Raw genomic sequence first — 270,982 nt, forward strand, 5'->3', positions numbered from 1 at the left:
CCCACTTGTCAGAACTTATTGCCAGTCTGCCAAGAACCCAGGGGGGAGAGGGGGGGCTGGAAGGGAGGGAGAAGGCCTGGGGGAAACTGACACTGAACTGTGAGAACCGACACGTCTGCAAGGAGAAGAATGCTACCACGTAGAGTGACTGTTTCCAAAACATCTCTTTTATACTTGATTGGACAAGGAGAGACAAACAATGGGAAGAGACCAAGGGAGGAAAGTTTAACTGGCAAAAATCTGGCGTGAACTCTTCAGTTCTGGCTTTGCGCTACTGTAATCCACTTCTTGCAAACTATCCCTTTCTCAACAAATGGACTTAAGGATCGTTTTTGCTTAGAAGTCCAAGCTGAGGCAGGTCTGACACCACCTCTCAATAGCAGCAATAACCAAACAACAGCCCAGTGATTTCTTATAAATTTATTACATAATAATAATAATAATAGTAATAATAATAATAATAATATAAGAAACATAGATCTCTCTGTGTGTGTGGGGGGGGGCGTTATCACAACATCGGGTCAGGAGGTGAGTGAGTCAAGCCTCCCTTACTCTGCAGAAGACGGACTTCCTCAGGAAATCGGTATAAAATAAGGGGTGACGTCAAACTGACCCTGTCAATTAATAAACCTTCAGCCAAACCAAGGGGGGCAGCAGCAGGGGGGCCATGGGGAGGGGACAGGCGGGGGGTGGGGTGAGGCCGTGGGCATTTTGTCCTGGGACGCAGAGCTGGGAGCTCTGCTTGTTTCTGGCCCCACCAGGCAGCAGCTGCAGGAGCTCCTGGCCCTTCAGAGGCGGCTGCGGGGGAGGGGCGCAGGGGTCCCTGCTTGTTTCCAAAGCCCAGAGAGGTGAATGGGCATCTCGGGGGGGGGGGAATTAAAGGACCACATCAAGACCCCAACGGAAAGCCAGCAACCTTAAGAAAATCTCAAAGCAAAACCTCCTGACCCAACTGTATCCAGAGGTAACAAAAGTCACTGAGAAGTCATGAGAAAAATCACAGTCTCTCCGGGGCAGCTGAGGCTCACACCTGGTGGAGGGGGAGGACTCAGGAGGACTCCCCCCCCCAGGAGCCCCGCCAGCCTTCTCTGGGATGGCTTTGGGAATGGAGGAAGAGGTTTGCTGCGAGGTCCTTGAGGATGGGTGGAGGGTGCAATCCGAACCAGGGACGGGCAAGCTGGGGCATGCAAGCAACATGCTTCGCTCCAGCTGAGGAGGTGCCAAGGCCAGGGACGCTGACGGGGCACAAGCGGGTCCTCCTTGCCAAGCAGCCAGTTTAAGCGCGGCAGGAGAGGAGGGCAGCCACGGCCAAGCCTCTTGTGGCAGCTGGGGAAGCGAAGGCAGAAGCAGATGAGGGAGCTTGCTAAGCAGGACGTGACTCGCACTGGGGTCCGGGGTGCTGCAGGGGAGGAGTTGAGCGTTTTCTCAAAGGGTGAGCCTGCAGCCGGCTGGACAGGCAGCCAAGGCCGTCTTCCCTGCTGTCTCCCCTTCCAGGTGAACCTTGTGGTGGTGCCCCCCCCCCACGTCCCCTTGCAAAGCTGAAAGCCGAACCATGACGAAGAGGTTGCGGTGGCTTTTCCGTGGACAGCTGCGGCTGCCTTTGGCGACCGGAAAGTGCCCTCAAGAGTGGCTGTTTCTCCTCTGGAGAGGGGCAGCGGGGCCCTTTCCCTGCTCTGCCCAGCTCGTTCTTTGAGTGGGTATTTAGGGGTCAGGGTACCGGATCAAAGGAGTGACCTTTCCTGCCTCTTGCTGGGGAGTGTGTGTGTGTGTGTGGGGGCTTTGGGCAGCTTCCCCTACAAGGCAGTGACTGGGAAGGTCCCTGGCTGATGCAGACCCCCACCCAGCAGTGAGACCTCCACTGGGGCTATTTTTGTTGTTTTGGAAAAGGTGGGAGGGGCTGTGTGTGTGGAAGGCATTCTGGCACAAGAGTCCATCAGCCGTTTCGCTGCAGGCCTCTCTTCCCCAACCTGGCGCCCTCTGAGCATGTCGGGATTCCCACCCGCTCTCTGCAATGCCAGCTGGGAGCCCTTGGGGTCTGGCCCCCCCAGGCCACGGTGGCCACTGGGAAGGCGCAACCCACGCTCAGCCACATTGTGCCTCGATCTCCCTGGCGTGGCCCTCCTGGCTGTGTGGATCCTGCTTTGCGGAGGCTTCCCCGCACGGCTGGGCTGTGGGCTCTGCTGCCTTTGCAGGGGAAACGGATCCCCCCCCATCCTCTTGGTTTGGGAACAGATCCATCCAGGGCTTCCCCAACGGGGGGCTGAATTTGCTCCATGGGCCAAAGGGGGAACCAACCCCAGTCAGCAGAGCCTGTTCTAAGGCAAGCACGGAAGAGCCTCTGTCTAAAAGAAGGGAGGCTTGTGAAGAGGGGAGGGGCGCGGGCTGCGGTTCCCTCTGCACACAACCCTCCAACACCCTGGGGTCCCTTGAGGTTACTGCACCGTCCACGGCCTCCCAGCCGTTACGGGGAGGGGCTTTGAGAACAGCAGGGCTTGAGCTTTATTTGGGGGGGGGGTTGGGGCTCAGAAGGAAGGGGGCTGCTTGGGCGGTTCCTTGCCAAAACTGCCGCTTGAGATCTCCTCCCGCTCCAGCCCAGACAAGGGGGCCGAGGGGCCGCTTGAGCATCAGGGCTGGGCCGAGCTTCGCGTGCCCTCGCGCGATGCCTGCCGTCGGGACTTAGCCGTGGTGGCCCCGCTCCGGTCAGCCGAGGCTCCGGGGGGCGTCACGCAGTGTTTGCCAACACAGGTACGGCTGCAGCTGCTTAGCGGGATGCGCTGCCCTCCTTGATTGGCAGGAGAGAGAGCAAAAGCCTCTCCTGCGTCCCTCGAGGGGAGGGGGGCGTCCAGCTTTCCCGGTCCCGAAGGGAACTTCCTGCAGACGAGGGGAGGGAAGTCTGGGGAGGGGTCTGCAGTCTTCGGGCCTCCAAGGGGAGGAGGCCGGGCAGGCGGCCGGGCAGACGCGTCTCCTCTGGTCCCAGAAACAGCTGCGAAAGGGACGGAGACACCGGCTCCACGACACGTGGAGCGGAGAAAGTGCCTGCCGCGCGTGGGTGCGTACCTTAGCCAGTCTGATGAAGTTCCCTGGCCGTGGGAGGGAGGGGCGGGGAGGGGGGCGGCGGCGCCCTCGCTCGCAACTCAAACTTGTGCCAACACAAAAGAAGGATTGTGGGCAGCTCCAGAAAAATTGGGGCGGGGGGAAGGCTCTATGTTTACTTGGGCCTCTGAGACCCCGAAAGATGAAGGCTGGAGCCCCCCCTCTGGAGACAGGCGGAGTCTCCTTCTGAACACTTCAGAAGCCTTTGGAAATCCAGGTGGGGTCCGGTGGACGCCTTGGATCTTGCCTGTCTGTGGCAGCGAAATGGAAGCAGCCTCTGACCCCTTCTTTGGCGTCTGCTTTGCAGGGACTATACCCCCAGCACAGGAGGGAGGAGAAGCCGTTTGCTGGGCTGGGCCCACGGAGTTTCCAGGCGCCCTAAGAGAGTCTTGGGGGTCAATCACAAACCTTTGGGGGCTCATGAAGTCTGGAGACACCCCAGAACGAAGGCCCCAGGGGGCCCCTTTCCAAGGCTGGGGGTTTTCCTGGCCCAATTTGTAAAAATGGGATAAAAGGATTAGGGGTGACATGATGATAGCAGCCTTCCGGTATTTGAGGGGCTGCCCCAGAGAAGAGGGGCTCCGCCTATTCTCCAAAGCACCAGAAGGCGGGACAAGAAGCAACGGGTGGAAGATCATTCAGGAGAGAGACAGCCCAGAAGGGAGAATTTCCAGACAGGGAGGACAATTAACCTGTGAAGGACTTTCCCTTCAGAAGTTGTGGGGGCTCCACCACGGAAGAAGAGTTAAGACAACCATTTGTCTGAAATGATACCGGGGGGGGGGGGGGGGCTCCTGCTTGAACAAGGGGTTGGACTAGAAGACTTCAGAGGAAGCTGAAGATGGGAACTGCAGCCCGACGCGGTTGGAGAGCACCAGATGTGGGAGGGGCCCAGCGTTTGCTGACATTTAGAACTCTTATCACACAATTTGTGCGTGTCTGGCCTTTCCGATTGTAACCCCAAACAAGGTTTTCATGTGGATGGGGAAAATGTCCAGGCTTTGCTAGGTGTCCCTGGGATGATGGGGCTTCTTAAAAGTTTGGAATTGGAACACAGCTGCTTTCCTTCCTCCTCCTGTGACTGGGAGATTTAAAATCTGGTAGTGCCACCATGGTGGGTGTCTGTTCAGGGAGGGGGAGGGATAGACCTGGCCCCCCTCCTCTCACTTTTCCCTAAGGGGAATCAATTCGGGGGTGGGGGAGAATTGCAGAAAGGCCTGGTAGGTTCTGGGCGTTGTAGGTCAATGGATTGGGGGGGGGGCTGTCGTGGCAAGCATTCCTGGCAGATGCCAAGGCCCACTGAGCTCCTTCCAGGAAGAAGAGAGCAGCCCACCCCCAGCTAAGCTGGCTCCCTGCCTGGCTTTCCTGGGGCCTTCAAGACCATGCGCTCGCCAGCCCTTCTACAGAGCAGACGCTTGAGAGCCTTTAGCAGAAAGCAGGATTCTGTTGGCGATTGGTAAAAATGGGAGGGGGAATCTGGGGATCTATGAGGGTCAGTGAGGGCCCTTCCCTCTAGCACCAGAAGATCTAACGACCCTGCAAAGGAACTGGCTGGGCTGCCCTAGACGGAGGCTCCTGGTCTGGCCCATCTCTTTCCCTCAACCTGCTCCAGGGTCCCAGGTGTGAGACTCCTCTGGGTCTGGGGAGGAAAAAGAGGGAGGTGGGCTCCTTCCAAGCACAGCCACTCAGCTGGTTCAGCCTCCCTCCCCCAAGTCGCACCGCACCAAGGTGGAAGCTCCCTGCTGGGGTGTGGCTGGCCAGTCCCTTCTAGGCCGGGCACTGTGGTAGGAAAACAGCCACTCTGTTCTGGGGTAGCCAAAGAGATCAGGAAGGCTCCGGTAGCACCTTTGGACTCATTCTTATTTTTAAGATTACACCTTGAAAATAAAAATGGGCTCATCTTAAAAGGTGCCGCTGGGTCTCCTCCGATTTTAGGCCAGGCCTGTAGGGAGGGAACATTCCCCCCAGAGGAGCCCCAGGTGCGGAAGGGTAGGGGTGCAGGGAGGTCACTTGTGACCGGGGTAGGGGTGGGGGGGCATTTCTTTGGCCTCTTAAAGAAAAGGGGATGGACCAACCACAGGGGGGATCCGAGACCAGCCCCAGCTGGGAGCCCCTCAGGACTGCCCTTCCTTTCACAGGGCCTGGGCTCTGCAAAGTGTTGGGGACCCCCGCCCTCTGTGGGTATTTTGGTGCAGCCGCTCTGCGGTTCAGGCTCCCTGGCTTCAAGAGGGGAGAGGGAAGGCGAAAGACTTGGGTTCTTCCCCACTTGCTCCTCTCTGTTCTTCCCCAGGAAAGCAGGGGAAGGGGCTTGCGCAAGGGAAAGACAGGTGTGTGTGTGTGTGTGGAAGGGGGGGGGGGAAGTAGCTACTCCAGTCAGGGCCTGTCCAGCAAGAATGGAAGACTTCACACGGGTCCCCAGAAGCCAGTGCAATGTTGCCTTTTTTTTTTTTTGTTCCTACCCCCAATCTTTAAAATTCAGAACATCTAAAAGGAACCTTAAAAAGATTCTCTTCCCCCCCTCACATTCATTCAGTCACTAAAAACTCCCACAAGCATTGCAGGAAGGAGCCCCCAGGCCCCCCCTCTCCCCCCCAGCAAAGATAGAGCTTCAGTCAACCGTTAACTAAACAAGGTGGCTATAGATATAGATATATAGATATTTGTTCTTTTTTTTTCCTTTTCAAATATATAGCTGATTAAAAAGATGCAAAAATGAGTGACTAGGACAGAGAGGGGGGTGGGTTCCTGCTGTTGGGCATCCTCTCCTTGGGATCACCAAACCTACAGAAATGCAGAGAGATTAAGAGACCCCCTTCAATGTGTCCCGCACCCCCAAAGCCAAACGAGGCCTCCCCCCTCCCCACCAGGGCTGGCCAAGCAGCAGCTGCCGGATCCGCCCTTCGCCTCTCTTTGCGCCCCAAGCATGCTTCGATCCATGCGACATCAGCCCTGCTTGCGTGCCAGGGCATGGCAACAGTCCTCCAGGCGGCAGTGCCCGCTCTCCATGGGGGTGCCTCTCCTGGTCTTCTCCTCTTCCTGGCCCCGCTGGGTCCTTGCGGGGCAGGGCCAGGGCCAGGGCCCGGGGCTGCGGGTGGGGTAGGAACTGGGGTGGATGGGGCCCCTCCTGAGCGGTGTTCCCACTTCTGCCCCTTGACCTCTCTTAGGAGCTCCTGCTGACCTTCACAGGGAGAATTCCTCCAGCAGCAGTCGCTTGGGTGCCAGCCAGCCTCCCTGCGGCCAATGCACTGAGCCTCTTCCCCAAAAACCCTCACTGACCAGTTAGCATCTGGTCTTCCGAAGGCCGAATGCAACGCAAGCAGCCACAGCACCACAACGTACGAATACCGTTAAGGCCTGGCTGGAGCCTTGCAACCCCAGCGCAAGGACCCCCTTCCCCTCTTAACACCTTGTCCCTCTGGCCTCCCCTTGGGGCCCATGCCACGTGGGCAGGACACGCTGCCAAGGTGTTCTCCAAGAGGGGAGCGCCTCTCCTTCCCCAGAACCGCCTGTCCAGCAGTGACTCTCTTGGGGAGGGGGTGAGCTTCCGTGGCCCATGTCTGTACCCGAGGAAGGGAGTCTGCACCAGGGTGCCCGAAGAGCTGTGGGGTGGGAGGGAGAGGAGGTGCCTGCCCACCCCCCGTCTTTCAGTGCAGCAGTCCGAGCAGGACAGGAAGAGCATCCGGTGGGCTCCTGTCTACTGGCCTAGCAGGAACGGCCCCGCCTGCCCCTGAGTGACACGGCCCCGGGAGAGGAGCCCGGGCTGCCGGGATGGTCAGCTGTCTGCCAGCTGCTTCAGTGCCCGTTCAATGTTCATGCGGTGCCCCACCCGCGTCACCCCCAGCTCCACAAAGTCCTCCTTGGTCAGGGCGGGCAGGTGGGTGCCCTCAATTTCATTGTCCTCAAATTTGTCTCGATGCTCCACCAGGTTAATGCTCTCCAGCCAGTCCCCCACGTCATATTTGTTCCAGAGCTGGAGGGGTTTCTGCATGAAGGGCCGTGGGGGGTGGAGGGAATGCAGGGGGGGCCCAGGGGAAGGGGAGGGGGAAGGGGAGCGGCTCCGGGCACTGACGCTGCGCACCACGAAGCGTACCTCCTTGGGTTCGTGTGGGATGGAGAGGCTGGAAGATTTGAGGATGGTGGGCGGGGTGAGCCCGTAGGGCCGGACGGTGCTCAGGGGGTCTGTCCTATCCAGGGCAGGCTTTACCGGACTGGGAGTGCGGCGGGTCACAGGGTAGCGGCTGCCAGGACGCACGGTGTAGGTGGTGCCAGAGCTGCGCTGGGAAATGGTGCTTAGTTCTCCTAAACTACTGAAAAGTCTGTGAAGACAGAGACACAGAAAGAGAGAGAGAGAGAGAGAGGGAGAAGCAGTGGTGAGAGAGGTGCCCAGACACAAAACAGGTGCACACACACACACATTCCCCACAAAACCAGCAAGGCCAGATTTTGCAGAACCCTCAGGGAAGATACCCCTGCCACCCCCGTGAGCAATTCTGCAGGAGTCCTTCTGTGTAGGCTTTCTCTCCCAGACACACTGAGGTTGATTGGGTGGCTGACCCTACCCAGGAATCGACCCCCGCTCCAGCTTTCCAAAGCTAACATTAGTCTCCTAAGCCCCCCAAAGTCCTTAATTCCTGTGGTCCACCACCTGTCCCTGCAGCAGAAGTGGGGATCTGGGGGGAGCAGGATCTCTGGGCAGGGAGAAATCCACCCTGGGGAGTGCCAGGAGTATTTGTCTGAAATGGGAGAGGGTTTCCTGCTTGAGCTAGAAGACCTCCGAGATCCCTTTCAACTCTTTGATCCTGTGAAGACTCCCTGGTTCAGCTTCAGGGGCCACGTCCCCCATGTGCCAGAATTTGCTTGCCTGGGAGGGAGGAAGGGAGGAGTGGCTAGCTTCCTGCTGGTGTTTGTCATCAGCCCTGAAAGCCCCCCCAGGACTCTGGGATACCAACTGAAGTTTTGCTCCGAATAGACCAAGGGGAAGCTCTCTGAGCCATGGGGATAGCCAGCCTTTCTGAGAGAAGGAATTGTGTTACTCAGTGTCTGGGCCAGGCTCTCCAAACTTGGCAACTTTAAGACTTGTGGACTTCAAGTCCCAAAATTCCCCAGCCAACCGTGCTGGTGTAGATTATTTCCCGGGACAAAACAAAAAGGGACTGAAAGCTTGTTTGTTCTTTTTTGCTAACATGTGGTGGAACCTGTAGCTGAAAAGCTGGGGAGGGTGGAATTAAGAGAGTCTCTAGCTTGGAATCCCTGCAGAGGCAAACGAGATCTGACCCCTCCCCCCAATCCCTGGAGGGTTTATTTGGTGGTTCTCAAGAGAGCGTAAGTAAATAAGTCTGGCGAGAGTGCAAGAATAGGTGAGAAGCAGTAGAGACCCTACTCGGATCAGTTCAGGTGCCGTTCTGGTTCCTTCCGCCTGAAAAGTGTGGCACTCGGAGTGGAACGGTTCAGCCCAAAAGTGAATGCCTCTTTTCTTAGCCTCCCCTTTTCCAATGTTGTGAGCACACAGGATGAGCAAGGGATCGAGTTGTGTTTGGCCTGCTGCTTTTGCTGACCAGGGAGATGACCTTTGAGATGCCATCCTTCTGCACCTCCCTCTCAACCAGGAAGCCTCTGCTCATTGCCTGCACTGGAAGATCCCTTTTCTTCCTGGCCACCAGGATTCCGTTAAGAACCAACGTCTCCAGCGCATAAGGGGGAAAGATTAGGGACCTGTCCCATTTATGGGGACGGAGGGCTGAAAGGCAGAGGGGCAGGCAGGACTTGGTCAGCTGGGACTGCTTCGAGGCAGGGGGAGAACAATTAACCAGTGGAATGGCCTTGCCTCCAGAAGTTGTGGGCGCTCCATCACTGGAGGTTTTTAAGAAGAGTCTGGACAGTCACTTGTCTGAAAGGGTATAGGGTCAGGGGGTTGGACTAGAAGACCTCCAAGGTCCCATTCTGAATTGAATTGAATGTTTGAATTCTGTGAGTTGACGTAGAAAAGGCCTAGTGGTTGGGAACTCCTCTGGTAATGTCCTGTCCCTGGTCAGAAGGCGGCACTAAGGGTGGGTGCAGTACAAAAGGGTTGAGCCAGTGGGAGGACGTCCACCTGGCTCTGGAATCCTCTCTTACACATGAGCAGCAACAGAAGAAGAAATGGGAGCCAAGGAGGCCCTTGAACCTTAGGATCCTTGAGTGTGGATGAACGATCTGGGCTGGAGCCTTAGGAAAACAGCAGAATTGGGTCCCTGCTGTCTGGCAAGATGTTTACAAAAATGGCCTGAACTTGTTCCTTTGCTCGGTTCGCCTGCCTTGGACACTGGCGTCTGTTCCTGTGCAGGAAGGATGCAAGATGGAGAGACCAGCAGCAGCTTCTAAGAAACTGGGCGTCTTGTCCTTGCAATGAAACCAAGCTCTTCACAAGACCAGCTCGCCTCTCGATCAACAAGTGACCTTCAGATATGATGACGGCCTCCAGTTTGCCAAATTTATAAACGGCGACAGTCATAGAGGAGAGGTGTCATGGCCACTGGTCTTTAAATGCTTGATGCGTGGACTTGGGAGACATGAGGATGAGTTGCTACCAAGACAACAGTCAGATAAAAGAAACCCGAGTCTGGGGCTGACCTGTAACCAGAAAAAGCATCTCAGACAAGACTCTCCTTAATTCTCAGGAAGAAAGCAGGGATGCGTGTTCATAATTGAAAGGTTCTGTCACTATAACCTTAGAATAAAGGTAATATTAACTTTCAGGATTTGGTTTCTTACTTTCGTCTGCCTTGAACTCCCTAACAGCTGCTGGAAGAGGACAATGTGGCCTTCCAGGATGGGAGCCCCTGAGATGCCCCTGGTTTGACATGGCATGACACTGTCTAATGGCCAGGGATTTTCTGTCTGCCACCTGGCTGGCTGCATCTTATCTGGCTCTCCAGGTTCCACAAGACAGAAGACCGGGCTGGGATGAGGCCCCAAGGACCAGGCCTTCTGCCCCATCCCTTTCCTGCTGCAAGCAGACGCTGGAGGTGGCGCAGCCGTGTCCACCAGCCAAAAAACAAGAGTGTGTTACATAGGGAAATCTTCAGCACCAACGGCCTTTCATGATCTTCAAATGAATTAGTTCACTGTCATCAATAACGGAGAGACAACTGTGCCCTCTTGTAATAGATTACGTGGGACCCATCTCTGCTTCACAGACCTTGCATTAAAATATTCGTGCATTTGCCTGGGAAGCCTTCGGACTTGGCTTGGCTTGCGATGGACTGCAGTGTGGGGCTTGGAGCCGAGTGTGTCCCTTTCTTGCAAAAGCTTTCTTCAGTCCGTGCTTGGGCCTTTTGTTCCTAAGGGCTGGGAGCCGCAGCATAAGACTGACCACCTTTTGAAGGCTGCTGTGCAGAATTACCCACTCTTGGTTGGCCAGGCAGAGAGGTTTCTGGCCCACTTGGTGGCAAAGGCCATTCCCAAGAGCCACAGAAAACCCGTTAATCGTGGCAAAGTCTGAGCTTTGGCTAATCAACCTAAAGCAACAGCAGTCAAGTAGAATGAAGAGAAGCCCAAATTTATAACCCTCTGCATGCCGGTACTATTGGGGAACTAACGTCCTACAAGGGCTCCTTCCAACCTGCTCACTCCCAAATAATCCTTGGGTTGGCCTTAGCAGTGACGGTGGGGGCTTGGCAGAATTCTTCCCCAGGATCACAAACTTCCCGACAGCTTTACAATGTGGGAAAATCACAGCGATCTGGAAGGAAGGAGCCAAATGAAAGGCGGATCTTTCCCATAAGTCAAACAGCTGTCTGTGACCTCACCACCAGCTGTCCCTCACGGCGGGACCAGTCGGTCACGTGACCAACAGACCACCTAAGACCTATAAAAGCAGAAGAGAATTGAAATAAGACACTTCAACCGCTGACGAACGTTACCTAGCCTGGTGAGGAAACCTTCGGAAATGAAACAAGCTCGGAGAACAAACCACCCCCAATAATAGTTGTCTGTTTTGAAGGCTTCTCTCTCCATTGGTGAGACGATGAGAAAGAAGGCTCCGTCGCAAGACAGCTTTTTAATACAGGGCAGATGGAGAATTTAGGAACATCTCCTTGAGCTGAATGTAGAACCCTCAAAGGACTTTTCAGTTGAGAAAGGATCTTCTCCCTGTGTCCAAAACTGATAAACATGGAACGGAAAGTGTAATCCTCAATTCGCCATTCTTTTACCAAAGTCTTTTCAGCTGGCTTTTTCTAGAGAAAATGAGCACACTCTAGCAAAAATAGGCAATTTTAAATTCAATTTAAAATACTAAAGAGTAATTTGCTTCACATTCCCACACAGACAAAAAAACTTGAGAATCCAAAATGTGATGTTGCTTTAAACATTTTCCACACGTCCTTGGAACAAAAATGGATATTCTGTTGTAGGAGCAAGAAGGGACTCAGCAGTTTTTTTAAAAAAGGGATTCTGCTGAATCCCGAACTGCATTTCTTCTCAGAGACTAAGGACATCAACAACAAGGAGGCAAAGTGGAGGCTGTTTCGGTGGCTGAAGATTCCATGTGGGTAACGGAGTCTTTTAGAAGATGCTGAGCTCTCAAGAGATTCAGAACATAATGAGGGTAGGAAAAATACCTTCAGTCACAATGTGGGCCGTGTTTTACAAAGACGCCAGGTATTATGGCTGCCAGGAACTCCAATGCCTGCTCTAAATTGTTCGAGAAAAATGTAGGTTTTTTCCCTCAAGGTTTTCAAGAAAAGATTTGACAACCATTTGTCCAAGATGATACAAGCGGTCCTGCCATGAGCAAGGGGCTGGATTGGAAGACTCCCCCTCAAGGTCCCTTCCAGGCTTAGGATTCTACATGAAAATGTCCAGACCTGTCCGATTGTGGCCATCCTACCTCATCTTCACACTCAATGGCCTCCAGCTAAGCCATTATGTGAGTGTGGTGGTACTTTGAGCATCTCCCTTGACTCTTTTTCTCAAGACCAAAACTTTTTCTCATCACGCAAGAAGATGAAAGCAGCAGCACATGAGAAGGTACGGCCAAAGCTGAGGCCAAGCCCAGGTCCACTCCAAGGTGGAGACAAAACATTCTTCCAGGATCACAGGAGTAGATGGAGCCGATACAGGACAAAGCTCATGTTCATCTTGGGTGGGGTTCCATCTAGGAGGGCTCAGCCAGCCGTGTGGTGGTGGCTCATAGGCTGAGTGAGGATCTTTGATGAACGGGCCCACCTGAGGACCTGGATGGAAAAGTGTCATGAACATCTGGGCATGAAGGTTGGGTCCACCCTGCTGATAACATGCAGCAAGACCCACCATCAGCCCGACCTGTCAAGGAAGCAGAAGCTCACGGGCTGCCTAGATTGTGGATGATGATGAAGAGTCTCTCAGATGAGGACATCAGGGAGAGCATCACAGTCACCCCAAGGCAGTGGGATTACCCTGACGGGGAAGAGGCCTCCTGGGATCAGGGGTCTTGGGGTTCTTCCTTGGTGAGAGAACAGTGATGGGTCTTGCATGGGGCTGCAGAATCCTCAGTGGCCCAACCCCACCCCCTTGTGGGGACTTGCCACCCCTCCCCAAAAATGCTTTGGACCTCAGCTTCTGAAGGAAAAGCAGTGCCCCCTTTCCTGTCGTCCTAGCTGGGCCCATCTTTACGCTGGAGGACAGGCCTGTTCCTACCAGTGGGGCCTGCAGGCAGGGTGACCCCCTGTTGCTTCTGGAAGCCAGTCATGCCAACCGAGTAGCCCTGGCTTCACCTGACCCCACTTGGCATCCGGTTGCAGACGGGCACTTCCTCCTGGGATTCCGGGGCACAGAACATCACCAGACAGATATCGACATGCTGGGGAGGGATGCAGCCACACAGCCTTGCAGGCCCTGCCCTCCCCCTCCCGGCAGCCCCCAGCCAACCAGCCAGCCCACGGTACACACAGCAAGCAGCAGCAGGAGCAGGAACTGAGGAACGGACAGAAGACTGACATGGGGTTGCTATGAGATGAGAACATGCTCACTTACACAGCTCGCCCACCCTCCTGAGGCCTGAGGCGGTGCTAGACAGAGCAGCCGAGACATGCAGATGGGAGAGCAGGAAGAGAGGCAATGAGAAAGATGTTAGCATCCGTCCAAGGCACCGGGAACCACACTGAGAAGAAGGAACAGACTTGGTCACAAACTCCTCGGGGTCCCTGCCACTCCCAGAAGCCCCTCCTGCTGGCTGGGGACGGGCGAAGGAGAAGGGTGGAGGTGCTGGGCTGACCTCAGGCTCAACAGGGCCGGAGGAACACCCTCCCTTCCCGAGAGGGCTCCTGACCTCCTGCCACCACTGTCCACCTGGCCAGGGAGACAGGCAGTGGCCCCTTTTGCCTCCTCAGGCCACGGAGGGTCAAGGGCTCCAGGCCAGGGGCCTCAAGGAGTTCTGGGAGGCAGCTCAGTCATGGTCAGTTCAATACCCCACGGCCCATCCCATGAAGTCCATGTTCACAATCACAGATGTTCAACAGCCAAAGCCTGACATGAAGCAATTCTGAAGCTCCAGGAGGAGGGGAGGGGCTGGGGATGAGGGGCTGGGCCAGGGAGCAGAGAGAGAGAGAGAGAAGGAAGGAAGGAGAATGGGCTTTCTGGGGAGTAGGTCCAAAGGAGAGCAGTGCGCCCTACTTCTCTGGTTCCTGCTGAGCTCCCCAAGAATGTGCAAATTAGGCAAGATGGCTGAGCCAGCCTTGCCACGTTGGTGGTTGGAGCCTGTGTGCCCATGAGAGGCAGCCTCTTTGAGGAAAACCGGGATGCCTCTGAAAGGACCCCCTTGGATCCATTCGGAGCTCTCCACTGCTGACCGGGAATTCCAGCCCAAAGAGCTTTTGTATAATTTTGGGCTCTACAGAATGCAGTGAGAAATCTCCGAGTGATTTGCTACAATCATCTGGGTGATATAGAAATGCTGTAAATAATAAATAAATATGCAAGCGTTTCTGAGGGCAGCCAGTGATGAGAAATGCAAACAGGAAAAAAATCACAGAGCGGGGGGGGGGGGAGATGCTCAGGGGGTCTACCCCGCAGGGTTTTCTTCTTCCCAATCCTTCTGGGGGTCCTCTTCTAAGCCTCCTCTCCTCCCCAAGCCCTCTGGGCCAACTGCCCCAAAGGTCCTTGATCTCCTGCCAACTGCTTGCACACCTGGCAATCCTCCTGAGCAGATTAGCTCCAGAAAGTCATTTGCCTCCCAAACTAATCCAGGTGGAAGTCCACAAGAAAACCTTCCACGTGCTCTTCATGAAATCCCTGTGAGCCCAGCCTGGGCACTGGCCTCCCTCGGTCACGGCCAGCTGTGAAGACAAGAGGACCAGGCAGGCGAATGAAGGTAAATATATGGGTCCCAGGATAACGTTGCACGATCCAATCTGAGTCAGTCACCGGGACCAGAGGTTTATTCCTTCAAGCTTTTGAGCTTGTGCTGGAGCCTCTCTACATGAGAGAGAGCACATGCGGATATGTGCTTCGGGCTATTCCATGAGTCGTATTTATGCGGTGCCTTCCTATTGGTTGATTGGTGTGATGGCAGGCGATTGGCTATTGTTTCCTTGTGCCCACCCTCCATGCCCTCAGTTCCCAAGTACCTGATAAACTGATGGCAAATCAGCATTCCTGTTGACTGCCAAGGGGCCCAGTTCCCAGGCTTCAATGTTTTCTCTGGCTATTTTTGTCCCTGATCAGCCAACAATCTTAGTAGCTGCAAAATTGAATACACATCCTTGTTCGTTGCAATGTGAGGTTACCAATGAGCTTGGATTTCCTCATCTAACTGCTCGCTCCTTACCTGAGAGTAGGCTCCAGCACGAGCCCAAAAGCTTGGAAGCGTAAATCTTTGGTGCCAGTGACCGGCTCAGATCGGCTTCATGTATACTTTAGGTCTGAGTCTGCCATAACTGCACAGCTCCACCTTGTCCGAGAGGAAGGAAGAACAGCCAGCTGCCAGGGCCACCTACTCTCTCTCTTCGTAACAAGGACGGTTTCCAACCCCTTGGCACCACCAAAACAATCACTGCCTACCGTGGCGTTTTGTCTCTGGATTCAGAGGGAACTTGTCTCTTGTTGGCTGCTCTTGGCTTCTTTCTTCCTGACCCAGCACACAGGGAGAATGAAGGCATTTCTGCTCAGTTGCTGGGGAGGAGGAAAAATCCATGTGATGATTTTTCTCTCGGGTGCCACCTTAGAGCAAGGGCAGATTCCTAGCCACAACCCTGTCCAAGTCTTATTCCCTAGCATGGCAGCCGTTTCCCCTAAGCCTCTACAATCTACAAATAGCAATAGCCCTTAGACTTATATACCACTTCACAGTGCTTTCCAGCCCTCTAAGCGGTTTAGAGTCAGCCTCTTGCCCCCATCTGGCTCCTCATTTTACCCACCTCAGCAGGATGGAAGGCCGAGTCAACCTTGAGCCAGTGAGAATTGAACTGCTGAAAGTCAGCAGAAGTAGCCTGCAGTACTGCATTCTAAACACTGCGCCACCACAGCTCTTACAATAAGGTGCTTTCATGAGGACTACTGAGCTGAGGAGAGCGGCACCAGAAATCAAGCAAATGCCATGCTGTCAGTCCCGTTGGGTAGAGGAGAAAACTTTATAAGGAAGCGAGGATTCTGATCAGAGTTGGGCCTTGGAAGTTATTTCAGGAGTATCTTGACCACATGTTACACAGATAGTCCTTCGTTAACAATGGCAACCAGGACTGGAATTGCCGTCATTAAGCAATGGGATCCTAAAGCATGACGTCACGTGGCCATGCTGCTTAACGATGGTAATTCTGCCAGTTCTGGTTGCTGTTGTTAAGCCGATCACCACGGGTTGTTAAGCGAGGGCATTATGTCAGATCTCTGGATTTGGGGCTGGATTTATTCCAAAGAGATCTGAGGCCAAGCCATGTATAAATGAATTGCTTTACATCATTGGAAACGCAAGTGGCATTTCTCTCAAATGCCCCCTCCTCTAATTATTTTTCTTTGCTTGTTGCTTCCAGTGCTGGACTGCCGCAGAAGGAAAAATGTTTGACTTCTCCTTCCATATCTGAAACCATCTCTCGGGGCCACAGAAGATATGACAGCCATCTCTCTTTGCCTGCTCCCCTGCCCTCTGTGAACATGCAGGAGCCACGGTGAATGTCCCCCGTGCGGTGAGCAAGCCAGGATTAGTAAGGGGTTAGCAAATGGATGGAGCGAGTCTGCCAGCGATCGATCGGTCCGTCATAAACGCATGCCATGACTTGTGACCAACAATGGCCCTCTTACCCCTGTATCCTTGTAGGCAGTGCACTCTTTCTGTAAAAACCAGTTTTCCTGGAGAATATGAATTACTCCATGTGGGGGCGGGGGCGAGACACAGATAGCAATAGCACTTAAGACTTATACACCGCTTCTCAGCCCTCTCTAAGCGGTTTATACAATATCAGCCTATTGCCCTTAATAACCTGGGTCCTCATTTTACCGACCTCGGAAGGATGGAAGGCTGAGTCAACCGTGAGCCGGTCAGGATCGAACAGCTGGCAGTGGGCAGAATTAGCCTGCAACGCTGCACTCTAACCAATGCATCACCAGGGCTCCTTGTTTGGGGATCGGTTCTGTACAGAATGAGGTATGTTCCTTGGCTCTGCCAGAGGCATGAAGGTCATGGAGAGAGAAACTCCATGTCAAGGATGAAGAGGGCAGCCCTAGCAGAGCTGGCTTTGATGAAAGGGCACCATCCAGGGAGGGTCCCTGCCTCACCTGTCAACCAGCTCTGGAGTCCAATCTTCTTTCGCCCTGCCTGCCAGGAACCAGGGGGGAACCTTAGGGGATTCAGCGAGTCCCAACCCACAGGCTGGAGAAGAGCCCCAGATGGATTCCTGCCTTGGGGAAGACTCCCATTTAAGCCCACAGATGGGCTACGTGTCAGGCCTGGGAGCCGTCTTTTGCATCGGCCCTTCAGACCTGCCACATTTACTGCTGTGAGAAATTGGGGAGGGGGGATTACCCAGTACAAAAGGTGGCTTCCAGGCCCAACACAATGCATTTTTAAAATGGGTCTTATCAAAGTCACAAGCGGGTCAAAGCCAAAGCCCAACTGCAGTGGGCATCAATGAGATTGCCTCATCCCAAGGAAGACCACCAGGTCTCCACTGGAGCCCACCTAGCCGTGTAGTTTATGCCAGGCAGAGAGTTGGGCAAGATGATCTCCAAGTCCCCTTCTCACTCTCTGAACGTGGGCCCGGAGGCATGTGAGAGAAGCGCTTCTCCCCTCCGCTCAGCTCCGCTCTTTAATTCTTAAGAGAGGCTTCGTGGGTGTGTGTGTGATGGTTAATGGTTGTGCAGTGACCTTGCAGAAGAATTATTGGTCTGGCACGGAAATCAAGTCTATGGATAATTTAATGCCTCTCTTGCAGGGATGAAGAACGAGGCTCTCTACCAAAGGGCCCAACACGCAGGGCGAACGTGCTCTCAGCACACCAGGCCAGGGTTCTCCACACGTGGCCCCTTTAAGACTTGTGGACTTCAACTCCCAGAACTCTCTTCTGCCTGGGGAATTCCAGGAGTTGACCAAGTTAGGAGATTGCTGCGCTTGACCAACCAATGTCTAATGCAGCCAAATAGAGGGAAGAGCCGAGTGCTGCTATGTCTCCTTCGGACCTCTGGGGCCAAAACACATTTCTTGATCCCGGAAGACCCTCCTGCAGACCGGCTTCCAACAGGTAGAGAAGAAGCTGCCTTAAGAGACGCCTTTGCCCTCAATTTGCCCACCTTTGGGATCATCAGACCTCGGGGCGTGTGAGGCCATGGCAACAAAGCCTACAAGGAAATTGGTAAGGTGTTAATTGCCTTAGTTGGAAGCTCAGACCAGGACACCAGCGGTTTCAGCTGAGAATTAGGTAGCCAGGACACAGAGGAAGAGGAAGGTTTACCCTAGAGGCTAAAAGGCTTAAATGGCTTAATTCTCTTCAGGGTCTTGGTCAGATCTGTAAGAATACAAAGCAATGGTGGGTTTTGGAAACACAAACTAATCATATCCTTTCTCTCCTCCTTCCTCCTCTTCTTCCTTCTGTTCCCCCCCTCCCGCCCCGCCCCCCGGAACCCCTCCCACTAGAGCAGGTTACGCTTCTAGATAAACTGGGGGGAAAAAACCAACCTGAGCTCAGATGACACTCTGGGATGTCCAACCTTGGCAGCTTTTAAGACTTGTGGACTTCAACTCCCAGCATTGCTCAGTCAACCGTGCTGGCTCAGGAATTCTGGGAGTTGAAGTCCAAGGGTCGTAAAGGGGCCGTAGTTGCCCACCCGTTCTATGCAGTGCAGCAGGGGTCTCAAATGGAAGAGGGTCTGCTCAAACACGCCTTTTCAGTTCTAGGAGAAACGGGAAGGGTCCCCTGAGAGGCCACCAGCCTCTTTCTAGGACTTTCCAAGGTTGAGTTCAGGTGGCCAAAGCTTCCCATGCAGGAGACCAAGCCGCCACGGTTTTCTCTGCCATGTCAGGGACCTGTCCTGCCCCCTAGGAGTGGGCTCCAACAGCCCATCTTCTCCCTGGCTCTTATCTCCACTGGATTCTCACTCCGGCTGCACCTGAGGCTGGGAGGCCCCCCAGAGGGATTGCTGCGGCTGGGGGGTAGGGGTTTGGGGTCCTAAACCCCCCAAAGGGGCCGGAGGGGGCTTAAGCTGTAAATGGCTTCTTAGAAGGAAATTTTGGCATGTTATTTGCATTGCCTGAAGCGTTCAAATTTGTTGATCACTAAAAGAATCTACTGTGGGATCTACTGTTGGCTGATCTTCTTGTGGGCGTCTTTGGCCAAAGGAGGGGAGGGGAAGAGGGATCTGTTTGTGGTGGTGTGTCTGATCTCAGTTATTCAGGATAGGAAAAATTCCGTGAGATTTTATACGAGGCACCGGGGGGGCTGGGCAAATCGAATGCAACATCCGTCCAAAATGATAGAGACTGAGGGAGGGACATAAAATAGCCTCCTATTTGAGCATGCCACCCACTGGATTCTATGGTTACTCAGAGAAGAGATCTGGGGTAACTGTTATAATGGCCGAATATGTGTGTGTGTGTGTGTGTATTTGACCAGACGTTGTGGATGCTCCATCACTGGAGGATTTTAAAAGGAGGCTGGACAGGAGATTTCTCCAGAAGGATCTATATAGGGCAAGGGTGTCCAACCTTGGCAATTTTAAGACGTGTGGACTGTAACTCCCAGAATTCCCCAGCCAGCGAGATCAAGGGATTGGACTAGAAGACCTCTTGAGGTCCCTTCCAACTTTGTTATACTGCTATTCCACATCTCTGAATAAGGCAGGGCCCCGGGGACCCCAGCCCTCGTTTCTGCTGCTTCCTTGCCTTTTCCTCTTCAAGGGTTTATGAATTGAGGGTCCTTCCTTTCACTGGGGGAGGTGCGTCTGCGCAGGTCCCTCCCTCCTCATTGAGAGAATCCTCCCCCTCCCCTTTGACCCACAAGGCCCCTCCATGATGGGTGCAGTCAAGGCCTTCGGAGGCCCTGAACCCGAGAAGGAAGGCCTCCCCAAGAGCTTCCCCAGGGGTCTTCCTTAGCACCCACTTGCACCCATCTCCACTTGGCTAAATGTGGGTAGTCCTCGATTTACGACCACAAAGGAGCCCAGAATTTCTGGTAAGTGAGTTTTGCCCCGTTTTATGACCTTTCTTGCCACAGTTGTTAATCACTGCAGTCGGTAAGATAGTAAGCCAGTTGTTAAATGAATCTGCAGAAGGTCACAAAAGAGGATCACGTGACCCCGGGGAGGCTGGGGCCCTGCAGCCGTCAAAAATAAGAGTCTGAATTTTGATCACGTGACCCTGGGGAGGCTGCAAAACTCGTCTCTGAGAAAAACGGTCACCAGTCACTTTTTTCAGCATCATCGTAATCTTGAATGGTCACAAAACTGTTGTAAATTGAGGACTGCCTGTATCCCTTTTCACACCTGCAGGTAAAACAGGATGGGATGGCAGCAGCTCCGAGCTCGGGGCTTTCTCCACCAGCAGGAGGAGGAAAGGCTGGTTTCACTCTCCTGCCAGGGACCAAGCCTCCAAGTGGCTTGACTTCAATGGGACATTATGGGAAGGGGAGGCACGCGTGCAGGGTTTTACACGGGGGGTGTGCGTGTGTGTGAGAAAGGATGGAGCCTCTGCCTGTTGTCTGCCTGAGGTCTCTGGAACCGCCAAGCTGGGGGGGGAGGGGTGAGGAGGAGAAAGAGGAAATGGACAAGTGGGAGGGGGCATAGCATTCTTCCCAAATCCCCCTTCCCGAATCTAGATGGGGACAAATCCTAAAACATCATTCTGGCATTCTGGAACCAGGGCCTGCCTGGCTAAGGTAGACGGACTCTGGGGAAGGGCAGGAGGCCACCTGCAACCCCCTCCTGTCCGGCTGGGCACGGGGAGAGGGTCTTACCGTGCTGCCACCACGGGAGTCTTCTTTCCAGGGTCTAACACGCCACCGGCAGGTTCCTCCCCCAGGGAGCGCGTGTCCTTGTTCAGCTGCTGCAGCCGGGAACTGAGCTCGCTGATCACAGTTGGTTTGTCATCTTCCGGCCCGTGGATGGGCCTGCTGTCCAGGGGGTCCCCCCACAGCTTGGACCTTCGCTGAAAGAGGTAGCGTGGCCGGCCGACGCCGGCGGAAGCCAGGATGGCCGCGTGTTGCTGGGAGATGAGCTCGCTGTCCGAGGACTGCTTCAAAAGTGGGTCCCTGAAGGTTACCGGCCCCTTGCTGGTCTGGGACTTGAGTTTCGGCTTTGGAGGCACTGGCGGCTTCTCGAGTACAAAAGTGTGCCCATCTGCAAAGGAGGTGTAGGTGTCGGTGGGCTCCCCGCTCTCGGAGGACAGTGTGGACATGCTGGAGACGGTGGAGATGGTGCTTGTGGTCTCCAGGTGATGGTCACTTGAACTTCTGGTGTCCACCTCTTCCACTCCCGAGTCTGCGGCAGACTCTGGGGCGGTGGGGGCATCAGAGGGTTTCCCTGAGGGTGTTCCACCAGTGGTAGAAGGTAGGGCCACTGCCGCTGGCACGGATGGCGGGGCGATGGCTGGAGCAGCCAGTTGGCTGATAGGTGTGCCAGCGGTGGTGACCAATACCCCGTTTGCAAACTCATCGGGTGGCGGCACCAGGCCAATCTTCGCCAGCTCCTCCCTGGTTTCCTCATCGCTCGAGGACAGCTGTGCGGGCGGCAGAGTGACCGTGTAGGTCTCTACTTCCTCCTCCGAACTCCCTTGTCCAAGAGTCTTGTCCAAGGCTGGGCTGACAGGTGCCTTCCCCACGGGACTGGGCTGAGCCTCCATCATGGACACTTCCACTGGCTCTGGGCCCCCCTCTGGGACAGGGGTCTTCTCCTCCGTCACATCAAAGCCGAGGTCTTGGCCGTTGCTTGTCGCGTGCACCATGATGAGGCCGGCCGTCTTCTGCTGCGAGGTGTCCAGGATGCTGAGGATCATGGCCTTCTTCTCCTCCACCTTCTTCTCCTCCATCTCCTTCACCGGGGTCTCGGTTCGTGCCTCGCCCTCTTTCCTTGCACTTCCGGGCATCCCCCAGGGGCTCTGGGTAGGTGTCAAGGAACTGGGTGTCGCCACCTTGGCTCCTGGAGAATAGGCGGGAGATCCCCGGCCTTCCAGCTCACCCCTCTCTTGCTCTTTGGTTTGGATGTCCACAAACAAGGGCGCCGCCCGATCGGAGTCAGGGCTGTGGATGGGGGTTGCCACTCTGGAGGAGACCTGGGTGGAGAGGGCTCGCTCTCTCGCGGCCAGCGCCAGCGCCAGGGGGGAGTTGGGGTCGAGGGGCTTCCCCGTTAGGGGGTGTATGAACGTTGAGGAGGAACTGCTGAGGAATGGCTTTAAAGCAGAGACGGGGGAAGGCAGGAGAACATCCCGGCTCCCCAGCAGACGCTCATCGATGGACCGGGATTGCTGCAGCGATGGCATGTCTATGGTGGGGGGGCTCCCCTCTATGGCACCCACGGAAAGGAAGACAGTGGATTTCCGCTTCTCGTCAAGACGCCGGTCTCGCTCCTTCATGGCCCCCGTGACCGCTGTGGCAAAGGGCAGGCTGGCGGTGTCCACTTGCTGGGAGGTGAATTCCATCCCGCTCAGGCGGTGGCCCCTCCGGGTGGGGGAGGGCTCCCGGGGGAAGCCCCCAGCCACAGAGAGTGCCGCTCGCTCCTGCGCGTCCTCCACCTGCAGCTGCTTGACCAGGGGGCTCTTCTTGCGCTGGGGCTTGGTGGGGGCAAAGAGGCTGACATTGAACTGGCCCATGTTGGCGTATGGGTTGTCCGCCCCGCGCCCCTTCCGCTTCAGCTTCTCTGGCGGGGTGGCCGAGGGGCCTGGCCGGGGGATGTCGGTGGGCTCCACGGGGATGTGGGAGGAGTCTTGCAGGATGATCATGGAGCGGGCCCGCTTCTGCCGTTCGGGGTAAGGGATCCCAGCCCTGGCCTGGTCATACATCTCGGCTGCGCTGATCACCGGTGGCAGCCCGTGCAGCTTGGCCTCCAAGCCCGGCTTGAAGCTGGACCGGACGGTGTCGTACACCCTCCCTGGGGGTGGGGGCGGGGAGAAGGTGGGGGGCGGGCCCGTGTCAAAGTAGTAGGGGGAGGGGGGTGGGGGTGGAGCGGTTTGTGGTGGGGGCGGGATGCCATGGCCCTCTCGGACAGTGTCTTGCATCGACGTACTCCGGGGAAATTTTCCATCCATTAGGGAAGCCGCAAATTTTTCATCTTCGCCTAAAAAACAGCAAAAGAGGAAAAGTTGCAGCTCTTTGGGGAGGTAAAACGCTGCTTCTCTCCTTTTGACTGGCCAGTAAGATGGACTACAAAGCCTGCAAATGAGGTTTGGGGCTTGGGGTACCCATTGGCAGCTTCACTGTAGACGGTTGGAATTGAGGGGTCCTGGGTGCTCTCTGGCTTGGTTGTTTCTTTGCAGACGTTTCATGACCAAACTAGGTAACTTCATCAGTGCCAGAGGGGAGTAAACAGCCTAACCAAGGAACCATCAAGAACACCCCCACCAAAAGCGACAGGGTAAGCGAGGTGTCACAATGGTTAGGGTGCAATACTACAGGCTTCTGCTGACTGCTGGCTACCTTTAATTTGGCAGTTCAAATCTTACCAGACTCAAGGTGGACTCAGCCTTCCATCCTTCCAAGGTTGGTAAAATGAGGAGCCAGATGGTTGGGGGCGAATAGGCTGACTCTGTAAACCGCTTGGAGAGGGCTGTGAAGCACCGCAAAGCGGTATATAACGCTAAGTGCTATTGCTATTAGTATACAAACAGAGCAAACCCTGCTCCCTTCTAGCACTGACAACATTACCTAGTTTGGGTAATGAAACTGCAAGAAAACAACCAAGCTCCGAGAGCGCCAAGGACCCTACTACGGTCCTCCTCCTCCCACCTCCTTCTAGCACTGATGACATTACCTAGTTGGGTCATAAAACGTCTGCAAGAAAACAACCAAACTCCGAGAGCGCCAAGGACCCTACTACGGTCCTCCTCCTCCCACCTCCTTCTAGCACTGATGACATTACCTAGTTGGGTCATAAAACGTCTGCAAGAAAACAACCAAGCTCGGAGACACACTAAGGACCCCTCATTTCAACCCAGAGCCACAAATATTCTCCTTTGGTGGTTGGAATTCTTCAGTCAGGAACCGGCATGGGAGGGAGGCCCACAGCTGCAGACCGATGCCCAGGACTGCTAACCGGGACGGTGCAGTGCAGGCCGGCTGACGTGCCTTGGAAGTTGGGGAAGGCCAATTAAGGGGGAATAATTTTCACCGAATCTCTTGCAAGGAGCCCTTTGCACCGTGGGCAGGGATCCGTATTCCTCTGGAGTCAGGCACCTGAAGAACGATGTTGCCGAGCAGAACCACGCCAGCAGTGTCCTCTTGCCCAGGGCAGCATAATGCGCAAAGGCCCCGGGGAACAGACACTGTGTACAGTTGCCCTGCGTCTTCCAGGCTGTGGTGGGCCGGGCATCTCCATGGCGCGGAGTGAAGCCGCAGCCTCTGCAAGTCATGCTAGGATCAGCCCCCTCGAGGGCGATTCGAATTGGCCAGCACAAGCAGCCTTGTGTGCCCAGGACCCCCTCCCACTGCCCTTCCTGCCATTTGCGCCGAGGCCATCACGCAAATGATGCCACGTATGCCACGTGCACAGTAACACTGCTGCGATGACACACTCCTTCATGGAGCAGACTGGGGAATGCAGGTAGCCCTCGAATTATGACTGTCATGGAGGCCAAAATTTCTGTGGCCGAGTGAGACGGTCGTTAAGTGAGTTTTGCCCCTTTTTATAACCTTTCTTTGCCACCGTTGTTAAGTGAATCACTGCAGTTCAGTTACTAACATGGTCGTTCAGCGAATCGAGCTTCCCCATTGACTTGGCTTGTCAGAAGGTAGCAAACGGGGATCATGTGACCCCGGGACACTGCGACCGTCATAAATAGGAGTCAGTTGCAAGCGTCCAACTTTTGATCATGTGATCATGGGGATGCTGTGAAAAATGGCCATCAGCCCCTTTTTTCAATGCCGTTGTAGCTTTGACCAGTCACTAAACGAGTGGTTGTAGGTCGAAGCCCCCGCTTTGTCCATCGGAAGGAGGCCTCTCTCTGCAGGCAGCCAACAGCCAGGAAATGGGGGTTATGGGGAGGGGCTGCAGGAAAGTGTTAGGCCCCACCCACTTAAGGATTTGGGGACTGGAGTTGCATGCTGCCTTTCAACTCTGGCACCCAACCGAGCTACCAGAACATCAGAACAAAAGCAGAGCGTAAGAAAAAACAGACAATTATAGATCTCTATGAAGGCCCTGCTAGAATTGGGAGGGTTCTGGGGGAGGATCGTGGGGAGGCCAGGGGAAGGGGGCTTCAGAGGGAGGAAGCAGAGCAATGGCAGCCTGTCTCCCCCGCCAGGCAGGGGACTCTATAGGGCCGCCTGTCCTGCCGATGCCCACCGCCAGACAGGGCCCTATGGTCAGAGGAGATGCTCGGTTCACGAGGGCTCTAAAGCCAGTGCCCACGTGCCGCTGGCCACAGGCAATGCCGTCCTTTTATACCAGGGCTCTCCAAACTTGGCAAATTTAAGACTTCCGGACTTCAACTCCCAGAATTCGCCAGCCATGCCGGCTGAGGAATTCTGGGAGTTGAAGGTCACACACCTCAAAAGTTGCAAAGGTTGTAGACTCCTGCATCACGGCAAGCACAATCCTTGGGCCCAAGATTCCAGCTGCAACACAGCCAGTTCTGCATTCCCCCCTTCCTTCTCCTCCCGCTCTCTTCCCTTGGCATCCCTTGGAGGGTCGGATCCTGGCCTCAATCCCATCAGAGATGCATTCCTGCATTGCTGCTTGGCTCTGACGAATTTCCGGATCACGCAGAGGAAAAAACCTGCTCGGAAGCTTCTGGGCTGTGAATCACTGCTGTTTGTCAGCTCTTGCTGTGCCCAGAATATTTTCCCACAAGCGGGGAGACTGGCATCTCTCCTGGCAGGGAGACGCCCTACAACATCGCTCTGAGTGCTGGCAGATGGTGGAGCAGCAGCAACCCCTTGAGGTGTCATCGGAAGCCCCATGGGCTCCCCACGGCTCTGCCTGCCCCCCCAGCTTCCTCTTCTGCTCTGTGTCCATCTGGAATTCTCCCACTGCTACTTCCCCTTCTCCCCCCCTCTTTTTTAAATAAAACCTGACAAGGTGAACTCTTCATTCCAGAGCCCTGAATTATTTTCAGCTCCAGCAGGATTTTTTTCCTTGCGTTGCTTGAAATACTGGTATTTCTCTCCCCCCCCCCCCCCATTCGTTCTGCTGATGCCCTGCTAGGCAAAGTAAGAACGGGCAGGTACATCCATTTCCTTCCGTAAAGTTTGTGTTTTGCGTTGCTGGAGCCCTGCTCTCAAATCAGCTGAGTGAAGAGCAGCCGCACCAGCCGGGTGGGTCCCTGCGATCATCTGCACGGTTGGAAGAAATCCTTGGGATCTGGCTCAGAGTCACAGGGTCCTTTTAATGTCTTCTCAGACATGGCGCTGTGTTAAGAAGAGCCAAGGTAGACGGGACGTGATCAGGCAGCAACAGCCTCGACTGTCAATCAGAGCTCTCTCACCAGGAAACTCTTGTCCGAGTTCCCACGGAAGACGGCTTAGTCAGGGAAAGTGCCTGGTTCACACCAGTGTCTGCAACTCGTGCAGGTCTCCTGGGAACAAGCATCTCACTCATGTGCCACCACCAGGCAATGCTTACCCAAGAGCCAGCCCAAGGGGCAACCTGCCAGTCAGCCAAGCCAACAGCTGCATGAGGGGAACTCAGCTGTTTGACTTCCCTGCTGCTTCGGAAGCAGCCAAACCAAGAAGGGCCTCGTTCTTCTAGGGGTGATCGAGTCAGGGACCCCTCCAGGCAACCAAAGGCAGCCTCTCGGATGCCCCTCGTTGCTTCCTCTAAAGCGGGGGTCTCCAAACTGGGCCACTGGAAGACTTGTGGGCTTCAACTCCCAGGATTCCTTGCCCAGGCATTCTGGGAGCTGAGGTCTGCAAGTCTTCCAGTGGCCCAGTTCGGAGACCCCTGCACTAGAGATAGGGGCAGGGGCATTTAGAGGAACCCTAACCCCCTCCCTGTGAAAGGCTGTGAATCCTTATTAGGGTGGGGCATCCATTGCAGCCGTCTTCTTGGCTTTCTGGATGGCTGAACTGGGGCTTTGCTGCTGGAGGACCAGAGGAGGCCGGCTGCTTCCTGTCCACGGGGCCTCATGGGAAGCCAGAGAAGATCCCACTTACCTACAGACTTGGTTCGCGGGAGGCCTTTGCGGAGGGAGATGTGGGGCTTCTCCGGCCCTGCATGGGTGGCCATGCCCTGGCGCTCGAAGAGGGACTGGAAAAGAAAGGAGACATGGCAAGTCCCACCTGCTCGGGCCGGAGGTCACACCCCTCCTCCCTCCCCTCCTTCAAACACTGGCCTGGGGGCAGGGAAGGGCCGCAAGGGAGCCCCCAGGCCCATCCACAGGCAGTCCTCAACTTACACCTCTTCATTTAGTGACCGTTCGAAGTTACAATGGCACTGAAGAGTGACATATGACCGTTTTTCACCTATATGACTGTTGCAGCATCCCTGGGGTCACGTGGTCAAAATTCAGAGGCTTGGCAACTGGCACCTATTTATGACGGTCGTGTGTCCCCCTTTTGCAATCTTTGGACAAGCCAAGTCAATGGGAAGCCAATTTCACTTAACAACCGTGTGACTAGTTTAAAAACGGCAGGGGTTCACTTAACAACAGGGGTAGGGAAGGTCCGAAAAAGGTTGCAGAACTCCCTTGACTGTCTCACTTAGCGACAGATATTTTGGGCTCAATTGTGGTCGTAAGTCGAGGACTGCCCGTGTTCCAGCCTGACCGGGCCTTGCTGGCATCAGCTGGAGATCAACCCTGGGGCCTTGGTGAGGGTGGACCTCCTTGTCCTGGTAGCCAGGAGGCAGTCATGGCAAGGGGGCAGCCTCTGTCTGCCAAGGCAGCGCACAAGGGGCTCAGGGCAGCCAGCCTCAGTCCTTCCCCCCCCGGAAACGTTAACGTTGCCTTCTGATCAGGACAAATGTTTCGGTCTGCAAAAGGCCGGTTCAATCGTGCTGCTGCCATGCGGTCATTTGGCTGGCATCAACACGGCTGCAGTAGAAACCCGTCCGGGCAAAGCTCGCCTCAGCAGACCTTCCTCCGTTTGGCCCCGGGGTGCAGCCCCCAGCCCAGCCCTCTCACACTGATCTCTGCAGGGGTGATGCGCCGGCTGGTCGGTCTCTGCTTCACGGTGGCTGCTCGGGAATCCGCTTCCACCAGGTCTGGTCTCAGCGAAGGCTCAGCCGCTGCCAAGATCTCGTCCAGCTTCTCTGCAAAGTCAGACACACCGGACCGAGTTAGCTGGGCTGGCCCTCGCCAACCGTGCCCTGCTGTGGGCATTAGGCTGCCCTGCAGAGTGGGGAGCGCTCGGAAGGCGGGACCTGGAACCTGGTGCCCCTGCCCCCCTGTGGAGGAGGTCTCCTCTAAGCTCCTCAGAGATGGACGGGGCACCAACTTCCTCCTCTAAAGGCACCCAAGCCTTCCCAACTGCTGAGGGACCTTCCCAGGTCAGAGCTGAGCAACTTACAAGCTTCTCCTTCTTAAGCTGCTCCCAAAATCTGAAGGAGCCCTGAGCATCCTTGAGCCGAAGGAAGCCAAGTCTGCTCAGAAAGGAGAACTTCTCCGCCTTCCCGGAGTCAATTGCTCAGAAGATGAACTTCGCCCCCTTTGGGTTTCTGGGATTTTGTTTGAAGACAGGGGTGGGGAACGATGGACTTGTGGACCAACTCCCAGAATTCCTCGACCGGCATGGGAGTGGAAGTCCACAAGTCACAAAGGGGCCATCATTCCGCACCCCCATTTTAACAGAACAAACAGAAGAGAAGGGAATCCTGACTTCCTGTTCCTGAAATGCTTTGGTTTCTGTCTTCTTAAAGGGTTTCTGTGCCCCTCCAAGTCTTTGAACTTTGAACTTCAAAAGTCTTTGAACTTTGAACTTCAAGGAGAGGAGTCCTTACTTGTCCTTGCCTTCTGTTGGGCAAGATCCATCCCTCCCCACCATCAAAGAGGCTTCCTCACTGCCACGTGCTACTTCCTCACTGCCTTTCCATGCTACTTCGGCCCACAAGCAAGAGGGCAAGAGTCATATTTGGGTGTGATTACAAAGCAACTTGGGTCTGGAGGGCTTCCAACATGAGCCCTCAACCCCTTGGGCAGCCACCCTGCCCTCGCTTCCATCCCCAGGGCTGCCCCACCCCCACCCCCCGGCTGGTTCTCTTCACAGAACAGAACTTAACCGAGAGAGTTGAGGTCCAGTAGCTGAAAAATCACAGCTTAGGGGTTTAGTGTGTTGGGGGGTTCATGATTCACTGCCTTGGGTGTACACAGGAAATGGGCTTAATTCACTAACGAGGTTAAGTGTAGGTTGTACAAACTCAATCCACGCCATGATGGCCTAGGCGACCACAGCCTCTTGGGTTCCTGACAAAGTCCAGCCAAAGAGCCTCCCAACTCAGCTGCCTCCTTAAAACCAGAACTGGGGCCACGTGTCCCTGGCCAACGACCACATGAGCTGGGATGCTGGAAGTTCCACCAGCAGCGTTTGCAGGATCCTGACTAGTCCCCATCTGGGGGCAGAGGATGGGGCCACCATCTCCCACCTTTCCATCTTCTCAAAATATGAAGTTCAGCCAGAATACCAGAATCTTCACACTTGGCTCATGAAGACAGAGAAGGGCTTCGGAAGAGACCAGATTTCAGGCCTTCAGAGAGTTAACAGAATAACAGAGTCGGAAGGGACCTTGGAGGTCTTCTAGTCCAGTCCTCTGCTCAAGGAGGAGACCCGACATCATTTCAGAGAAATAGCTGTCCAGTCTCTTCTTAAAAACTTCCAGTGTTGGAGAACCCACAATTTCTAGTGGCAAGCGGTTCCAGCAGTTATTTGTTCTAACTGTCAGGAAATTTCTCCTTAGTTCTAGGTTGCTCCTCTCCTTGATTGGTTTCCATTGGTTGCTTCTTGTCCTGCCCTCAGGGGCTTTGGAGAATAGCTTCTCCCTCTTCTTTGTGGCAGCCCCTCAAATATTGGAACACTGCTATCATGTCACCCAGTGGTTCCGTGGGCGTGGCTTGGTGGTGGTGGGGTCATGTGACTGGGTGGGCGTGGCCAACTTTAAAAAAAAACTTTTTAAAGCATTTTTTACTACCTATTCCCCTGAACTGGTAGTAAAAAAATGCTTTAAAAAAGTAAAAAAAAAAGTTCTGACGATCACAGCTGTGCCGTTCGATCGTCAGAACCTTTTTTAAAAAACTTTTTTAAAGCATTTATTAAATACTAGTTTGCCTGAACCGGTAGTTTTTATCACTACCGATTCGCCCGAACCGGAGCGAACTGGTAGCATTTCACCCGATGTCACCCCTAGTCCTTCTTTTCATTGAACTAAACATACCCAATTCCAGCATTCATTCTTTGTTTTAGCCTCCAGTCCCCTAATCACCTTTGTTGCTCTTCTCTGCACTCTAGTTTCTAGAGTCTCCAACAACATTGGAGATCAACATTGGAGACCTTAGCTCGTTCCAGAGGATAGGTGCCCCCAAAGAGAAGGCTCTCCTCCTGGGGGTCGCCAGTCGACACTGTCTAACCGACGGCACCCTGAGAAGACCCTCTCTGTGGGAGGACACTGGTTGGTGGGAGGCTATCGGAGGCAGAAGGCGGTCTCGGCAGAAGGTCTTATGCCATGGAGCGCTTTAAAGGTGGCAACCAACACCTTGAATCGCACTCGGAAGACCACCGGGAGCCAGTGCAGCTCGCGCAGGAACGGTGTTACATGGGAGCATCGAGTCGCCCCCATAATCACCCACGCGGCCGCATTCTGGACCAGCTGGAGCCCCATGTAGAGAGTTTTACAGTAGTCCAGACGGGAAGTGATGAGGGCATGAATGACCATGTGTAAGGCGTCCCGGTCTAGAAAGGGACGCAACTGGTGGATCAGGCGAACCTGATAAAAAGCCCCCGTGGCCACAGCCGTCAGATGGTCCTCTAAAGACAGCTGTGAGTCCAGGAGGACACCCAAGTTGCAGGGTGAGGGGGCCAAGATCTCACCTCCTATAGTCAGTGATGGAACCAACTGACTATGGCGGGACGCCGGAAACCACAGCCACTCGGTCTTGGAAGGGTTGAGTCTGAGCTTGTTTCTCCCCATCCACTACATTTCCTGGATCCAACGGTCTTGGCCAGCGCCTGATTTCCAGCCCACATGAAGCGTCAACTCAGCCACCATCTTTGAACCAGGCACTCACGAGTTTAAAATAAGCCACGGTGAAAAGCCTCCTAGCTGCAAGCTGTGACGAAACCAGGTCCAAGAAGCTTTGGCACTTGCGAGTTGGGCAGAATCTGTTTGTGAGAGTCACAGAGGCCGATTCCTCCTGGCGAGTTGAACTGCTGCTGAGACCTTCTTCCCTCGGGCTCTTCCAGGGAAAAGTGCAACGATGCTTTTAGCAGGAATCATCACCGATTTCACCTTCCGTTCCAGACGGGATGTTGGGCGTTTGGCGCAAGCTCCCGTCTGTGATTTTAAGACACAGCCCGAAATCTGACCGGGGCTTCTCAGGCCAGACAGTCACCAAAGCCAAGCGGTCATCACCTCCTTCCTGCCCAATGGCTTCAGCTGAACAGACACCTCACTCAGCAAGCTGACCCCTACCCAGAAGTTGGCCTGTCCAAATTGGGGTCGAACTTGTCCGATGCTGGTACAATTAGGAGCTGCTGCCCAGCCTAAATCCTTGCAGAAGGCAGCCTGGAGAACGGGCAACCCTTGGAATGGGCGGGCCCCAGGGGTGGGTTCTAAAATTTTTTTACCAAGGGTTTGGTGGGCATGGCTTATTTTGTGGGCGTGGCTTGGTGGGGGGGTTGTGAGTGGGTGGGCATGGCCAACTTTTTATTTTTATTTTTAAAAGCATTTTTTCTACAACCTTAAGAGGTTGCAGAAAAAAAATGCTTTTAAAAGCCTCTGATGATCCCAGCTGAGCCCCGTGATCATGAGGCTTTTTTTTATTTTTAAAAGCATTTTTTTTATAGAAAAAATGCTTTTAAAAGTAAAAAAAAAGCCTCTGATGAGGTGGGCGGGGTAAGTGAGCGGCAACCGGGCCGGGGACTGGTTCCGGGGTGTGGCCAGCCAATGTCATTACCGGTTCTCCGAACTACTACAAATTTTTAGTACCGGTTCTTGCGAACCGGTGTGAACCAGGAGCAACCCACCACTGGTGGGCTCAAACATTTGCCCTCTTTCGGTGGGGCAGGTGGGAGCAGGATTCCTCTATTGCCAGAACCGAGTCTCCCACCCTTAAACCTCCCTAGCAGGCCCCAAACCAGGGATGATCCTGACCTCTTTGGACTCTGCCCGCCTTTCTCTTCTCCTCTGCCTGCTCTGGGCATTGGCTGGCTTCCTGTGGGGGGAGGGGAGGGTTGTTTATCAGATTGCCACCCCCTCTTGCAAACATATTTCTGAGGTCGGTTTTCACTACAAGGGCAAGTCAGTCCTGCGTTGCGGGGGGGGGGGGATTTTTTCCGGGATGTGAGTAGAATGGCATTTCACCCTTGCCCTACCCAGCAGCCCCTTTGCAGTTATTCACAATACCCCTCCTCCCCAGAGAAATGCTATTGGGGCAGCGGTCTGGAGTGGCACTATTTGGGTGAACGAGGGGCGCATTTTACAGAATATCAGAGTTGGAAGGGACCTCGGTGGTCTTCTAGTCCAACCCCCTGCTCAGGCAAGGAACCCTATACGATTTCAGACAAATGGGTGTCCCATCTCTTCTTAAAACCTTCCAGTGTTGGAGCAACCACAACTTCTGCAGGCAGGTCGTTCCACTGATGAATTGTTCTCACTGTCAGGGAACTTCCTTCTGGCCCTTGCAGCCTCCAAGGTTTCTTCTCCTTCCAGGAGGGCTGTTGCATGAGGGAGCTCTGGTAGACCCGTCTGCCCTGCGGGATCCATCCGCCTCTCCTGGCTGCTAGATCCTTTCCCAACTCTCCAGGTAGGGGGCTGGGCCAGGACAGCTTCTTGGCAAGACTCTGCAGGACGAGGACTTTCTGTGGCTTTGATGCTCCAGCTTCTCCCCCTCGCCCATCCCGCCACCTCCTGCTGGAGAACGCCTGGACAGATGTCCCTGCGGAATTGTCCATGTCCATCTCCGTTCTGGCATCCCCTCCCTTTCTCCAGGTCCTTCTCCAGCTCAGGAAGGGCCTCCAAGGCCTCTGGCACTTGGTGCTCTTCAACAGCTCTTCCAGGCCATGGATTGTCCTCTCTTTGCAAGCATCCTTTGGCACCCCAAACCCTGAATCTCCTGGCCTGCAGCCGAGATGCATCATGTTGAAAGAGATCAAGCAGACTTAGTATAATGTGGGGACACGGCTGGAAGATCTCTCTCAGGTCTGAGGAAGCCTGCTGAACTCACTGGCTGGGCTCACATAACTCGGTTCTCAACCTGGGCTTACAAAATACAATTGCTGTCTTCCTGTGACATGCCATGTCCTGACATATAAGATGTGACATGGCTTAGTTTGGTGATCCAAGTCACAATCCACCATGTTAAGGCTCCTGGAGGCTGAACTGCAACTACCTAAACCCATTTCAACCTTGGCTGCCTCAGGCAGAACCAGATCATGGCTCTGGTGTCCCTGATTGGGAAGTAGTCAGAGGGCTGATCCTCAGTTCAGGTCAGCAGAGCAAGAAGCAGCAAAGGTCGCCTTGGCCTCAAATGCCGGCACACTTCAGAAGTGGCAATGACCAATGGCAGAGAGGCTTCCTAGGAGGAACCTGTTGGGCATCCATCAAGAACCATTTCCCCATCACCTGCCCAATCTATGCCAACTTGAACCTGACATCCCCCAGCTGCCATATTGAACCAACAAGGTCTTGGCACCCCATTCGCCACCCAACCTCATCCCACGCAAGAGAAAGAATTACTACAGCCCAAAATCTGGTCTGGCCCCTCCTTGGGCCATAACAGGAGCTGCCTTGTGACCTCTGCTCCATCACTGTGACGGGGGCAGAACTGAGAGCTGGGAGGGTAATTCAATGAATCCTTAGATAGGCCCAAGTGGGCATTATTTATCAGCAAGTATCGCATCGTGGGAAGCTGCTTTTAGGGAATAGAGGGGAACCGTAGAATCCAACAGCTGGAAAGACCCTGGAGGCCTTCTAGTCCAACCCCCTACCCAAGGTAAGAGTCCTTACTCAGGGTCCCTCCCACGGGTCGTTCTGGCCAGGGCCTGCTGAGCAACAGCACCAGAGAGCTGGGAGGGACCTTGGAGGCCTTCTTGTCCAAGCCCTGGCTCCACCCTTTCAGGAAAATGGTTTTCCAATCTTTTCTTGAAAACCTCCAGTGATGGAGCCCCACAACTTCTGCAGATAAGCCGTTCCAGTGGTTGTTCTCACCGGTAGGAATAACAGGATAACAGAGTCGGAAGGGGTCTTGGAGGCCTTCTAGTCCAACCCCCTACTTAACCAGGAGACCCTCTACCGTTTCAGACCAAAGGTTGTCCAATCTCTTCTTAAACACTTCCAGTGTTGGCTCCCTCCAGCATGGCTGGCACCCCAGGGCTGGGAACATCTGGGGAACATCTCGAAGCGGTGCCAAAGTTATGGCTCCAGCAGGGCCTTTGGGGACGGAGCCGCCGAGGGCCCCTTCCTTGCACAGGTTGTGGAAGCAACCTTCTTCCCCACTGGAGAGGGAGGGAGGGAGGGAGGGAAGAGGGTGGGTGGGAGGGGCCGCCTGAACCCAGAGGACCCCCAGTATGGGGAGTTGCACTCACCCCCTTTCCTCCTCCGCATCGAGGCTTGGAATCAAGAAACAAAGTACAAGACGTCAGTGGCAGGATGGCAGGTTTTCCTCCCCTGAGCTGCACCCCCTGCCTCTGCCAAGAGGAGACAGGGCCTGGGGTGAGGGTCTCCTCACAGGCAGGGTGGGGGAGCAGCATTCTGGGATGCAGCCCTGGACATGTCCCCCACAAGGCAGCTGTCGTGCCCCTCCCAGCCCCTTGCCCAGCATGCGTGCTCCCCCACAGCAGCGAGGCTTGGCACCAGGGCATCCGAGTTTTCCTTGGCCCTTCCCTGCCCGTTTTCCTCCTTCTCCCCCCTCTGTGGCCCCCAAAGAAACTGGGGTTCATCTCCGCTTCCTCCACTGCATCACAACTCTGGGGAGGGGCCAGTCAAGCCAATGGGGCACTGAGGACCACCTAAGAACCTCAGGTAAATACACTGGGAGGGTCTCAAAGGATGCGCTAGAGAATGGCGCACCAGGATGCCTCCCTGGGGACTGGTTAGGGGTGCTCCTCTTTCCAGACCCTCTTCTCTCCCCCATTGCCTCTCAGGGGTCCAGCCCCCAACTCTCTTCACTTGCATAAGGCACTTCGCTGTCAGTGGAAATGGCAGAAACTGAAGAAGATGCCAGCTGCCCAAGAAGGATGCCAGCTACCACCAGACGCATCCTGGCCCAAGAGGGGGGCTGCGGAGGTGCTGGGGTCAATCCAGGGGTCTTAGTGACCAGTGATCCTCACACCTGTTGGAGAAACCACCTGCTTTCCAGAGGACAGCCTGTCCCCGGCTGGGCTAAACTTCTGGGAGGGAAGGAGGCAAGTGGCCCTCATCCCTCAGCCTGGTCTGGATGGTTTTTAGGGAGAAAAGGACTTTCAAGACCCAAGTGGCCATTCCAGCAGCTGGGCTGGTCAACGAAAGGTGTGTGGCTGAAAAGGACCATGGGGGATGGAGCAATCTGAGGTTCTCCCAAATAGGGATGGTGGTGATGACCACAAGGGGGTGGCCCAACTGGGTGGCTGCGCAGAGCTGAGGGAGAGCTAGGATTACCCAACCTGGCTCTTCAGGAGAAGACCTCTGTGGGGGCAGGAGCAGTCGGGGGTTGCTACCGGTTCGGGTGAGCTCGTAGCAGTGGCGGTGGGAGGCTCCGCCCACCCACCCGGAGGTCATCAAATGCGATCTGTGCAAACAAAGAGGCTTCTGCCCATGCACAGAAGTGGCGTGTGCGTGAACAAAGCAAGAGCACGCATGAGAGTGAACGGGTGGCAAAGGTCAGTGAAACCCACCCCTGGGCAGGAGGTCAAGGCAACCAGTCGTTGCTCTGCAAAGCCTCCTTTGCTGCCCAACCAACACGGAGGAGAACCTCCCAAGAGCCTTTTGGGAAGGCTTCCTTCCCTCGCCTGATGCCCATCTGAGAATGCAAGACTTTGGGAGGCTGAGATCAGAGTCCCCCCCGGGGAAAGTCTGGGTTGGACGAGTGTTTCCCTCAAGCGTGCTAGGATGACTCCGGCAGGAGCTGCAGGATCCAATCCGAGTCAGTCACCTGGATCAGAGATTTCATCTTCCAGGCTTTGGGACTCGTGCTGGAGTCCGAAAGTTTGGAAGGGCAAATCTCTGGTCCCGGTGACCGACTCAGATTGGATCCTGCAACGTTATCCTGGGAGACGTAGATTCCATTCAGGAAGGGGTGTTCTTTGGGGCGCCCTTTCCACCAGCAGTCTTGCTCCTCTCTGTGGGAACATCCCTCAGGAATGGGGGGGGGGAGGTGCATGGGGACTTTGGGCAGACCAAGAAAGACCCCTGATCCTGCTGGGAAACCTGGGCAGGGTCTGGAAAGGAGACCCTCTAGGCCAGTGTTACCCAACTCGAAGATGCGTGGACTTCAACTCCCAGAATTCCCCAGCCAGGAACACCTGACCGAGGGCTCCTGGGAGTCGAAGTCCAAGGCGGAGGACTTGTCGGGGACGTCTTGCCTCGAGGTGAAAGGAAGGCAGAGGCTGCATGCAAGCACGGCGGGTGGGCGGATGGCGGCTCGGCAAAGGCTTTGCCAGGCGGGAGCGGCAGCTGAGCAGGGAGAGAAGCCTCCGGGGTGGAGAGACGCTCGGTGAGGGGCCGGGCCCGGCACAGGCAGGCAGGCAGGGAGGGAGGGAGGGAAGGTGGGGGGTGGGGATGGGGGCTCCTTGCAAAAGCAGGAAAGGGCGGGGGGGGGCGCTGGGAGCCCCCCGGGGCCAGTCGGGCGGGGCCACTTACCCAGCTCTTCCAGCTCGGCGGTCATGGACTTGGAGCGCAGGGTGAGGGTGGTGCTGGGCGCCCGCTTGGGCGGCGGCGGGGCTGCAAGGAAGAGAGAGGCCGTCTTGCAGCGCCTGTCCAGCGGCAGCAGCAGCTTGCGCGGCGCGGCCAGGTGCAGGTGCCACTTCTTCTCCACCGCCTGGATCTCCTCGTACTCGCGGGACGAGGAGGAGTCGCACTGCTGCAGGATCTTGTTCAGGCTGCGCGTGGAGGCGAACTTCTTCATCGTCCCGCGGCCGGCGGGCGGCGGGCCCTGGCTCAGCGGGCGGGGGGTCCCGCCGGCCGGCCCTCTTGCCCAGGCCGGGCCGCGCGGTTCTCCGCCGGGCGCGCCTCCCCCTCCTCCCCGCCCTCCATCTGCCGGGCGGCGGCTCGTCACTTCGCCCGCGGGCGCCCGAGCGATGCAGGCTCCGCCACGCTCCCCGTCGCCATGGCAACCAGCCCGGCCGCTTCTCCGGCGCCGCCTGCAGCAGAGACCCCGCGCGGGCAGCCGGGCCCCTGGCGGAGAAGGGCGCTGCGGACCCCCGGGCTGGGCGGGGACCTCTGCCCTTCGGGGGGCTCAGCCGCCGCCGTCCGCGATCCCGGGGGGCTCTCCAGGCGCCGCGCCCAGGAGGCTACGGGACCCCCCCACCCCACCTTCAGCCGCCCTCCAACTGCGGCCATCGGGCTGCGGCTGCTGCTTCCCTCCCCTCCGGGGGGGGGTCTATGGCTCCCGCCCCCGACCGACCGATAGAAAGAGGCATGAGACCTTCCTCCCCCTCCCCCCTCCGTTGCAAAGGCGGGAGCCCCTTTCTGCCAGCTTGTTGGGAGTGGGGCTGAAGAAAGAGCCCAGGATGCCTTCGCAGCTTCCTGGCACCTGTGGTGCCCCTCCTTCTGCGCCCCCTCCCCCAATAATTCCTTCCGGTGGAAGAGACACTGACTGGTCCATCGGGATGGTGCAGAGCCAAACTCCTGGTGTGGGAGGCATCCTGGCCCTCCAAGTGCCTGCTTGGCACGGAGACTTCATGGCCAACGCCTGCCATCAGGTACCCCACTCTGGTCTCCTGGTACACCCCCCTTCTCGGCCTCAAGCCCACCTTACAGGGTTGCACGGAGGCTACCGACCAAATATGCCTGCCTGCCCGCCTGGCATCAGCACGGAAATAGACCATAGTAGGCGTCCTTTGCTGGGCTTTTAAAGCCCATGTCGGCATTGGGTAAGAACAACTATCCACTTCGCTCTTGTATGTAATGCAAGCCCCAAAGTTGTTCGTGACTTCCTCCTTTTGTTTAACGTTGAATAAGGGCTATTTTTGAGCTCTTCTCGACTCTCTATTTCGCAGCTTCTGTTTTGCCTTCTGAAGAGACCAAGGAAGGGGATTCTGCCTGCGCCTTTCTCTGCTTCGATTCTGCCTCTTTGACTTTCCGGCAATTGGGGAGGGGGGAGCTGAGTTAAAATGCTACCCCTCCCTTGGAGTTCGTCACTTTCCTTCCCTTTCAGCCATTTACAGCAATCCAGCAATTTCAGTCCCCCCCCGCACCCAGTGAAGAGCAGAAATGTGGACTGAGCTGAGTTTAGGGTCCCTCTGCCTGCCTGGGTGTGGGGCAGAGACCCCTTGGGCCCCCCAGCCCACTTTCCCTTCTCCCAGCCCAAGCCTGGGGGAGAAGGGGCTTCCTTGCAGCCACCCATTGCTGACGCTAATTGGGACCAAGGCACGAGTCACCTCCCCAGCATTTGGGCCTCGGGCCAGCCCTGCAAGAGAGCAGGGTGCTTTCCTCCCTGCTCAGGGGAGGCCCTTGAGGGGCTGGGCCAGGGGTGGCCAGGAGAACATACCCCGCAAGAAAGAGTCCAGACTTGCAGCAGGAATGATGTGTGTGGGGAAGGGTTTGCAGAATTGACAAGGGGGCATTTCCAGAAGAGAAGAAAGAAAGAAGCCAGGAAGCCTCGCTTGGCCTTCCCATCTGGCCAACCAGACAACCTCCTGACCTCTGCATTTCTCAACGGGCAATTCAGTTGAGGAAGGAGGGGTTAAGCCAGCCGGGGAGAGATGGGGAGCAGAGCCTATCCTGCGTGGCTGCTGGCCCTCCTGGTACCCACTGCTCCAGGCAGGGTCCCCTGAAGCCTTCCTCTCCATCACCTTTCGGGATGGACAGAAGGAGCCTTCCTGATGAGGCTCAGCCCGAGTGGCCTCATCCTGCACGCTGCAATGTTCCTTAGGACGACAACAAGGGACGGCAGAGAAGGTGGAGGAAGCCCCAGAATGACAACACCAAGAAGGTGGCATCTGATAAGTGGAAGGAGAGGACTTCTACTCTTCATCAGGGGGCAAAGGAACAACTGGGGGTACCCTTCCTTCTCTTTTGGGGTCCTTCACTTCCCACTCGGCAAAGAGTGACTTCCCCGCTCCCTTTGTGCCACAGAGGCTCCGGTCTCTCCCATGCAGCGAATTTTCCTCTTCAGATGTTGCCCTCTCATGGACCCATGGTCTCTCGGGCTGCCAATCGGAGAGGTATGAGGGGCACCGTTTAGTTCCTGGGCTCCAGAAAGCATCTTCTCCATAAGGAAAAAGGCCAAAGGACACAAGTTGCTCACTTAGATGCCTCTGAAGAAACATCTGAGGGCTCCTTGGTGCTCTCTGAGCTTGGTAGTTTCCTTGCAGACGTTTCGTGACCCAACTAGGGAACAGCATCAGGGCCAGAAGAGCTTTGCTGTTGCTCTTCTGCCTGAGATAACATGGGCCAAGGGAGCACTTGTCAGCTCTCAGCCAGAGTGGCAAGTTCCCGCTCTCTTGACCAGGTGGCGCAGTGGTTGAAATGCAGAATTGCAGGGAAACTCTGCCCACAGCCTGGACTTCGATCCTGACGGGCTTGAGGTTGACTCAGCCGTCCATCCTTCCAAGGAGGACCCAGATTGTGGGGGGCAATATGCAAATAATGCAGACACTGCAAACTGCCCAGAGTCAGCTATGAAGCACTGTGGGGCAGTATACACGTCTTAGGTCCTGCTGCTATTGCCACAGCTCCTCCCTCCCCCACGGGTGTCTCCCACCCCCGAACCAACGTGCCCTCCGAGTCTACCTTGGCCTAGGCCATGGGGCTCGGGGCCAGCTCTTGCTGGGCAATATTTCACCAGGCTTCTGCTTCCTGCATGGAGGCCTGGACAACTGACCACCAGGCTGCAGAAGACAAGAGAACGGATGCTTGGGGACGGGGAGGGCAAACCGCAGGCAGGGGCAACGGTGCCTGGCCCAGAGAGGCAGCTGCAGCCGTGGAGAATGGAGCCCCCAAGGGCAGCCGAGAGCCTTGAGGGAGACTCAAACCAAAGAGGGAGGGCGGGGGCTGCTCTGCACTCACCTTTCTTCCGAATGATGTCTTCTGACTCTGGCTTGCGACTGACCGAGACCACTTTCATCACCAGGTGGTTTCCCCCCTGGCGGATGAGCGAGACCACCTGCTTGTGCCCGACCTTCACCACGTTCACACCGTTCACCTGTGTGGCAAGGAGAGAAGGGATAAGAGGAGGAGGAGGAGGAGCTGGCCCCACCTCCTGGGACTCCCCCCAACTTTGCAGGCACCATCTGGCCACAGGTGTCCCTCAACATCGGCAGAAGAACTGCAAGGCCTCTGGTCCCCACGGCTGCACCCGGGAGGGGCTGCTGAGGGTGCCCAGCCCCAGAGCACCCCAGGACCTGCCCCCTCCTTGGCTCTGCCAACCCAATGCGGCTGGGCTTACAGCTAGGAACCGGCTCAGACTGTTCTGGTTTTGTCTCCAGCCGCTGAAACCATCAAGATCCACTTCAGCAAAGAATATTTAATACCAAAATGGCCCAAATAACCTTCAAACAAGCATTCCAAGAAATCGCAGGAAGCGATTCAATATTGCACTGTAATAAAGAATTCTATTTATCCATTCAAGCAACGGATAACAATGGATGTTTTCTCTGAGCTGAAATAATGACATATTTTATATTCAGTTCGTTAAGTTTTTCTGGTGGGCAAAAAAGAGGAAAAAAAAGACAAAAGGGAAAGAAAAAGAAGAAAGAGACGACATCAATTCATTCTCACGGTTTCCTTTTAGTGACACGGTGGACGGATTTCTTCGTTGGGACGGGAAGCGTTTCCAGCTTTTTGGGATGGCCCCACATGCCCCCGGTACCCCAGGGGGCAAGACGTCCCCACCGGCCCTCCTGGCTGCTGCCAGTACCTTTTTCCACTCCCGAGAGGACCAAAACCCACAGAAACAATAGGGCAGGCTCCAAGACCAGACTATACAGTTATAAAACCAAACTCTTGGTTATAATTGGGTATTTCCTGGAGAAAACCTGAGACGTTCCACGACCCAACTAGGTAACATCATCAGTGCTAGAAGGGAGAGGTTTTATTCTCCGTTTATATATGAGTGTTTTGCCCTGTCAGTGTTGGTGGGAGGGTTCTTGGTGGTTCCCTGATTACGCTGTTGTTTACTGTTGTGGCAGTTCCTTGACTGGGGTATAAACAGAGAGCAAAACTCGCTCCATTCTGGCACTGATGATGTTACATACTTGGGTCATAAAATGTCTGCAAGAAAACCACCAAGATCAGAGACTACCAAGAACCCCACAGTTCTCCCCCCCCCGCCAGCACTGATGATGTTACCTAGTTGGGTCACGAAAGGTCTACCAGAAAACAACCAAGCTCAGAGAGTACCAAGACCTCACAGTCCTCCCCCCTCTTCTAGCATTGATGAAGTTGCCTAGTTGGGTTATGAAACGCCTGCAAGAAAACTACCAAGCTCAGAGCACACCAAGGACCCCACGGTTGAACCCTGAGCTGCAAACATTCTCCTTTATCGGTCCTCAGATTCTTCCTACCAGCTTCTAGTCCCGTGCACAGCCCTATGTTCTCTCGGCTCTCCTCCGTGGGCCTCAGGAGGCCTCAAGCCAGAGCAAACGTGATGCTTCCCGGTGGAAAGGGGGCCTTCCAGGCAGCGTGTCCTTCGTGGGGCTCCTTTTGAAAGCCGCCTCTGCATTTGTCACTCTCGTGGGAGAAAGGGCTTCGGAGCAGGGACTTCAGTGCCAGGTGGGCAAAGGGGTGGCTGATCAGGCTCTGACTCACAGGCTCCTCCTTCACAAAGGACACGGTGTTTGCAAAGAATATTAGTCAATCACTTGATGCAGAGGGGAAATGAGGGGGAGGAGGAGGAGGAGGAGGAAGTTATCCATGATTTATTGAACAAACAACATGCATGCAAAGGAGGACTAGGATCAGCCTGGCAACCTGACCCAAGATGCCATTTCGGAACCGGATCCAGTCCTAGAATCAAGGTTTGTCTCAGGTGGAGGAGGAAAGCCCACCTCTGCTCATCCAAAGTCGGCTGGTGGCCACAAACAAAAGCTAAAGCCAATTAGTGGCTCCTGAAGGGTGATGCCTCAAGGAAGTGAGCCAAGGCGCCTGAGGACCAAGTCTCCTTCCCTTTCTGGCCAGTCCCTGGGAAAGTGGGGAGAGAGAGCCCGGGCAACCGCTCAGAAGCGACTGGAACAGAAGAGAACAGAAGTTGGAAGGGACCTCGGAGGTCTTCTATTCCAGCCCCCGGCTTAGGCAGGAAGCCCGATGCCATTTCAGACAAGTGACTGTCCAGTCTCCTCTTGAAAGCTTCCACTGACGGAGCCCCCACAACTTCTGGTGGCAGGCCCTTCCACTGGTCAATTGTCCTCACCGTTAGGAGGTTTCTCCTTAAGTCCAGGTTGTTTTTGCCAGGCGAATCTCCTCTGGCCCTTCTACAGTCCTCCTCCCCTCCTCCTTAGCCTGGACCTGTGGGCTGTTGGGCTCTTTCGAAGGGGCAAGAAGGGGTGAGTGGAAGCCCCCTGCGGGAGGTGGGAGGGCAGGCAGCGGGCAAAGGAGAGTCCTGGTTCCATCTCGGCCAAGAGACAATGCCAGGCATTTTTGCCCTTCAGTTGAACCAGGGAATGCCAAAGGAAAGGGACGCCGGACTCCAGTTTGAGATACGCTAGGAAGAGGCTAAGCTGAAGAAGGCTGGCATCCCTTCAACTGAAGATGAGGAGGAGAATTTATGAAATGTATTTGCTGCACTTTGGCATCTGACCAAGGAGAATATTTGTAGCTCAGGGTTCACATGGGGATCCCTGGTGCTCTGTGAGCTTGGCGGTTTTCCTGCAGATGTTTCATGAACCAACTTGGAAACATCATCAGTGCTGAGCAAGAAACATCTGCAAGAAAACCGCCAAGCTGAGAGGGCACCAAAGACCCTTTTTTTCTTCCTTCTCCTTTCTAGCACTGATGATATTCCCAAGGGGGGTCATGAAACGTCTGCGAGAAAACCACCCAGCTCAGAGAGCGCTAAGGACCCCTCCCTAGAGCATCTTGGTGCTTATCTCCACGCCATGAGACTTCTGGGCACCATTTGGCACGTAAAACTCAGCTCTGGGTGCCACTTTTCTAGAAGCCCTTGGCAGCCTTTCCAATGGGGGCAGGTTGACCCCTTCCCCCTGGGGTCCCCAATCCCAATCCAGCTGGTGGGGCGGGGGGCCTTCTCCAAACCCCGGGCCTGGCAACGGCTGCCTCCCTCGGCAGCAGCTTCTCCTAATGACACGCCTCGCTTTAATTTTTCTGAAGGAAATGAAGCATTGGTTCAAAATAGAAATGGTTAGTTCAATGCGTTGAATGTCATTTCTCCTCGGCACTGTGGCAAAAATAACTGGTTTTGCGCATTGGAAAGAAAAAAAAATATTTCCAGCAACAGCTTCCAAAAAAAAAAAAAAAAAAAACCACCACATTTTTTTATCCAAAGGTCTGATCTGAAAGAGGTTTAATCCAGCTAACCTAGGACAATCCAACATCTGCTGGGGATGATGGGAACTGGACTCTCCTCACTGGCTCTCCACCCTTCAAGCACTAGGGGGCTGCCTTGCAAAAGGCTGTCGGTGGGAGGCATCCCTCTAGGACGGGGTCTCCAACCTTTCGGACCTCAGGGACCACTAAATTCATAATTTTAAATCCCGTGGGCCACTAATAGGATTGGCCTAATGACCGGCTGGGTGGGTGTGGCACGGTGGACATGGGACTGGGTGGGCGTGGTTAAACTCAATGTCACTCACATCAAGGGCCACCTTGCCAGCCCAGGCTCCTTAGGGCCCCAACAGGAAGCAGTTGTTGGAGCTAAGCAGCCACCAGCTAAGCAGAGTTGGGAAAACAGCTGGCTCAGTTCAAATTGGATCTGACCAAGAAGGAGGCTCAGCAGAAGCACCTCACTGAGGACTACCAGCATAGGCTTTCCAAGCAGAGGGAAGACCTGCGGGAGTGCAAGGCCCGGTACCAGCGCCTGGAGGCTCAGCAGGCTGAGATGGTCAGCCGGTTCCAGGCCATGATGCAGTCCCACTGGAACAAGGCCCTCTGGCTCTTCCCTCCAGCCTTCGCCCAAAGCCCCGCAACCGGGAGGCCAAAGCAGACCCCAAGTCAGAATTTCTCCCTCCCTCTGACCCCCACAAAAAGACCCCAAATGGGGAGACTCTCTGCAGCAACACAAACCTTCATTGCATGTATCCAGCCCAGGGGCCGTAGGTTGAGGAGCCCTGATTTTGTGCAATATAAAAAATGCAAATAATGTTTCTATGGACCACCAAAATTTTCTTGTGGACCACCAGTGATCCATGGACCACCAGTTGGTGACCGCTGCTCTAGGAGGAGCAGGGGCTGTATAGCCTCCCCCACCCAGAATAATAACTTGCCATGTCCGAATGCCAACCTTCTCCAGCCTCTGACCCCGGCCGAGGATTAACACATCTGGGAAAAGCAGGTTCAGTTCCGTCTTGGCTGTCCCAGCCTTCCACACTTCTTTGATCAGTAAAATGAGGGCCCAGATTGTTGGGGGGGCAGAGGCTGACTCTGTAAACCGCTTAGAGAGGGCTGTGAAGCACTGTGAAGCGGCATATAAGCCGAAGGGCTATTGCTATTGCTATTGCCCTGTGTCCAGATCTCACTCTGACCAGGCAGTGAATATACAGCTTAACAGAGTTGGAAGGGACCTTGGAGGTCTTCTAGTCCAGCCCCCTACTCAAGCAGGAGTCCCTCATTATCCAGGCAATATCCAAGCAAGTTTGTCCTCCGGCTGTCTGGGATTACCATCAACATGCTTCCAAGCCATCACGTCCTCTCCTGCCGAGAGCTTTGTAGGGCAATAGGTTTATACTGGGGGAGCCCAATCTTGGCAACTTGAATACTTGAGGACTTCAACTCCCAGAATTCCCCAGCCAGTCATGGCTGACCAGGCAGTGACAACAGATACATCTTAACAGAGTTGGAAGGGACCTTGGAGGTCTTCTAGTCCAGCCCCCTACTCAAGCAGGAGTCCCTACACTATTCTGGACAAGTGGCTGTCCAGTCCAGTCTCTTAACAAACCTCCAGGGTTGGAGCCCCCACAACTTCTGGAGGGGAGCCATTCCACTGGTTGATTGTTCTCACTGCCAGGAAATTTCTGCTTAGTTCCAGGTTGCTTCTCTCCTTGGTTAGTTTCCACCCGTTGCTTCTTCTCCTGCCCTCGGGTGCTTTGGAGAATAGGTTGAGCCCCTCTTCCTTGTGGCAGCCCTTCAAGTACTGGAAGACTGCTATCATGTCACCCCTAATCCTTCTCTTCATTAAACTAGACTCACCCAATCCCTGCAACTGTTCTTCGTTTGTTTTATCCTCCAGTCCCCTAATCACCTTTGTTGCTCTTCTCTGCACTCTTCTCCCCACCTTTTCTAATAGTGCGGTGACCAAAACTGGATGCAGGATGCAGTACTCTAGGTGTGGTCTTACTAGGGCTTTAGAGAGGGGTATTAGTACCTCCCTTGATGTTGACTGTATCCCTCTGTTAATGCAGTTTAGGATTGCATTGGCTTTTTTGGCTGCCACCGCACACGGCTGGCTCCTGTTTAGCTGGTTGTCCAGCCAGCTCTGGATAGGAAGTGGAATCCCTCAGATGGGTCCAGTCTAAAAAGCTTTTGATTAATTGATGACGTGCCATTAATTCTCGACTCTTAGTCACAAGACAGGTTTTCTCTATGATGTTCTGGCCCTAACTTGGTCCTTTGCCTCTTCCAAGGGTGCCCTGATTGCCACCGTCCATCCACCTGTCTTCCGGCCACCCTTTTGCCTTCCAACTTTCCTAGCATAACATCCCAATGTCCTCATGGGAAACGTCTTTGCAGGCCAGGAGCCGCCAGCCTGGTTAGGACACGGGGAAGGAGACGGGCTCCTTTTTCACACCAATTCTAGATGGAATCCCTTCTAAGAAATTCCAGGGATTTTCTGAAAGACTCCTTGTTTTCCCATGTCGGTTTTTATCCTCCGTGCCTTTACAGACGTCGTCGTAATGCTGCTTCTTGTTTCTTTTAAAAGAGAAACTCTTTCTTCAATTCCCTTCTGAGAATTTTTCTTTCTTGGCTTTGGCTTCTCTTCTCCTCTTCACGATTTCCAGAGTTTGTTCCGATATCCGGTTTGCATTCTCCCTGTTTTCCTTTCTCTCGGTGGTACCTTTTCACATTCATCCTTAGTGACTCCTTAAGGCCATTCCATGAGTTTCAGGGCTTCAAAGCGATTCCTGACGTCCTCCATGAAAGTGGTGGGTATATGTTCAAGGTCATGTTGTAGAACCCTTCGGCCATTGGAAAGCCCAGAAGGTTCCGATGTACAGTTCTTGTACTCTGACACTGCACAGAATCTCTCTTCATTTTGATTGGCTAGTTCTTCTCTCAATTTCCACCAGTAATCTGCATCCTTTTGCCCAAGACAGTCCTTAGATGTTTGCAGGCCCCTCCCCTCCCCTCCCCCTTCTCTTGGGCAGGTTTCGCCTCCAGCTGCTTTAAGGCTTCCTCGCAGGGTTGGTATTCAAGCTCTTGATCCCAGAAGCTCTTGCTACGTCTCCCTTTAAGTCCGGTGCCCAGAAGTGATGAAGAGTGACTGGGCCATCTCAAAATGCCATGGAACTATTGGCCTCCCCTGGTCTGACTGTGATGCTTCTGCTAATTGCGTTGGGTTTCTTAGCTGCCGCATCACCCTGCCTGCTCACATTCAGCCGGGCTTCCTTCTCACATGCACTACTGCCAAGGCAGGTCTTCCCAATCCTAGCTTGAGAGAGATGCCCTCCTCACAGAGCACAGATCAATGCTGTGATGCCCTCCAGCCCGAAGAAACGGTAGCCAGTTTCACTGCCTCGCCTCCTTAAACGCCAACCGTCTCATCCTGCTTTTGGCAGAAGCAGCGTGTGGGATGAATCACAGCCTGCTTTATGGAGAAGGCAACAGCCAGAGGTCCAAGAATTGGTTTGGGACTGTTCCATACTTGGCGTGACTTCCAGCAAAGACACTTCTTTCAAAACATGTTGGGAAACTTCGCCAGGCAGGGAGGAGGTCTCAAGCAGGGAATTAGCCTGGGATCCTTGCAGAGCTGCAAGTGATCCAGAACACACCCTCTGACACAGACAGAAGCTCCATGGAGCCTTCTCTCTCTGTTCCCAGGGGAAGGCAAGCGGTCTGGGCAGATTCCTTTACAGTAGGCAGAATATAATAAAATAGTTCGTCTGAGCTTTGAACATGTGGATCTGGCTGCTTGTGCCTGACAACACACCAGCACGACAAAATGCAGCCGTTCCAGTGACACACACAGCTCAGTCTCCCCAGATGTCCAGTTGGCCTTAAGAAGCAGAGGTCGTGGGAAGGGCACACATATCAGTATAGATGGCTCCAGGTGGCCCCTGGGAATGATCCCAGCTGACTGACGTAGGCCCAGAGAGCTCCAAATATTTGCCATCGGCCTGGATAATCTGCGCAGGTCTGAACCAAACTATCCACCAGGGCCGCCACCCTTTTCTCCTCTTTCCATCCAGGTAAAAGGAAAGGAAACCCTGTGGATTTTACTCCGCTAGTCATTGCCGCCTCTAGGGGGCGCTGCTCAGCTCCGTTTCAAGGCCACTGAGCCAGTGCTGTGCGAAGAAGCTTCCTTGGTCATGTGGCCAGCGTCATACCATGGAGCGCTGTTGCCTCTCCGTTGACACCCAGCAGGACTTCATATATGGGTATAAAGCTCATTATATACTGACCTCCAGGGCAGAGGAGACCAGACCCTCTCAAGGCCACCCTTTCCTCCTCCTCCTCCTCCCATTGAGCCCAAATCTGCTTTCCTGCTCATCCTGCTGGTTAGTTTGACTCCCCCGTAGAGAAATAGGGAGACGGCTCTGAAGGAAATGCGTGGCGGCCGTTGGGGACACACAAACTTCGCCCAAGAAAGCAGGAAAGAGTGAGGAAGAAACTCAAGATTGATTTCCTTTGGTGTAAGGAGGATGGAAGGGAAACAAATGGGTTTCAAGATTTTGTTACAGGTAGCCCTCGACTTACGACCACAACTTTTGAGCCCAAAATTTCTGTTCCTAAGAAGTGAGAAATTTGTTAAGTGGGTTTTGCCCATTTTATGACCTTCCTTGCCCCGATTCTTAAGTGAATCTCTACAACTGTTAAGTTAGTGACATGGTTGTTAAGTGAACCTGGCTTCCCTGTTGCCTTTGCTGGTCAGAAGGTCACAAAAGGGGATCACTGGACACTGTAGCCGTCATAAATACGAGCCAGCTGCCATGGAGATGCTGCAACGGTTGTAAGTGTGAAAAACGGTCCCAAGTCCCCTTTTAAAGTGCGGTTGTAACTCTGAATGGTCACTAAATGAACTGTTGTAAGTGGAGGACTGCCTGTATTATATCCTGCATCCACAGCATTCCGTATGGTGTCTCCTGGAAAGAGGCGGGGTGCCCTGGCCCTTCACCTGTGGCACTGCTGGGCACATGGAGAGGCGGGTCAAGGGAAGGGGGCTGAGCCTGGCAGAAACAAAGGGCGCGTTCTTTCGGCACAAGGCCACCCCAACAATCCCAGGGGAAGCCAAAGGCTTGGATGCCACCAGTGGCAACCGCAGGGGAAGGACGGAGGAGGACCGGTGGAGAACTTGCCTGCCCCAATGGGAGCCCCTGCCCTACCTGTACGAACGGTCAGGTGTGCTGAGAGGCAGGTGAGAAGGTATCAAAGGCTGCATTTTAAAAGATGCCATAACCCACCATCACAGAAGGAGCCAACCGAGAGCTTGGGGCCCTGAAGAGAGGAGATTCTATTTCCCCCGTTAGACGTTTCCCTCTCTGTCCTCTTTTTCTCCTTCACCTGAGACCCCGAATGCCCCCTGCCCAGCTGCAGGGAGACCGTCTCGGGAGGGTTTCTGCTCCTTGCAAACGGTGACCCTCAACCGCCCCCCCTTCCCAATGCTGCTCAGCCTCCCCCGCCCCTGCCCCTGCCCCCGCCATGGCCTCACCTCGATCAGGAAGTCTCCTGTGCGCAGTCCTGCTCGCCACGCCACACCCTCCACGTCCACCGATTCCAGGTACTGCAGCGCCGGGAAAGCTGGTGTTGGGGTGAACTCCTCAATGGGCGTTTCCGCTGAAAGGAGGAGAAGGAAGGAAGGAAGGAAGGAAGGAAGGAAGGAAAGTCCAGATCAGAAGGAGGGAGAGGCTCTTTGCGTGGCTGATGGGGAGCAGAAGGCTTCTGGCTGGCTGTTCCAGCCCATCGGCAGCACTGCTGGGCCCCCACAGCCTTTGGCCTGCCACACCCGAGCTGTGGCGGAAGCTAGTGCAGAGTCCTAGGATGGAGGGGCTCTTTCCCAGGGCTCAGGGAGAAAGTGGAGCTTGGGATGCCTGGTAGGCAGGAAGGGAGCAAGTCGGACCCTCCCTAGCAGTTCACAGAGTAAGTCTATGGTCATTGGAGATACTCGCTTTGCTTCGGCAAGATTCTGTCTTAGAGGTGAACAACAGTAAAGGGGCTGCTCAGAGGTCACTCCTTGTGTCGTTCTTGGTTCTATCAGCCGGATAGGAAGGCTTTGCTATATACCAAGTCCTTGACTTACAACTGCAACGGAGCCCAACGTTGCTGAGCAAGAGTTATTAAGCGAGTTTTGTCCCATTTTACAACCTTTCTAGCCACAGTTGTAAAGTGAATCACTGCAGTTTCTATCACTCAATCAGAATAGAGTTGGAAGGGACCTTGGAGGTCCTCTAGCCCAACCCCACTAAGTTACTAACTCGGTTGTTAAATGAATCCAGCTTCACTTGCAAGAAGGTCGCAAAAAGGGATCATATGACCCTGGGACACTGCGACCGTCATAAATATGAACCAGTTCTCAAGCATCCAAATTTTGATCAGGTGACTGTGAAGATGCTGCAACGGTCGTAAGGGTGAAAAATGTCAGTTTTTCCAGCGTGTTGTAACTTTGAATGGTCACTAAACAAATGGTTTGAAGTTGAGGGCTACCGTAGTTTGATTCCCTAGTAGGCAACACCCCTCCCCCTTATTTCTGAGATGGTGAACAACCTCCGCTGGTGTCACAATGGCCACCCCACGCGCCCAGCCGCCCTTTGTCTCTGCCTGGGACACACGGAGGCTTAGCCAGAGAACAGAAACTGCAGGTTAAGGAGAGGACTGTGGGGGGACGCAGCTCCCTTCATGGCTTCCATCTTTTTTAAAGGCTTACGGCAGGCAGGGACTTGGAGGCAGGGAGCAGCACGGAGCCCAGGGGCCCATGGTCGAGTCTGCCCATTTCTGCTCCTGCCAACGGGGGAGGGCAGCCAAGCAGGAGGCCCCAATCCGTGACCTGCCAATGGGATTAGGCACTGCCTGTCCTTCGAGGCAAGGAGACACCTTTGGACAGGGAAGAAGTGGCGGGAAATCTACTCCGGACTGCCTGGCTGTCCTCTGAAGGCAGCCGCCTCGCCCTGAAGCAGCCTCCATCCATCCAAGGCCTCTTGCACAGGGGCCCTCACGCATCTCTCAGAGCTTCCCATACCACAAATGAAGGAACGTCTATGGAGGGTCTCAATCATCCAGGTCATCTTGTCCCCAAGGTGCTTTTGGTGCTTTTGGAGTAAGAAGGTATCTTGGAGGCCATTTAGTCCAACCCCCTGCCCTTGCAGGAGAACGTCCTGTACTATTTCTGATAAATGGCTGTCCAGTCTTGTAAACCTCCAGTGTTTTGGGGCACCGAAGGCAATTTGTCCCAGCGATTACGGTAATTGTTCTGTTAGGAAGTTTCTCCTTAGTTCCAGGTTGTTTTTCTCCTTTGTTAGTTTCTATCCATTCTTTCTTGTCTTGCCTTCGGGTGCTGTGGTGAATAAGTTGGCCCCCTCTTCTTTGGGGCAGCCCCCTCAAATATTGCAAGGCTGCTCTCTTGTCACCCCAGGTTCTTCTTTTCACTAGACTAGGTTTAAACAACATTTTTTTTTCTTTTCCAAAAGGCAACTGGACTCTCTTGGGGGTTTTTCCTTGAAAATGTTTCACTTCTCATCCAAGAAGCTTCTTCGGTTCTTCAGTCTTCTTCAGAACAGAAGAAGCTTCTTGGATGGGAAGCGAAACATTTTCAAAGAAAAAACCCAAGAGAGTCCGGTTGCCTTTTGAAAAAGCCCCTTTGGGGCATATCACAAATTGTTTGCCTGTTAACCGGAGGGGGGGGGGACTTAGAACAGCTCTCTCCCCCCCCCCAAAAGTTATGCTTTTCCATAGTAAAATTCAGAATAATTTATTTAACCTCCTTGAGGCAACAAATACTAGAACCTGCCACATCAGGGAAGAACTGAGTCAAAATGTCAATTAAAGACGCTCTTGTCAAGTCCCTGTCCGACGAAAAATCTTGACTCCCACGGAGCCTTAGGAGATTTATTGCAAGAAAAAGCAGAATTTTGGCAATTTGGAAGCTCATATGTGCATCCATTCATCAGTAAGTACATGAAGTTGGGGTCTCTAACCCTTCCGATCGATCGCCAGGGGAAAGGATTCCATGGATGGAAACCAGTTCAGGAGAATTACTGGGAAATTTTGGATAATGAAAGGCCTAAACATAAACAAACCAAAAAGGAAGACAAATAGCTTATGAAACTGGTGGAGCTGCACCAAGAATTCTCCAATAAACTGAGAGAGCAAAAGGACAAGTTTAAAAAAAAAAGAGGAAAGAGGAACACATAATAATAATAATGATGATGATGATGATGATGATGATGATGATGATGATGATGAAAGGAGAACATCGAGGAACGTGCCAAGGCTGTAAGGATGGGGTTAGGAAGACCAAGGCTGGGAAGGAGTGAAGCCTTCCACAAATGCCCAGAAGAGTTTGTTGGGGAAGAAGCAGCCAAGAAAACAGCCAAATCACCTGGCTGGAGAAGATGGCAAGATGTTGATGGGCAACAGGAGGAGACCGACGGCTTAATTCCTATTCTGCACCTGCCGTTTTGCAAAAAACGGTCCAACCTGTCAGAAGGTGCTCTCTATGGGGCAGGCAGGAGAGTCAGGAGAGGCAAGGAGATGGTCAGGAAATGCCTAGCAGCTTGGAATGGGTTCAACCTACCAGGGCCAGATGGATCACATCCCAGGATGCTAAAGGAACTGGCAGATACAATCCTCACCACCACCAACGGGAATTTTGGGGAGTACGAGGCGACCGGAGAAGAATTCAGATGGACCCAATCTTTAAAAGGGGGGGAAAAGTGAACTCTGGGAAGCTGCAGCTTGATGCGAACACTTGAAAGAGCTTTAAAATGATACTCAAGTGAGCGTGGAGGTCCTTAGAAAGATCCCAGGCCGTTAAGTCAACCTGGGTTTGTTTAGAAACAGGTCATGCGAGAGAAATCTAGCTTCATTCTTGATAAGCTGGAAGGTGGATGGGGTGGATGGTCCTGCTACAAGGTGGCTGGGCAGGTGATTGGACAATGGTGCTCAACGCGAGGTCCTTCATGGATCTACATGGAGAGAGAGGCTCCCTCAGAGCTCTGCGCTGGTCCTGGAGCTCTTCAACATAGTAGAGCACAGCAGGAGTATCCAACCTTGGCAACTTTAAGACTTGTGGACTTCAACTCAACCCAGCATGCTGCCTGGGGAATTCTGGGAGTTGAAGTCCACAAGTCTTTAAATTGCCAAGGTTGGATACTCCTGGTTTAGAGTATTCAGTCCTTTGCAGTGGTGGGTTTCAACATTTTTTACTACCGGTTCTGTGGGTGTGGCTTTGTGGGCATGGCAGGGAAAGGTTACTGCAAAATCCCCATTTCCTCCCGATCAGCTGGGACTCAGGAGGCAGAGAATAGATGCGGGCGGGGCCAGACAGAGGTGGTATTTACCGGTTCTCTGAACTACTCAAAATTTCCGCTACCGGTTCTCCAGAACTGGTCAGAACCTGCTGAAGCCCACCTCTGGTCCTTTGCCAACCTGGAGCCCATCTGTTTCGCCTGTTCTAACCAGATTGTGTTTTCCTGACTTGGATAGAAGTTTTTCATGAGGACATTGAGATGTTCTGGGATTCCCGTTTTCTAAGCACTTTCCACAGCTTGACATAATTGACACAATCAAAGGCTTTTCTGTCATCGTTGAAGCACATCCTGATTTCTTTTTAAATATTCTTTGGCTTTCTCAATTATCCAGCGTGCCTCAGCAATAAAGTCTCCGGTTCTTTGGTCTTTTCTAAAGCCAGCCTGAACATCTGGTTATGTCCCTTTTCACGGAGGGCTCTAATCTCTTTGGTTGAGCCTGCACATTATTTTGCAAGCATTTGAAATTAAGGATGGTGTACAAGAGTTTGAAGGGTCTGTAAAGTCTCCTTTTTCTTGGTGCTCAAACGTAGGCTGGCCTCTTCCAATGGGCCAATGAACTCCTGGGCTGTTCTCCAGATTTCCTGGCATAGTTTGGCTAGAACCGTGACTGATTTTTATTTCTATCGCTTGCCATATTTCATCATCAGTCCCTCTGGATTTCTGACTTGGACTGTGGGTTCCTTGAGGCTCTCTTGGTTGTTTCCTTGCAGACAGTTCATGGGCCAAGCTAGCACTGATGACGTTTCTTAGTAGGGTAACGGGTTGATCTAATTTAATTCCCTATTTTTTGGGTGTGATTTAATGTCACCTTCTAGAACTAGAGGTTCTTACAAAGAAGGAATGTCTTTTAAGATAGCTTGGATGTTGACATCTCTAGAGTGTTTCAGTATACTCCCATCTTCCTTTGAACTTGATTAATTTGGTTATTTTGTTTTATTTATTAAACAAATTTATGTATCCGCCCAACTCACACATAGGTGACTTCAAACGGCAGACGACGTTTAATATTTAGCATACCAATTCGAGGTTGGAATCTCCTTCTGAGATCTTTTGAAAGACTTTCCTTGTTTTTTGGAGTCTTTGGTGCTCTCTGAGCTTGGTGGTTTTCTTGCAGACGCTTCGTGACCCAACTAGGTAATGCCATCAGTGTTTAGAGGCCCTTTAGCACAAACTTTCTAGCGCTGCTGATGTTCCGTAGTTGGGTCATGAAATGTCTGCAAGAAAACCTCCAGGCTCAGGGAGCACCAAGGACCCCCCAGTTCAATCCTGAACTACAAATGTTATCTTCTACAATTCGGTTTTTCCCCATGCCTCTTTCCTTCCATTTCTTTACAGCGGTTGTAATATTGCTTTTTGTCTGAAACTCTTTGTTCCTTTCTGAGATTTTAGTCTTTCTTTGGCTTCTCTTCTTGGCAATTTCCACGGATTGTTTTCTTCTGTCCCTTCGTTTTTGGAGTCTCTTTTCACCTTCATCCTTGAGGACTTAAGTTCATTACCTAATTCCTCTGGTTCTCTATTGATTCAAAGGTTTGGACTTTTCCTAATATTTGGGCTAAAAACAATGAGACTGTTAATATAGTATGAATTGACCAATGTATGTTAAAGATACTCTGGCTCTTTTTGGAGATCTCCCTAATATTTGGGCACTATGAAGACACCTGAGCTTTTTGCAGCGCCAATGAATGTGGCCAAATCAGGAGTCAGCGATGTCTCCTCGGAACGCCTCTCTGGATTAAGGAGAAGACAAGGATCGGCCACAGGTTCTCCCTGTGGAGAGATTGCAAGAGAGCGTTCTCCAGCACTCCAGTTTGAGAGAATTGGGGAAATAAGCCACGATCGGCACCTTTCAAAGAGACACCGAAGTCGCCTACTTCTCTTTCGTAATGACTTTAAGAAAGGGCTTCTTATTGATTTCTTTGGCGTTAAGAACCTTCTGAAACAGAAGCTGTACTACACCAGATTTTCCTTCCTTCCACCCTGGACAAAAGATGTTTAATGATTAGCAAGACAACCTTTACTTTTTGGAAAATGGCAAAAAGGGGACTAGAACCTTGGTTTTGGAAAGTTAAAGGGCAAGATGAACTTGAAAGAATAGTTCCTGCAGGGTGTTTAAAAATCTATAAAACACAATTTGAAGTTTTTGACATTAGTCCTCCCCTGGGAAAGTTCTGTTGATTGAAAACTAAACGGGAGATAAAAGGACTACAGGGAAGTAGAGAGAACAAAGAGTTACTGAAAGAAGAACAATCCATGAATACAAGGGAGAAGCAATATTTGACCATGGAAGAAATTAAGGCCTTTTAGGAAGAACCGACTCAGAAATTGCTTGACAAGATTGTGTAATACTATAGCAGAGAATACAGAAGAAAAACACATTGATTGGATCAAATAGACAGATTTGAATGCAGGTTCGGAGTTTGAAAAATGCTGGATTATGATAATGGAAAAAATTGTTTTGTGGATCTGAAAATGGATTTTAAACAGTCCAGAATATAAGAGTGATATTTGGGGGGGGGGGGGGAGAGAATGCCCAAATGGATTTACAAATTAAACTAGCGGATGTCTTAATAATTAAAGGGGACACAGACAGTAAATAATAAAGCAGAATAAAGAGTGACTCAGAAACCCTTTTTGACTTTGGATTTACACAAGGAAAGTCTCTTTGAGAAAAGACGAAGGGAAATTTCAAGCTCTTCCTCGAGATTGAGAGGAAGATAAAGAGAAAATGATACAAAATCAACTTGCAGGACCCTCCTTGATAGGACAAAAGATCCAAGATTTTTAACAATGAAAAGAGGATTTATAAAGTGACTTTATTTGATAAGGGTTAAAATATATATGCTCTGGATTCTGATATGTCTTAATGGGACTTCTTTTTGACCAGGATTACATGACAAGGCTTTAAAGATTGGTTAACAAGCAGGAAGAGATTCCTTCTGCTTTATTTATTGTAGAAAGTAATAAGTTTGGACGGTAAAATTAAATTATATATATAATATGTAAAATATATATAAAAAATCAGTGAATAATTGAACTATTGCTGATGAAGGTGGAAGGATATGGTTTTTTGTCATTTGACTATCAGGGGATGAGATGGGAAGAAGCTTTTTTTGAAAAATTAAAAGTACTAGTGGAAGTGTTAAGTTAGCCAAATTGTCTATACAGGAAGTCCTCGGCTTACAACGGTTTGCTTAGTGACCGTTCAAAGTTATAAGGGCACTGAAAAAAGTGACTTAGGACCATTTTTCGTCCTTACGACCGTTGCAGCCTCCCCCTGGGTCACAGGGTCAGAATTACCTTGGCAACAGGTTCATATTTATGACGGTCACTGTCTCCGTGCGTCACGTCGTCCCCTTTTGCGACCTTCTGCCGGATTCACTTAAGAACCACGTTACTAATTCAACACTTGAAGTAATTCACTTAACTAATGTGGCAAGAAAGGGTGTAAAATGCGGCAAAACTCACTTAACAAATGCCTCACTTAGCAACACAAATTTTGGGGCTCAATTGTGGTCGTAAGTCGAGGCCTACCTGCATTTGCCTGGAGGGAGTCATCTTTTAATTCAATCTTCTTTTAATTCTTATATATATACAGTATATACACACACACACACACACGCATTCCTTTTGTAAATTAAAAGGAAAAGAGTCAGAATATCAGCCAATGCGGAAATCTAACATGTGATAAAGGAACCACAACATTACCGAATTCCTATTTTGGTTTAGTTTTCTCCAATAGAAAACTTTGTGTTCTACTAACCAACAGTGAAGAGAAGGATGAAGGGGAGGGCAGAAGATTCATAAAAACATGGCCAGTTAATGCCTTTTGGGGGTCCTTGGTGCTCTCCGAGCTTGGCTGTTTTGTTTTGTTTTTTGCAGATGTTTCATTACCCAACTAGATAACACCTTCAGTGCTAGTAGGGTGTAGGGTTTGCAAAATGCAGCAGGAGGAAGAGAAAGAGAAGAACTATTGGGGTCCTTGATGCTCTCTGAGCTTGGTGGTTTTCTTGCAGATGTTTCATGGGCAACCACCTAACTTCATGATTGCAATCACAAACTCTACACTCCTTTGCACTGACGCTGTTCCCTAGTTGGGTCATGAAACGTCTACAAGAAAACCACCAAGCTCAGAGAGCACCAAGGACCCCAAAGTTCAACCCTGAACTACACATATTCTCTTCTATAAATACCTTTTTTGCTCTGAAAGGCTTTTAATCTCCGGGATAAAATGAGCTGCATCTAAGGGTACTGATGGAACTAGCCGATGGTCTGGCCAAACCCTTTCCCATTATTTTTGGGAGTGAAATGCCAGGTGATTGGAGGAGAACAAATGTGGCTCATATCTTCAAGAAGGAGAAAAGCAATGAAGAAGATTCACTGAACTGCACTCCCGTCACGCTGACGTTGACCCCTGGGAGGATCCTAATCCTGAAGAGACTGAACGATAAACACCTCGACAAACCCAGAATTCCCCAGCCCACCAGTTCTGGGAGTTGAAGTCCACCGGTCTTAAAGTTGCCAAAGTTGTATAGTCCTGTTGTAGATGGAGATGGCCAAAATCTGACCCTATAGAAGAACAGTCGTGATGTGTTCAGGAACAACCAAGCTAAAGAGATGAAGCCCTCCACTCTGGAACAGCAATCAGAGAGAAGAAAATTATCAAATTATCGTATTTGTCCCAGCAACCTATCAGGTCAACGAAAGGACAGCTGGGGTGACGGAGGATGGAAGGTCTGATGGAACATGGCTGGCCAAAGAGAAGAAAGGTGACCAGGGGTCCGGTTTGGAGATGTGCTATTCTTGAGCAGGCAATTATCACCCCCTGAGAAGCCCTGACATCCCCAATCCTGCCCCCCCCCCCCGAGCAAGGCTGTGTGCACCTATACAGGCACCCACATTCAATGCTTAAGCAATCGTAATTCATAAAACTTTTGTAATTGAGATTTCTAGGTGTTGTGGGTTCCCTTGAGTCTTTCATAATAAATTGAGAGCCAGCCCAGAGTTAGTTATAAGATGGGCAGCCACATATATAATTTTTAATAAATAAAATCAGATCCTAAAGTTCAGGTCCGTAACTCTGGATTGAGTGGGGTGAAGGGTTTTTTTTTTTGCATTTCTGGGACTCGATCATTTTGCACGGTCCAGGCAGAACTCAAAGCAGCCGTTGGAAGAGTTTGCAATGGCTTAATTTACTTTCCACTTCAAGGACGGATGTTCCCCAAGACACAGGTAGGATTCTTTCCACCTCAACAAGGAGGTCAAAAAAGGATGAAAACAAAAAATAGAAAGAATGCAGAGAAGAACAACGAAGATGGGGAGGTGTCTGGAGGGTAAACCGTCAGATGAGCCACTACCGGTAAGTCTAGCCTAACGAAGAGAAGGCCTAGGGGGTGACATGATAGCAGCCCTCGGTTACCGCTTCCAGTGCCAGTACTCAAGGGCAGTCAACTGATTCTCCAGAGGCCCGTTAGAGGCTCGTTAGAGGGAGATCAACCTAGAACCAAGGAGGAATTTCTTGATGGTGAGTAAAATTGGTCAGTGGAACAGCCTGCCTCCTGGAGTTGTGGGTGCTCCATTGCCAGAGGTTTTCAAGAAAAGATTGGACAACACTTTGTCCAGGATGGGGTAAGGTCTGCTGCCTTGGGCAAGGGGCTGTGCTAGAAGACCTCCAAGGTCCCTTCCAGCCCTGGGATTCCATGAAACTTCCTGGGTGACCAAGAGGACTGTAAGGTAAAGGTTCCCCTGTCCAGTTGTGTCCGACTCAAGGGTGTGGGTTCGCATCTGTTTCTTGGTCGAGGGAGCCAGCATTGTCCAAAGACATTTTCCGTAGTTGTGTGGCCAACGTGGCTATATGCCAATAGCACACGAAACACTGTAACTTTCTCACCGAAGTGGTACCTATTAATCTACTCACATTTGCATTCTTTCGAACTACTAGGTGGGCAAAACTGAGGCAAGGGATGGGAGCTCACCCCATCATGCAGAACCCGGGTCTCGAACCTGGGCTGCCAGCTTTCCAGCTGACAAGCTCAGCATCTTTAACCGCAAATACAGTGAATATAAAATATTTTATTGATTAAGCTTGTTAGACTGCTGAATATCCATTGGGCGGGGGGGGGGGAGAGAGGATGGGAAGGACACCCCTGTTTGGCTTTCTCACAGTGGGCCAGGTAGGGGTGGCTGCTTTCCTCTGACATGCGTGATTTCTGATTATCCTACATTTCATTTTTGTACAGTCCTTAATTGTGCCTGTTTCTATGTTGCCTGGAGAGACCCAGCAGCGGGATAGGTAATAAGCGTTTTCATTACGTGAAGGACGCTGATAAAGGAGCTGCAGGGAAGGAAGAGCAAGAGTTCAGAGCAAGGAGGCTGGCGGACTTGAGACCAGTAACGATGATGAAACCACTGAAGCCAGCCTGGTTAAAGCTGGGAAAACCCAAGATTAGCAAGTCTGCCTCAGCGCCCAGGGCAGGTGCTGGATCTGGTGATCTCAAGGGCAGAGGTCCAGGTGACCCCCAGGGCAACCCCACCCCAGATGGGACAACCCAGGCAAGAAGTCCCCTTTGCCAGGCTTCCAGGCCTGACACCCTTATCGCTCACGTGGTTCCGAAATCTTGGGCACAGTTGCTTGTTATGCTGGCCGGTTGAGGGAAGGAAGGGTGACAATGTCCAGTAGAGCAGGTCTCTCCAACCTTGGCAACTTTAAGACTTGCAGACTTCAACTCCCAGAATTCCCCAGGCAACATGCTGGGTTGAGTTGAAGTCCAGAAGCCTTCAAAGTTGCCACGGTTGGAGAGACCTGCAGTAGAGTAAGGAGATGTTTTTAGGCCAGAGCATCTGTGGAAGGCCACCAAGAAGATCCTAAGGAAGGTGGGAACAGCTTCAGGGCAGGTCCGTGGAGCAAGACGCCGAGTGGCTCCTTCCAGGATTTCTGGGTGGTAAAATCCATCACGCAGGACTTCCCTCCCCAAGCAAGAGCGGTGGGTGCAGGTGGGACCCCGTTTCTGAACAAAGAGGATTTTAACTCCAGAGGCTCTTGCCCAGATTGGCCCAAATTCCGCGCTTCCTCCCGGCCTGCCATGACTAGATTGGCCTCCTCTTGAATTATGTATAGTATTTGCCGTGATTCAGCTCTTCGAAAAAGTCAAAGCTTTGTTGCATGGATGAACTAAATTGCACATTCAGGTCAACGGTGCTTCCTTTTCTCTATCCTCCCTCTCCTTGTTTCGAAAGAGCCGAGTGGGGGTCCCTGCAGGCTGCTGCTCTCCCTCTCTGCTTCTGGAACCCAGACCCCAGGCATCCACCAGAAGAGGTCATGGGGCTTTGGCCCCCTACACCTGAATCCTGGAATGTCAAACAGGTGCAGAAACATCTCCACCCCCTTTCCTTGGTGGAAACCAAGCACCTTCATGGGCTCCTTCTACTCCATCCTCAATCAGGATCAGAGACCCTAGAATTGAGGCCCTCCCCACTGTGGAACTCTGCCCCCACCCATCCTTGAGTTGGCAGAGAGCTCAAAATTCCCTTGAGATGGGTCATCCAGCCTGCTCATCCTTTTCCTGCCTCTGTTCAGAGTTCCTGGGGTCCCCAAGGCTACGACTGGCTGTTTTCAGGCAGTGTCAGAATAAAGGAAGGGGTGGGGGGGGGGAGGAAATGCTATTGTAACCCTGGTTCATCTCAGGACAACCTCAGCTGGCCTGGGACAAGATGAAGGCAAGGAGGAAGCTTGAGGGGACTCTCTACTGCCGAGGGGGCAAGAGAGGGAGAACCCTTAGTAAGGGCCATTTAGGGCAAGCGCTAGCACAGGACCCACACCTTCAGTACGTCTTCCCAACATGCTCTTCACATTAAGACCCTTTCCTGCATTCACCTGAACCTGCCTTCCTCCCATTGGGCTCCCTGGTTCCGTGTCTCGCTGCATTCGGGGCTGCCCCCACTCAGGTCCCCCTGGAAGAGGACCTCTCCTCTCCTGCATCTCCACGGCCCTTCCTTCAACCAGTCTCGGATGGCCAGGAACTCTACAGAAGCCGGCTTGTTCCTCCCCAGCTTCTCCTGGTCAGCATGAGGCAGTGTGGTTGCTGGGGGTCTCCACAAAGCTCTTTCCCTACTCCTTCTCACAAAGCCCATGCCTCCATTCGCTGCCCAAGGCTTCGGTCATCGGCCAAGCCCCAGGCCGTCCCCCCCCCCCCCCGGTCCGTTTCATGGAGACAAAGGTGGCTGCAGCATCACACGACCTGCACCCGGGAATCAGCAGGGAAGTGCAGGAAGGCTGAAGAGAGAAGCTGGCTGGGTCTTTAACCCCCCCCCCCACACACACACACCTCTGAGGGAGAAGAAGGAGCCATGCCCCAAGCAGGGAGATCTCCTCTGGGCTGGCCCTCCGGAGAGCTTCCCCTGCCCCTGAGGGGGGGTGGGAGGAGAGGGCAGAAATGGGCTCCGCTGAGCTCCACCCAGGTCAGCTGGGGAAGGGGAGGCTGAGGGAAGGAAGGCTGATGCAGATAAAGGGAGGGGTGGAGGAGGAGGAAAGTGGGGAGGGGGAGGAGGAGACCCTCCCTCCCTCCTGCTGCTTTGCTGAATCTTGGACCCTCACAGTGGAGAGGGCAAACCTCGCCCACCCGCATTTTCTTCCGCCCATCCCAGCAGCAGGTGGGTCCTTCCCCCCAGCCCATCCCTCCCCCCCCCCGGCAGCTCCCATGCATCCCCCCCTTCAGCCGAGTTTTCTCCTCCGGGTGCCAACGAGGGGGGGGGAACTGGGTCAGTGGGAGCTTCCTGGGGGTCTCCAGAAAGGAAGCCCCTCGGCCTTCTGCACGGGGCACCCAAACCCACGAGGCTTACCTTTGGCCCCGCGCAGGACGAAGCCGAAGCCCTCATGCTCCCGTTTCTGCAGGACGGCCGCCTTCTCCTCGATGATGTAGTCGCTGGGCAGGAGAGAGCAGAGCAAGAGGAGGCTGGGGGGCAGCCTGGCGCGGGGGGCTCCTCCGCCCAGCCACGCGCTCATCCCAGCCGCCGCCGCCGCCGCCCGGACCACCCTCGACCCCCCCCGCCCCTCCGCCCGCCCGCCCGCCCGCTCACCTGCCGCTGGACGCCGCGCGCCGGCTGAGCCCAGGGACGCCGCGGCCGCCGAGCAAGGGAGACGCCGCGGCCGGCACGGGAGGCGGGCGGAGCGCGCTCCATCCTCACGCCGCCCGCCGCGGGGAGGGAGGGAGGGGGGGGGCAAGTTCCCGGGGATGGACTTTCTCTCGGGCTCCGGTCCTCCCCCGTTGCTAAGAAACCGCCTGTCATTCGGAGGGGCGGGGGGAGGGGGCCGGGCTTGTGGTCCTCAATGGAAGAAGCGGGGCGGGGGGGAGGGGAGGCAGCGCCCCCACCTGCTTCAAGTCCCGCCCCCTCCCCACTGCAGCACGGGCTTCCCGGAGGTCTGCGAGCCCCTCCCCAAATCCTGGGGACCCAGAAAAGTCCAGAGCCAGCCCTGGTTGGGGAGGGGGGCAGAGACGCCTTTTCACCCGAGAGTGCTGGGCACACCCCGACTGCAGCAGACGCCCTTCTCTCTCTCTCTCTCTCTCTCACACACACACACACACACAGAGCCCCCCCTCTCTGGCCCAACCCACCGCCCCCAGCCACACAGCCTCCGTGGCCCCCTTCAGCCAAGCAGACACTCCTCCCCGCCTTCACCTGCTGGGGGGGCTGGGGGGGGTTGTCGGGTACTGCAGATTCTTGGGTGGGAAAGGCCCCCTTTGCTTCCTCAGTCAAGGAAAAGGCCAGCTGGCACAGTGGTCATTCCTAACCTTTACAGTACTCAACCAGAGGCAGGTCATCTCCCACCCAGCAGGAAGAGCCAAAAGTTTCCAGCCGGAGTTGTTTCCCCAGCTGAAATGGGCGGCGTATAAATTTAATACATAAAATGTAACAAAGAAACCCAGCTTTGCAGCCGAAGGAAGAGCCTGATGCGAACATACCTAACACGCCTTCCTCCAACCTTTTCCCCATAACAACAACCCTTTGAGGTTGCCTGGGCTGAAAGAGAGAGAGGAATTGGACCAAAATCCCAACTGACTTTCAGGCCTAGGCAGGACTTGAACTCACGATCCCCCAGTCTCTAGCCTGGTGCCTTAACCACTGACTAGACCAAACTGGCACTCACTATATATATATATAGATAAAACAATATATAATTTGTAAATCTATTAGTGCAGCGCAACTAGGTTTCTTGTTTTAAAATATCTGGGAAGTTGAGTCAAGAACTGATCGTTTCTTTTAATAGCTGCCCTTGTGTGAATGCGTCCTTCAGCACCAGGTGGGCCTTCCTGTTCCCCAGCACGGAGCCTCCCCCTCTTCTGGCAAGGGGCCCTGGGGCCCCCACCTCTGCTCAGGGCAGGAGGAGAAAGGTAAGAATGGGCCCCCCTGGACCACTGGCCAACCTCTGCCTGGGAACGTCCAGTGGAGAAGGCGGCCCCACGTGTCTAGGTGATGGTGCCCACGGGAATTGTGGGGTCGTCTTCTGGGATGTCCTCCAGCCAAGTGGATGGTTGTCCCTTGGAATCTTGTCCCGGGCAGGAGATGGACTTCTTCCCTGGCTTTGCCCAACTCTAGAATTCTACGTTTATAGCAGCTTTTCCAACCTTGGCAACACCCAGTTGAAGCTCAAAGGCCTTAAAATTGCCAAGCTTGAGAAATCCTGGTTTAGAGGCTAAAAGAAGGAGGGAAAAACTCTGGTTGCCTTAAAACCAAACCATCTTGTCCAACCACCAAATGCATCTCAACCAGTCTAGCTCTCTCATTCCTTTTCTCCTCCTCTACACTCCTTGGCCGAGGGCGCACAGCTTGGTGGGCGCAGCTAAAAGGAGGAGCTGGGCATCCCTCGGGCTGCTTGACCCTTCCTGAGCATTTGTTGGGTTTGCGCACAACCTCCTGCCTTCCTCTTGCAGGCCGCTCCTGGCATGTCCCTTCCGCCCCCTCACTCTTAAGCTTCGTCTCACACGCGTGTTCCGTGAAGGCAGCCCCGTGGAGGCTGAGGAGCAGGAAGGACGGGCACAGGGGATACCACAACGCTACACACAGCTTAAGAGGGGTTGGGCCAACAGACCCTGTAAGTAAGGCTCCTCTGCACGGACAGCACCATTGCCATGGAAACGGCACTCACAATTCGAGGTGCGAGACAAGGAAGCTGCACCCAGAGGAAGGGGCAAAAAATCAGCCGGAGTCAGACAAGCCCACTCCTCGGCCTTGCTCTCCTCCGCCCCCAACCTGGTGCTTCAGTTGTAGCCGACTCTTGGCGGTTCTAGGAGCAGCCAGGTTCTTATTCTAAGTCTAAGAATAGTTATTCTAACTATTGTTACTTTGAATGTACGCTAATTGGCATACATTCAAATGAAATTTTGTTGCCTAGAGCTCTCAAAGGGCTACCACCTCCAGTATGCACTACCTAAACACGACCAGATAAATAAATAAAAATAAATAAATAAATACAAAATTATATATATACCCACATAGGTGACACAGAGAAATAACAAAGTCTAGTTTGGAGGTATAAATGCACATGGCGAGAGAAACGAATCTTGCGAGTTTACCAGATGGGTGGCACAGGGAACAAAGCTGTTACAGAAATTGTTAGTCCTGCTAGAAATACTTTGAAACCTCCTCCCAGAGGGGAGCAACAGAATCAGACCGTGAAGTGGGTGTGTGGGGTCTCTAACAATGCTTTGAGCTCTAAGCACAGAGCACTGATAAGCAGCATCCTGAATAATGGGAAGTGAGCTTCCAATAACCTCCTTGGCTGTCCTCACCACTCTCTGTAGGAACTTTCTACCTGAGACGCTGCCGCCACCAAATCAAACAGGGATGCAGTTTGTTAAAACACTCTCAATCATGCCTCTGTAAAAAGTGGTCAGGACAGGAGAAAGATGTGCTCTCCTCATCCAATACAGGAAATGCAGACGCTGGTTTGCACGCTTCACTCAGAATGACATGTGGAGAGACCAATTCAGATTGTTAGTTATCTGCACTTCCAGATACTTAATTCTCTTGACCACCCCTACAGTTGCACCCTCGATTCTGAGTGGAGTATGACTTTGCCGTCTCTCTTTCTTCTCTCCGCATCTCCCGATCTTACGCTGCTTCTTACGCTGAGTTCTTTTCTGTCCTCTGGCTGGTTTCACACCCCTGAGAAGCATCTCTGGGTGGGGAGGGTTGAGCCGGTCCTTCTGTTGACCTTAAGCTTCCCATGGACGGCACCGTCATGAACCCTCAAAGAACCCGGGCTGCTGAATTTCCAGAGGTTCTGAGATCCTGCACCAAATGGGCCTATTTCATGAAGAAGGCAGGCAGGCTTTGCATCACCAGGCAAGCACGTGTCCGTACATGACTCCGATCATGACCTTTGACCGGGGTCCTCCTTGGAGAACTTGGAAAGATGGGCCAGGGCATCTTTGGAATATGCCTTTATCTGCTCAGAAACTGGCTTGTTACTGAAAAGCCACAATATCCAGAACGACTAGACACAGGAACAGTTTTTTCCCTCGTCCATCACTCTGCTGAACACCTGACAGTATCTGTCTGTCTGTGTGTATTTGCCCATGTAGTATGTCTGTAATAGTATTATTTATCCTTCTTCTTATCTTCTTTACTTCCCCTTTTATGGGCGTGACGATGGTTCTGTTCCTTTGCACGTATGCTTGGAGCTTCTGCACTGGGGACCAATTCCTTGTGTGTCTAATCACACTTGGCCAAATAAAGCACTCAGTGCAACACAATTCAATCCAATCTGATGTTGAAGGAACCGAAAAGAATGGATTTTCCTTTCTGGACACGTCTGGTGCTCCCCAGTTGCTGGAAAGCTGGACTGCATTGACCTCGAATTGGGGCTGGTGATTCAAGGATGTGCTTCTCTTAGTAGAAAGGGCTATGCACACCCAAGTCAGAGTCACAGAGTAACAGAGCTGGAAGGGACTTTGGAGGTCTTCTAGTCCAACCTCTGCTCAAGCTTTCTGGACAAATGGCTGCCCACTCTCTTCGTAAAAACTTCCAGGGTTGGAGCATTCACAACTTTGGTGACAATCGTTCCACTGGTTAATTATTCTAACTGTCAGGTAATTTCTCCTTAATCCCAGGTTGCTTCTCTCCTTGGTTAGTTTCCATCCATTGTTTCTTGTCTTGCCTTCTGGTGCTTTGGAAAATAAATTGACCCTCCCCCCTTCTTCTTTGTGGCAGCCCCTCAAATATTGGAAGACTGCTATCACGTCACCCCTAGTCCTTCTTTTCTCTAGACTGGCCATGCCCAGTTCCTGCAACCGTTCTTCATGTGTTTTAGCCTCCAGTCCTCTATCTTTGTTGCTCTTCTCTGCACACTTTCCAGAGTCTCCACATCTTTTTTATATTGTGGGCACCTAACAAGATCAGCAGGATGGGCTCTCTTAATGATCCCTTCCCCCGATTTCAGAGACAGATCGATGTATGCAGAGAAAAAGGCCTCCCTCTGGGCTGAAAACCTGCCAGCCATCATGGAGCCATCAGACGTTCCAAGGCCCAGAATCCAGCTAATATATTGGGCAGGACAGATGTGCCCCCCTTCTCTTGCAGGAAAGCTGCCTAGGGCTGAAAGTTCCCCTGAAGAGTTTAACCTGCCTTTTTTCAGATGAGCAGAGAATGCCCAACAAAAGAAAACAATTCTTTAAAACTGTTTTTAAAGAGGACCAGTGAAATAATCCATTTTATTCCTCATCGCTGTTCATCAAGCATTTAAGGCAATTAGAGGCTGTACAAAATGAAGGCAAGATGTAGCTTTGAGAAAGATGACCTGGAGGTGAGGAATGATCCCAGCCTCTGCTGAACGGGATTTAATTAACCATGATTTGGGGAACAAGCTGGAGCAGGCTGCTTCGGATTTGTGATCAACATGGTTCACATACATTAAAGCACATTAGGGCTGAATTTAAGGCGCCTGATGAGGCTGTCTCCCTCTCTGCAGCTGACTCCATAAGGGAGAGCTCAGGATGAGCAGAGACCCCCCCCACCACACATAGGGGTTTCTTGGCAGCATTCCCCCTCCCCCTTGCAACATGTTGCAGGCTCTGTGTCTGTGTGTCTGTCTCACTCTCTCACTCTCTCAGTGTCATTCCATCTCCCTGCTCTGCTCCTCTTTGTTCATAAAATCATAGAGTCCTAGGGCTGGAAGGGACCTTGGAGGTCTTCTAACACAAAGATAATCAAGCAACAAATCAGCAAACACCTAGAAGCAAACACAGTAATAACCAAAAGCCAACATAGGTTTGTCAAAAACAGATCATGCCAGATTAATGTTACAAAGTGACAAAATTAGTGGACCAGAGGAATACTGTCGATATAATTTACTTGGACTTCAGTAAGGCATTTGATGAAGTAGACCATAACCTACTACTAGATAAAGTAGAAAAATGTGGGTTAGACAGCATCACCACCAGATGGATTCGTAACTGCCTGACCAACCGCACTCAACGTGGAGTCCTCAATGGAATGGCATCTACACGGAGGGAAGTTATTCAGTGGGGTACCACAGGGATCTGTTTTAGGCCCAGTGCTCTTCAACATCTTCATCAATGACTTGGACGAGGGGATAGATGGGGAACTCATCAAACTTGCAGAGGACACCAAGCTCGCGGGAATAGCCAACACTCTAGAAGATAGGCTCAAGATACAGAAGGATCTTGACAGACTTGAACATTGGGCGCTATCTAACAAAATGAAATTCAACGGTGAAAAAAGCAAGGTTCTACATTTAGGCAAGAAAAACAAAATGCACAGGTACCGTATATGCGGTGCCTTGCTCTATAGTAGTAACTGTGAGAGGGATCTTGGAGTCCTAGTGGACAACCATTTAGATATGAGCCAGCAGTGTGCAGCAGCCACCAAAAAAGCCAATGCAATCCTGGGCTGCATCAACAGAGAGAGAGAATCAAGACCACGTTAAAAGTGTTAATGCCACTTTATAATGCCCTGGTAAGGCCACACTTGGGATACTCCATTCAGTTTTGGTCGCCACGATGTAAAAAAGATGTGGAGACTCTAGAAAGAGTGCAGAGAAGAGCAACAGAGAGGATTAGGGGACTGGAGGCTAAAATAAATGAAGAACGGTTGCAGGAACTGGGTAGGTCTAGTTTGATGAAAAGAAGGACCAGGGGAGACATGATAGCAGTCTTCCAATATTTGAGGGGCTCCTACAAAGATGAGGGGAGTCAAACTATTCTGCAAAGCACCTGAAGGCAGGACAAGAAGCAACTGATGGAAACTAATCAAGGATAGAAGCAATTTAGAACTAAGGAGAAATTTCCTGAGAATGGAAACAATTAACCAGTGGAACAACTTGCCGACAGAACTGTTTGTCTGAAGTGGTGTAGGGTTTCCTGCCTAAGCAGAGGGTTGGACTAGAAGACCTCCAAGGTCCCTTCCAACTCTGTTATTCTATTCTAACCCCCTCCCCCCACCCAAGGCAAGAGTCCTTAGACCACCCCAGAAGATTCTCCTAGATCCCCTCTTCATGCCAGGCCTCCCCCACCCCTCCTGGGCTCTGGGACTTTCCTGTCTTGCTCAGATGTCCTGCCTAGAGAGCCTGGTGAGGTCTCCAAGCTTTGCTTGGCAGCTGAGGCTCCCCACGTCCTCTGGCCGGAGACCAGGATTAAACAGATTTGAGCACTGATGATTTTCCTTAGTGGGTCATGAAACATTTCTAAGAAAACTGCCAAGCTCAGAGAGCACCAAAGACCCCACCGTCCTCCTCCGCCTCCTCCCTGTAACCCCCCCCCACTTCCAGCACTGATCATGTTCCCTAATTGGGTCATGGAACATCTGCAAGAGCACCGAGGGACCCTCAGTTCAAGCCTGAGCTACAAACATTTCCCTTTATTGGTACTGGAGCAACCGGATTTCGTGAATCTGAAACCTGAACCTGAGAAACCTGCCCAACACAGATGCATCCATGTTCTCTCCCTGTCTCTCTCACACGCATCAGTCTAAACCATAAAGCAACCGTCCAATTAATCCGTTTTCCCAAAGCCCCTGACGGATTCCCTGCTGGCCGGCTTGAGCAAATGCAACCCTTTCCTTCCCAAACCCTCCTCCTTCTGAGCTCATCCCCCACAAGGTAAATAAGCTGACTTTGTATAAATATACATATACATGTATAAATATACAAAAGGATGAAGGCTATTGCTTAACGCACTGTAAGCCGCCCTGAGTCTCCGGAGAAGGGCGGCATATAAATTAAATTAAAAAAAAAAAAAAAATGGCAGAAACACCTTGTTCATGCCATGCAGGTGAGGGGGGAGGTTCTTAGCCACCCGATAATTTCTGATTTGCTCGCTAAATCCAGACCTCATAGGGGGAGGGTCTTCCGTCTCCCTAAAACATCTCCTTTCTATTGTTCTGTTGAGGGAGGGAGGGAGGGAGGGAGGAGGAGGAGGGGCTGCCTTTGAACGCCTGAGCAGGAGAGAAGGCTGGTGCCTTCCTAAAGAGCCTTTTGTAATGAAGACTGAAAACATTTATGGAAGCCGGTTAGTTTAATGTGTTCTTTGCAATCATCTATGTCCAATTCTTTCCTTCCCTCCTTTTCAGCATTAGCAATAGCACTTAAGACGGGTACCCTATACCACTCCACAGCGTTTTTGTAACTCTCTCTGAGCAGTTCGCAGGACCAGCCTCTTTGCCCCCAACAATCTGGATCCTCATTTTACCAACCACGGAAGGACGGAAGGCTGAGTCAACCTTGAGCCAGTCAGGCTCAAACTCCTGGCTGTGGGCAGAGTCAGCCTGCAATACTGCACTTTAATCACTGTGTCACCAGGGCTCCATCTATTTTTCCTAATAATTTCCTTATATAAAAAGATTTGGCTTCTTGGGACTTTTAATTCTCATCTTAAGTTGCTCTGCAAGCAAGTTGGGTGGGGGTCTTCAGAGCTCCCTCTTGTGCTTCGTGGCTGGCACGAAGTTTATTGACTCATATATTTCTGAGTTGTGGAGAGGGGATGCAAAGCCCCCCCTCCTCTGTTATTCTCTTGAGCTGGGCTGGAAATCCTGCACTAAAAAGCCCTGCTGGACAGATGGGGGAAGGAGGCACAGGGTGGGGAAACTGCCAGCCAGGCTGGAAGGAAGAGTCAAGCGAGGGCCTAGCTTGGAGTCCTTGCGCAGCTGCAAGCGTCATAAGCTTTATCTCCCCCAAGGTACATGAAACCGTATCTGATCGTTCCCAGGGGGAGGCAAGCAGCCTGGGGAGATTCTTCTAACATAGGTGGCATCAGAACCAGGAACCCTCGCTGAGTTCAAAGCACTGGAGAATTTATTATTGCTATCTATTCATAAGAATCTGATTACTATTGAGGAATGGACATTAAAAGTTGTGCATTTGGCGGAAATGGCAAAAATTTCATCATACCTTAAAGACCATTCAAATGAGAGATATATATCAGAATGGAGAAAATGGATTGATTACATACAGAAGAAGTATCCGAATAAGAAGATTCACATAGCTTATGAATGAAATAATATTAAGTAGTTTATATTTGTTTTTTCTGAGTTATAAGGAGTTAAGGACCTAGGGAGAATAAGAAATGTAATAATTTGTTAGCTTATTTTAGTTTTTGGTTTGTGAATGCTATACCCTGTGCTCGTTCTGGGAAGTCTAGGGAGGGGGGTGGGGGGAGGGAGGAGAAGGGAAGGGAGGGTGGGCAGGGGAGGGGGGTTGAGGGGGGAAGGGTGAGGGGGTGAAAATGTTTGTATCTTTTATAAAACTTTTCAATAAAAAAAAAAAAAGAATCTGATTTCCCCCCCTAAATTTCTTTTTCTACTTTGATTTCACATCATACTTTTTGTCATTTATTTCTCACACCTGCAAAGCTCAATCTTCTAGCAGCTGAAGTCCACAAGTCTTAAAGTGGACACAAGTTTGGAGACCCCTGTTCTGTGGACTGAGACAGAGAAAATGCAGGAAGGGGGGGGGTGTATCTGGAGGTCTGGTCAAAAAAGGCAGGTGTTGAGGCTTTGTCCCTTTAAAAAAGGAAAGAGGGTTGCATAATGGCAGAGCATGGATTTCAGGATTGGGTCAGTTGCCTTCTTGACTTTTTCTGACCATGCCCTGTGGACATCCTTCAGAAGGTGCAAACTAGCTCACCAGCCTTAAGTCACACCCGTGCCACGCACAATGTTCCCTGCTAACAATGCCCGGTCTGCCCCACGTGAAGTGGGGGGAACTACTGGCAGGGAGCAAAGCATGCAAATGCGAGTAGATAAACAGCTACCACTTCAGTGGGGAGGAAACAGCGCTCTGCGATGTCATGCTGGCCACTGACCCTGCAATTCTCCTTGGGCTCAATGGCCTTGAAACGGAGTCGAGGGCCGCCCCACGATAGTCAGCAGCCACTAGCAGAGCATAAATCTTCCCTCCTCCCATGTGAAGGCCCCCTCGAGCATCCAAGCAACTCTAGGCCACGCACAATGTATCAAAACAAAACTAAGCAAAAACACGAGCTTGGAAAACAGCACCCAGCAACACAATGGGTTTTACAATCCACACCAATGCCAGGGAATGGTGTCCCCATGGCAGCACAGGGTCAGAAAATGCCCTGCAGAGAGCGCTGCTGCGTTTGAAGAGCCTTCCTGAAAGAGCAGGTTCAGGGCCCCGGGGGCTTCAAGGCAGCACAGAAAACCCCACAACCTGACATTGTCTTTAATGACGACCGACTGAAATGGATGCTGAAGGGCCCAGCCTCTCGTTCCGCTGTTCCCCAATCTTCCGTCGTAAAAGTGGGGAGCACCCCTTTATTTTATTTTACTTTATTTTGTTATTCATATTTCTATGCCGCCCACTCTCCGAGGACTCTGGGCGGCTTACACCAAAGACAGTATCCTAAATAGCATATTGCCCCCAACAATCTGGGTCCTCATTTTACCCACCTCGGAAGGACGGAAGGCTGAGTCAACCTTGAGCCGGGGAGATTTGATCCACTGATCTGCTGAACTAGCAGTCAGCTGAAGTAGCTGCAGTACTGCACCCTAACCACTGTGCTACCTCGGCTCTCCTTTGGTCCGCCTTTTCTCTCCCACAGAACCTTGTGAGAAGTTGAGGGCCTTCCTTGAAATCAGGGGCCCCCTGAGAGCATCCAGATGCTGCCCATGGCTTCTCCACCAAGACCGCCCCCCCCGGTGTCTCTGCCATCACGACCAAGGGCTCTCCGGGCTGCCTTCATTCTAAACCCAAAATTGTGGCTTTGCTTGGACAACCTTCAATCTTTTTAAGGGCATTTCGAACCACCCTTCCAAAGCTCCTTATGAAGAAGGCATAAACCCATGCTCATTCATTTATTCCCTCCCTCCTTCTCTCTCTCTCTCTCTCTCTCACACACACACACTCAATACCCTGCAAGGCTAGCAGTCATTTGGGCCAGGAGCCCACCAACACCCAAGGGGGATCCGAGGCAGCAGAGCTCACCTGTGTGAAGTGAAGTTGTCATAGGAGCCCACGGTGTAATGTCGGAAGAGCCTCTTGGTCCGGTCTTCTCTCGTCTCTGTGGGGAAAGAGCAGCCTTCTTCAGAACCCCCAGCCGGAGGGGAAGGCCACCCACCCCCATCCCACCACGCGCCCATCCCAGGTGCCCCACGGAGCTTCGAGCCCAGTTCCCCTTCGCTCGGCTGCAGAGGAAGAGGCACCAAGAGCCTCATCTTGATCCATGGCTTCTCCAAGATGGGGCCAGGGGACATGGAAACGAGTGTGGGGGAGCCTCCAACGGTACCCCTGATGCCCCTGTTCCACTGGGCACGCATCAAGACCAACCAATCTCCATGTCATCTCTGCCCGGGGGACAAACTCTGTACGGACGATACCCGGAACAGACTGGCCCACAGAGCAGCCCTCGCTTGCGTGTGGCCCTCGGGGTCAAGAGCTGTGGTGATGCTCGGACAGTGGGGAGGCTGCCCAGGAGCCAATGACATGGGGGGGGGCTCCCTGATGTGCGTGGGGCTGTGCTGCAGACCAAGCAGACGGTTCTGGTTCCAGGCTTAGAAACTGGGCACAGGTGCTGCTTCTCGAGGTTGAATTTGGGGCAGGCTGCACTGGGGCTCCCCAGAGGCCTGGAGGCTGGATCCAGAGGGATCCCCCCCAAGCACTGCTCTCCGCAAGCTTCCTTTGAGCAGCCCCCCTGCTTTGATTTCCCATTTCACAGCCGCCCTGCCTGCGAGGGAGATCCAGGAAGAGACAGGCTGGGCTTCCAATCCTCTTCCGTCTAGCAGGCCAGGGGCCTGGACTCTCCGGCCTGTCCAGGAGAGAAGGCTGAAGCCCTGATGCTCCCGGCCTGTCTTGGGGATTCTTTCAGAGAAGGGAGCTTCCCACTCAGGCCAACCTCTTCCAGGCAGGATGGTTTTGCAAGGAAACACGGGGCGGGGGGGGGGGCATGTCTCTCTTTCCCCTGAACTGGCCCAGGCAAGTTAACAATGAACAATGAACTCAAGGGCCACCATCAGTGAGCTGTTGGACAGCATTACTTGGTCTGTTGTGTGGATGTTTGGGTGGTTTAGGGGTGGGGAATTGTGGTGGGTGGGAGGGTGTTTGGGGATTGTTATGTGTGTTGGACCAGGTCTTGGGTGTTAAGTGAATTTCGCTGTATGGGTATACTGTGTATATACGTACAATGACAATAAGGTTGTTGTTATTATTACTATTACTATTACTATTATTATTATTATTATTATTATTATTATTATTATTATTATTAACACAGTATGCAACTTCTCGCCTCTTCTTCTCAATTGGGCTCACAACCCTCCGTCCTTGCCTAAACCTTACTGCCTGCAGCTGGGAACTGTGCATGCACCAAGACGCCTGCAGAGTTGTTGGATACATATGGGCGATAAATAGATACAAGATAGATAGATAGATAGATAGTAGATAGATGGAAGAGAGATTAGAGAGAGAGAGAAGATAGAGAGATTAAATAGATACAAGATAGATAGATAGATAGATAGATAGATAGATAGATAGTAGATAGATGGAAGAGAGATTAGAGAGAGAGAGAGGATAGAGAGATTAAATAGATACAAGATAGATAGATAGATAGATAGATAGAGAGATAGTAGATAGATGGAAGAGATTAGAGAGAGAGAGAGAGAAGATAGAGAGATTAAATAGATAGAAGATAGATAGATAGATAGATAGATAGAAGATAGATGGAAGAGAGATTAGAGAGAGAGAGAAGATAGAGAGATTAAATAGATACAAGATAGATAGATAGATAGATAGATAGATAGTAGATAGATGGAAGAGAGATTAGAGAGAGAGAGAGGATAGAGAGATTAAATAGATAGAAGATAGATAGATAGATAGATAGATAGATAGATAGATAGTAGATAGATGGAAGAGAGATTAGAGAGAGAGAGAGAAGATAGAGAGATTAAATAGATACAAGATAGATAGATAGATAGATAGATAGTAGATAGATGAAAGAGAGATTAGAGAGAGAGAGAGAAGATAGAGAGATTAAATAGAAGATAGATAGATAGATAGATAGATAGATAGATAGATAGTAGATAGATGGAAGAGAGATTAGAGAGAGAGAGAGAGAAGATAGAGAGATTAAATAGTAGATAGATAGATAGATAGATAGATGGATAGATAGATAGTAGATAGATGGAAGAGAGATTAGAGAGAGAGAGAGAGAGAAGATAGAGAGATTAAATAGATACAAGATAGATAGATAGATAGATAGATAGATAGTAGATAGATGGAAGAGAGATTAGAGAGAGAGAGAGAGAGAAGATAGAGAGATTAAATAGATACAAGATAGATAGATAGATAGATAGATAGATAGATAGTAGATAGATGAAAGAGAGATTAGAGAGAGAGAAGATAGAGAGATCAAATAGAAGATAGATAGATAGATAGATAGATAGATAGATAGATAGTAGATAGATGGAAGAGAGATTAGAGAGAGAGAGAGAGAAGATAGAGAGATTAAATAGATACAAGATAGATAGATAGATAGATAGATAGATAGTAGATAGATGGAAGAGATTAGAGAGAGAGAGAGAGAAGATAGAGAGATTAAATAGATAGAAGATAGATAGATAGATAGATAGATAGATAGATAGATAGAAGATAGATGGAAGAGAGATTAGAGAGAGAGAGAAGATAGAGAGATTAAATAGATACAAGATAGATAGATAGATAGATAGATAGATAGTAGATAGATAGAAGAGAGATTAGAGAGAGAGAGAGGATAGAGAGATTAAATAGATAGAAGATAGATAGATAGATAGATAGATAGATAGATAGTAGATAGATGGAAGAGAGATTAGAGAGAGAGAGAGAGAGAAGATAGAGAGATTAAATAGATACAAGATAGATAGATAGATAGATAGATAGATAGATAGATAGATAGTAGATAGATGAAAGAGAGATTAGAGAGAGAGAGAGAAGATAGAGAGATTAAATAGAAGATAGATAGATAGATAGATAGATAGATAGATAGATAGTAGATAGATGGAAGAGAGATTAGAGAGCGAGAGAGAGAGAAGAATCTCTCTATTAAATAGATACAAGATAGATAGATAGATAGATAGTAGATAGATGGAAGAGAGATTAGAGAGAGAGAGAAGATAGATTAAATAGATACAAGATAGATAGATAGATAGATAGATAGATAGATAGATAGATAGATAGATAGTAGATAGATGAAAGAGAGATTAGAGAGAGAGAGAGAAGATAGAGAGATTAAATAGAAGATAGATAGATAGATAGATAGATAGATAGTAGATAGATGGAAGAGAGATTAGAGAGAGAGAGAGAGAGAAGATAGAGAGATTAAATAGATACAAGATAGATAGATAGATAGATAGATAGATAGATAGATAGATAGATAGTAGATAGATGGAAGAGAGATTAGAGAGAGAGAGAGAAGATAGAGAGATTAAATAGTAGATAGATAGATAGATAGATAGATAGATAGATAGATAGATGGATAGATAGATAGTAGATAGATGGAAGAGAGATTAGAGAGAGAGAGAGGATAGAGAGATTAAATAGATACAAGATAGATAGATAGATAGATAGAGAGATAGTAGATAGATGGAAGAGATTAGAGAGAGAGAGAGAGAAGATAGAGAGATTAAATAGATAGAAGATAGATAGATAGATAGATAGATAGAAGATAGAGAGATTAAATAGATACAAGATAGATAGATAGATAGATAGATAGATAGATAGTAGATAGATGGAAGAGAGATTAGAGAGAGAGAGAGGATAGAGAGATTAAATAGATAGAAGATAGATAGATAGATAGATAGATAGATAGTAGATAGATGGAAGAGAGATTAGAGAGAGAGAGAGAGAGAAGATAGAGAGATTAAATAGATACAAGATAGATAGATAGATAGATAGATAGATAGATAGTAGATAGATGAAAGAGAGATTAGAGAGAGAGAGAGAAGATAGAGAGATTAAATAGAAGATAGATAGATAGATAGATAGATAGATAGATAGTAGATAGATGGAAGAGAGATTAGAGAGAGAGAGAGAGAAGAATCTCTCTATTAAATAGATACAAGATAGATAGATAGATAGTAGATAGATGAAAGAGAGATTAGAGAGAGAGAGAGAGAAGATAGAGAGATTAAATAGTAGATAGATAGATAGATAGATAGATGGATAGATAGATAGTAGATAGATGGAAGAGAGATTAGAGAGAGAGAGAAGATAGATTAAATAGATACAAGATAGATAGATAGATAGATAGATAGATAGATAGTAGATAGATGAAAGAGAGATTAGAGAGAGAGAGAGAAGATAGAGAGATTAAATAGAAGATAGATAGATAGATAGATAGATAGTAGATAGATGGAAGAGAGATTAGAGAGAGAGAGAGAGAAGATAGAGAGATTAAATAGATACAAGATAGATAGATAGATAGATAGATAGATAGATAGATAGTAGATAGATGGAAGAGAGATTAGAGAGAGAGAGAGAGAGAAGATAGAGAGATTAAATAGATACAAGATAGATAGATAGATAGATAGATAGATAGATAGATAGATAGTAGATAGATGGAAGAGAGATTAGAGAGAGAGAAAGAAGATAGAGAGATTAAATAGTAGATAGATAGATAGATAGATAGATAGATAGAAGATAGAGAGATTAAATAGATACAAGATAGATAGATAGATAGATAGATAGATAGTAGATAGATGGAAGAGAGATTAGAGAGAGAGAGAGGATAGAGAGATTAAATAGATAGAAGATAGATAGATAGATAGATAGATAGATAGATAGTAGATAGATGGAAGAGAGATTAGAGAGAGAGAGAGAGAGAAGATAGAGAGATTAAATAGATACAAGATAGATAGATAGATAGATAGATAGATAGTAGATAGATGAAAGAGAGATTAGAGAGAGAGAGAGAAGATAGAGAGATTAAATAGAAGATAGATAGATAGATAGATAGATAGATAGATAGATAGATAGTAGATAGATGGAAGAGAGATTAGAGAGAGAGAGAGAGAAGAATCTCTCTATTAAATAGATACAAGATAGATAGATAGATAGATAGTAGATAGATGAAAGAGAGATTAGAGAGAGAGAGAGAGAGAAGATAGAGAGATTAAATAGTAGATAGATAGATAGATAGATGGATAGATAGATAGTAGATAGATGGAAGAGAGATTAGAGAGAGAGAGAAGATAGATTAAATAGATACAAGATAGATAGATAGATAGATAGATAGATAGTAGATAGATGAAAGAGAGATTAGAGAGAGAGAGAGAAGATAGAGAGATTAAATAGAAGATAGATAGATAGATAGATAGATAGTAGATAGATGGAAGAGAGATTAGAGAGAGAGAGAGAGAGAAGATAGAGAGATTAAATAGATACAAGATAGATAGATAGATAGATAGATAGATAGATAGTAGATAGATGGAAGAGAGATTAGAGAGAGAGAGAGAGAGAAGATAGAGAGATTAAATAGATACAAGATAGATAGATAGATAGATAGATAGATAGATAGATAGTAGATAGATGGAAGAGAGATTAGAGAGAGAGAGAGAAGATAGAGAGATTAAATAGTAGATAGATAGATAGATAGATAGATGGATAGATAGATAGTAGATAGATGGAAGAGAGATTAGAGAGAGAGAGAAGATAGATTAAATAGATACAAGATAGATAGATAGATAGATAGATAGTAGATAGATGGAAGAGAGATTAGAGAGAGAGAGAGAGAAGATAGATTAAATAGATAGAAGATAGATATAGATTGATGATGATGATGATAGACAGATGAATGGATGGATGTCTATGGGGACCCTGTCTTGATGGCCAGATGTGGCTGCTGCAATCGTTCCCCAGACCCAACCTTCCCCAGAAGCAACCAGCCAAGCGTGGAGCTGCAGTGCCTCCTCATGGCCAGCAGAGGGGGCGCTTTCCCCACGCCAAAGCAACAGCCGAGCCCAGGCAAACACTGTGCTGGACCATCGCAGCAGAGGCAGCCAGGCAGATGTGGGGCTGCAGGATTGCGAGAGGCAACCAGCCTGTCCTGCTTGGAAGCACTGAGTCAGGCCACCCCTCCGTCCCCCCCCCCCCGCAATCTTCCCCCCACGGGGACCAGCTCTTCCTCCTCCAGGTCCCTCCGCAGGGTTTGCACATCAACCTCCCGCTGCAAAGACTCCACCACGCCAGGCAGCCGGCAGGTCATCCAAGAGGAACCTTCTGGCTGTGAGACGATTCCCTTCTTTACCAGGCACCCTGATAAAAATGGACCAGCTGGGCAGAGATCCTGCCCCCTTTTTGGACACGCCGATGGATCCCTCAGTCCCATCCTTGGACACCGCCCACTGGCTCTGGGTCCCCTTAGCCTCTCCTGCAAGGAAGCCCTCTGGCCCTGAAACTCCACAGGCATTGCATCAATGGGGGGGGGGGATTCTGAGAAGGTGAAGGGTCTCCTGCAGGGGTTTGGACTATACGACCTCCAAGGTCCCTTCCAACTTTCTTCTTCTATGTCCTTAGCTGGGAAACTGCAAGAAGGAAGGCCTCCGGATCATGACACCAGCAAGGCCACTGCAATACTGGTACAGCTGTTCAGCACGAGGTCGTGAATAGCACTAGCACTTAAGACTTCTATGCTGCTTCACAGTGCTTTCCAGCCCTCTCGAGCCGTTTCCAGAGTCAGCGTAATTTCCTCCAACAATCTGGGTCCTCATTTTGCCGACTTCGGAAGGATTGAAGGCTGAGTCAACTTTGAGCCGGTCAGGATCGAACTCCTGGCAGTGGGCAGAGTCAGCCTGCAATGCTGTGTGCTAACCACTGTGCTTGAATGATGAGTCCTGCCAGGCTGCTGCAGACTGGCTAGCTGGCTCCCTGTCTAAACCACCAGCAGGATGGAGGGCCAAGGCTGGAGGTCAAAGAGCCTGCAGGAGGACTGTCCATGAGGAGGAGGCCATCTCCTTGGTCCTATCTGGGTGGGGAGCCTGAGGCGGTTCCTTCCGTTTCCCAATACAGACGTTGCATGGCGTGGATGGCAGCAGTTGCTGGCAGGGATGATGAAATACCAGCTGGGTTAACAAATCTTATAGAGGCGGAGAAAGGCCCCCGTTCTCCTCATTGTGGAGTCCTTGATGCTCTCCGAGCTCGGCTGGTTGCTGGCAGATTATCTGACGAGCAAACGTCAGTCGAGCAAGCGAGGGAGGGAGGGAGGGAGGGAGGGAGGGAGGGAGGGAGGGAGGGAGGGTGGCGCTTGCTCCCTTCTTGCCTTGGCAGATAATGAAGCCTCTGCAAGCAAACAGCCGAGCTCGGAGAGAGCGCCAAAGGCTCCGCTGTTCAACCCCGAGCGACAGGGCTGCGCGTCTATTGTGCTCGCCTTACAAAACGCTCAACCCACACGAATCCGCCTGCAGCGCACGGATCTGTAAGCTTCGAGGAGCCTTTCGGGCTGAAAGGAAGGACGGACCATCACCACTTGCACACGCGGAGAGGAATCAAAGGAGGAACACAAAGAGGCTGCCTCAAAGGGAAACCGGCCCCATGTCCACATGGCCTCACGCAATGAACCGGCTGCTTAAAAACACCCACCTGTGTGGCTGAGGGCTGCCCTAGGTGACCCAGGGGGGAAGGGTCTCGGCCAGCTGCCGGCAGAATAGGGGAAAGGGGAGAAATTTGGGAGGCAGGGAGGGGGAGTGGCAGGTCCAGCAGACCAAGGGATGGGGAAGAGCCTTCTCTGCTTGGCGCACTCAGCACCGCTGACAGTGAATGTGCGCAGAACCGGGCCAGACCAGCCTGGGCTGAGACCTTGTGTGAGGCAAGGGTGGACATGGGTCCCGCCCCCATTGCTGATGCTTCGTGGAAAAAAGAGAAACGGAAGTCTGAAGTATCACGAGAACGGTTCCCACTTTTCTACCTGTCTACTCCCCAGAGAGTCTCACGGCAGGTTGCAGGAAAGGAAAGGAAAGAATGGGGACACCAGAACAGAAAGCCACCGTTTCCCTCCTGTGAAAGCCTGGTAGAACCTTCTAGAACTTGGCTGTACTGGAGCCAGTTTGGTCTGGTGCAGGCATGTCCAACCCACAGCCCCCCCACAGTCCTGGACAGGTAGCAATGCACAAGATGGTAAACAGAAAATATCAGAATGACAAACATGGAAGGGACCTTGGAGGTCTTCTAGTCCAACCCTCTGCTGAAGCAGGAGATCCTAGAGCATTTCTGACAAGTGGCTGTCCAATCTCTTTTTAAAGACCTCCAGTGACGGAGCATCCATAACTTCTGGAAGGAAGCCGTCCCACTGATTGATTGTCCTCACTATCAGGAAATCCCTCCTGAATTCCAGGTTGTCTCTCTCTTTGATTAGTTTCCATCCATTGTTTCTTCTCCTGCCTTCAGGGGCTTTGGAGAAGAGCCCAACCCCCTCTTCCATGCGAGAACCCCTCAATTACTGGAAGACTGCTATCGTTTTCACATTATTATGAGATTGATGTACATTAACTATCTCGTATAGGTGGGCCAAGACGATTCCGCTTCGCTCAACATGGCCGAGGAGGCCAACGGATGGACCCCCAGGCTCTAGTGGTTAAGGCTCCAGGCTAGAAACCAGGAGCCGGAGAGTTGTAGTCCTGCCTTAGGCATCAAAGCCAGCTGGGTGACTTCGGGCCAGTCGCCCTCTTTCAGCCCAGTCCACCTCACAAGGTTGTTGTGGTGAGGAAAATAGGAGGAGGAAGGAGCATTAGATATGTTCGCTGCTTTTTGTTTATAAGAAATACTAAATGCAGGATACCAGTTCATAAAATTATCTTTGGTGCTACTGAGCCACAGCTGGCGATGTCAGCGCTCACACTTCAAAACTGTAGTGGATACGAACAGTACATAATCTAATATTTCTTTAATTTGAGTTGATCTGATTATGTGCCTTTAAATTATTGTTGACTCTTAGTGACCTCCTAGCTAGGTTTTCTCCATAACCACTCCTCATCATCCTTGTAGCTGAGTCCATCCATCCATCTTGCTGCTGGTCTTCCCTTTCCTTCCACCCTTCCCAACATCTGACCTGCCAGAGAGCTGATGGTCTTTGCTGAATGTGTTTGGACATCTGAGCCTCATCATTGGGCGCCTGTTGTGGCCCCGCCCTCTGAGCCTGTCCCATCGGAGGAAGAAAGCTCCGAGCATGAGGAAGAGGAGTCAGCCAGGCCTCCCTCTCCAGGCCCCTCCCCTCTGGCATTGTCTCAAGTGCCGGCCGAGGGAGAGGAGACAGCTGGTTCGGATCAGAGTGATGAAGAAACATCATTCCTGGACGCACACCTCCGAAGGCATGATAAACGTTTGCAGCAGCTTAGGAGGCGTGCTAGGGATTAGAACTGAGTCACTGGACCACACCCCAGAGACTATATAATAGAGGGTGGTGGTCAAGGATCCTTGTGACGAACAAAGCAAACCTTGGATAGTCACTAAAGCCTCGTCCGGAACTGCTGAGAGAAAGATTTAAAGTGTCGGACATTTGGACTCTTGAGTATTTATCTTTCTGTTTTACTGTGAAAATAAAGTCACTTGGCAGACGGTGTGTCTATCGCTGCCAAGTGGGAGATAAGACCTGGATGCGTTCCAAAGTGTTTCCTTAACCCTCGGCTGGCTGTGTTTGTGTGTGTGTGGGGACGGGGACAGATCAGCGCCTTGAGTGAGAACTCTGGGTTGGTCCAGTGTTCAATGATCCACTCCTTGATTTTCTTGGCTGTCCACGGTCTACTCGGGAGTCTTCTCCAACAACCACGTTCAGAAGCATCAATGCTTTTCCTCTCCTGCTTCTTCAGAACCCCAATTTTGCTTCCGTAGAGTGTCACAGGGAATATCATGGCTTGCACAAGGTATGGGCGTATCACGGCCTCTGGAGATCTTTCCCCAAGGTCTTCTGGTCTCCTCTAACAAGCGCTGGTCTGCAGCTTCTTTCTTGACAGCTTGTCCCTTGACTGTTGATGGTTGATCCTGAAAGGCTGCCCACCACTCTGATGTCTTCATTGCCTTCAATCTAAGGCGTCAGTAGTTTGGTCTTCTGAGCACATTTAATTGGAATTAATTTTGTGAAATATGATTACTGCCCACATCTGTAATAATTACCCTTCTGTCATCCTGAAGAATACAATTTACCGGGAACTGTGATGACTCCCACCACAAGCCTTGGGGAGCTGCTGAGAGAGACTCTTGCCTTCCGTTCAATAAAGTCTTCAGGCCAAGCATGTTGCCGTGGGGGCACCAAGCCCATGGAAACCCCTGGTGCTCTCTCCCGGGCCATCCAAGCTGAAGAACATGGCCAAGCCATGGTCTTTCCAGAAGGTCTCCCAGCCATGCTGACACTGTCCTGATTCCCAATCAATCAGTCAGTCAGTCAGTCAGAATAGAGCTGGAAGGCACCTTGGAGGTCTTCTAGTCCAGCCCCCTGAATCATGCCAAGCTTTGCTTAGCTCCTTGGTGCTCCGCATTCTGCCTCAACCTCAAATGTCTTGGTGAGCTCTGGCTCAGCGCATCTCTGCACGCAGCTCCACCAGAGAGGGTCCGGCCAGCCCCCAACCCAGCAGGGTCTCTGAGCTCCCTCAGGCACCTTCCCTTCCCAGCAAAGGGAGCCTCAGGCCAATGGCAGCTGTCCTGGCCAAGCCACACTGGGGCTCCAAATGCCTAGAGCTTTTTACGGTCGGTTTATGGCAGGGCTTTTTATGCTGGATTTATGGCCATTTTTACTGTTGCATATTGTGCTGTATTCGGCGCAGTTTTTAATTATCTTTCTAATGTTTGTAATTGATTTGTGGACTGCCCATGGAATGGCAGTTAAGGACGATTAAGAAGAACAGCAAGCAAGGCAGCCTCGCATCCAGAGATTGCCCAGTAATGAAGTCAGCGGGAAGGAAGTCTGAAAGGAGGCCGAGTTGGGGGGCTGGGACTTTGCCAGGCGAGCTGGACCCCCCCCCCCCAGGACAGAGGCACGTGGCTCTTAGCTCCAACATTTAGGAAGCAACAGAAGGGGACCTCAGCTGCCTCCTCACACAGACGTCCAAATTCCTTTCCCAGCACTCAAATACAGACAAGCCTTGTGGGAGTTTCCAAGGGATCCATCCCATCCCCCTGGGGGAGGCTTTTCTAAGGATCTCTTATGAAGACCACAGATCAGAGGTTCTCCACAATAGGTCCTTGGAGCCAGGAGAAGCCCCTCTGACCAGCAGTTCCTTCGATGGGGCCTTCCATCCCCACATGCTGGACCAAGAGATGTAGACAAGTCCACTCAAGCGTGAGAAGATCCCTGTTGCTCAGTTGTTCCACCAGGTCCTGCTGGTGGAAGAAGCTAGAAGCTGAAGCATCAACCTCTCTTGAAGTTGTTGCACCCGAAGGGTGTAGGGTTGGGGGGCAGGGGAAGGAATTAATATTTGGGGTGCAACAAACCTTCACCTCTTGCTCTCCCTTCCTTCCCAGATGCTTCTCTCCAAGCTCCTTGTTTGAAAGCCCTCTGGTAGAGCTCATTCCAGGCCAGAGAAGAGGACATTATTTTGTGATGGGACCAGGATTGATGGCCTGTCCACAGCTAGGAGGCTCATTCTTCTCCTGGCTTCTAAATATAGCCGCTGTGAGATGGCACTTAATGGAGCTGTCAAGCAGGAAGCAGGCATCGGGGCTGATGGATGTGAGAAGGGAAGAGGAGGAGGAGGAGGACAGAAGAAGGCTGAAGAGTCCCTCTGGAGAGAAAGAGATGGGCGAGGGGAGGTGGAGGGAGCAAAAGGGAGGAAGGTGCGGCCCCAGCAAACAAACCAGGGATGGTACCAGCTCCAGGCCAAGATAAATTCCAACTACAGAGTTGAAGAATGGAGATAGTCAACAAAAGGAAAAAGGGGCCATCTGGAAGCATCCATTAACACCCAGCTTCCTATCTTCTTTCCCAGGAAGACAGGGCGCCCCCTCCCCAACAGGTGGCTGACCCTGGTTAAAGGCCTCATTTTTCAAGAACCGCCTTTTCATCACAAATGGTGCAGGCAGCCCACCAAGAGCTGCACTTTCTCGGTCATCTGACATTGTAAACCCGAAAGAACCAGATTCCTCTTGGGCTCAGAATTCACACGTTCACCAAGGCCGCTCTTCAGCTTCCTTTCTTCCGCCTTACAATGTCCCTAAAAGACAGCCAACAACCTCTGCAGATCTTTGAAGAGTGGCCCTGCATCCATCCGTCAGTCTTCTCTCTCTCCCTCCCTCCCTCCCTCCCTACTTACCTCCCTCCCTACCTTCTATATATCTACCTACCTACCTCTCCTCTGTCTGTCTGTCTGTCTGATTATCTGTCTACCTTCTATATATCTCCCTCCCTCCCTCCCTCTCCCTCTCATACATACACACACACACCTACCAACCAACCAACCAACTATATTTAGGAGCTGCCCACCACCCCATAGACTGACCAATGAATAGCCCAACTGCTGAATTTGGTAGCAAGCAACATTTCCAGGGGGAGACTGTGCTGCCATCCTCCCGTTGTGATCCCAAAAGCTCAGAATGGGTGGACCAAAATGCTGTTGGCTACAGGTTGCCATCTGGAGGTTCAGGGATGAGGAGCCTAAGGAGAAGCTGAGCCTCCCCAAAACCTCCCTCTCCTAAGAAGGAGCAAGTGCCCCTCCCTCAGCAAAAGGGCCGCCTGCAGCCCAAGCCGTGTCAGGGTGGATCCCAAAAGCTCAGTGCTGAGGTGGATCTCTCTGCTTGGGGGGGGGGGGGATGAAGGATTTCAAAGGCATTTTCAGACCCTCCCTCCCTCCCTCCCTCTTTTTCCGACTTGGCTGCAATGTGGCTGATGTACCGTTTTCATTAATAGAAACAAAACACCAACGAAGTGCAGCCAAGGGGCCACAGCTTAAAAGGGAGCGAGGAAGCAAGCAGGATTCCTCATTTGCTACGCCAGGCAAAACCACCTCCTTGCTCCTCTTTACACTGAGCCACCAAATAAATAAAACATTTTTTCCTCAGTTGTCAGGAATCCTGTTTTGCAAAGGGAGTGAAAAATCTGGGGTGGACTTGAATCAGAGGCTATAAAAAATCAGTTTATTTTTAAATGCACCTGTTCGTTGCTAATCCAGCCTGGATAAACCATGAGTGGTGAGTAAGTGAGTAAATAACCGGGGCCTGATCCTGGGGCCAAATGCAGCAGCCAGCCTGGTGACCGCTGATCCCCCCAAAGGCTTGGGTGAAGAAGGGGGCCTTGGGGAGAAGACCCCCACTCAACGGGGCAGGAAGAGGGCTGGTTTTGCCTGCAGGAGGCAAGTCACATTGCAGCAACTTTTCTCCCACCAAAGACTGACAGCTGGGCAGATGTGCCTGCCTAGACAGGGGCCTCAACAGAATGACGGAATAGCAGAGTTGTAGCAGAGACTTTAGAGCCCCTTGCTCAAACAGGAGACCCTTTACCATTTCAGACAAACGGTTGTCCGCTCTCTTCTTGAAAACCTTCAGTGAAAACCTCCAACTTCTAGTGGCAAGCTGTTCCCCTGATTGATTGACTGATTAATTAATAGAGTAACAGAATTGCAAGGGACGCCTTCTCTTCCAGCCCCTTGCTCAAGGCAGGAGATCCTATACCATTACAGACAATCTCTTCCTGAAACCTTCCAGTGATGGGGCACCCACAACTTCTGGAGGCAAGTTGTTCCGCTGATGAATTGTTCTAACTCTCAGGAAATTCCTCCTCAATTCTAGGTTGCTTCTCTCCTTGATGAGTTTCCATCCGTTGCTTCTTGTCCTTAGTGCTTAGAGAATAGGTGGACTCCAGTCCTTCAGAGCCTGGCCGTGAGAAGAACCTGCCCTGACCATTGAGTCCTGCAGGGATGAGAACAAGCGGAGGCCCTCTTGCCTCCAGAAATTGGGGAGGTTTGTAACAAGAGACTGGGCAGCCGTTGGTCTGGTGTAGAGTCTCCTACTTGAGAATGGGGTTGGATTACTAGAAGGCCTCCAAGGACCCTTCCAACTCTCTTACTCTAAGCTCTTACAACAACAGTGGATGGACGACGTGTTGAGAGTGTACCTGCAGGACAACGTTTGGCAAAGCCATCGGCATACAGGGCCTGCTCAAGTTTAAATCACCAATTAGCCCCCCACCCCCGGCATCTTGCAGAGGCTCATTGCATTCAGCCTCCGTTCCCCCCCCCCCCCAGAACAGGCCTGGCAGCAATGACCTTCTCCTCACAATGGGCAAAACATATTAAAAGCGCTTAATGGAGGCAATTAGGAAGACAAATATTTCCTCAAAACCACCGAGGCTCTTTCCAAAACGGCCCCCCTGAAGAAACCGGCTCCTGGATGGAGGGGAACCCAGAGGATTTCCCAGGTCAAACCAGGTTTGGGGGCAGGGAGGGAAAAGCTCCCTGGGCTGGAAGGGGGAGGACCTCACTTGCTTGCTCTCCCAGATGCCTGCAATGGCACGGGGTGTGTGGGGGATGCCTGGAGGTGACTTTCTGGGCAGGGGTCACAGCCTCTGCTGGGCTGGGTCTCTGCTCAGATTTCCATGGCCTGGAGCAAAACAGCCCCTTCCTTCCTTCTTCCTTCTTTCCCCAAGGTTGCACCCCACGGAAATGAGGGGCTGCTTATTGCATTTCTTTCCCTGGAAGGGAAACAGCTCTGGGGTCCAGAACAATCTTACATTGCAAAAGTCCATTTTTGGGATAGAATTTAATTCTATTCTAATAGAAAACACCCTTGACTCATTGTGTGGGTTGACAGCACATCCTAAATCTGAGGTTTCTTACATTTAGAATTGCTCAGTTCAACCTCATAAGCAATTAAGAGTCCTGATGCCATAATGGTAGTTTACCAATCTACAGTATATGCTGCTTTAGTAGAGAGTACTTTGGCTAAAATGTTGAAAAATGACTTTTAGGCTTTGTTTTGAATGAGCCACGTGACCCAAGCCTGAACTTTATAAGCACCCAAAGGCCCGTTCAAGGGTTCTGCGCCTCCGTGATATTTCTGATCCCCTGGAGAGTTTGAAGGAAGCCTCTTCCTTCCAGGGAGGCTTTTTCCCAACGGCACAAAAGGCTTTGACCGCACTCCAGATTGTTATTTCATTTCCCAGTCTAGCCCAGGATCTCCCACAGATCCTCTTAAGCAAGTTGGATCCTGTTTAGCTCTTCAAGATAATCCAGGATTGGCTGGAAGTCGCCCTTGGCTGCGACAATGGGGGAGAGCAAGCCAGCAGGAGGAGGGGGAGGGGGAGGCAGCTGACGCAAACGATCTGAAAGGGTTGAGAGGGTCCACCTCTTCTCCCAAAACCCCCAAAGGCAGGACAAGAAGCAACGGGTGGAAACTCACCAAGGAGAGAAGCAACCTGGAACTAAGGAGGAATTTCCTGACAGTGAGAACAATTAACCAGTGGAACTCCTTGCCTCCAGAAGCTGTGGGTGCTCCAACACTGGAGGCTTTGAAGAAGAGATTGGACAACCATTTGTCTGAAGTGGTGCTTGAGCACGGGGTTGGACTAGAAGACCTCCAAGGTCCTTTCCAACTCGTGTTATTCTATCACCTGCAAGGCAACTTTCCTTTCTGACTGCTACCTCCATCTGCAGGGCACGGCCAGAAGGCAACGGGGGGCCATGACTGCAATCGAAGCTCTTTGTCTTTTTTAGGGTGAGTGGTGCATAACACAACTAACACCTCATCATAGCGGCAGACATCCTGATCGTATCCTGGATACCTCAGATTTACCCAGGAGGACCATCTCTTGCCCACCAGATTCACACAGAATTGTATGTGTCGCCCGTTTTGAAATTCTTACAATTTTTAAAATTTCTCCTCCAATCCCCCTTTTTGGGGTGAACCTGCAAACTTGCACGTCCTTTGCTCGTAAATTGACTGGTCCTAACAATAAAATTGGAATTTGAGGAGAAGCCTTTCCCCCCCCCCATGGACTTCTGAAGAAGGAAGGGTCCCATCCTGCTCCATCTAAAATCCCCCAGTCTGGAGAGAAGAGGACTACAAAGTCTTCTCTGAAATGTGTCCCAACTGGATGGAGGCAGTGTCCGGTCTGCAAAAGGGAGCCTACGGTTGCCTGTCCCAGAAGCCCCGGATGTTCTGGGCAGAGAGAGAGAGGTTGGCCCAGTGGTGAAATGTAAAATTTGTTACCATCCCAGCTGAGCCACGCGATCATCAGAGGCTTTTTTTTTTTTTTACCGAAGAAGTTGTAGAAAAAATGCTTTTAAAAGTAAAAAAAAGCAGCCTCTGGTGATCGCGGGGCTCAGCTGGGCATGGGGGGGGGGGGCACAAGGATTTTTGCTACCGGTTCTCCAAACCACCCGCCACCATCGCTACCGGATCGGGCGATCTGGTCTGAACCAGGAGCATTTCAACCCTGGGTTGGCTCCATCAGGAACTCCCACACAAGGAGGCCTCTCTCAAAGTGCACTTCTGATTGCTGTGCGGAGCTGTGAGAATGCAGATATAATCAAGGATGCTTTGGAGTAATTAGTCAATGACTGACACCCACAATTTCCCTTCAACGATTATATGTTCCCTGTTTTGAGAGAAAGGGAGAGGCAGCGGCAACTGGAATGTAGCTGGCCAAAGGCAGAACGGGTGAGGGCATCTGCAGCCTTCCCAGCTCATTAGTGGCATTGTCTTCTTCCTTTCTGCCGCCAGCGCCTGCCTTCGCCCTGGGGACAGAGCTGTTCACCCTCCATCCCACTCTGGTGTCTGCCCACACTTCAGGGGGCCATGCTCACCATAACAGCGTGGCCACGGTCTCCTCTGTGGGACCTCCTTAGGTCCAAGGGCCTCTCCCCCGCCCCCCGCAAGCCCTGGGCAAGGGGCCGAAGGAAAGGCCCCATCAGGCGCAAAAGACCAGGCCCACACGTGAGCAGGAGGGAAGTCCAAAAGGACTTCTTCACAGAAAGAGCAGCAGAAGCTTGGAACCAACTTCCAGCGGAGGTCGGAGATCAATCATCAGGAACTGAGTTTAAACATGCTTGGGATAAACGCAGGTCTATCATCTGACAAACGTTAATAAACTAAAAAAGAATAAAATAAAAATAAGAATAAAAAAATAAAAAAAAAATAAAAAAATAAAAAAAGAGACAGCCACGATGGATCACTGAGTTTTTTCTGCCGTTGGTTTTGTATGTTTCCGCGTATCTAAGCTCCGATTAAACTGATCGATTGCTAAAGGCCAATGCACAAGAATCCTCTAAGAAAGCCTCTGCTAGAAGTGAGATAAGGGCCGATGGCATTCAGGGTGGGCTGGACTGAGTCCATTTGTGACTTTGAAGGGATTCTAGGCTGATCCCTCTTTTGACTCCGGCCCCAGCTTCTGCCCCTCTTTCTCCTACAGACCTGGACGGACAAGAGGAAGAGATGCCACTAAGACAGTCTGTAGATGAAAGAAACCTGGGCCTGGATGAGAACCGTATCCAAGTAAGCATCTCAGAGAGTCGACCTCGTTCTCACAAAAAAAAAAAAAAAAAAAGGGAGGGGAGGGGGAAGCACATTCAGACGTGCAAGATGTTGTTACTATAACCTTATAATAATAAATCAGCAATATGTAAACCTCTGAGGGAGAGCTGTCAAGCACTATGAAGCGGCACGCAAGCCCAAGTGCTCCTGGCAGTGCTAAGGGCCTGAGCTTTGGCGCATAGTCATTCTGGCTACGGACAACACTGGCTCCCTCGACTGAGAAACAGAAATGAACACCACCTCTAGAGTAAGACACGATGGGGAAACTTTATGTTTTCTCTTGTTTCCATCACACACACTTCTGAAGAGCCCCATCCCCATTGCCCTCAACTCCTCTGGACATTCCCAACTAAGAGGATGTTCTCAGGTGCAGCTATTTTTGCTTCCTCTCCATAGATCACACGTTACCTATTATTTTTCTAGTGGTATTTACATATCTAACTTTATCCAGCAATTTCTCCGGCCTTAGTAAATCTTCTGCCAAGGTACAGGTATCTTGCTTGTTCTGAGGTTTCCCCCCCCCCCATTTACGTACAACCTGCAATTGTTTAATCCCTTTTCTCTGCCAAATGCAACCACTTTTACCTCTGTCACACTAATTTTCAAATCCATATTCCTCATTGCATCATCCAGCCTATCGAACAGCTCTCGGTTTCTCAGACAATAACGCTGCTTCAGGTGAATGCCAAAGCCCACATCCAGCCCAGACACCTTGAATGCCACTGCAAACTTTCCTTTAAGCATTTCCCACCCATAAAGCAATCAAGAGACCTGGCAAATCTTCCTTTGACTCCCTGTTCAATATTCTGCTAATTTTCTTGCACGCTTTCCTTGTGTCGTGCTCTGCTCATCGCATTCAGCAATCAAAGTTCAAACTGACTCCAAATTTTCCATAATTCAAATATATTCATAGAATAATAGAATGAAAGGGTCGGTGGGGTCATGGAAGTCATCTGCCCAATCCCCATCCAGACAGGAAGCGACCACCACAGCCCCCGCCTACCCCCGGGAGGCTCCACCTCGTCCTAAGACAACACATCCCATCAATGTTCCTGACCTCCAATCAAAATCTTCTTTCTTGTAATTTCAACGCTTTGTTTCACGTCCTGCCTTCTGAAACAACTTTGAGCATTGCTGCCCAACCCTCTCCATACAGCCACTCTTCAGATACTGGAAGGCCATCATCGTGTCTTCTCACAGTCTTCTCTTCCCCAGGCTAAACGTGACCACTATCTCCAAAATGTTCCTTACAAGTTTTTCTTTTCTGGTTCCTAACACACATTCCACTTTGCTGAAGTCCATCCAAAATGGTGGTTTCCAGAACTGGATGCAATATTCTAGGTGGGGTCTGAGCAATGCACATTGGGCTGTGGTGGCGTTAGGGTGCAGTACTGCAGGCTCCTTCTGCTGACTGCCGGGCTGCCAGAAGTTTGGCAGTTTGACTCTCACCAGGCTCAAGGTTGACTCAGCCTTCCGTCCTGCTGAGATGGGTAAAATGAGGACCCGGATTGTTGGGGGCAATTATGCTGACTCTGTAAACCACTTAGAGAGGGCTGGAAAGCACTGGAAAGTGATGTATAGGTCTAAGGGTGTCTAACACCTTTTCTGCTGGACATTTTTCTTCCTTTGATGCAGTCTAAGATTGCATTTTCCTTTGTGGATCACACTGTTGCCTGGTGTTCTGTTGGTGATCCACCAAAAGATCCAACAGTGGTTTACAGAGTCAGCATAATTGCCTCCAACAATCTGGGTCTTTATTTGATCAACCTTGGAAGGATGGAAGGCTGAGCCAACCTTGAGCCAGTCAGGATCGAACTCCTGGCGGTGGGCAGAATTGGTCTGAGGTACTGAATTCTTACCGCTGTGCTACCAGAGCTCCTAATATCTTTTGAATTTACTGCTGCTTAGCATATCCCCCACCCCCCCACCCTTGCCTTGGGTTTGATTTTTCCGACCCACACGAACTACTTGGCATCTGTCCAGGTTGAAATTCATCTGGCTGGCTTCTGCCCAGGGGTTCCAGCCTGTTAAGAGCCTCTTGAACCGTGAGGCTGTCCTCCGCCAGAATCTGCTGCTTCCAATATTTGTGTGACATCTGCAAATCTAATAGTCCTATTTCCTAATTCCTCATCAGGCGTTTGTAAAGGTGTGTTGCAGAGCCCAGGGCCTCCATGGAGAGCTGCAGGGTGTCGCAAATGCTTCCTTCCAAGTTGATGCCGGGCCTTTTGCCATCAGCTCCCTGGCCGTGAATGTTCGGCCAGCCCTGTGTCCTGAGCAGCGTCCTGCCTCCCCTCGTCTCCTGGGCAAGAGCCTCTTGGGGATCGTCATGGAAAGCTCGGCTAAAGTCCAGGGAAGCTGCCCTTCGCGGCCTTCCGGTTCTGACTTATCACGGCCACTGTCACAAGGACGATGGTTCACTGCAGTGTTGCTCAACCTTAGCAGCGTGGAGTGGACGTCCACTCCCAGAATTCCCCAGGCAGCACATTCCCTCCTCGGGGGGAGCTAACAACAGGTCCGCCCGGGAGAAGGATGGCTGAAGAGGGAGCTGCGGGGGTCCCCAGTTGCGCTCAGCGAGTGCTAGCAAAACACCGGCTCCACGTTCCCACCTCGGCAGGAAGAAGGCAGCTTGGAGACGGGAGCTGCTGCAGCCCCCCTTCCCCCCCAGCTTGATGGCGGCAGGAGGCCATGGAGGAGGAGGAGGAGGAGGAGGAAGAGGGGGAATCCTGCCCACCCCCTCCCCGCCACACTGAGAAACAACCATCCAGCAGGGCAAAGCTGCAGGGGGCTTCCAGAATGTGCTGAAACACTTTGTGCCCAGGAAGGAGGAGGGAAGACGGGATGGGGGCTGACAGGAAAGGCAGGCAGGGGGAAAAAATGTGTGTTGAGTAGACAGAGCTTCAGCTGCTTGATGCTCCTTCAGCACCAGCAAAGGAGAAGATTGGTAGCTCAGGGTGGATAGATATGAGGGCTCCTTGGCGACCTCGGAGCCTGGTGGTTTTCTTACAGACCTTTCATGACCCAACTGGGGAACATCATCTGTGCTAGAAGAGGGGGGGGGGGTTGCAGAGAGGAGGTGGGGGAGGGGGAGGGCCTCCATAGCGAAGGGATGGGCTCTCACAAAGGTGTCTCAGGTTCAAGTCCTGTCAGACACGGATGCTCCCTGGTGGGACTTGCCTTCAGAGGGGAGAAATGGGATGCTAAGCTCCTGGAGAGAAATATGAATATACACCAGTGAAAGAAAAGGTGGCACATAGGTGGCTGGTGGAAAGGAAGATGGCCCAGCTGGTAGGTTGATGGGCCAGGAAGTGTGTGGGAAGCCCATCTTCCAAAGACTGGTGCTATCAGCCCTTCAAGGTAGGCCACAATAGGAAACAGAACTCTATGGTTACAAAGAGAATCTCAATATTCTGATACTGGTCAAGACGGGGCAACCTTGAGTTTCTTCCTCTCCCGCTCCTGACTTGCTAAGCGAAGCAGATGCCTTCCCGGTGATGGTGGCCTGCTCCGAGGTCATCTCCTGCTCCTCCAGGGCCGCCTAATAAACGTCCCTCTGCCTCCTGAGTATGCTAAGCCAAGACCTTCCACCACAGAGAGTCCCGAGTCGGACATCTCCTGCAGCCAGCCCAGTCCAGAGGTCCAGGGAGGGCAGTGCTGCGGCCACCTCAACAGCCAATGAAGCTCAGAGGAAGAATATTTTCTCCGTCTCAGTTCAGCATCTCTGAACAAAACCCTCCGACTCCCCAAGATTTACAGCGGTGCTCGAGACGGTCATTGCAAGGGACTCCCTGCATACAAAACAGCTTTGCAGTCCATGAAAACACCGTCTCACGTCCCCGTCCACCGCAGAGATTCATGCTTTGCCTTGGTTCTTCTAGCCCCCCCCCCCCAACACTAGGACCTGCTTGCCTGGCCCCGCGGACATCCCGTGGCCAACACAGGGCCCTACGTTACATTTGGTGGCTCCCCTCAAGTATGGAACAATTGGCGGTCTCTAGATAGCAGCCGCCTGTGGAAGAGGCTCCCATCTTCTGAGCGAAAGTCTAGGCCACCTGAGAAAGTCACAACTGAAAGCCAGCTTGTCCTAAGCCCCACCTGGAAGTGCACGAAGGCTCTGCTTCTCTTTTCCTCTCACCCGTGTAACAGATGCAACACACACGGGACCCACAGAGCTGGGAGCCTGCACAACACCTGCTTCACCTTTCTAGCTTGCAACCCTGCAAGGTTGGCCAGTTTGGGCACTGGTATCTCTTAGCTTTTTCCAGGGAGTAGATGTTCCTTGATTCAGTAGATCCCCTAGACCCAAAAAGGCACCTTGCTTTGTTGTTCCTTTCAATGGATCGGAAACATCCCAGGCACCAATCTACCCTGCAGGGGTGTTGCTAGGGAATTGGGGAAAGCTACGGGGGAGGAGATTTAAGAGGACAGATGCAGAGAGGGCCTGTCCATCAGGATGAGGAGCAATAACATTTCCTCGGCTAAGGGCATTACGTCAGTTACCCAAGACCCATAAAGAAGCTGGTACCATCATGAGGTCCAGTAGCCTGCAGGCCGTCTTATGAAAGCAGCCCTCTCACTGCCCTCCAGAGGCCCTCAAGCAGCCAAGCCCTCGTCCCCTCCCTCCCAGTGGCCTTTGGGACGAGGGGAAGCCAACGGTCTGCAATGGGCACCCCAGTCCTGGCTGCCTCTCTTCGATCTCCCCCCCAAAAGGCTCTTACCTGGTCGGGCATCGAACTGCCGCATCTGCACCTCCTCGACACATTCTGCCGGGAACCAGCCTGTCCGTCCTTTCACGGTTCCTTCCCAGAAGCCTCCTTCTCCAATGCTGAGCACTGTGGGGGGAAGAGTCAGATCTATTGAGGCCAAGCATGAACACAGCGGCTGCCCCTCCCTCCTTGACACAGCCCCACCATTCCAGGTGCCCACCTGAGACCCCCGTGGCCCTCTCCCTTCCTACAACCTTCCCTCTTCCCCACTCACGGGCCTGCTGAGGGAAGAACTATTCAAAACCGAATGAATTTTCATTTGTATGAAAATCGTCACCCATTTTTGTTCATATTTTTGTAAGCTACCCCCACTTGCAAGTGTATGTTTATATTGCCTAGCGTGTGCCAGGATACAAGGCGCTTCCCCTAACCAATTCTATTTTGACCCAAAAAGGCACTTTTTGATTCAGCTGCACCCCAAAATTCCAACAACTGCTCAAAGACAGGGAGAATCGGTTTCCTGCTTGCACATCAGCCCGGGAGGTGTCAGTTGGGGTTTGAGCCTCTGGACGGAGCAAGCTCCCCCATCGTGGCTCCAGGCTCCCTGCTTAGGCCGAGTCCCTCTTCTGCTTTCAAGCCCCAGAAGGGCCCGGGCTGGTCCAGTGCGCTCTCCCCCACCCCTCAACACTTGAGAATCAAGGCACCATCCAGGTTCTGGCCAGGGCCAGGTGTGGACAGGGTGCAGAGAATTCTGGGGTTCGCATGGCTGCCTGGGGAATTCTGGGAGCTGAAGTCCACAAGTCTGAAAATCACCAAGGATGGACAGCAGCTTCAACCCTGGAAGACTCTACCACAAAGCCTCCCCAGGGAGTGTTCAAAACATAAATAAATAATGGAAATGTAAGATTATGAACACACCAAGGGCATTCACCCCTTAACCTAAGGCCTGGATGTCTCTCTGCATTGGAATGCCAACAGATATTTCGTCCATTCCCAAACACCTCTAGAGCGAGAGAGTTTCATAAAACGGGGCTGCCCTTTTGAGGGAGTCCCAGAATCCCCCAGCTGGCATGCAAATGACGGAAGCAGCAGCAGCAGCAGCAAAAACTCGGGCGTAAATGCCAGTGCAATCCTGGGCTGCATTAACAGAGGGACAGAATCAAGATCACGTGAAGTTTTAGTACTGCCTTAGTTACACCACACTTGGAATCCTGCATCCAGTGTTGGTTGCCACGATACAAAAAAGATGTTGAGACTCTAGAAAGAGCAACAAAGATGATTAAGGAGCCGGAGGCTAAAACCTACGAAGAACGGTTGCAGGAATTGTGTGTGTCTAGTTTAATGAAAAGAAGGACTGGGGAGGCATGGTAACGTCTTCCAGTACTTGAGGGGCTGCCACAGGGAAGAGGGGGCCCACCTATTCCCCAAAGCACCTGAAGGCAGGACAAGAAGCAGTGGGTGGAAACTGATCATGGAGAGAAGCAACCTGGAACTAAGGAGGAATTTCCTGTGAGAACAATTCACCAGTTAACCAGTGGAACAACTTCCCCCCAAAGAAGTTGTGGCTGCTCCACCACTGGAGGTTTTTAAGAAGAGATTGGACAACCACCTGTCTGAAATGGGCTGAGAGCGTCTCCTGTTTGAGCAGGGGGTTGGACTAGAAGACCTCCAAGGCTCTGTTATTCTGTTTCTGTAAAGATGGTCTTTCTTGGAGTCCCAACGCCCAGCCTTTGGGGCTAACCATCAACAGCGTCTAACTTGAGAATTTTCACCCGGAGGTTAGAAGTATGCTATAATAACAACCGTAAGAGCTTCTATCAATACGCTGAAAATGAAAGAGAAATGAAAGGAACAGGCTACCAGCTGCTGCATGAAAAGAATAAAATGCTGTCCTATATCAAAAGAGTCATTCAATTATTCTGGTTCTGTCTTCAACCAAAAAGATCCCTTCCATTTGAAAATTGCAGAGTACGGAAATAGAAACAGGATTGGAATCTTCGTTCCTTGGAAGGTGTAGATGTCCCTGAAGCACGAAAGACCAAGCAGCTAAAATCCAGCCAGTGTGAGAGAGATACCTGGCGATTTTCTGGAGCAGATTATACAGTGATGGCTTTGCAAGACCCTTGAAAATAATGCAGCAACCACCAGAAATCAGCAGTGATTTGTCCCAAAAGATTTAGTCGCAGAAGACTCTCACTATTGGATTGGATCAGTTCCTTAACAGTTTGTGGATATTCAGAAAGTCATAATATAACTTGACTCTGGCACAACATTAGCAAGCTGGTTAAAGGTAGGCTAGATGGCATGTCAACTGTCTGATAGGGGGATAGAAAAATGGTACTACCATGTAATCATTAACAGCTCTTGTTCACGTTAAGGAGAGACACCACAAAATTTGTTCTGGTACCTCAATGTTTTTATGAGGGCACCAGATGAGGGAATAGAAGGAACAATTATCAACAGCAATTGGGAGAGGGACCTTGGAGTCCTAGTGGACAACCATTTCAATAGGAGTCAGCAGCGTGAAGCAGCTTCCAAAAGGGCCAAAGTCTCCTAGGATTTGGAGCCAATCACCAGGAGACTGGGACTTCTAGTCCCACCTTAGGCATGAAAGATGTCTGAGTGACTTTGGGCCAATCACCAGGAGACTGGGAATTGTAATCCAGCTTCAAGCACCAAAGCCAGCTGGTGGCTTTGGGCCAGTGCCTCTCCCTCAGCCTAACCCACCTCACAGGGCTGTTGTTGCAGGGAAAACAGGGGGAGGTATATATTGCATCCAGTTTTGGTCCCCACACTATTAAAAAGATGTTGAGACTCTAGAAAAAGTGCAGAGGAGAGCAACCAGGATGGTTCGGGGACTGGAGGCTAAAACCTACGAAGAACGGTTGCAGGAACTGGGCCTGGCTAGTCTAATGAAGAGAAGGACCAGGGAAGACAGGAGAGCAGTCTTTCAATATCTGAGGGGCTGCCACAGAGAGGAGGAAGGGGGTCAAGCTATTTTCCAAAGCACCTGAAGGCCAGACAAGGAATCGTGGATGGAAACTGACCAAGGAGAAATTCAACCTAGAAATAAGGAGAACAGTGAGAGCAATCAACCGATGGAAGAGAAGTTGCCTTCGGAAGTTGTGGGAGCTTCATCACTGGAGGCTTTCAAGAAGAGACTGGACTTCCATCTGTCAGGGTCTCCAGATTGGGTGGGGGGTTGGACTAGATGACCTACAAGGTCCCTTCCAACTCATCTGTTAATCTGTATGTTCACCACAGTGAGTTACATATGAAAAGCATAACGGTGGGATAAAAGTCGTATGAATGAATGAATGAATCAATGCCAAGAGTCTATGAAGAGTAGGGGGTTTACTCTCCTGCACTGGACCTATTCTGGTGGAGGCTGCACATCCTCATCCTGGATGCTTTTAAGTTGATCTCTGAGCTGATCAGGGAGTTGACCTCAAGGATCTTCCCCATGATAATGGGCTGCCCAGATTCCTCAGCTCTCTGCAGTGGGACAGAAACAGGCTGTGCTGGTGGGACCCCCCCTCTCCCCGCCTGGTTGTGTGTCAGTGCAGAGAACAGCCAGACTAAAAGACGTTCCCTGGTGGCCAGAAGACTTGGTGTCACCCTTTCTCCTTCCTTCTCAATCTGATACATTCCATTGTGCCATTTCCTTGACTCAAGCCAGGCTCCTGGCAAGACCTTGCAAGCCAAAAGGCCTTTTTTTTTTGGGGGGGGGGGGAGCTCAGATAAACACCTGCCATTATTGCCTTGACCATCCGGAGGAAGAGTCTCTCCCTCTCTCTCTCTGTGTGTGTGTACATGACAACAGCGACTCAGTGCAGCCACCATGCAAGCTGCATTTGGCTATCCATCATGGGGTGCTAATGGCTGCAGCAAAGGCAGGGCCCGTCCTTCGTATGCAGAGGGATGCTCTCCGAAGCAGCAGCTGGCACCAGCTGGCACCCGAAGGGAGGGAGCCAAGCGTCCCAGCACCAACTTGGCCTCCTCCCCTCCTGCCATAACCAGCAACTCTTACACAAGGAGCAGGGTTGGATGGGGGTGGGAGAAAGAGAGGCTGGCCCATCTAGTCTCTTCTTAAAAACCTCCAAGGATGGAGCAACTCCTGGAGGCAAAAGCTGTTCCACTGGTTAATTGTTCCCACTCTTGGGAAATTTCTCCTTAGCTCCAGGTCGCTTCTCTCCTTGATTCATTTCCCTCCTTTGCTTCTCATTCTAAACGGAAGGTCCGGGCAGTCCCTGCAAGACCCCGGCAGTGGTTGGGGGGCCAGGGACTCTGCCCCTCCCCCCAGACCCCCAGCGCAAAGGGGCTGCTTTTCAGTGGGCTGATCTCTTTCTTCCTTTTCAGGTCTCTGCACACAGAGGGCTCCCCCAAAGCAAGCCAATTATGCAGGGAAGGAGCAGGCCAAAGAAGCAGCTGAGAAGGTGACCCAATCAGGCTTAATCAAGGCCATTCCCTCGCCCTGCCCTGCCCTCCTACCCTCTGCTTCCCCTCCCCTCCACCCACCCACCGGTGCACCTGTTCCCTTCTGTGTGGGTGGGTGTCATCCCCCCTCCCCCTCCATAAATAAGAGGCAGAATGGCACAAGGAGGACTTTGGGATCTGCAGCCTTCATGAAAAGGGCCTGAAATTGTGCTGAAATTAGTCTTTTTACTACCCAATTTTTGCCCGCGTGATTTCTGGTCCTTTCCAGGGGCTGGCAGGGGGCCAAGGCTGCAAGAGGAAGAATGGGAAATAGAATCGTCAGGAGACAAAAAGGGCATCGGGAGGGCTGCAAGACTTCTGTGCCGGAGCTGGGAAGACTTGGCTGCATGTGAGAACAGGGATACGATGGCTGTAAAAGGAAGCGGACAGGGTGGGCAGAGTCAGAAAAGGAGACAAGAGAATGACAAAGTTGGAAGGGGCCTTGGAGGTCCAGCCAGCGGCTCAAGCAGGAGACCCTCTGCCATCCTGGAGAAATGGCTGTCCAGTCTCCAGTGATGGAGCAAGTTGTTCCTCTGGTTAATTAATTGTTCTGTCAGGAAATTCCTCCTTAGTTCCAGATTGCTTCTCTCCTTGATTAGTTTCTATCCTTTGCCTCTTGTCCTGCCCTCAGGTACTTAGTCACGATTCCCTGGTCATCCCTGCAGGGGTTGGAATAGAAGACCTCCAAGGTCCCCTCCAACTCAGAAACAATGGTTGGAAACTGATCAAAGAGAGAAGCAACCTGGAATTAAGGAGAAACTTCCTGACACTGAGGACAATTAACCAGTGGAACAGCTTTTGCCTTCAGAAATCGTGGGCGCTCTTATCACTGGAGGTTTTGAAGAAGAGACTAGACAGTCACTTGTCTGAAAAAATAGTGTAGAGTCTCCTGCTTGAGCAGCGGGCTAGACTAGAAGACCTCCAAGGTCCCTCCCAGCTCATTCAATTCTATGCCCCTTCCAACTCTTTCATTCTGTTCTCTTCGTTCCTGGGGATCTTCCGTTGCCCAAATCACTGAGATTTGTTTATTTATTAAAGTGATTTACCACCCACCTCGTTTTGAAGCGACAGTGAAATAAAGGAGATTTTAGGGCAGGGAAAGGGGCACTTCAATCACGAAGATTGGGGAGATGCACGCATGGCATGATAACCAAACCAATTTCCTAGCTATTCTAAATCCAGATTTTTCAAACTGTGTTCCCTCGAATCGTGGAGGGAGGTTCCATCAGATACCGACAGCTAAATAAATATAAATATATGACTTCCCTTGAACGTGGCCCATTTTCATCACTGGAGCGCTGCCTCTCATCAAGGGTGCTGGGAAACATTGTTATTTACCCACCTAAGTTCCTTGACCTGAAAAAAAATCATTTTCAGGCATTGACTGAGAGGGGCGGCTGCAAAAATTGAATGAATAAAGAAACGGAGAAATAAATAGACCCCCTGCTCTAAATGAGGGTACTTGGAACCAATGGGGGGGAGGGAGGGGGTCAGTTCTAAATTTGGTCCTAATGGGGTGACCCCGATTTGGAGTCTTTGGCAAAGTACCACTTTATTGCTTGTATTTTAGTATGTAGGTAGTCCCCAACTTATGACTGTAATTGATCCCAAAATTATGGAACTAAGACACTCCGGCTGTTAAGCAGGTCATCGGGTGTCTGATCTGATTTTGTGATGGTCATTAAGCAAATCCATTGTCTGCTACTTTCCAGCAAAAAGATGTAAACCGTGATCACATGGACTGTGGCCCCAATTTGACCACACGATCACAGGAGAAGCGGCCGTCAGATCTTTGAATCTGGGTCATAAGCAGTGGTGGGACTCAGCCAGTTTGCACCCCTTCGGGAGAACCGGTTGTTAACTTTCTGAGCAGAAACTGGTTGTTGGAAGAAATCATTAGGGCAGAGAACCAGTTGTTAAATTACTTGAATCCCTCCACTGGTCATAAGTACCTGTTTAAGTGTAAGTAAGCTTGCTAAGCGACCAGTTGTAAATTGGCCCCCTGTGCATGTAAATGGGAAATGTCACAGATGTCCAAAATAGGCACATTTGATGACAGAAAACTAAAAAAATAGGGAACTGGTGAAAAAAAGAGGCCAACAGGAGATCAAAAGGGCCGTATAACTGGGTGGTTATTCAGAACGTCAAGCCTTCAAATTCCCAGCAGGTCAGAAAGGAGGAGCAGCCCAAGCCAGGAAGAGACCATCATGGCTCCATCTCGTCGCAGGCAGGAAGCTAAGCAAGTTTAAGAGGCTGAACGTTCCCTTCTGAACACGGAATGGAGAAAAAAAGTGTGCAACGTAACAATTTGTGGAGAGGCAAAAGGGAAAAGAAAAGCATGAAGAGGAATAATTCAAACGGGGAAAAAAGAAAAACCGCCAGAAAAGTAGATGGGCTGATGCAGGAGGAAAAAAAGAGGATATTCAGGAAGAATTGAGAGGTTATGGAGACACGTAAGGAATTCGTTGCAGAGGATACCAGATAAGTCCTTGAGTTACAACCATTCATTTAGTAATCATTCAAAATTAAAATGGCACTGAAAATAGTGACCGATGACCGTGATTCACACTTACGTCCCTCGCAGCATCCCCACACGGTCACCTGAACAAAATTTGGACGTTGGGCAAGTGGCTCATATTTATGACGGCTGCGGAGTCATGTGATTCCCGTTAGAAGGTCGCCAAAAGAAATCACACAGCCCCCGGATACTGCAACCGTCATAAATACGAGTCGGTTGCCAAGCGTTGTTCAGGTGGATGCTGCAAAGGTCATAAGTGCTGAAAAATGGCCATAAATTGCTTTTTCCGGTGCCGCCGCTGTAACTCTGAGCGGTCCCTAAATGAACGGTCGTAAACGGGGGACCGCCTGTATCCCCCGCTTGCTACAGGAATGCGAGGAGGAGCCCCCCGAAGGCCCCAGCCTGGCTGAGGCTGCACCGTCTCTCTCCAGCTTTCTGGCCTGAGCCTCCCAATCCAGACTCGGCACGTTGCTAGGCAGGTTCTCTCCGGAGCCTGAGTGCCCAGGCAGAGACGCTTCCTCCCACCCGCGGAAGGCTTCGCTTTCTGACAATCCGCCATCTCCTTGGAGACCGGGCTGAATTAAAGCAAGCGAAGCAACGGAGCCGTTTCACTTTCCCTCCGGGTGGGCGGAGGGCGGCTGCTTCCTCCTCCTCCTCCTCCCTGCAGCTGGAGGGGGCTTGGCGGAGGGGCCTCCTTCCTCCTGAGGGAAACGGCAGCCTCCTCTCCCTCTTTCCTTCTCCGGGGCTCCAACCTTCCAGGAGGAAGGGAGTCCTCGTCTTATGGCCCAATGGAGGCCACAATTTCTGCTGCTAAGTGAGACAGTTGTTACTTAAATGAGTTTTGCCCCACTCTACAACCTTTCTTGCCACGGTTGTTAAGTGAATCTGGCTTCCCAGGTTGGCTTGGCTTCCCAGAAGGTCAGAAAAGGCCATCACCTGGCCACCTTCATAAAGAGGCGCCAACTGCCAAACATCCGAATTGTGTGAAAAAATGGTCCTATCACTTTCTTCAGTGCTGTTGTAACTTCCAACGGTCACTAAGTGAAGTGTTGTAAGACAAGGACCTGTAGCTTTGCACAAATGCCAATTTCCTGGGACAGTCCAGAAGGAAACAATACAGGCTGCCACCTGGACGGGCTTCATGCCCACACGGCCAGAACTCCCTCCTGCCCATCCTCTGAATAACAGTTGGGAGGGACCTCGGAGGTCTTCTAGTCCAACCCCCTGCTCCATTCTGGAGGAGCGGCTGTCCAGTCTCTTCTTAAAAACCTCCAGTGATGGAGCTTCTCCTGCTCCTCCATGCTGGCCAATGCATGGATTACTTGCTTTGGATGCAGGATGGTGGATCACTTCCCCCTCCAGAAAACCCTTGGCTGAGAGATCTACTCTTTGCAATGCCAGATCTCTTGTGATCTGGGCCAAAATGGATCCAGTGCGCAGGGCCCAGGCACCAGACCAGCCAGGGGCTCCCTCAGGGGACTTAAGCAGCCCCTGGGGACTCCGGCAGAGCTCAACTCAGGCGGCAGCAGCAGCTTCCTGAATTGTCCCCCTAATAAAGGTTTATGGTGAGGGGCCACCCTATTTTAATAAAAAAAAGGAGGGGGGGACCAAAGAGGCATGGAAACAGAAGTAAAATAATAAAGCAATAAAGTAAACAATGACCAAAGAACACAACAAGAATAAATACATCAATCTGGTAATTAAAAAGGATGGATGGGTGGAGAGCAGAGAGTGGGGGGGGGGAGGGGGAAGCTGGAAACTGCCATCAATCCAGCAGCCCCCTCCAGTTAGAAAGATGGATGGAGATAGGATAGGTAGATGATATAGATAGGAGATAGATGGATGGAGAGGGAGAGAGAGACACAGAGAGAGAGAGGCAGGCAGGCAGGCAGTCTTAGGGGTTCTCCAGATCCCCAAATTTGGCAACTTTTAAGATTAGTGGACTTCAACTCTACAAATGCTGGCTGGGGAATTCTGGGAGTTAAAGTCCACAAGTCTTAAAGTTGCCAAGTTTGGAGAGCCGGCCTGAATGGCTCCATGCTAAGTTAAGGAGGATGTTCAGATGCAAAGCAGCCGCCCAGACCCGCTTTGTCCCCTGGAATTTGTGAGCCGAAAATAAGAAAAGAGGGGGAGAAAACCACCCATCCACGTTACTCTTGCCCTCCTCTTCCGGCTTTGCATCCGTACCCCTGGCCAAGGTCCCGACACGGAGCAGCACCCAGACCAGCTCCCTGGACGGGATTTCAGGAGGAAGCCAGGCAGTTGGGAAGATGGGAAAGTAAACACAAATAAGAATCCCAGAAGAAAAAAAATCATTTCTGCATTTCAGGCAATAAAACTGCCTGGTTGCATCCATCTAGTCAGTGTCACCATAGAAAGCAACCTCAGCCACTTTGGATAGATGCTGGCAGCTAAGCAGGATCAAACTTAATTGACAGTTGGATGGGAAACAACTAGGAAAGCTCAGCACCGGAGACCAGGCTGCAGAGTGAAAGGGAGCCTCAATGAAGGAGAATCTTTGTAGCTCAGGGTTGAGAGGAGGGGTCCTTGCTGCTCTCTGCGCTCATGTTGATTTCTTGCAGATATTTCATTACCTGGCTAGGTAGTGTCATCAGTGCTGGTTGAGATCATCTAGGGACAGGGCAAAGGCCACTCACCAAGTGCTGCCTCCTGATGTGTGCCTGTCATTCTCAAGGGTGGCCCTGGGCCCAAATGGTTTTGCCATGCAAAACGACCATTTTATTCTGCAGAGGACCAGTCCAAAGGGAGCCCAAAGGAGAAAGTCATGGATGGAAACTAACCAAAGAGAGAAGCAACCTGGAATTAAGGAGAAATTTTCTGACCGTGGGAACAATCAACCAATGGAACAGAAGTTGCCTTTAGAAGTTGTGGGAGCTTCATCCCTGGAGGCTTTCAAGAAGAGACTGGACAGCCGTCTGTCAGAAATGGTGTAGGGTCTCCTGCTTGGATGGGGGGGGGGGTTGGACTAGATGACCTACAAGGTCCCTTCCGACTCTGCTGTGCTGTTCTGTTCTGTTCTGTTCTACTCTACATGAGACATCAGAGCGTTTCAGCCATTTAGGATGCTCCGTTGCAGATGCTTGACGGAAAGAAACTTCACCAGGAGAACAGAGCGAGAAGTTCCTGAGATCGCAAACATCACAACGGAGGCTCCAAGCTGGACCTCAACAAACACCGTGAGCTTTGAGCACTTGGTAGGTATTAACTGATGCCATACAAGGAGTCCTTGACTTACGACAGTTCATTTAGTGATCATTTGACATTACGACAGCACTGAAGAAGGTGACATCAACGGTCCCAAATTGTGGTCATAAGAGAGGGCTAGCTGAATTGCTATTCACTGACGACTTGCACTTCCCAGGGCCACTGGGGGCCCAGCAGCCTGCAAAGCAGATCAGGGCCGTTGGCCATTAAAGACCCCCTTCATCCGGGGCTCAAGGAGAGCCAGGAAGACGCCATGGGGGCCTCTTCAGCCACCGACACTTCCTGGGGCCCATTCCCTTGGCCTACCTCACAGGGATGTTATTGTTGCAGGGATGAACCTACGCATGCCCCTTCAGCTCCTGGGGGAGTGGTGGGAGAGAGGGTCTCTCAATTGCTGGAAAAACCTCGAACCCACCCCCACCCCCCATCACGGTGTGAGGCCTCTGGGGTTCACCCCGAAAGACCCCTGCAGCAGCCGCAGCTGCTCAAACCCTGCATGATGTCACCCTCATTAAGTCTTGGGGGGAATATTTCCCTGCAGAAGGGGGGGGGAGGGAGAGGGGGTCAATCAAAGCAGGGCAGCCGGGGATTTGTGCTCCTTCAGCCTAAGGAGCAGATGGCGGCTTTATCAGATCCACAAAACCAACAAGCTATGAATGCACAACTCCAAGTCCATTGTTGCTGGAGGGAGGGCGAGGGGAGCCATCTTCTTTCTCTCCTCCCCCCCCCCCTCCTCACTTTCCTCTGCTTGCACTGGCTCTGCCCTGCCAGGAGGCTGCTATCCTTCAGCAGGAATAACTGGAATAACAGAGTTGGAGGCCTTCTAGCCCAACCCCCTCCTTAAGCAGGAGACCCTCGACGATTCTGGATAAATGGTTCGCCAATCTCTTCCTGAAAGCCTCTAGAAGCCACAACTTCTGGAGGCAACCTATGCTCCAAAGCACCAGAATGCAGGGCAAGAAGCAACGGATGGAAACTCATCAAGGAGAGAAGCAACCTAGAACTAAGGAGGAATTTCTTGTCAAGTGAGAACAATTAACCAGTGGAACAGCTTGCCACCAGAAGTTGTGGGTGCTCCAACACTGCAGGTTTTGAAGAAGAGATTGGACAACTGCTTGTCTGAAATGGTATAAAGGTTTCCTGCCTGAGCAGGGGGTTGGACTAGAAGACCTCAAGGGTTCCTTCCCACTCTGTTATTCTAAGACGACCGCAGCCACCCATCTCTCTCCCTGCCTGTTCAGAGGTAGCAGCGAAGCTTCCCTTGCACTGGCAGAGTCTCTTGGGCTGCTCAGGGGTGGCAGCACTTATGCAAACGAAGGGCAATCAAGGTCAAAGGTATTTTTAGCCCCCCCATCCAACTGATTACGTAGCTAAATTCCTTCACCTTGACTGATGTGGGGTGGGGGTACTTGGGGTCACTGAAAAGTTAAAGCTTTGGGAGGCCCAGCTGAGCCTCCAAATTGTTGTAGCTGAAAAGGGGTCTCTCCCTCTCTGGTGGCAGCAGCCCTCGACCGCCTGGGGAATTAAGGCCACCAGAAGCCTGGCGAGTGGGCATTCTCTGCTCTGGTACCCCCACATCCAAAATTTCCCACTTGGCACCTCTGGTGCTCTGATTGGCAGGGGGCAACCCAGGAATGAGGCCAGAGGATGGGGGTTTCTCAATGCCTCCGCACGGACCATCCACCCTGGATCATGCCCCTTTCCACCAACCGGAGGAGGGGTCCCTGATGTCGATCACAGAAGTCGGAAGGGCTTCCCAGACCCAGCAGTGCTCCCGGTCTCAAGGTCGAGAGCTGGTCTTCCCCTGGGGATCCTTCTCCCCAAGGCACAATTAGCATCTCCCCCTCCCACCAGCAAGGGGTCTCTGTAGGAGGCACACATGAGGCCCATTGGCTGCTCTCCCAAGACAAACCGAGGCAGCCCACATTGGGGAGGAAAAGGACAAAATCCAAAGAGGCCAGTGGAGATGAAAATAGAGACCGCCTGAGGTCATTTAGACCAAATGAAATGCAGGAGGTGCCTCTGGCAAAGGGGTGTTTGGGGGGGGGTTAATTACAAGGTGAGAAAGAGCCTCCCTTGACTGGTGCTGAAGGTGCCCAGCTGGTGGAATCAGAGCCAGGAGCAGGGGTGAAATCTAAAATTTGTTACTACCGGTTCTGTGGGTGTGGCTTGATGGTGGGGGTAATGTGACTGGGTGGGCGTGGTCAACCTTTCTTTTTTTTACTTTTAAAAGCATTTTTTTTTGGCCGAAGAGGTTGTAGAAAAAATGGTTTTAAAAGTAAAAAAAAAGCCTCTGATGATTGTGCGGCTCAGCTGGGCATGGGGGGGGGGCAGGGATTTTTGCTACTGGTTCTCCGAACCACCCGCTTCCATTGTACCGGATCGGGCGATCCGGTCCGAACCAGGAGCATTTCACCCCTGGCCAAGAGCCACAGCAAAATTTTTCTGTCCCAGTCATTCTGCCTTTTCTTAGACTCGAGGCTTCCAGAGAGCAACTGAATATTGTTTAAAAAAAAAGAAAAAAGAAAAAGGAAAGAAAAAAGGATGATTGGAAAATATGCAGAGCTTGTGAAATCTGGGAGACCGTTTTTATCTGCATTCATTTACCTCCAAACTGTACAAAAATCGGGCCTGTATTTGGGGGGAAAGAAAGATAATCAGGACAGATTACTATTGCTCAAACATGAGTAATGAACGATTAAGTGAATAATTAGAGGACTCATAAAGGGGAATTTAGGGGAAAGCCATTTCCACCATCCCAAATGGACGGCTCGGAAACTTATGCAGAATTTATTCTCCTGCAAAACCTTCTGGCCCCAGAGATGGTTCACTGATATATAATCCATAATCCACTCTAAACTCCTGGGGATCATGGGTCACCCCAAATTAGCTGCACCCCCATCTCTCTCCCCCCCTCCCCCATTTGCCAGGGGGACCTTTAGCAGGCTGGAAAGGACGGAGGCCTCGGGGAGCTGAGCCCAAATTTACCACACTCTGGATCCTCCCCATGGATGCTGGCAGCAGGTGGGGGGGGGGGCGAGCAGCTTCCAAGCCCACCTACATGGGGTCTCTCACCTGTCAGCCCTGCTAGGGAGGCAAGAGAAGGGAGGGAGGGAGGGAGGAAATGCTTTGAGGGTCTCCAACCGTGGCAACTTTAAGCCTGGGGAATGCTGGGAGTTGAAGTCCGCTAGGTTTAAAGTTGCCAAGGTTGGAGACCCCTGGCCTAGAGGAACAGCCTCCGGCTCCCCCTCTTCCTCCTGATACAGGCAGGCCTCGACTTATAGCACTTCATTTAGTGACCATTCAAAGTTACAACGGCACTCAAATAAGTGACCGATGAGAGTTTTTCACCCTCACGACCGTTGCAGCGTTCCCGTGGTCACGTGATTAAAATTCAGACACTTGGCAACCCATTCATATTTACGACGGTCGCCGTGTCCTAGGGTCACGTGATCCCCTTCTGCGACCAGCAAAGTCAACAGGGGAGCCAGATTCACTTAACAACTGTGTGACTGATTTGACAACTGGAGTGATTCACTTAACAGCCGTGGCAAGAGAGGTCACAGGCAAATGTCCCGCTTAGGGACAGAAATTTTGGGTGCAACTGTGGTCATTAAGCTGAGGACTCCCTGTACTTCAGTGTACTGGGGGGGGGGATGGGACTTCTTGAGTTGCTTCCAAATAATGGATGGGAACTGATCAAGGAGAGATTCAACCTGGAAATAAGGAGAAAGTTTCCGACAGTGAGAGCAATCCACCCATGGAATGGAAGTTGCCTTCGGAAGTGGTGGGAGCTTCATCCCTGGAGGCTTTCAAGAAGAGACTGGACTGCCATCTGTCAGAAACGGTCTAGGGTCTCCTGCTTGGGCGGGGGGGCTGGCTGGACTTGATGACCTCCAAGGTCCCTTCCGACTCTGTGGTTCTGTCACATGTTACCTGGGTGTGGTGGCCTTAGGGAAGGCTTCAGCCCCCTCGGCCCAAGCAGCAACCGAGCGTATCTGAGCCTCCTCCTCCTCATTCTCTAGGCCTCCAGAGGGGGTCGCTGGGTTCCTGCTGGGTGGGGAGAGAGGGCTCCTCCTCCTCCTCCTCCTGCCCCAGGTCGGATCAGCCGCCACGTGCAAGGAGGACCAGCCAGGAGCACGAAGGGCCAGAGGGAGAGGAAGAGGAGGCAGGCGTGGGATGAGGAGAAAGCCAGGAGAAGTGAGGAAGAGGAAGAGGAAGAAAGGCCATAGTTACCCAGCTGATGAGGTGAGCCCTGGAGCCCTGAGCATGGATGGTCATGCAAGAGATGAGCAAGAGGCAGCACAGAACAGCCAGCTGGCGAGAAGCAAAGGACCAAGACAGAGACAGTCACCAGAGAAGGCAGAGCCCCCCTCCCCACCTCACGCCCAAACCCCCCGGAAGCTGGACAAGGTGGTCGGAGGACATTCTCCCGTGCCCCACGTTCCTTCCCTCCCTCCTTCCTCTAATGGCCTCCATGGAGCCCAGCATGTCTGTTGCTAAACGAGACATTTAAGTGAGCTTTGCTCCAACCTTTCTTGCCACCGTCGTTAAGTGAATCAGTGCAGTTGTGAAGTTAGCTGCCCGGTTGTTCAGGGAATCTGGCTTCCTCCATTGATGTTGCGTGTCAGAAGGTGAGCAAACGGGACCCCGGGACATTGCGACCGTCATAAAGAAGAGTTGGTTGTCCAGCCTCTGAATTTTGATCCCGTGACCAAGGGGCAGTGCAAGGGTCGTAAGTGTGAATCAAGGTCCCAAGTCAGTTTTTCCCCTGCCATGGTAAGTTTGGTCACTAAACGAATGGTCATAAAGTTCAGAGCCAGCTGCAGTCCTTTGCTCCTGCTGGCCCATGCTGAAAGGCGGCCCCTCCCTCTTGCCTCTCTCAATGGGTGGGGGGGATTGGGGCTGCAGACCCCTCCTTTCTACCTCCAGAGAAGAGCCCCCAGGAGAGAACAGCACTTCCACTCCCCGGAGGTTGAAGAGAGGGGCATCTCCCCTCCTAGGTCCGGCCTCTGACCCTTGGCCACCGCAGGACAAGAGCTACATTAACAGCCAAGAAATGGTGGAACAGAAGCCTTAAAGAAAGGACGCGAACGGAGGGAGGGACAGAATGAGATGAAAAGGACAGAAATTAAAATAACTTTTATTTATTTTAAATAACTAAATGGAATTGTTAAATTGTCCCGCGGTGAGTGGGGCAGGGCGAGTTCCCTATTCCCTCTTAGATCTGACTGACCCATATCAGGAGTGGGTGGGGGGGCTGAATCAGAATCAGAATTGAGCTGGAAGGGACCTTGGAGGTCTTCTAGTCCAGCCCCCTGCTCAAAGCCTGGGAACGTTGGAGGAAGCAGCCAATCGTCTGGGGGTTCCAGACCCTCCCCAGAAAGAGAAACAGGAACTTTGCCCTATGGGCACAATACTGGTTTCAACAGAAATAGAGCTACTTCTCAACTTGCGACCATCCACTTAGTGACTGTTTGTTGTTGTTGTCGTGGGGGCGGTGGAGGATTACAGGCAGTCCTCGATTTACAACAGTTAATTTAGTGATCATTCAAACTTTCACTGGCACTGAAAAAAGGGACTTACGACTATTTTTCACACTTATGACCCCATGATCACACGATTTGCAGATGCTTGGCAACTGATTCATATTTATGACGGTCGCAGTGTCCTGGGGTCACATGATCTCCTTTTGCGACCTTCTGACCAGTGAAGTCAATGGGGAAGCCAGATTCACTTAATGATCGGTTGTGTGACTTGTTTAGCCACTGCATGGTTCTCTTAACGACTGCGGAAAGAAAGTTCGTAAAATGGGGCAAAACTCACTTAACAACTGTCTCACTTTTTTTTTTAATTGAAAAAGTTTTCCCCACAACCCTCCCTCCCAACCCCCCCTCCCCCTCCCCGACTTCCCAGAGCAGAACACAAGGTATTTCTATTGACCTTTAACAGTAAACTAAATTGCATAACCAATCATTAAACTAACACCCCCTAAAAAAAAAAAAATCTTAACCCCCCATATATAAAATCCTACTTCTTAGACATAAAGCTTCTAATATCACTTATATAACGCTTATAGAAATAAAAGAGATCATTCATAAGCTATTTGATATTTTTTGGTCTGATACTTATTTTGTATATAATCAATCCATCTTCTCCAGTCCTGTATATACCTTTCTTGTGTGTGATCCTTCAAATATGCTGAAATTTTAGCCATTTCAGCTAAATTAGTTACTTTCAATATCCAATCATCAATAGTAGGCTGTCTCACTTAACAACCAAAATTTTGGGCTCCATTGTGCTCGTAAGTCGAGGGCTGCCTGCACGGCCACAGCTGGGAAAAGCCCCATCCTGGCTGAAGAGGGAAACTGGGCGAGTCACACGAAGCCTCTCGAAGGAAGGGAAGCTCCGGGCCAAGGAGAATTCTCTGCGCAAAGGAAGTGGAGGCACGGAAGGGATTTGGCTCCTTGGTTAGCGCTTGGCCGAAAGGGACTACAAAGCCCCTTTCTTTGCTAACTCCAGAGCCATCTTTGCACGTTTCCTCCTGCTTCTCCGTTGGAGCAACAGCCGGAGGTGCCTCTTTGTCTCTCTCTTGGGGGGGGGTCATTCCTGCACCCCCTCCCCACAACCAGCTCAACATCAAAGGCTGCTTTGAAAGACGCCTCCTCCGTCACCATGGCAGTGTGATTCGCGTCCTTCGTGCCACAGCCGGGGCTGATTGGCCGGCTCAGCTGGCTGCTCCAAGGAGTTGCTGAGCCCCCTCCTCACAATCTCGGAGCCTCAGCCGACCCTTCCCCATCTTTCCTTCCTAGCTGGCAGCCCACCCACCCTGGCTGGCAATTGGTTCTCCACTCCAGGCATTTCGAAGGGATCCACTCCAACTTCCTGGCTCCCGATCAGATTTGTGCATCCCACAGCCTCCCCCGTGGTGGAGGAGGAGGAGGAGGAGGAGATCAGTCGGGCCGGCTTGAATCACAAGCAGTTTTGTAAACTGACTTAGGATGCCTTGAAGCTAGAAGCCCTGGGCGGGGTGTGGGTGTGTGTGTGTGTGGGGGGGAAGTTTGCAAGTGGGAGAAGAGCTGCAAGACCATCGCTGGGCCCGAGGGGAAGGGTCTCAGGGCACCCGCTGTGAACCCAGCAAGTGGGGCTGCCACCGAAGCCGCCCTTCCAGCCAACCGGCTGCCTGAACCAGCCAATTTTGCCTCCCCAAAGCCCTGGCGTGTGGAGAGCCCCCAGGCCCTGTGGCTAACAGGGGCCCGCTTGCTCCTTCAAGGGGGGGGGGGAGGGAGCTGCCTGCAACCGGCTGAGACCCCCCTGCTCACCGGTGCTTTGGAGAGACCCCCATGCTGGCTTCTGACAGCGCCCCGCCCGGCCAGTCCTTTCGGGAAGATTCAGGGACCAAAGAAGCCCCTTCAGAAGGGAGATTCTTTTATTGGCAAGACTTATGAACGACATTTGACTGACGACGGTTTTCCTTTCCATTTAATGCCACTGTTTGTTGTATCTCGAGTGGGATGACTAATCCTGGTTTGTGGCACCTCCCTCCCCGCGCTGGAAGAGTAGGAGTAACACTACTACTCTCGGTCGTTTACGCATGGTGGGCTTACGGGGAGCAGAGCAGCACAGCTGAGCGATTCCTCAAAGGTGCCAAAAGTTTCTGATCAGCCCCGTTGATGGAGGAAATTGGGGGGGGGGTGGGGGGCACCGCCCAAGGATTTCAGCCATGGTTGCCTTTGGAGGAGGGGCCAGCCCAGCCCTGTGAGCGCAACGACCCAGAAGAGTCCGGCCACCTGACCGGGAGTTGGCCTGCCCGAGGTGTGATGCGGAAGGGGAGAAGAGGAGGCTGCCTCTGCGTCTCTGGCTGAGTTCATGTCCACCCAAGGGAGGCTTCTTCCCCTGGTCTTCCGCTGGGTCCAAGCCCCGTCCTGCACCCCCAGATCCCTCGAATCACAACTCCGGATCTAGCAAGAATCCTCCAACTCTTTGGCGCCTTCTCCTCCTTTGCAGGGTAGTCCCCGACTTATGACAGCTCATTTAGGGACTGTTCAAAGTTACAAGAGCATTGAAAAAAGTGACTCAGGGCTGTTTTTCACAGGTGCCACCTTGGCGGCTTTCCCATGGTGACGTGATCAGGATTCAGACGCTTGGCCACTGGCTCACACTTACGACCGTCGTGGTGTCACATGATCCCCTTCTGCAACCTTTGAACGAGCAAAGTCAAGGGGGGAGCCGGGTTTCCTCAACAACCACGTTACTAACTGCAGGCAAGAAAGGTCATAAAATGGGGCCAAATGTCTCACTTAACAACAGAGCTTAGGTGCTCAACATAAGCCGAGGACTAGCTGTACTCAGCCCCTCTTTCGAGCCGCCCGGCTGCCCCCCATCTCTTCCAGATTTGCCTTTGGTCTTTTTTTTCCCACTGGCTGTGCGAGAACTGGGCCTTTGGGCAATTTTGGCAGCCCCTCACTGCCAAGATAGGACCCCCTTTGCCTCCCCTCAGCCCTCAACCCCCCCTGCCCATCTCCCTCCCCTCCCTGGCTCTCTTTTCCTCCAGTGGCCCAGCATCTTTGCCAGGCCGCCCTGCCACCTTCTCCCTGCCCTCGACTGCCAGCCAAATGCTACCCCCCCCAAAGTCCCCCTGTGCCCATTAAGAACAGCATTTGCCCCTTTCTGTAGTAATATTTTGGTCAAGAAATGAAATTCTCTTCTCATCTCCCTCACTCTTCTCAGTATTTGCTTCAGAACCACAATTTCCTTATCCTTATATTTTAATGAGAGAAGTTTCAGCCTCTCGCCCGTCTGCCTGTGTGGCACACATGCCAGCCCACACAGGTGTATAAATAGAGGAAATCTGCCTGCCATATGGTTCACGCACCACCCTCCACCAGGTCTGGGTTACAGGCAGTCCTCCACTTATGACCATTCATTTAGTGACCGTTCAAAGTTACAATGGCACGTGACTTATGACCGTTTTTTGCACAGTGAACAGTTTCCATAGGGTCACGTGATCCAAATTCGGGTCCTTAGGAACTGGCTCGTGTTTATGACGGTCGCTGTGTCCCGGGGTCACGTGATCCCCTTTTCCAACCAGCCAACGTCAATGGGGAATCCAGATTCCCTTAACAACCAACGTCATGAAATGGGACAAAGCTCACTTAACAACTTTCTCGCTTAGCAGCAGGAATCTGGGGCTCCCTTGTGGTCGTAATTTGAGGACTACCTGTACCCAGATCCCAGGAGACAAATTCTTGACGTTCAACCAGCCAAAGCCAAGACCTCCCCCTCCCCCTTTTAAGCACAAGCCTTGGGGCGCCTATCAGGGCTCTGGTCCCACCCCAGGCTAGCGGGGACCCTCCATGGGAGCCCCACAGGGCCCCCAGCACGACTTCTCCCACGCTCAGCCGTCCACCGTGGAGCATCAGCATTTCGATACGGAAGGACTGAGAGATTATCTGTCAACTCTCAGCAACCCTCCTGATGGGCTGGCTTTGCAGAAGACCCTTCCTCGGGTTGGTGGAACATGTGCCACATGCATTTAATCTGAATATCCGCTAGCTCTGCCCCGGCCTCCTGGGCTGGGCAAACTCCGGCCTTTTCACCTCTGCTGCAAATTCAGAAGCCGGGTAATTCATTCAGCATGCTAACCGGATTGCTGGTACTTGGATTCACCTGAGACCAGGGGTCTCCAACCTTGGCAGCTTTAAGACTTCTGGACTTCAACTCTGGAGACCCCTGACTCAGACAGTCCTGCAGCCAGGATTCAGAGAGGATTCCTCCTTGCTTCTGACTGTGGCAAACTACTCCTGGTTGTTACAGCTCCAAGTCTCCTCCAAGCCCCACATCCTCAGAATTAAAAGAACCGAGGGGGGGGGCAGGGTCCCCTGGTTCCACTTGCCCAGTGGAAGCCTTTGCTCGTATGGCAAAATCTTCAGAGAGGCTCTCAGTTGCAGGGAGCAAGCCAGACCCGGCCATCCCACCATCCCTCTCCGTCTCACCCTGGCCCTTCCCTGCAGCCATCACTCCGCTGCAATGTCTGTCTTTGCAAATATAAATTCTGGGGAAGAAGGGGGGGGGGGAAGCCTCAACAGCTGGTGTTCTCATGGGACGAGTCATGGCTGGGCCACATCCTAAGACCATGCCGGAGTCCCTGCCACACACGGGGACAGTGTGTGTTTGTGCAACGCAGCCCATGCGCAACAGCTGGTCAGGGGAAGTAGCAGGTATCTGTGGCACTTGAAAGCCAAATCGTTGAGGGGAGCACATCAAACAGCACGGTTGGGGGGAGCTTTACTTTTGCTTCTGTGGTGGTCTGACTCAGCACCTCACAACTCACTGCCAGTCAAGCTGCAAGCAGGAGCAGCACTTAAGATAAGAGACGCAATTCTGAGATTAGTATAAAGGAAGAGTTAACCCTCTTCCGCTGAGAATTCCTCCTTGCTGCTCTGCTTTGTACAAACTTTGTCCTCCCCCCCCTCCCCCCCCCCGATCTTTGTCCAAGTCTAGAACTTTCCCGGAGAGCCTTCTACACCAGCAGGCAACCCAGGACACCAAGAAGGAACAAGAGCATCTAGACAGACTCTACACACAGAAGACAAATGGGAATCGGCCTGATTGCAAGGACAATGGCCGATTTCCATGGACGTCACGAAAAGGTGCCCTTGCACCACTGCCGGCCGGCCAGAAATGCTCCCGGGCACTTTGGGCTTGGAGAGCCACAAGCCATGCAGGACTCAGCCTCCAGACAGGACAGCTGCTCTGGATGCCCCCAAGGGCTGGTAGCTTCAGGCAGGCTCCCCTCCTTTCTGCGCCCCAATGTCTCTCGTGGAGGCCCCCACGCCAAGACCCCCTTCTGGTTTTACAGGTGCCTCTGGGTAGGACAACCGATGCACGGGTGCTGCAGGAGCATCTTTGCAACATGACCTCATGCTGCCTGCAAGCACAGCCAGCGCTGCAGTGATGAGTGGGTGCACACAGATGCACCGGGTTCCAGAAGATGCTGTGAGCACACAAGACGCACCCACGGTGTGGAGCACAACATGAGCTGCTCCGGGCTCCGTTTCTGGCTGCTTGTGTGGGGAAGGCCGCCCCGAGTCACCTGGGTTCAAACACTGCTACAGCCCCCGGAGAAGCTCTTCTGCCAAGTCAGAAACCAAAGGGGCTCCCTCCCAAGAGGGAGAGAGGGCTCAGCTGCCCAGCTACTGAAAACCCAAGCCCAGAGATAGAAGAAGAAGCACCTCGGAGGGTCAGGAAACGCAGAATGGAGCTAGGAGGGAAAACGGGTGGGTGTCTCTGTGTCTCTGGCTGAGTTCATGTCCACCCGAGAGAGGCTTCTTCCCCGGGTCTTCCTCCTGGGCCCAAGCACTCTCCGGCACCCCAAGATGCCTCGAGTGACAACTCTTGACTCTTCCTCATCTGTTGCATGCACACACCCCACGCCCACAGGCAGGATAGCCTTGACTGCCCTGTCCGTTGAAACAGGCCCAGCACAAAGGGGCCACAGAGGACCACTGGATGCAACGCATCCCACCCCTCACCGGTGCCTCCCTGGTCCCAGCCATTGATATCCTGATTTGTCACGCTCAGCCCAACCAATCCAGGCAGATATGGGCTCTTCGCACAAGACGCCTCGCCTGGCGACAGACTGAGCCAATGCTCTGGTCCTTTCACCGGGCGGCCCCACCCCACGGCTCCCTGAGGTCAGCAGGCGCTGGGCGGCTCCCTCCCCCCAGACCGGGACCCCCGCCCCCCCCCGCCCGGGCTCACCCTTGACGGCTTCTCCGCGGTTGAGCTGGATCTCGCCGTCGCCCTGCGGCGCGTAGCTCTTGACCACGATGAAGCGGCGGCCGGGCACGGCGCTGTACAGCTTCTTCTTGGGGCCCCGCAGCGGAGCCGGCGCGGCGTGCGGACTGTGCTCCACGCCCGGCCCGGCGCCCGGCGCCCCCCCAGGCCCGCTGCCGCTCCCGCCGGGGCTGTAAACGAAGACATAGGTTACGCTGCTGATGCCGGGCAGAGGCGGGGGGGCCATGGGCGCGGACGGGGAGGCTCTCCTGCGGCCCTCCGCCGGGGAAGTCAGGCCATCGCGGCCGGCCGGGGGGGGGGCGGCCGCTCCCGCCGCCGGGACCCGCACCCGCCGCCCGCCGATGGGGGCCCTGCCGGGGCGCCGCCGGGGCGGTCAGGCTGCCGGGCGCCGTCGCTGCTGCCGCTGCTGCCGCCTCCAGCTCCGGCCGGCGCCCCCTCCGACGGCCGCAGCGCCATGGCTCCCCCGCCGCCGCCGCCGCTCCGGACCCCCGCCCGGCTCAGGGGCCGCTCCCGGGACGCCGCCGCCCGGACCGGCCCCGCCGCCGCCGCCACTGCTGCCCGCCCATGACGGCGGCGGGAGGCGCTCCTCGCTCGCTCGCTCGGCTGCCGGCAGCCCGCGGCCGGGCCGCCCGCCCGCCTGCCTCGCCTCGCCTCGCCGGCTCCGGCTGCCGCTCCTCCCCTCGGCTGGGCGGGGACCCACCGGGCCGGCCCCCCGCCCCCGCCCCCCCCGCGGACGGCGGCCAGACGGAGGGGCCGGGAGGGGAGGGGCGCTGTGGCCACGGGGACCCCCTCCGCAGAGCAGGCAGGCAATGGACAGGCTCCGGGACAGCCTCTGAGCCCCCCCGCCGGTCTCCCCCGGCCACTCCTGAGCCCCCACCCTTTCCAGAAAAGGCTCCCCGAGGAGTCCGGCTGGCCAGCCTTGGGCGGCACAGCTGGCTTTCCTGGTGGTCCCCATCCCGCTTTGCCCAAACTCCTGCTTTAAAGTTAGCCGACCAGCTGGGATCTGCCATTGACAAGGCGGGGGTGGGGGTGGGGGTGGGGGTGGGGTCTCCCGATGCTCGAAGGAATGAAGGATGCGATGGCTTACTGGGACGAGCTGGGACCCCCTCCGCCTCCCCCTCTCTTGAGGCAGTGGAGAAAGTCCAACCCTCGCCCAACCTTTCCCAACCCTGCTCAGGACCCTCCTTCCCGTCTCCCCGCAGAGCCCCCCCTCCTCCCCAGCACAGGACCCCAATGGACAGCCTGGTTTGCTGCCCACCACCCCAGGACCCAAAATGGTGACAACAGCCCCCTTCCTCTTAGGTCCTTGCAGGCACACACAGGCCCTCCCCATAAGCACAAACCAGTGAGCCCATTAAGCCCAGTCCGCACTGAGCCAGATTGGCTCATCTCCCCAGCTAACCTGCCCTCCCAAGCAGGCTTGGCTCTGCAGGAGGCAGCAAGTCCAAATCAACCGTTCTTTCCAAGCAGTAGGGAGCAACTTTCACAGCATCGCCTGGGAGGGGGGAGGCAGAAAATTGGCCCAGGGCTTCCAGAAACCCTCTGCCTCCCACCCCCCCCACCTGCTCTGCCCCCCCCCACACCGTCCCAAACTGATCAGCTCTGTGCATTGCAGGTCCAAAGAGGACATGCCAGCCAAGGGTGGGGTGGGGGAGGGGAGGCCCAGATCTGAGGAGAGCCTGAAAGCCTGAATGTGTCTGTTCAGAAGAGAGGAAGCTTCTTGGATGAGAAGCAAAACGTTTTCAAAGAAACACAAAACAAAGTCCAGTTGCCTTTTAGGGAAATTGTTCTTGGCTGACCCAACTGAGCAAGGATGCCAAAATCCCCCCTCCCCCCAAAGAGTCTGGGCAATCCCACAGCACCCCCAGATCCCCCCAACTCACCCAGAAGGGGGACCCTCTGAATAACAAAGGCTTTCAGGAGAATGCATCCATCCCTGGTGCCCCACCTTCCGAATAAAGGCAGTCGGAGAAAGAAACACAACTGCAAGCAAGTGTAAAGTTCACAAAAAAAGCCAATTTGGAGAGGAAGGGCGATTTTCCTGCAAGTACGGATCCTCCTTGACTTACAACCAAGTATTTAAAATCAAAATAGCACTGGAAAAGTGACTAATGATCAGTCCTCACACTTACGACCATCGCAGCAAGACCAGCTGCTTGGCAACCAGGTGGTGTTTGAGCCGCAGTGGCCCAGTGGTTAGAACGCAGGACTGCCGGCTGCTTCTGCTGCCTGCCGGCTGCCTGCAATTTGGCAGTTCAAATCTCACCAGGCTCCAGGTTGACTTAGACTCCTGTCCTTCCAAGGTCGATAAAATGAGGACCCAGATTGTTGGGGCAAGAGGCTGACTCTGTAAACCGCTTAGAGAGGGCTGGAAAGCACCGCAAAGCGGTATATAAGTCTAAGAGCTATTGCTATGGCTATTTGCAATGGCTGCGGTGCCCCTTGGTCATGGGTTTGCCAGTTGCATTAAATTTGTTTTAAATTGATTGGGGTTTTAAATTTGTCTGGGCCAAACTATTTAATTCGATTTTATCTCTGCTTTTTAAATTTTGTATATATGTATTTTATTGTTGGCTGTTCACCACCCTGAGTCCTTTGGGAGTAGGGCGGTATATAAATCAAATAAAAGATAAAAGATAAAGAAAGTTGCGACCTTCCCAGGGGGCAATCAGAGAAGCCAGATTTGCTTAAGGACTGCATGGTTCACTTAACAACTGCATTGATTCATTTAACAACCCTGGCAAAAAAAAAGGTGTAAAATAAGGACTGACTCACTTAACAAACACCTTGGTTAGCAGTGGAAATTCTGGTCACAACTGCGGTTGTAAGTGTAGGACTATTCTCCTGGGAGCTGCAGCCAGCTCTGGCACCCCACAAAGTCACCGCAGAGCTGCAGCCTGACTCAAATGCCCATAATCCATGTCCTGCCAAATGCGGAGTGTTGGAGAAAGCACCGGCCTGTTCAACTTCATTCCCCCCAAGTGAGAGGGTGAGGATTGGCGTCTATGGCAAAGCCGAAGGCCCTTACAGAGACCCTTCTGGGACCCAAGAACCTTTTCTTAGTGGACCAACAACTGAGGGACACACCCCTTTCATGGTCTACACAACACAACTGCTTTCACATAGATCACAACTCTCAACACTATACTTACTGAGGAGTAGAGGAATTGTAGCAAAACAGTCAGAAAAAATAAGTCATTTATTACTGATTATAAGGCCACCCAACTCTGGATTGTATACAGGTTAAAAACACAATTCAACAATAGCCCATTATAATAATAATAACAATTCTCTTTTAAGATGATTATAACTGGAAAAAGGGTGCTGGAGAAGACCTCAATCAATCAATCAATCAAACAATCAATCTATCAATCAGAATAGAGCTGGAAGGGACCATGAAGGACTTCTAATCCAACCCTGCTCAAGCAAGAGACCCCGTATACCATTTCAGACAAATCATTGTCCAATCTCTTCTTAAAAACCTCCAGTGATGGATCACCCACAACTTCTGAAGGCAACTTCTGTTCCACAGGTTAATTGTTCTCATTGTTGGGAAGTTTCTCCTTAAAATTCCCTTAATTTTCTTGAGAGTCCCTTGGAGTGCAAGGAGATCCAATCAGTCGATCCTAAAGGAAATCAACCCTGTTCTTTGGAAGGACAGACCCTGAAGCTCAAATACTTTGGCCACCGAATGAGAAGCGAGAGAGAGAGCACTCCCTGAGAAGGCCCTGAAGGCCCCTTGGTGCTCTCTGAGCTTGGTGGTTTCCTTGGGGACGTTTCATGACCCAAACTAGGTAACCTCATCAGGATTAGTCACTAGCACTGATGAGGTTACCTAGTTGGGTCATGAAATGTCTGCAAGAGAACACCAAGGACGCCACAGTCCTCCTCCTCCTCCTCCCCCTCCCCCTCCTCTCTGCAACCTCCCTTCTAGCACTGATGACATTACCTAGTTGGGTCATGAAACGTCTGCAAGAGAACCTCCAGGGTCGGAGAGCACCAAGGACCCCTCCTATCTATCAACCCAGAGCTACAAATATTCTCCTGTATTAAAGACCCTGATCTTGGGGGAGGAAGGAGAAGGGGAGGGCAGAGGGGATGGTTAGATTGTGTCATCGAAACAATGAAAATGAAATTTGGAGACAAACTCTGGGAGACAGCAGGTGGGAGCCTGGTGTGCTGTGGACCTCGGCTACCTGTCATCTCAACCTTTTCTTGTGAGCAAGTCTTCTCCACAGGGAAAGGGCCTTACGGAGGGCTGCTGGCCAGCCATTTGCACCCACAGTAACTGGGAAAACCGCTTAACGTTTGCCATGAATGTTCTTTGCAGCACAATTCCTTCTTCCTGCTACCGTGTCCCTCCTCCTTCCCCTGGGCTCTTCCATGCGTCCAACCGCTTCCTTGGAGTGGCACAAGCAGCTTCCTCTTGCCAGGATTGGTGGGCACGACTTGGAAGGAGAAAGAAAGGGCCGCGGGAATCCCAAGCTCCTCGCAGAAGCAAAGGTGGGAATGTTGCGGGGAGGCCAACACGGAGGACGGACAATGCAGATTTAGGCGGATTAGATGGTCAAAATTGTTGTCGTTCTGGCACACTTTTTGGTCCATGGTCCATCACTCCAAAAGGAACCCTCAAGCCTGAACTCTTCAGAAGCTGTGGGCGATTCATCCCTGGAGGTTTCTAAGAAGAGGTTGGATAGCCTTTGGTCTGAAGTGGTTTCCTGCCTAAGCAGGGGGTTGGACTAGAAGACCTCTCAGGCCCCTTCCAACTCTGTTATTCTATTCTACGCCCATTTTCATTTTAAAATCAGTTCCATCTTTCCTTGAAAAATAACTTTGTGTGTTGTTTCTCTTTTGCTGTTTGTTTGCTTTTGGCACTGAGATCAGAAAAAAGGAAAAGAAAAGGGCTGGAAGAGTCAGAAGCACCTTCTCCGCATGGAGGGATTTATCTGAAAGGCCAGGGGAGGGAACAGAAGACGAGATAAATGGGCCTCTTTGGTCTTCTGGCACTTCAGAAACAAATGCGAAGGGAAAAAAGGTGCTCTGAATTTTCAACAGCTTATTTCTGTTTCCAGTTGATAAGCCGACTTCATAAAGAGCCACTAATTGTGCAAATATTTAGATCCAAATGCTCCCGTGTGAAGGCGAAACAGGCGCCCCAAGGGCAGGTTTCCAAGTTGGGTTCCCTGCATGTGAACGGACGTCAGTGTGAAGCCCATTACAGGCGCAGGTCCTCAACTTACAACCATTCATTTAGTGACCGTTTGAAGTTACAACGAACCTTAAAAAAGTGATTTATGACCATATTTGCAACTGTTGTAGGAAGAGGTGACATGACAGCCCTGTTCCAGTATTGGAGGGGCTGCCCCAAAGAAGAGGGAGTCAACCTGTTCTCCACAGCACCAGAAGGCAGGAGAAGAAGCAGCCAAAGAGAGAAGCAACCTGGAACTAAGGAGGAATTTCCTAACAGTGAGGACAATTCACCTCCAGAAGTTGTGGAGGCTTTTAAGAAGAGATCGGACAGCCATTTATCTGAAATGAGCAGACTAGAAGACCTCCACGGCCCCTTCCAACTCCGTTATTCTGTTGTTCTGTTGTTCTGTTATTCTGTGTGTCGTGACTGTGGGCACCTTTACCTTCCCAACGGTGTCATAGGTAACTTCTTGGGAGGGAGTCTATTGTAACTTTGAATGGTCATTCGGTGACTGGCCATTAAATGAGGTCTATCTGTAACTCAGTATTTCATCTCTTCGGTTGCCTCGCGTCCAGCCCCGACCTTCATCTCGGCACAAAACGTCCCATAATTCATCCTTAACCTCTTCATCACGCACCGTCTGTACACCACCAGTAAATATCCTTCCCCCCTTCCTTTCTCTGCCCTGCTGAAGAGGAGGACCACTCGTACTCGTAACTCAAGGACTTCCTGCCTTCCCTTCTGCAGCACAAATGAGGTTTGTGAGATAGCCACAACAAAACTCTTCGCTACGGAAGTTGCCACACTGAAAAACAAAACCCAAAGCCACAAACGCAGAACTCCGGTGGAAATGTGGAACATACATGCGGGACTCTCGCACAATATCCTTAATGTCACCGGCTAGCAAAATAATGCTCAGGATCATATACAGTAAAGAACGATTGCTGGAACTGGGTATGTCTAGTTTAATGAAGAGAAGGACCAGGGGAGACATGATAGCAGCCTTCCAATATCTCAGGGGCTGCCACAAAGAAGAGGGAGTCAAGCTATTCTCCAAAGCCCCTGAGGGCAGGACAAGGAGCAACAGGTGGAAACTAACCAAGGAGAGAAGCAACCTAGAACTAAGGAGGAATTTCCTGGCAGTTAGAACAATTAAGCAGTGGAACAACTTGCCTCCAGATGTTGTGAATGTCCATCACTGGAAGTTTTTAAGAAGATGTTGGATAACCATTTGTCTGAAGTGGTGTAGGGTTTCCTGCCTAAGCAGGAGGTTGGAATAGAAGACCTCCCAGGTCCCTTCCAACTCTGTTATTCTATTCTATTCTATTCTATTCTATTCTATTCTATTCTATTCTATTCTATTCTATTCTATTCTATTCTATTCTATTCTATTCTATTCTATTCTATTCTATTCTATTCTATTCTATTCCATTCCATTCCACTCCATTCCACTCCACTCCACTCCACTCCACTCCACTCCACTCCACTCTCCACTCCACTCCACTCCACTCCACTCTAATTCTATTCTATTCTATTCTATTCTATTCTATTCTATTCTATTCTATTCTATTCTATTCTATTCTATTCTATTCTATTCTATTCTATTCCATTCCATTCCATTCCATTCCACTCCACTCCACTCCACTCCACTCCACTCCACTCCACTCTAATTCTATTCTATTCTATTCTATTCTATTCTATTCTATTCTATTCTATTCTATTCTATTCTATTCTATTCTATTCTATTCTATTCTAGGGATATTAAAGTCCCACCTGGGGAGGGAGACGGCAGATGTCTGAGCCGATTTTAGAAAAGGCCAAGGAACAGGAGACATTCATTACTCTTGACATTTGCTAAATAATTGAAAAAGTCCAAGAATATCAAAATGAAATCGATATCCACTTCACCGATTTGACAAAGGCCTTCACTTGCATTGACCGTGTTAAGGGGTGGAATATTCTTAGGAAATTGGGAATTCCAGATCTGCTCGGGGTTCTCCTGAGAAACCTGCACTGTCACCGGAGGAAGAAGCCACATTCTGGATCCCGCAGGGTAACACCCGCAACGGTCTTGGGGTCCACGAAGGAACGAGGGAAGTCCGTGGATGCTCCCATTATTTCTTCAGTCTATATGCTGAATATATTTTAAGGGGAGCTGAATTGGAAAAAGACGTGTATGGTTTAAAATTGGAGGACAAAACATTAATATTCTGAGCCATGCTGATCACTCTACCTGACGCCCAAGGATCTGCCAGCCAGAGTTATAAAAATTAAGGTGCAAAATGAAAAAGAAAAAAAAAAAAAAGGGGGGGGGGGGCTAACGTTATCTCTACAGCCAACGAGGAACAACAGGTCTGGTAACCAGCCTGAGATTTGGGAGAGAAGATGCTGGAAGGCAGGAGAGCTTCTGCCCTTTAGGATCCACCATCCATGGAGAATATCGGAGTAGAAACTAGTTTGTGAGTTCTAGTCCTGCCTTGGGCACGAAGCCACTGGCCGACCTTGGGCCAGTCACTTTCTCTCAACCCTAGGAAGGAGGCAATGGCAAATGGCTTCCGAAAAACCTTGCCAAGAAAAGTTTGAGGACTCGTCTGGGACCTCTCCAAGAGGGAAGGGGAGGAAAGGACACCGAGCGTCAAAGAACAGACAGTCAAGAACTATGCCACAGTCTGGCACGAAGGCCTGGAAAAGATCTCCAGAGGCCAAGAGGCCTCACCTCCAAAGACCAGAATCGGGCAAGCCGAGCTATTCCCTCTCAGGCTCCATGGATGCCGAAGAAGCAGGGAAGGAAGAGGACAGGCCATCCTCGGCTTACAACAGTTCATTCAGTTACATCATCATGAAAAAAGGGACTTTTCACTTTTCACCATTTTTCACACTCGCAACCATTACAGCAGCCCACCCTGATCCCGTGATCCAAATTCAGAGGCTTGGCAACTGGCACGGACTTCTAAGGGTCACGTGATCCCTCTTGAGACCTTCTGACAAGCAAAGTCAAGAGGGAAGCCGGATTCACTTAACAGCCGTGTTACTGACTTAACAACTGCAGTGATTCACTTAACGACTGTGGCAAGAAAGGTCGTAAAATGAGGCAAAGCTCACTTAACAAATCTTCTCACTTAGCAACAGAAATTTTGGGCTCAATTGTGGTCGCAAGTCAGGGACTACCTATCATTGATGCCTTTGAATTCTGACCTTGAAGAGGATTACTGGGAACTGTCCATGGTGTTCACAGAAAACAGAATTAACAGAATAACGGAGTTGGAAGGGACCTTGGAGGTCTTCTAATCCATCCCCTGCTCAAGCAGGAGACCCTCTACTATTTCAGACAAATGGCTGTCTAAGCTCTTCTTAAAAACTTCCAGTGTTGGAGCATTCACAACTTCTGGAGGCAAGCAGTTCCACTGGTTAATTGTTCTCACTTTTAGGAAATTCCTCCTTAGTTCCAGGTTGCCTCTCTCCTTGATTAGTTTCCACCCGTTGCTTCTTGTCCTGCCCTCAGGTGCTTTGGAGAATAGCTTGACTCCCTCCTCTTTGTGGCAGCCCCTCAAATACTGGAAGGCTGCTATCATGTCACCCCTGGTCCTTCTCTTCATTAGACTAGACAACCCCAGTTTCTGCAACCGTTCTTCCTATGTTTTAGCCTCCAGGACTTTTGTCATCTCTGTCGTTCTTCTCTTTCCAGAGTCTCAAGACCTTCTGAGGAGAGGCAGGAGCCCAGATCCCTGAGGCCAAAGGCTGGTAGACCAGGAACCTCGCACAAGCCCATCTTCATTGGATCCCAGCCTCCCACTCCTCAATCCACGGAGTCTCTGGAATAACAGGACAGCCAAACAGATGGCAATCAATGCCAGCATTCAAACAAGGGACACGTTGACGGCCCTTAATGGGCAAGCAAACATACGTCAATGCCAGGCTGATGAAGTACCTTTCCTGCCTGCAGAAAGGAACGTTGAAGAGGTCTCCTGCTGCAACCCGGCCTTCCAAGGAAGCCGCAGAGAGCAGAGCAAACGTCAGCGTGCAGAGGAGGCAAGACAGACGCCGGCACGTTTCGATTCATTGCCCAGAAGGACAATGCAGAGGATGAGCAAATAACCTGGATCTAAGATGGCCAGAAAGGACTAAACTAGGAATCGCTCTGGGGGGACAGGAAGGAAACGCAAGAGGGTTTTGCACCAGGCTGCAGCCCCAGAGAGACCCCCAGGGAGAATGCCCCACCATCTGAACCCAGCAGAATTAGCTGCCTTCTCTTGCCTGGGACACCCCAGATGTTTTCTGCCGGATGGCTGGGACGAGGGTTAAGGGGACCCAGAGACCATCTTCCCCAAGCTGGGAAAGGCCTTTCTGCACCTCCCTTGTGCTGACCCTCCTCCTGTCGCCCCCACTTTCTCCAAGCGGCAAATTTACCCCTTCCGGCTTCCCTGAGTAAGACTGTGGCCCAGGTGGCTCATTTGAGACTCAGCCTGGTTGGAACTTGGAAGCCCCCTGCCAGCTGCTGCTCGCCCTCCTGAGCACTGCACAAGCCTCCCCCTCCCCCTCTGCAAGGGCTTGGGAAAGAAAGGACGGGGGAGGGGGGGCAACAGACAATACTGTGTGAGGGACACCCCCCCTTCCTCAGCCGCCAGGCAGCAGGCGGCGTTTCTCCACCTGGTGCCTTCCAGCTGGGCTCAGCTCCTGCTCTGAATGCCCAGCTGGCCCATGGGGAGGCATCCTGCACTGGGGTGTGTGTGTGTGTCTTCCTTGCATGGGCGCAACACGCCCATTTCCCAACTCCCCACACCCTCTTTAGCCCCCACCCCCCAACGGATCCAGTCTTTGTCCAATTGGCTGGTAAAGAGGCAGGCCTCCACTGAGCAACTCAGGCCAGCATTTCCCTTGCTGAGTAGTTGTTAAGTTATTGTTGTCCCATTTTACGGTCTTTCTTGCCACAGTTCTTAAATGAATCACTGCAGTTGTTAAGTTAGGAACACGGTCCTTAAGTGAATCTGGCCTCCCCATTGACCTTGCTTGTGGAGGACTCTCTCTCTCTCTCTCTCTCTCTCTCTCTCTCTTTCTATCATCTGTCTGTCCGTCCATCCAATCTCTCTGTATGTGTTGGGGGGGGAGGGGCTGGGGGTAGGCAACGACCCCTGTGGGTTTAAGTTCTCCTTGGACGCCCCGTTTGTCCTTCTGAATTCGGCACCAGCACCAGACACCCCCCTGGCCTGGGTAGGTCTGGAGAAGGACCCCCCCCCCCCAGTCCTTGTTTCAGTGCCGTCAGAGCAGTCATTAAACAAATGTTATTAAGTGAGGACCACCCGTGTCTGTGCGTTTCTTTTCACTTCTTCCCACTGAATCCTCTGAGGCCCTTGCATAATAGATCGCGAAGCATTGAGGCACACTCTGTATAAATATCACAGTGTCGGAATAACACACGGTCTGAAAATGGGGAGTTTGGAGCAATGAATGGCCTGGACGACTAGACCTGACAGTATGTTAAAGTATTGATCGAGTTTTATATTAACATTTTATGGACGGAGTCTTAGTTTCTACAAATGTTACTTACTTATTCATCATCCTATATATCTTTTTCTAGAGCTACTATATTTTTGCTTGTCCTTTATTATATCTTCCTGTTGTTACTGATATATATATATAAATTAAATATATATTATAAATATATAATACATTTTTAAAAACTCAATGCCTACAATGTCTTGTTGCATTTGTGTTTCGCCTTCTTTCCAAGTTGAAGTCTCTAGTCCCCAAAACAGCCCTTCTCCCAGATTAAGGCTCAGACCATGGAGTCGAGACTCTAGACCAATTCAATTCAATTCAGAATAGAGCTAGAAGGGACTTTGGAGGTCTTCTAGTCCAACCCCCTGCTCAAGCAAGAGACCCCATACCATTTCAGACAAGTGATTGTCCAATCTCTTCTTAAAAACCTCCAGTGATGGAGCACCTACAACTTCCAGTGGCAAGCTGTCCCACTGGTTAATTGTCCTCATTGTTAGGAAGTTTCTCCTTAGTTCCAGGTTGCTTCTCTCCTGGATCAGTTTCCATCCATTCTTTGTCTTGCCTTCTGGTGCTTTGGAAGATAAGTGGACTCCCTCTTCTTTAGGGCAGCCCCTCAAATATTGGAAGACTGTTATCCTGTCATCCCAGTCTTTCTGTTCCCTAGACTAGCCATGCCCAGTTCCTGCAACCATTCATCATATGTTTTAGTCTCCAGTCCCCTAATTATCTGAGTTGCTCTTCTCTGCACTTTTCCCAAAGTCTCAACTTTTTTCTAATGTGGTGACCAAAATGGGATGCCGTATTCCAGGTGTGGCTTTACTAATGATTTATAAAGCAGTACTAAGACTTCACGTGATTTTGATTCTATGCTTCTGTTTATACAACCAAGGATTTTATTAGCTTTTTTGGCTGCTGCCACTCACGGCTGACAGATAAGGGATCGTCCTGAGGACTCCAAGGTCCCTCTCGCAGTTACTGATTTTGAGCCAGGTTTCGCCTAGTCTATGCTTTTTTTTGGGGGGGGGGGTTGATTTATATGCTGCCCTTCTCGGGAGACTCAGGGCGGCTAACAATGTGTTATGCGTGTATCTTTGGTTTTTCCTGCCCAGGTGTAAAACCTTACTTTTCTCCACATTAAATTTCATATTGTTGGATGGGGCCCATTGCTCAAGTCTGTCAAGATCTTTTTGGATCCCGAGCTCGTCTCCTGGGGTGTTGGCTGTTCCTGCTAGTATAGTGTCATCTGCAGATTTGATGAGTTCCCCTTCTACCCCTCATCTAAGTCATTGTTGTGGCCCCGCCCTCTGAGCCTATCCCATAGGAGGAAAAAAGCTCCGAGCATGAGGAAGAGGAGTCAGCCAGGCCTCCCTCTCCAGGCCCCTCCCCTCTGGCACTGTCTCAGGTGCCGGCCGAGGGAGAGTAGATTAGCCGAGAAACAGGTGTCTCGGATGAGAGCGAGGGAGAGACATCATTCCTGGACACACGCCTCCGTGATAAACAATTGCAGCAGCTCAGGAGGCGTGCTAGGGATTAGAACTGAGTCACTGGACCACACTCCAGAGACTATATAATAGAGGGTGGTGGCCAGTGATCTCCGTGACAAACAAAAGTAAACCTTGGATAGTTACTAAAGCCTCGTCCGGAAACTGCTGAGAGGAATATTATTCTGATTGGACTTTTGTATGCTAAGTATCTTATCTTTCTGTTTTGTGGAAATAAACGCACTTGGCAGACGGTGTGTAAATCGCTGCCAAGTTGGAGATAAAGACCTGGGTGTGTGCCAAAGTGTTTCCTTAACCCTCGGCTGGCTGTGTTTGTGTGTGTGTGTGGACGGGGACAGATCAGTCATTTACAAAGATACGTTCATAATCCCTGGTGTTCAGCAAGATATGTTGAAAACCAGGAATGTCCACCCTTGGCAATTTTAAGACATGTGGACTTCAGCTCCCAGAATTTCCCAGCCAACCATGCTTAAAATCACCCGGCCAAGGAAGGCTTAAAAACAGCAGGAAATTGAGCAGCAAAGGGATTTTACAGACTCCTAATCTGGACTGCTACATCTTTCCCTCCTTTGGTACCCGTCAGATGTATCTGAGCATACAGGCTGGGGATGATGGGAGGCAGACTTCCCGTTTTCCTAATTTGGTATCCTCCAGATGCCTCTGAGCACACAGGCTGGGAATGATGGGAGATGGACTACCTGTTTCTCTAATTTGGTATCCTCTACATGTCTGAACACACAGGCTGGGGATGATGGGGGGCCTGATTTAAGTGGGGGAGCTTCAGAGGTGGAAAACGGCCTCCTTGCTAGAGGCGCAAACCTTTTCAAGAGGCCAAAACCCACAGCTGGGGGAGAGTCTTCCACACCAGCTCAGCCCACAAATGTAATGGGAAGTGTTGCCCCCAAGCAAACCCCCCTCCCCGTTTCCTGGAGGTGCCCAGCGAGTTCCTCCTGGAGGCTGGAGCGCCTTCCTCTCATTTTACATCTCCTGCGCCCGTGTGCGAGAGTCTGCCAGCCTTTGAAGCCGGTTTGGCGGCTCAGGGATAATGAGCTGCCTGGGATGTTGGCGCTGCCGGCTCCGTGTTCCTCCCGGGAGGATGCGGTTGCTAAGCGAGGGAGAGGAAGGCTCCGCATGGCATCATCCAGGATTGGCAAGACACATCCCAGCAAGGGGGCTCTGCACGGCTCACTGGGGGCTCCACTTCAGCTGCACCCACAGGAACGGCCAAAATCTGAGGACCCCAAGCCGGCACGGGGATGTGTGACTCCTTGCCACCTGTACAGCCCTGGCCCTTAGACTTCTATGCCGCTTCACAGGGCTTTTGCCGCCCTCTCTGAGCAGTTGACAGAATCCGCCTGCAATGCTGCCCCACAACCACTGGGTACTTTTAGGAACCTGGGTGGGCTTCCTCATATACAAGGGTGGGGGGGCTTGGCCAAGAAGGAAGAATAGGCCATCGGTTTATATGTAGTCCTCGACTTATGACCACAATTGAGCCCAACATTTCTGTTGCTAAGCGAGACATTTGTTAACTGAGTTTTGCTCCATTTTATGACCTTTCTTGCCACAGGTGTTAAGTGAATCACTGCAATTGTTAAGTCCATAACACGGTTGTTAAGTGAATCCGGCTTCCCCCTTGACTTTGCCTGTCAGAAGGTCGCAAAAGGGGATCACGTGACCCTGGGACACTGCAACCGTCATAAATGTGAGACAATAGCCAAGTGTCCAAATTTTGATCACGTGACCATAAGGATGCTGCAGCAGTGCGAGAACCAGTCATAAATCAATTTTTCCGGTGCTGTTGTTTGCTAGGGTCTGATTTTGCTAAAAACTGGAAGCAAATGCCAATGTTCAGCAAAACCGTCATAAAATGAGTTCCTATGACTGCGTGATCCTGCGGGTGGCCGTAACTGCAAGAGGTTTGCTGAATGCCGGACATGCGGACATATGGCCCTGGGGGTGGGGGGAGGAGGGGACAGCTGTCAGAAGTTCAAATCCAGGTCGTAAATACCTTCAGGCAGTCGGTCGTAACTTCAAACAGCCACTAAGCAACTGGTCATAAGTTGAGGAGTACCTGCAGTTATCCCAGAGCCCCAACCTCAAGACTTGAGAAGGGTGCTCTGACCCTGATGGCCAGTTCTTAAAGGCCACCTCGACTTGAATGAAAAGACAGGAGTCTCAGTGCCAAGGTCACTGACCACGCGTGGTGGGGAAATTCTCTGAACCTCCCGGCTGCGTCGCTCCAGGTCTTCACTCTCCATTAACTGTCTGCACCGTTCTGGTCTTCCCAGGCCTACCTGCCTCTTTGCAGGCTTTACCTCTACGTTACATTTTATAATTTAGATTTATAATTAAATATACACCTATTTAATTTAATATATTATGAAGAACGTTTGCAGGAACTGGGCATGTCTAGTTTAATGAAAAGCAGGACCAGGGGAGACATGATAGCAGTCTTCCGATATCTCAGGGGCTGCCCCAAAGAAGAGGGAGTCAAGCTCTTCTCCAAAGCCCTGGAAGGCAGGACAAGAAGCAACAGGTGGAAACTAATCAAGGAGAGAAGCAATTTAGAACTAAGGAGAAACCTCCTAACAGGGAGGACGATTAACCAGTGGAGCAGCTTCCCTCCAGAGGTTGTGGGGGCTCCATCACTGACGGCTTTTAAGAAGAGACTGGACAGCCGTTTGTCTGAATTGGTAAAAGGTTTCCTGCCTGAGCAGGGGGTGAGACTAGAAGACCTCTGAGGCCCCTTCCAGCTCTGTTATTCTGTTCTGTTTTTTCCATCTCTGATCTTGCCTTGTACTGGTAGAGAGGATGCAGCCCGTGGCTAATTCAGGCTAATTAATGCCACGTTTCACACTCAGCCACGGGAGGAAGCAGACAACCAAGAAAAAGATAAGACGAGGCAACCAAGAAAACCTCCCAGATTCCCGTGACTTTCCCTTCTCTTGGAGACCAACAAGGCATTCGTTTTTCAGAAGACTGTGACCTCCCAAGGATCGCGGAGGAGAGAGCAAAATTGAGGGTGCACCCATAAAACACCAGCCCCGCTGGGTTCCGCTCAACCTTTTGTAAAGCCTCCCAGAGTGCCTCTGACAGCCCATCATCTGCCGGGACAAATGACCCAAGAGAAGAACATCCATTAATTACCCAGCCTTGTCCCAAGCGTCCTTCCTTCCCCATCACGGCCAGAATTAGCAACGGCACCAGATCAGAGGCAAGGGGACAGATGTTAAAACCACTGCTGCAAAATAAGAGGGAAGCTCCTGAGGACGCCTCTGCCAGCCTTGTGCAGAATAACAGAGGTGGAAGGGACCTTGGAGGTCTTCTAGTCCAACCCCCTGCTCAGGAGGAAAGCTTATACTACAGGATATCAAGACAAATGGCTGTCCAACCCCTTCTTAAAAGCCTCTGGTCTTGGAGCACCCACAATTTCTGTCCCACTGATTAACTGTTCTCACTGCCAGGAAATTTCTCCGTAATTCTAGGTTGCTTCTCTCCTTGATTAGTTAATGGATTCGTTTCCATCCTTCCTGTCCTGCCTTCGGGTGCTTTGGAGAAGAGGTTGACCCCCTCTTCTTTAGGGCAGCCCCTCAAATATTGGAAAAGTGTGAATATGTCACCCCCTGGTCCTTCTTTTCATTAAACTAGCTATGCCCAGTTCCTGCAACCGTTCTTCATATGTTTTATCCCCCAGTTCCCTACCCATCTTTGTCTACACTCTTTCTAGTACTTAAGTTTAAGGAACAGGGTAAAATTTCAGAGAGACAAGAGTAAAGTTCTTTCTTCATCTCGCAGTGCCCCATCTCACAACAGTTCCAGCAAGTCCCTCTCCAAAGCCCGGTGGCTGCCACATCCATGCCTGGACATGCCGGGGACCAGCATGCCACTCCCCCCACTTCACAACCCCCCCCACTCAATATGGAACCAGTCCCACTGGTTCCCCCCCCCCTTCCTGGGACCAGCTGCTGTGGCAGATGCCAGAGGAGTCATTGGCGAGGGGCATGACTACCGTCTGCCATGCGTGTCAACTTCTGTTAGGGATGCTCCTTTTCCCTTTTCTGATTTCATGCCTTTAATTTATTCGTCTTATTTTTGCTTGTTTCTTGTCGCTACCTTCGTAACATCACAGCCACTTAGAGCCGGATGACTGAAGCCGCCAAATGACAATTGAAATTAAACTCATGTGGTGGTGGTGGGGGGGGGGGCTGCCTGAACAAGGGACAGTGGTCATCTTGAAGGGCTCTCTTGGGAAGCTTTGAGGGTCCCTCACATGTGTTGCTCATGGTGGGGTGGGGGAAGGGAGGTCATCTTCTTCCCTGGAAGAAGAGACCCCCCCAGACAGAGGAGGGTGCAAATACCCTCAACCTTTCAACCAAAGCCTTCAAGCTTCCTTCTTCTCGGACAAAAAGGAAGATGTGCCACAGAGAGTCTATGCCGTCTAATGAAAAGAAGGACTAGGGGTGACATGATAGCAGTTTTCCAATATTTGAGGGGCTTCACCAAAGAGAGGGGGGGGGTCAACCTATTCCCTAAAGCACCCAAAGGCAGGACAAGAAGCAATGGATGGAAACTCATCAAGGACAGAAGCAACCTGGAATGAAGGAGAAACTTCCTGATAATTAGAACAATTAATATAGTGGAACGGCTTGCCACCAGAAGTTGTGGGGGCTCCAACACTGGAGGTTTTCAAGAAGAGATTGGACAGCTATTCGTCCAGAAGGTATAAGGTCTCCTGCTTGAGCAGGGGGTGGGACTAGAAGACCTCCAAGGTCCCTTCCAACTCGGTTGTTCAATGACGGCTGCAAGTCAAGGACTACCTATACGGCCTGTCTGTTGGAACGGCCTCCCCCGAGACCCAGATGGTCTTGGCCCTGCTAGCCTCCCATAAAATCTTGAAGACCCGCCTTCTCCCTCTGGTGACCTGGGTGGGGGGACTGACTGCAGATCTTTTAGAGGCCTCAGCTCTGTGGCCGTGTAGTTTTTAGGATGCTTTGCTTTGACGTTTCGTGCCATGTGTTCCCCAGATCACAAGACGGATGTGAGTAAACACAGTGTAGAAACCCATTCAATCCATCCATCCACCCACCCACCCAAACTGAGCCAAAACAATCCAAAGCAGAAACGTGGCACGGACCCCACCAGCTGCTTCCCAAAGCCAAACATTTGGAAGGCAGAAGCCTTCAGCAGCCTTCAAACCTGTCGGCTCTCTTCCCACCGCAGACCCAGGAGAGGCTGAGTCTCCTCGTCTGAGCTCTTACTGGATCGCTGCAGATGGAGCCAGCTCGATCTGTTTTCGGCCCACATCCCACGTTGTCCTTTCCGGAGGACGGCTATGACCAGGTTGCACAAGGGACCCGCCAGCTTCCCTTCTCGTGGCCCTGTGCAGCGCAGCTCCCCTACCTCTGGTCCGCTGGAGGCAACCAACCTCCTTGGCCTCTTGCCCAAGCAGGAGAGCAGTGGTGGGAAGGGGAAGAGGAGGAGGGGGCCGGAGGGAGGGAAGAAGGGAGGCAGGAGGGCTCCAGGAAGGGACAGGGACTAGGTGGGAACAAGGAAGCCTCAAGAGGAGAGGGAGAAGGGGGGGGGTTGGGGAAGCCCCAGAAGAGAGGCAGCCCCAGGTCCAGAAGCTGGAAAAAGCCCATCCATGGAGCTGGACCTCTTTTAGCTGCTTCCCACTCAGCCAGCCCAGCACGCGAACTGGATCTGGCCACGAGCAAAACACCAGGAACCATATCTGAAAGTCCAATTAAACCGAAGTATTGCCTTGGTACAGGAATCGTCTCAACTAACGTTCAGCAGCTGCTAGGGGTTTATAAGGGTCAAAGAGATTCATGGTGGGTTGGATTTAGTACATTTGTGGCTACGTAGAGATTCTAGGCTGACCCCTCTTTTGACTCCGGCTCCAGGTTCTGCTTTGCCTCCAGTTCCTGCCTCCTGCTCCTTCCAAACCGAGCATGGCCTTGGTGCCTTCATCCCTTCCTTTTGTTTCTTCTCCTCCCCTCTCTCCGTCAAGGGCTGGGATCTGTATTTTTTCTAAATGTTTTCTTACATGGGGAGATACCCCACCACCACCATCTATAACCAGAGGACTCTCCTGGAGAGAGTTTGGTCCACAGACACGGAAAGAAATGTGGCATCTCTGCAGCCCAGACTTGGGAATCAGCTGTCTCACCCAAGGGGCGCAGCCCCCCTGCCAGCCTCCATCCACTTTGGTGTGAGCTGGAGCATTGTGACGCTCGCCTGGGGCACAGGCTCATTTCTCTTCTGATGCTCCCCATTGGTTGAGGGGTTCTTGGTCTGGGTCCCCCTGGGTTTAAGGCCTCATCCACAAGTCCAATGACTCCAAAGAAGACCTGCCTATTGCGTGGGTCAGGAGGGCTGAGAAGATACCTACAGCTCACATCCTGGACATAATCTGTTTTGTCTCCTCAGGATGGCGCTACAGGGCATTGCACCAGACACAGGGACCATTTTTTTCCTCGTGCCATCCCTGTGCTGAACATGGAATTCTCATAGTGCTGTGAGAATGTCAAGGGTCCCTGTTTCCTAGCTTTATTGCCAACAGGTCAAATATCTTGGCTGTTGTAGGAAAAGAGATGGGGTTAAAGGAGGAATCAGCCTAGAATCCCTATGTAGCCATAAGGAAGCATGAAGTCCATTGGCCCTCAACAAACTCCCAGCAGGGGCTAACCGTTGCTTGAGAAGATTCCTGCACAGAGGCTTTTAGCAACAAATCATTTTAACTGAACCTTCGCATGTAGATCTGACCTTTTGTGCCTGACCAGCTGTGCTATGTATATTTATTTTGGACTGTTTCAAAATGATTTTAGTCTTTTAATTGCGGTATTTTTTTGAACTGTGAACTGCCTAGAATCATTGATTGTGATGGGCAGCTGTAGAAATTGGATACCGAAATAAAACAAAAAGGCAGCAACTCTTGACGCAGCCCCCCCTCCAAGAAAATGAGCTCACCGCTCCCTCCCTGACCAGCGGCCACCCAGGCTGCACCAAAGAACTTCAAATGAGAGAAGCATCTCAGGGGGAGGGAGGGGAGAAGAGGCAGGGGCTCTGCCAGAACGCCGGCCTTGGTGTAAGAGTAGCAGGCCTTGAAGCGCCCCCCCTCCCCACCCGGTGGGTGAGGTGGCCCCAAACAAAATGGGTCAGGACCCAGTTGGACACACATCCACAGGACTCAAAGGGCGACGGCTGACCACTTGGTCCCACCTGGCTTTCCTTTCCTGAAAATTGAGTGTCTCTTCCAAGAAGTCAGGTGGAGACCCCAAAGCCCCCCCGGGAATCCTCACCCATCTTCCAGAATCCACCCTCAAGCCAACAGCGGTTCAGCCGGGGAAAGAGGGAGGCCAGGCAGCCCTGTCTGCGGGAAGGAATCTGGGGGTCCATCTGGCTCCCTCCAGCACCCCAGAACTCCAGGATAAGTAGAGATTCTCTGTCATCCAGGCCACGGTTGTCCCAAAGGAGCTTTTTCAGGAGGCAACTGGGCTTTCTTTGTTTTTCCTTTGAAGATGTTTCACTTCTCATCCAAGAAGCTTCTTCAGCTCTGTCAGAAGTGAAACACCTTCAAAGAAAAAACAAGGAAGTCCAGTTGCCTCCTGAAAAAGCACCATCCGGGATAAGGGACTAGATAGGATTCCCACAACGTCAAAGTTCTGGTTGGAGAAGAGGCCCAGATTGGTGGCTTGGGGCTTAAGTGCAAACCAAGACGGACCGTTGCCTCTAGCTACCTTCAGCCAGTCAGCAAAGCACCTGTGAGTGAAGGAATGTTTAAGGGGCCTGAGTGGCGCAGCAGACTAATGCTACTGTTAAAGGTAGTATTTAGCTTCCAGCTGCCTGCAATTACTGCGAGTTCAATTCTCACCAGGCTCAAGGTCGACTCAGCCTTCCATCCTTTCTAAGGTGGGTAAAATGAGGACCCAGATTGTGGGGGCAATAAGCTGACTTTGTATAAAATATACAAAAGGATGAAGGCTATTGCTTAGCGCATTGTAAGCCGCCCTGAGTCTCTGGAGAAGGGCGGCATATAAATCAAATTTAAAAAAAGGAGAAGAAAACAGTCCGGACCCTGGTGAGAAAGTTTCATAAGAACTGAAGGCTCCTCTAAATCTTTGCTCCTCAAGCTTCAGGCAGACCTTCCAACCTCCTTCCACCCAAAAGGGCAAGGCAGCCGCAGCTCTACACAGGCAGAAGAGGCTGATCCCCTCCCCTGGCAAACAACCCAGGTTTTAACCAACTAACCAGGATCAAACCCAGATACCACCAATCCACCAAGAAAGGGACTCTTGTGCTCGAGTCCAAGCGTCCCCAGGGCGTGGCAGTGGCACCCTTCATATTCACAGTGGTGTCACTGCTTGTGGCTGCAGTGGGAACCGTCCTCCCCCCACATCCAATATGGGGCCAAAGAGAGGGAAAGCTCCTAGGCTCAAAGGTTCTGTCCTCCCCATATAGGGCCAGGGATAAAGAATCACCGTCACACCTGTGAGACGGTCGGATGGAACCAGTGTGCTGGGGTGGTGAAGGTGTGGCCTAGAAACTGGAAGGCTGTGAGTTCTAATCCTGCCTCAGACATAAAGCTGGCTTTGGGCCAGGGCCTCTCTCTCATACCAACCCACTCCACAGGGTTGTTGTGGGGAAAAAGAGGAGGAGCGAGGGAGAAGCAGGGTTGGTCTTCGTAGCCTGGAGTTACTTATAAAGGCGGATAACCCCCCCCCCCCCCCAATGCATGTAGAGTGAAGAAAGCGGTCACAGAGCAGGCGATCCAGAGGCGCACCGGGGCAGAGCGCGTCCCGCTCTTTCCGGGGCTCCGGGCGGGGCAGCCGCTCCCTCCCCGTCCCGTCCCGTCCCGTCCCATCCCGTCCCGTCCGGCGGGGCGGCTGCTCACCTGGGCCTGGCGCGGCTGCTCCTGCGCAGGGAGGGCGCGTCGGCCTCCTTCTCCTCCCGCACGCGCTGCAGCGACGGGGAGCGGCTGTGGGCACCGCGGGGCCCGGCCTCGCCCGCCGCTTCCCGCATCTGGGCCAGCAGCTGCGGGGGGAGGCCGCGGAGCGAGGGCGCCGGCGAGTAGGACGGCCGGCTCTCCTTCAGGTTGTTGTCGCTGGCCGAGCGCTGGAGCAGGCGCGGGGAGGAGAGGCCGGCCGCCCCCACCAGCCGCCGCCGCTTGGTGTAGCTCGGGGTCTCGCGGAAAGGCACTGCGGGAGGGAGAGAGAGAGAGAGAGAGAGAGAGAGAGAAGGGGGGGGCGGTTAGCACGGCCGGACCACCAGGCTTCCCTTCGGAGGTTCATCCCGGGAGGCTTTCAAGAAGAGACCGCCCTGCCACCGGTCAGAAATGGGGTAGGGTCTCCTTGGGCAGCGGGTTGGACTAGATGGCCTCCGAGGCCCCTTCCGGCTCTGTTCGTCTCTTCTATGCGAGGCGCTTTGACTTCCCCGGGCAGGACAAGGGAGCGGTGGCCCACCGCCTGCACCGAGGTCAGCATCCAGCGGGAAACGCCGCCTGAGTTGAGGCAGGGACCCCCGGGGCGCAGAGGAGCTCGGGGTGGGCAGAAGGAACCTTTCCCCGCCGACCTGCCCACCCCAGCAGGAAAGAGACGGGGAGCCTTGCGAGCATGGCGTCACCTGCGGACGCCTCCCGTTTCTCACCTGGAGGCCCATCCGGGAAGTGGCCAGGCCCCCTTTCTGAGAGCCCATTCCCCGGCGGGCCCTCTTAAGAGAGCCGGCAGCCCAGTTGCCTCGGGAGGAGGGGGCGGAGGGGGGAGCCAGGTGCCCTAAAATAGCGGCCCCGAAGCTTCTGAGCACCAAGGAGCGGTTCCGCGGAGAGAAGCTTTTCCGTGGATCGGAGGGGACGTGGTTACGCAGGCTGCCTGCATCCTCCGGATGGGGCTCGGCTTGCTTGCGCGACCCGGGTTGTGGCATACGGGTGCCGGTCCAGGAAGCGGCCATTGGGAAGGACCCCCTGCCCTTAAGGGATGGCTGCCGCTTGATGTCTGCTCCACGCTGACTTTCGCTGGCTTGGGTCAACGTGGGAAGGCTTTTCTTTCGCCCCTGCCCTCCCGGCCTTCTGAATGTGGGAAGTACCCAAAACACAGCCAACGTTTTAAAAGGAAATTTCTCCAGCTCTTTAAAGGGTTTTGAGAAAAAGATTGGACAGCCATTGATGGGGAATGGTACGGGGTCTCCATCTTGAGCAGGGGGTTGGACTAGAAGACCTCCAAGCTCCCTTCCAAGGCTGATTCTGTATTCTTGCCCTCCTGTGTGCTGACTTCAAACGGTGGGACTCAAAGGGGCAGAAAGGTTTGTCTCTCTAAAGGCGAGGGGGGGTCCCAATGCCTTAAAGAGAGAATCCTGCTTGGTGGGGCTTTGGAGATGCCATGGATTGGATTGGGCCCAAATTGGGGGCCAAGATTTTCAAAGCAGCCCCTGAAACTCCTGGCCTGTCACCTATCTGGACTCCCTGATCCCTCCTTTCTCTCAGGGATAAATGTGCCCTTAAAACTGAGAAAGGAGCTACAGAGAGTGGCTTCCGGTGGCAAGGAGTTCCACATCAGACCAGGGATATGGCTATATAGACCAGCTACTCCAGACCTAAAGAAACTGAGAAGGATAGCCTGGAAGGGAGGGGTCCTGGGTGCTCCCTGAGCTGGGGTTTGGTCTCTGTTTATATTATATATTAACCCTGCTCCTCACTAGCACTGATGGCTTTACCTAGTTTGGGCCATGAAACGTTGGCAAGAAAACAACCCAGCTCAGGGAGCACCCCTCCTTTCAACCCCAGCTACAAACATTCTTCTCTCTTGCCCTAGAAGTATGTGACGAAGTACAACAGTGGTGTGAACATCCAGAAAACATCAGCATTTAAAAGTGACAGCTGCCATTACCCTAGTTTTAATTTTTGCAGCTTCTGCATGCAATTCCATCTGTTGGGATAGAAATCTTACTTCCCTCCCGTTGCTCAGGACAGAAAGAATCCCTGCCGAATCTGTCACCTCTGCTCCCAGCATCCTGTGCCATACTGGCAGAGGCTGCTGGGAGCTGTAGTTCAGCAACATCTGACAGGCCCTCACTTTACTGGTAGTCCTCGACTTACGACCACAATCCAGCCCAAAATTTCTGTTGCTAAGCGAGGCATTTCTTAGGTGAGTTTTGCCCCATTTTATGACCTTTCTTGCCACTGTCATTAAGTGAATCACTGTAATTGTTTAGTGACATAGTTGTTAAGTGAATCTGACTTCCCTGTGGACTTTGATTGTCAGAAGGTCGCAAAAGGGGATCATGTGACCCCGGCAAACTGCAACCGTCATAAATCTGAGTCAGCTGCCAAGCCATCCAAATTTTGACCGTGTGGTCGTAAGTGTAAAAAACAGTCATAAGTCCCCTCTTTCAGTGCCATTGTAACTTTGGAGGTCACTAAGTGAAATGTTGTAAGTCGAGGACTACCTGCACTGCACGAAGTAAGGCTTCCCCCCCCCCAAAAAAGAGGAGGCTTTGCACCTGTGACATAACCTGCAGCCAAAAGGGGCGGGGCTTGTGCTGCTTTTGTTGTTGCCGTGCCCCCCTCCCCCTCCCCCTCTGAAGACCCTGGACGAAGGGCCCCCCCCCCACCATGGAAACCCAAGAGGAGAAAATGGCTTATTATTGTAACAGGTGAAGCCCAACACCTGATCTCACCTGCCTCTCCCCCCCTCCAAATCCCTTCCAACTCACATAAATGCTATTTACATTTCAAAGGACGGTATTTCTCCTGGCATTAAAAAGCATTGATTATTTGTTTGCTTATAGGCGCCTTGTAAATGAATGTCAGCCATGCAGCCGCTAATCGGGAAATGAGAGAGATTAAAGCCATAAATTATAATAACAGGAGGCAGAGCAAATGGCTCATCCCACCCACTGAACAACAGCTCTCCTTCTCAATAGAAGCCTTTGTCTCCTGCAAAGAGGGAACGGGCTCCCTTCCTTACAGGGGTGTAGGGGTGTGTCTGATCTGACACAGGTGAGGTGGAATCTCAAAGGAGAGACTCTGCATCATCCAGGTCATGGTTGTCCCAAAGGTGCTTTTTCCGAAAAGCAGCTGGACTTCCTTGGGTTTCCTCCCCCCCGAAAATGTTTCACTTCTCATCCAGAAAGCTTCTTCAGTTCCTTTTCTTCAGTTCAATTCAGAACTGAAGAAGCTTCTTGGAGGAGAAGCGAAACTTTTCAAGGGAAAAAAAACCAAGGAAGCCCAGTTGCCTTTTGGAAAAAGCACTTTTGGGACACTAAATGAACTCTTGTAAGTCAAGGACTTCCTGTGATTCTATGGAGAGGCATCAAGGGACCAGGCAGGACTTCCTGATCCAGAAGTGGGCACTATTGCCACATCAGAGAGGTGGGCAGAGGCCTTCCTGGCCAGGGCGGCCACCTTCTCCTCAAGCAGGAGGATCTGTGAGTCCAGGAGGAGCCAGTGGGCTCCAAGGGAGCTCAGCCCCATCCAGAAGCCCAGATGGAACATATCCGAAGCCAGCTGCCCCACCTTGCTAAGACTGAGCTGGCATGGCGTGATTCCTTCTCGCCCCCCAGCTGCATCTCTCCTTTGGCTCAGGGTCCAGAGATGGGTCTGGAATACCCCACCTACGGAGGATGCTTGACCCTGTGTTGATGGGCGTCCTTTCTCGGGGCTGTGTGGAGATGCTAAAAGGTGTGGGGGGGGGCAGGGGGGAAGAATAGGGCACTCTTATCAGCCCACCGTCCTGGGAGTAGGTGGTTCAAGCTCCCAGGAAATCAGGAGATTTGGGATGTTCAAAGGAGTATAAAGATTTCTTGCAATCTTAAGTTTCCTATAAGAATCTGGCCAACTGACAGTTAAGGGGAATGAGTGGGAGATAAGAGAGGCAATTCAAGGTGGGCTGGACTTAGATCTCTCCTGAGTGTGAAGTGACTTGTGACTTATGGCATGTTTGACCCCTCCCTTGTGCTCAGCCTGGTCACCTCCTACAGGTGGTCCTCCATCTAGTCCCAGTAGGAGGTAGGAGAAGAAGAATTACTGCCAAATTAGGGCCCCCTCCCCCTTCCGCCCCCAGAGTCTACGATGGATGGTATCAAAGGCAATTGAGATGTCAAATGAGACCCCGAGGGCTGAATTTACCCATCTCAGGTCTACCAGCCATTAATTTTGGCAGTAGACTTCCAAAAAGCTTTTAATATCATGGTATTCCCTCCGGCCTTGGGCTGGGATGTTAGTTGATCCTGGTTATATAGTTGTAGAATTGAAGGATGCCTCTGAAGAAACTTGGCTTCATTGCATTAAGGTTGTGGTTAATTTTATTTGTGGTTTTAGTAGCTGCCCAGAGTCATGGGCAGGCGTATCAAATGAAAGGAAGGAAAGAAGGGAGGGAGGAAAGGAAGAGAAAGGAGGGGAGAGGAAAGGGGGGAGGGGAGGGGAAGGGAAGGGAAGGAAGGCAAGGCAAGGCAAAGTCAGGTCTTTGGAGCACATCTTGAGCTGAATCCAGATTGAAACGGATCTAGAATAATCCGTCCCTCTGACCTAATCTGGAGGTAACATTCTTCCTATTTCAAATTCTAACTCTTTCCCCTTCCTCCTCTTTGGAACCACTTCGCAGCCCTGTGTTCCTTTAATGCTTCCTTTAATGACTGTCATTGGTTTCAGATGTCCTGTTAATCTTGATAGCAACCAATTATATTGACGTCCTTTCATGGCTGTTGGTGTGATTGGTTACGCTTTAATTAGCCATCTCGCCCAGAAATGACAGCAAGATTTTCTTCCTTCCTTCAGTGGCTTCTCCGGCAGGTTCTCACCACCAAGAGAGGCTCCCACGAGAAGAGCCCTGCTGCCCCCCCACCACCCCCACCCCCGTTGGCTCTGGAAGCCCATGGGGAGAATTTCCCACAGGGAGCAAGGCCTGAACGGCCCCACCCAGCCCCAAGAACACTGAAGGCCCAGGAAAGGAATTCCTTCCTTTATTTCTTTTTTAATTTATTTGGGTTCGATAGCCGCTCATCTCAGCAAACGAATTTGGGTGGCTCACAATTCAGAACCATACACAGAGGGTCCCTGACTTCCAGTCACAATTGAGCCTCAAATTTCTGTTGCCAAGTGAAACGTTTGTGGTGAGTTTTGCCCCATTTTACAATGTTTCTTGCCACTGTTGTTAAGTGAATCGCTGCAGCTGTTAAGCGAATCTGGTTCCCCCCATTGACGTTGCTTGTCAGAAGGTCGCAAAAGGGGATCACGTGACCTTCGGGGACACTGTGACCGTCATAAATACGAGTCAGTTGCCAGGCGTCTGAATTTTGATCAGGTGACCATGGGGATGCTGCAGCGGTCATAAGAGTGAAAAACGGTCCCAAGTCCCTTTTTTCAGTGCCGTTATAACTTTGAATGGTCACTAAATGGACTGTTGTAAGTCAAGGACTCCCTGTGTTGCAATTAAAATCTTTAAAGACATTTTAGAAGAATAAAAACCGTTCAGACGCCTCGTTCAAGTCCCTGGCGAGGGAGCCATCTGGCCCTTGGGGAATGTAGCCGGGAGGGGGAGGGGGAGCTTGGGGCATGTGGCCTCCCAGGCTTCACGGAAAGCTAAGAGGGTTGGGGCCCTTCCTTGGGGCAGGACCCCCAGATCCAGGCTGTGAAAACCCATCTGGCACTGGACTGGAGGGTGGGCTTCTGCACTCAGCAAGAGATTGGACGAGATGATCTCTGCGGTACCTTCCTACCTGCCTCCGGTTCTCGACTTTGCCTTGGTCTCCCCGGCTACCCTCTTCCTGGCCCTGGGAGCCTCTTCCTTCCCCTTTCCTTGGAGCCCCCTCCCCTCAGCAGAGACCCTGCGTATCTGGGGCCCCAGGCACCTCCCGAGGGCTGGGGGCCAGGCTTTGCCCTTGTTTCTTTGGGGCTCAAGCCCTCCTGTCTTAATTTGGGGACTTGCTCCCGTGCCCTTAAAAATCTCCTTTTCAAAAGAGATTGGACACTTGTCTGAAACAGGGTAGGGTCTCCTGCTTGAGCAGGGGGTTGGACTAGAAGACCTTCAAGGTCCCTTCCTACCCTATTATCCTGTCCTTTCGGAAGCACATGTCGGGTGGGGGGTGGGGGTGGGGGCATCCCTGCTGTTTCCAGAGCCTCTGTGGATCCCGACGTGTTTCGAATAAAATCCTTTTTCAAAGGGAGCCCCAAAGCCAGAGAAACCAATTAAAGAAGAAAACCTCGCTGTCATTTCTGGGCGATGTAGTTAATTAAACTGTAACGAATCATACAATTACATACACCGTGTGGGGACATCAATATAATTGGTTCCTCTCAAAACACCGCCTCCTGGCTGCGATCTCAGGATCAGCTGGGTGGTTGCGCCCCCAAATCTGGCAGCCCTTCCTCTCTGGCAGGACTTCCCCATTTGTTCCCGATGCCACCAGCAGCCCATAAGTTCAGCTCCTGACTCTGTGTCCGGGGCTCCAGAAGGGCTGGGAGAGAACTGGCAGCCGTGCCATGGACGGATGGTGCTTAGCCCGAAAGGGCTGCCGTGCCCTCCAGGCGTCTCTTCCCACCCAGCTTGCCAGGTGTGGGCACCCACGAGTGGCAGGAGGGAGACCAGGGCCAGCCAGCCCAGGCTCTGGCAGAAGCCAAGTCACTGACCCAGCTGCTGGGAGCCTTGGTGCCCTGCTGGCCCAGTGGATGGCAGGTGGACTCTGCCCGCAGTCAGGAGTTCGATCCTGACCGGCTCAAGCTGGGCTCGTCCTTCTGTCCTTCCCAGGTTGCTCAAATGAGGACCCAGATTGTTGAGGGCAAGAGGCTGACCCCCCCCCGAGCTTCTCAGCCCTACAAAAGGCCAAAGGTCACACACTTACCAACGTCGGACTCTTTGTGGGTTTTGATGATTTCCGCCAGTTCAAAGTTGCCCGCAATGATGGCCACCTGCAAGCAAAGAGGCCAGAGTGAGCCGGATGGCTGCTGACCACAAAGAGTTCTTTGAGTGCCACTCTGCCTCACAACAGCCCTGCAAAGTAGGCCCTTTGACTTCTTACAGGGACACAGGAATGGACGCGCTCGGTCCAAGCTGCCAAGCCCAGAGAAGTTTGTTTGTGGCAGGACTGGACCCCAGGAAGAGCCGGGCATGACAAATGGTGTTCTGAGTCCCTGGGGACACCCCCAGAAACCTTGGGAGAGATGCCTCTGAAAGGGGGAGACGCCCTGTGGGGTCAGGAGAAAAGGGCCAGGCTCCCTTACGTGCCTCATTCAGTACCCTTGCCACGGATATCAGGACTCCGCGTACTTTTATTCAGAGGGAGAGGAGCAGCCCCGATGCCCCCCCTCAGGCTGGGGAGAATCTGATATCTCCAAGGTCCACTTCAGATGGGGGCCCAGAAGAGGCAGAATCGGGTGTCAGTCGCCCACCCCAACAGCAAGTGAAAGCTGTGCAATTCAGTTGGGGCAGTTGTGATGCCCTCTGTGCCCCCATGCCCCTCTCCTAGAGCTATCAACCACTGCACAGCCAAGGCAGCCGGTGTTGGACAGAGAGCCTGGCGGAGGAGTCAAATGGGGAATTAGGCTGCCATCCCTACGTGGGCACATAAGGGTGAAGTCTGACCCCCTTTGAATGCTGTTGAACCTTACGTAATTGGGCCTGGGTGCAAACTGTTAGTCTGGGAAGATTCCTGTAAAACAGGCCCAGAGCAATAAAGTAACTAATTGAACTCTTACCAACCAATGTGTGGGTCTGGGTGTTTGCGCCTGAAAGACTGTTTGATCAAAGCAGGTGGTGAGCAGGGGCAGTGGGGAGGCTGAGCTGGCCCCACATGGCTCCCCTTCTCCAGCTCTGAACCACGGGGAGGGATTCAGGGCTGCTTGGGGTGCTCTTCCTGGTGTGGGCCCCAGATGGGATACGCTCCAGTGGCTCCACCTTTTCTCTGAGGACTTTTGGGCAGAGGAAAGGGGGCTCTGGCAGGGGTCTGATCACACACACACAAGGCCTGGAACTGGAACTGATGCAAGATGCCTCTTTTTGACTTGAAGTATGTAATGGATACAGACGGGCGTGAAATGCAGCTCTCCGAATGGAAAAATCACAAGGTGGCCGTCTCATGTTGGCCAAGACGGATGAATGCGGGGGGGGGGGGGATTCATGCCAGTCGCAGGGCTTCAAGGGGACATGATGAAGACCCCAACAGAACTCAGGGGCCACTGGAAGTGCCCCATTCTGCTTGGGTTCGGTCAGGAGCAGAGAACCCCAATCCCAAACGGCCCTGGTCCCTATTCTGGGGCAAGTCTTGCTCTGTGCTTTGATACAGCAGCCGAGTTCCACTTCAAGGACAGAATAACAGAGTTGGAAGGGACCTTGGAGGTCTTCTAGTCCAATAAGAGCCCTGGTAGCGCAGCAGACTAAAGCACTCTTATTAACACCAGCTGCCTGCAATTACTGCAAGTTCGAATCTCACCAGGCTCAAGGTTGACTCAGCCTTCCATCCTTTCTAAGGTAGGTAAATTGAGGACCCAGTTTGTGGGGGCAATAAGCTGACTTTGAATAAATATACAAAAGTATAAAGGCTATTGCTTAACGCATTGTAAGCCGCCCTGAGTCTCCAGAGAAGGGCGGCATATAAATCAAATTAAAATTAAAAAAACCACCCTCCCACTCAGGCAGGAGACCCTATGGAAAAGTGGCTGTCCAGTCTCTTCTCAAAAGCCTCCAGTGATGGATCGAAGGGAAGCTGTTCCACTGATTAATTGTCCTCACTGTTAGGAAGTTTCTCCTAAATTCCTGGTTGCGTCTCTCCTTGGTTACTCTCCGTCCATGGTTGTCTTGGAGAGCCGGTTGACCCCTTCTTCTGGGGGTTTAGAGTCAGGGAATACTGCTATCATGTCCCCCCAGGGCCCCAGTCCTTCTTCTCTCTAGACTGGCCATACCCAGTTCCTGCAACCGTACTTCATATATTTTAGCCTCCAGTCCTCTAGTTTTCTTCGCTGCTCTTCTCTGCTCCCTTACTAGAATCTCAATATCTTTTTATAATATGGTGACCAAAACTGGATGCAGAATTCCAAGTGTGGCCTTACCAAGGCCTTATACAGGGTAGTATTAACCCTTCGCGTGGTCTTGATTCCGTCCCTCTGTTGATGCCGCCTCGGATTGGGTTGGCTTTTTTGGCCACTGCAACACACGGCTGGCTCCCATGTAAGGGATTTAAGGCCCCCGGGGGTGGGGCGGAGGGGGAAGACAGGAGGACACAGGCCTTCCAGGGGGCGCTGCCCTCCCAAAGGGCTGGGTGTGAGTGAGCGAGCAGCCCCTGCCTCTCCCTTCCCTTGGTTGCCTGGCCTGGGTATCTCCCCCCCCCCCCATGAAGCCTCTCCTGTCAGGGGAGGAAGCAGAGGGTCCCTCTGCCAGAGCCTGCCTGCCCAACTCCTACCTGAAACGCCGTCTGGCTGTTATAGTTCCGGATCTCCTTGCTGGCTCCCCGGAAGAGGAGAACCCGGGCGCAGCTCTCCTGGCAGAGAAAAGAGGGGCAACGTCAGACCTCCTTCGGGCTGGGCAGGGAGGCCGGCATCTCTGGCCTAGTTCAGCCAATGGTGGTGTGGAGGGGCCAACGGGGCTGCCCATGGACTGTCAGGAAAAGGAGGGAGGTTTTGGGCTGCAGGGCAGCTTCAGCCCTGTAGTCTGTGACCCCAGGAGGACGGGGGTGGGGTCCCTGCGGGTCTCTTGCCCTCCACTTCCATCCTCAGCCCAGAGGAGGGTGTGGGCCTTGTGGCCCAAATTCCTGGATTCGGACAAGAGAGCCAAGCCAGGCCAGCCCTGAGCTACGTCCAGTTGCCCCTTGCAAGAGGACCCTGGAATTGCCCCCTCCCCATTGGACCCCCCTCCCTTCACAAAGTCCACCTTCCTTGGAGCATTATTGAAAAGTAAATGGACCCTGATATTAACTTTCGGGAAGAAAAAGAAGGGAAGGAAAGAAAAAAGGATGGAGAATGGACCATCGGTGGGATGCCAGAATTCCTGCCAGACCCGGATTAGCGATGCCCTTTTGGGGTGGGGGGAGGAACTCCTCATCCAGGGCCAGGTGAGAATCTTCAGAAGGACCAGCAAGCCCAGAAGGCTGAGCCCACCCCCCCAAGGGCCTCCCCTGCTCAGCTCCTTTGACACCTGGTGATGCTCGAGTGCCGCTGTGGGGCAAAGCCAAGGCCGAGCAGCTGCTGTGTGCTTGTGTGGGTGGGTGGGGGTGGGGGGAGGGCTCACCTGGTTGTAGAGTGCGCAGACGTGCAGGGCAGTGTTTCCCGAGGCGTTTTGGGCAGTCATGTCTGCCCCATAGAAGAGGAGGTGCTCCAGATGCTGAACGTGTCCGTAGCGGCAGGCCTGCCCAGGAGACAGGAAGGCAGGACTCGCATTCAGAGCCCACTTCAAGGCCCGCCACCCCCCCTTGCGCTACAGCTCCCAGTCTGGATTTCCAATCCCCTGGTGCCCACCGTCCCCCGTGGCCTTCTGGTGCCAGCCAGGCTGCCGTCCCAAAGCTCTAACCCCCTCCCCCCCCAATGCTGAACTATTTCTCTTTGGGGCCTGCAATATTTCTCATTTTATTTATTTATTAAATTTATATGCTGCCCATCTCACTGATAAGGCAGCTTTGGACAAGCTCTAGCAAATAACTCCAGAATACAGGTGGTCCTTGATTTACGACCACAACGGAGCCCAACATTTCTGCTACTAAGCAAGATGGTTGTTAAGTGAGTTTTGCCCCATTTTACGACCTTTCTTGCCACCATTGTTAAGTGAATCACCACAGATGATAAGTTAGTAACTTGGTTGTTAAGTGAATCTGGCCTCCCCAGTGACTTTGCTGCTCCGAAGGTCGCAAAGGGGGATCATGCGACCCCAGGACACTGCGACCGTCATAAGGACGAGTCAATTGCCAAGCCTCTGAATTTTGATCCCGTGACCACGGGGATGTAGCAATGGCCGTAAGGGTGAAAAACGGTCATAAGTCGCTGCTTTCAGTGCCCTTGTAACTGTGAATGGTCACTAAACAAACGGTTGTAAGTCGAGGACTAGCTGTAGAATTCGGGGGCAGGAGAAGTGGGGGGACTGAATGCCCAGATTGTTTGCTGCAGGATCTCTGCCCACAGGACAGGTGAAAGGATTTCCCCGTTGCCCCCCTTCCCTGCCAGGGTGGGGATTCAGCCCTGGGGTTCTCCTCACTCAGAGAGGCACCTCTGCCCCACAGCAAAAGGGCTGGGGGCATTTCCACCTGGGCCTGCTCTTCCCGCCCCTCCCCCCCTCCCGGCTGAGCTCCTGCGCCCCCCACTGGCATGGCTCACCTGGTGGATCTCTTGCCAGCCGTTCTCATCCATGCAGCCCACCTTGGCGTAGTCGTGCAGGAGGAGCTCGCAGCAGTAGGGGTCCCCCCCCACCATGACACTGTGGTACAGGGGGGTCAGCCCCCGGCTGTCCTTGTAGTCCGTAGAGGCACCCAGGTCTAGCAGCGTCTGTGCAAAGGAAGGCACGGGGGGGGGGGGCATCAGGAGGTGCCTGGCATCCCTGGCCCATCGGGATGGGTGGCACAAGTCCACAAAGGCAGTGGGTGCCCAGGGCGGACCAGAGCCAGCCTTCCCAAAGAGGTTTCTCCCTCTATGCCCAACAAACACATATTTATTTATTTTGATTGAACGATGTAATTATTAATAAGTTGTTGTTGTTGTTGTTATTATTATTATTATTATTATTATTATTATTATTCATTAAACATGAAACTCAGTCAACTGAACATTCAAAAATGCATCATAATTATTATTGACTGGTGCTAATGGTTGATACGGGTTGCTGCCAGCGTCCTGGGTATCAACCAACTACCTTCTTAAGATGTACGATGTTCGAAAGTAGCAAAGTTTTTTGCAGTTCCGCTGATGTTATTACAGGAAGCTAAAATTTATTGATGTATTTTGTAAAATTCTTGGACATGGTGCCAAGTGCTCCGATGACCATGGGTATCACTGTGACATGTTTCATCCATAATGGCGTAGTTTCGATGGCCAGGTGTTGTTGTTGTTTTGTTATTGTTATTCTTAATCATTGCACATCCAGCCAAATGTTCAGACTGGGTTTGCCATTTTTGTCTACCTATCGAGCCCTTACCAAGGACCTGGGATATCTGGATGTTTGATGGATTATTATTATTATTATTATTATTATTATTATTATTATTATTATTATTATTACATAAACATTAATAATTTATTATTATTAAATAATTCATCATAACTGTTAAATAAATGTATGTATGTGTTTGTATTTAATATTTATTTATTAATTAGAGAAATTCATCTATTGAAATGTATTTGCCACCCATCTCGGATCAAAACTCTTTGCACCCAGGCTCGTCCTTTGCGCACACACACAGTTTGCAACCAAGTGGGAGGTGTCGAAAAGATGCAGAAAATGCTATTTGAAACGGGGCTGTCCAACCTCGGCCACTTCAAGACCTGTGGACTTCAACGCCCAGCCTGCTCACAGCTGCACTCTGGTGGTCTGTCCCAGGGGGGCTTTTTTCCCAAAAGGCAACTGGACTTCCTTGGGGGGGGGGTTTCCTTTGAAAACATTTTGCTTCTCATCCAAGAGGGGTGAAATGTAAAATCTGTTACTACCAGTTCTGTGGGCGTGGCTAGGTGGGGAGGGGGGGTAATGTGACTGGGTGGGCGTGGCCAACTTTTTTTTTTTTTTTAACTTTTCAAAGCATTTTGTCTAATTCTTTGAAAAGCCTCTGCCGATCAGGAACTTCTTATAGGGTTGTCCAGAAGTGCATCATACAAGCAGGGGAGACTCACAGCTCCATTCACTCAGCTGCCATTTCTTATCCCTGCCTGCTTTCCATCCATCACCGGCCCCTCTTATCGCATCCCGCCCTCTCCAGCCAGCCCTCGGAGGCATCCATCATCCTGGCCTATTTAAGGATGATAGATTCGATTCTCCCACCAGGTGCAGGCAGGCAGCCATTCGCTTGCTTTCCCATCCTGGGGCTGGGTACCAAACGCCCGAGGGGCCCTGGTGGCACCTGGGCAGGCCCACAATTTGGATTCCGAGGCAGAAGCTTCCAGGAACTGTGGCCGGTGCCTTTGGACCCCATGTGGGGGTCGGCAAAGATGCCCCCAGGGCTGAATGCGAAGGTAGTCGGATGTACGTAGCGTACCCCACTCAACAGCTTCCTCCTTGGGGCCCCTGGGGCTCTCTGAGCTTGGCAGTTGACTTGCAGATGTTTCATGGCCCAGCTAGGGAGAGCCAGAAGGGACGGTGTGTGTGGGTGTGTGTGGGTGTCTTGTCTCTCAAGTGGTTGGCCCTGTCACTCTGCTTGGGCTGTTGCTTCCTGTTTCTTTGTCTGAGTCGGCAGTTCCTTGATTGGGGTATAGTTTAATGCTTGGTTGTTAGTCTGATACTAATCCTGGTGTCAACCTCTGTTTCTCTGGCTGTTGATTGCTGGCAAGGAGGTACTTTGGTCCTTTATCTTTCCGAGGGTCTCTTTAACACTCCCACCCACACTGACACTAATAGATAAACAGAGGACCAACCCCCTTTCCTTCTGGCCCTGGCGATGTTCCCTAGTTGGGTCATGAAGCGTCTGCAAGGAAACCATGGGGCTCAGAGAGCACCGAGGAGCCCACAGCTCAGCCGGAGAACTACAAACCTTCCCTCTCTCAGCTTCTTCCTTGGAGAGCAAAGAGGCTCCTTTGGCTGTTTGGCCACCGTGGTGCTGCTGCCTGGCTGTCCTCCTGCAGTGCTGCAGCTCCTGCCCTCCCAGCCCCCTCCAAGGAGGGCCTGGCAGGGACCCTGAAGGACCAGGATCAGCTGTCCAGGCTGAGCGGTGCCCCACAACTCCGGGGGGAATTGGAGACTCACCCGCAGGGCAGTGTGGTTCCGACATCGGACGGCCTTGTGCAGAGCCGTCATCCCTTCGCGGGTTCGGAAGTCCAAGTGGGCGCCGCCATTCTTCAAGGCTTTGATCGTCTCGGCACAGAACTCCAGCTGGGCACTCATGGTCAGGGGGCATTCTGGGCAGGGAGAAGCGAGAGGGCTCTCAGCAGGGAGTCTTTGGAGGGTCTCCTTCAGTCCCACCCGTCACTATCCCCCCACTCCCCTCAGGTCCCACTGGAGCAGCCCTTTCCCTTGCCTGGGTGACTTCATCGATGGTCATAACTTGGCCTGTTTTGGGGTGAAGCTCTCCAGCTGCATCTTCCTCCTTAAATAATCTTGATTAAATAAAATCCTGGCTCTGCCTGGCTTGGGAATCGAGTCCCACAGTCCTCTCCCTGGACCTCTCAGGTAGGCGTTAAACAAATGCAGAAGACTGTCTCATTCACATGTGACTTTGCACTTGAAATAAAACTTGAAACTTAACATTACAACCGTCCTTAAAAAGGCACAAGAAAGAATGTTCTTCCTGCGCCAACTCAGAAAGCTCAGACGGCCCAAAGAGCTGCTGATCCAGTTCGACAGAGGAATTGTTGAGTCCCTCATCTGCACCTCCAGAACTGCCTGGTTTGGCTCTGCAACCAACCAGGAGAGGGACGAACTTCAACGGATAGTTAGGGCTGCAGAAAAAAACAACTGCCAGCAGCCTGCCTTCCATCACAAAGAGGGCTGAGAAAATTCCTACAGGGCCCTCAGACCCTGGACATAAACTGCTTCAACTTCTCCCCTCTGGATGCCACTCTAGGGCATTGCCTGCCAAAACAACCAGACAGAAAGACAAGGTTTTTTCCTCCATGCCATCACTCTGCTAACCTAATCCCCACAGCACTGTCTTATGTCTATTTACCCATGTATTACTATGATCCTTCTCATCTCTCCTACTATCTTCTGTTATGGGTATCTTTATTATTATCATTATTACTCTTATTACTCTTTAATTTTGCATGTACAGTGAGAGCGGAGACAAATTCCTCGTGTGTCTAATCACACTTGGCCATATAAAGTACTCCATTCAATGCGATTCAATTTATAGCCAGCAGCAGGGATCGGGCATTGGATATCGGATATACAAGGCACTCTGTGTGAGTGTGGAGAAGAACACAGCATCTCACACGTGCTACGGTGCGCACGAAATCCTTCAGCACGTATGGAGGAAGACCTCCCGCTGGTGAGAGAAAATGCCATTGATGTGGCCCAATACAGGGTGAACATCATTTAGTTTTAATCCTGTTGATTTTACACGTTTTTAAGTGTGCTACATTTTTATGACCTCTTTCACGCCTGTTTCAGTTGCTCATTGTTGGATGTTACACGTCTGTAGGTGCTTCAGGCAGAAAGAAAGAAAGAAAGAAAGAAAGAAAGAAAGAAAGAAAGAAAGAAAGAAAGAAAGAAAGAAAGAGAGGGAGAGAGAGAGAAAGAAAGAGAGAGAGAGAGAAAGACAGAGAGAAAGAAAGAAAGAAAGAGAGAGAAAGAAAGAGAGAGAGAGAGAGAGAAAGAAAGAGAGAGAGAAAAAGAAAGAAAGAAAGAAAGAAAGAAAGAAAGAAAGAAAGAAAGAAAGAAAGAAAGAAAGCCGGCTGGATTGCAAGGTCAGGGTAGGAAGAAGGCTGCAAACGGAGAGAAAGATGTTCACGTGTGTCGAGGGAGCTGCCTCCCTCCAGACAAACGTTCCCAGGCTTCCTGCTTCCTCAGTGGCGGGTGAGAAGCCACCCTCCTGTGCTGGGTTCACACAACATGCTAGGCCAAACTCCTCCCACCCATTTACACTTGCCTGGCCCGTTGCAGAGAGGAGAGTGTGTGCAATATCCCAAGTGCTACAAAGCAAGCAAGGGATCGGGCTATAGATGTCCCAAGGCCAGACTCTAGAAGACACCATTTCAAAACAGGTGAGAGGCAGAGGATCTCTCCTTGGCCCAAAGTTCCTCTTAAGGCAGAGTTCCTCAACCGTGGCAACTGGAAGATATGTGGACTTCAACTTCAAGAGCCGAGGTGGCGCAGTGGTTAGGGTGCAGTACTGCAGCTACTTCAGCTGACTGCTAGTTCAGCAGATCAGCGGATCAAATCTCCCCGGCTCAAGGTTGACTCAGCCTTCCATCCTTCTGAGGTGGGTAAAATGAGGACCCAGATTCTTGGGGGCAATATGCTATTTAGTATACTGTCTTTGGTGTAAGCCGCCCAGAGTCCTCGGAGAATGGGCAGCATAGAAATATGACTAATAAAATAAAAACAACTCCCAGAATTCCCCAGCCAGCTGTGGCAACTTGGTGCCCATCCTCATCTCACCTCCAGTGTCCGGGTCATGAAAGTTGGGGTCCAGTCCTTTCTCCAGCAACCTGCTGACCTTCTCCACATTCAGGGTCTGCACATAGTCCATAAATTTCTTCAGATTTGCCTGCGGTCACAAAACCCAGGAAGAAAAGATGCCGGTTAGCAGCTCTCCCTGGCAGCCAGGCTGCAGGCCAGAGACCCCTTCCTCCAATCTAGGAGCCGATTCCCTGACTGCAACCAGGAAGAGAGCCGATGGTTGCTTGTGCCAATCCTCCTGATCACACCTGACCTCAGATCCATTTGATCTTGCACGCGGGAGTGTTCTTACACACACAACCCACAACCCAGCCCTACTGAGCCATCTCTTCTTCTGCCTCCCATCAGCTTTGGGCCTCCAACTGATTGGTCAAGAACAGCTGCCCTCCTCTGGAACTGCAGCATGGACAGAAGGCAAAATCCCCTCCCCTCCCCCCCAGATCTGCCTCCCCAAATTCCTCAGGGTCAACAATTCACCGTCCAAAGAGGAATTGAGGAGAAACTTCCTAACAGTGAGAACAATTAACCAGTGGAACAGAAGTTGCCTCCGGGAGTTGTGGGAGCTCCATCGCTGGGGGGTTTTAAGAAGAAACTGGGCAGCCCTTTGTCTGAATCTGTCTAGGGCTTCCTGCTTGAGCAGGAGGTTGGACGAGAAGGCCTCCAAGGTCTATTCTGATTGACTGACAACTCCTTGGCCAAGAGTCATCTTGGGTAGGTATGACAACGAGAGAGCTGGAGGTGCTGATTGCTTCGATTGGGGTGCATCTCACCTCAACTGGCCCCTTTAAGACCATGGCTCCCCTTTTCCCTCCGGCCCTTAGAATCCCTGGGAAGCCCCCCCCCCCCTTGGCTCTTGCTGCCTCTCCTCCTGGCTGCTCCCCTTTTTCCTTTTTTGCAGCAATTCCATTTGCAAAATTTGCAAAAATGTAAAGTGGCCCAAGGTTGGGAAGAGACGGCCTTTTGCTGCCTTCGTCTGCTTGTCCCTTCAGCCCAGAGAAGGGCAGCTCCGTTTGACCCACATTGGCTCCTCTTTCCCTGAGCCCCAGTCTGTGACCATCCTCCACTGCCAGCTCAAGAAGGGCCTACTCACCGTGGGACAAGAGCTACACTAATATTGAAGAAATGGTGGACTAGAAAGCAGGAAAAAGGAGGAACGGAATGAAATGGGGAGGACAAAAATTAAAATAATGTTTTATTGATTTTAAATAATTAAATAGAATTGTTAAATTGTCCTGCAGCGGGTTGGCCCGTTCCGTTTGAAACAGACCGACACCCTCCTCCTTACAAAGCAGGGGGCCAAAGGGGGGGGATGTGGGTGCTGGGCCATCCAGCCAACCCATGGCCAAGTGAGGCTTTGAACCGGGGACCAAGGACACGGTTGAGGAGCACGCCGGTTTCTCCCTCTTCTTCCTCTTCCTCTTCTCTTGGGTGATTTTAGGAAGCGGCAGAAGCCCTTTCCCTGCCCCCACGGCCGCTGGAGCTCAGCAGGAGTTTCAATGTGGGGCAGGTACAGGCAATCCTTGACTTACAGCCACAACTGAGTCCCAAATTTCTATGCTCCATTTTATGACCTGTCTTGCCACCATTGTTAAAGGAATCACTGCAATTATTAAGTTAGTAACATGGTCGTTAAGTGAATCTGTCTTCCCCCTTGACTTTGCTCATCTAAAGGTCGCAAAAGGGGATCACGTGACCCTGGGACACTGCGACCGTCATCAATAGGAGTCAGTTGCCAAGCGGCTGAATTTTGATCACGTGACCCTGGCCATAAGTCTGAAACATTGTTAGCAGCCCATTTTTCTCAGTGCCGTTGTAACTCTGAATGGTTGGGAGTCGAGGACTACCATCGTTGAGCAAAGTGCCAGCTGCATCACCAGCCCCTGGCACTTCACCCCGAGCAAACTTGGGATGGAGATCCAGCTGCCAAGCATGCAATGCCCACCGTCCCTCTGCAGGCATCTCTGCCAGGGCTGCCCTCCTGGCACTGCATCTTCCACATGGGCGGCACCATCTGCTGCCTCTGCCAACCCAGCCCAGGCCCCGTCTGTGAGCTGGCAGGCAAAAAAAGGCCACTCTTGTTGCCTTCTTCTCAAGAGACACGCTAGCTGGCAGCCTGAAGGGCATCTCTGCCATTCGATGGTTGAAGGGAAAGGATGGAAGAGGCTGGCTCGGCCTGGTGCTGAAATGACCTCAAAGACACGAATGGAGTGGCCCCTCTTAGTCCCAAAAACCTCCGAGAAATCCCTCCAAACCTGGCAACTTTCCAAAATACAGGAAAAACAGAGTTGGAAGGGACCTTGGAGGTCTTCTAGTCCAACCCCCTGGTCAAACAGGGGACCCTATGCCATTCTGTCCAGCCTCATTTCAGACAGATGGTTGCCCAGTCTCATCTTAAGCACCCACATCTTCTGGAGGCAGGAGGTTCCACTGGTTAGTTGTTCTCATGGTTAGGAAATTTCTCCTTACTTCCAGATTGTTTCTCTCCTTGTCCAGCCCCCCCCCCCCCCCCCCCCCCGCCATTGCTCCTTGTCCTGCCTTCAGGAACTTTGGAGAAGAGGGTGACTCCCTAATCTTTGCAGCAGCCCCTCAAATATTGGAAGACCACTATCAAGTCACCCCTAGTCCTTCTTTTCATTAAACAAAACTTCCCCAATTCCTGCAACTGTTCTTAGGATGTTTGAGCCTCCAGCTTCCTAATCCTCTTGGTTGCTCTTCTCTGCACTCTTTCCAGAGCCTCAACATCTTTTTTACATTGTGGTGACCAAAACTGGATGCAGGATTCCAGGTGTGGCCTTTCCAGGCCTTTCCTTATAAAGTGGTATTAACCCTTCACGTGATCTTGACTTTAAGATGGCTGGATTTTGACTCCCAGGCTTCCCCAGCCAGCTTGTCCCCTAAACCAAGGTCCTCGCTGTGAGCGACATTAGACCTCCACCTCAGGTGACCAGCAAAGAATCCGACGGGTTATTGCAGGAATTGCTGGGCCTAATCCAGAACCAGGAACAGCCAAACAGAGAAGGCAGCTGTGCAAAAGCCCCCCCCCTCCTCCAACCAGCAGCTCCAGATGTGCTGGAACTGAGCTGCGCATTCCATTCCGCTGAAGCCGCCCGCCAGCTGTTAGGCAACAACCGGGAAAGTTTCTGAGGCCTTGCAGAGGATGGGGGACCAACAGCCCCCCCTCTTCCAGTTGCCCTCTTTCCTACTGCATTTAGCTTTGGCACCTTTAACCTTAGCACACCTGTGCACCGACACTCCACAAACACCCCCATTTTGCAAACTCTGCACTTTGCACGAGGACCGATTCCGTGTCCTCATATGACCTGAAACCCAGGGCTAATGAGGGGCAGGAGAAAGTCCCAGAGAGGGTGCTGGGCTGGCCCAATCCACGCTGCCTCCAGCTGCAGGCACCTCAGGCTCCCTCTGGAGGTTCAGGGTCTCCTTCTCAGCTGGGCCGTCTCGGACTCCTTGGGCCTTTGCTTAAGCCAGTGGTCAGCCGCACCGAGCAGCCGAATAGGACAGAATAACAGAGTTGTTGGGAGGGACCTTGGAGGTCTTCTAGTCCAACCCCCTGCTCAGGCAGATGTCCTGGCCCCCCTGGTCCCGGGAGTGAGTCGTCCTAAGCAGGAGAGCCCTCTCGGCCGGTCAAGAGGGAGCAGAGCCCAGGAGAAGCAGAAAGTCCCCTTTCAATACTGAAGAGGGGGATGCTCAAAAGGAACCAAAAGGGCAGCCGTGATAGTGCGATGGAGCCTCTCCATCTGTTGCAGCCGCTGCCTGGCCTTTTGTGACCGTCCCCTGCAGACGCCCCTGGAAAAGCCCCTGACCTGCCAGCAGGCGTGGATGGCAGGCGCTGACTGATAGGCAGGCCTCCCATCGTCCATGGGTCCCCAAGTGGGAACCCATCCAGACTCCTGTCAGTCTGCCGAGGGAGATGGGGGCATGTAAACAAACAACCAAAGAAAGAAATACGTTTCCATGGAAAGGAAGGTCCCCATTAAGCACCCCTCCTGACAGAAATGAATGAATGAATAAATAAATAAATACACTTCGTCCTCACGAACATATTACAGATAGAATAGAATGGAGCTGGAAGGGATCTTGGAGATCTTCTAGTCCAGCCCTCAATTAACAACGATTCACTTAGTGACCGTTCAAAGTTATGACACTGGAAAAAGTGACTTAGGACCGTTTTTCACACTTACGACCATCCCCATGGTCACATGATCAAAATTCAGACACATTCGGCAACTGACTCACACTTATGACGGTCACAGTGTGCCGGGGTCACGTGAATCCCCTTTTGCGACTTTCTGACATGCAAAGTCAACAGGGAAGCCAGATTCACTTAACAACAATGTGACTAACTTATCAACTGCAGTGATTCACTTAACAACTGTCGTAAAATGGGGCAAAACTCACTTAACAAATGTCTCATTTAAGAAGAGATATTTTGGTGGTAAGTCAAGGACTACCTGTATACACAAAAGCGAGACTGTCCTATTTTTCTTTATGGGAAACCCATTAATCCCAGGTGTGTCCTTCTACATTTTGCTGGACTACAGTTCCCAGCATCCTTGGCAGCTGCCCACCCTAAGGGGAGCCGGAGTGCTTCTGCCTGCAGGCTGCCTCCAGAGCCCAGCCTACCTCTCAGCTCCTTTAATCCCATTCCTTCCTTACCCAGAGAGCCTTGTGGGGTTGCCCCTCTGCCTGTCCTCAAGGTGGCCCTTTGCGGAGCCTGAGTCATGGTCTCAGCGGGGGCTCTGCGGGGCTCCCCACGGCTGCTGGCCAGGCAGTTCCCTGGCAAAGAGTCAGAACCGCTTCACACACTCCAAACCGGGGGGGGGGGGAGGGGGGGGAGGGGGGCTTCACACTGGAAGGGGTTGACCAATTAAAACCTCCCCCCGCCCGCTCTCCCTTGGCCATCTCGTCTTAAGGATTTTATCTGCTGTAGTATTTCATAATGGATGACTTTCATGTTTTTATGTCAAAAGCTGCCCAGAGTTGTCGAATATGAGATGGGCACAAATATCTTTCATAAGAAATAATAAATAAATAAAACTGGCTGCTGAGTGAGCTGCTTCAGTCGGGGAGTTTTGATCTCGGAGGGGCTCAGTGGGACCCCTCAATGGGACCTGGTGGGCTCCTTCCTCCAAGGGAGGCCCTACAAAGACCCCCTCTTGCCTGAGCCTGCAGAAGAGGGAAGGAGAGCCCCACCCCAGCCCCGAGACCAGCCTGCGTCTCCTCCCCACTCCAAGGCAGCCCCAGCGTGCGATGCGAACCATATACAGCTGCTCCTCTGCTTACAAGTGTAGCTGAGCCCAGAATTACGGTTGCAGGTTGTGACGGTCGTTAAGCGAGCTGCCACATGACCACACCCAATTTTACATTTTTTTTTTGCAGCCGTTGTTTAGCAAATGCCACCGTCATTAAGCAAACCTGGTTTCTTCAACAGGTTTTTTTTGTTGTCGTTGCCAGGAGCCAGAAGTGAATGCAAAACCCACCCAGAATTACGGTCACATGACTGCAGGATGTTGCAGATGGGAGCCCAAAATGCAACCCTGGGACCAGGGGTGGCGCAGGGGCCTCTGGAACCAGGCTGTAAGGAGCTCTGCTGCCATTTTGAACGGTCATTAAGTGATTGGTGGTTAAATAATAAAAATAAAATAAAATAACATAACATAACATAAAAAATAATAAGTGAGGAGTACCTGTATTTGGGAGGGAAAAGGAGAGTGAGGGCAGGATGGATGTGAGAAAAAGTAGGCAGAGGAGGATGCTCCCTCCCCTTCCAAGCCACGCCCACAGAACCCGTAGTAAAAAAAAACTGAATTTCACTATTGCTCTCTCCCACCTCTTTCTCTTTCCCTCTCCCTCATCTATAAATCCATTAACCACCCTGGGAAACGCTGGTGGCCCTGAAGATGCTTATTTTCAGATTAGGTTGGGTTCCTTTTGGATCCCTTGCAGATCAGGAGTGTGCCAGGCCCTTTGGAGTTATCCGAGCTGTGGGGCACATTCAGCCGTGGCATCTTCTGCCACCCTTGGCCATTCTCTTTGATGCCCACCCCTCGGCTTCCCAGGCAGGAGAAGGGCCTTTGCAGGACGCCAGAGCAAAGGGAAAGGAAGACCTTCACGGGAGACGGGGAGGCAGCCAGATGAAGAGGCTGATGTTGCTGCAGCTCGGCCTTGGGGACGGAGGGTGTGTGAATTAGAGGAAGAAGGAGTGGCGAGAGGGAGGCGGAGAGACTCCCCCTTCTCTGGCTGCATCCCTGCTCCCTCCTGAACCAGGGAAGGGGACTTTTCCAGAGAACCATCATCCACCGCTCAAGCACCACCCAGTGCAGGCCCATCGGCTCCTGCTGCTCAACAGGTGCAGTCCAGGCAAGGCCGATTCAGGCAATGAGCTGCCAGGGCTCCCCCTCCATGCCAGGTGGCTCCCGAGAGCTCTCCGAGGTCCTGAAAACCACATTTTGATGCCAGAGGCGCCAGCCCATTAAGCAAAGTGGTTTGGCTTCCGTTCAACCCAAGTGGGTTGGGGGAACTCCTTCCCCCTCCCCCACTTCTCCCATTTCAAAAGAGGATAAAAATAGAGCAAGGCATCTCTTTCAATTAACCGACCTTCCGTGCAATTAGCGAAATGAAAGGCGGGCGTGTGCCAAGCCACAGAAGCTTAGGGAGCCCATGTGGGGTGGCTCAATGCTCCTTGGCTGACACGAGATGGGGGGGAGGGAGGGGCTGAGCCAACAGAGCATCCCTCACTGGAATCCCTGCTGGGGAAGAAGGGTGATCCTGCTCTCTATCCCCTAGGAAGGAGTGATGGGAGAAGAGAAGGAAAAGAGTGATGGATCCTATTGTCCATCAGGCTCAAAACTGAAAGGCTGCAGCGGTCTGAAGGGGGCTCCAGGCGGGAAGAGCTGCAGGTGTTTCAGCTGCACAGGTGAGAGTGAGAATGATGCTCCAGAGGTGAGAGGGTAGGAGACCATCTCTGGGCAGCTCCCTGCTATCCTTCTCCCACAGGTGTGGAAGCCGATCCCGCGTGGAGCACGCAGACCACCCAGCGGTCAGGCTCCGGCTGACTCTTATCCCCACTGGGTTTCTCTCCGGACCCTGGAAGAAGAAGCAGCCGCAGGTGAGCTGCCCTCCGGGGGAGAGGGGAAGGAAATGGGGCTCTGTTATCACGGCTGCTCCTGGGCTGCTACCAACAGGCCAGAGAGGGCTGAGGAGAGGCTGGCCTCCGGTCAATGGAGGTTTGCCCTGAGCCTGCATGGAATCGCCTGAAAAGCCTTCGCCATTTCTCCTGGTGGGATGGGGAGGGACCCTGATATTTTTGGAAACAGGAAGACCAAGAGGGTGAGGGTCATTGCTGGGATGGAAGGAGAGCCCCCGAGCAGAGCCCACCCCTCCTCCAGAAGACCCAGCTCTTCTCCCAGGAGACAAAAGGTCACGCACGGAGGACCGATGGACAGGCTGCCCGTTCCCAGAATCCCCGCTGCTCCAAGGACATCCATACCACCTGGACTCAAGCTTCCCGACGGGCTAGAAATGGCTTTTAACGGAACGAAGATCGGTTATTCTTAGTGCTGGATTCAGGTTGCGCAACGTTCCCTTCTGCTCGCCTCCTGTTCGTTGTGCACTTTGCTACTTTGGGGACTGGCTCAAAATGCAGCCGCCATAGAAACCGCTCTGAGCATCTCTTCTTCTAAGCACTGCAGGCAGCAGGTTGCCAAGGAAGTCAACCTCCGCCTCATGTTGTCGTTTGCTGCACACTTGAATTCTACTACAGGGCTACGAGGATGATCAAACCCAGAGAAAACAAGGCACAGATATCAATCAATCCCTAACTCACCTCTTGGCACATCTCAGGAAGGAAAGAAAGAAAGAAGGGAGGGAGAGAGGGAGGGGGGAGGGAGGGAAGAAAGGGAGAGAGGGAGGGGGGAGGAAGGAAGGAAGGAGGAATAGGGAGAGAGGGGAAAAAGGTAGAGGGAATAAGGGAGGGAGAGAGGGAAGGAAAGAAGGGAGGGAGGGAGGGAAGAAAGGGAGAGAGGGAGGGGGAGGGAAGGAAGGAAGAAGGAATAGAGAGAGAAGGAAGGAAAGAAAGAAGGAAGGGAGGGAGGGAGGGAGGGAAGGAAGGAAGGAAGGAAGGAAGGAAGGAAGGAAGGAAGGTTGATGGATTATAGCCCAGATTCCCAGAAGGGAGAGATTGTATTCCGGCAGAATAAGAGGAAATATCTCAGTTCAGTGTTAGTGTGAGCAAAGAGGGCGAAGACAGCTCCTTCTCAATAGTTTCCAGAGTAGAGGCTTCAATTTGGCAAGATTCTGCCTTTAGGTGTGGAGCAATAAGGAAGGATCCTGATTGGAAGGATCCCGCTGTGCTTTGGGAGATTCCAGCGCTGCCCCTTGGAGACGGCATCCTTTCCTCCTGGCAATCAGGCGCACTTCCTGAACGTTGTGTCCCTCTTTTGTAGGAGAATCCCATCATGTTAAGACTGGAACTCCAGACGGCGTGAATTGCACCCCAGGGCCCCAAAGGGACAGCTGGAGGCCAGGCTGCCCTCGTGGATTTCATAAGGAACCAGAAGGAGGCAAATGTCCCCATCTATAGCAAGGGGGAAAGGAGAAGCTAGGCAACCACAGGGAGTCCTCAACGTACGACGGCAATAGAGTCCAACATTTCTGTTGTTATGAGAGACCTTTGTTAAGTGACTTTTCCTCTGTTTCACAACAATTGTTAAGTGAATCTGGCTTCCCCATTGACTTTGCTTGTCTGGAGGTCGCAAAAGGGGATCACATAAATAGGAACCCGTTGCATCGGAATTCGGATCAGGTGATCGTGGGGATGCTGCAACGGTTGCAACTGTGAAAAACAGTCATAAGTCACTTTTTTCAGTGCCGTTATGAATATGAACGGTCACTAAACAAGCTGTTGCAAGTCAAGGACTCCCTGTATTAACTAAATTCAAAACCCAGGAAGCATCCAGAGCAGATCACAAAGAGTTTTTCACGATGCAGCAATATCGTATTTTCATTTGTTAACTTCCTAGTAGATTGTGGGAATGCTGAAGATACCAACTATCTTGATTCCAAAGAGAAGAGACCGGCTTTCTTTCTGGCAGATTCTTGCGCCGGTTATGGATCGGACTCCACAGCCTCAAATCAAGCAACCTGATTTTAAATCTAGAGGCATTTCTCTCATTTTCAGAGAGCTTTGTGGATCGATTCTTCATCACCACTAAGTGATTCCCAGCTGGATGGGATCCCTGTGTGATTGAGCGAAGAAGGAAAGGACGCAGGAATCCATAGAGCGGTGGCAACCAAGCTGAAGGACCCTCCGTCCTGCCTTTGGCGGTTGGGCACAAGGAAATGCCACCTCTCTGCCTTCGGGGACAGGTGAGGAGGGAGGGAGGGAGGGAGGCTCAATGCTTTCGGCCAATCGCCTCAAGAGCTCAGCATCTCAGAGTCAGCTTGTTTGGGAGATGGGCAGCATTGAAACAATGAATGAATGAATGAATGAATGAATGAATGAATGAAGTGAGTGAATGAGTGAGTGAATGAATGAATGAATGAATGAACCAACCAATCTATGTGCATGAGCCAGACAGCTGTGCTGGTGAAGGGGTGTGTGTGTGTGTGTGTGTGTGTGTGTGTGTGTGTGTGTGTGTAGAGAGGGGTAGAGTTGAGCCCTTGACTGCAATGCAAAGCCTTGCCACCCACTGACCTGTAACTGCTACAAAGGCAAGGATGCCCAACCATCTTTGGCTCAAAGGTTAAGGAGTGGTGAAGTTCGCTTTTGAAAAGAAAGGAATGAAGGACAAAGCGAAGGGAAGAAGAGAAGGCCGGGAGGGAGGGAGGGAGGGGGAGCTGAGGTCTCCCTCCCCTTCACACGACAGCGAAAGGAACTCTTGCAAGAACGGCCTATTGCTCACTCCATGCCAGCCAGAAGCGAAGCCTTGGAAGGAAGCTGCCATCCTTGCCAGCTGCCAAGCCCGGAGTCCCAGAGCCAAGCGGGAGCTTGGGAGAAGCCAACGTCTTTGGGCCTCCCGGAGACCGGAGGAGCCGCCTGACTCCCGCCAAAGCCAGCGAGGAGGGTCGATAGCCAGCAAGGGGGGGGGGGTGTCTCATCGATCCCCATCCGCCCGCGGCCACTGAATCAATGTCCTGACGCACAAAGGCTGCCCTCTCCGAGGCAGGGAGAGCGGGCAAAGCATGTCTGGACTGCAGAAGGCCGTCTCTTCACCTGACGCTTGGGGGCCTTGCTGGCTGGGAAGCAGGGACACTCTAGTCCTACCCATTTCCAGGGGCCCATTTCTGCCAAATGCCGTTGGAGAGAAGGGTGGGTTACGCATCCTGCAACAAACCGACAGACTGAACCCGTGAGAAGCAATTTTCTCTCGCGTCCAAATGAGTCAAGCCCACTCTGGTGCAACATTCACACTTTTCGCCAAGACGGGCTCTGGGTTCCCACCAAAAGGCTGAGAGGCCCAATCTCACGTGAGCAAACTGCTAACGAACAACAATTATAGGGAGTCCTCATTCAGTGACTGCCTCGTTTAGTGACCGTTCACCGTTAGTGCAATGATGAAACAGTAACTCTGCGACCAATCTTCGCACTTATGACCTTCGCAGGTCTGCAAAGCAAAGGAAAACTGAAGGAAGACCGCAAGCTGTGGTCGCTAAGTAAGGACAACCCATAATACAGATTGCAATGGGCAGCCCTCCCTCCCAGGTGGGGCTGTGGCTCCTGGATCCCTAGCCCAGCATGGAGATGGTAGCCCATATCCCTAATTTGGGGAGCGGTATCCCTATGACGAGAGGCGGTCTTGTGTCGGGAGGTGAAGGCAGCAGGCTAGAAATGAGGACAATTCACTCGAAACGTGAGTTTTAAGTCTGCCTTGCTGGCTGACCGTGGGCCGGCCCTTCTCTCTCGGCCCTAGGAAGAAGGCAATGGCAACCCACTTCTGGTATAATAGGGCCAAAAAAGCTGCAGGGACTCATCCAGACGGTCCCTGGGACTCAAGAATGCTTTGAAGGCATATGGATGTGCACCCACCCAGCCAGCCCCCTTTAGAGCAGGAGGAGGAGTTCGGAAGTGCATTTAGGATTGCTTGATGAGGTGAGCAGAATCACAGGATGGCCCTCAGGCTCCCCTCCCCCTCCCCGAGGAGCACAGAGCCTCCCCCTCCCCATGCTCCTTTCCAGGGCTGAGCAGAAACGGCCGGAGGGCCTGTCCAGCAGCCACTCAGCCCCCCCCAAGCCCTGCCCCTCTTTTGCAGCAGCTGGGACCACTCAGACCTGGATGGGCTCTCCTTGGTCTGGTGAATTCTGCACGGCAGAGCCCGGCTCGGCTCGGTCCAACCAGCCAGAGGACAAGGTGGGCTGAGCAGAGTGCAGCCCTAGCTTCCCTCTACCCCCCAAAAGTAGGAGTGGGGAGGGAGAGGGTCAAGATGGGGGCCCCTGGGGGTGGGGGAGAGGGGGGTACCTTGCTTTTGGTGCCGGACCACCCACTCCTCTGCCTGTGCTGCTTCCTTCCCAGATGGGCCCCCATCTTCCCGTCCTTCCTCTTCTCTCTCCCGCCAACTCTCTCTCCCCCCAGGCTTCGGAAAGGGCGTACAACTCACAACTCGGACAGACGCACACGCGTGATGTCACACACACTGACACATTCCATGGCTCGATCCTGTCCAAGCAAAACAGCAGCCCGGGGGACAAATCCCACCAGAGCCAACTTGGCCAGCAAGCCTCCCCTTCTCCCTCCCCCCCTCCGCCCTCCCTTTCCGTCTGGGGCTTCCCCCTCTGCAGCATCCCTGGGTTTGTGGGCTCCCTGGCCCCTCCCACTCCCTGGGGATGATTTGGGGGGGGGGGAAACACATGTCAGCAGGATCAGTGGGGGGGGGGTCAACCATAGCATCCTGCCCTCCTGGCTGCAATCAATCAGAATAGAGCTGGAAGGGACCTTGGGGGTCTTATAGTCCAGCCCCCTGCCCATTTCAGACAAATGGCTGTCCAGACTCTTCTTACAAACCTCCAGTGATGAAGCGCCCACAACTTCTGTTCCACTGGTTGATTGTCCTCACTGTGAGGAAGTTTCTCCTCAATTCCAGGTTCTTCTCTCCTTGGTTACTTTCCATCCATTGTTGTTTCTTCTCCTGCCTTCAGGTTGACCTCCCTCTTCTTTGGGGCAGCCCCTCAAATACTGGAAAGCTGATATCTTGCCCCCCCCCCCCCCCCCGTTGTTCTTTTCTCTAGACTAGCCAAACCCAAATCCTGCAGCCCTTCTTCCTGGGTTTTAGCCTCCAGGCCTTTAAGCGTCTTGGATGCTCTTCTCTGCAAAGGCTCCCTGGGCTGCAAAGGCCACAGAGGGAGGGTGCCTGGCCTGCTTTTGCTCCTGCTGCCCCACGTCCACCCCACGCAGGACCCCAGAGAAGCCAGCAGCACAATGGTCTGCTCATGTACACAAAGCAAGAGCCCAGATTATTCTTTGATGGCCTGGTTTTCTCTTATTTCCCACTTTCAACAGGAATCCAGGCTACCACACCTCACCCCCCCAAGAGCCCCAGGCGAGGGAGGGCTTGGCGACGGGTGCAAGTCCACTCAGGGCAAGATCAAGACTCAAAAGAGGGGCTCCCCTGTCCAGCGCTCTGGACCCCCCAGGCCTAATGGAGGCACCCCATTTCTATCTGATTTGCCTTATAACCACATCAAAAAATAAAGGTAGAATTCAACCTTTCATTCCAGGATAAAATAGGTAAAGTCCTGTCAGAGACAGAAATTCACTGGGTGGATCAACCTGAGTTTAGCCCACAAATATTTCTGTACCTAAAAACCCAAAATGCAACCAGACTGAAAAAAATAAGCTTGTGATAATTACACACACACACACACCTGGTGCAACATCCTTGTGGAAAGCCAACCGATTCAAAATCGATACAAAAGTCTCTTTAATAAGCTCCTTTAATAAAAGGAGTTTAATCAGCTCTCCAAGACCATCCTAGTTAGCGTATCTGGACGGACGATATTGCAAAACCTGCCTTGCGTGACTGCTAATTGTGGCCTCTTGGGACGTGTTTGGGAGCGGGGTTTTTCCCTGGTAATTTCTGCAATTTTAACCCAATACAAAAGTATCGTCTCCATGGAAGGGAGCCCAGGCTGTGTGAGCAAACTGGGATAAATAAGGTTCCTCTGCTACACTGGGCACACTCAAGGACAGGGCCCAGGAAAAGGGTCCCGGGAGAGTCTCAATCATCCAGGCCATGGTTGCCCCAAAGGCACTTTCTCCAAAAGACAACCGGACTGTCTGATTTTCCTTCCAGACGCTTCGCTTCTCACCCATAAAGCCTTCTTCGGTTCTGAAGTCGGAGCTGAAGAAGCTTCTTGGATGAGAAGCGAAACGTCTTAAAAGAAAAACCAGAAACTCCAGGCACCTTTGGGGGTCCTGAGAACCTTTAAGCCCCCTGCCTTCACTAAGGACCCCCAGAGACAGTGTCCTTCTCAGAGCCCCGTCCCTTGCAGCTGTGGGGGTTATGCAGCTCCAGAATCTGGGCTCACAGAAGTGAGAAGCGAGGGAGCCCAAGGATCCTGCTGGCCAATTTCTATCTCCAGTTGGCTCAGCGTTCCCACTAGTCCCTGGGTGGTCCAAATACCTGCTTGGCCAAGGGGGGTTGGGCCCTTTTCAGGGGGTTGCCTCCTGAAGGAAGGGAAATGGAAAGACGGGGGGCCTGTCCATGTTTCTCCTCAGACAGATGGCCAGCATTGCCAGGGGTTGAGTCAGCAAGACCGTCCCTGCTCGTTTTTGTTACTGGTGCCAGCCTCGGGGGCAAATAGAAAGAAAAGCCTGACCTGCTGGGTGGCATCGGCCTCAGGAGGTGTGGCCCACCTGGGTCCTCCAAGAGGGCGGGGGGCATTTGCCCAGCTCAGCCCAGCCTACCGTCCTCCCGGCCCCGGCCAGTGGGGTGAAGCTCAAGGCTTGCAGCCACTTCTAGAGTCTGAGCTGCGAAATGCAGCCAGAAGACCCCCTGCCTCCCCAACCCCCCCCCCAAGGAGATGGCTTACCTTCGTGTGCAGCTTGGCGAACTGCTTGTCATCCAACAGGGGCTGGGAATAGACGCGCCTCTTGTATCGGAACTGGATGGGAAGCAAAGGGAGGAAGACGCATCAGCTGCCAGCCTGGGCATCGGTCAAACCTTCGTCGATTGGGCCCCGTGTCTCCGGCGGAGCCCTCTGGCCCCAAGGCTGCCCACCCCGGGAGAGTCGGAGCTGGGCTCTTTCACCATGCGGGGCTTCTTCTGGCCCTCTGCTCTCCTGGAGCCTCCAGAGATTTGGGCCGCTGGTCAATGGAAAGTCTGCTGACCCGCTGATTCAACCAATCACACCGTCCCAGCCGGCTGCAGACGTGGCCTGCAGCTCTCCACCCCACTGCTGGCTCCCCCACGAATGTCCCTTTCTCAAGGCTATGGGAAGGTCAGGCCAAGGTCAACACGGGTGAGCCAACAAGGGTGGCAGCTGGTGAAACACAGCTAACCAACAGGGCCGTTTTTAAGGACACAGGGCTCCAGGCTGTGGTCCCCCTTTGGCCAGGGTGGGCAACTAAGGACCCTTTAAGACTGTGGACTTCAACTCCCAGAATCCCTGAGCCAGAATTTCTCATGCCTCAGCCAGTCTGTCTGTCTGTCCCTCTCTATATCCGTCCATCCATCCATCCATCCGTCCATCCACCTGTCCATCCATCTTTCATCCTTCTCTCTATTCTATGTTATGTTATGCTATGCTATCCTACCCTATCATCATCATCATCATCATCATCATCATCATCATCATCATCATCATCATCTCTTTCTCATTCTCTCTCCCTTCCTCCCTCTGTCTCTTCCAGAATTGTGCAACTACAAGATAGGTAGAATATAATTTTAATAAATCAATAAAATAAATCTATCAACTTTATCTACCTACCTATCATCCATCATCCATATTCTCTTTCTCTCTTTCTCTCCCTCCCCCCCTCCCTCTCTCTGATCTGCTCATCCATGGAAGCAACAATTAACAGCCGAGGAGACTTTGCAACCGGGGAGTTGGGGTGGGGGGGGGGACATCTTGGACCCTGATACACTTTCTTGCGTTACTGACTCTTCTGTCTGGAACCCAGCCTGGCTCTCCTCTATTCACCTATTCGGCACTTCTGTTAGACTCTACAGCTTAGTTTGGAAACTACTATTAAAATGACATAATATTTGTCCTATTTTAAGATGTGCACCTCACAGGATAAAAATCTGGGCGGAGGACAATTTGTAAATGAGAGAAATAAAGCAAAATAAACAAAGATACTGTAGGTATGTTGGGGGAAAGCTTTTGGGAGACACATATGTTCAGATCTTGATCTTGGCACATGGAGCCACTCCCTGCTTCTCCTGGGTGTCCTTGCATAAGGTTAATTTGCAGAATTTACTTCCGGTAGCTCAGCTTTCCCCTGGCGAAGCGAGATTTTAGATCTCCCATGTGCAAATATGATACAACATACCCCTCTGACACACAGAGGCTGGCAAAATCTCAGAAGGCAGCTGGAGCAGAAGAGGGGTTCAAAGGCTCTTTCCCAGACCCTCCACTCAGCCTTCCCTGCTGAGGGCTCCCTCCCTAAATTTAAGGTGCTGCCAAATGGCCCTTTTGCAGCAGGACTGAAAGCCCGCACTGGGCCGGGGAGGCCTTTGAGAGCTGGCAATCTGAGAAGAAATTGGCACCTGGAGAGATTCGGTGCTTAACGATCGGCCCTTTAGGGACCCTTTGGCTACAGTAGCCATTGATTCCCTCCCAAGGAGGGGCTTGAAAGGGGGCGAAGGTGGGGGGGGGGCACAAGGAGAAAGTCACAGCTGCGGCCAGGGGCAGCCCCTCACGGTCCTTGGCAACAAGAGTTGTGATTGTGCAACTCACCACACAGCTCCAAGGGGCAGCCCTGCTGGTGCTCAGTGCAAATTCTGTTTTGCAGAGGGGCGTTTAGCAGCTGCTGAAAGCCTGCAGGAGAATTAACCGGAGGCCCTCTGAGGCCCCACAGCATCTGGGGTGTGTGTGTGTGTCAGTTGGTGCAGATCCATTTAGAGCCCACCCCTCCCAAACAAGGGATCGGGAACAAGACCCTCTGCCAGGAGATCTGCCCTGCCTGGACAGGTGACCAGTTTCTTTCCCTGCGACAGAAGCCTGGCTCCCCTGGGCAGCCCACCTCAAGCTCCGGCTGAAGGCAGCACAACTGGACCTTGGCTTGACTCAGGGGAGGCTGTGTGGGGTGCACAGGTGCAGGGCTTGGCCCTCCCGGCCCCCAGCCTGGGATTCCTGCAGGGTCTCTGACACCTGAGCTGTCTGTGCGGATGGGCTGGTGGGGACTGTGAACACTGCAGAATCCTCCAGAGATGAACCCTCTTGGCCCCAGGATGGCCCCAACTTTAAAGGGGAATATTTATAGCTCGGGGTTGAAATGGGGGGTCTTTGGGGCTCCCTGAGCTTGGTGGTTTCCTTGCGTTACCCATCTAGGAGATCACTAGCACTGAGGATCCTTCCTCGTTTGGTAATGAAATGTTTACAAGAACAATCAAGCTCAGAGAGCACCAAGGATCCCACAGTTTCCTCTTCCTCCTTCTCCTCTGCACATCCCACTTCCTTCTAAACCTGATGATGTTACCTAGCTAGGTCATGAAATGTCTGCATGAAAAGAACCAAGTTCAGAGAGCACCAAGACCCCTGCAGTCCTCCTCCTCCTCCTCCTCCTCCTCCCCTTCTAGCCCTGATGATGTTACCTAGCTTGGGTCCTGAAACATCTGCAAGAAGCCCACCAAGCTCAGAGGGGACCAAGGACCCCACAACCCCATCTCTGCTTACAGGACCCCTGACCTTGCACTGCCAGTTCCCTGGGCTTTCAGTTGAGGGGGGGGTCTCTCCTCCAGTCTCCCAGGAATGCATCACCCAGAGCACCTCCCGACCAGGAAAGCCCCCTTCTCAACGCCTTCCTCCCTCGGAGCACCGCAGAGCTGCTGAGCCCAGGAGAAGCGGCCTGCTGGATTCGGGGCAGGTGAGTCCAGCGGGGGAGGGGACCCAGAGCCACCCCTGAACTGGGCCGTGCCCGCAGGTACCTCCAGGTAAGGGACCGGGGTGTCCGGATTCAGGGGGTACTCCCTCAGCAGCCGCTCTTCATCCAGGAACTTCCCCGCCCGGCCGTTGAAGGCCGGCTGGAAGAGGCCATAGTTGAGGACGTCCTTCAGGCTGTGGTTCAGGGTGCAAAGGATGCGCTGCTTGGAGGTCCAGATGGGGACATCGGGGTTCAGCCGCAGACACTTCTGTGGAAGGAGGGAGACAAGCAAAGGGGGGGGGGGGCGTCAGAAGCCGTCCAGGCAGGAGGGCCACAGTCAGCACAGCTGGAATGGGCCTGCACGTTTAAAGGCCAAACTATGTGAAATCCCATCTACATTCACTCGGCCTCTGGATCTGCAGGATACAGTCACATTTCGCCTGCATTAAAAAAAGCAAAACCACAATAAAATATGAATCTTAAAAAGATCTATATTCAGATACAGGTAGCCCTCAACTCACAACAGTCCAAAGCTACGACAGCATTGAAAAATTGTGACTTATGACCGTTTTTTGCAGTTATGACCTTTGCAACGTCCCGGCAATCACGAGGTCAAACTTTGGATGCTTGGCAACGGGTTCGCATCTATGACCGTTGCTGTGTCCTGGGGCCTTTTGTCAGTGGGGAAGCCAGATTCACTTAACAGCCGTGTGACTAAATTAACAGCTTAACAACAATTGTGGCAAGAAAGGTCGTAAAAGGGGGCAAAACTCACTTAACAAATACCTCCTTTAGTAACGGAAGTTGTGGTTGTAAGTCGAGGACTACCTGTACCAACCTCTGGGCCATCTAACCACCGGAGCTCAGCCTTCTTTATAGGAAGGAAGGGGAGGAAAAGTCCGGTACTGGAGTGGTGTGAATGCCCTGAGCTTAAAGCTTAATCACGAGGTCATTTAAGGTTTCATATACAGTTTTTACGTTACAGGAATATTCTATTCGTATGCTGCCCAGAATCCCTCTCCGGAGGAGGCAAGGGGTCCAAAAATGTGAAAAATGAATAAAACGATGGTTGCAGCGTTATCCTCATCCTCCTCACGTGACCTCCACTGACGGCTTTCCGACACGCAAACTCAACGGGGGAAGCCGGATTCTCTGGGCAGCTGCATGTTTCACTCAACAACCGTGGCCAAAAAAAAAAAAAAAAAGTCTTAAAATCGGGCACAACTGACATAACGACCGCCTGGCTTAGCCCCAGAAATTCAGGCCCCAATTTTATTTATTTATTATTTTAGGAAATTTATGTTGCCGCCTCTCCATGCATGGTGACTCAAGGCGGCTTACAGGAATATAAAAGCCTCAGATATAATATAATTTACAATTTTGATTGAAAAGCAAAGGCCACGTGCTCTGCACACAAACACAGGTTTTGTGAGAGGCGACAACTTTGTGCACTGACCCCGAATGGGTTTTGCTGCCTGTCTCAGAAGGGAGCGGATGTGCGTTATTATTCTGTGTGGGGGGGGGGGGGAGGGGGGTTGGGGGTTGGGGGTGCACTCCCAGAAACCAGGCAGCTAATTTGGGGGAGCACGAGGCCCTGTCTCCATGTCCCCCCTCTCCAGAAGACGAAATTCAGAAGTATGGAAATGTACAGCCGAAGCTTCTGTGGAGCCAGATGGAGTTGGCAGCCGTTCTCCTCACCCGTCTGGATTGCCGCAATGTTCTTTATATGGGGCGACCCTTGGAATATGCCCTGAAATTTCCTGACAGCAAGGACAATTAATTATTGGAACGGTTTGCCTTCAGAAGTTGTGGCTGCTCCAACCCTGGAGATTTTTAAGAAGAGACTGGACAGTCACTTGTTTGGAATGGTATGGAATAAGAGTATCCAATCTTGTGGATACTCCAAGACTTGTGGACTCTAACTCCCAGTCCACAAGTCTTCAAGTTCCAAGGTTGGAGACTCCTGGTATTATAGGACCTCCTGCTTGAGCAGGGGATTGACTAGAGGACCTCCAAGGTCCCTGTTGTGGCCCATCCCACCGGCCCCTCCAGCAGCTGAATCAGAGGAGGAGGAGGAGGAGGAGGAGGTGTGGGAGTCAGGGTCAGCATCAAGGCAACCTGAGAGCTCCAAGGGGGAAGAGGGAATGGAGCTGGGGGGGGGAGAGAGAGAGGGGGGGGGCGGAGCCTGGGCCATCTGTCAGCCCTCAGATGGAGAGTCAACAGCCTCCAGGAGGTCTGGAGGTGGCTGATGAGGAAGAGGAGGAACAGCTGGGTCTAGTGCCTGACGTGCAGATGTGCAGAAGGCAGAGGAGAGGAGAGCATTGGAAATCTATGGGCCGGTCCTTGGGACAGAAGAGCCACCGTTGCTAGTGAGGCCTCCCTCTAGCTCTGGGAATCAAAGGTGGGGGGAGGAGGAATGAATAGGTGTGGCAGACAACTACTCATCTCCCTGCCAGACAGACTTGTTAGCCTGCAGTGAGAGAGACTTTTTGCCGGGGCTGCTGGCGCTCCGAATAAAGGAATCATTGATTCAATTGCAGAGGGTTTGTCGTGTTTGGGCAGCTGGGTCAGAACAATCCCTTCCAACTCTCTTTATTCTGCTCTGTTATTCTGCTCCAAGGGTTCTTCCCTCTTATGGAGAATTTGCTCTGCCTGGCGGCTGCTAATGGGATGCAATTCCATGTGTTGGCATCAATCATTAAATCCTAATAATAATAATAATAATAATAATAATAATAATAATAATAATAATAATAATGGTGATGATGATGATGATGATGATGATGATGAACACCCCCCTTTCCTCTTTACCCCTTCCCCGAGAAATCGTTCCTCTCCCTGTGCCAGGCAAGGACTGAAACTGGGCGCTTTTTCTGATATTTAGGGCTGATGTATGACCAGCAAGAAAATTGCGTCTCTCCTTAAGCTTGGTTGCTGCTTTATCAAAGAAACTCAGAGAGAGAGAAAGAGATCTATAGATTGAAAGCTCGGAACAGCAAGAGAGAGAGAGAGAGAGAGAGAGCAAACTCTGAATTCAGGATGAAAATGAAGAATGCAGAAGCTTCCTAGCTGAGGACACTCATCGCTCTATAGAAGAGGAGGAAAAGGGGGGGAGGGGGGTTGACAGGGGAAAAATGTGGGGAAACACCCTCAAATAAGCTGTCACTTAGTCACCCCACAGCCTACTTGATCAGCCGGGCCATTTTCATTCCCTACTTTTCACCAGTTATCTGGAAGTCCTATTCTCTCTCCTCAAGTATCAATATTCCAAATGTGGTCTTACCAAGACATAACAAAGTGGTTATGCACTTTACAAGGCCTTGGAAAGGCCACACTTGGAATATTGCATTCACTTTTGGTCGCCACGATGTAAAAAAGATGTGGAGACTCTAGAAAGAGTGCAGAGAAGAGCAACAGAGATGATTAGGGGGCTGGAGGCTAAAATAAATGAAGAACGATTGCAGAAACTGGGTAGGTCTAGTTTGATGAAAAGAAGGGGAGACATGATAGCAGTCTTCCCATATCTCAGGGGCTGCCCCAAAGAAGAGGGAGTCAAGCTATTCTCCAAAGCCCCTGAGGGGGGCAGGACAAGAAGCAATGGATGGAAACTAACCAAGGAGAGAAGCCACCTGGAAGGAAGGAGGAACCTCCTGGCAGTGAGAAGAATCAGCCGGTGGAAGGGCTTCCCTCCAGAGGTCCTGGGGAGCAGCGGGGCAGAGCCCTGATCCAACCTGACCACGGTGTCCAGGTTTGGTGATGAACTTTTAAACAGGTTCATTTCCAGGCAAGTCAAAGGCCCCGGCACACCTTCTTCTAACGCATCTTATCTTATAATGCATATTTTGCCTAGAAGCGGAATAAACGAGGGGAGAGGATGCAGCCTGATCTCATCCGTAAACATACCTCAACGTACCTAACACCTCAGACATATTGGGGTTATTCTGCATTGTGTGAAGAAAAATATTTTTGGTCCCACCCAGGTTTACTCAGTGCCATCTGGGAAGGAAGGTGAGATGTAAATTGAAACAATAATCAGGAGAATGCCGGCTGTCTGGCAGCATCACCCAGCACCCACCCCAGCGGAAAAAGGACTGTTCGCCGAAGACTGATTTGGCACAGAGGTTGCCGGCCCCTGAGTAAACACGGCTCAGGACCGGCCATATGTGAGGCTGGCGTGCCGCTGCGAGCAAACCCACGTCCTGACATTTTGATACATGCGCTGACATTTCACTGAATGGGCACCGATAGATTCTCAGAAGCCTTTGTGCTAGAAATCCACCGAAAATCAAGTGGAATAAACATGAAAAACGGGGCCACTGTTTGCCACAAGACCGGCCCCTCAACCAACGCTCAGACTGATTATTTTAGCTTGACACCTTGTCCTTAGCGCAAGGATGAACACAGCAGAATAACACAATCAGAAGGGACCTCAGAGGTCTTCTAGTCCAACCCCCTCCTCAGGCAGGAGACCCTATATCATTCCAGACAAGTGGCTTCCAGTCTTGTCTTGAAAGCTTCCTCCTCCTGAAAAGGTCTCAGCTATTGTTAGAAGGCCTACTGAGTCCTGGAGAAACCAAACTGGCCTACAAGAAAGACCTAATGAAGAATAGAAATGAGACACAGGAGTACAATGGCCAAGACAATAAAAAAAAAAAAATTAGCAGGGAAGGTAGATCATAACAAGACCTGGCAATGTCTAAGAGGAGGAAAGTTGAAGGAAGAGCCCGGGGTTACTTCTGGCTACACAAGACCAAGCCTTAAGGACAAATGCACACAAAGCCAGAATTGAGAAGAGACCAACAGACAGTAAGTGCCGCCTACGCAAAGAAGCTGCAGAAACAGGGGACTACCTGGCATATCTGCTGCCAGAAGATCGCCCAAACTGACTACAAGCAATGGCGTCACAACATAACAACAATGGTGCATTGGAAGATCTGCATGAAATACATTTGCCTGCAAGCATGACCTGGTGGGACCATAAAATAGAGAAAGTGAGAGAAGGTAAAGACACTAAACTGCTCAGCGACTTTAGAAGTTAAACAGAGAAGCACCTGCCACACAACACACCAGATTTTAACAGTTGTCAATAAGAAAGACAAAAAAGTTTAGATAGTGGATAGTGGCAGTACTGGGGGGGCAGCAGAAGAGAAGAGAAAGAACTACAGAAGATCACAAAATATAAAGACCTTCGAACAGAACGATTGTGGGAAAAGAAAACAAAGGTAGACCCAAGAGTAATAGATGCTCCCAGAAACATCTGGAGCACCATTTGAATCTCATTGGCATTGACAAATTCACCCTCAGTCAATGGCAAAAGGCAACTTGACTCAAAACAGCTTACATCCTGCGACTAGACCCCTTACACCCCAAAACATCCCCATTTGCCGATCCCAGGTCTTTGGGATGGATAGGCGGATAAAAATGTGAAATCCAGTCTCAACATCTGGCTGATAGACTAACCAACCACAATGCTACTTTATGAGATCTGGAAGGCCATCAACGGATCAGACAGGAAGCGTTTTAATTTGCAGCCCTGAAGGCCACCAACCTTGCCACTGCCTTTCCCTGGACTGGCCTGCCTATGGGTTGGCCGTAACCCCTGAAGGCCAAAGTGGGGCCAAGCTCCCTCCAAGTCTCCTGAAGACCCGGAGCATCAAAGGGAGAGAAGCAGGGTGGGAGGAGGAGGAGGTGAAGTCCCAGCTGCTCTCACCCCCCTTTGCAAGGTGCAGCTGCTTGGGAAAAGGACCAACCCTCGGTAGAAAACCAGCATTTTCTAAAAGCATAGCAGGAACAACTTCTGCCTGCTTCATACCCAAAATAAATAGGAGGCAAGGTGAAGAGCAAAAAAAATTGGCAGCAGCTCCAGATTGGCTCCCTCAGAAAGAAGCAGAAGGAGTAATATTTGCAGCAGGAGAACAGACACAAGCCACAGATGCCGTAAATCAGAAATTGAGAAAACTGGACACAACAACGCACGTTGACCACGACAAGAGAGAGACAAGGCTGTGGACCTCCTAATCAGCGGCTGTGGCAAATTTGCCCAGATCAGGCTAGGTCGGAGACACAATGTGGACTGGAGAGTCTTGACCGTTACGTTGAAAAACGGGCACTGAACGACCATGAAAACCCAAGTCCAGATGAACATCCAGGACACAATAAGTCACAATAACGTTGCAGGGCTTCCAGAAACCAAACCTTACTTAGAGGTGAAGAACAAACGGAAGGGAGGAAACAGAAACGATGGACAAAGTATCAGGACTGCACAACTGACATTTTGAGCCGCCTTTCTCAACTTTGGCCACTTTCGGATGGGTGGGCTTCAGCTCCCAGAATCCCCCAGCCTGGGAACCTGGTGGGGTGTTGGCTGGGCAACTAAGAGGTGGGGAGAGGCGGTGGGGAAGGGCCCTTTTGAGCTGGGAGCTCTAGAAAGGACCGGGACATCTGCCTCCCCACCCAGGCAGAGTTTAAACGAGTGGCCTGACTTTTTAGCCCTCGACTTATTGCATCCAATTGAGCCAGAATTATGGCTGTAAGTCATGCCGGTCCTTAAGCAGGTCATCATATGACCACACCCAATTTTACACCTTTTTTTTCTCCCAACAGTCGTTAAGTGTCTATGCAGATTCTCAGTCATCCAGATCACGGCACAGATAAACCTCCAAGTGGCCTCAGTGCCTCTCAGAAAGAGCGCAAAAAACCAGATGACTGCAAAGAATAGAAATCCTTCCATTCTCCACCATTCAGTCAAAATGGAAGACGTCTCTTGGATGAGAAGCGAAATGACTTCAAGGAAAAACAAAAGAAGTTGAGTGGCTTCTTGAAAAAGCACTTTTGGGAGAGTAGTCATTAAGCAAACATGGAGGTTATAAAGTGAACTCAGTGTTCTCAATGGGTGTTTTCTTTGCTGAAAACTGAAAATAAACACCAGTTTCCAGCGAAAAGAAAAAAGTTGTAAATTGCAGTCAGAGAAATTGAAAAGGGTCAGGTGCTGACAACCAAAAGTGCAGTCATGTAAAGGCAACGGGATGTTATGATTTTTCTTTAAGACGTTTCACTTCTCATCCAAGAAGCTTCTTCAGCTCAAACTTCAGAACTGGATGAGAAGTGAAACGTCTTAAAGAAAAATCATGCAGTTCAGTTGCCTTTAAAATAAAAGCACCTTTGGGGCAACCATGATCTGGATTGGGGTCTCCAAACTTGGCAACTTTTAGACTTGTGGACTTCAACTCCCAGAATGCTGGCTGGGGAATTCTGGGGGCCAAAGTCCACAAGACTTAAAGGTGCCAAGTTTGGAGACCCCTGACAAGGGTGAAGGAGAACCTTCACAGATCCTGTAGGAACACTTTGGTTGCCTTCCTGGACTGGAAAGACCAAACAGGGAGAACTCCACACAGCTTTTCTGCCCCATGGACTTGGAGCCAAGGCCCCCTTTCCCCCTTCTCCCAAGCTGGCATCTCTCCCCCTTCACCAGCTGGTATGGACCCCATTCTGGATCACCCACTGCTTTGGCTGGCCGCTTCCAGGGCTTGCTTGGTGCTGACCTTTTTCCCTTTCTTCCTTCAGAATCCAACCGGCATTCACAGGGAGCCAGAACAGGACTCGGCCTCCTGCAGAGAACAGCTCCTGGGAAGACCCAGGGGACTGCTGGAGAGCACCCAAGAGCTGTCCGGGGAAATCCATCCAGGCTGGCAGAAGAGTTGCAGGGGGCAGTGCCAGATGTCTGGCAGGAGGGAGCCAGCTAGACTTGCTCACTGCTCCTCTGCCAGGGCTCATTCTGCCCTGGAGGGCCGATGGGGCCTTCCAACTATTCTGGCCTTCCTTCAAGACGTCGAGAGGCCATAATCCAAGGGCGGATGAGGGGTCCCTCCATCACTCGCTTTGTCCTTATAGGGCTGCAGGCCCAGCATAAAAATTCTCAAGGTGGTGAATCAACAGGAAAGTGGCATGTTAAGGGCGAGGTTGGTGGGGCCCCTTAAAGCAGCATCAGAAGAGAAATCACTGCTCCCACTCAGGGGTGTCCAATCTTGGCAACTTTAAGACCTGTGGACTTCAAGCCCCAGAATCCCCCAGCCACCCTAACCCTAACCCTAACCCTAACCCTAACCCTAACCCTAACCCTAACCCCTGCCTTAATTCATCCAGATGGAAAATTATCCTACCCAAACCATACTAGAACGCTGGGGGGGGGGGGGATTATGCGAGATTTCAGGAAGCTCGTTGGTTCTTGAGAAGTTCTACTTCCCCCAGAAGAGACGGTTTCTCCACCCCATTCAATAAAGATTGAGATGGTTCAACCTCCCATTTGGTAACTTTGGAGGTTGATTCCTCCATCCCCAAATTAAGCAGGTTAAGATGCTGTTAATATGAAGGTCTACCTGGGAATCTCTGGGCTGTAGGATAGGTTGGAAACTGTAAAAATGCGAAGGATGAGTTGTTGCAGGATGCGTTTTGATCTCACTGATCCCCAACCGGGAAGGATTCTAGAAAATCTCCTGCAGCACCTGAGATCGGGGAATTAGAACTCAGAAGAAAAGAACTTTAAAAAAAAAATCTAGCCGGCTTCTATAGATCAGAGAAAAGCTTCTGTGTGTGAATAGATGTCGGTGCGGGGTGTAATCATGCTTTGCAGGAATTAGTTTTGCTGAGCATGAAAACCACAATGCTTTAACAGGATTGCACGAAATCCCATTTAGTCTTGAAAGGAAACCCATCCTGGGCTGTAATTCTGGAGAGCTGCAGATTTCTGTAAGCAGAAAGTGCCCTCAAGATGGGGCCTGTGACAAATGGATTTGCCCCAGATGCACAGAGGGATAGCCTGCAAATTGTTGCAAAGGAATACAGAATAACAGAGATGGAAGGGGCCTCGGAGGTCTTCTAGTCCAACCCCCTGCTCAAGCAGGAGACCCTAGACCACTTCAGATAAGTGGCTGTCTAGTTCCTTCTTAAAAACCTCCAGTGATGGAGCCCCCGCAGGCTCTTCCACTGGTTAATTGTCCTCCCTGTTAAGAAGTTCCTCCTTAACTCCAGGTTGCTTCTCTCCTGGGTTGGTTTCCATCCTCCTTGTCCTTCTCCTGCCTTCAGGGCCTTTGGAGACCAGGATGGTGAAAGGGGGAACACGCTTGTCTTTTGAGAAAGAGAAAGGGGGTGGGGGGGGGGATCCCAACCTCGCTCTTTGTAAAACTGAGAGGGTTCCCTCTGCATGAGCCACGGTGGCCCAGTGGTTAGAGGGCAGGACTGCAGGCTCCTTCGGCTGACTGCAACTTGGCAGTTCCAATCTCAGCAGGCGCCAGGTGGACTCAGCCTTCCATCCTTCTGAGGTGGGTAAAATGAGGAGCCAGGCTGTTGGGGGCCAGAGGCTGACTCTGTAAACCGCTTGGAGAGGGCTGGGAAGCCCTGTGAAGCGGTACACAAGTCTAGGGGCTATGGCTACGGTGCTCTTAGACCAGCGGCAGGAACCTCCTGGAGCATTGCTGCCAGGAATTGTCCCTCTCCCCGAACAAGCATCTCTGCCTGTGGCCAAATTGGCCCTTGTAGCCGCCTGCTTCGCTCTTTCCAAATATGCTTTTTCAATCGTATGCAAAAAAGGAAAAAGGGGGAAGAATAGGCAGAATTTACATGAATTTTAGTCACTCGCAAACTAATAGCTGAGTCACGTTTATTCATACTGCACTCTGCAATTAATTTGTTTTCATTTAATGCCATTTACCTAACTTTAGAAGAGCAAAAGAAATGGAAAATTAAAGATCCACCAGACCCAATTCTTAACTACTTCCCCACCAAAGACCCCTGGCTAAAAAGAAGCTTGTTTGGAAATGGAACAAAAGCACAAGCCGCTGTACACTTTAATATCATTTTTGGCTACCATAAACACATGAATTTTCCTTTCTTCTCTTCTCTTCCCTTCCTTCTTCTTTTCTCTCCTTTCGTTTCCTCTTCTTGCCATCTGCCCCCCCCCCCCACTTCGCTCTGTGATGGACAGTGCAAGTTTCAAAACAAAGCTAATATTTGTTTTGGATAAATCTTTTTATCGTTTGGAAGCCACCCCGAGTCTCTGCAAGAGTGAGATGGGTAGCATATAAATGTAATAAAGAAATCTGTGAGCCAATCACCGGCCAAGAAGCCTGGAGTTCCAGCGGATGGACTATCGCTGGGCTTTTCACCAGCTGAATCCACCAGTTTGTTCCCAGAAAGATGGATGGGTGTCCAGCAGAGATGAAATAGTAATTGCTGAATTATTTTCGACTTTCCAGAAGTGGTTCTTCTGGTGGGCAAGGTAAGATTCCCATCTGTGCAGACACTCTGGACAGCTCAGGTCCTGAAACCCTAACCTAACCCTTCCCACCCTCTTGAATATGTAACAGATGCTTCCAAGTAATAGTGGTAGGCTCCTTATTTTGCAAAGGGTGAATTAAATCCTCCAAAACAGAATTTCTGAAACACTCAGGGCTGCAGGAACAACACCAGGCATTGGAAGGAAATTGGATAACACGAGACCTCAAAAGGAAGAAGTTAAGTAGCAGCTCCTCTGCTGGTCCTTTTACTTGATCTAAAGCAGTGACCCCCAACCTTTGGGGCACCAGGGACTGGTTCTGTGGAGAGAGGTTTTTCCATGGACCGGAGGGGTGGGGAGCGTTTCATGGTTGCCTGCATCCCATGGATGGAACTTTGCTTGTTTGCATGGATCAGTTCTTAGCATGGCATGACTCCAGTGCCAGTCCACAGACTGGGAGTTGGGCCCCCCGATCTAAAGCATCTCTTTCTTCCATCCTGTTGTTGCTCAGTTGCTAAGTTATCTCCGCCTCTCTGTGACCTGATGAACCAGAGCACACGAGGCTCCTTGTCCTCCACCGTATCCTAAAGTTTGTCCAAATTCATGTTCATTGTGTTGATGCCACCATCTGGCCATCTCCCCCTCCGCCCTCCCCTTCTCTGAAGGACCCGTCCTTGTACGGGGAGAACTGATCTTCCAGCATGAAACGATGTAGGAGAAGCTTCAAACGCACCCAAGGAATACATTCAGGTTGGGCAAGAAGAGAATGGGAATCATTAATTCATGAAAAGGGGGTGGAATTAATGCTGAATCCAAAGAAAGCTGGTTGCTGAAAACTGCATATTTAAGGCACAGCGTTTTAACAAGCTAACCAAAGGGAAAAGTTTGGACAATTAAGGCTCCTTGGCAAAAGGCTTGAAATTAAGGGTTGGCTTTTGTGGAGCAATTAAACTGGCTCTTGAGTCTTCTGGGAAGGCAGAGCAGGAAAGCCACAATGCCCCACGCCCTCCGGACCTGAGGTCAGCCAGGGCAGAGGGAGGCCTTAGGGCAGGGCTGCCCAGCCTTGGCCCCTTCAAATCCCAGAATTCCCCACCCAGGAGGAAGGAGGGGAGGAGGAGGGATGGGGAGAAAAATTGTTGTAATATTTGATAAAACTTTTTAATAATAATAATAATAAAAAAGGCAAAGGACCGATAGAAGAGAAGAATTGTAGCTCAGGGTTGAACAGGGGGGTCCCTGGTGCCCTGTTTTCTTGTAGATGTTTCACGACCCAACTAGGGAACGTCTTCAGTGCTGGAAGGGAAGTTTGAAGGGAGGAGGAGGAGGAGGAATAATGTAGGGTCCTTGGTTTTCTATGAGCTGCAGACATTTTATGACCCAAGTAGGGAACATCGGGGCCAGAAGGCAGTGCGGTTTCCTCTCCGTTTATAGCACTGGATTCTTTACTGGCCAAGTGGGATTGGACACACAAGGAATTTGTCTCTGGTGCATACGCTCTGAGTGTCCACGCAAGCAACAAGTGATAAATCATGATCACGTTCATAAAATACAATCATAAAATGAAATAAATACATAAAACACAATCATAAAGTAAAATAAATATTGTACTCGTAGCTTTCCTTGCCTGCACCCCGTCAACCACCAAGCAGCAAACAGAACCCAGGGAAGAGACGGCGGAAGCGCCGCCAGCAGCCGCCTAACCGAGGGACCCACCCACACTGCCAGGGAAAGCCACGTCCTGCCTCCACTCAAGGAAGCCAGCTCCAAATTCTGCGGGAGCCCCCGTGCTCACCAGAGGCCCTGGTGGAAAGGCGCCTTCGGAAAGGGGGTTGTGTGTGTGGCTCAACCCCTTCTGGGTCTGGGGGAGGGAGGGGGCGTGGACCACAGAACCCTGCAAGGAAAGTTCTGCTCTGAACGTATTGGGAGGGAGGTGGGCTGGGGGGGGGGCGTAGAGAAGATGGAAGGCCGTGTGTGTGTGTGTGTGTGTGTGTGTGTGTGTGTGTGTGTGTCCAGGGGGCACCAAAGCACCCACTGGCATCAAGAGTTGGCTGGCTTTATGAATATTTCAGATCCGTCTCTAGAGAAAAGCCAGGTGGCCTCTTCCTTTCCTTACCGAGCACATGAAGAGACTCCCTTTCAGCAGCAGCCAATGCCGTGGCCAAGCCACGTTTCTGCAGACACTCATGGGTGCCTGGGGGAGGGGAGGGGAGGGGAGGGAGGGGCTGACAGATTGAAAGAGAGCTGCTCAGCAGGGGCTGGGACCAACCATCTCCTAATTAAGCTCATCCCCCCCCCCCACCAATCCTTGAGTTGGGAGGGAATCCGGTGGCAGTCCACCTGGAAGCCAGACCACAAAGGTGCTCTGGGTACTACAGGACTATTCTCATGGCTGGCATAGAGTCTCATTGGAAGGCTCCCTTGAGGCCATCCAGCCCAACCTTCTGCTTAGGGCAGGAATCCAAAATTAAGCCTCCCAGAAAGTTCCAGAATAAGAGAGGTGGAAGGAACCTTGGAGGTCTTCTAATCCAAACCCCCTGCGGAAACAGGAGATCCTATGCCATTCTGGACAAATGGCTGTCCACTCTCTTCTTGATGCTTAATGGTTGATCAGCATTAATTCATTAATTAGTTAATTAAGCTGGATGCTTAATGCTTAGAATGGAATCAATGCAATGCACCAGAATTAGGGGCTGGGTGGAGTTTGTAAGCTAAACGTGGAGCAAGGACAGAGAACATAACAGAGCTGGAACGGTCCTTGGAGGTCTTCTAGCCCAACCCACTGCTCAAGCAGGAGCCTCTATACCATTTCAGACAAAAGGCCGTCCAATCTCTTCTTGAAAACCTCCAGTGCACCCACAACCTCTGGAGGGAAGTCATTTCACTGACTAATTGTTCTCACTGTCAGGAAATTCCTCCTCAGTTCTAGATTGGATCGCTCCTTGATCAGCTTCCACCTCTTATCAAAGAGAGAGCCAACCTAGGATGGCCCAGAAGCCTCTGCTGGATCACATCTGGGAAAGGGGAACGCAGCATCTCGCTGGGCCACAAAGTCCACCCTCAAACTCTTCTTGCCAATACAAAGTCAGCTTTTCCAACCTTTGGTGAATTCTGCCTTTCTTGCTCCATCTGGAACAAGAGAAGTCATCTCTTGCTCTTCTCCAATTGAAACCTTTCTGGTCATGGAGAGAGCAGTTCGATCCCCTCTCAGGGATCTTTTTCCAAGGCTAGAAAAAGTGCAGAGAAGAGCAACCAGGATGATGAGGGGACTGGAGGCTAAAACATACGATGAACAGTTGCAGGAACTGGGCCTGGCTACTCTGGTGAAGAGAAGGACCAGGGGAGACATGATAGCAGTCTTCCAATATTTGAGGGGCTGCTACAGAGAGGAGAAGGTCAAGCTATTTTCCAAAGCATCTGAAGGTCAGACAAGGAATAATGGATGAAAACTGACCAAGGAGAGAAGCAACCTAGAAATTAGGAGAAATTTTCTGACCGTGAGAACAATCAACCCATGGAACAGAAGTTGTGGGAGCTTCATCACTGGAGGCTTTCAAGAAGAGACTGGACTGCCATCTGTCAGAAATGGTGTAGGGTCTCCTGCTTGGATGGGGGGTTGGACTAGATGACCTACAAGGTCCCTTCCGACTCTTGTTAATCTGCAATCTGTAAAAACTTGGGATCCTTAAGGAGATGGCAGCATAAAACAAACAGCAAACTTCTGGATTTAGAAACTGTGCTATTGTTGACGAAGGCTAAAATGGCCTTGGCCTCCTTTGCAGCTGCATCACCCTCTTGGCTTACAACCCCTTTTATACCCAGGGAAGAGGAGCCCCTTCCCTACAAAAGAGCCTCTTCTAATATTCAGTGGGCAGCTTAAATTACTGACCGTATTCAGCCTCCTGGACCCTGGAAGGAAGCTGAAGAAGGGATGAGGTGTAAGTGATCCTGTTGCAGGGCTGTGCTCTTCATAGCTCAACCCCCCCACTCCCCGTGGCCAAGCTAGGTTTCTATCATCAGAGTGACCGATCAGAGCTCACCAACATCCCTCTTCCCTCCCTGCTGTTGAAAAAGTGAGCTCTCTACAGCTGGGCTTGATGGTGGCATTGAGTCAATGTAAAAGAAACCTTTGGACAAATGCTTGAGGTCAGCTCCAACATGGAGAAACAAGGGCCCTTCTCTCAATAAGCCCACCCAGAAAACCCAAAGTTCCCCAAGAGAAAGAAAGAAGAACAGCTGGTCACGTAATCGTGGCTTCCACACAGCCTTGACCATATCAATTCCAGGTCACCACCAAAAAGGCCCCATCGAGGGACAAGCAACCGGATCTCTGAGACTGCAACTCCCTTCGATCATTGACCAGGCTGGCCAGAGGTCTTCTCACAGGTTGACATGACAAACAGAAGAGCCACCATTACTGAGGTTCTGCCCACAGTCACAGCTCAACTGGACTACCACAACACATTTTGTATGGGGCTTCCCTTGAAGAGCCCAATCAAGGACCTACCAGCTCAGACAAACAAAGAGTAAACAACAGCCCAATCAAGGAACCCCAAGAGAAACTCACGCCAACACTGACAGGGCAAGCTATGATATATAAACAGAGATCCAACTCCATTCCCTTCTAGCCCTGACGATGTTACCTACTTGGGTCATGAAATGTCTACAAGAAAACCACCAGGCTCATGCAGCACGAAGGATCCCACACTCCTCCTCCTTCTCCTCCACTCTGCAAACAACACTCCCTTCTAGCATTGATGACACTACCTAGTTGGGTCATGAAATGTCTACAAGAAAACAGTCCAGCTCAGAGAGCACCAAGGACTGCATTATTTTGATATCGTATTTTTTTCCCCCTCCAAGGAGCAGCCGTCTCTTTATTTCATGATCACAATCACTATCGCTGGGAATCGTTGCGCATAGGAAGATAAAGACCATTATTATTCAACTTCTTTTCAATCTGTTTTATATTGGTTTGGCGTGACCTGCTGACATAATCTTAGGGGCTTTTGGAAACCACAATTGAACAAGAGAGGAGACTGGGGACTCTTCTGTTAATCTTTCCCTCACTTCGGTTTCATCCCAAATGATATCATGAGCCCTATTTTTAATTCTTTTCATTCTGTTGGAGGCTCCTCCTTTAGCTCTTTTCAACCGCTTCCAAAGCTCTTCATTTCCCTCGAAGTCACCAGGTACTTTTAAACTATTTTTTCATAGGTCTTCTGATCTGGCCCGTAGGATTGCCAAGAGTTGGATGCGACTGAATGGATAACCCCATCATGAGCCAGCCGGGTGCGGCAGCAGCCAAAATGGCTAATACAATTTGTGGTTGTATAAACAGAGGCCTAGAATCAAGATCATGTGAAGTATTAGTACCGTTTTATAAAACCCTAGTAAGGCCACACCTGGAATTCTGCATCTAGTTTTGGTCATCACAAAAGATATGGACACCTTGGAAAAAGATCAGAGAAGAGCAACTAAGATGATCAAAGGCCTGGAGACTAAAACATAGGAAGAAAAGCTGCAGGATTTGTGTCTGGCTAGAGTGGGGCATTTCTGGATGTTTATTTGGCTGATGTTTAGCACTCCTATGAAGCTAGTCTAGAGAAAAGGAGGACTAGGGGTGACATGATAGCAGTCTTCCAATATCTCAGGGGCTGCCCCAAAGAAGAGGGAGTCAAGCTATTCTCCAAAGGCCCTGAAGGCAGGACAAGAAACAACGGATGGAAACTAATCAAGGAGAGAAGCAACCTGGAATTAAGGAGAAACTTCCTGAGAGTGAGGACAATTAGTGGAACAGAAGTTGCCTTCATAAATCATGGATACTCCATCACTGGAGGTTTTTAAGAAGAAACTAGACAGCCACATCTGAAATAGTGTAGGTTCTCCTGCTTGAACGGGGGAGGGGGGGTGGACAAGAAGACCTCCAAGGACCCTTCAATTCTATTCTAATTCTAATTCTGATCATCATAATCATATACAGTACATACAGTGTCTTTATTTCACTGTCATTTTGTGCAGCAATCATTCTCTTAAAATCATTTCCCTCTTTCTCACCTCCTTTCTTTTCATCTCTCCCATTAGAGTGTTCCTGAACACTTCTGGGCCACACAAGAACATAAAACTTTAAATTCTTTTCCAGCAGCTTCTTTCCTTACATCTGTGTCTTTATTGGGAGACTAACTGATCTTCTTACCCTGTTATATATTTTATCTTCCTACACTTAATTCTGTTCTTTCCCTTCTCTCCTTTTCCTCTATGGCTGTTGGTCCCCCAAATCTGAATTTGACCTGAACCATCCAGGTATCTATGGAGATTCTCATGGTTGTCCCAAAGGTGCTTTTTCGAGAGGCAACTGGACTCCCTTGTTTTTCTTTCTGAACTTCAGTTCTGAACTGAAGAAGCTTCTTGGATGAGAAGTGCAACATCTTCAAGGGGGAAAAAAACCAAAGAAAAAATCAGTTGTCTTTTGGAAAAGCTCCTTTGGGTCGACCATCTAGGTATTTCATCACTAATTCTCTCTTTCACCATGAAATCCTATCAGTCTTGTGTTTAGATTTACAGAATTCCAGAACGACAGAGTTGGAAGGGACCTTGGAGGTCTTCTAGTCCAACCCCCTGCTCCAGCAGGGGACCCTGCACCATTCCAGACAACTGGCTGTCCAGTCTCCTCTTAAAGACCTCCAGTGATGGAGCAGCCACAACTTCTGAAGGCAAGTCGTTCCCCCAATTAATCGTTCTCACTGACCAGAAATTTCTCCTTGGTTCTAGGTTGGTTCTCTCCTTGGTTAGTTTCCATCCCCTCTTCCTTGTCTGGCCTTCGGGTGTTCCCCCTCTTCCCTGTGACTGCCCTCCCCTCAAATACCGGAAGACTATCAGGTCCCCTTCTCCTCATTTCTGCAACTGTTCATCGGAGGCTTTTGCCTCCCCCTCATTTGTCATCTTTGTTACTTTATGTTCATTTTTCTGGCCGTCTTCTCCTACGAGTAGACTTACGCCTAGACCCATTTTCCAAACAGAATACAGAGTTCCTTCTCCTTCATCCATGGGTCTCTGAATGGCCCAGTCACTTTTCCTGTACATCCTTGTCTCATTCACACACTCACACCCATTCAGGTCATCTGGCAGAATCTTTTCTCCTTTAGATCACGTTCTTCCGAAGGCTGCCCTATTTTTGTCTGAAAACAAATATCCGATTCCTTCATTCTTCCCCTTCCCTGGAGCATAACATGCAATTATCGCCAGCCAGCCGATGGGTCCCTCCTCTCTTCCACAGCCTCAGTAACCCAGCTGACACCAATTCATATTTCCTGACTTACATTTTAGCCTTTTCAGAGATAATAGACCCAGCGCCCCGACCCTTCGCCGCACGTATCTATCGGCTGCCCAAGATCGGCTCCCATTCAGGCCGCTCCCACCTTTCCCCCCTCCGTTCCTTTCGCAGACCCCACCACAGCCGCTTTGCCGCTTTTTGATTCCCTTCGTGCTCTTCTCATTTGGGTAAACAACATTATGCAACGTGCAGAGAAACCTGGGAAATAGCCGGCAAGCAAACTATACAGGCAGGAGATAAGAAAATCGATTTTTCTTTCTTCCATTTCATTTATTCATTCCTGCTCGTGGCCAGCGGCTACTTTCACGGGCCAAGTTGCTAACTTCCATCGGCCTCGGTTGTCTGGAGACCCTGACCTCCACTGCCCGTCCCAGCTTCGGCTGACCAGGGCTCTGTAACCAGGCCCTCTCTGGGGCTCCTTTGAGGATCGCTCCCCACCCGTTTCTCAAGGACGGAGATGCCCAGAGCTCTCCCAGCCCTCCCTGGGCCAGGGCTCTCAGAAACACCACTGCCTGATCTCTGCTAGTAAAAGAGGCGCTGTGCGTCTGTAGTTGTGTCATTGTGTGGTTGGCAAATACCTTTTCCCTAACTGACTCCTGTAGGCTGTGGCTTTTGGGTTGCTTCACTCTTCCTGTGCTGGATTATTGGAATTTTCTTCCTTCCTTCCTTCCCTCCCACTCTCTTTTTCCTCCTTCCTTCCCTTCCTTCCTTTCTTCCCCTTCCTTTTTTTCCTTCTTCCCTTCTTTCCATCTTTCCACTTCTTCCTTCTTTCTTTCCTTCCTCCCTCCCTCCATTCAATTGCGCCTATGGAAATCCTTGGCAACTTTTAAGATCTGTGGACTTCAACTCCCAGAATTCCCCAGATAGCTATGCTGGCTTAAAGTTGTTAAGGTTGGGCACCCCTGTGCCAGAGCAAATACGAGGATTGCCTAAGCTGAAGAACGGACTGAATTCTGGACAGAAAGATCTGTCTTGAGACACAACCCCAAGGGCCATGGGAAGAAGGTGGGCCTGGAAGAGTAGCATCCTCTTCACTTCCCCTTCCCTGCCGTCGTCCAAGACTTTATGGTTTTTGGAAGCCCTTTCCTGCTTCCACCAATCAACCCCCAGGCAGGATCAGAACAGATTGAAGAGCTTAGTAAGGCTCCGTGCTTCCTGGCTCAGGCCCAGATGGCCCCTGCTTTGGAAAGGGTCAGAGTAGGGGGCTGAAGGCTAAAATATGCGAAGAATGGTTGCAGGAACTGGGTATGGCTGGTGAAGAGAAGGACTAGGGGAGACATGATGGCAGTCTTCCAATATCTCAGGGGCTGCTGCAAAGGTGCTTTTTCGAAAGGCAACCATCAGATGGATGACTGAGAATCTCCAAAGACAAAGGGGAGGGGGGTTGTTTCAACCTATTCACCAAAGCACCTGAAGGCAGGACGAGAAGCAACGGATGGAAATTAACGAAGGAGAGAAGCAACCTGGAATAAAGGACAAATTTCCTGACAGTGAGAACAATCAGCCAGTGGAACAGCTCCCCTCCAGAGATTGTGGGGGCTCCATCCTGGGAGGTTTTTTAAGAAGAGATTTGGACAGCCACCTGTCTGAAATGGTAGAGGGTCTCCTGCTTGAGCAGGGGGTTGGACTAGAAGACCTCCAAGGTCCCTTCCAACTCTGTCATTCTGTATTGTGTATTGCCCTCTCCAACCTTCCTCTGCAGATGAGCTGGAGGATTAGAGAGAGAATTCCAGGACTCATCTTCGTGCCCATTGAACTCAACCCCAGCCGTGCCTGACTCCCCCTTCCTAAAAGCCATATCAGAGGTTGGATCCCAGCCACTCACGGTCTCTAACTCTTCTTTGCACAGGAGGAAGAACACATCCATAAATTATTATTCTGAAAAGGCAGTTATTGGGCCCCGAGGGCTCTTTCTAAATATTGCTAAAACAAGAAGTTGCTCTTTTTCTTCCCCAAAAAGACCCATTAAAACAGATCAATCCCAGCCACCTAGCAATATGGGAAAGCAAAGGGTTGGGGGATGGGTTGGGGGGGTTAGGGAGCCAAGGAGGCCCCTGTTCCTTGCCGCAAAAGAGCCATCAATCCCCACAAGGGGTGGGCTGGAGTGCGACGAATGCTTCAGCCCAGGCAGAGAGACCTGCAGAGGATCCTCCTGGGTTGAGGGTCTCTTCGTTTAGTGGGTCCACAGATAGAGGAACAAGCGATGGGACCACCTTCTGGCCAAGGCTCCCCTGACTGTCCTGTGGGCCCCTCACGGAATTTGGGGAGCGGGTCCTAATTGAGATGGATCTGACTCTCTCAGCCCAATTTGATTAATGGCCTTCGTTTTTCTGGGCCAGCTTTGACAAGCGGCTGCATCTGTTCTACCTTTCCAAAGATGGACTTGGACGGCGTCCGAGTTTCTTCTCCAAAATAACCCAGAGAAGAACTTGGTTCCTTTTCAAAAAGCCTCAGAGAAACAGATGCCCTGCCTTAGTAAGTCCAAAGAAGGTGGGCTTCTGCTCCCCCCTCCCCTCCACGTTCTCCGTTCCTCCAAAAGGCCAAGCATGGACCTCCCGTTGCCCAAGGTCTCCCATGGCTGTCCTGCACCCAGCAGTTTCCCCAAGAGTCTTGATTCAGGTTGGAAATCTTGGCATATTTCAGTTTAATCCAAGAGGAAGGAAATCCGAGGGCTCCTCCTTCAGGGGCTTCTTTGAGACAAAACTTCCCAAGCGCGTTATGCTTGTCTCTGGATCTGCAGAGAACCTGGGCCTAAGCCAGTGTTTCTCACAGTGTGTTGGCTGGGGAATTCTGGGGATTGAAGTCCACAAGTCCAAGTGACTGAGGTTGAGAAACAGTGGCCGAAACACTCAGCTAAGGCCAACTTAAGCCCCCCAACCCAGGCTGGACACAAGTTCTGAGTTCCCAGGAGCAGCAGGGAGATGCCTTTCCATGGGGGCTGAAGGTCATTTGGACTCAAGAGATCCAAACGGAAGCAAGTGACCCAGAGATCCAGAACTCCTGGTGCAGCCACTAAGAAGGTCCCTCTGCCTGGCCCCAACACGTGAAGTCCTACCCTAATTCTAACCACTCAACAAAGCCTTGATAAGAGCCCATTTAGAACACTGCATACAATTTTGGTCACCCCCGTTAAAAAAAAGAGTTCAGAGAAGAGCAACAAAAATGATTTGGGGCCTAGAATCATGGTATGATTTGCATAGAACCAAGAATGATTGCAGGAACTGGATATACCTAGTCTAGTGAAAAGAAGGACTAGGGGTGAAATGGTATAGGATCTCACGCTTGAGCAGGGAGGTGGACTAGAAGACCTCCAAGGTCCCTTTGAACTCTATTCTGATTGATTGATTGATTGATTCTGCTCTCCCACGCTGGGGTGTGAAACCCAGCCTCGGACATTTGTGCTCCTATCCTGTCTCTCCTACCCTCCAGCCGAAGGATGAAATATTCAAGGAATGTCTTCAGCTTTGAAGACAAGACAGGCCAGAGATTTGATGAACGCAAGGATTCCCTTGACTGAGCCTGTCTCTCCGGCTGATGGAGGCTCTGCTCCCTTGCCAGCAGCCCACAAGGGGAGTGGGCAGGGTGGGGTGGGGGTCTCCAGCTGACCATCAACAGCCTTCCCCGCTGCCTGGAGAGAGGCCAGTGGAGCAGACCTTTCTAGCATTTTGAAGGAGGCCTACATCTTCAACCTCAACATATGAGCTTCTTTCGGTACCCCAGTTAGAGCAGCCTGGAGGAACTCTGTTCTTTTGGACCTTCTCTCTGATGCAGAAGATTAAGCGGTCCTTGAACAACCTGGTCAGTTGTTGGGAAGACGTGGTTGACCAGTGGACTTCCCACAGCCCAAGGTAGCTCAGGTTGGTTTGGAGCCTAGAAGTCACCCTTTACAACTGGTTAACAGACCAGGGGAGATACTGGACAGCCATTTGTCCAGAAAGGTATAGGACCTCCTGCTTGAACAGGGGGTTGGACTAGAAGACCTGCAAGGTCCCATCCATCTCTGTTATTCTGTATTCTATATGTCCAAGACTGGCTGTCCCTCCTATCTATGATCCAGTTGACCATGTCCTACCTCAATGTCCAGTAGCATCACTATTTTGAACACAACTGCCCACAATATTTTCAAAACATGGTTGTAGTGCACTAACCAAAGAAGGGCCCCAACTGTCACTTGGGTGTTTCCAGAAGAAGGAAGCTGATTGTGGGCACATCTGCAGTTGGGTTGTTGGTCTACAGAAAGAGGAGGAAGAGCAGGCTTCGTCCAAAGCTTTCTCTACCTGCAGTCCCCAAGGAAGGGGAGGAAAGCAGGGATGGGGGTGAGGGAAGGCTAGCGGAGTTCCTGCCATCTTTCTTGTTAGGGCAGCGTTTCTCAACTTTGGCCAGTTGGCTGGGGGATTCTGGGAACTGAAGGCCACCCAGCTTCAAATGGTCAGGTCTGAGAAACCCTGCACTAAAGGAAGAGAGGAGCCCCTTTTTGTTCAGGAAATAGGGGGTCTCCAAGAGACAGAAAGATTGGCAGCCTTTCCAGGTTCGTGGGCCCAGGGGGCATTTCTGGGGTTCAGTGAGCGGCACCCCTCTAAAGAAGTTCTAGAGATGCCCAGAAGCCCAAGGAGAAACAGAGGAGAGGGGAGAACCAGGGTCCAGGGCGAACCATCTTTGCTCCCCCCTCTCTGCTGGGGAGGAGCCTAAAGCAACCAGGGCATTTTTTGTAGTATTTTATTTATAGTTTCCTTTTTTTTAATATCGGAAGCTGCCTAGACTTACCCTGTGCTAAGATGGGCAGCCAATACATTTCATAAATAAACGAAGGAATAAATTTCCCTTCTGGTTGGCTCCCGGCAAGCGCTCTGCCTCTCCAGCCATTCCTGGCGTGGGCTTTTGAGGCGGGGGGAGGGGGGGGCTTCGGGCTTATTCCCGGCCAGGTCCCAGAGCAGCTTTCCACGTCCTGGGCTCGCAGCCGGCCAGCCCTCCCCACACAGGCGGCACGTGAAGGAGGTTCTGGGAGGCTCCGCGGGGAGCCATCCATTAAAGCCGGAGTTAATCTCAGCCCTCGCCATCAACCCAGATTTTAATAAAAACCTTCTCCCCCGGGGAGGCTGCAATATAGAGCCCCAGTGCCGCGCTTCACATGATGGCTCAGGATCCCTCCGCTGGCGCTGAGTTATGGCTCAATTACGCGCCCTCCGAGCGGGCAGGTTGCAGGATCACGCCTTTTGAGCCTTCCTTCCTCTCTCTGTTTTACACACACACACACACACACACTCAGAGAGAGAGAGAGACAGACAGACAAACAGAGGAAAAAGGAGAAAAGAGAGAGATGCACAAACACTATAGTTTCCAAGGTCTTGGATTACCACAAAGGGAAAACTGTTTTTTTTAAATGCAGGAAAAACAGCTCTTGAACTCTTTTAGAGTTGGCTGTGATTGTCCCATCAAGAGTTGGGTTGCCCAAACAGATTTGCCAAAAGAGACATTTCATCGTGTCCCGAGAGAGAGAGAGAGAGAGAGACCTCGGAGGCTTCTCTTCACCTTCGGAATGTGGCCCTGAGGAAGGGCAACCTTCTTCTCCTGCAGACTGGAACTGATGAAGAAACCACGAGTTGTGAGTGTCCAGTCAACCATGATGGAATAAGCCCCATGTGTGGAGCAAGCTCCCAAGTAGCCATCTGGGGTATTTTTATCCGGATTATTTCCAGAGGAAACCAGGGAAGTCATTGGGGCAGGAGAAGATCTTGGTCTTCCAGGAATCCCTGGTGAGCACCTTCTTGGCATGGTGGAGAAGTTCACCTCTGCTTCTCACCCTCTCTGAAGGCCTGGGAGCAGAGTAACAGAATAACACAGCTAGAAGAGACCTTGGAGGTCTTCTAGTCCATCCCTTGCTCAGGCAGGAGATTGTGTGCCGTTTCCGACAAATGGCTGTCCAGTCTCTTCTTAAAAACCTCCAGTGATGGAGCATCCACAACTTTTGAAGGCAAGACCTTCCACTGATTGTTCTGTCAGGAAATTCCTCCTTAGTTCCAGGTTGAGCAGGTGGCGGGGCCTTCTTGGTGGCTGCCCCAGGAGTCCTGGATCTCTGCCCAGGAGATCCCCTTCTCTGGTCCACCCCACGCATGCAAAGTCCCCCCTGGGCCCAGCTGTGGGGACTGGAGTTTTCCCGCTGGGCTGCCACGCTTCGCGCCCCGTTCCCTTGAGCGGACGCCTGCTTTAAGCTCCCTCTTTATTTTATTGTATATGGTTGCAGTTTTGTGGTTTTATTGTTATTAGTCACCCTGGACTTTTAATAGGGAAAGCAGGGTATATATTTTTATAATAAATCAAGGGGACAAATGAGGCCGCCCAGCACAGTGTGCGCAGAAGACGAGACCGGGAAGGGCGGGGAAGCTGAGCTGAGGGCCTTTGTCGGAGTGGGCAGGCCGTCTGAAAAGAATGGCTTCCTTGGATTCTCTTTTAGCGAGGGAGCGTAAGGAAGGCATCCAAAGCCAGTCAGGCCTCTTTCCTAGCTTCCTTTCAGTCCCAGTGGAGCAGAAGGGGCTGGGCCCAGGGGCTGGCTGTAAGCCAGAAGCCTGCAGGGGATGGCCGCATCTGGGAGAGGAATGGGGGGGGGGCGCAGGGAGCCCTTTGGATGCCCAGAGATAACCAGGCCCCAGTGCAGAGGAGGAGGAGGGGAGACCGAGCTCCCACCAAGGGGTCCGATAGACTCAGAATTATATTCAACATACAACCACAATTGAGCCCAAATTCCTGTTGCTAAGTGAAACATTTGTTAAATGCATTTTGCTCCATTTTACGATCTTTCTTGACTCAGTTGGTAAGCGAATCATTGCAGTTGATAAGTTAGTAACCCAGTTGTTAAGTGAATCTGGGGATCACGTGATACCCGGGATGCCACAGCGGTCGTATGGATGAGCCAGTTGCCAGGCGCCTGAATTTTGATCGCCCGACCATGGAAAGGTCTTAAGTATGAAAAACGGTCATAAGTGCCATTGTAACTTTGAATGGCCACTAAGTGACCTAAGTAAGGGCTGGAAGGTGGTATTTGGAGAAGATCCTTGAGAGTCCCTATGACTGTGAAGACCCTCTACTGTTTCAGACCAACGGTTGCCCAGTCTCTTCTTCAAAGCCTCCAGAGATGGAGCATCCACAATTTCTGGAGGCCAGACCTCCCGTCGATGGATAGCTCTGTCAGGAAATTGCTCCTTAATTCTCGCTCGGATCTCTCGTTCTTGATCTCCCCTTCATTATTTCTTGTCCTGCCCTCAGGCGCTTTGCAGAATAACAAAGTTGGGAGGGATCTTGGAGGTCTTCTAGTCCAACCCCTTATATCCTTTCAGACAAGTGAGTTGTTTGAATAGGTTGACCCCTTCTCTTGCCTTCATCAGATTAAACGTAGTTAGTTCCCTTAGTCATTCATCATACGATTCAACCTCCAGACCCCTGACTTGCTCTCCAGGAGGAAAACGGGGTCTCCTTCCCTTTTCTGAATCCTGGGAGGGTCTTCTGAGAGGCAGCCCCTCCCCCCGGGGGCTCCCAATGGCCTCCAACGCCCAAATCTTTGTTTCTGCAGTTCCTTCAGAGCTCTTGTGCATGGATGGAGATTTAATTAATCAGTCCGAGCGCAGGGGATTAATAAGTAAATATTTTTTAATCAGTCAACAGGCCTTGAATAGGAGCCACTGAAGGCCACGAAAGGGAAGAGGGGGCAGGGGTGGCAATGGGGGCCCTGGTGCCTGCTTTTCCTTCTTGTGCCATAAAAGAAAGGAAGACTTTCTACGGAATTCTGGAATTTCAGATCTGGAAAATGATTGTGGGCGATATTCCTGCTGTCCCGGCTCAGCCTTGTGCCTGCCCACAACTTCCCCTGTTAACCCAAGAGAACGAGGGCTGCCCAGGTGGGGAGCCTTGGAGGCTGCCAGTCACAGGCCCTGCCCCCTTGGAGTTGAATTAAGCTGATCAGGGGTGCCCAAGAGGGTGTCTCTGCCATTTGGAGGCCCCCCCAATGAAGGAACTGGAGCAGTCCCCAAGTGCTATCTCTGTCCTGCCCCCCCCTTCCAGCCTGGTGTAAGATTTGAACTGCCGAATTGCAGGCAGCCAGCAGTCCTTCCCTCTAACCACTGCACCTCATGGCTGTTTTTCACACAACTGTCCCAGCATCCCCGTGGTCATGTGATCAAAATTCAGACCCTTGGCAACTGACTCCTATTTATGACGGATGGGTCACATGATCCTCTTTTGCGACCTTCCAATGAGCAAAATCTATGGGGAAGCCAAATTCACTTTACAACCATGTCGCTAAACTTCATGGCTGCCGTGATTCACTTAACAACTGTGGCAAGAAAAGTTGTAAAAGGGGACAAAACTCACGTAACTGTCTCACTTAGCAACAGAAATTTGGGGCTCAATTGTGTTCATGCATTGTGTGTTTTGCACTGCCATGAAACCTAGATTTCGGGGAAGATAAAAAACGTGGAACAATTCTCCTTCAGCCGGAATAGGCCTGCTGCTCTGTCCTGTGGCGAGGAGTTCCACAGTTTACCAATCAGTAAACGTGTGCAACTGGTCGTCTACAAGGCCCATCCCCCTCCCCTGTATAAACTGAGCCTCTGAAGCTGCCTTTGCTGTCAGCACCTCCACCGGTTTCTTCAATGGCTTCAGTGCAAACTCTGCCCAGGTGAGAAATGGATAGGAAGCCTTGATCTGTGCAGACTTCCCTCGAGCTTTGAGCCTGAGGGCTCCTGGCTGCTCTCTCAGCTTGTTTTCTTGCAGACGTTTCAGGACCCAAACTAGGTAACCTCATCAGTGCTAGTAACATGACCAGCACGGATGATGTTATGTAGATGGGTCATGAAACGTCTTCAAGAAAACAAGGAAGCTCAGAGAGCACCAAGAACCCCAGACTTCAACCCTGAGCCACAGATATTCTCCTGTCTTGTTTTTCAGCCTCTCATCCAGGGTTTCCCCAACCTGGCAAGTTTAAGAGGGATGGGCTTCAACTCCCAACACCCAGCAAAGCTGGCTGGGGAATTCTGGGAGTTGAAGTCCATCCCTCTTAAACTCTGTATGCAGTTTTTTCTAAAGTGACCATAAATGGGGATGAAGGCAGCAGGTAGGCCACTGTGCCCACCTGGGCCGCCAAGAACAGTGTTTCCCCCAGCCCCACTGCCGTCTTCCTCCTTGCTGCTGCTTCCTTCCCCTCTGCAGCAAAATCTGACTCTCTGCTTTTGGAAGGGAGTCACGGCGGGAAGTGCCAAGGTGGCAGTTTTGCGCTTCATACCTTCCCAGGGTGATTAATGACCGTGCTCAGAAAATGCAGGAGCCACACCGAGTCTCTCTGCCTGTACGAGCAGATGCCAGGGCTCGGCCTGGCATTCCCAGCCAAAGGGAGCAAAGCCCACCCTCCCGCTGGCAAGGCAGAGGGCCGAGCAGATGGGTGGACTAGAAGGGCACAGCCCAGGAGGGTCTAGGGGACCACACTGTCACCCCCCCCCCCGCTTTTCCCCAGTTCCAGCATGAGGAAAGACTCTCCTCCCACCTGGCCAGCTCGGGACCCTCAGCCACTTCCTCTTCTTCCAGTCTAACAGGGTCAGGGGAGACGCTGGCAGAAGCCCACCAGCCTGGCCAGCTAAGAGATAGTCCCCCCTCCCCCCCCCATGGCTGATGCTTATTCTGTAAAGCTCAGCCGGCCTTTGCATTTCACATCTCCCTGAGTGCATTTGGGAAGGTGCATGTTGCATTCGGAAATCAGCAGAAGTCAATGTTTCCAGTAAATAGAAATAATTAGAAACCAGTGGACCGTAATGGGGAGCAGAAACGGTGTGCAGTTTTGCTGGTGGGGTGTTTGTGTGTGTGTGTGGGGGGGGGGCTGGGAAGAGAGAGGCTTCATTGGGATTTTATTTGTCATGCACCAACAATGCTTGGCCCAATTTGTTTTTAGAAAGAATCAGATGGATTTTGCTCAGGGTGGATGGATCGTTTCCAACAAGGAAAAAATAACACCTTCACATTTGCAAACTGAGCTTTCCATCCAGTTTGTTCCTGGCATCTCTCTCTCTCTCTCCCTCCCCTCTCAGTCTCTCTCTCTCTCTCTCTCTCTCTCTCTCTCTCTCTCTGTGTGTGTGTGTGTGTGTGTGTGTGTGTGTATTGACTGTGTTACCCATGCCGCTGGAGGAAAAACACTCTGCACTAGCTCAGGCGCTCTCTCTCCAGCACGTGCCTTTCTTTTGGCCTGTGTTATCTGGGCTGCATTTATTAATGCCTTTAATCTCCCCGCTCTGCTATTTATTAAGGTATTTTTAAATTACTTTTGCAGTTTGGGATATTAAACGCTTTAAATAATTAATTTTTAAGTGATGTCGCGATCTTCCAAGAACATGCGAGTTGTAGGGCAAGTCAGAGGCAAAGCCAGACCAGTCCAGGGGGGCTGTGGCACTGTGCCCACTGAGGGCCCCGGCTGGTGCTTCCTTGCTCCCCCCCAACTGCCCAGCGCGTGTCCCCATGGCCGGCCGCCTGGGGGAGTCGCTCCTTCCGCACTCAGGGAGAAAGAGCAATCCATTTGTGCAAGACCTCGAAGCACACGCACACGCACACACGCAGCCCAGAATGCCACAGACTGGCCCTTCAGAGGCAGCCTCTGCTTGTGCCTCAGAGCAGGACCTTCAACGGGGCCTCTTGGCTGGCCAGAAGGCCTGGAGAAGCCCAGGTGGGAAGATCCACGGATCCCCAAGGGGGTCTTTTTTCCTCCATGGCTTTTCCTCCGTGAGGAGGCTTTGGCCACGGTGAATGAATCCCGCGTCTCCTTCAACTGCCCCTCCGAGCTCTGGTTTCCGAGACCTCCTTTACCAATCAAAGGGAATATTTGCAGCTCAGGTTCTGAATTGAGGGGTCCCTGCTGCTCTCGAAGGCTGGTGGTTTCCTTGCAGACATTTCATGACCGAAAGGAGGGAACGTCATCCGTGAATAGAGAGTGCCTGGGACCTCTCAAGACCTACAGGTTGCCCCCCGGTAACCAAGGCAGCTCCCGGAGCAGCGGTGTTACAGGGACCATTCAAAGAAGAGAGGGGGTCAGCCTCTTCTCCAAAGCCCCCAAGGGCAGGACTAAGAGCAACGGGTGTAAAAGAATCAAGGAGAGAAGCAACCTGGAATTTCTAACAGTGGGGACAATTAACCAGTGGAACAGCTTGCCACCAGAATGTGGATGGTCCACCACTGGAGATTTTAAAGAAGAGATTGGGCAACCATTTGTCTGATATGGTATAGTTTTTCATGCCTGAGCAGGGGGTTGGACTAGAAGACCTCCAAGGCCCCTTCCAAACCTGTTGTTCTGTATTCTGTTCTGGGAGCCCCCAAAACTGCCCGCAATGCTGCACCCAGCACCAGCAGGAGCCTCCGATAGTATATTTATATTTATATAAATATTTATATAAATATATTTATATTTATATTTATATTTATATTTATATATTAGATTTGGGCCCTTGTTGGATGCCTTTTGTATATGTTTTTGTATAGAGTAAGCAGATCCCACCTAATAGGTTTTTGCATTGTGTTTTGCATTGTGTTTTTACAGTTTAATAAATTGCTTGAGTCCTGGGAGAAAAGCCAGGGCTCAAAGGCCTTCTGGAACACCAGCAGGTGGGAGTCCCATGGAGCTCTTGGGGGGGGGGGGTGGACCTCATTCGAGGGGGGGAGACACTGCAACAGAGAAGGGAGACTTCCTGGGTCCTGAAAAATGACACGGTTTGATCAAAGGGACTGAGAGTGGGCCAGACCTGTTGGCTCATATCAGTCAAAGAGAAACCGGAAGAGATGGGGAAAACCCCCAAATAATTTGGTTTTATGCCATGTGGGGCTTTAGAAAGGATAACCAGCACCCAGAATCACACCCAGAAGGAAACCGGCAACGAGGGAGCCTGGCGGAGTACGGGTGTCACATGAGCACACTGACGCACACTCGGTGTCACTGGTAGTGCTGCATTCTGACCCAGCTGAAGTTTCAGGTAGTCTTCGAGGGCAGTCCCATGGTGACCTCACTGCAGTAGTCAAGCCTTGAAGTGGCTAGTGTGGGAGGCACTGCCTGAAGGGCAGCCCAGCCAGAAACCCCAAAACCATTGCTTTTGGGGAAACAGGAGAGACAGGCTGTCAGCCCTGCGAGGTAGACCAGACTAATGTCATATTGGTCAGGACTACTTTCGCTGTAACCATCTTCTTTCTTTCTTTATATCCTGCCTTTATTATTTTTATAAACAACTTGACCTACTGAATCAATCTAATACTCCTTTGTCCCTATATTTTCCTCACATCCACAACTCTGTGAGGCTGGTTGGGCTGAGAGAGAGACTGGCCCAAAGCCCCCCATCCGGCTTTCACACCTAAGACGGAACTAGAACTCCCACTCTCCCAGTGATTGACCCCAAATCACTCAACTGGCTTTCATGCCTAAGGCGGGACTAGAACTTTCAGGCTCCTGGTTTCCAGTGTTGTGCCTAACACGCATGTACAAACACACATGGATTCTTGAATATACTTCCCCTTCCCTCCCTTTGCGTGAACTAGGGAGGGGCTCATCTGAGACCTTCCCTCAAGTTCCTTTCTTGGTCAAGGCTGGAGCCTTATCTGATTGTTGCCATGGTAGCAGCTCCTCCTCCCCTCCTTCAAGGCCGTTGCCCCTCCCCTCTCCAACTGCAAAAAAAAAAAAGGGGGGGGAGATATTCTCCAGAGCACCCAAAGACGAGAGAAGAACTGGTGGGTGGAGGAGACCTTTATATGAGGAGATAGAAGTGTCCGGACTCTGGAAGCCACAGAGGCTTTCAAGCCAAGGTTGGGATGGTCTTTGCATTCATGTCCTGGTTGAGTGGTTGGACTAGGAGGCCTTCAAGATCACGCCTAACTCTACCATTTTATGCTTCTATAGCCTGCTTCCAAGAGTTATTGGAGCAATACAGAAATCCGGGGGGGGGGGTGGTCCTTGGTATTTTGAGTCCCTTCTAGCACTGATGATGCTATTTAGATGGGTCATGAAATGTCCACAAGAAAACCACCAAGTGCAGAGAGCACTAAGGACCCCACAGTCCCTACCCTCCTCCCCCTCCTTGCAAACACCACTCTCTTCTAACCCTGATGATGTCCTCTAGTTGGGTCATGAAACGTCTGCAAGAAAACTACCAAGCTCAGAGAGCTCCAAGGACCTCTCATTTCAACCCCGAGCTACAAATCTTCTCTTCTATTAATACATAACTCTGTCTTCTTCTTCCACAAATACAATAACCAGCCAAGGTCTGCTACTTCTGCTTTTCTGCTGGAGCAAAAGGAAGCTGGGAAAGAAGAGCTTGGGGGTTGGGGGATGTGACAAATAGGAAAGGAACTCAGGAGCCCATTTGCAAATAGAGAAGGCCGGGTGGAGTCGGGCGAGTGGTGAAGCATTCTGCACATCCAAGCTCCCTTTGATGCCACCATCAAGGTCCTAAGATCTTGCCTCCATGACGGAAGAGGGAGCATCTGAGACCTGGCAAAGGTCGTGTCAGCTGGAAGGCAGAAAGACCACATACGGTAGGTACCAATGCACCGAGGAGCAGCTGAAGGTTATTTCATTCATGGGCTGGCAAACTGAAAGCACAACATTACGCAACGCAAAGTGCAGAGGGAAACAGGGCCATTTAAAAGAGAGAGAGAGAGAGAGAGAGAGAGAGAGAGAGAGAGAGAGAGAGAGAGAGAGTCAGAAACTGGCTCAAAGCAATGAATCCTTCAAAGAGAAAAAAGTCCAGAGGAACTATGGAGCAACACAAGACCAATTTAACGGCAGACAATCTTCCAAAGTCAGCCAGCTTTTAGAGCCACGTTTCTCTACCTTGGCCATTTTAAGAGATATGGACTTCAACTCCCAGAATTCCCCAACCAGCATCGCTGAATCTGGACTTTTGGCCGTCCAACCCCCGTTGCTGTGCCGGAGAGCAGCACAAGGAGACCCATCCTTTCCCAGCAAGATGGACCGCAGGAGCAGTCTTGGTGAAGCAGAGAAGCCACAGCAATGGGAGAGGGCAGCCGTGCCAAAGGAAAGGAAAAAGAAAGAAAGAAAGAAAGAAAGAAGAAAGAAAGAAAGAAAGAAAGAAAGAAAGAAAGAAAGAAAGAAAGAAAGAAAGAAAAGAAGTCCCAGAGAAGCACAAGGGAGGGCAGGAGGCCTAAAGATCCACCTCAGAAGCAGATAGAACCCACAGATTGATTTATCTCTAATTAAATCAACACGTTTACTATATTTTCAGTCTAACTGAAATAAGCCACTGGTGCCATTGCAAACAGACTTTTTCTACAAAGTTGCCCTGTGTTTAAAGTGGCGTGCTTTAGGAGGAGGAGAAAGAGAAGGGGATGGAGAATTAGGAAGGAGAGGAGAAGGGAAAGGAGGAAGAAGGGGCAGGAGCAGGAGAAGAAGTGGAGAAGGAGGAGAAAGAGAAGAAGTGGTGGAGAAGATGGACAAGGAGGGGGAGAAAGGGAAGGAGAAGGAGGGGAGGAGGGGAGGAGGGGAAGAAGAAATGGTAGAGAAGGAAGAGAAAGAAGAGAAAGAAGAAGAAGAAGTGGTGGAGGAGAGGGGGCAGGATAAGGAGGAAGAGAAAGAGGAGAAAGGGAGGAGAAGAAATGGCAGAGAAGGGGGAGAAGAAGAAATGGTGGAGAAGGAGGAAAAGGAGAAGGAATGGTGAACAAAAGAAACAAAGAGAAAAAAAGTTGACTGTTTCCCCTCTTCCACTGTTGGAAAGGACAACCTTTTGCCTTGTAAGAGAACAAGGATGCTTCCACCCTTTGGGCCTTTTCAGCAGGGAGCTCTGGCTACTTTGCTTGACCTGCAGATTGAACCACCTTCCCCCCTTTCTTCCCCCCGGAACTCCAACCTTGAGAGAAAGGAGAGAAACATGGGCAGAGTGGCTGAAGGAAAGCTTGCAAACAGAGTACCACAAAGAGCTATAAGCATCAGGGTTGGTGCAAACCTGATGTAGCCTTCAATTTATTCAACTCTATTCCCTGTAGTTTTCTCTTACATCTCTAATATCTTCATCTTACACCTTTTTATTCCTTTTCTGAGCTTTGCATAATGCTGCTTATCTCCTCAAAGAGAAGGGGTGGGGGGTGGGGACATACATCAGATGAACATGGATAATACGTATCTGGAATCCACATGCAACAGCCTTCTTTACCGAGTCACCTCATTTTCTGAATTCGCACAACATGCTTCTGCCCTCTGCCCCTAAGCCACCAAGATAAAAATTGACCAGGTTTGGGTGTATTGTTTGTAAAATTTTAGCTGACATAGCTACGCAGATATCTGGATGACCACAAGAGGGCAGTGAAAAGGCAGTTTCTTGTTACATTTTGCTGCCATCTAGTGGTTATTCAGATTTTGCACACACACACAGACACCCCTTGAATGTATGAATTTGGAAGCAGAAGGGAGAAAATAAGGAGTGGTGTGAACCCTGAAAAAGACGGTGAATAAACCAGGTTAGCTCAGGGGAATAAATCAGGTTAGTTCAGGGAGAATTGTCAGCTCCATCTTTAGAGATACAGCAATTGTCCCATCATCTTGATTCTTGTAAAGTTCCTCATCAATTTTAAGGAAGACCTTTAAGGAAGTCTGGGGCCCCTAAAACCCCAAAACAGGCTGGGGTTGGGTGGGTGGGTGGGGGATCCAGGTGGATAACAAAGAGACCCCCCTCCCAGGTCCCTCATCAGCCCCCTTCCCAGAGCCAGCCCAGTCAGGGGTTCCTGGCACGGAGCTCTCCATGGTCCTGATCATTCTCGCATCTGCCAGAGCCCAGAACAGCCTCTCTCAGCACCCGTCCTCCATCGGTTTCTGCTTTCTGATTTATTTCTTTACATATTTACACGACTGGCCGTCTACCAAGGCACTCTGGCAGCGAACGAAGATTAAACGCAGAAGCAAAGTCACCCTCCATTTCAGGGATAAAAAAAAAGAGTTGAGCCCCTAAACAATAACAACCCTCAATCACAACCTCTATGGAGATTCTCTGTCATCCAGGACATGGTTGACCCAAAGGGGCTTTTTCCAAAAGGCAACTAGACTTTCTTGGGGGTTTTTTCCCCTGGAAAACGTTTCGATTCTCATCCAAGAAGCTTCTTCAGTTCTCAGAACTTCTTGGATGAGAAGCGAAACGTCTTCAAGGAAAAAACAAAGAAAGTCCAGTTGCCTTTTGGAAAAAGCCCCTTTGGGATCTCAATAACAGCACGAGAGAGACAGCTGCAGCCATGCAGGAGCTCCCCTAACACCCCAACCCCACCCAGCATCCGGGAGATTAGCCAGGACCTTTTGAAAGGCTAGCAGTTGTGCATAGCTCAGGATAGAGGCTGCTCCACAAGACAGGCATCAAAACAGACACCCTTCCCAGGAATAGAATAGAATAGAATAGAATAGAATAGAATAGAATAGAATAGAATAGAATAGAATAGAATAGAATAGAATAGAATAGAATAGGAAACTGGAAGGGACCTTGGAGGTCTTCTAGTCCATGAATGAAGCATCCATGATTTCTGGAGGCAAGTTGGTTAATTGTCCTCACTGTGAGGAAGTTTCTCCTTAATTCCAGGTTGCTTCTCCAGGTTGCAATGAGATCTGGGTCTGGTTTTATGGGCAGGAAACATTGGATTTCCTCCTTGATGTTTCTTGCCAACGCAGTGAAAAGTTCAAACAAAAGGAAAAATTAATACTAACTCCACCAAACAACTAATTCCATTCCAGGCTGATTCCTATGAAACTCTGTGGTGAAGGCTACATCTACCAGAAAACTCCCTCCCTTGTTCCTGGAGGAAGAGGAGGTCAACTTTCCACTGCTACAAAAACTCTCTGACTCTCCAACCTGGCTCTGAGAAGAAAGGAATCCCCCTTGTCAGCAGACCGCCTGTGATGGCCATCTTGGAACAGATGGTGGCTAATCAGTTCCACCATGTAATCCATTTGCGCCCTGATTTAGAGAGCTCGGTGCCAGGCCTTGGTGGCTCTGCCTGCCAAGTTGGAAGCTGAATCTCCTTTCGGCAGCTGCCCCTGGGCAGAAGAGAAGAGGCTGCAAGCAGAAGGGAGGTCAAGAGACCGGGTGGCCTTCTGGGGAATCATTTGGGTGGGGGGAAGGTGGCTGAGAAGGTGGCAGGGAATCAGCTGAAGTGGGAACTAGAAGAAGCCATTATTTACACCAGTGCTGCTCAATCTTGGCCCTTTGAAGATGGGTGGACTTCAACTCCCAGAATTCCCCAGCTAGCTCTGAATTCTGGGAGTTGAAGTCCACCCATCTTCAAAGGGTCAAGGTTGAATAACACTGATTTAGACCACTTCCAATCTGGCTGATTCAGTACTTCATGTGCGTAATGCGAATGCTTTGGAGTCCAGCACTGTGCAAACACACGTACATACATGCTGAGATGCCTGTATGAGTGCGTGTCAACAGGTCAAGATGGCAGCCACATCCATGGAATGGAAATCCTCCCCTCTTTGAAGGAGGCCTTGTGTTTGGGGAGGGTGCAAAAGCTCCCCACCCCTCGCCTTTTGCAAGCAGAGTGAAACTTGCCAGCCGTTCCCTCCTGGAAATCTTGTGTTTACTGTCAGGAGAAGCCGCTTGATGGGTTTTCTCAGGTCTCTGGCTGCCTCTCCATGGGAACGGGCGTTTCTAGACCCCCAGAGCGGGTTTTCTGCTGTCAGCTCAGCTACGTCAGATGTCTCGCTCGGCTTTTATTGAAATGCAGGTGATAGATCTGGTGAGAGGTTCTAAGGGCCCAAAGCTAGAACGGCTAGAATCCAGTCCCTCCCCAGCCACCCTCTGGAAGATGAATCAGAGAATGACAGAGATGGAAGGGACCTTGGAGGTCTTCTAACCCAACCCTCTGCTCAGGAAGGAGACCCTACAGCAGGGCTCTCCAACCTTGGCAACTTTAAGACTTGTGGACTTCAACTCCCAGCAAAGCTGACTGAGGAATTCTGGGAGTTGAAGTCGACAAGTGTTGCCAAGGCTGGAGACCCCTGCCCTAGAACATTCCAGACAAATGGATGTCTAATGTCTTCTTGTAGACCTCCAGTGATGGAGCACCCACAACCTCTGGAGACACGTCGTTCACTGGTTAACTGGTCTCACTGTCAGGAAATTTCTCCTTATTTCTAGGATGGTCAGTTTCCATCTGTTTCCTCTTGTCCTGCCTTCAGGTGCTTTGGAGAAGAGGCTGAGCCCCTCTTCCCTGTGGCAGCCCCTCAAATATTGGAAGGCTGCTATGATGGAGACTTTGGTCCCTCAGTCCCACCATTGGGAGGGTTTCTTTGCCTTCTTCTTCTTCTCTTTCCCCATCACAGTTTGCTGCATTTATTTGGTTCCTATCCCTCACCCACAACTGCAAAGGGCACCCTTGAGAAGTTCACTTGAGTGGTGGATTTCTGGATGTGCCCAAACAAGGGTTTCATTTTCAGAATGGCTTTGGTGCCAGGAAGCAGATTGGATGCAACCAGTAGGCCGAACTAGGTGTCAGCTTTTTCACTGGTCCCTCAACTCTGAGCCTGGAAAAACCAAGTCAAACATGGCCTGGCGATTGATGGAGAAAGTAGGTAGTAGTGGATGGAGCTAAGTCTTTGGACTGGTTCTTCTGGTGCCCATTTCTGAGTTGGGTTGGGAGGCTCTGCTCATGGTCGCGCAGGCCTAAATTAGGCCTTGTTTGATGTTTGCAATGTGCTCTCCTTGGGTCCACCCTTGAAGGGTGTTTGGGAGTTACAGCAGAGTCCAGAATGTGGCAACTTAGGTGATTTTAGATACACCATGGAACACGCGCATAACACCATGGATTTTATCCCAAAGGTGCTTTTTCCAAAAAGGCACCTGGACTTTCTTGGTGGTTTTTTTTTTTTAATTTGATTTATATGCCACCCTTCTCTGGAGACTCAGGGTGGCTTACAATGCGCTACAGTCTTACAATGTTTACAATGCTTACAATGTTCTTCAGTCTTCTTTGGAACTGAAGAAGCTTCTTGGATCAGAAGCAAAATGATTTCAAGGGAAAAAAAAAACCCAAGAAAGTCCAGGTGCCTTTTTGGAAAAAGCACCTTTGGGACAACCATGACCTGGATGACCTGGATCTCCCTAGACCCTTAACCATGGACCTTAGTAGGCTTCCAGCTGAAGTTCAAGGTGCTTGACACCTCTGAAGCCACGTGTAACACAGGACCAGAAACCCACAGACCATTTTCACCCAGAGTTTTCTGCCCACCCCAGAGATCTGGCAGAGCTGTGTCTGTGAACGAATGCCATTTTGCAGGATCTGGGAGTTGCAACTTCTCTGTTGCGCCTCCTCCACTGTGGAATGCCCACCCACCCACCCCGGAGATCCACAGGAGCCCCCCACCCTGCTGGCCTTTTGGAAGGCCATGAAAACCTGCGTTTTCCGGGGGGGGGGGGCTAGGACGTTAGGGGAGCCCCACAGACATTTCCAAGTGTTTTCAGGATGTAGTATTACAATGCCTCTTAACCGTATTTTGCTTTACGCTGGTTTTCATGAATTCAGTTTTATGCATTGTTTGTGGATTGCCCAGGGTTACAAATTTTCTGAACAAATGAATATATAAATAAATACATAAATAACATGACTCCACTTCACTCCCACGGCAACATTTGCCATTACCCCACCCCCACAAGATCCTCCCCTCCCTTAACGGTTTGAGGCTACCGAATGCAACTGGGAGGAAGGCCAGTTCCCCCCTCAGCAAATCTCTCCCCAGATCACTCCAAGAAGGACCAATCAGACCGATGTCCAACAGGGGCAGTTAAATAGTTCTAAAGGAACCACAAACGGATTCAAAGGAAAAGGCCCTACCTGCTCCTCATACTCCCCCCCCCCCACACACACATCAGATGGTCTGCCTCTAAATATGGAGGCTCGGCTGTGCCGTCATGGCTGGCTGGGTTGACAGCAACCTGCTCCAAGGGGGGCTCATCTAATTTAAATTTGTAATTGGTTTAACCTGCTTCTATGCCACACAGGAGAGAGTATGATTAAAGGAAAGGAAGAGGACATGAGCTGTTCTTCCTTTGCACTGCGTGAGATGCGTCCTACAAGCCCGGCCCAGAGAAACCAAAATGAAGGCAACAGCCTGGGCCCCTTGCAGAATTCTGAGCCTGCAGAAGACCCCAGGCCCTCGAGGAAGGGGAATGAAAGAAAGAGAGAGAGGGGGGGGGAGGGAGGGAGGAAAAGCCATTTACAGCCCAGCCTGCAAGGTGAGCCAGAAGACCAAGACCCCTGAGGGTCTCCTCCAAAGAGTAAGACAGCCTCCTGCATGCTGCAACCCCCCAGATGTCCCTCTGCAGTTTTTGTGGCAGCCCATCAGAGCCTCAGTGGGGCAGCCTTTGAACTGATTGTGCTGCTCTGTTCTTGCCTGGGTGGATCAGGCCCACTTTCTCCCCCCACCCCCCTCAGGAAGCCTCCTTGCCTATCCGTAGCAGGAGAAGACCAGTGGCGGAGGCCTCGCGGCCAGTGCAAGGCAGGGCTGACTCTCAGAGCTACCCCCGTGTCTTTGCTTTGACACAATGCCTTCCCCAAACCCTAGAGTTGGAATGGGCCTTAGAGGTCCTCTAGTCCAGCCCTGGATGACCAGCCTCTACTAGGAGACTCCAGGGAAGGAGTGACCTCCAGGGGTGGCTGACAGCTCATACAGACAGGAAGTTCCTCCAGAGGACAGGTTGGAATCCTCCTCCTTGCAGTTCCTGTGTACTCAGCCAACTGTACGGTAGTGAATAAGTCACAATTATGACCATCATGGTTTACGTCACCTGTGCACCTAGCCTACAGACTCAGCTACCTCCCATCTAGGATGCAGAACTGAGTCTGCTCTCAGCCAAGTTGAATGGAAACCTCCCAGTATTGGGAATGGCTGAGAAGATGTCGGGTGTCCTCTGAATCCGGAAGGGCTTCCACCCGGAGCCCAATAGGCAGAGGAGGGCGAGCGATCCTCTCCTGGCTGGCAGGTGCCATCGGAAGGCCTTGTAATCTGGCTCCCGCAGGCGGAGGAAGGATTGCTAGAGAAGCACCCAGCAGCCCCCCACCCCCTTCCCACCAGGGCATCTCCCCCTCCCTTGCTCAAAGATGGCACTGGGTGATTGCTGAAGGAGATGGATGGAGGGAGGGAGGGAGGAAGAAGGAAGGAAGAAGGAAGGAATGGGAGAGGGAGAGGGAGGAGAGAGAGAAAGAAGGAAGGAAGGAAAGATGGGTCCAGAGGTAAAGGCCTCTCCCACCTCCCTCTTCCCCACTGCCTCAGTCCTGGGAGAGTCCTGAGAAGAGCAAATGGTCCCAGGAAGAGAAGGGAAGGGACCGGCCTCTTTGCCCATCACTCACGTGCCACTCACGTGCCCTCATCTGCAGGTCTCCACCCAGAAGGAGGTCCAGAGCTTCCCTCTGCCACTCATTGGCCAGCCTGAGAATGGCCCAGAAGAAGACAACCATGTCCAGTTGGATGTTGGAAGAGCTTTCCGAAAAGGGAGAGCAGTGGGGAGAGAGGGGAGCCCAGGGGGGCAGGCTTCCCATCCAGGGGACCAACTGGCCTTCAGGACCCCTGAATCCCTATCCTGGGATTCTCCAGCCCCCTCCCCAGCCCCTCCCTCTCTCTCCCTAAATCCTCCCCAGCCCTCGTCTCCCCTCTGTGGAAAGCTGCCTCTGTCCAACACACACACACCCCGCCTCCCACCCCCAAGGGCGACCTAGCCAAAACGTCCCTCCATTCAAGAACCTGGCAGGCCAAGCGCGGAGTTTTCCCCCTTGCAAAAATCAGCATGCTGAGACTTTGCCAAACCTCCCACGAAGCGAAGGGCGGCATCACGACCGACCACAGAGACCCAGGGACTCAGGAGCAGCTGGAATGCGTGCCTGCACCCCTCCCCCCACTCACCCACCCAGGTGGAGCAGCCGGGAAACAACCATCCCCAAACCCTGCAGGCCCCGGCCACGCTGCCCACCCCTCTGGAACTCCTTAGCCCAGGCAGCCGATGAGGGAGCTGGGCAAAGCGAGGGGAGGGAGGTGCAGAAGACCGAGGTGGGCCGATGGTTGCCCCTGGCAGCCCTGGCACAACGTTTCAGGGCTCTGCTTTCTGCCTGCTGCCTGCCTCAGGGAGGGCTCTGCAGGGAGGCAGAGAGGGAGACCCTTGCTGAGCCCCCAGGGGGCCTGAAGGGCAGGGCTCTCCTCCCCAAGCAAAACCAACAGGGAGCCCAGGCAATTGTGCCCCCACCCAGTCTGGGGGCTTCAAGATTTTTCTCAACCCCCCCCCCCAATCGAGCAAGATCTCCTCCAGGATGGGTCCCTGGGCCCTTCCAAGGATCTCCGCATTCCAGCCTCGAGCATCTGCTGGGCTGGGGGCACATGGATTCACACACACCCCACAGAGCCCTCCGGCTGTAGCCTGTGAACAGCACTGGCACCGTAGCCCCACAGAACTGGGGCTCAAACTTCAGAAGAGACCACAGAGAATGTCTCCAATCCTCTTTGCCTCCTGCCCCAAAGCTCTACTTCCGCCTTAGATGTCCAGCCCCACAGAGATGGAATTCCACCAGGCCCCCCTAAACCCAGAGCGACAAAAGGCCTCCCCACACCCCACACAGCAGGGGCGTCTTGCAAACCTCCCAAAGGCCCTGATACACCCCCCCACACCTTATAACTGGAGTCCACAGAAGCCCCCTCCAAATTCTAGGCCATTCCAGAATACAAATCCCATCACTCTTGGCCAGGGGAGCCTGGGTCAAATGCCCCTTCTGGGACGCCTCTCCAGCTTCAAAGACCAGCCTGACCCTCCCTCTCAAGAAAGACCCTCAGGGCCCCTGAAGTACCCCCACCCTTCACCCGGTTGGACTCTCTGCCCCACCAGCCCAGCTGCTACCAAAACCCCCAGCAAGCAGCCAGGCTTCTCCTTGGATGAGCCCCCACCCCTCCATCTGTGGCCAGGGCAGCCGTTCCAAGATGCTGCCCCCCCACCCCCCGCGAGTCTTCCCAACTAAACCATCAACTGGGGCGGGAGGGGCCCCCTCTGCCCTCCTTCAGGACCATCCCAGCCTCTGCAGAGTTGAGGGAGGGAGGCGGAATCGGGGTGGGGGCTGCTGCGCCCCCTCCCCCCCGGGACTGCAGTTGCGTAAAAGTTTAGCCAGCAGCCATTCCACAGGCGGGGGAGCGGGGTGGACCGCAGCCGGTGGCCCCCTCCCTCCCTCCCTTCCCGGGGCCGAGGACTTGCGCCCACCCGCTCTGGGCCGGCGCTGCGGGGCGCGCACCTCGGCCCGGGCGCAGCGCCCCAGGCGCGGCCCGCCGCTCTCCTTGGTGCTGCGCGCCCGACTCACCGTTTGCTGGAGGTCCGGGATGCCGATGCGCAGGACCAGGGCGTTGGGAGCTGGCTCGTCCATCCGCCCTGGCGGGGGAGAGGCCGGCGTCTCGGAGGAGCAAGGGCCGGGGCCGGGGGCGGCGGCGGGGGCGGCGGCGGGAGGCGTGATGGTATCATACAGGGTCTCCTCCCTGAGGCTGCTCTCCGTGCTCTCCCCAGGATCGCCGTTCACCACGCCGGCCTGCTGCAGCTGCTGACAGCGGTGCGGAGACTGCTCTTCTTCTTCTTCTTCTTCTTCTTCTTCCTCCTCCTCTTCCTCCTCCTCTTCTTCTTCCTCCTCTTCTTCCTCCTCCTCCTCTTCCTCCTCCTCCTCCTCCTCCTCCTCCTCCTCGTCCTCGTCCTCCTGCTGCTGCTGCTGCCTCCGCCGCCGCCGCCGCCGCCGCTGCTGCTGCTGCTCCGGAGCCTCATGTTTGCCGCTGGCTGGGCTGAGAGGCATGCTCTGCGCGCCGGGGACGCGTGCCTGCGCGCGCGCCTGAGAGTGGGCAAGGGGGAACGGGCAGCGCGGCTAGCGGGCGCACATCAGCCCCTGGCCCGGGGGACCTGCCGGCGGGAGTGGAGGGGGCTGCACGCCGGCGGGGGGTGGCTGTGGCGGTGGCAGGGAGCCCAGGATTGCGCGCGGCGGGGGGGGGGGATGTCCCATCCCCCAGGAGAGGGGAACACACAACACACACATTCCCACCCCAGAGAATTGGAGAGAAGTTGGGGGGGGGGAGAGAGAGAGAGAGAGAGAGAGAGAGAGAGAGAGAGAGAGAGATTGTTTAATAATGGTCAATGACCTCCCCAAGTAAACTTTTCAGAAGTCCCAACCCCCCCCCCTCCCAGGGGAAAAATGGTCTGGGGTCCAGCCAGCAACCCCTTCCCTTTCTCCTGCCCCAAAGACCCTCTAAGAGGTCCATCCTCCAAGGTGGCAAAGAGTCTTGCTGAGATGCCGCCAGCAGGTGCCCTTTGGCACTAACCAGTGGCAAGAGGTCCCACTTGGCGTGGCCCTCTCCCCCAATGATGTGAGGATCTCATTCATCTGAGCATATGCTGAGGGCTTAACCGGGGTTGGACTAGAAGGCCTCCAAGGTTCCTATTATTCTAGATGTCGCTGGATGCCTATGCCCACAACCCATGGCATCCGTACCACCTACCCTCCTTGGTTCTCAAATCTCCAACTCCAGAACCCTTTCCCTGCCTCTTGCAAGCCATTCTGGCTCACCAAGAAAGAACAAGCCAGATTCTTTTTACACCTAACTACAATCCTGTTGCTTGTTGGCTTCTTGGTTCGATTTACAGCCTCAAGGCAGACCCTGTCATGCTCCCTTTAATATTGTGACCATCCCACCAGGCCCAGCCTCTCTTGGGCTTGGCAGGGCCACCCAGCCATCCTGGCTCCTAATCAAGGAGAATATTTGTCGCTCGGGATTGGCATGAGGGGTCCTTGGTGCTCACTGAGCTTGGTGGTTTTCTTGCAGACATTTCATGACCCAACTAGGGAACATCATCAGTGCTGTTACCTATAGCCTTACCTAGTTTGGGTCATGAAACATCTGCAAGAAAAGAGCCAGGCTCCGAGAGCATCAAGGACTCCTCCTTCTGCTTTTTAAGCCATGGTTTGTAGTTCAGGACAACGGTGGCTTATTTAACCAACTTTAGCTGCCAAGAGAGAGTCTAAGGCTTAAAGGTAGGCCCAGGCTCCCCAGCGCCCAGCCTTCTGGGCCATTCTGGGTAATCCCCAGCACATGCCAAGCACCCCGGCAGGCAGGATGCCCACACAGAGAGGCTGCTTTTCATTCGCCCGCTTGCTCAGCCCTAAACTCCTCTGAAATTACATCCTGGGAATAAATCTGCCTGGATCAAACTTCTTGGCTGGATACCAATAGCCTGCCTTTGTCAATTCTCCTTTCTAGTTTCATTTGTTTCTTCTTTAATCCTTGACCAATTGCTTATTTCAGTAAAAGGAAACTCCCCCCCCCCACCCCATGGGGAAGAAGGGTGACACCTAAGGAAAGGGAGAGTTAGGGAGAGAGAGATTGTTTGGGTTGGTAACAAACTGTGTACGGATTATATTTGTGTTCATGTATTATTAATTCAATTTATACTCAAAGTTATATCTAATGAATAAGTACATATTTCAAACAACCCAGCTTCCTTTTCCTCAGAATAGAACAAGAGGTTTAAAAGGGTTTCTTCACAAAGTACCTCCCCTCCCCCACACTTGTTCACAACTATGCAATAAAACAACACGGCTGGGATGTGCCAGGCAGGTGTTTCCGCAACTCCAGCAGCCAAAGAGCCAACATTCCCTGGGATGTCAGGCCCAATGAAGTCACCAAAGCCCCCTTTGACAGCTCCTGGACTGTAAAGAGCCCAAAAGGGACCAGAGCCACAAGAAGAAATTCCGATTTCACCTTTTTTTTAGCCTAGGGTGAAAAGGCCAAGGCCAATCCGGACATGCCGGGGGCTCCAAGACAACCTGGTTCAACACATTCTTCACATCTTAGAAAACGTGCTAGTTGAATCGAATCAGCTAAAGCCTTAGTAGCTGTGTTAGTGGGGTAACGACATTGGCATCACGTGCAAAAGTTGACAAGTTTTAAACTTGGTTAACTTTTGGTGGCATAGGCTGTTGTCTGAATCTGGCCCAAGGAGCTGAGGGAAATGGTCATGGGGTGGGGGGGAGGAGGAGAAATGACTGTGTGCTGATAACAATGATGATGATACGGGAGGAGGAAGGGGAACAGAAAGGGGAAGGAAAAGGAGAGGTGTGGAAGAGGAGGAGGAAGAGGGGAAGAGGGAGGGGAAGGAGGGAGGGAAAGAGGAGGAGGAAAAGGGAGGGAGAAGGGGGAGGAGGAGGAGGAGGAGGAGGAGGAGGAAGCGTTCACATGTGAAAAAGTTGTGAGAAAGCTGAGCAGGTCCAACAAAGTGCTCTGCTCCTTCAGCCGGGACCAAGAAGTCCTGAGACTGGCAGCAGCAGCACCAGCCTTTCTGGCTTCCTGGCTCACAGTTGGCATCCCAGCCTGATTCTCAGAGCCGGCGTGAACAGCCCAGCCAGGAACTCCTCGCCTCTCTTCTGCCCTTCAGCACAGCAGCACAGCTTCCAAGGAAAGGGGCCCCCTCCACTCTTCCCTTGGAAGCCCCGGGGCCGAGCTCTCCTGTGCCATGTTGCCCAGCAACATGGGCCCCACTCATCCAATCAACCAGCTAAGCGTGAGCGACAAGGGATGGGGCAAGGTTTGCAGGCCGGCCTCCGTTCGGCTCCTGCAGAGCTTCCTTTAATTGCCAAAAATCGTTTTGTGAAGGCTGCGAAGAGCAAGAGCGAAGTGGCATCTCACAGCCCGCCTCGTGGGAAGGGGGAGAGGAGAGCTTTCCAGGGGGTGAGAAGCCAGGGGGGCTTGGGGAGTTATGAAAGGCGGCGCGTTATGTAAGCAAGAACGTGCAGGGCCATTTTCGGCCCCAAGGAACAGAGCAGCCTGGCCAGCCACGACTCGCCTTGGGAGAAGGTGGGCATTTCCTCGCCCAGGAAGGTGCCAGTGCCCGGGGCCCAGCAGGGGAGCTGGACTTTCACCCCCCGCGTGAGGATGGATGGCAGGAGAGCCTCACCTGAGGATGGGGTTAGGAGCTAGGTGCTGCTCCGGCACGTGGCCAAGCGTACAAATTTTGATCCCACAACCACGGGGACCATGTGTTTCACACTTATGATCGTTGCAGCATCCACATAGTCACGGGATCAAAATTCGGAGGTTGGCAACTGACTCATATTAATGACGATCGCCATTAATTACATCCTGGGAAAAATCAAGGGGGAAGTCAGATTCACTTAACGACAGTGTGACTAACTTAACAATGGAAGTGATTCACTTAATGACCGTGGCAAGAAAGGTGGTAAATAGAGGCAAAATGCACTTAACAGCCATCTCATTTACTGCTGGACGTTTGGGGCCCAATTGTGGTTGTAAATCAAGGACTTCCTTTACCCCAAAGCTTGCCAGGGGTCACAGAGACCCTCCGAGCTATGGGGCAGGCAGGCGGGGAGGAGCTTTGTCCTGGGGTTAAGCTTTGGGATTCCCCACCTGGCATTTGGGGGCTCCTGCTGCACTCAGACTAAGCTGGATTAGCGATGCTGGTTAGTTTATTAATTGGTCCTAAGCGCAGGCTAATCAGTCCTGATTACGGCCACACAAGCTTCTCCAAGCCTCTCTGGCAGGACGAATTGGATTAATTTCCACCCAGACTGGAGATTGGGGGTGTTGCGGTCCTACCCAAAAGGAGAGCCCCGCCCTCACCTGTTGGGGACCTCAGGTGAATCGTCATAGCTTGGGTGCCCCCATTTCCACGTCGTTTACCATGCCAGGTTGCCCCCAGCCCTGGAACCAACGGGTTGCATTCGCACACAACACTCATCCAGCCCAGAGAAAGGCCTGGCCGCTGCATTTGCCAGACCAGACGCTTAAGGTTAATACGGGCTATTTCTCTGCAGCTTATGGTGAGGTGCACACCCAGGACGCTCGGGGAGCTTACGGTTCAGTGTATCGCACGATCCCAGAAAATGGGCTAATTCAGTAATGAGGTTAAGTGTGCTGTGCAAGTGGAGATTACAAGATTACAAGATGACCAACTTTTAATTATGTGAAACAGCCCTCGCCTCTGCTCTCCCCTCCCTCCCTCCCTCCCTCCCACTCTTCTCCAATTGTCTCTATAACTACAAAGAGATTTTGGGGCCAGGACCAGCTCCTATAGGTATGTGTAGAGAGGGGGAGAGGAGGAGGAGGAGAAGGAGAAGGAGAAGGAGAGGAAGAAGGAGGAGAAGAAGAGGAAGAGGAAGAAGGAGGAGAAGAAGAAGGAGGAGGAGGAGGAGGAGGAGGAGGAGGAGGAGGAGGAGGAGGAGGAGGAGGAGGAGGAGGAGGAGAAGGAGAAGGAGGAGGAGAAGGAGGAAAAGACCAGTGCCAGTGATCATGGATGCTGCAGGCACATGGCTTGGGCAGACAGTTGACCCCCTTGGCCATCCCTGAAGGTCTCTTGGCTGAAGAAGGCAGGAGTGGGCAAGCCCTTGAAGAGAAACAACCTTCCTGGAAGGCGGAAGCCCTTCACGAATGGTTTTTCTTCTAACCTAGGATGGAAATAGGCTGAGAAGTGCCCGCAAGGGTATGCCAGGAAAGAGGCTCTGCTAAAGGCTGTGGCCCAGGAGCCCTCTGGCTCGGGTTGTGACCATCCAGAAAGGCCCACCAGCCTTGCTACTCCTCCAGTGGCACCAACCCAGCTAGCATCTAGGTAACCTTGTCCTTGAGCATCTGCCAAGGCTGCAGCTGCAGTGGGTCTCTCTTGCCAGCTCTCCACTGGGGTTATGGCCTGCGATGGCCATCTGCTTCCCCAGAAGACTTCCCCAGGGCCTGATCACGCAGGGAAGCGTGCTGCCTTTCTTTCCCACAGTTGGCAGAAATGATCCTGCAGAAGGATCCCTGGATCCCTTCCAAGAAGCTGGGAATCTTTTCAGGCAGAGGGCGCTGTGCACTAGGTCTCCTTCTGGATCCACACCTCCTTCGCCTTCTCCTTAATGGCCCTTTCCTGGTTAGAACCTGGACAGGAGCAGCCGTGGGAAGGAGGCAAGAGAAGAATCCAGAACAAAGATGACCACGTTTTGCCTGGAAATTCCCACGAGTGAGATGAGGGGGAAGGGCACGAGCGCCCCCCACGGCTTAATTTCCTTAGGAGGAGAATTCCAACCCAACAGACCAGAGCAATTCCAGGCTGAGGTCCTTCAAGCATCCTTAGGAGGGCTATTATTGTTTCTTAATTCACTCAATTAGATGAAAGCCTCCATTGAGGAAGTGGCCAGGCATCCATGCCAGAGGCTATCATCAGGCCCTCTGGAAAGGATATAATGGAGCCTTCGGAAGCATCTGTGGTTTAGAGGGTGGGAAGGTCCAGGATGGAAGGCTTAGCTGGACTTTTCCCAAGCAAGATTTCAAGCTGGGTTGCAGGACAGAGATGTCACTCGTCGTCTTGTGGGTGACCTCTGAGGACAGAGGTGATGGGACTGGATCTCTCGGTGGCTTTCCGTACTACCAACCATGATACCCTTCTGGCTGGCTTCAGGGTGTGGGGCAGGAGGCACTCTCTTGTGGTGTCCCAAAGGTGCTTTTTCAAGAGGCAACTGGACTTTCTGGTTTTTCTTTGAAGGCGTTTTGCTTCTCATCCAAGAAGCTTCTTCAGCTCTGACTGGACATCTTCAAAGAAAAACCAGGAAGTCCAGCTGCCTCTTGAAAAAGCACCTTTGGGACAACCATGACCTGGAGGACTGAGAAGCTCCATAGACACTCGCTTGTGGTGGTTCTCCTGCTTCCTCGGTGGCCGGTGCCTGCAGGTGGGGCAGGGGAGGTCTCGCATTAGGCCCCTGTGAGGTGGGCTGCTCAGCGCTTGGGACTGCTACATCTCCCGGAAGCCACTGGCTGAGCTCCTCTGATGGCAGAGGCTGCGGGATTATCCATTTCTAGATCTCCACACCAGGCTCTTCAGTGCTGGTCCAGTACCTGGAGGCTGTGGGGAGGAAAAGGCTGCAAGTCAGCCCTAGCAAGACGGAGGGGCTTTGGACCTTTCCCCCCCCGAGCCTGGTAAGGTGCCATCTTGGACTCTTGATGGGGTTGTCCTTTCCCAAACAGAGCTGGTGCACAATTTGGAGGTTCTTCTGAACTTGCACATCCTGATCCTGGTGCTCTCTGAGCTTGGTGATTTTCTTGCAGGTGTTTCATGACAGCTAGGTAACCTCATCAGTGCTAGAAGGGAGGGGGACTTGCTTTCTGTTTAAATACCCCTCCCCTTCTAGCACTGATGATGTTACCTAGTTTGGGTCATGAAACGTCTGCAAGAAAACAACCAAACTCAGAGAGAACCAAGGACCCCAGAGAGAAGAGTGAAACACACCGCCAGACTTTGCAAATAGACAGGAGGGATGGGAGGAGGAGGAGGAGGAGGTGGAAGAAGGAGAAGGAGAAAGGGAAAGAGAGAGAGAGAGAGAGCCTGCCTGTATCTGGGCTGGAGGGCGCTTAAGGCGCCTTCTTTCCTAGGGTAAATCCTCCTTTCTCACAGGAGGGTCAGCACCCCCTTGCCTGATTTCCCCATCCTCCAGGCCCCCAGGCAGGAGACGCTGTCAAACATGCAAGTCCACCAGCTTCCTGTGTGAAGGTTTTGTCCCAAGGTTGTCGCAGCCAACCAGTTTCCACACAACGTGCTCCTCGGGTTACCAGTTCCGCTTCTCTCCGTTGGCCACTGTGCAGACACCCCACCAGGGGGAGCCCCTCCCCTCGCCTGTGGGACGGGCAGCCAACGCTCCATTTCTCGGCTTTCAGGGCAGACCCAGAGGGAGCCCATTGAAAGCAAAAAAGCCACCACTTCCTTCCTCTTCACTTTGCCTTGAGGGCTGCAGGCCGTCTTCTGCCGACAGACTCCAACGGGGTGCAGGGGTGGGTGGGAAAGTGGGGGCTGTGTCACCATACGAGGGAAGGAAAGCCGAGAGCTGGTTGCCCTCTTTATGCCGGCTTCTTCTCTCTCCCAACCAGCCCTTGGAGAGAAGGGCTCAGCCGTCCCTCTAGCAGCCAAGCCCCCTGACCGCCTACCCGGCACCCAGATCCCCCCCTCTATTGTGGGGAAGGGGCTGTGCATTGCCAGTTTCAGGAGAAAAGCTCCCCTGGAAGAGTCCGCTCTCAAGGGAGGGAGAAGAAGCTGGAGGGGTTCCTCACAGAAACCCCTCGGCTTCCAGAGTGGTGGGGATCTCCCAGCCCACGACAAGGAACACCTGACTCTGTTGAGCTTCCACAACCAGCTGGACTCAATGGAAGCCAAGTTTGCCAAATTTGGAGCAGAGCAGAATAAGAGCTGGAAGGGACCTTGGAGGTCTTCTGATCCAACCCCCTGTACCGTTTCAGACAAATGGTTGTCTAATCTCTTCTTCAAATCCTCCAGTGATGGAGCACCCACAACCTCTGGTGGCAAGCCGTTCCACTGGTTAATTGTTCCCACTGTCAGGAAATTCCTCCTTAGTTTCAGGTTGCTTCTCTCCTTGCTTAGTTTCCACCCGTGGCTTCTTCCCCTGCCTTCAGGGGCCTTGGAGACTAACTCAATGCCTTCTTCTCTGCGGCAGCCCCTCAAATATTGGAAGACTGCTATCAAAGCACAGGTGGGCCACCTCCCTTGAAAAGGGCAGGTTCTTGAGGTCTTTAACAATTGTGCTCGTAAACCGAGGACTAGCTGTGTTTGCAACTCAGCACAAACTCCTGACGCAAGGAAAGCCCAGCCAGAGGGAATAAATCTTGATGGGGGGGTGGGGGGGTGGGGGAAAGGCCGGCCTCCTCCTGCTTCTGAACATGCCAGCGATCAGGGAAGGCTTCGTGCCACCATGTGACCCCTGAGATCCTGGGTTCTCCTGCAGCCGGTAGAGCCCATCTGGTGCCAAAGGGGGGTGTGGGGTCCAGGATAAACCTGACCCAGGTGCCCTTTAGAAGGCGGAGACTTCAACTCCCATGATACGTCTTTCTCCCAGCTGCAAACTCGTCATTTTCTTTCAGGCTCATTTCAGACTTTTGGGTGCATAGAAGGAAGATCCCATCCCACCAACACCCTTTCCCAACAGGCATGGGGGCCTTCCAAATCCAACCACACTCCAGGGCTGCCTTTCCTAGCTGCTGTGCTCCCGTGGCACACGGTGTTCCTGGGAATAAACCAGATGACGCCAGAGCTGGCACTGCACGCTGAGACGATGGCTGGGTTCCCACACATGGCAGGAGACAAAACAGCCCATCCGTCGGGCGAAGTCGGCTCTGTGAGCGGCAAACCCCCGAATTGTTCCCCTGTGGATGCCTCTGAGCCCAGACCCTCCTGGCCAAAGCCCTCTCCTTGCCCCTTTCCCTTGGGGATGGGAAAGGCCTCCTTCGGGACAAGGGATTCCCACGGCTTCCCTTGGGAGCTGGAGGCAAGATGGCCTCATCCATGGCAGCTTCGATGCAGACAGGGTGTGGCAGCTGCCCTTGGCCTCCCTCCCAGCCTTGGAGTCTATGACAACCCAGCTGTGGCCCACGGCTGCCGGTCCTGAGCCTCTGCTCCAGTTTCTCTGCCTCCTCCTTCAGGAGCCCAGCTGTATTCTCTCCAGGCGCCTGCAGAAGAAATGGAGGAATTCTTTGGCAGGCGGGGCCCATCGCCTAGAGTGGCTTTCTTTGGCAGAATCTGTGCCCTGGGAAGGCCCCGTGAGGCCACACTGTCAGAAGCAGAAGAGAGCCGGAAGGGACCTTGAGGTCTTCCAGTCCAACCCCCTGCTCAAGCGGACGATCCCATACATTTCAGACAAGTGACTGTCCAGTCTCTTCTTGAAAACCTCTAGTGATGGAGCTCCCACGATTTCTGGTGGCAAGCTGTTCCACCGGTTAATTGTCTTCACTGTTAGGAGGCTTCTCCTCAATTCCAGGTTGCTTCTCTGCTTGATTAGTTCCCATCCGTTGTTTCTTGTCCTGCCTTCTTTTTTTTCTTTTTTCTTTTCTTTTTTCTTTAATTTATATGCCGCCCTTCTCCGGAGACTCAGGGCGGCTTACAATGCGTTAAGCAATAGCCTTCATACTTTTGTATATTTATACAAAGTCAGCTTATTGCCCCCACAACTGGGTCCTCAATTTACCTACCTTAGAAAGGATGGAAGGCTGAGTCAACCTTGAGCCTGGGGAGATTTGAACTTGCAGTAATTGCAAGCAGCAGATGTTAATAACAGTGCTTTAGTCCACTGTACTACAGGCTCTTTCCTTCAGGTGCTTTGGAGGATAGGCTGACCCCCTCTTCTTTGGGGCAGCCCCTGAGATATTGGAATATGTCCAGCCCTGCTCAGGGCAGGCATCCCGGAGGGATGGCCAAAGAGCCTCCGTCTCTCTGGGGCACCATGGATGAAGTGCTCTTGCTCTGTCCATCCGGATTGGCCATCCTGAGACTGAAGCCCATCTTCCCCTGTCCTCCTCTGAACCTCTCCCCTTATGCTCCAGGGGACATTGGACCAATATCCCCTCTTCTGCCTATAGGCCCGGCAGGCTGTCAGTCCCAGCTGCAGCCCACACGTTCAGGTCAGCCTCCCATCGTCCGCACCAGGCTTCCTTCTTGCCTTTCCAATGGGGCCTCTGGGTGTGGGCTGCACCCTCTCACCCTCTTTTCCGCAAAGTCCGGCTGAGCTGCTGGTGCGGAGCAGACGCTTGGCGTGGAGAAAGCCTCCTGAGGAAAGAAGCCGCCAGAGAGAGGCTCAGGCGGGGTGGTGGTGGTGTCAAAGGAGCGTTTGGAAGCCCCAAGAGAGCGAGTCCAACCCGCTGGAATGGGAAGATTCCTGTCAAAGAGGCTTGAGCAGGAAAGTAGCTAGTTGACACCCTACCCGTCTGGGTCTGGCTGTTCGCACCTGACAGGGACTGAGACCCCTGGGCCTCAGCCCGACTCTACCGAAGGCAAAGCACCCTCCACTTTGGGAAGGGCAATATTGGGAGCTTGCCAGTGGGACCATCTGCAGCAGGTCCCCGGAAGCCCCCCCCCCATCTCTCTCTCCTTTCCCCTCTTTCTTCCTTATCCTTTTTCTCTTTCTCTTTTTCCTCTTTTCCTCTTTCTGTCTCTTTTCTTCTCTCTGTCTCTTTTCTCCTTTTTCTATTTCACTTTGTCTCTTTCTCTCCTTTTCCCTTTTTCTCTTTCTCTTTTTTCCTTTCTCCCTCTCTCTCTCTCCCTCCCCCCACCTGTGTCCCCTGGTTCTGTAGCCTAGCAGCTGAAGCCCTCTGCTTGGGAGCTGGAGATTTGGGGGCATGGTGGGGGGAAGCCAGATTTCCCGTGCAGAGAAGAAGAGTGAAGGCAAAGCTGCAGCTGTCACCATAGGAACCCCGGTGAATATGCAAACCTGAGTAACCATAGGAACCCGGGCAGCATTGCTCAGCAGCAGAGACCCCCCTCCCAGGCAAGAGGGACCAGGGCACGTCAGGATGTCGCCCCCAAGGCTGGCAGACACAGGAAACGTGTCATCGTCCTGTGGAGGGATTCAGATGCCCGAGGACACCTCTCTTCCCTCCTGGCCCACCACGTGAGAAATGGCCACGATTCACTGGGAAGAGGAGCACCTCCTGATCTTGTGCCCATTGGCGGGGCATTTTTGGGGCACCTGCCTGGCTGCCTGGAGGGAGGGCCAGCTCCGCCCTCTAAAAGGGGTGACACCCCCTCCCCTCCATCCTTGCCAAGGTCTTCCTCTGAAAGGGGCTTCTGGGGGGCACCTCAACTTCCCAAGTAGACCCTGCGCTTCTCTCCCTAGCCCCAGTTAGGCACCGAGGAGGAAAGCGAACCTGAAGGCTCTTGAGTCCCCCAGGGTCGCTCAGAGGCTTCTCTAAGCCCGAATCTTGACTTTGAACATGAGCAGCCCAATCTAGGTTAACGTTAGGACAATCAAAGCCCCGTCAGGGCTTTCCCGTGAAGGCCCCCACTTAAAGTCCTGACTCCTCCTGGCAAAGAGGACGCCGTGATTTAAATTTGGAGGCTTGGCAACTGACTCACATTGATGACGGTGGCAGTGTCCAGGGGTCACGTGATCCCCTGTTGTGACCTTTTGACAAGCAAAGTCACCGGGGAAGCCGGATTCACTTAACAACTGGGTTACTCACTTAACAATGGCAGTGATTCAGTTAACAACGGTGGCAAGAAAGGTCGTAAAATGGCAGAAAAACTTCATGTAATAAATGTCTCGTTTAGCAACAGAAATTTGGGGCTAAATTGTTGGTCGTAAGTCGAGGACTACTTGTATAAGCCAGTCATAAATAGAATCAATATTAGCAATCAACCGATGGAACAGAAGCTGTGGAGGCTCCATCACGGGGGGCTTTCAAAAAGAGACTGGACCGTCATTTGTCTGACATGGTACAAGTTCTCCTCCTGGAGCAGGGGGTTGGACTGGAAGACCTCTGAGGTCCCTTCCAACTCTGTCATTCTATGGTTAGACCCCCAAAGGTTCAGCCATGTGTGGAGCCCCCTGTCTGGAGGAGACCCAGAAGGAAGCCCCATTGAGCTCAAGGGAGCCAGCAGAGGATGGCAAGACGGCACGCTTCTCTATGCTTTTCGCTGGCGCCTGGCAAGCCGAGGGAAACGGCATGGGCTTCTGTGGTGCCCACCTGCCTGGGAAGGGCTTTTCCTGTCGCACGCTGCCAGAGAAAATATGGGAGTACATAAGACCAGGCAGCATGTTTTATAGATAAGCCAAACAAAGTAATGTTCTATGCTAATCGAGGGATACATTATGCATTACATGTCATTAGAGCAGTAACGTTAAGTTTTGAGTTTGTTAAGAAATCAATCGTCCCTGCCTTTCTGTTTTCCTCAAACTCGAAGAGGAAAAAGGAGCAGCTGATCTCCGGGACTTCAGATTTAGATCTGTTTCCTGTGAAGGAGGCCCTGGGGACAATCACCAAAGGGTGCCCATCTGCAGAAGGGCAAAATTGCAGAATTGCAGAGTTGGAAGGGACCTTGGAGATCTTCTAGTCCAACCCCCTCTTCTCAAGCAAAGAGGCCCCATACCAGGGGTTTCCAAACTTGGTAACTTTAAGACTTGTGGACTTCAACTCCCAGAATTCCTCAGCCAGCATGTCTTAAAGTTGCCAGGTTTGGAGACTCCTGCCCTATACCATGCTATACCATACTATACTATATCTCAGAGGGGAATGGGCCCTCTGCTGCCCTCGTCCAGTTCCTGCCCTAGAGACTGTCTGGGTATAACCCTCTCTCCCCCTCCCCTCCCCTCCCCCACACACGCTTTCTTCTTCCACAAGTTAGGCAAAACCCCAGCGGATATTCTCACAACCACCATGCAAAGCTAAGCTTCCTCACTATTAACTGGCGTACATTTCTTTGTGGTTCAGTTCAGGAACAACTCCTACTGGTTGGAAAGGCTGACAATTCAGAGTATGGGGCGTTCTCAGAAAACCAGCTGAGGCTGCAGAGAGAGCATTCCGTTGCGCAGAGGCCGGCCACTCATCCGCCTGACAGGGGAGGCCGCGGAGGGTCTGGGACAACTCCCCCCTCCCAAGTCACCACTGCCGACTTGCTGCGGACAATTCACCACGGGGAAAACCCGCTGCGGGTCAAGAGTTACACTAATATCGAAGAAATAGCGGAACAGAATCATTAAAGAGAGGATGACCAAAGAGGGACAACATAAAATGTGAAGGACAAACATTAAAATATCTTTGAAATCATTTTAAATTAGGATTGTCAAATTCAAGGCCCGCTGGCTGGATCTGGCCCGCAGAGTGCTTAACTCGGGCCCACGGGGCCGACCTGGAAATAGCAAAGGACCAGCCATGGTGCCTCTGATAGCAAAAACGGGGTACGGGGGGGGGGGGCGCACACACATGTTGGCCGGCAGGTGCTGCAGGAGGCCATCCAAGCCGTCTCTCCCCTCCCCCGGTCGGCCCGCAGAGGAGAACTACAATGGTGATCCGGCCTTCAAAGAAATCCAGTTTGAGAGCTCTGTTTTAAATAATTAAATCGAATTGTTGAATTGTCTTGCAATGACTTGTCTCACAGCACATTGCCCATAGCGAGTTGATCGTGGTGGCCTTGTTGGCTGCAGTGAGTTGTCCCATTCTGGACACAGGTGTGGCTCAGGTAATGCCCCTCTGGGACAATAGATCTTTGCAAGGTAAGGGGGAACCGACAGGGGTCTTCAGTTTCCATCAGCAAAACAGGACCCCCTGGCCTTCACCACTCTTCCTTCAGGGACGCAAAGTTCACCGTGAGCCCTTCCTGGATGCTCAATCCCGTGCAGCTGGTTTGCAATGGCCATTTCTGAGGGCAGGAAGCCAAACTGCAGGAATTGGGAAAAGCAGCTGTGCCCAGCACGGCACACAGGGAGCGAGGAACAGCTGTGTGGAGCCCTTCGGTGAATTCCTGCCTGAAGGAATGTGCCGGGCCTCTTCTCGCCTTGCCTGATGTTAAGGTCAAGCAGGAGCCTTTGAAGTGGGATCCAGCGAGGGATGTGGACCTCTGAGCAACATCTGGCAAAGGTCAGTATTGTTTGTCGAAGGTGTCTTTTGAGCATTCCGTCCACCTGGAAGCCCGTAGATATTGCGCAATTGTCCGGCTGATTTTTCATGCCGAGAGGTGGCTGCTCCACATGATGCTTTATCTGCTCTGTTTACGCTCAGGCCAGATGTTCCCAGGGAGAAGCTGAGCAGGAGCTGAGCCCAGCCAGCTGCCCACCCTGGAGTTGGAGAATCTGGCTCCAAGCCCCAAGGCTCACTTGGACAGCCACAGTGGGAAGGTCTTCTTCCAATAAACAGTCCCTGCTCCATGTTCTTCTTCTTCCTCTTAACCCAACTCAGAAGATCCTCTTTGACGGAAACCCTCCTTCCCAAAAGGGCAGGGCTTGGGTTACACGCTTCTAGCCAGAACTTGGCTGCTTTTGATACCCCTGGCTTGGATGAACCATTGGCAGAGTGCGTGAGTGAGAGATCAGAGGGTAGGAATGAAAGAAACTGAGGAAGAGGAGAGGGAGGAGGGAGGAGGAGGAGAAGGAGGAAGAGGAAGAGGAAGAGGAAGAGGAAAAAGAGGAAGAGGAGGAAGAAGAAGAAGAGGAGGAGAAGGACGACTGGGGAGTCCTTAGTGCTCTCATTGCCTAGTTTACTTATTTATTTTTTTATTGGAATTTGTCAAACAAAAACGAGAACAAGAATAAGAGAATAAAAATACAATGACAGGGACGATAGGCAGGTTAGTGTACTTATGCATGCCCCCTCTACTGACCACTTAAGTATGAAGTAAGGTCCACGGAAGTCAATTTGTGACTGAAACTGTGAAAATTTGTAGCTGAGGCAACTGAAACATCTGCAAGAAAACAACCAACTCAGAGAGCACCAAGGATCCTTCATTTCATCCCTGAGCTACACACCTTCTCCTTTATTGGCAGGATGGATTTACACTTCATAGAAAGCCCAAATAATTGTTAATGGAGGTCTAAGAAAACCCTATGAGATACAAAAAGGAACAACACCCGAATGGGTGCTGCCTCCTCTCTTGTTAATTCTGGTTCTTGAAAATACTGACTCAAGATAGACGACAGGAGGAGGGAAACATGGAACTAAAGATTTAAAAAGAAACTTATAAATTAAGGGCTTTTGCAGATGATCCTTTAAAGATCAACATTGAAATATTAATGGACAAACTAAAAGAATTTGATGCATTAGCAGGTTTCAAGATTAATTGAAGACGGAGATGTTAACAAAAATGTGAAAATAGAAGATTAAACAGAATTGATGAATGAAACAGGTTTTGAGACTGAGAAGAAGGTAAAATATCTGGGTATCGCTTTGACAAATATGAATTGTATGTTACTCCAAAATAAGCATGTTAAGACACGGAATGAAGTTTTAAAAAGGTCTGTTAAGAAGGGAGAAATTACAACTGTCATTGCCGAGGAGAATTTCTGTGATAAAAATGAGTGTCTTGCCTGAAATGACGTTTTGTTTCAGACAAAGCCTGTTTTGACAACCGATGCACCATTTAAATAGAGGCGGAAGGATATAGCTAAATTTGTATAGAAGGGGTGGGAAAAAACCCCGCGAGTTAAATATAAAGTGTTACAAAATGCAAAGGAAAATGGAGGATTGGGTATACCTGACCTGAAATTGGTTTTGCAAGCTTGCTGTTTGGTTTGGATGGACAAGGGAATGTTGTTGCTGAGAAACAGAAAACTTTGGGAGTTAGAAGGACACATCCTGAAATTTGGGCGGCATGGATATTTGTGGAACAATAAAATCATGTGGATTTAAAAAAATTGTTTGTGTTAAGATGTGCACGTTGAGAATGGGGTTGTGCCCCAAAACACCCATGTGGCTCTCCAAGACAAGAAAAATTTTGCAGAGGAGAAATAAGAGGCAAATAAAAATATCTAACTCATCATGAAATACTAGAATTTTGTCAAATTAATGTAAAATAAAATCAAGAGAAGAACTGGTGGTAGAGGAATATGGTTGTCAGCGGTTATTCCTTTGCAATTATTAGAAGGATTTAAGCTAGACAAAACAATTTATGGTTTTGAACATTGAAACACTGAATTTTAACTAGAATTGTTTACAAATGATGAACGCCGAATGACTAAAACTTATAAACTTTTACTGAAATTTGAAACAGAAGAAAAACAAGTGGAAATAGATAGGACTGAAGATTTTGGTTATAATATACAGATGGACCAATGAGAAAATAGGTGGGTTGAGGATTGAAATTTACACTGCATTAAAATGATTTTAAATAAAATGATCTACTATTGATATATGTCATCAGAGGAATTGTCTAGAATGCATAAACAGGCATAAAATTCATGTTGGAATGTTGTAGATACGTGAAAAAAGTAGAACATTTTGGATTCAAATACATGCACCGATTCAGAGGATTTTAAAGATTAATTAGCAACTGAGACCAGAGGTTTGATGTACAAACAGTTGGGGAAAAGTTACAGAAAATTGGTTTTTGTACATGATAAACGCAGTGATATCGTTGCATGCACAAAATTTGGAAAGTTTTGGCATTATTCTCAATGGAGGGATGGTTAGTGAAGATGAAGGAATTTGCTAAGATGAAGAGACTGACTTCTTTGATCAAAGAAAAGGCAATATCTACATTTATTGCTAACTCACCTTATGGACTTTTGCGAGAAATAGGAAAAAAAGGAATTTAGGATTTAGAGTTTTATAATTAAATACAATAGACTATAGAAAAAAAATACGCTGCAAACATTGAATAAGAGGTGATTTTTTTGTAATAGTGCTTAAAACTCCTGTCAACAAGAAGTTACCTCTTTGCAACTTTTTTCTTTCTTTTCTATTTCCCTCCCCCTTTCTTGCACATGTAGCTTTCTGTTCAACTTCTTCCTTTTTCTTTTCTTCCTTTCCATTAGTGAGTTACATTGATGAGTTGGCCCTGACAGGAGAGAATCTGTATGGATGTTGAGCCACAGGGGAACTCATGGATGACGCCAGAGAGGAAGGGCCTGCCTTGGGGCTTCGACAAGAAACTTCTCAAAGCCCCCAGAGAGAAGCAACCTAGACGTAAGAAGAAATTTCCTGACAGGGAGAACAATTCATCCGTGGAACCACTTGCCTCCAGAAGTTGTGAATGCTCCAACACCGGAAGCTTTTAAGAAGAGACTGGACAACCATTTGTCTGAAATGGTATAGGCCCTAACCCTAACCCTATACTATAGGGTTTCCTGCAGGCCTCCAAGGTCCCAGAAACCTGCCCAGACATGGTGCACAGATCAAGCAGAACATGGACAACCAAGTTCACATCTGAAGACATAAGCTGCTCACTGAAAGAAATTGGTGTAGTACAAGGTAACTAATCTACCAGTAGACATTTGGCTCCCACTTAATATAGTTTCATTCATTCATTCATTCATTCATTCATTCATTCATTCATTCATTCATTCATTCATTCATTCAGTTTATATGCTGTCCATCTCATTCTCCAATTCGAAGAGACACTTGAGGCAAAGGGGCAGTCCCGGAACCAGCGAAATCTGGGGGCTGGGCAGGGGACAGAATGGATCTGCCCTCAGGGTGGAAGGGATTGAGAGCCACTCTCCAATTGGCCTTTTCGGTCACACTAGATGCTGTTTTAGGACCTCTTTCCAGAGCACGATACCAGAGCCTCTTGAGACTGAAGGATGCCAATGAAGATCTCATCGATACAGCAACTCTGAGAGGCTTACAAAATGATCAAAACATAAAAATTAAGGAAGACTAAAGACTAAAAACCCACAGGAGAAGAGACCTGAGGGTCGCGGTTCTTCTCTCTCCCCCATCAGCCACCCCCAGCCTGGAGCATCCCCCATCCTGGTCCCAAGCCAGATTGTCGGGCTCTCCCAGGAAGACAAAAGGGTTGGGACCAACTTCACCTCTGGTGGGAGGATGTTCCTCAGGGCAGGGGCCACAGCAGAGCAAAGGCTCTTTTCCCGGATTCTGCCAAAGGTCATGTTTTTCTGCTGGGATGAGTGGGGTGGGCTAATCTCATGGGGGTGAGACGGTTCCTCAGATACCCTGGACCTACGTAGGTCAGACAGGGCTTTAAAAGTAATCATCTGTAGGATTACATCTGTGCCTGATGTCATCAACGCCTTGAACTGGAGCCCAAAGCAAAGTGGCAACTGGAGCCGCTGGGGCATTAGTGGTGCCCTACGATGCCACCGGAGGACCCTCTACACCGGAGCTACTGGGTTGTAGCGGCCAAACACTCTTCAAGGGTAGCCCCATGTAGAGGGGTTGCAGTACAGGTCGTCCTAGACCTACAGCAGTTTGTTTAGAGAGCATTTCGGAGTTACAGCGGCACTGGAAAAAGGGACTTATGACCGTTTTTCACGCTTCTGAAAGCATCCCCGTGGTCACGTGACCCAGGTGCTTGGCAACAGGTTCATATTTATGTCAGTCGTAGTGTCTGGGGTCCTGTTAACCCCTTCTGACAAGGAAAGTCAACAGGGAAGCTGGATTCACTTCACAACCCTATTACAAACTGGACAAGTGCAGTGATTCACTTAAGAACTGTGGCAAGAAAGGTCGTAAAACGGGGCGAAACTCACCAAACAAGCGTCTCACTTAGCAATGGAAAGTTTGGGCTCAGTTATGGTCATAAATCGAGGCCTACCTGTAACCCAGCTGAGAGATGACCGGGACGGAGTGATCTCGTGGGGACGGCCTTGAAATGGAACCGTGGCATTGCTGGGAACGGGGTCAAGTTTGGGCGAGGTTCATTTCTTGAGCTGCTTTAAATGCCATTTCAGTGGACCTCCCTCTCAGCCAAGCTTCGGTGCCTTTGAGGGAGCGACCCCGAGAGCCCTTCCCCCCTCCCCTCTTAATGGGACTGGGAACACCTTAATGGGAATATTAGGGGCCTGCACCAGAATGCCTTACGCTATTTTCAAGGGGATGCTGGAAGACTCAGGCTGGTTGCCATAGAAACCCCTTCGCAGCCTCACTGGGGGAAAAAAAGTGGGGGGGGGGGAATCCCGTTATTAAAGACTTTCCACCCCTGGATTAATTAAAGGAGAGGACAAAGGCACGGTGAGCTCTCCGGACGGGAAGCAATTACAGGTAAAAGAGGAAGAAAAGAGGCATTTCTAAATAAATGGGTGGTAATTTTATGGTAAACTGTATATTGCTTTATCGTGCCTCTCTTTGAAAGGGATAATGAGGGGGAAAGAAGGAAAGATCGGGGTTGCAATCATATTCTAAGATAATCAACCCTCTGAGCTGCAAAGCGACAGGCACCGACCGAGGCTCCCTTCCAGGGCTGCAAAGGAACCAGCTGGTCGTGAGGTGGATTGGATGATTTGCTGGAAGCCGGCATAGAAATAACAACAATTCTGAACTACAGGCTTTATCTGGTGAAATTCATGAGCTGCGTCCCCCAACCATATGCTGCGCCCTAAAGCCAGGCCCATAAAGCACGAGAGCTGCTGTTGCTAGACGCGGCTCTGGCCAAAGGGCTATTCCGGCATAAAGCGGTCCCGACCACAGGCCGAGATGGCATCCGGGCTTCTGTCCAAGCAGCGCTAAGCTCAGGTCTGCCTCCTCAAGCCTCTTGGCCGCTGCCACGGGCAGTCCTCGGCTTACGACCAGAAGAGGGGCTAAGCAAGGCAGCTTTTACAGGAGCCACACCCGATTTTATGATCTTGTTTTGCCACGGTTGTTAAGGGACTCCCTGCCGTTGTTAAGTGAATAGTGCAGTCATTAAATGAGACTGGCCTTCTTCCTTTGACTTTGCTTGTTGGAAGCCAAGGAGGGAGGTTGCAGATGGTGACCGTACGACCCGGGGACCCTGCAACGGCCGTATATACTGTACATACCGGCTAAAATTTGCTAAAAAGAAAGGAAAGGGAAAGAGAAAGGAAAGGAGGGGGAAGGGAAGGGAAGACAGGCAAAGCAAAGCAAGGGAAGAGAAGACAGAAAGGGAAGGGAAGGATGGGAAGAGGAAAGGGAAGGGAAGGAAACTCTGGACTGAATCTGGAAAAAAAGCAGGAGGAGGCAACTTTTCTCAAATGGCATAAAATATTTATGAGCCTTGATGAAGTGAAATCGGATGAAAGGAGCTGCAGGCTGACAAAAGGGTTTCTTCTCAACTGCAGATCCCCAGGCCTCACACACACACACACACACACACACACACACACACACACACCCTGAATCAGGAAGAATGTAGGTGCCCTTTTGGGTGGGGAGACCAAAACCGAGTGGGCTGAAACTCCCCAGCAGAATTCTGAGCTTCGTTTCGGAGCCTCTTCCTTGTTGAGAGGAACTCTTAGTAAGCGCTGAGCTTCCTCAGGTTTTGGTGTGAGAAGGAAGACGGTTGTTGTATCGTTTGGAGCACAGGCCCCCTGTGCTGCTGTTTCCAGCAGCTGGCACGACAGATAGACTGCCTCTGGCTGTGGCGTTTTCAGGCTGCTTTCAATCCTCTCCTTTCAAAGAGCCATCCCAGGGCTTGGAAAGGGCTCCTTGCTGCAGGGAGTTTCACAGACTAGCCAAAGCCTCTGTTCTTAAATCTCTTAGCCCAGCCCATGGGAGAGTCCTGGGTTCTAGTGTCTCTCCTGTCTCCTCCCACTGCTGGGGATCTTTCTGCTAGGCCAGGAGTCTCCAAACCTGGCCACTTTAAGACTTGTGGACTTCAACTTCAAATTCTGGGAGTTGAAGTCCACAAGTCTTAAAGTGGCCAACTTTGGAGAGCCCTGTGCTAGAGAAACGAAGACTTGCCAAGAAAGGCAACTGGCATGATGGGGGGCACCTTTGCCCCTCAAAGACCCCCCCCCCAAAGATTGCTCCTTTCCTGATGGCTCTGTGCCTTGCCAAGGCCAAACTCTCTCCCTCCTCCGGTCAGGGACGTGGCTCCCCTTGGGGCAACCGCTGGCATTTCATGGGGCATCTTTTGCAGACTTCAAAGATGTTGAACTTTCCCGTCAGGATTTCATTCTGCAAAATGCTTTTAATGACTCCTTTCTCCGAGCTGGAGGAGCTGTTTGGGGCGGGGGGGGGGTTGCCTGAATTACAGGCAGGATGCTCTGGAAATCTTCACAGATAAAATCCTGCAAGGCCTCCAAATGGGGAAGAATCCCCCAGCCAGCCTCCGAGCAGGCACGGTTGCCATAGGAACGAGCAGGGATGCTCTCATGCTGAGTCCCAAATGTCTAGGGCAGGATTCATCCCCCCCTTCCTGTGCTACGATGCCCTGGAAATGTGGGTCTGGGGGCACCAATAAACAGTGAAACGAAGGCCAAGAGAACTGAGGAACCGTCCATGCCAGAAGGCCAGCCTTCCTCTCCTCTCATCTCTGCAGACACTGAAAAAGACGTTCCAGAATATATTCTACAAAATATAAAACCTCCCTCCATTCTGCAGGCCCATCTCCACCACCAAGGCTGTATTTTCACACTGTGCCAGGCAGCCTTGTGCTCTCCGAAGCCTGGGACCACAGAAGCATTTCAGACACGGAGGGGATGATGGGATGCACGGAGCTTGACCCAAGGCCATTTTGGTCCCGGGGTGGCCAGCTTGGCACCCACCAACAATACCATCCTCCCACCACCACTGACAGGGCAAGCCACTTGTAGATAAACACAGAGCAAAACCCACACTCACTAACACTGATGCTGTTCCCTAGTTGGGTCATGAAACGTCTGCAAGAAAACCACCAAGCTCAGAGAGCACCAAGGACCCCACAGTTCAACCCTGAGCTGCAACGTAGTCTCTTCTATTAATACCATCTTTGTTCGCTTTCCAGCAGTTGGCACTAAAAGGGCACATTACTGCCATGATGGCTATGTTCGTTCTACGTCTCCACAAAGAAAAACAATGGACGGGTTGGCTTAACAACGGATGCTTTTGCTTAACAATTGTGGCATTTGCTTTACAATCACCAATTTTAATTTATAAAATTGAGCATGATCAAATGGAGACCTGCTTTACAACCACCACCACGACTTACGACCAAAGTTGTGGACTCAATTATGGTCGTAAATCAAGGACTACCTGTAGGAAAATGGCTGTTGAATTGTCAGAGAAACAGAATGTTCTGGCAACACCATCAGGAAGGGTCCCTAGTGACAGAATTGAATTGAATGGAGCATTTTATTTGGCCAGGTGTGATTAGACACCCAAGGAATTTGCCTCCGGTACGGAAGCGCTCAGTGTTACATGCAAAGCAATAGACTAATTAACAATTATTTGATAATGAATAATTATAGAACTAATTGGAAGGCGGAACAAACGTGTCAATCACAAATAAGGTTACGTGAAATGCAGCTTTGTGGGCTACATCTCAGGCCAGGTGAGGATAGAAATTAATACCTTTGCTTTATTAGTAAAGATACTAACATATTAATACTAATGATATTAATGAATACCATTAATAGCCCACATCTCCGCATTGAATACATTCAGATACTGACAAGAGATTGATCCGGTTCACAAGGTTATTGCCTGCATTCACACACACTCAACCTGGTCCCTGAGTTGATCCCTTTTCCTGATTCCCACAATGCCTTGAGCCAGAAGCTTTGAACCAGACAGCTAAGTTACCTCAAAGCTAACTGGGATTTGGTCACTGAACTATAAAAAGAGATGTTGAGACTCTAGAAAAAGTGCAGAGAAGAGCAACCAGGCTGATGAGGGGACTGGAGGCTAAAACATACGAAGAACGGTTGCAGGAACTGGGCCTGGCTAGTCTAGGGAAGAGAAGGACCAGGGGAGACAGGAGAGCAGTCTTCCAATATTTGAGGGGCTGCCACAGAGAGGAAGGGGTCAAGCTGTTTTCCAAAGCACCCGAAGGCCAGATGAGGAATAATGGATGGAAACTGATCAAAGAGAGATTCAACCTAGAAAGAAGGAGAAATTTTCTGACAGTGAGAGCAATCAGATGGAACAGAAGCTGCCTTCAGAAGTTGTGGGAGCTTCATCACTTGAAACTTTCAAGAAAAGATTGGACTGCCATTTGTTAGACTCCTGCTTGGGTGAGGGTGGGGGTTGGACTAGATGACCTACAAGGTCCCTTCCAACTCTGTTCATCTGTATAGATGAACACCAAAGTGGCTTAGCCTGTCCCTAAAGCCCCTGGAGATTAACAGACTTGATTAAACCTAATCTCGGCAACCGGCCATCTGTTTTGGGGGCTCCTGACCCACCTTTTCCTGCCCAACCCAGTCCATTGCAATCCTTGCCCCCACCCACCCCCCAGGCACCTGCAACCCAACTGTTATTCCTTACGGCCAGCCCACCCTCCTTCGGCTGCAAGGGTTAAACAAACAAGGGAGCTGTTGCCCTCCCCGTCTGAGCAGCGGCAAGGGTCCCCATCCTGGGCACGAATCCTGCCAAGGGGTGACTCTGCTGTTCAGTTAAAGGCTTCTTCTTGTTAACCCTCTCCGTCTAAGCGGACAAGAGATTGATGCATTTTTGATTGAAACAGATAGATGAAATCTCTTCGGAGGGATATAAATTATGCAGATGAGCTTTTCTTGAATCGTGAAGGAAAACATTCAGGTGTGATTGTCCTGTGGGCATTTAAATATCATGCCCAATTTCAGAGCAGTTGCTGGGCTCCGGTCAGGGGCACGTCTCTCACCCCAGAGCAGAGCAGAGTGGAGGGGGTGGGGGTGGGGAGACTGGCCCTCAAACCAGAGGGTGTTCAGGACGGCTTGTAGGACATGACAAATTCAAGGTTCAGTCCTTGGCAGTTTCTTCAAGGATGTTCTCATGAGCTTGGCAGGAGGTGCTCAAAACTGATGCTGGCTGTAGCTCTTGGATGACGGTTTTCACACCTGACTATGCGTTCTAAAATCAATTCCTTATTCTGAAACATTTCACACCTTGCCATCCTTTCCAGAACTGGATTCATCATTCTGAAACTGTGGGTCATAGTGAGCTATCTCAACCCACGCCCATCTCGGAGAGAAGGTTGAGCTGAGGGCCTCGGTGCTGGGAGATGCAGCCCAGATTGCCTCCTTCAGCTTGAGCCTTAAGGAGCAGGGCAAGGTTGGCCCCTCCAAGTCTATCCTGCCCAGTCTAGCTTAGCACCCATGGTGCTTTGCTACCTCCGCAATCTTCTTCCCTTCCAGCCCTGGGAGTTTCACTCTTCCAGAGGAGCTCAGCCATGGGAATCCCTCAAAGGCCCTTCAACCCTGAAGAGCTTTGACACCTTGCTATCCATTCCAAAACCTGTGGGTCGTGGTGGGAAACCTGAGACCACCCTCATCTTAGATAGAGGATTGAGCTGAGGGTGTCCAACCCCAGGTTGCCTCCTTTGGCCTGAACTTTGAGGAGCGCTTTCTCTCAATGGAGCAACACCAAGAACAATTTTGGAAGTGGAAATGGTGCAGAAAGGACGAAAGGACTGGGGGACAACTTCTGGCAGGTCCTCAGGGGGAAAAATATCACAGGCCAGGCCATTGATACCGGATGCATCAGTCTTGCAAATCAACCCCAAACTTCCAGACAGTCACTCAGTCCCTGGGAATGGTGCCGCATTGAATGTCAGAATGCCCCATGGAAGAGAGTTTCAGGGACATTGGCTCCCTTCTGACTTGCTCTCCCTCTCTGGATCCTCCATTGGGACTTGGTGGCTGGACTTTGGACTTTCATGGTGGTCTAATCCTTTTGCAATGGGTCCTTGGGCTGGATAACCCTAATCTTGCTATTCCCAATCCTGAATCCACAGCTGGGGAGATACAGTTGGTCCTCAAGTGAGGAAGACCACACCGATGTAAAACAGGAGCCGACAGGCTCTTATAAAGCCACCCAGGGCACCTTGTTGGGGAGATGGGCATCACAGAAATGTAGTAAAGAAGAGGCAGGTTGAAAGGTTGCGTTGTTCTTCTCACAAGAAGCGAACAGGTTCCTCCGCTACAGTTGTACAGTGAGAAAGAAGTTCCCGAGAGATAAAAGGATTTCCTCCTGCGGTCCAGACGTCTCCTGTGGAATCCAATTTCACAGGAAGTAAGGCAGGTCCCCACCAGGATCAACTTTAAAAGAGGATCATCTAACTGATTTATGGAAGGAACGGTTGTCATGGCTTGATTTACTACCCGGTAACACCCATGTATTTATGTTTAGGTCCTTCTCGTTGAGAAAGAAACCTCCCTGCGGGGACAACCGAGACACGCCTCTCGCTACTCCGGATGATGGCGAACAGAAGTGGAGAACCGGTATTTTGAATGTCTTCGCAGACAGGCTCACCAAGGGCCTTTGGCAGGTGAAAACCATTATCTAAACTCGTGGTGCCTTTGGGTGTCTGGTGAGATTATGGAAAGTTCACAAAGCTGACAGAAATCTACAGAGCTGAGTCGCTGAGGCCCTTGCTGTACAGACACCAAATTAAACAGGGTTTGGGGTATTGGGACAAGCAGGCCGAAGATGCAGAAATTAGTTCCCGTGGGACCCGTTTCCACCAAAGGCTTCAAAATGGTTGGCCTTCCATGTACTCGAGGCCGCTCTATGTGTGAGGCCTCAGGAACGAGCAGAGGGTGGTTTGCGGCTTTGCTCTTCATTGACGTATTTTTCAAAGATTTTCCACTGGAGTTTAGTTGCAGTCTCGATATGCTTTGGTACAAGGATTTGTCTTCAACCCCCAATACTCTGCACATGTACAGGAACACACACGACTGGCCATCCACGCTCAAAATACCCCAAAGAAAAGTCAGGCTCAGGAGATGGGAAAAGGCTTTGACAGGCATTAATCAGAATGTGCCACCGTTCCTTGTAGCAGACCCGGGAGAACTTGAAGGAAGGAAGGGAAGAAGGGAAGGGAAGGGGAAGGGGAAAGGAAAGGGGGAGGGAGGGGAGGGAGAACAGGGCAAGAGGGAAGGAGAAAAGAGGGAGGGAAGAAAAAAAGGGAAGGGGAAGGGCGTGAGGGAGGAGACAGAGTAGAAAGAGGAGGGAGGGAGAGAAGGAGGGAAAGACCTTCATCCCTGGGGCCAGGAGATGCTCCCCTCTCTGAGGAGGGGCCGAAGGGGCAGGCGGTCCGTCCTCCAGGCCTGGGCGTCACTGCTGAGCCCCCCAGGGGCAGCCTCCCTCTCCCTCGCGGGTGGCGAGGAATCCTGCGTGGCCCTTGGGCAGGCGCTCCGCCAGCTCTCTCCCTTCTCCTGCTCCCTCCTGAGGCCGAAATCCGCCTGGGCGCCTCGGAATACCAGCCGGTGGGTGGATTCAGAATTAATCACTTCTCTGCCGACTTCCGAACAGGCCGCCTTGCTTAATTTTCTCTTTTATTTCCCAGCCTTTTGTCTCTTCCGCCTCCGGGAATCACAGACCCTTCTTTGGATTCGCCCCCTCACTGGCTGAACTCCCCAGGAAAGGAAACATCCGGATGGGCTGCCCCCCCCCGGCACTGCGGGTGGTCCTCGACTTACAACACTTCCTCTAATGACCGTTCAAAAGTTAAAACGGCACTGACAAAAAGTGACATGACCATTTTTCACACTTCTGACGCTGGCAGCATCCACACGGACACATGATCAAGATTCAGACCCTTGGCAACTGCTTTCCTCTCTCCCCGTCCTTCCTTCCTTCCTTCCTTCCTTCCCTCCCTCCCTCCCTCTTATTCCCATCTCCTTCTCCTTCCTTCCTTCCTTCCTTCCTTCCTTCCTTCCCTCCCTCCCTCTTATTCCCATCACCCTCCCTCCCTCCTTCCTTCCTTCCCTCCCTCTTATTCTCATCTCCTTCCTTCCTTCCTTCCTCCCTCCCTCCCTTATTCCCATCTCCTTCCTCCTTCCTTCCTTCCTTCCTTCCCTCCCTCCCTCCCTCTTATTCTCATCTCCTTCCTTCCTTCCTTCCTTCCTTCCTTCCTCCCTCCCTCCCTTATTCCCATCTCCTTCCTTCCTTCCTTCCTTCCTTCCTTTCTCCCTCCCTCCCTTATTCCCATCTCCTTCCTTCCTTCCTTCCTTCCTTCATTCCTCCCTCCCTCTTATTCCCATCTCCCTCCCTCCTTCCTTCCTTCCTTCCTTCCTTCCCTCCCTCCCTCCCTCCCTCCTTCCCTCCCTCTTTGTGAAGAGCAGAGGGGTCTTTCTCAGGGCCTGCTGCTCAGCCTCCCAACCTTCTAGAGAGGAAAGGAGGCCAAGCGGTGTTCCAATTTTTGGCCCCCATCTTTGCTTTGGCGAGCTGCTTAAGCAGGTGAAAGGGAGCAGAGCCTCCTGGGAGGAAACCGCTTCCACTCGCACCTTTAAAAAGCTCCAAACCCAGCCTGAAATCCGGCTGCACACAAATCTGGCCCTTTTGCTTTTGACTCGTGCTGGGGCCACCCTGGAATGCCACTAGGGGCCCCTCAGTGGCTCCTTTGCAGGTGGTTCTTGACGCCGGTTGGGCATCCTGGATGTCAAACTGCCCTGGTCCTTTCTTTACAAAATGTTAACTTGTTTTCTCCAACTGGACTCTGATTTTCTCTTACGTTGCTTCTTCACAGCAGAGCAAAAAACTGAAGATGGCGACTGTGCCCCTGCCATCATTGCCACCGGGCTTTCCATGCCTGCTGCCGGGCCATCGGAAGGGTGATGGCATCGATTACAAGGGTGAAACTGCCATCTTTACTTTTGTGACCCCTCCCTGCAGATCAGGGGACGGCCGGGGTTATTCAAGGCAACATGCAGATAGGCAGGGACTCCCCTTCACACGCTCACTGAGGTTTGGGGTCCTTTTCCTAAGCAGGCTGTGTCCCCCTGTTTGTATCTGATGACCTTTCAATCAGAATAGAGCTGGAAGGGACGATGGAGGTCTTCTAGTCCAACCCCATGTTCAAGCAGGAGACCCTATATTGGCTGTCCAGTATCTTCTTAAAAGCCTCCAGTGATGGAGCCCCCACAATTTCCGGAGGCAACTTCCGTTCCACTGATTAATTGCTCTCAATGTCAGGAAGTTTCTCCTTAACTCCAGGTTGCTTCTCTCCTTGAGTAGTTTCCATCCGTTGCTTCTTCTCTTGCCTTCAGGTGCTTTGGAGAAGAGGTTGAACGCCCCCCCCTCTTCTTTGGGGCAGCCCCTGAGATGTTGGAAGACTGCTATCATGTCCCCCCTAGTCCTTCTTTCCTCTAGACTAGCTTCATAGGAGTGCTAAACATCAGCCAAATAAACATCCGGAAATGCCACACTCTGTGTGTGTGTGTCTGTGTGTGTGTGTGTGTGTGTGTCCCCGGCACCACTTTCGTTTCCACGAGACAGCCAGTGCTCCCCTGAAGCAGCCCATTTCCCTCCGTCCGTGGCACTAAAATTCTGCAGGCCTCCCAGCCCGTCTCCTTGGACGGAGAGCCGAGCCAGAAGGCTGTGCTGGTCGCTCCGTGTGCCGGCCAGATGCCGGCTGAGCCAGGCGGAGAGGTCCAAAGCCCTCCGCCCAGATTGCTGGGGACCTCAGCCTCTGCTCCGGCCTCTCTCCTGGGACCCCTCTTGAGCTGGCCCAGACCCCAGAGCCTCTTCCTGCCCCCTGGAAACAATGCCGGCCAGCCTGGCCCTGGACGCTTTTCCGGACATTCTTTAGGAGCGTCTATAAAAAGGCCGAAAACTCCAGGCAGGAAGCACCAGCCATTCTGAGCACAGCCAGCTCTTCCCAAGGGAAGGACTCCTGCCCTGGCGCCTTCAGGCTAGGCACTGCCCTCCCAATGCCACCCAACCCGGAGGAAGGGCAGGAAGCCGAAAGAGACTCCCCAGGCCAGGCTCCTGCTGCCTCCTCCCCCCCTCCTCTTCCTCTTCCTCTGGTGCTAATGCTGCCAAAATAAAAGCTGGCCTTCTTTTACATCACTTCATTTACTGACCGTTCAAAGTTAACGATGACACTGAAAAAGTGACTTATGACCGTTTTTCACACTTATGACCGTGGCAGCATCCCCCACCGTCACCTGATCCAAATTCAGAGGCTTGCGTCCTATTTATGACGGTCGCAGTGTCCCGGGATCACGTCATCCCCTTTTGCGACCTTCTGACCAGCAAAGTCAAGGGGGAAGCCAGATTCACTTAACGCCCGTGTTACTCACTTATCAACTGCAGTGATTCGCTTAGCAACGGTGGCAAGAAAGGCCGTGAAATATGCCAAAACTCATTTAGCCACCGTCTCACTTAGCAACAGAACTTTTGGACAGGATTATGGTCGTAAATCAAGGACTACCTGTATTATCTTTGGCCTCTGCGTCGGCTACCTTTCCCTGCACGCTGACCCTGCCAGGTAGGACAATCGCAAGAGTCAAAAACAGTAACACAAGTTTAGACCTCCAGCCAAGGTCGAGGGGCCCAAGGTAGCAAGGTTCCTAGACTCCAGGGCACAATTCCACTTTCTCACATCTTTTCCTTCTTCCTCAGCTTTCTCCCCTTACACCCAGGAGCAGCTTTTGCAAGACAGGCGCTCGGTGCCTCTGGCCGGCCGGCTACCCCAAGCACCCCTCCCGTGCGCTTCCTCTTCCTTCCTACCCCCACAACAGACCCCTCCACCCAAAGCAGCCTCGGGTGCGGGAGGAGAAGGAAAGGGGGGGCGGGCAGGTGTCCCTCAAAGGGCTCCTGGAGGCTCTCTAGTCCCTGCTAGGATAAACTGGATGGGGGGACCCCAGAGGCCCAGGAGAGCTGAAGCCTCCATCCCTTACCAGCTCAGGGTTGACACCAACTTTTCTTTGGGTCACGCCAGAGTCTCAGCCACCCCAAAGGACCGCAGTAGGAGCATCAGAAGCAGGCGAGGGTCCCTCTTGGGTGGGCCGAGTGGGCCTCACTTCCAGTGATGGAGATGCATCTCCAGGGACAACCGGCTGAGTTGTGGGTCACCGGACACCCCTTGGGGCTGCTAGGAGGGGGAGCCCAAGGGGCAGCTTTGGGGCAGAGAAACCACCCGAGGGGCTTTCTCCTGAACCAGCTGCCAATTATGAGGGGACGGATTTCGAAGAGACACGTCCCTACTGCCCACAACAGCCGCCGTCACCTCTCCGGAACTTTCCGTAGGAGGTGAAATGAGTTCTCTCATTGTGTTTTGTGTGTGTGTGTGTGTGTGTGTGTGTGTGTTGGGGTGGGGAGTAGGCATGCACCACATTGTCAAAGCTGACTCATGTCAGTAACTATAGAGGAGCCGGGGTAGAACACACAAATAGCCCTACTGGAACGCTATCACTCCAGAATTTACTTAATTATTGTTATTAATTAAATTTATATGTTATCCATCTCACTATCCAAACGGTGGCTGACAGGACCACAGTTAAAGAAAGACTAAAAACTGAGAGTGCAAAAGGGTCTTTTGTCTTTCACTCCAAAAGAGGAGAGAACTGGAAGGAAGGGGCACCTTGGAGGTCCTCTAGCCCAACCCCCTGCTCAAGCAGGAGACCTTACACCATTCCAGACACATGGCTGTCCAGGCTCTTCTTAATAATCTCCAGTGATGGAGCTCCCACAACTTCTTGAGGGAAGCTGTTCCACCGATTAATTGTTCTAATTGTCAAGACATTTCTCCAGGTTGCTTCTCCCCTTGATTAGTTTCCACCCATTGCTTCTTGTCCTGCCTTCAGGTGCTTTGGAGAACAGGTGGCCCCCCTCTTCTCTGTGGCAGCCCTCCAAGTACTGGAAGTCTGCTATCATTCTTGTCCATCCCCCCCCCCCCAGCCCTCTTTTCAATTAACCTAGACATACCCAATTCCTGCAACCTTTCATGAATTCATTCTTGAATGGCTGTCCATCCTGAAGTAGGATTTTTTTTAAAATCTAGCTTTCCCTTTTATAAAACCGAATAGCCCGAAGGAATCCCAACCACATCCACCGACTAGGTTCTGCAAACCACCCATTTTTGAACCCTCAAAGTATCACCCAAAGGTCAAAACCGACCCCTGGGCACCACGTAGGCATTTCAATAGTTCTTGTCTCTCCGCCCCAGCCAAGCTTGGCCCAACCTGAGCAGCTGAGCAGGGAGTTCCCAAGCCTGCTGGATAGGCTGGGAAACCCTGGAATATCTCGGAAGGACGACTGCAACTCTCCTGCATGGCTGCCTAGCAAAGGATCCGGGGAGGATCCAGGAATCCCCAGGGATCCAGCCTTGGTCCTCAGAAATCAGGCGGCCAAGTCCAGCAAGACCCAAAGCCAAAGCAGGCCTGGGGAAGCAAGACTGTAATCCCCCCACCCCCGCTAATTTTTCACCTTATTCTGAAATGGATAAAATTGGTCACCCTGTAGAGCAGGGGTCTCTAACCTTGGCAACTTGTGGACTTCAACTCCCAGAATTCCCCAGCCGGCTAAAGTCACAGGGCTTCCCTCTAAGCTGGCACAAGAGTTGGCATGGCCCCCTCCCCGAAGACTCCACCCCAATTCATCCCCTATAGGAGGATGTTCTTCTATGCCCAGAAACGCATCTTCATACAACCGTTTTCCCAAGGGTGCCAAAACTAAAAGGGACATGGGTTTTTCTGTCCCTGGGCACATGCCGCCACGCCCTGCCAGCTGTCCTGCCTCTTCCCACAGCCTCCCTGGTAATGCCAACTGTGGGCAGCTAAAGGTACCCCAGATCCAGGTCCCCCTGAGCTGTGGGGAGGGCCCTGATGGCAAGACTCTGGATGCCAGGCAGGAAGGCTTGAAATGAGGCAAAGAACCACTGGGCAGAGGTGGCAGGTTACATTTCGCAGGAGGCATTGGTCTGTCTGTCCTGCGTAGGAGCTTGGTGCCCACTCCCCCATCCAGGCTGGCAGTGCCCCACTTCTTCAGACTGTGTGGGCTGCTGCTGTGCCCGACCTGGGGTCTTTCTCCAGACATCGCCCTGAGCGCATTACGCCAGCAGCGGCTGAGAAAATCAGTACTGGCACACTTGCAATGGGCCGCCCCCTGTTTGCCCACGCCAGTTTGGACGCACTGCTGTGGGGACAGGCGTGGATTGCTGCCCCTCTTGGCGTCCCACCTCCCTGCAGTGGCTCCTTTGCTCTGCTGACAGCAAAATAATAACTGAAGCAGCAAAGCTGGAAGGGACCTCCGAGGTCTTCTAGTCCAACCCCCTGCTCAAGCAGGAGACCCTATCCACTTCTGGGCCAATGGCTCTCTTGACGCTTAATGCTTCGTTAGCATCAATTAATTAATTAAGCTTGATGCTTAATGCTTGGACTGGACCAGGGCACCAGAGCTAGGCTAGAATCTGCAAAGTAAACTTGGAACCAGGACGTAGAAGAAGAGGGCTGGAAGGGAGCTCAAGCAGGAGAGCCCACTCAATTCGGGGGCCAAGGGCTTCATTAACTCGAGGCTTGCAGCGGCATCAGTGCAGCGCCCCAGACTGGACCTGGCTGGGATCTGAGAGTCTAAACTTGGGCCAAGGCCACGGAAGGTCGACTCCCGGGCTCCCTCGCCCATCCCGGACCAACGGCAGCTTCAGGCTTGTGCGCCCGCCGAGCGTCTGCGGGGTCCCGGACCCACCCGGGGCTGCCCAGCCCGAGCGCTCAGCCGCGCGGCGCTTACCTTGCGGGGTCCCGGAGGGGCTCGGGGGCCGTCGGGCGCTGTCGAGGGGCCGGAGGAGCGAGCTCCGTTCCCTGCCGCAAACTCAGCCCCCTCGGCAGCCGGGAGTTTCCAGCGTCGCCATGGCAATGAGGGAGGAGGGGGCGGCGAGGAAGGGCAGCCGGAAAAGTTGTCCGCCGGAGGGGAGGGGAGGGGAGGGGGAGAGCTGCGGGGATGGCAGGGCGGCAGCCTCTCCGCCCGCTGCCCGGCCCCAAGCACCCCCCTCCCCTTAGACCCAAGGCCTGGGGCTTCTCTCGGCCCCCTTCTCCCGCTCCTTTCAACCAAGCGGCTGGGGAGCATGGGAGTTGGAGTTGCTGGGTACCAGCTGAGGAAAATCAACACGAGGCTGCATTCCGGGGGAGGATGCCAGACCTTCTGGGGCACAGCCAGGGATGCATCGGGCACACTCTGCCCCCACGCCTCTCTCGCAAGGCTGGGGTGGTTTCTATGGAAACGGGAGAGCCTTTGCCACCCCGGCAAGGATGCCGTGCGTCTCGGAGGGGGTCTCCAAACTTGGCCACTTTAAAACTTGTGGACTTCCACTCCCAGAATTCCCCAGCCTGGGAAATCCTGGGAGTTAAAGTCCAGAAGTTTAAAGTGGCCACCTTTGGAGGCCCCTCCTCCAGCAGCCCCACCCCCCCTGGTTGGCTTCGTGGGGCAACCTTGCTCAGAGCTGTAGGAGGAGAAGCCCACGGCTGATCCCAGGCCGGAGGAGTCCTGTGCCCTCCACCCAGAGTAAGAGCGTTGTAAGAGCGAGGACTAATGATAAGTCACTTTTTCAGTGCTGTAGTAACTTTGAACATTTGCTAGATGAATGGCTGTAAGTCAAAGACTAGCTGCCCTTTTCCCGACTGAAATACCAGCAGGAAGTGATCAAGTGCTCTGCCAGCCTTTTGCTCTCCGTGCCAGAGAATCCACTTGGGATCCTTCCTAAGATCCTGATTATAAAACAAAAATGGAGCAGAAGAAGCAATGTTGAAAATCATGAAAGAAACTCCCCCGAGGAAGGGGTCTTCTCATCCAACCCCCTGGCCCAACAGGAGACCCTCTCCCACTCCTGACCAACGGCTACCCAAGGGCCGATGGCTCTTGTGTATGAAAACATGAAAATACCTGGGCTCAAAGATCCCTGTCCTTCCCGTCTCCTGTCAGGTACTAAACCCTCCTGAAGATCACCAAAATGCAGGCTGTAAGGCTGGGGGTGGGGGTGGGGAGGGGTTATTAGAAGGATTAAGGTCAGGAGAAGTAACTACGGTAGAGGATTAATTCAGTCAACAAACCCCAATAGTCATCCTGTAACAAGCCATTGAAGGTTACGATAGGAAAGGTTTCACAGCAATTGGAAGCACAGAGAAGGACTATAGACATCCTACAACAGCGTCCAATAACAATGGTTGAGGCCTCCTGAAGAACCAGAACTTTGCATCTCCCTTGACATTTGAAGTGGTGGTGGTGGAGCAGGAGCAGGAGGAACAGGAAGAAAGGGGGGGGGGAGGAGGAGGAGGAGGAGGAGGAGGAGGAGGAGGAGGAGGAGGAGAAATCATCTACCATTCCATGTCTGACCCATTGCTTGATCCAGGAAATCTAGTGATTCCGCAGAGATTTCTGTGTTAGCAATGGGAATGGCAGAGAAGAAGGTCCTTCAGTGTTGGGTTTCTCATAATGGCCTCTTGGATGCCTTCAGGAGTATGGTGTGTATGGAATCAGTTTGAAAAATTGAACAAGCTGGGAAACTGAGGCAATGTCCACCAGAATCCAGGAAGAACATGGCTAATGCTAGCCATCTTTCTCCCAAAACCATCGGCCATAGGCACAAACTAAAGATTTTGGGAACTCTCAAGTAAATCCCAGAAGATGTTGGGCTCAGCAAAGGCAGTGTGAAGTCTCATTTCTCCTGGCAGAGGACTGGACAGCACAAACACTTCCTATGCAAATTATTTTCCTTGGCTCCATGAAATTTCTTTGCTTTGATCTCGGACCATCTGGCTTCACTTTGAGGGGGGCTTGAATGAGGAGGCGAAGAGTGCAAATCTCTCGCTCACCCCCCACCGCACTCCCAAGACCAAAATCTACACTGAAGCTTGGATGCTTGCAGCAAGAAACTTGCACAGAGATTATTAGGAAGCCTACCGAGGCATCAATTAATTGGTCATCTGCCTTTTGGTGAATTAATTGATGAGCTTTAGACATTTCAACAGAGGCTTTAGGGAGTCATCTCTGGAATGCATTGTTGGAAGCCATTGACAAACCACTCAAAATCTATTTATTTATTTTTCATTGTTGTTTCAGGATGGCTGAAGGATCTGAGTGGAGAAGAGCAAGGCTGTTTATGACTTTCACCAATATCAGAAATGGTAACACTTATCACTGGAACTCCAACACTGGGAATTTTTAAGATGTTGGATAACCATCTGCCTGAAGTGGTGTAGGGTTTCCTGCCTGGGCAGGGGGTTGGACTAGAAGACCTCCGAGGTCCCTTCCAACTCTGTTATTCTATGTTCTGTATCTGAGTGATAAGCAAAATTTTACACCTAGGCAGGAAAAAACAAAGGTACAAGCATAGACTAGACGAAACCTGGCTCAAAATCAGTAACTGCGAGAGGGACCTTGGAGTCCTCGGGACGCTCCCTTACACATGAGTCAGCCGTGAGCGGCAGCAGCCAAAAAAGCTAATAAAATCCTTGGTTGTATAAACAGAAGCATAGAATCAAAATCACGTGAAGTCTTAGTACTGCTTTATAAATCATTAGTAAAGCCACACCTGGAATACGGCATCCCATTTTGGTCACCACATTAGAAAAAAGATGTTGAGACTTTGGGAAAAGTGCAGAGAAGAGCAACTCGGATAATTAGGGGACTGAAGACTAAAACATGACAAACAGTTGCAGGATTTGGGCATGGCCAGTCTAGAGAAAAGAAGGACTACGGAGGACATGATAACAGTGTTCCAGTATTTGAGGGGCTGCCACAAAGAAGAGGGGGTCAACTTATTCTCCAAAGCACCAGAAGGCAAAACAAGGAGCAACGAATGGAAGCTAATCAAGGAGAGAAGCAACCAGGAATTAAGGACAAACTTCCTAATAGTGAGGAAATTAACCGGTGGAACAACTTCCCTCCAGAAGTTGTGGGAGCTCCATCGCTGGAGGTTTTTAAGAAGAAACTGGACAGCCATTTATCTGAAGTAATATAGGGTCTCCTCTTGAGCAGGAGGTTGGACTAGAAGGCCTCCAAGGTCCCTTCCAGCTCTATTCTGATGGATGGATGGATGGATGGATGGATGGATGGATGGATGGATGGATGGATGGATTGAGCCTCAAATTTATACCCTACATCAGAGCTTCAAATATGTTTCATAAATACAAACAGCCACAGGCCTCCGAGATGTTCTGGGAGAAGCTTCCAATCTGAGGATGTACAAGTATTATTTCTAGATTGCATTCCTGTCAACTGGCGTCTTCCCAAAGACAAGCGTTGGTGGCTTTCATGCGAGCCCAGATGGCCACAGAAAGGAAGGAGAAGCTCTTGCCACCTGTTATCCGATGAACTTCCTGCTTCACCTTCACAAGCAGGGGATAGACGCTCTGAAGAAAACCCTACACAAACCGGTTTAGTTTCTTAGCTCTTCCTCTTTACAACTTAATACCAGTTATTAGCAACTTCCCTCCACCTTCAATCGCTGCTCCAGAGGCTTTCCCCACCATTGAGAGGAAGTGCTCTTCATCCATGTTTGAGATGGCAGAAAACCTGACCGGCACCTGTGATTCCTGTGGCCTTTTCTGCCTCTGTTCCACCACTGGAATCTCCCTTCAAGATCCTGGCTGGCAAAACCCAGATTTCATGCACCTGGAGGTGCTCCCTGGGCAGAGTCAGAAGAAGGGTGAAAATTCTGCTTAGGTAGGAGGGCCTCCTCCACCTGTTGCACTCGTGGGCTGGGGACAAGAGGAAGACCCTTCCCTTGGAAGGGAGCAATTTTGTGCCAGGGTGGTCAAAGCTCTCAGAGGCAGAAAAGGTCAGCTAGGATGTCAGCTATTCCTGCTCACTGCGGGGATCCCCCTCCTGCAGAAATGCCTCCAGGGCTATCAGGAAAGGAAAGCCCACCTTTAGCAAGGGGCCCCTTGCTTTTAGGACTCCTTTCACCCAGGTTTCTTCTAAGACTTGGCTGATACCTGCAACCCCCCCCCCCCTCTGATTTCCAACTTGTGTTTCTCCTGCCTTTTCATCTACTCTTCTCCAGTCAGGTCCTTGATGCTCTCTGAGCTTGGTGGTTTTCTTGCAGACGTTTCATGACCCAAACTAGGTAACATTATAAGTTTTGGAAGGGAGGAGGGTTTGTAGAAAGGAGGAGGAGGAGGAGGAGGAGGAGGAGGAGGAGGAGGACTGTGGGGTCCTTGGTGCTCTCTGAGTGATTTTCTTGCAGATGTTCCTGACCCAACTAGGTAACATCATCAGCGCCAGAAGGGAGGGGGTTTGTTCTCTATTTATACACAGGTGGTTTGCCCCGTCAGTGGCCTGTCAACAATCAAGCTTTAAACTAGGCTCCAGTCAAGGAACTCCCACCTCAGACAATCAATCAGCAGTAGACAACCTAATCAAGGAACAACCAAGAACACCCCCACCAACACTGACAGGGCAGCCACTCATATATAAAGAGAGAGCAAATCCAGGGGTGAAATGCTACTGGTTCGCACCGGTTCGGGCAATCCAGTAGTGGCGGCAGCACGTGGTTTAATGAACCGGTAGCAGCGGCAGCGCCAAGCTGCCCAGACATCGTTACTTCCTGGTTTTAACCAGGAAGTAACCTGCTTTTGACCCTGTGTTTGTGCGCCTGCGCCAAGCGTGCACAAGTAGATTTCACCCCTGAGCAAATCCCACTCCTTTCGAGCACTGATGATGTTCCCTATTTTGGTCATGAAATGTCTGCAAGGAAACAACACAACTCAGAGAGCACCAAGGACTCCACAGTTGGACCTGAGCTCCAAATATTCCCTTCTATTGGTACTCTTCTCTAGCAGGCTCTTCTCTTCCCTTTTTCTTTCCTGGATATAATCCCCTTTTTGGCTACACTTCCTGGGCTCGGCATACTTCAGGATACCTTAAAATGTGACACATGGAATCGGGCATGTCTGACAAATGCAGAAGAGTCACCTGGATGCTGGACCTTCAGGGTGTCTGATGATCCATCAGCTTTGGAATTAGTTGCAATTTTCAAAGACCCCAAGATTCCCTTCCCTCGTGTCACTCCTAAGAGAAGATTCCTCCAGTTGCTGCATGGGGAGGAACAGGCTCCGACTCAACCCTTCCAAGACCGAGTGGCTGTGGATGCCGGCATCCCGATATAGCCAGCTAGCGCCATCGCTGGCTATTGGGGGTGAGTCATTGACCCCCACAGAGGGGGCTCGCAACTTGGGTGTCCTCCTGGACACATGGCTGTCTTTAGAAGAGCATAAGACGGCCGTGGCCAGGGGGGCTTTTTATCAGGTTCGCCTGATACGCCAGTTGTGCCCCTTTCTGAGTTGGGATTCCTTATGCACAGTCACTCATGCTCTCGTCACCTCTCGCCTGGACTACTGCAACGCCCTCTACATGGGGCTCCCCTTGAGCAGCACCCGGAGGCTCCAACTGGTCCAGAATGCGGCTGCGCGGGTGATCACGGGAGCGACATGGCGCCCCCATATAACACCTCTCCTGCGCGAGCTGCACTGGCTCCCGGTGGTCTTCCAGGTGCGCTTCAAGGTGTTGGTTCTCACCTTTAAAGTGCTCCATGGCTTAGGGCCAGGGTATTTACGAGACCGCCTGCTGCTACCGATAACCTCCCACCGGCCAATACGCTCTCACAGAGAGGGCCTCCTCAGGGTGCCGTCGGTCAAGCAATGTCGGCTGGCGGCCCCCAGGGGGAGGGCCTTCTCTGTGGGAGCACCCGCCCTCTGGAACGAGCTACCTCCCGGAATACGGCTGATTCCGGATCTCCGCACTTTCCGTAAGGCCCTGAAGACGTTTTTATTTCAGCAAGCCGGCCTGGCCTGAATAGGTTTTAGGATTTTTTTTTTAATTGTATTGCTAGGGGTTTTAAATTGGGGCGGCTGTTTAATTTAATTTATTTTTAATTATTTTAACTTTTATAGTGTATTTTATTTTAATTCTCGGCTGTTCACTACTCTGAGTCCCTTCGGGGAGAAGGGCAGGATATAAATTTAATAAATAAATAAATAAATAAAATGTTTCTTTGGCTTCTCCTCCCTAAATGCAACTTTACAGTATAACCAGAGTTGGAGGGGACCCCGGAGGACTTCCAGTCCAACCCCTTGCTCAAGCAGGAGACCCCATACCATTCCAGACCTCTTCTTGAAACCCTCTGGTGACGGAGCCCCCACAACCTCTGGAGCAGTGGTGGGATTCAAGTAATTTAACAACCGGTTCTCTGCCCTAATGATTTCTTCCAACAACCAGTTCGCCAAACTGCTCAGAAAGTTAACAAGCGGTTCTCCCGAAGGGGTGTAAACTGGCTGAAATTCCCCCCACTGCTCTGGAGTCAAGTCATTCCTGCTTCTTGTCTTATAAGTTGACCCCCTCTTCTCTGTGGCAGCCCCTCAAAGACTGCTATCAAGTCCCCCCGGTTCTTCTTTTCATTAGACGAGACACACTCCTGCAACCATTCATCATATATTTTTGCACACCTCCCTCTAATCTTCTTTTTTTTTTCTGCATTCTTTTCTCAATATCTTTTTTATATCCTGGTGACCAAAATTGGGTACAAAATTGGAACTCTCCTTGGTTCTTCTGTTCTGATAGGAAAGTGACAATCTCTTAAGAGTCCATAATTTTTACACTTTTATCTCCTTTTAAGTTTCTCCTTGCTAGCATCCGCCTGTCACGATCCTTTTCACTCCTAATTCTGTTTTCTCTGGCATTAGCTATTCTTCTCAATTTCCTTTATGCGGCAGTCTGAAAAGCATTTACACTTAAAACCGTTAATGCCCTCCCTGGTGCTCCTCCTCATTCCTCCCCCTCCCTTTATTGCTATGGTGTGAGCTATTCATATACGTATTTTAAATGTACATTTGCAAGCACAAAAGCCTCCGTTTTGGGGAGGTGAATAAGGAAAGGCAAATTATCCATGCGCGTTAATTAATGCACATCGAGAGGGCTGTCATTATGGGAAAGGGGAGGGGCCTCGTTTTCATAAAAATGCTCTTCTTTGTCCTTGCTTGTGCCCACCAATGAGCTAGAACTGGGTCACTTGCTCCCCCCATCAGTTGAATTTGAAGATAAGCGAAGGCATTTGCGAAGAGAGAGGGGAACAGGTGGTGGCTGTCTGAACCATTTTCATGGCTGAGATGAGATAGGATTTGAATTCAGGACTCACAGCTGCTCCCTTAAACACGCTCCACACTTTGCTATGGTGCCTGCCACTTATGCTGTGGCTCCTGGCAATCCAACACCGTGGCCCAGAGAGCCACAGCTTGTTGGCTTCCTGGTGAGGGGGACACCGAGGGGATCTGATGCCGTTAGCAAGGAAATCGCCGTGGGAGCAGAAGGGGATCCACCCCCAATGCACAGAGACTTCTTGAGACATTACAAAAAGATGTGGAGACTTTGGAAGAAGTGCAGAGAAGAGGAGCCTGGATAGCTCAGCAGACTAATGCATTGTAATTTAACTCCAGCTGTCTGCAATTACTGTAAGTTCGAATCTCCCCAGGCTCAAGGTTGACTCAGCCTTCCATCCTTTCTAAGGTAGGTAAATTGAGGACCCAGTTTGTGGGGGCAATAAGCTGACTTTGTATAAATATACAAAAGTATGAAGGCTATTGCTTAACACACTGTAAGCCGCCCTGAGTCTCTGGAGAAGGGCGGCATATAAATCAAATTAAAAAAAAAAACTAAGACGATCAAAGGCCTGGAGACCAAAACACAGGGAGAACGGTTGCAGGAACTGGGTTTGGCCAGTCTAGAGAAAAGAAGAATTCAGGGGGACGTGAGAGCAGCCTTCCAGGATTTGAGGGGCTGCCACAAAGAAGAGTTGGGGGTCACCTTATTCTCCAAAACACCTGATCAAGGATCACCTGACACTCATCAAGGAGAGAAGCAACCTGGAATTAAGGAGAAACTTCCTGACAGGAGGACAATAAACTGTTGACATAAATTGTTTCAACTCCTACCCTCAAGACGACGCTATAGAGCACTGCACACCAGAACAACTAGACACAAGGACAGTTTTTTCCCCAACGCCATCACTCTGCTAAACAGGCTCCAACATTGGAGGTTTTGAAGAAAAGATGGGACCTGTCTGAAATGGGAGAGGGTCTCCTGCTTGAGCAGGGGGTTGGACTGGAAGACCTCCAAGAGCCCTTCCAGCTCTATTCTGATGGAAGATTAAAGACCAGCTGCTAAATTTGAGGGACCTGGTCAAGGCGAATCATATCAACTGTGGTGGCAACTCAAGGAGGAGGACAAGAAGAAGGAGGGGGCATTTGGACACCTCTCTTCAGCATCGCCACCTTCGATCAGAGGGAGCTCATATGTAAAGGCCCAATCCTGCACCATTAAGTGCACTAAGTTGCAGTGCGAAAGGCCTGATCCTGTGCCAACCTGATTCATCACAGAAGAATGCCTGGTCCAGGGGCACCAGCATAAAACTGGCTACACAAGGACCTCCCGAGAGAGCCCAAAGATTCCTCTCTTTCTGCTTGCTCCATGCCAATCCTGGCCTCTCAACCCAACCATGGCTTCTGTCTGGTTTATTGCCGCATATATCTGCCAATCCAATTCCACGCTCAGGAGTGCAGAGTAGGTCCTGAGCAGCAGCTCCAAAGACCCAAGTCTTCCTCGTTGCATAAGGAGCCAGGTGTCAGGTGCAAACAACCAGGTCCACAGGTGAAGGTTCAAGATGACAGATTTATTGCTCAAACCTACACACAGGAATCTTCTCACACTTTGCCCCTGGGTAAAACTAGATGAGGGTCCTTGGCATTCCAGGAAGTTTGGACTTAGCCCTCTTGTGACTACATAAGAGCTCCTACACATACCCTGCTTGATTCCTCCCCTTGGCTCTCTCCTAGGTCAGGGACGTCTTTGGGCAAAGAGGCCAAGGACCCAGCAGCTTTGCCTTGCCTGGAAGTGGGTGAGGCCAGAGGCCTCTGACCCGCCTAGTACAACGCTGGTCTTCGGGGGTGGATCCAGAGCAGACTTGGGCATTTCCAGCAAAGTCCCATCCTCTCCATCTTCTGCTTCCCCCCACCTTAGATGAGGGTGTTCTGAGGCTGGATTGCTAGCTCATCAAGAAACCTTGAAGACTCCACAGTCCTGACTCTCGTCCTCATCCCAGGAGAAGCCCTCAAGCAGGACCTTAGCAATGCCACCCCCTTGACTCTGCCCCGCCTCTCATGTCCTACCCCCACCGGACTCCCGCTGGCCTCAGAGGGTCCCGGATGCCTCCCAAGCCAGAAGCTTGGCCTCTGGACCCTTCAGGGCCCCTTCCAACGTTTCTCTTGTCCTGCTGGAGTGGCAGCAAGCAGAGGTAGGCAACGCCCTCTGGGCTACACTCTCATGCTCACACCAGTTTTAACAGAGGAAAACAGAACTAAACCGAGATTTACTGGTTTTATGCCAAAAGCTGTTTAATGCTCCGGGCCCCAACAGGAAGCCTCTTCAACCCTCCCTGGCAGGATGCAGGCTGGAGGCTCAGGAACCAACTCTGCTTCTAGTTTTGCAGAGTTGCTGCAGAGTTGGGTCCCTGGGGGACGGTTTGTCCGGTTGCTCCTGATTCTGAAGCCACTAGGGCAGCCCCGTCCCCCTTGCCTACAGTCCCATTTCTTACCTCGGAAGGAGGCTGGTGGGTGAGCGTCTGGCTGTCCGTGCCACTCAGGGAAGATTGGGCCAGGAGGAGAAGGGCAGCCCCGCCCTCCGTCCCCTTCCTTCCTCCAGCCTGCCAGGAAAAGGACACCCCCCAGTTTGTGCTCTCTCTCTGTCTCTCTCTCTCACACACAGACCTACTATTTCCCTTTTCCCAACTCCAGTCATTTTTCCATAGCTGAGGGGGGAAAAAGTGGGGGGGGGGGCAGTGGCTATGGTGGGCTGTTGCATGCCTGGGAGAGGCTCTGCTGGACGATGATTTGTTCTACTGACCCAGGTTCGCCCTAGGAAGGTCTTAACGCCCAAACCAGACAAAGCGCATCAGTAGGCTGGGGCACCATGGGAATGGCTGTGTGGGCATCCGGAGGCTCTCCTGCTTTGATCCTCAGGCGGTATCTTTTTTGGAAATAAGCCTGGTTTGTTGTAAACCAACCAGAGCCTCCCAGAATTGGGGAGGGGGAGTTTGCAGCAAGGACTGTGGAATGCCTTGAGAGCCCCCACCCCCCAGGCAGGGACCCTTCAGTCATGGGAGACAAGAGGCTGGAAGCAGCAAGACTCGACTTGGCAAGAAAATCAGGCATGACGGTGCACTGTAAGGATATTTATGCCTGCTTCTCAAGGAATGGGGGGGGGGGAGGGAAACGGACCCTCCCCCTCCCCAGCATCACTCTGGAAAAATCTGCTCCAGCCCCCTCTGTCGCTTCGGAAGGCATTAGCCACCTCTTCACCATCTCCAGCGCACAGGAGCTTTTCTTTCCAAAAGCCATCCTGGGTAGGCGAAGAATCTCTTTGCTAAGCGGCAAGCAAGTCCAGCCCGCTGGAGACCTGGGTCTGTGCTTGGCCTCGGATTAAAAAATAAATTAATAATAATGATACAGGGTAGTCCTCGACTTATGACCGCAACTGAGCCCCAGATTTCTGTTGTTAAGCGAGACATATGTTCAGTGAGTTTTGCCCCGCTTTACGACCTTTCCTGACACAGTTGTTCAGTGAATCACTGCAGCTGTTAAGTTAGGAACGCGGCCGTGAAGTGAATTTGGCTTCCCCATTGATTTCGCTTGTTGGACGGTCGGAAAAGGGGATCACGGGATGCTACAACCGTCATAAGTCCGTGCCAGTGGCCAAGCGTCTGAATTTTGATTGCACAACCATGGGGATGCTGCAATGGTCGTAAGTGTGAAAACCGGTCATAAGTCCCTTTCTTCAGTGCCGTTGTAACTTTGAACGGTCACTAAAAGGACTGCTGTAAGTCGAGTCCCTGGATTCTCTTCTATTGACAAAGGGCTGTCCAGTCCCTTCTTGGTAGCCTCTGGCGATGGATATGGGGACACCCAGAGCCACCTTGTGCGGGAGATGGCAGGCATCAACCTTCAATCCGTAATGATAAAATGAATAATAAGTGGGGGACCTTGGTAGCCCCAAGCCTTCACCTCTTCCTGCCTGGGAAGGCTTGACTTTTGGTCTCCGGGGCAGGAGGGGAATTCAGACCCAAAGAAGAGGCTCTCAATGGGATTTCCAGCTCGGTGGCTTTGGAACGGGAGGAAATTGCAATCATGACTCTGGAAACCTGCTTCCTGGCTCTTCTGATAGGCTGCCCTGCCTATTTCCTGAGACCCAGGCCCTGCACAGTCCTTCCCGTTTTACATCCGGTGTCCGAAGGCCACGCACAGCCCTGGACTCTTCTTCGGAGGCATCAAGTAGTGCTGTCTGCAGCCCTGCACACTCGTCTTCCACGCCACCTCTTGGACCTGTGATGATTACAGAGTTGGAAGGGACCTTGGAGGTCTTCTAGTCCAGTCCCCTGCTCAAGCTGGAGACCCTGTGGCAGCCCCTCAAATATTGAAAGACTGCTATGATGTCCCCCCTCCCCCCCAGTCCTTCTTTTCTCTAGGCTGGCTATGCCCAGTTCCTGCAACCGTTCATCGTATGTTTTAGCCTCCAGTCCCCTAATCCTCTTTGCTGCTCTTCTCTGCACTTTTTCCAGAGTCTCCACATCTTTTTTACATCATGGTGACCAAAATTGGATGCAGGATTCCAAGTGTGGCCTTACCAAGGCCTGATAAAGCGGTACTAACACTCACAAGGCTGGCCTTAAGTTAGCTGAGCTAATTTAGGACAGGTCTGGTGAGCTGATGGGCAAATTCCTGCCCCATCTTAATCTCAAAAGCTACTGGATGAAAAGCATCCTGCAAAAGGAAAACTAGCTGGACCTAGGCAAAACCTGGAGGTCCTTTTCAAATTGTGTGTGTGTGTGTGTGTGTGTGTGTGTGGTGTCATAATATTGCTGCTGCACCTTGGTGGGTCCGGCTCCTTTATGGGGCTTTGGGGGGAGAGCAGCCTGTCTGATGAGTCCCAAATTCTCCGGCTTTGCTGGCTGGGAAATTCTGAGAGTTGAAGTCCACATGACTCCAAGTGGCGAAGGTTGGGGAACTCAGTCTTAGGTGCTCAACGTCTGGACAATCCTATTCACGGCAAGCCTGGTGCCAGAAAATGGGGGTCTCCAAACCAACCCAGCCCCACGCCTCTCTTTCTTGATCTGCATTGCAGCTTTCTTTAGTACCCAGAATCCTTTGCCACCCTTCTGGAAAAGGAAACTTTGCACCCCATCTGTAAAACATCTGCCGATGCGAGAGACCCTCCCCTTTACAGAACGGGGGAGGGGGGAGGCAGGAGAGGCCCCACCCAGCGGCACCCCAAAGCCATCCAACCACGTGAAACCAAGCCGACTTCCCACCTCGGAACCCGCCTCCCACAGGCATAGGACTACAGCTCTCATCATCCTTGGCGAGTAAGCTGGTGGGGGGGGGGAGAGGGGAATCGTAATCCAAGGCCTCTGGAAGGCTGTGTGGTCAAGGAGGTGGAGAGCATCACCTGGATCAGTCAACCCAAATCAGAAGAAATGCTGGCGGGTGTGTGTGTGTGGGGGGGCTGCTCCTTGATTTACTGCAAGCTGCATAATGTGACCGGGGACACATGTGCGCGTGGGGAGAGAGGGGGGGAGAGGGGGGAGAGAAAGAGAGAGACTTCTCTTGCACTAAGGCTAAGCCAACAAGCTGATTTGTCAAGAGTTGAGAAGTGAGCAAGCGGTGACCTCAACCACTATTGTCAGGGCAGGAAGCATCCAGATGAAGGGCTCGGGAGGGGGATCCCGTGTTCAGGAAGCGCATGAGATCAGATGGTTCCTGGGGGAGGAAAAAACCCTGGTGGGGTCCCAGGCGCGAATCCGGTTCATGTATGGAACAAAACAAATAAAATTGGAATGGGGGGGGGAGAGCAGAACTGAACAGCTTGCCCCCCCCCTCTCTCACATACACACAGAGAGTTCCATGGGGGCTCCAGAGAGGGGCTCCTAAATAAACAAGTCGTAAAATTGCCAAGGTTACAGACCCCTGTCCGAAGCCTTGTTGCTCTTCCAGGACTGCCATACCCCCCCCCACCCCCCACCATGGGCCTTTTTCCTTGCCAGAAAAGTATGACAAATTCTTCCTCCCTCCCTCCCTCTACCTTTTCCCCCTCTCTCCCTCCCTCCTCTATCTTTCCCCCTCCCTCCCTGTTCCTCCTTCCTCCCTCCTTCCTCTACCTTTCCCCCCCCTCTCTCCCTGTTCCTTCCTTCCTTCCTTCCTCCCTTCCTCCCTCCCTTCCTTCCTCCCTCCTTCCTCTATCTTTTCCCCCTCCCTTCCTGTTCCTCCTTCCTTCTTTCCTCCCTCCCTCCCTCCCTCCCTCCCTCCTCCCTCCCTCCTTCTTCTATCTTTTCCCCTCCCTCCCTGTTCCTCCTTCCTTCCTTCCTCCCTCCCTTCCTTCCTTTCTCCCTCCCCCTCCCTCCTTCCTCCATCTTTTCCCCCTCCCTCCCTGTTCCTCCTTCCTTCCTTCCTCCCTCCCTTCCTTCCTCCCTCCTCCCTCCATCTTTTCCCCCTCCCTCCCTGTTCCTCCTTCCTTCCTTCCTCCCTCCCTCCCTTCCTTCCTCCCTCCTCCCTCCATCTTTTCCCCCTCCCTCCCTGTTCCTCCTTCCTTCCTTCCTCCCTCCCTCCCTTCCTTCCTCCCTCCCCCTCCCTCCTTCCTCTATCTTTCCCCCTTCTCTCCCTGTTCCTCCCTCCCTCCCTCCCTCCCTCTCTCCCTCTCTTATCAGGCTGTGCAGGTGGGAGCAGGCTACATCACCAGGCAATCTAAAAACAGACCGCGAAGGAGGGGGCTACGGAAATGAGCTCCCCTCAAGCCCATCGGAGCTGCCGGGGCTGACGGAAGGAGCAGCTGCCGTGGCCGCCTGGGCACGTGGGAAGTGCCAATTTGGGGGGGGGGCATCTCTCTCGTGATCCGCAGAAGAAGCGGCTTCCTCTGGCAGGCTGGCCAGAGGGAGTTGGCTGGAAGACCGGGAAAGGTTTGTCTCCCGGGTGGCGCGCAGTGTGTTGTGTTTGTACCTGTAGGTACATATGTGTTGTTGTGTGTTTAAAAAAGGCAAGACATGGCTGCAGCATAAAAAGGAGCAGGACTTTGGTTTCATAGCTACAACCCATCTTTAATTTTCTGACACCCCCCCACCCCGGTCCCGATGTCCCAGTCTGCTTCGCTGGTTGTAGTTGTGTTTCCCCAAATAGGTGGGGCTGCTGGTCACAGAGCTGGTCCTATTGAAGCCAATACTTCAGGCTTCCAGTGATCTTTTCTTTCTCTCCCCCCACCCCCCATTCTCTTGTTTGTGACTGGGAAGACTCTTGCTGCCCCCCCCAAGCTGAGTCCCGGGGGGAGGGGGCTAGTGACCGGCCAGTGCAGCTCACCCAGCGCCACCTGAGCGTGGTCCAGCCTGCTCATTGCTGTTCACTCAGCTTCCGACGGTCTTCAAGGGCAGCCCCGTATAGAAGGCATTGCAGTAGTCCAGCTGTAAGATGACTAAGGTGTGAGTGAATGCACGGGGGGTGGGCAACCTAGGAAAAGGTACAACTGGGGCACCAGATGGCTGGACCAGCTGTAGCTTCCAAACGGTCTTCAAGGGCAGCCCCATGTAGAGGGCATTGCAGTAGTCAATCATCAGGGTGAGAAGGTGTGGGGGACTGTCTGAAGCCCCCCCCCAGCTTAGAAAAGGGCACAGTTCGTGCACCAGATGGAGCTGTCCAAAGGCTAGGACCCCTACTAGGCCTCTGGGCTTCTTCTCTGCTCTAAAAGTGGGCCCCAAACAGCTGCCCCCTCCCACCACCATCCAGGAGGAAAGGAAGAGCTGCTCTGAAAGAGTTCCTGATTGGCCCTGCTGGAGGACTCTTGCAGATCACATCCGATCCCAGGATCTTGCAGGCTCCCCCCCTGGAAAGCACTCTCTGCCCCTCTCCTCCCCCAGATCTCCTCCTTCCAGGCTGACATCTGATTGCACACACACACACACACACACACACACACACACACACACACACACCACTCCTTCCACACCTTCACTGGGGTGAGACCGTCTTCCCCACTCCTGCTCATGGTTTCCATGGTGACCTTGCTGAGAATTCAGGCGGGCTCTGCCATGCAGCCTTCCACTTCGGTCGAAAGTTAGGCTTTCGTGCCTAAAGTGGGACTAGAATTCCCAGTCTCCTGGCTCCAGTGGTGGGATTCAGCCAGTTCGCACCTATTCGGGAGAACCGGTTGTTAATTTTCTAATCAATTCAGAGAACCGGTTGTTGGAAGAAATCTTATTTTGTTTTTTTCCACTACAGGGCTAATCCTGTAAGGAAGGCAGGAAGGAAACATTCTGCTGGTGTTTCTAGCCTAATCTTTATTGCCCTGCTTACAGAAACTGCCTCTCCATTAACCCTTATTACATTGTAACAGTGAGTGATGTTGAGTTGGCCACGCCAACACAGTCACATGACCACCGAGCCACGTCTACCCAGAGGGTCATTAGGGCAGAGAACCGGTTGTTAAATTATTTGAATCCCACCACTGCCTGGCTTCCATGCCAGCACCTTAACTACCACACCAAACTGGCTCTTTTTTAACATTTAGTGCACCTAGGAAGAGAGCCGCACCAGGCAGGATCTCACCCCAGGGAAGGAGGGCTCACCTGGGCTTTGCAAGGGGGCTGAGCTGCATTCAAAACCCTCCCCGAACATCCCACTCACCTAAAATCAGCTCCTCTCTCCCTCCCCCCCCCCAGGTAAGCCCACTTTCCTTCCGCTTCCATGCCTTGCTGGCTCCATTCATTGTCCCACGCAGCCACCGCCCACCCACCTGCATTGTGCTACCTTGGCTCAGCTCACAATCAAGACAATCTGCAGCTACGTAGTCTGCCCCCCACTTCTCTCCCCCCCCCCGAATTTTTGTTTTGTTATTTTATGAAAGGGAAAAAAGAGAGAAGGAGAAAAAGCAGGAGTGGAAGAAGTTGCAGATGACGAGGCCTCTTCTGAGCTGCTCCCCCTCCCTGCCCTCCCCAATGTACTTATAAGGCCCATCAGCCTGTGGGAAAAGGGGTCTTGGTTGCTCTCAAGAAGCCCCCTCCCCCACAGCAGAGTCAGACCAGAGACCGGAATCAAAGCAATGTCCGCCTTCCTGCCAGGAAGAATAAAATATGGGACTGGTTTCTACAATACGGTAGTCCTTGATTTACAGCACTTCCTTTACTGACCGTTCAAAGTTACAGCGGTACTGAAAAAGGTAACTTATGACCCTTTTTCATACTTACGACCATTGGAATGTCTCCATCGTCACGTGAACAAAATTCAGGCACTCAGCAACCGATTCATATTTATGATGGGCACAGCGTCCCAGGGTCATGTGATCCCCTTTTGCCACCTTCTGACAAGCAGAGTCAGTGGGGAAGCCAGATTCACACAACCATCGTGTGACTAACTTAACAATTCAATCAATCAGGATAGAGCTGGAAGGGGCCTTGGAGGTCTTCTAGTCCAGCCCCCTGCTCCAGCAGGAGACCCCGTACAATTTGAGACAAGCAACTGTCCGGTCTCTTCTTAAAAACCTCCAGTGATGGAGCACCCACAACTTCAGGTGACAAGCAGTTCCACTGGTTCATTGTCCTCACTAAGTTTCCCCTTCATTCCAGGTTGAATCTCTCTTTGGTTGGTTTCCATCCATTGCTTCTTGTCCTGCCTTCAGGGGCTTTGGAGACCAGCTCTCCTTTGGGGCAGCCCCTCAAATACTGGAATTCTGCTATCATGTCACCCCCAGTCCTTCTTTTCTCTCGACTGGCCTATTGTGGTGATATTGCAGCAATTCACTTAACAACTCTGGCAAATGAGAAAAACAAAACAAAAATGGTAAAAAGTTATGATATTTATGTAGTTACTTTACCAAGCACATCTAAATAATATTCGAGTAACTAAAATATCTTTTACAACCCCCAAGGCACCTCACAACTTTTGAGTACCCCCCATGTTTGGAAATTGAAAACTGGCACGCCCTACAGTTGTGGCAGGAAAGGCTGTAAAACGGGGCAAAACTCACTTAAGCACTGTCTCACTTAGCAACAGAAATGTTGGGCTCAGTTGTGGCCATAGGCTGAGGACAACCTGTAGGCCGAGAGAGGGCGAGGGGACGCGTGGCTCAGAACCAGCAGCTCCAATTCTTGTGTAAGCAGACAACATCTGGCCCTGAAAGCCATCACAGGGGGAGTCTGGTGGCATCTTTGCCAGCTCACAAATTGTGTTGAAAGGCATTTGTGTTCCTGAGCCATGGGAGACGCCTCTGAATTAGATTTGTGAGTCAGAAAAGCTGCGATCAGAGTCCAAGTATCGCGGTGACAACAGTGCCCCGTTGGAAATCTTGAAAGACCAAATTAGGAACTGATCTTCCTGGGGAAAAACAAAAAGACATCTATCCTTCGGCTGCTAAGAGTCAACACAGACTCGATGGCACGGAATTCGTCAAATGCAGGGAGTCCTCTCCTTACAACAGTTCGTTTAGTGCCTTCAAAGCTATAACTGCACTGAAAAATGTGACTTAGGACCGTTTTTCAGAGTTACGACCTTTGCAGCATCCCAGGGTCACCTGATCAAAATCCAGACTTTTGGCAACTGACTCATATTTATGACGGTCGCAGTGTTCCGGAGGTCACATGACCCTCTTCTGCGACCTTCGGATAAGCAAAGTCAACGGAGAAGCCAGAGTCACTTAACAAATGTCTCGGTTAACAACAGGAAGTTTGGGCTCCATTGTGGTTGTAAGTCAAGGACTACCTACAGAATAGGGGTCCCCCTACAAACTCTGGGGGCCAGGGGTCCCCCGGCTGATTTGCTTCCTCCCTCCCTGGCACGGGAGAGGAGAAATCTTGACCTTCTGCTCTGTGACATCTTGTCAGGGCTCTCCCATCGCCTCTATTGTTATTTTTTTCCTTCCTCAAAGCAATCACCTATCTGACTGAGAGGAATACAGTCATTGCTTCCTTGCTTTGGACATCCTCTTAATTAACTCGTAAGGTCCACTTTCCATTTTTGCAGCCATGTCACCCTGACATTCGGTTGCAACTCAACGGCTGTTTCAAGTACTTTCTCACTGGTGCCATTATCTAACAGAATAACAGAATTGGAAGGGACCTTGGAAGTCTTCTAGTCCAATTCCCTGCTGAAGCAGGAGTCCCTATATCAGTCCAGACAAATGGCTGTCCAGTCTCTTCTTTAGTATTCCCAGTGTTGGAGCGTTCACAACTTCTGGACACAAGTCATTCCACTGATTAATTCTTCTCCCTATCGGGAAGTTTCTGCTTAGTTCCAGGTTGCTTCTCTCCTTGATTGGTTTCCATCTATTGCTTCTCGTCCTGCCCTTTTGGTGCTTTGGAGAATAGCTTGACTCCCTCCTCTTTGTGGATACTCGAAGACTGCTATCATGTCACCCCGATCCTTCTTTTCATTAAACTAGGCATACCCAGATCTTCATACGTTTCAGCCTCCTGCCCCCTCATCATCCTGGTTGCTCTTCTCTGCACTCTTTCTAGAGTCTCAAGAGCCTAAGAGGCCTGTCCGAGATGGTTAGTCTCTGTCCTCAAGACCCACCACAAAAGGGCTGGAGGAGGAGATAAGGGAGGGACGTGAGTGTCCCCTAAGAGCATACAGACAGTCCTTAGCTTACAACCGCTCATTTAGTGAGGGTTCAAACTGACAACAGCAATGAAAAAAGTGACGTATGACCCTCTTTCACACTTACAACCGTTGCAGCATCCCCATGTCCGCAAGATCAGAATTTGGATGCTTAGCAACTGGTTCACATTTATGACGGTCGCAGTGTCTCATGGACAAGCAAAGTCAGCGGAGGAAGCCAATGACCTTAACAACCGTAGGACTAACTAAAGAACCCGAGGGATTCACTTCTTGTCCACTGTGACGAGAAAGGGGGAAAACCCATTTAACGACTGTCTTACTTAGCGACAGAAGCTTTGAGCTCAGTTGTGGCCGTAGGACGGGGACCCAGCAGAGCCAACCAAGGCGTGAGGTCATGTATGCCACCCCTCTAAAGGCGGCAGAAACCTTCATCAGACCACAGAGATGGAGCGAGAGGCAGAAGTAAGTCTTCCATTGTTGAAGGCTTTGGGGAACCGGATTTATTTATGTATTCATTCATTCATTCATTCCATTTCCTATTTCTTAGTTTTCAGAAATATCTCCGAAACAATGACCCAACGGGACACGGGTTGTCTAATTGTACTTCTAATCGCCGTAATGAAGATTGGAAACAGAGTTAAAAGACGCTGTCCACCTTTTAACTGCTTTGTTCAAATTGTTAAAGGGGACTAACTACTTTTAGCTTTGTCTTTGATTTTTTTTTCTTAATTTATATTAGTCTGCAACAGATTTTATCTGTCTTTTTTTTTTAAAAAAAACCCTTTACTCACAGAAACGCACACACTTTTCATAATACGCATTATACAATCTGAAATCGACAGAACATGCGAGCAAGATGTGCTACTTTGTGAGTGGGGATCAGATTGCCAAAATTGGAAATATTAAGGAAGGAAATAGAGCTGGATTGTAGGATTTAGAAAACAGAAATGAAGCAGAAAACGTTCTACCAATCCAATGATCTTTTCATTGTTAACAGCCTTCCAGCAACCACAACAACATCTATACACACGGACAACATCAGATGGAGTACACAAAAAGTAAATTGACTCTATGATTGGTACAGGGAGGTGAAAGGGTTCAGTTACCATTGCAAAGATGTGGCCTGATCGAGAATCCTGAGACGTTATTCCTGATGCATGCTGGACCTTTGAGAAAAATGAAAGAATATCCCAAGATACTCAATCAAGAAACTACCAACTCAGACAAACAACCAGGCAGTAAATAATAGCTTAATCAAGAAATCACCAAGATCACTCCCATCAACACTGACAGGGCAAGCTGTGATATAGAAAGAGAGAGCTAGCTCCACTCCCTTCTAGCACTGATGAAGTTACCTAGCTGGGTCATGAAATGTGCCAGAAAACAAACAAGCTCAGAGACCATGAATCCCACTTCCTTCTAAACCTGATGATGTTACCTAATTGGGTCATGAAATGTCTGCATGAAAAGAACCAAGCTCAGAGATCGCCAAGGACCCCACAATATCCAAAAGAAGTCTGTATGTGTTTCATTGATTACAGAAAAGCCTTTGGTTGCATTGATCACATCAAGTGGTGGAAAATGCTCAGAGAAGTGGGAATCCCGGAAGGTCTTAATGCCTTCATGAGAAACTCATATACAGGCCAAGAAGCCACAGTCCAGAGAAACATGGCAAAACAGATGGGCTCCAAGTTGGCAAAGGAATGAGATACGGTTGCGCCCTCTCCCCTTATTTATTCAGCCTGTATGCTGAATGTAGGCTAAAGGAAATGAACTGGACAAAAAAAATGTGGTTTTAAAACGGAAGGAAGGTGACGCTATTCTGATAGCTGAAAACTGACAGGATCTGGAAGCTCTAGTAATGAAAACCAAGGTGCAGAATGGAATAAAAATGGGACCACAATTAAACCTAAGGAGAACTAAACTAAGGACAAGAGGTACAGCAACCACACTGAAGTGTGGATAGCTTCTGTTTTTAGGCTCAACTATCCATAGTAAAGAAAGCAGCCGTCCAGGAATGTGCTGCACTTGGTAGAGGGGCAATGAAGGCTCTTCGGATGCTGGGATATGTCAACCCCTGCAAAAATCAGAATCGTGCAGGTAAATGCTTTCCTTGTGGCACTGAATGGAAGAGAAAGTTGGACTTTGAAGAAGCAGGATAGGAAAAGTATTGAAGTGCTGGAGAAGTCTCTGGAGAACATTGTGGAAAGTCAAGAAATCAAGACAAATGCACTACAGAAAAAAAAATCAATCCACAAATCTCACTTGAGTCACAAAGGACCAAACTTGAATTATCATATTTTTGACATGATATTCAAAGACCTACCATTCTTGAGAAGTCCACAATGTTGGGAAATATGAAAGGAAAATGCAGGAGGAGATGACCGGTAGCATGGGGGATGGATTTGATTACACTGGTGGTCAATGCATTGTTGGAAGACCGGAAGACCTAGATTCGGGAAGATCTATCTATCTGGTTACTAAGAGTCAGCAGCCCAACCAATCAGCCAGCCAGCCAGCCAGCCAACCACTCACCCACTCACCTACCAATGCATCAGGTGCACTGATGCATTTGATTTTTGTTTCCTAAATGACCTTAGATGTAAGCTACTACAAGATGCTTTTGAATTGCATTGTTGCCTCTCCTACCCAATTCTGCATCATCTCCATCAGGCGTGCTGGAGCAAATCCAGCAACAGCCTCCCAGATCCTTAACACGGCCCAGCAAGACAAGAATCTCGATCACCCGCTACAGCAAAGGCATTTCAAGCGGTTGATTGCCCTCTGTCGACGTGAAGGTGCAATTCCCCCAAAACACCCACTCCGGTTTATCCTGTGCTGCTGCTTTTGTACTTTTCTTGTTGCCTTTCCCACAGCTGAAATGGACCTTCTGCACTTGTTGCATGGGCTTGTTGTGGAAGTAATGACATTCCTCCTCTGAGGAAAGTTGGCTTTCAACAAAACTCCCACGGTCTGCAAATGTGATAAGCATCCCTTCAACTCTTCCTCCAAGTTGTGTAGAAGCATTTGAAGAGCACAGGAGAAACCCTTGAAGAGCATCCTCCAAGGATGACCAAACCTTCACTGTTACGGATTGCACCAGAGAGGCTAAACCAATTTCATTGTATACATGATATACAATGACAATAAAGGCTATGCTATTATACTATATTATACCTGGTGGCCTCCCATTTGATGCCTTTCTTGAGTTTGATGAGAAATCCTTGAAGAACATTCTCCATGGATGACTTTCGTAGAACTAAGGAGAAATCTCCTGGCAGTGAGAACAATTAATCAGTGGAACGGCTTCCCTTCAGAAGCTGTGGGTGCCTCAAAAACTTGAAGTTTTTAAAAAGAGATTGGACAGCCATTTGTCTGAAATGGTATAGAGTCTCCTGCTTGAACAGGGGGATGGAGTAGAAGACCTCTGAGGTTCCTTCCAACTCTGCTATTCTGTTTTTCAAGCCAACTACATGTGCGCTTATTAGTTATATAATCTCAGGTATGCTTAATTAGCTTGCTATCAGCATGCCACATGTAACTTTGCCTCTGGCATTCCCAAAATCTATAAAGAAAATTACCTGATCAAAAAGTGAGATAAGGTTAGTCTGGCAAGATTTGTTCTGATGAATCAGTGCTGATTTCTGCATTGTTGGCAAGAGTCTTTCAAATCTGACTGGCTCTGGAAGACTCCCAACTATCAATGTCAAAGTGGCTGATCTTTAGTTTGCAGGATCTTCCTTGCTCTCTTTTGGAAGAGTGACATCTCCTCCACTCTTTGGGCACCATCGCTTCACTTTCAGCCAGTTCTTTCACTCTCTTGGGATGCCCTTCACCTCCCATTCTCTGGCCGTGTTTCTGTCCAGTTCAAGCTGCGGTCCTTCACCTTCACCATCTCCTGTCCCGGTGGAGGAGAGGACGCAACCAAAATAGGAGCCGAGTTGCTCTGCTCTTTCTTGGCTACCTGCATTTATTAGTAGCTGGTATATGGATTCTTTCCTTTAACAATGAACATACTTAGTGAAGCCCCTTTTAAATAAATATCTGTAAAGGAATAAAATAGAAATAGTGTTAAACTTTAGTTGGCCAGAGGCTTGAATAAACCTCCTAGGCTACAAGCGTACAAAGAGTCCTGATTTTTTGTGCCTGATAGTAAAAAGCTGCCTGTTCTCTGGGAAATCACGGGGCTGGGGTTCCCCTCCCTCCTTTTCCAGATGTGCAGTCCATTGCAGGGCCAAAGGTGGCAGAGTTCATCTCTCAATCGGTGCCAGGAGACCCAAATTGTTCCATTTGGAGACTTCTTCCAGGACATCCTTAGCTTCCTTCTGAACCCACTTCAGAGGTTGTAGAAAAAATGCTTTTAAATGCCTCTGACGATCCAAGCTGAGTTGCCTGATCGGCAGAGGCTTTTAAAAGAAAAAAAATGCTGATCAGGCAACTCAGTTGGGATCGTCAGAGCCTTTTGAAAGCATTTTTTTACAACCTCTTGTAGAAAAAATGGTTTTAAAAGTAAAAAAAAAATGGCCACGCCCACCCAGTCACATTACCCACCCCCACCAAGCCCCACCCACAGAACCGGTAGTAACAAATTTTAGATTTCACCACTGCCTTGGAGGTCTTCCAGTCCAACCCCCTTCTCAAGAAGGAGACCCTATCCCATTCCTGACAAATGGCGGTCAATCTATTCTTGAAAACCTCCAGTGGTAGAACTTCCACAACTTCTCTTCCACTGATTAATTGCTCTCCCTTTTTGGAAATTCCTCCTCAGTTCTAGAGTGGTTCTCTTCTTGATTAGTTTCCATCCATTCTTTCTTGCCTTGCCTTCTGGTGCTTTGGAAAACAAGTTGGCCTCTTCTTTGTGGCAGCCCCTCAAATACTGGAAGACTTCTGTCATGTCATCTCTGGTCCTTCTCTTCATTCTTCTCTGAGTGACCTAATGCCAAGCGTGATAGGGCTGCACTAGCTGATGGGCCTGCTTGCCTTCTGGGTCTGGAAGGGGCCCTGGGCCTCCCAAAGCAAAGTCCAGAGGGTCAAGGGCCTCCCACAGCAGGAGGGAGGGTGGGGAGAGGATCAAGAGGGAAGGGAGAAGGAAAGAAATGTGCCAGCATCCTACCACTTAAGGAAGAAACCCACAAAATACATCCTGAGGCTGAACTCCATTCAGTGAGAAACCAGGAAAGGTTTTCATAGCCACGTTCGTGCATCATGTGAAGCCATGGTTTGGATCATGGTCTAATAAGCCACAAATGTGGGGCTTTCCTAATTATAGAACATTATTTATTTATTTATGAAACATATATGCGTATGTGTATATGACCACCCAACTTACCCACAGCTGATTCCATAAATATGGGTCTTATAAAGACCCATAAACCCTCCCCACCCACCCCTCCCCTCCCCTCCCCCATGGCAGAAGCAACACAATCCAATCAATCACTTAATCGCCTCTGTCTCCAATTGGGGTCCTCACACCCACTGACAAAACCATGTTTTTAGGGCCTTTTGGAAAAGCAGTAGGGCGAGGGCCAACCGTATCTCAGAGGGATGTTGTTCCTCAGAGAGGGGCCACTGCTGAGAAGGTCTTTTTCTGTGGTCCCACCAGATGACCATCCCTGATCAATGGGACCTGTTAACGTACCCTACCTTCCCCCTTCTGGTGGGCCGGGGGAATGTAACGGGGGTGTGTGTGTGTGGCTTTGGAACCAAATCCTTCAGAACTTGCAGCCTGCAAGTCATTGCCAAATGGCCGTGCCATCTTCTCAACATGGCCCAGATGGGGCAGAGCAGGTTGCCTACGGTGCGTCCCTCAATCTGGATGGAGACACTTGAGATGAGGTAGCCTCGTTGGGTGCCTGGTGGAAGCTGGGTAGCAAAGCCCTCCCAAGGGACTCAGCACCTACCTGGGCAATGGGGTGGGCACTGTTTCCAGCAGGCTTGGGGGCTTCCTTGCCCCCAGGCAGCCCAGATGTGGAGACTGGAGATTATTCAGTAGCCCCTTTTGGGGAGGCAAGGTGATGAAGAGGCCCACTGGGCAGAGTTTTCAACTGTCCCTCGGCTGAGTTGCTGCTTAGGGACAAAGCAAGAAGGGTTGGCATTTCAATTGACTTGGTAGCTAAAGGGCACAGAAGGCTGCCAGTCTTTGCTGGCTTGCTGGCATCCGCCCCCGTCTTTACACACAGACTCCTCAGTGTAGACCATGGGAGGGACAGGCAGGGAACTCACCCCCCCTGTCCTGACAGTGACTGCAGCCCCCCTGGGTATCAAGCCCTGAGGCTGGGCAGTCCATGCCCTTGAATGGCTGCTGCCAGGAGAACTCATGGGCATGTGGCATTGTGCCCAGGGACCTTGGAGGCCTCTAGTCCAACCCCTGCTCAAGCAGGAGACCCTCGACCATTTCAGACAGATGGCTGTCCAATCTCTTCTTAAAAACCTCCAGTGATGGAGCAGCCACAACTTCTGGAGGGAAGTTGTTTTACGGATGAATTGTTCCGTCAGGAAATTTCTCCTTAATTCTAAGTTGGTTTTTCTCCTTGATTAGTTTGGCTCCCTCTTCTTTGGGGCAGCCCCTCAAATACTGGAAAACTTATGTCACTCCTCCTCCTCCTCGTTAAATTAGATATTCCCAATTCCTGCAACCGTTCTTCAAATATTTTAGTCTCCAGGCCCTTAATCATCGTCGTTGCTCTTCTCAATATGTTTTTTTACATCATGGCAACCGAAACTGTTTGTATTATTCCAAGCATGGTCTTCCCAAGGCATTATAAAGTGGCGTTAACACTTCATGTGATCTGTGTTGTGTCCTCTGGTGTGTCAGGAAACATTCACACAATGGTAGGGGAAACCTACGAAGAACTTCTGCACAAGAGGCCAAGAGTTTGCACTGGGGACAAACGCCTCAATGCCCATGTTCCCCACATCCCCTCACAGCCGGTATTCATATACACCTCCTAGATTCCATCCGCTCTTCTGATTGGCTGAGTGCAGTTACCTCACCACGCCCCTCAACTTTTGGCGGGCCTTCTGTCTCCGGGCAGATTTTGCATCTCCTTCAAGGGGGCGTCCAGTGACTGCTCTGGGACTTTAGAATTTAAACAGACCAGCACTTGCCACACAACACACCAGATTTAACAATTGTCAATAAGAAAGACAAAGAAGTGTGGATGTGGCAGGACTGGGAGGCAGCAGAAGAGAAGAGAAAGAACTACAGAAGATCACAAAGACCTGCAAACAGAAATGGAACAATTGTGGGGGGGAAAAGCAAAAGTAGGCCCAATAGAAATAGGCGCCTTGGGTGCAATCCCGAAACATCTGGAGCACCACTTGAACACCGTTAGCATTGACAAATTCACCCTCCGTCAATTGCAAAAGGCAACTTCACTCAAAATAGCTTACATCCTGTGACTTAACCTCTTAACACCCCAAAACATCCACTTCTGCCTATCCCAGGTCTTTGGGAAGGCCTGGATCGGCGGATAAAAATGCCAACTCCAGTCTGGACATCTGGCTGACTGTGCAATCAACCATAACTGTCCCTCTGTTGTCTCTCTCTCTCAGCCTGACCCACCTCACAGGGTTGTTGTGGTGTGGAAAATAGAGGAAGAAGTATTATATATATTTGCTGCCTTGAAGTAGTGTTCTTATAAAGTAATAAAGGTGGGATAAATAAAATGTTAATTCATTGGCATCCTTCAGTCTCAAGAGACTCTGGTATCGTGCTCTGGAAAGAGGTCCTAACACAGCATCTAGTG

At 51.4% G+C, this 270,982-nt stretch overlaps 1 protein-coding gene across 11 annotated transcripts; it reads right to left on the reverse strand.

Annotated features, from left to right (window-relative positions):
- Positions 1-5,715: 5,715 nt before the first annotated feature.
- Positions 5,716-212,169, reverse strand: SHANK3 (SH3 and multiple ankyrin repeat domains 3). 11 transcript variants are annotated; one of them, XM_087873537.1, is made up of 25 exons: positions 211,863-212,169; positions 170,993-171,196; positions 167,934-168,005; positions 153,870-153,978; positions 151,518-151,669; positions 148,949-149,116; positions 147,873-147,989; positions 147,049-147,126; positions 144,496-144,562; positions 137,558-137,861; positions 133,407-133,417; positions 117,875-117,891; positions 117,492-117,520; positions 116,437-116,579; positions 94,467-94,580; positions 72,262-72,337; positions 61,647-61,729; positions 48,998-49,122; positions 40,030-40,165; positions 36,661-36,741; positions 34,410-34,433; positions 27,800-27,927; positions 26,832-26,925; positions 20,487-22,800; positions 5,716-7,409 (listed from the first exon to the last, which is right to left on the reverse strand). In XM_087873537.1, exons 1-25 carry the CDS (start codon positions 211,923-211,925, stop codon positions 6,866-6,868), a joined length of 5,253 nt encoding a protein of 1,750 aa, XP_087729663.1. In that variant the 5' UTR covers positions 211,926-212,169; the 3' UTR covers positions 5,716-6,865. The 11 variants fall into 11 exon arrangements, with proteins under 11 accessions (XP_087729663.1, XP_087729656.1, XP_087729653.1 ...); XM_087873530.1 differs by lacking the exons at positions 117,492-117,520; positions 117,875-117,891; positions 133,407-133,417 and having other exon boundaries at positions 5,716-5,874; positions 7,184-7,409; positions 116,437-116,642; positions 211,863-212,168; XM_087873532.1 differs by lacking the exons at positions 117,492-117,520; positions 117,875-117,891; positions 133,407-133,417 and adding an exon at positions 13,087-13,121 and having other exon boundaries at positions 7,261-7,409; positions 116,437-116,642.
- Positions 212,170-270,982: the final 58,813 nt, after the last annotated feature.

This window comes from Pantherophis guttatus, chromosome 7 (genome assembly GCF_059756535.1).
Source record: "Pantherophis guttatus breed Tessera chromosome 7, ASM5975653v1, whole genome shotgun sequence".
In the NCBI taxonomy this organism is placed as follows: Eukaryota; Metazoa; Chordata; class Lepidosauria; order Squamata; family Colubridae; genus Pantherophis; species Pantherophis guttatus.

What these genes read in the sequence shown, in the direction of transcription:
- SHANK3 (XM_087873527.1), bottom strand. Translation starts at nt 211,925, where the DNA reads ATGGACGAGCCAGCTCCCAACGCCCTGGTCCTGCGCATCGGCATCCCG. An exon ending in GGAACCACACTGCCCTGCGG is followed by an intron (nt 149,117 to 151,517) that starts GTGAGTCTCCAA and finishes TCCTTTGCACAG; the next exon opens with ACGCTGCTAGACCTGGGTGC. An exon ending in CAGGAGACTTCCTGATCGAG is followed by an intron (nt 40,166 to 48,997) that starts GTGAGGCCATGG and finishes CTTGCCACACAG; the next exon opens with GTGAACGGTGTGAACGTGGT.